The 288,358-nt window shown below is 39.8% G+C and overlaps 1 protein-coding gene and 1 pseudogene across 12 annotated transcripts; one reads left to right on the top strand and one right to left on the bottom strand.

Annotated features, from left to right (window-relative positions):
• Positions 1–66,769: 66,769 nt before the first annotated feature.
• Positions 66,770–67,636, bottom strand: LOC145713790 (small ribosomal subunit protein uS5 pseudogene; annotated as a pseudogene).
• Positions 67,637–78,827: 11,191 nt separating this feature from the next.
• On the top strand, positions 78,828–247,791 carry HUWE1 (HECT, UBA and WWE domain containing E3 ubiquitin protein ligase 1). 12 transcript variants are annotated; one of them, XM_081793320.1, is made up of 85 exons: positions 81,340–81,578; positions 84,944–85,083; positions 90,629–90,694; positions 110,540–110,608; positions 116,408–116,506; positions 117,220–117,426; positions 118,767–118,919; positions 140,989–141,051; positions 143,586–143,663; positions 144,718–144,765; positions 144,847–144,915; positions 145,521–145,620; positions 146,901–147,022; positions 147,294–147,444; positions 147,580–147,707; positions 148,308–148,448; positions 148,660–148,765; positions 150,510–150,644; positions 151,153–151,254; positions 151,743–151,823; positions 160,469–160,575; positions 160,749–160,926; positions 169,733–169,824; positions 170,437–170,648; positions 173,617–173,674; positions 174,710–174,886; positions 177,915–178,160; positions 179,174–179,307; positions 180,161–180,255; positions 191,552–191,743; positions 193,882–194,098; positions 194,504–194,626; positions 195,798–196,035; positions 196,425–196,655; positions 197,934–198,056; positions 198,555–198,650; positions 199,243–199,512; positions 201,723–201,875; positions 203,438–203,565; positions 203,794–203,875; positions 204,537–204,713; positions 205,176–205,335; positions 205,624–205,982; positions 208,840–209,035; positions 210,202–210,369; positions 211,448–211,593; positions 212,011–212,077; positions 213,034–213,248; positions 216,806–217,017; positions 217,461–217,643; positions 220,231–220,403; positions 220,757–220,905; positions 221,662–221,737; positions 222,572–222,670; positions 223,259–223,392; positions 223,580–223,748; positions 225,093–225,321; positions 225,954–226,132; positions 226,417–226,506; positions 226,666–226,820; positions 227,958–228,003; positions 229,956–230,240; positions 231,073–231,328; positions 231,529–231,659; positions 232,180–232,394; positions 232,470–232,758; positions 232,897–232,999; positions 233,749–234,295; positions 234,988–235,591; positions 236,278–236,399; positions 236,512–236,668; positions 237,921–238,053; positions 238,335–238,537; positions 239,140–239,267; positions 240,560–240,656; positions 241,223–241,372; positions 242,023–242,268; positions 242,583–242,700; positions 243,273–243,413; positions 244,359–244,646; positions 244,762–244,867; positions 245,504–245,621; positions 245,922–246,103; positions 246,392–246,582; positions 247,170–247,791. In XM_081793320.1, exons 4-85 carry the CDS (start codon positions 110,564–110,566, stop codon positions 247,270–247,272), a joined length of 13,275 nt encoding a protein of 4,424 aa, XP_081649446.1. In that variant the 5' UTR covers positions 81,340–81,578; positions 84,944–85,083; positions 90,629–90,694; positions 110,540–110,563; the 3' UTR covers positions 247,273–247,791. The 12 variants fall into 12 exon arrangements, with proteins under 12 accessions (XP_081649444.1, XP_081649453.1, XP_081649451.1 ...); XM_081793318.1 differs by lacking the exons at positions 81,340–81,578; positions 90,629–90,694 and adding an exon at positions 78,828–78,949; XM_081793328.1 differs by lacking the exon at positions 90,629–90,694 and having other exon boundaries at positions 146,922–147,022; positions 239,140–239,222.
• Positions 247,792–288,358: the final 40,567 nt, after the last annotated feature.

Genomic DNA, 288,358 nt, shown 5'->3' with positions numbered 1-288,358 from the left:
GTATGTTCCCACTAATTGGCCTTCCTCTTCATTTTTCCTACAGAAATCATAGTTGGTGCATTATCTGTGAGTGACAGTTTTGGTTTCTTCAAAGTGGAGCAAGAACTTGAAGAGGATTCTAATGCAATCCTTTCAGAATTTTAAGAGGAGCTAATAATGTTGAATGTGCTTTCATATCCTCATTTGCCATCCCTTTTCTTGCGAAAAGAAATCTCTTCATGTGTGTTTCCGTTTAACACCCTGTTTAATACATATTGTTGATTCATTATCATTGAACTCACAGCCAACAGCACTATAACTCATGCCCAAATGAAGCTTACCTAACATGTGTAATTCCTTTATATAAGGTATATCACAGCCTTCTTTTGCTGAGAAACACTAGACAGCATTTAAGCATTAAGCTTGGAGGCCATTTTAAACAGTAAGCCACCAACAAAAGTCACAAAAATGTGAAAAACATGGCACTAAATATACCAGAAAGAGGACACTTGTTTACAGTATGAGAATCCAAACAAAAAGTAAGAACATCATCTTGTTTGACCTCAACTAGTCACATGTACATTAAGCAACCCAAATTTTTTGCCACTGTGCTCATCCACTTGTCTGCAAATAACTATGAGAGTATTGCAAGTATTGATTTCAGGGCTACATATTAATTTTAGAGAGTAAGTGAATTCACAAATATATGATTCATGAATAATGAGAATTGACTGAATATCCAAGATCACTCCATAGGAAGTCTAATAAGGATGCCACTCATGGCGTGCCACCACTGTCAAAGGTCACTTCATGCTATTGTCAGTTCTGAGAATAATTTTTCAACATTGCCTGTGCATCTGTTTCTCTTAAGATTCAATGATGTAACGGAAGCATATTGTGAGAAAAACCCAGGGCCCTGTCTCTTATCAAGACTCATAATAGGGGGTTGCCTGGATGGCTCAGTCAGTTACGCATCTGACTTCATCCCAGGTCATGATTTCATGGTTCGTGAGTTTGAACCCTGCATCGGGCTGTATGCTGACAGCTCAGAGCCTGGAGCCTGCTTCAGATTCTGCGTCTCCCTCTTTCCCTGCCCTTCTGTCACTTGCGCTCTCTCTCACCCTCTCTCTCTCTCCCTCAAAAATAAATAGACATTAAAAAATATATATATTTAAATTTAAAAAAATTTTAAAGGGGCGCCTGGGTGGCGCAGTCGGTTAAGCGTCCGACTTCAGCCAGGTCACGATCTCGCGGTCTGTGAGTTCGAGCCCCGCGTCAGGCTCTGGGCTGATGGCTCGGAGCCTGGAGCCTGTTTCCGATTCTGTGTCTCCCTCTCTCTCTGCCCCTCCCCCGTTCATGCTCTGTCTCTCTCTGTCCCAAAAATAAATAAAAAACGTTGAAAAAAAAAATTTAAAAAAAAAATAAAAAAATTTTAAAGACTCATAATGGGAAATGATTTTTGCATACAAAGGGTGTTCTGATGTTAGATAGTACCCACAATGATAAATACTCAGTAAAGTTTATTACTTTGCTCAAAGTCTGCATACACCATACTTTCCATGTTTACAGTTTATGTTTCAAATTGTTCCCACCTAAAATAATGCAGCTAAAGTTCCAACAACTGAAAATAGGCTCGTTCTCTCCCTAAAATGAGGGGCATCTCAAAGTCTTATCACTTATTATATCCGGCTCCAGTTCCAGAATATCTGTGTAATGTTCATCCCTCCTCCAGCTCTGATGCAATACTATCACAGTATTCTGAAACTATGGTGTGAAAGCTAAAGTTCACTCTCACTACCAGCATTCTCCACATGAAGTAATGGGCAAAAAAAAAGAAGAAGAAAAGAAAGAAAAGGGAGATTTGTTAAAATAGATTAAAACATACGTGGCATAATAAAAAATAAATTCAGGTGGAGTCTATAATTCTTGGTTTTATACTTGGTAAAGATGTAATTTGTACAAAAATAATGATACAAAGGAGAAGGGGAAACAGGAGTATATTAGTGCACAGCCTAGTTGAAATTAGGCTGGAATCAATCCAAAGTCTATTGTTTAAAATACAGGTGTTAATTGTAACTCCCAGAGCAATTACTTAGAAAATACCTCAAAAATGTAGTAAAGATGGCTCTGGTCCAAGATTGTGATTTAGGAAGACCCTAAACTCTCCTCCCCCATGGAACACACCAAATTACACCTATTTATAGAATAACGCCTCCTGAAGAACAACAGAGGGGCAACTGAACAGCTTCTGCACAACATAAGATAGAATGGCAAAAGAGAACAGCAAGGGAGATACAGACATGGGTGCCCACTTTATGGAATGTCCCAGGACCCCCAGATCACACTAGCCACATTTCCAGCCAGGGAACAAAAGTCATCAACCACACACAGTCTACATAGGGGAGAATCATACACAAGATCATTCCTTCAAGTTAAGGAGAAGCAGCTGTTTCATCTAATCCATAGAAAGAAACACAGAAAGTCAAGCAAAATGAGGAGACAAAGGAATATGCCTCAAAGAAAACAGCACAAAACCTCAGAAAAAGAACTAAATGGAACAGAAATAAGCAATATACCTGATAAAGAATTAGGGGTGCCTGAGTGGTCAGTTGCTTGAACATCCAACTCTTGATTTTGGCTCAGGTCATGATCCCAGAATCCCTGCATTGGGCTCCACGCTGAGCATGGAGCCTACTTAAGGTTATCTCTCTCCCTCTGCCTCTCTCCTCCACTCATGCTCTCTGTCTCTCTAAAATAAAAAAAAAAAATTAAAATAATGCTCATAAAGATACTCACTGAACTGTAGAGAAGAGTGGAAGAACTCAGTGAGACCTTCAATAAAGAGATAGAAAATATTTAAAAAGAATCAATTAGAGTTGATAAATGCACTAGAAATAAAAAAACAAAACACTAGAGGGAATCAGCAGTAGATTCGTGGATGCAGAAGAACATATCAGCAATCTGGAAGATAGGGTAATGGAAACCACCCAAGTTGAACAGCAAAAAGAGAAAATAAATTTTTTTAATGAGGATAGGTTAACAGATTTTTTAGACAAAATCAAGCAAACAAACATTTGCGTTATAGAGATCCCAGAAGGAGAAGAGAGAAAGTGATAGAAAACTTATTTGAAGAGATAATAGCTGAAAACTCCACTAACCTAAGGAAAGAAATAGATATCCAGACTGAGGAAGCACAGAAGTCCAAACAAGGTGAACCCAAAAAGATCCACACCATCACACATAATAATTAAAATGCCAAACGTTCAACATAGAGACTTTTAAAAGCAGCAAGGGAGAAGCAAAAAGTTACCTACAAGGAAAAACCTATAAGGTTATCAGCTGACTTTTCAGCAGGAATTTTGCAAGCCAGAGGGAATGGCATAATATATTCAAAGTGTTGAAAGGAAAAATCGTATCAACAAGAATATTCTAGTTGATAAAATTATCACTCAGATTTGAAGAATGTATAGTTTCCCAGACAAAAGATAAAGTTTATCACCATCAAACTAGCCTTGCACAAAATACTAAAGGTAATTTATTAAGTGCAAAAGAAATGGCCATAAATAGATATAAGAAAGTTATGAATAAAAATGTGTAAAATATGATAGCATATACACAAAACATGGAGGAGGGAGTAAAAAAATAGAAAGAAGTGTTTTTTAGAACACTTATGTTTTTGAACGTAAATAACTATCATATTAATATGACTGCTATATACTTAAGGTGCTACATAATAATCTCATGGTAACCACAAATCCCAAACCTATAATGGATACATAAAAAAATAAAGAGGAAGAAAGCCAAATATAACACTATAGAAACTCATCAATCACAAAGAAAAAGAATGTGAGAAAAATAAAAGGAACAGAGAAGAACTGCAAAAGCAATGAAAAAACAAATAACAAAATATCAATACATTACTTATTGATTTAAATGAAATGGCTACATGCTTCAATTAAAAGGAATAGGGTGGGAGAATGGATAAATAAACAAGACCCATCTATATGTTGCCTACAAGAGACTCACCTTAGACCTAAAGGCACATGCAGACTGAAAGTGAAGAGATGGAAAAATATTTACCATGAAAATGGAAGCAAAAAAAGAGCCATCATAGCAATATTTATATCAGACAAAATAAAACTTGAAGAATGTAATGAGACAAAGAAGGGCATTGAATAATGATAAAAAGAACAATCCAACAAGAGGATGTAATCATTGTAAATATCTACACACCCAACACTGGAGAATCTAAGTACATAAGGCAAATATTAACAGATATAGAAAGAGAAAATGATAGTAATAGAATAATAGTAGGGGAGTTTAACACCTCACTTACATCAGTGAATAGATCATCCAGAAAGAAAATCAACAAGGAAAGAGTGTTTTAGAAATATGCATTAGACCAAATGGCCATAACATATACAGAACAGTCCATCCAAAAACAGCAGAATATACATTATTTTCAAGTGCACATGGTACATTCTCTACAATAGATCACACGTTAGGCCACAAAGCAAGCCTCAATAAATTTAAGAAAATTGAAATCATACCATGCATCTTTTCTGATTACAACAGCATGAACCTAGAAAGAAATCACAAGAAAAAAAAATTAGAATAAACACAGTCACGTGGAGGCTAAACAACATGATATTAAACCACCAATGGGGTCAGGAAAGGAATTAAGATGGTGGGGTAGTAGGGGGGCCCTACACTTGCCTCTTCATCCCTCAAACACAGCTAGATAAATATTAAATCATTCTGAACACATGAGAAATTGATCGGAATACTGAAAGAACAAACTGCACAACCAGAGGGAAAAAAGAAGCCACATTGTGGAAGGTAGGAAGGGCATAGACGTAATTTGGTAGAAAAAATAAACACAAGTGCTACAGAGGAGAGGGTGCCCTCTCATGAAGAGAGGGGACAGAGAGAGAGAGAGGGCGCTGTGTGCAGGAGATTGCACAAGAAAAACACTTCCCCCAAACCATTGACTGGTAAAAGGAGAGGGACTGATTATCACAAGTTTTTATAAGCATCAGAGCTCAAAGTCTGAAGTTTTAGAAGTCTGTGCCATCACCAGGGTGGAGCCTGGCAGGCATAGTGGTACTCCTGTCGAGAAGGAGGGCAGAGGTCTGGGAGCAGACAGTGTGGTCTCAGGATCCCCTCGGTCACACTGGGATATACAGTTCCCCTTCTTGGAGTGCATTTCAGAGAGGTGGCATTGTCTCTAAGGGGACAAAAAATGCTGGTGGTCACTACTGAGCTGCCCCATATATTAGCATAGCATCAGAGGCACCTACTGAGGGCAGCTAACCTGGACACCAACTTTTTGCTGCACTTTACCACAAACTCCAAGCCCCTGAGCATTCATGCAACTGCCCTCCAGGGACAAAACAGCACCAGCTGCAGCTCAGTGAGACCCTCCTACAGAGGATCAGTGAGGGCCCATGCTGCACCAGGTCCCTAAAATTTGGCATTTAAAAACACAGCCAGTGTGCCTGAGATTAAAAAAAAAAAAAAGGAGTAATGCACCGCTGTTGTGTGGGCAGACAGCTCCAACACGGACAAGGTGAAGGCAGGGATCTGAGGGATCCTTGGGAAACATGAGGGGAGATTGTTCACTTTTCTGTGAGGGCTTCCTGAACAATGGCAGGTGCAAATTCCCCTCTCCTGGGATGAGTGAGTGGGTTGATGCCATTTTTACCCCCCATCCATTATCTGGGACGGACTTCAGTAAGTAGAACTGCACCTACAGTGGAGGTTTGAGCTGCTTACACTTATTCCCACCCCCTGCATTCTGCAGGCAGTTTTTTACAGGGCAAGTGTACATGAAAACAAGAGAAACAGCAAGCCCTTCTCCCAGAAGACCAGCACAAACCCCCCCCCCCACACACACACGCACCAAGTCTACTGGCCATAGAATGTTACAAAACTTTAGCTCTAGTGGAAATGGGATCTAGCCTCTTTTAACAAGCAGACCAAAACACACCTAGTTAAAACTTGCCACACATTTGACAAGGTCCAAATACTACTCAATGTGGGCAAGGAGAAATTGTGGAAAGGACAGACCTGAGGGAAAGAGCAGCCAAAACACAACAGCAGAGTGCACACAGCATATACCAGACACACTTCCTGAAGCATCAGGCCCTGGTCAGTATATGACATCTTTTTAATATAGTCATTACTCTCAGGAGCAGGAAACATAACAGGCTTTCTTAACATGCAGAAGACAGAGTTGTAGGCAAAATACCAAGATGGAAGATTTCATCCTAAAAGAAAGAACAAGAAAAAGTCATGGCCAGGGATCTAATTGAAACAGATATAATTTATTTGCCTGATCAAGAATTTAAAGGAGCAATCATAAGGATACTAGCTGGGCTTGAGAAAAGCATAGAAGACACCAGGGAGTCCCTTACAATAGAGATAAAAAACCCAAAAACTAGTCAGGCCACAATAAAAAATGCTATAAATGAGATGCAAAACCAACTGGATGTAATGACCACAGAATGGAAGAAGCAGATGAAGGAATACGTGATATAGAAGATCAAATTATGGAAAATAATGAAGCTGAAAAGAGGAAGGAAAGAAAAATATTGGATAATAAATGCAGACTAGGGAACTCAGAGACTCCATAAAGCATAATAAAATTTGTATCATAGGAGTACCAGAAGAAGAAGAGATGGAAAAAGAAGCAGAAGGTTTATTTGAGCAAATTATAACTGAAAATTTCCCTGATCTTGGAAAGAAAGCACACATCCAAATCCAAGAGGCACAGATAGATCCCATCAAAAGCAACAAAAGTAGTCCAACACCAAGATATATCATACAAAAATTTGCAAAATACAGAGATAAGGAAAACATCCTTAGAGCAGCAAAGGAAAAGAAAACCATAACTTACAAGGGAAGACAAATAAAGTTAGCAGCAGACTTATCAACAGAAACCTGGCAGGCCAGAAGGGAATGGCATGATATATTTAATGTACTGAATGGGAAAAATATGCAGCCAAGAATACTCTAGGCAGGAAGGCTGTCATTCAGAACAGGAGAGATTCCCAGGAAAACAAAAGCTAAGAGTTTGTGACCTCTAAACCAGCCCTGCAAGAAATATTAAAGGGGACTCTTTGAGTGGGAAAGTAAGACCAAAAGCAACAAAGACTAGAAAAGAACAGAGAAAATCTCCAGAAACAATGATTTATAGGTAATACAATGGCACTGAATTCATAACTATCAATAATCACTCTGAATGTTAATAGACTAAATGCTCCAATCAAAGGACATTGGATATTAAAATGGATTAAAAAAACAAGACCCATATATGAGTCTGCCTACAAGAGACTCACTTTAGACCTAAAGACACATAAAGACTGAAAGTAAAGTGGTAGAAAACCATTTATCATGCTAATGGATGTCAAAAGAAAAATCCAGAAAAACTGGATTTTTAAACCAAAGACTATAACAAAAAATGAAGAAGGGCACTATATCATAATAAAGGAGTCTATCTTACAAGAAGATCTAACAATTTTAAACATTTATGCCCCCAAATTGAAAACACCCTGATATATAAAACAACTAATATGAAACATAAAGGAACTCTTGGATAATAATACAATAATAGTAGGGGGCTTTAACACTCCACTTACATCAATGGACAGATCATCTAGCAGAAAACAACAAGGAAACAATGTCTTTGAATGACACACTGGACCAGATACACTTAGCAGATATATTCAGAACATTTCATCCTAAAGCAACGGAATGCACATTATTTTCCAGTGCACATGTGTGACATTCTCCAGAATAGATCACATACTGGGTTACAAATCAGGCTTCCACAAGTACAAAAAGATTGAGATCATACCATGCATATTTTCTGACCACAATGATATGAAACTTGAAGCCAACCACAAGAACAAATTTGGAAAGACCACAAATACATGGAGACTAAAGAACACCCTACTAAAGAATGAATAGGTTGGCCAGGAAATTAAAGAAGACATAAAGAAATACATGGAAACAAAATGAAAACACAACAGTCCAAAACTTTTGGGATACAGCAAAAGTGGTCATGACAGAGAAGTATATAGCAATACAGGTCTACCTCAAGAAGCAAGAAAAGCTTCAAAAACATAACCTTTCACCTAAAGGAGCTAGAAAAGGAACAGCAAATGAAGCATAAAACCAGCAGAAGAGAAACAGTAAAGATTAGAGCAGAAATAAATAATACAGAAACAAACAAAAAACCACAGTACAGCAGATCAGTAAAAGTAGGAGCTTGTTCTTTGAAAGAATTAATAAAATTGATAAACCCCTAGCGAGATGTATCAATAACAAAAGAGAAAGGGCCCAAATAATTACAATCATGAATTAGAAGAGATCACAACCAATACCACAGAAATATAAATAATTATAAGAGAATATTATGAAAAATTATATGCAAACAAATTGGGCAATCTGGAAGAAACGCATAAATTTCTAGAAACATATAAACCAACAAAACTGAAACAGGAAGAAATAGAAACCTTGTGCAGGCCAAAAGCCAGCAAGGAAATTGAATCAGTAATCAAAACTCTCCCAACAAACAAAACTCCTGGGCCAGATGGCTTCACAGGGAATTCTACCAAATATTTAAGGAAAAATTAATACCTATTCTTCTCAAACTGTTCCCAAAATGGAGGAAATGGAGGAAAACTTCCAATTCATTCTATGAGGCCAGCATTATCTTGATTCCTACAAGACAAAGACCCCAATAAAAAGGACAATTAGAAGCGAATATCCCTGATGAACATAGATGCAAAAATTCTCCACGAAATACTAGTAAATCATATCCAACAGTACATTAAAATAATCATTCACCATGATCAAATGGGATTTATTCCAGGGCTGCAAGGGTGGTTCAATATTCACAAATCAATCAACGTGATACACAACATTAATAAAGGAAAGGAAAAGAACTATATGATCCTCTCACTAGACACAGAAAAATCATTTGACAAAGTACAGCATCTATTCTTGAAAAAAAAAAATTTAACAAAGTAGGGATAGATGGAACGTACTTCAATATAATAAAGGCCATACACTGAAAACCCATAGCTAATATTATCCTCAATGGGAAAAAAACTGAGAGCTTTTCCTCTAAGGTTAGGAACAAGACAGGGATGCCCGCTCACAACGTTGTTATTTAATATAACACTAGAAGTCCTAACCTCGGCAATCAGAAAACCAAAAGAAATAAAAGGCTTCCAAACCAATAAAAAAAGAAGTAAAACTTTCACTATTTGCAGACAACATAATACTCTATGTGGAAAATCTGAAAGACTCCACCAAACAATTGCTAGAACTGATACACAAAGCCAGCAAAGTCCCAGGATACAAAATCAATGTACAGAAATTTGGCACATTTCTGTACACCAATAATGAAACAGCAGAAAGAGAAATCAAAAAATTGGTCTCATTTATAATTGCACCAAAATCCAGAAGATACCTGAGAATAAACCTAACTAAAGTGGCAAAAGATCTGTACTCTGAAAACTATAGAACACTTATGAACAAAATTGAAGATGATACAAAGAATTGGAAAAACATTCCATGCTTATGAATTGGAAGAACAAATATTGTTAAAATGTCTATACATCCCAAAGCAATATACATATTTAATGTAATCCCTATCAAAATATCACTAGCATTTTTTACAGAGCTAGAACAAACAATCCTAAAATTTGTATGGAACCACAGAATACCCCAAATAGCCAAAGCAATCTTGAGAAAGCAAAGCAAAGCAAAGCTGGAGGCATCACAATTCCAAACTTGAAGCTCTGTTACAAAGCTATAGTGATCAAGACAGTATGGTACTGGCACAAAAACAGACACATAGATCAATGGAACAGAATAGAAAACCCAGAAATATACCCATAACTATATGGCCAACTAATCTTTGACAGAGTGAGAAGGAATATCCAATAGATAAAAGACAGTCTCTTCAACAAATGCTGTGGGGAAAACTGGAAAGCAACATGCAAAACAATGAAACTGGACAACTTTCTTACACCATACAAAAAAATAACTTCGAAATCGATGAAAGACCTAAATGTGAGACATAAACCATTAAAATCCTAGAGGACAACACAGGCAGCAACTTCTTTGGCATAGGCCGCAGCAACTTCTTACTAGACACATCTCCAGAGGCAAGGGAAAGAAAAGCAAAAATGAATTATTGGGACTTCATCAAGATGAAAAGCCTCTGCACAACAAAGGAAACAATCAACAAAACTAAAAGGCAACCCACGGAATGGGAAAAGATATGTGCAAATGATATATCTCATAAAGGGTCAGTATACAAAATCTATAAAGAACTAATCAAATTCAACAACCAAAGAACAAATAATCCAGTGAAGAAATGTGCAGAAGACATGAATAGACTTTTTTCAAAGAAGACATCCATATGGCTAACAGACACATGAAAAGATGCTCAACATCATTCATTATCATGAAAATAGAAATCAAAACAACGAGATACCACCTCACACCTGTCAGAATGGTTAAAACTAACAACACAGTAAGCAACAGGTATTGGCGAGGATATGGAGAAAGGGGAACCCTCTTGCACTGTTGGTGGGAGCGCAAACTGGTACAGCCACTCTAGAAAATGTATGTAGGTTTCTCAAAAAGTTAAAACTAGGACCACCTTATGACTCAGCAATTACACTACTATGTATTTACCCAAGGGATGCAAAAATACTGATTCAAAGGGACACACGCATCTGATGTTTATAGCATCATTATCAATAATAGTCAAATTATTGAAAGAGTCCAAATGTCCATTAACTGATGAATGGATAAAGAAGATATTGTGTTTATATATACAATGGAATATTACTCAGCCATTAGAAAGAATGAAATCTTGTGCACCTGGGTGGCTCAGTTGGTTAAGTGTCTGACTTTGGCTCAGGTCACGATCTTGTGGTTCGTGAGTACAAGCCCCACATATGGGTTCTCTGCTGTGAGTGCAGGGCCTGCTTCATATCCTATCTCCCTCTCTCTGTGCCCCTCTGCCCACTTGCTCTCTCTCTCTCTCTCTCTCTCTCTCTCCAAAATAAATAAATAAACATTAAAAAATTAAAAAGAAAAAAAAGAAAAGATGAAATCTTGCCTTTTGGAACAACATGGAAGGAGCTAGAGAGTATTATGCTACATGGAATTAGTCAGAGAAAGACATATACCTATGATTTCATTCATATGTAGACTATAAGAAACAAAACAGATGAACATAGGAGAAAGAAAAAAAGGGGAGGAAGGCAAACCATAAGAGACTCTTAATGACAGAGAACAAACTGAAGGTTGCTGGAGAGGAGGTGGGTGGGACACAGGCTAAATTGTGATGGATATTAAAGAGGACACTTGTGATGAACACTGTATGTTATATGTAAGTGGTGTATCACTAAATTCTACTCCTGAAACCAGTATTACACTATATGTTAACTAAGTAGAATACAAATAAAAACCTGAAACAAGCAAACAAAAATAACCAACAACCAAATGGTCAATCAAGCAATCAAATAAGAAATTAAAAAATACATGGAAACAAATGAAAATGAAAACACAATAGTCAAAAATCTTTGGGACACAGTGAAAGTGGTTCTAGAAGGATAACATATAGTGATTCAGGCCTACTTCAAGAAACAAGAAAAGGCTCAAACTGTCTAACCTTATACCTAAAGAAACTAGAAAAAGAAGAACAAATAAAGTCAAAGATGAGTAGAATGAAGGTAATAATAAAAATCAGAACAGAAATAAATGACAGAGACTAAAACAATTTTTTTAAACAAAATCAATGAAACCAAGCTGGGTCTTTGAAAAGATAAACAAAATTGACAAACCCTTAGCCAGACTCATGAAGAACAAAATGAGAAAGAATCCAAATAAATAAAATCAGAAACAAAAGAGGGGCAACAACTAACACCACAGAAATACAAATAATTACAAGAAAATACTTTGAAAAATTATATGCCAACAAATTGGACAACCTAGAAGAAATGGATAAATTCCTAGAAGCATATAAATAGAAAATATGGACAGGCCAATTGCTAGTAACAAAATAGAATTGTCTATTTAAAAAAACTACCAAAAAATAGAAGTTCAGGACCATATAGACACACAGGTGAATTCTACCAAACATTTAAAGAAAAAATACTGTGTATTTTCCTCAAACTATTACAAAGAAAAAAAAAGAAGATAAAGGAAAGCTTCCAAATATATTCTATGAGGCCAGCATTACCCTGATACCAAAACCAGACAAAGATAACAAAGAAAACTAAAGGCCAATATCCCCAATGAACATAGATACGAAAATACTCAACAAAGTATTAGCAAACTGCATTCAACAATATATTAAAAGGTTCATTCACCACAATTGAGTGGAATTTGTTCTGGGGATGCAAATGTGGTTCAATATTCACAAATCAATCAACATAATACACTACATCAACAAAACAAAGAATAAAAATCATATGATCAGGGGCGCCTGGGTGGCTCAGTCGGTTAAGCATCCGACTTCAGCTTAGGTCATGATCTTGAGGTCACGAGTTTGATCCCCGCGTGGGGCTCTGTGCTGACAGCTGAGAGCCTGGAGACTGCTTTGGATTCTGTGTCTCCCTCTCTCTATGCCCCTCTCCCCACCCCCACATGTTCGTGCTCTCTCTCTCCCTCAAAAATAAATAAGCATCAAAAAATTTTTTAAAAAATCATATGATCATTTCAATAGCTACAGAAAAAGAATTTGACAAAATTCAGCATGCATTCATGATACAAACTCTCAGCAAGGAGAGAACATACCTCAATATAATAAAGGCCATACATGAAGAATCCACAGGTAATATCTTACTCAATGGAGAAAAACTGAGAACTTGTTCTGTGTATTTAAGAGTCTCTTATGGTTTGCCTCCCTCTGTTTTTATTTTTCCTTCCCTTCCCCTATGGTCATCTGTTGTGTTTCTTAAATTCCACATATGAGTGAAATCATATATTTGCCTTACTCTGATTGACTTACTTCACTTAGCATAATACACTCTAGTTTCATCCATGCTGTTGCAAATGGCAAGATTTTATTTTTTTGATCGCTGAGTAGTATTCCATTGTATATATCTACCACGTCTTCTTTATCCATTCATCAGTTGATGGATATTTGAGCTCTTTCTATAATTTGGCTATTGTTGATAGCACTGCTATAAACATTGGGGTGCATGTGCCCCTTGAAATCAGCATTTGTGTATCCTTAGATAAATGCCTACTAGTGCAATTATTGGTTTACAAGGTGGTTCTATTTTTAATTTTGGGGCGGAACCTCCATACTGTTTTCTGGAGTGACTATGCCAGTCAACATTCCCACCAACAGTGCAAAAGGGTTCCCCTTTCTCCTCATTCTTGTCAACATCTGTTGTTTGTTGAGTTGTTAATTTTGGCCATTCTTGACAGGTGTGAGGTGGTACCTCATTGTGGTTTTGATATGTATTTCCCTGGTAATGAGTGGTGGTGAGCATCTTTTCATGTGTCTGTTAGCCATCTGGATGTCTTACTCAGAAAAGTGTCTAGCCATGTCTTCTGCCCATTTCTTAACTGGGTTATTTGTTTTTTGGGGTGTTGAATTTGATAAGTTTTTAGATTGACATAGATTTATATGTCATTTAGATTTTGGATACTAACCCTTTATCAGATATGTAATTTACAAATATCTTCTCCCATTCCTTTGGTTGCCTTTTAGTTTTGTTGATTGTTTCCATCACTGTGCAGAAACTTTTTATCTTGATGTGGTCCCAATAGTTCATTTCTGGAGGTAACATTTCTTATATGAGGCCTGATGCTAAAACCAATGACATCATTAGGAAAGAAAACTATAGACCGATATCCCTTAAGAATATAGATGCAAAAATACTCAACAAAATACTAGCAAACTGAATTTAGCAACAAATAAAAAGGATTATACACCATGACCAAGTAGGATTTATCCCAGGAAGATAAGGTTGGTTTAATATACAAAAATCAAGCAATGAAGAACAAAATTCGTATGGTCATCACAGTAGACACATAAATTCATTTGACAAAATACAACACCCTTTCATAATAAAAACATGCAGCAGACTAGGAATAAAGTGGAACTTCTTGAACCTGATAAAGGTCATTATGAAAACCCTACCTCTAATATCATACATAATGGTGAAGGACTGAGTGTTTACCCCTAAGATAAAGAAAAAGACAAGGATATCTACTCTTGCCATTTCTGTTCAACATTGTACTGAAGGTGCTAGCCAGTGTAATTAGGCAACCAAAGAAACAAAAAGCATCCAGATTGAAAAGGAAGAAGTTAAACCACATGTATCATAGATGATATGATCTTGTATATATAAAATTCTGAATAATCTATAATATCATTAGAACTAATAAGCAAGTTCACCAAGGTCACAGGATACAAGATCCATATATAAAAATCAATTGTTTTTCCATATACTGGCAATAATTCAAAAATAAATTAAGACAATAATTCCAGTTTTGAAAGCATCAAAAAGTATAAAATACTCAGAAAAAACTTTAACAAAGAGTGCAAGAATTACACACTGAAAGCTATATAACATCACTGAATGAGATTTTAAGACCTATATAAATGGAGGGGTGCCTGAATGGCTCAGTTGGTTAAGCATCCGACTTTGGCTCAGGTCATGATCTCACGGTTTGTGAGTTTGAACCCTGTGTTGGGCTCTGTGCTGACAGCTCAGAGCCTGGAGCCTGCTTCAGATTCTGTGTGTGTGTGTGTGTGTGTGTGTGTGTGTGTGTGTGTGTGTCTCCACCTCCCCCTCCCCATCTCTCTCTCAAAAATAAATAATTGTTAAAAAAATTTTTAATAAAATACAAAAATTTAAAAAGACCTACACAAATGGTAAGAATACTGTGAAAGATTTAATGAAGATGTCGATTTTCCTAAAATTAGGGTAGATATTTAGTGAAATCCTTATCAAAATCCCAGCAAGATTTTTTTGTACATATAAACAATATTACCCTACAATTTATATAAGTAAAGGCAAAGGAACTACAATAGTTAAAACAATTTGGAAAAAATAATAAAATAGGAGGACCCATTCCACCTGATTTCAAGACATATTACATAGCTACAATTAGCAAGACTATGTGTTATTGGTGGAAGGATAGACACATAGATCAATGGAACAGATAGAAAACCTAGAAACAGACCCACAAAAGTCCTGTCAACTTATTTTTGACAAAGATGAAAAATAAATTCAATGGAGGAAAGATTGCCTCTTCAACAAAAAGTGCTGAAGCAATAGGATATCCACAAGCAAATAGATGAACTTCTACCTAAACCTCAAAACTTTATACAAAAATTAACTAAAATGGTTTATAGATTTAAATATAAAATGTAAAATTATAATCACTTCAGAAGAAAATATTGAAGAAAATCTTCAGAATCTAGGGTTTGTTGAAGTGTTCTTAGGCTTGACACAAAAAAACATGACCCATAAAAGAAAAATATCAACAAATTGGACTTTATCAAAACTTAAAACTTTTGTTCTACAAAAGAACTTGTTAAGAGGATAAAAAGAAAAACTATAAACTAGGACAAATATTTTCAAACCACATATTTGATAAACAACTTCTATCTAAAATTCATAAAGAAATCTCAAAACTCAGCAGTAAAAAATAGATAATCCAATTAGAAAATAATCAAAAGATATGAAGAGACATTTTACTAAAAATGATATATGGATGACACATAAGCAAAGGAAAATATATTGAACAGCATCAACCATTAAACAAATGCAAATTAAAATCATAAAGGGGTACCACTACTTACCTATTAAAACAACTAAAATAAAAAATAGTGACAAACCAAATGCTGGCAAGGATGTGGAAAAACTGGATCTCTTATGCAATCCTGATAGAGCCACTCTCAAAATGGTAGAGCCACTCTCAAAAATAGTTTTTTTATTATAAAACTAAACATGCAATTACTATGTGACTCAGGAATTGCACTCTTGGACATTAATCCCAGAAAAATGAAAACTTTTATTCACATAAAAACCTGTACATAAATGTTCATAAGCACTTTATTCCTAATGGCAAAAGTACTGGAAACAATCCAAGTATCTTTCAATGAGTGAATGGCTGAACAAATTCTGATACAGCCATATAATGGTATAATGCTCAACAATTAAATTGATATATGCAAAATATTGATGCATAGATAATGAAACAAAGTCAATACCTAGGAGTCACACACTGTATGATTCTTTTTATATCATATTCTTCAAATTACAAAATTACAGAGATGGAGAACAGATTAATGGCTGCAAACAGCCAGATGGATGTATCTATAAAGGCATAGCATCAGGGCATTGTGGTTATGGAATAGTACTGTGTGTTGATTGCAATGGTGGCTACACATATCTACATACTTTATACTAATGTCATTTGGGGAAACTGAGTGAAGGGTACACTTAACCTCTTTGTACTACCTTTTTAACTTCCTATGAATCTAAATTGGTTCAAAATGAAAAGTTTCCTTAAGAAACAAAAATGTTTGTTTATAAATCAGGCTGATCTTCCCTGTAACACTAAATGCCAGAAGACAATAAATCTATGTCTACAGTTTTGAATGGAAATGGCTGTGACTCCAAAATTTTATATTTAGCCAAATTGCCTTTCATATGTAAAGGAAATAGAAAGGCATGCTCAACTTCATTCATTTATTCCACAAGATATTTTGAGTTCAGGTAAGATATTTTGTACCAGGTAATATGCTAGGTGCTGGGGATAAAAAGGTAAAAATTTAAATATGTTTCCTTCCCTCATGAAGCCCTCCAAAAGTATTGTGTGGTGCTTAGAATAAATTAGCACAGAAACAAATGTAGAAATACTTTAAAACTGAAATCATTTCCATAAAGAAAAGAATAGAGTGCCATTATTTAGAATAATGTGGGAGAACATAATTTAGAATGTGTGACCAGTACTATTGGTTTCCCATCCCAAATCATTCCCAGCCCCTTTCTTCTCATCACATAAACTGAGAGAGCTAAATCTTCACTTTGGCAGCCTCCTTCACAACTAAGGAGTAAGCATGGACCTGAGAAGTCTGTTCTGAGGCTTCTTGGAAAGATTTCCTTTCCTGATAGAAATGCAAAGAAAACTTTTTCTTTCCTATTTTTTGATGACTGAAGCTATGGCAGATCCCTGAAGGGAATAGGTTGATAACAAAAGCCAAAACGTTTTCTGGTGTTAGGCCATTATTTTCCTGGTCCTTTGGCTAGGGGAACAGGCTTTTCTTGAAGTTTTTTATGTCTGGGCCTGTTGGCAATTCAGAGTTGGAGGCTTCTGCAGTATTCTATCCAATCAGGACATTGGGGAGGCACTAAGGAAACAAAGGGACTCACTGCTGTGTTGTTCCTCAAGTCCCAAGGTCCCTAGGCAGTTTATCTCCTTTCCACCATTCAGAGTCTTCATATGCTTGTTTGTTGCATACATCCAGCATTTATTAGTTGTAAGAGCGAAGACCTGGAAAGAATAAGCTATTCCATCTGGGAGAACTGGAAGTCCAGAAACTAGTTTTAAATGTTCATTCTGGCTCTGTAGAGCCTGGCTTATATAGAGGCAAGGATAGAGCATGTACATTTATTAGGAAACTGTTGCATTGTTCCCGGACAGGTGATGGCAGTAGAATCAGATAGACACCAACAAATCTGAAATATATGTTAGAAATAGAATTAAATGGACTTGCTATTGGATTAGGAATGGGGGATAAGGAAAAGAAAGGAATCAAACAGAAATCATTTAATATCTGGCATTTTCAGAGATGGAGGAGTCTGGGGCAGGGATGGCTTTCAAGGGGAGGGGAAAGGGAAGCAGCATTTTCATTTTGAACATGTTAAATTTGAAATGTCTGTTCCAAAAAACTAGCAGAGATGTCATGTAGACATCTAGAGCCTGGAAGAGTGGCCGAGGCTAGAGAATTTAAATTGGGAATCTTCAGATTAAAACCTTGGTACTAAAGAAAGTCACTTAAGGAGAACATATAGAAAGAGAAGACAGCCAGGACCAAGTCCTGAGGAGCTCCAATATGTAGAGGCAGAAAAGTCATAAAAGAATTATAAGAAGAGGCTAGTGATGTAGGCAGCAAGCCTGCAAGTCTTCTGTGACTCTGGTGTCACAGAAGTTGAGAAAGGAAAACATTTCAAAAAGAAAGGAGTAGTAAATGGTGCCAAATCATGATGGAAACAGAAATTAGAAGTCAGCAAGGTAGCCACTGGATTTGGCAACATGGAATCCACTTGTCATATTGACAAAGCAGTTTAAGTTGGATTATGAGGTTGGAAGCCAAATTTGAATGAACTGACAAATAAAGGGAAATCAAGAGGTGGTAACCATAAAGAAGAGCATAGACAACCATTTTTGGAGAGGTGGCTGTGAAGGAGAACAGGGATATTCATTCATTCACTCTGCAAATAGTTACTGAGTGATTAATATAGTCTGGGTATTGTTCTAGGCTCTGGGAATATATCTGTGAACAAAACAGAGTGGGAAAGCCCTAATGTGGAAAATTATCCGGATAAAGACTCAAAGGAGGATTTTGAGGTTAGAAAAGCTAGAATATGTCAATAATCTACTTGAAAGAAAAATACTGTTCTGCAGAATAGTGGATAACACAAGAAGAAAAGTCCTTGAAAAGGCAAAACATTAATCATAGGCTCAGAAAATATATATCACCAGTACCTTGTGAAAATTACTTGAAAATGATCTCCAAACAATGAGGCAAAGTTAAGTTTAAGAATCAACTTCTAGGGATGCCTGGGTGGCTCAGTTAATCGTCTGAATTCTGCTCACGTCATGATCTCACAGTTTGTGAGTTCAAGCCCCGTGTAGGGCTCTGTGCTGACAGCTTTGAGCCTAGAGCCTGTTTCGGATTCTGTGTCTTCCTCTCTCTCTGCCCCTCCCCTACTTGTGCTCTCTCTTTCTCTCAAAAATAAATAAACATTTAAAAAGGAATCAACTTCTAGTTTGAAAATAATAAATTTTCAACATTTATTGTGTTTTTTCAAGCATACAGAAAAATTATAAGAATGATACATTGAACACTCATTCACCATCTAGATTCTATAATTAATATTTAGCTAAATTTGTTTTGTCACATATCTATAGCAACTCATATTACTTTTTTTTAATTTAACGTTTATTTATTTTTGAGAGAGAGACAGAGCATGAGTGGGATCAGGGCAGAGAGAGAGGGAGACACATAATCTGAAGCAAGCTCCAGGTTCTGAGCTGTCAGCACAGAGCCTGATGTGGGGCTCGAACTCATGAACCATGAGATCATGACCTGAGCTGAAGTCAGACGCTTAACCGACTGAGCCACCCAGGTATCCCTTATATTACTTTTTGATGCATTTCAAAGTGCTAGAGACATCAATACACTCATCTCCAAGCACTTCAGAATGCATAAAAGGTAGTGATTTCAGCACATGTGTTTAAGTCCCTTCTTTTCATAATCCCACTGAAACAACCTAAGAACTATAAAGATAGGAAAACCTCTTTATAGGTGAACAACGAATAGATTAGAAACTTTTAAAAGCATCTACAAGACTGTCAGATAAAAGCAGTGAGTAACCTAAATTCAACTCAAAACAAAGTAGAGGTTCATGTAATAAGTAAGAGGACTGTTCTCTCAGAAGAGCTTTGGAAATGTCCAAAGTTAGCAGCTGAGACTGGAAACAGAGGCAGCCTACAAGATAGATACCAGGGAGAAAACCAAACAACTGGGGTAACTGTTTCAGCATCCCACATGTGGACCAACTGGCTCAAGTCTGACTCCAGCCTTCATTTGCTTCAGATGGTGAGGAAAGTGGGAGGCATTACCATAGGAAGATTCTAAAATAGGTAGGTGAACCAGTTAGAGAAGGTGTGATGTGCCCCAACTAGATGCAGGCTGTCACAATTATCATTGGCACGTCAGGAACTTCCTTGCACTGTGGGCTCCCTATTTTCCATGGGAAATTGCACTTAGGACCCAATACAAGAGCTCTAAATCTCAGACAGCAGGAGCCTGAGGCGAGAGTGGAATAAAAGATCACTCTAGGGAAAAATTCAAATCAAGAGAGACATTGGGCACCACCCACCATGTTGCTGGCACATAGAATAGCTGGGGCAAAAAACTAGTCATTTGACAAAATGCTTAACCTCCCTAATATATGACTACATTTTGGTAGTTCATTCCATACTCTTCATGTCTTAATTGAATTCCCCCAATACAATAAAATAAAACTACAGAAAATACAAGCTTTCAATTTTCTTCTTTGTCTAGGATATCATCTCAGAGGGAATCTGTCTCAAATGTCAGGAAGAGACAAACATAGGCTCCCTCTTCAGAATTACCAGTCAGAGACCAGTAATGATCTTGTGAAAACAATTCAAAAAATTTTAGAGAGAAGACCACTCCAAGGAAATGCTTACCTTTGAAATAGACTTGATGGGATGAATAGGTGATAACTTTAGAAAATTGTAAATTAGTATTCTCAATGAGCTTTGAGAGGACATTCCATTTCTACAGAGAGAACAATTGAAGCTTAATTTCAGATGAAAAACATAATTGCTGAATTTGAAAACATAATGGTGATAGTGAACAGTACATTGGATATTGCAGCAAAAAGTCAGTTACTTAGAATAAAAGTTAAAGAAATTCTTTTATAATCTAAAAATTAAAAAAAAGATGATGATAATGAGTCAAAAGAAAAACCACATGAAAGAATTTCATGAGTAAGGAATGAAATCCTATAAGAACCCAGAAGGAAAAGAGTAGGTTAACCACAAATAGAAAAAAAATTAGGCCACCATCAGATTTCTCTTCCACATCATAAAATGTGAGAACTGAGCATTATCTATAGAGTTTAGGGGAAGCCAAAGTTGTGATCCAAGAACTCTATATCCCACCAAGTTATCACTCATGTATGAGGGTAGAAAAAAAGACATTCCCAGATAGTCAGGGACTCAGAAGGCATACACATTTATTTCCCCCATGCCCAATCCTGCTTTGTAGAAAAAATTTTCTGTGCACAGACCATGGAAAATGTCCCCAAACACCTGGCTCTATGGACCATGCCCCAAAACTGAACATATCGGGTTATTCAGAGAACTGGAAATGGGACCTTGAGAGACTGGTCAAGGGAGAGAGCTCTGGGCATTTGAAGCAAAAGGTCATTTAGAGTCAAGGTGGGAATCACCATTATTGCAAACCTGCAAGTTCAAATTATGGTGGAGCAGTGAGGCTCTGAGGGAGAGGAAGAATCTGATTTGCAGAAAGAAGCAGGAGAATGGAGTGGATCCAGAGAAAGGGAAAAAAGAAAGACAATGACTTATTTTCCTGTCTTTGGTTATGTAAAGATGCTGTTGTTTTTGTTTTATAAAACCCCTTTTTGTTATTTTTCATGTTTTATTTCTGTATTGGTTAATGTTCTTGTAGTTGAAGTAACAGAAACAAACTAGGATTAGCTTATACAAGAAAGAGGATACTTTATAAAGATGTAAGAGTGGCTTGAGAAATCCAAAGGAAAAATGAAACCAGACCTCAGGAAACAAAGTCTTAAACACCCAGGAAGTAATTTCTTTCCATCGCTAATCTCTGCTTCTCAATATATATTTGTTTCATTCTTCTCTCTCTTGTTGCCAATTGATTCTCACTGCTTCCTAGTCTACCTGTTGGGAAATGATTACCAACAGTTTTAGAGTTTCCATCTCCTCCATTGTTTAAGAGAGCTTTCAGACTGAGATGAAATCTCTTAGTCTCAATTCCAAGGGCTGCAGGGAAAAGGATTCTTGGTTCTGTTTGGATCAGATGCCCACTCCCAGTCTAATCACATGTATCCAGGGTGATTCCCAAAGTATTCCTAAGAAGTGTCGACTATAGACTATCTTATTTTATTTTATTTTTCTTTAAAATTTCTAAATGTTTATTTATTTTTGAGAGAGAAAGATAGAGACAGAGCACAAGCGGGGAAGGGCAGAGAGAGACAGGGAGACATAGAATCTGAAGCAGGCTCCAGGCTCTGAACTGTCAGCACAGAGCCTGATGCAGGGCTCGAACTCATGAGCCGTTGATCATGATCTGACCTGAGCCAAAGTTGGACGCTCAACCTACTAAGCCACCCAGGTGCCCTTAGACTATTTTAATTACAAATATGAATATGTTGGATAATAACAACTGTTGGCAAGGATGTGGAGAAATCAGAACCCTCATACATTGCTAGTGGGAATGGAAATGGTGCAACTGCTTTAAAAAACAGTTCAGCAACGTCTTAAGTGGTACAACATAGAGTTACCATATGACCCAGAAATTCCACTCCTAGGCATATAGTCAAAAGAACTGAAAACATATGCACAATGTTCATAGCAGCATTATTCATAATAGCCCCAAAGTGGAAAAAAAACAAATGTACACCAATTGACAAACAGATAAACAAAATGTGATATACCCATGGAATTTAACATGATTCAACCATAAAAAAGAATGAAGTATTGGTATATAATATAACACGGATAAATCTTAAAAACATGCAAAGTAACAGAAGCCAACATAAAAGGCCACATGTTGTATGATTTCATTTATATATAATGTACAGAAAAAGCAAGTCTATAGAGACAAGAAGCGATTGCCAGGGTCTAGAGGAAGGAGAAGTGGGTAGTGAATGCTAAGTGGTATGGGGTTTCCTTATGGGATGAAGAAAATGTTCTAGAACATTTAATACCCTGAATTAGTTATTGGTGATGGTTGCACAACCTTGTAAATACACCAAAAAATCATTAAATTTTACACTTTAAAAGGATGAATTTTTTGATATGTGAATATATCTCAACAAAATAATTGTATGGGAAAAAATGAAAGAAACCTTTAAAAACAATGCTTATTCTTCTTTAAAAATCTGAACAATAAGGAACCCCATAAAGGAAAAAGGCAGTAGTTTTCTGATCACCTCTAAGGAGTAACCGTTGTTAACAGGTTGTTGTATATTCTCCCAGACCTTTTGTTATACATATAAAATGTACGTATACTCTCCATAAGTAAGTTTAGTGAGGTTTTTTTTCTCTTTCACAAGGTTCAAATAGATAGAATCATACTATATGCTGTTTTAAAAATTTCTCTGCACCTTGCATGAGTGCTACATTGTGTTGACCAAAGCCTGCACTCAGTGTTGGGTGGGATGGATATGGTCCACATGCTGATGGACAGAGTGCACCCCTAGGTAGTCCTCTGGGGGTAGGAAAAATCCTTGCCTTCCAGGGGACATCAGTTGCCTAGGTACTACCTTATCTCTGCATCCCAAGGGCTTCAGCTCACACAGCTGCCCTTGTTTCATCCTTCACCCTTGACTCTCTTTTGCTATGTTTCTATTATATCTGAATTTGAAACACCCCCCTTCTTCAAGATGCCTCCACCTTTTGCTTTATTAATTTTTAAAAATTTTTTTAAAGTTTGTTTATTTATTTTGAGAGAGACAGAGACAACGTGAGCAGTGGAGGGACAGAGAGAGAGGGACAGGGAGAATCCCCAGCAGGCTCAGCACCATCAGAATAGAGCCTGATGCAGGGCCTGAACTCACAAAACCATGAGATCATGACCTGAGCCCAAACCGAGAGTCGGATGCTTAACAGATTGAGCCATCCAGGTGCCCCATGATGCCTCCACCTTTTGTAGCATTTGTTGCCTGATTTTGTGATTCAAGTATTTGGTTTCCTTCATCTTTCCAATCACATTTGCCTTCTCTCTTTCACAGATTCCTCATAATTCTAGATCTTCTGGGAGTATCTATTTCAGTTTTCAAGCACTACATTTATTTATTTTAGAAATATGTAATTTCTGGTGCTCCTGGTGGCTCAGCCAGTTCAGTGTCCAACTCTTGATTTCACCTCAGGTCATGATCTCACAGTTCATGAGACTGAGCCCTGCATCAGGCTCTGTGCTGACAGCAAGGAGCCTGCTTGGGATTCTCTCTCTGTCTCCCTCAAAACAAATAAATAAACTTAAAAATATATATATCATTTCTATAATTTCCAAATAGAGTAGGAGGAAGATGCTGGATCATGTGCTTAGTCCTCCATCTTGATCTACTCTCCTTCATACTGCTTTATGACTTATCTTTTTCATTCAGCAATATATAATGGGGTATTGGTTAAGATCCCTTGATTACAAGCCACCAAACCCGATTTATTTTAACAAAATAAAAAAAGGGAATTTACTGAAAGAAGAATGAGATAACTCACAGAATCAAAGAAAAGCTTAACAACTGAACCTGAGAAAAGACAAGAACCAGGACAACTTGTAGGATCTCGGTAATCAGTTCTAATGAACAGGATGCCACTGTTGAGAGAGGTTTGCTCCTATAATAATTTTCCTATTTTTGTGTGATTACACCCAAGATTCAAGTTCTTGAGAGAGAGAATTTTATTGGTCTAAACTAGATCACATGCTCAGTCCTTCAGCATGGTAAATAAGAGGCTTTAATGGGTAGTTTCATCAAGAGTTGGTGGGTTCTTGCCCCCATATCCAACTTTGTGCTGAACCACAGTGCTTCAATGGTTCTGTGTTGAGCCACAGTCCTGTGTTGAACTACGGTTGGTGGTTTCAAGCCCCATATCCAGCTTTGTGCTGACAGTGGGGAACCTGCTTCAGATTCTCTGTCTCCCTCACTCTCTGCCCTTCCCCAACTTGCTCTCTCTCTCTCTCTCTCAAAAATAAATAAACATTAAAAAAGAGTGATGTAATTTTTGGGATGGGATAGTTTTTCACAGGAAAAAGGAGGAGTTATTACTAAAGGAAGTATACTATACAGACAAGAAACGATAGCTGCCCACCATAGGCCCATCCTCATCTGCCCAATAACCACCTTCCTATACCTGCAATTTCAAAAAATGCCCCCTTACATAATGCAACTGTTCCGTGTACAACTGAAAGCACACTCAGCCCTTTCCCCTAGAGTCAACTGAAGTCTCATCAGTTTCTACACCCAGATCCAAGTCTAGGATCTCTGCATGATAACCTTCTTTCCCCACTTCCATGCTGATCCATATATTCTGTAATCCATGGACTAAATAATAGCATTCACTATCACATCCATCACTTCTACATAGAGCAATGGAGGAGAGTTTAAAAAAATATTTAAATATATGTAAATATAGACATATGTATGTGTAAAACATGAAGTATAATATTTAAGTGAAAATGTAAATATTCATTTTTACAACTGGCCAGGAGGCTGGGGTTGGTATTTATGATTTCCCTTCCCCATTACCCATTCTAAATTTTGAGCTATTGGTGCGCCTGTCTACATGGAGTTGTTTTAGTCTTCCACTAGCTTTCACTTCTGGACACAGTAGTAGCAGAAAGTGCCCCAGAAGATTTGCTGGCAGGGGAGCAACCATACTCAACCATACCCCATTGGGTAGTAGCAATCCTGTTTCACCTTGATAGAGTCAGTCATTCCAACCTAATCGGTAAGTCCCTTCCTTTTTCTGGCTTGTCTTCCCAGCAGCATGAGAAGCTTGAAATGACAACGTGGCTGTTGTCAAATATACCTCAGGGGAAGCATTCCTTTCTTCAGTATTAAAACCTCTAAACTGATAGAGTTCAGAATCGCAGAAACAGGAAGCAACATTTTTACAAGTGATGCATTAAGTATAATAGTAAGAAGGATCACTCCTATTTACATCCTCTGGTTCCTTGGTCCCTGTGTTCTAGCTATGAAATAAAAGCACCATATATTTATCAGTTACTGTAGAATGGCATCCTGTCTTAACAAGATGCTGCCTACCAACTGAGGCACAACTATCCTTCCCATTCTATAAAGCTAGTTGGTTTTGGTTGATGGGAAATGTGGTAACACCAGTGCACGTCAGTTCCTTACCTGACTTTTTCTTCTGTAAGATAAGTTTCTTCGTCAGTGACATCTTTCTATGTACCTGTCATAATGGATAAGGTATTCAATAAACCCATGGATAGTGAAATTTGCATAAGCACAGTGAGCAAGGGAGGTAGGTATGTTTACAGAATAATTAGACATTACAGAGACAACAAATCACTGCCTGCTCCATGAGGGAAGGGGTCTAGCATAATCAACATGCCACTGTGTAGCTGGTTTGTCCTCTTGAGCCATAATCCCTCATTGAAAGGTTATGACAAGCAATCTGGGTTAACAACATGGTCACTCAGCAAAGACCAATTCAGACTTAGGAGGGGGGAGTTGGACTTTTGTTCATTAGTCCATTTAGCAAGTGCTGGGTTGGCTGAGAAGGGAGGTTGACTGATGTTCATAGGATGGTGCATCTGGTCCACCTGCTTATTGAGAGCCTCCTCTGTAGTTGGGTGCATTGGTGAGTATTCTAGGAGTATACAAACAGTCCCAAAATCTGGGACCATTTTGAGAGTTCTGTGTGCATGTTTCTTCCTTAGATCTCTATTTCCCTTTCATTATGGAATATTTGTGGGAACACCAATTTTACTGCTTGGTAGATCAGAAAAAAAATAATGACAAGCAGCTTAGGTTGTGTGCCTAAGGATGTTGTATGCCTAAGATCAGGTATTCAGTCTCCACCAGAGCAAACCATGATGTGCTACTAAAAAGGAGATCAGTGTTTGATGAGAGGGGCACAGATTTATTCCAAACCCTTAAACATCGCAGTTGTGATTTCCCTATCAGGGCTTTCCATAGAATCCCTTCCCATTGCACATTAAGCTGTTTGTTCCATAATGGAGATAGGGGAAAGAGTCTGAATGGATTTTGGATTTTGAAATGACTGATGTTCCCTTCCTCCAGCCAGCACCAGAGGGAGAGAGAGAGTGTTTGTGCACTTTCTTTGGATTCTTCTCATTCTATATATAGAACCTGTGGTGGGGGAATTCCTGGATGAAAATGCAGCAATAATGCCCCTGTCACTCCCACGAGATCCATACTCTCATGCTGGCTCACACTCCAGCAATTGCCCCCAGCAATTCATCAAAACTTCTAGTTTAATGTTCTTACTTCTTGCCAGCTTTTTTCATTTTTTAATATTTTATTTATTTATTTTGAGAGAGAGAGAGAGAGAGAGAGGAGCGGGGGAGGGGCAGAGGGAGAGAGAGGGAGAGAGAGAATCCCCAGCAGCCTTCATGTTCAGCACAGAGCCTGAAGCGGACCTGACCTCAAGAACCATGAGATCATGACCTAAGCCAAAATCAAGACTTGACGCTTAACCCAAATGAGCCACCCAGGTGCCTCCAGCTTTTTCTGATAAGGGTTAAGAGTGACATCTTTCTAGCTCTCAACATCTCCATGTTGAAACTGGACATTCATTAGAGACTGAAATTTGAATTTCATGTGATTTTCATATGTCACAAAACTTTATTCTTCCTTTGATTTTTTTCATCTCTCGAAAAATGTAGACCTACTGTTAGCTCACATCCTGTACAAAAGCAGGCAACAGGCTGGATTTGGCCCACTAGTGGTAGTTTACCAATCCTGATCTGAGGGATTTATGCTACCTTATGGTCATGTGATATGGGAAAAGGTCTACCAAGTATCTTCCAAGAAAGGTTTTGGATGTGTCCTTACTCTGAGAGGCACATAAAAAAGACAGTCCAGACTCTTCCTTTTGATGTTGCATGACTGAATGTGATACACAGAACTTGAGAAACCACATTGCAACTATGAGGGGACTAGCCTCAGGAAGCTGAGGGTGGCAGAACAGAAAGATAACAAGATTCTTGGGTCCTTGATGACATTGTTGAGCAGTTAAATTAGCAAACACTGGAGCCATCCTACCTCATAACATATTATATAATACAATTTATCTTTAATTATTATATCTTTAATTATTTAATTTATTATAATTATATCTTTAATATATTTAATTATAGGTATTTTAGAGTTATATTTTCTGTTAGACATTCTAACTAAAACAATAAGTCAAAAGTTCATGTTTTTTAGAGAGAGACAAACAAAAGAAAGACTCTTAACTATAGAGAACAAACTGATGGCTGCCAGAGTGGTGGGGTATGGGTGAAATAGATAAAGAGGATCAAGAGTACACTTACCTGGGAATGCAAGCTGGTGCAGACACTCTGGAAAACAGTATATAAAGTTTCCTCAAAAAAATAAAAATAGAACTACTCTACGACCCAGCAATTGCACTACTAGGCATTTATCCAAGGGATACAGGTGTGCTGTTTCAAAGAGACACATGCACCCCCATGTTTATAGCAGCACTATCAACAATAGCCAAAGTATGGAAAGAGTCCAAATGTCCATCGATGCATGAATGGATAAAGAAGATATGGTATATATATATATATATATATATATATATATATACACACACACACACAATAGAGTATTACTCAGCAATCAAAAAGAATGAAATCTTGCCATTTGCAACTACATAGATGGAACTGGAGGGTATTATGCTAAGTGAAATTAGTCAGAGAAAGACAAAAATCATATGACTTCACTCATATGAGGACTTTAAGAGACAAAACAGATGAACATAAGGGAAGGGAAACAAAAATAATACAAAAACAGGGACAGGGACAAAACAGAAGAGACTCATAAATATGGAGAACAAACTGAGGATTACTGGAGGGGTTGTGGGAGGGGCGATGGGCTAAATGGGTAAAAGGCATTAAGTAATCTACTCCTGAAATCATTGTTGCACTATATGCTAACTAATTTGGATGTAAATTTTTTTAATATGAAATTTATTGTCAAATTGGTTTCCATACAACACCCAGTGCTCATCCCAACAGGTGCCCTCCTCCATACCCATCACCCACCCTCCCCTCCCTCCCACCCCCCCATCAACCCTCAGTTTGTTCTCAGTTTTTAAGAGTCTCTTATGCTTGGATGTAAATTTTTAAAAATAAAAAATAAAACAAGTTAAAAATAAAGAAAAAAGAAAAAAGAAAAGAAAAAAGAAAAAGAAACTGATGTGAGGTGGTGGTTGTTGTATGAGTATAGAAGTCTTATGGAAGGTGAAGGTATTAAAAATTATATGCTTTCCTAGAATATGCCAATGACTTTTCATGCTTGTCACTTTTACCATATTGTGAAACTTTTTAGGGTAAATAAATGGATTAAGTAATATGAATAAAAAAGAGTACACTTACCAAAAAAAGTTCTATTATCATGATGAGCAATGAGTAATGTACAGAATTGTTAAATCACTATATTGTACACCTAAAACTAACATAACACTGTAAATATACCCGATATAAAAATAATAAATTAAAAAAATTATTTTGCTTCATCAAAATGATTATGTTCATTTGAAGAAATTATTTTTATTTAATTTTAATTTTAATTCCACTTATTTAGCATACAGTATTATATTAGTTTCAGGTATACAATATAGTAATTCAATACTTCCATACATCACCCTGTGCCCATCCTGACAAGTGCACTCCTTAATCCTGATCACATATTTAACCCATTCCCCAACGCTCTCCCCTCTGGTAACCATCAGATTGTTCTCTATAATTAAGAGTCTGTTTCTTGCTTTCTCTCTCTCTCTCTCTCTCTCTCTCTCTTATTTTTTTCCTTTTGCTTGTTTCTTCAATTCCACATATGAGTAAAATCATATAGTATTTGTTTTTCTCTGACTGACTTATTTTACTTGGCATTTATCCTCTCTAGTTCCATCCATGTCTTTGCAAATGGCAATGGCAATATTTCATTCTTGTTAATGGCTGGATACTATCCCATTATATATATGCATATCACATCTTCTTTATCCATTCATCAATCAGTGAAAACTGGGGCTACTTCCATATCTTGGCTACTGTAAATAATGCTGCTATAAATATAGGGGTGCATGTATCCCTTTGAATTAGGGTTCTTGTATTCCTTGGGTAAATACCCAGTAGTGTGCTTGCTGGATCATAAGGTAGTTCTATTTTTAACACTTTGAGAAACCTCCATACTAATTGCCACAGAGGCTGCACAAGTTTGCATTCCCACCAACTGTGCACGAGTGTTTCTTTTTCTCTACATTCTCCTCAATGACTGTTGTTTCTTGTGTTGTTGATTTTGCCCATTCTGACAGGTGTGAGGTGATGTCTCATTGTAGTTTTGATTGGCATTTCCTTGATGATTAGTGATGTTGAGCAACTTTTCATGTGTCTGTTGGCCATCTGCATGTCTTCTTTGGAAAAGTATCTGTTCATGACTTCTGTCCATTTTTTATCTGGATTATTTGGTTTGTGTGTGTCAAGTTGTGTCAGTTCTTTATACATTTTGGATACTAACCCTTTATTGGATATGTCATGTGCAAAAATCTCCCATTTCCTAGGCTGCCTTTTAGTTTGTTGATTGTTTCCTTCACTGTGCAAAAGTTTTTATTTTCATCAAGTCCCAATAGTTTATTTTTGCTTTTGTTTCCCAGGCCTCAGGAGACATATCTTGAAAGAATTTGCTACAGATGATATCAGAGATTCACTGCCTATGTTCTCCTCTAAGATTTTTATGGTTTCAGGTCTCACATTTAGGTCTTTAATCCATTTTGAATTTATTCTTATGTATGGGTGAAAGAAAGTGGTCCAGTTTCAGTATTTTGCATGTTGCTGTCCAGTTTTTCCAATAGTATTTTTTGAAGAGACTGTCCTTTTCCCATTGGATAGTCTTTCCTGCTTTGTCAAGATTAATTGACCATATAGTTGTGAGTTCACTTTTGTGTTTTCTGTTTTGTTCCATTGATCTATGTGCCTATATTTGTACCAGTATCACACAGTTTTAATTACTACAACTTTTTAAAAACATTTTATTTTTTAAATTTATTTATTTTTTTAATATATGAAATTTACTGTCAAATTGGTTTCCATACAACACCCAGTGCTCATCCCAAAAGGTGCCCTCCTCAATACCCATCACCCACCCTACCCTCCCTCCCACCCCCCATCAACCCTCAGTTTGTTCTCAGTTTTTAACAGTCTCTTATGCTTTGGCTCTCTCCCACTCTAACCTCTTTTTTTTTCCTTCCCCTCCCCCATGGGTTTCTGTTACGTTTCTCAGGATCCACATAAGAATGAAAACATATGGTATCTGTCTTTCTCTGTATGGCTTATTTCACTTAGCATCACACTCTCCAGTTCCATCCACGTTGCTACAAAAGGCCATATTTCATTTTTTCTCATTGCCACGTAGTATTCCATTGTGTATATAAACCACAATTTCTTTATCCATTCATCAGTTGATGGACATTTAGGCTCTTTCCATCATTTGGCTATTGTTGAGAGTGCTGCTATAAACATTGGGGTACAAGTGCCCCTATGCATCAGTACTCCTGTATCCCTTGGGTAAATTCCTAGCAGTGCTATTGCTGGGTCATAGGGTAGGTCTATTTTTAATTTTCTGAGGAACCTCCACACTGCTTTCCAGAGCGGCTGCACCAATTTGCATTCCCACCAACAGTGCAAGAGGGTTCCCGTTTCTCCACATCCTCTCCAGCATCTATAGTCTCCTGATTTCTTCATTTTGGCCACTCTGACTGGCGTGAGGTGATATCTGAGTGTGGTTTTGATTTGTATTTCCCTGATAAGGAGCGACGTTGAGCATCTTTTCATGTGCCTGTTGGCCATCCGGATGTCTTCTTTAGAGAAGTGTCTATTCATGTTTTCTGCCCATTTCTTCACTGGGTTATTTGTTTTTCGGGTGTGGAGTTTGGTGAGCTCTTTATACATTTTGGATACTAGCCCTTTGTCCGATGTGTCATTTGCAAATATCTTTTCCCATTCCGTTGGTTGCCTTTTAGTTTTGTTGGTTGTTTCCTTTGCTGTGCAGAAGCTTTTTATCTTCATAAGGTCCCAGTAGTTCACTTTTGCTTTTAATTCCCTTGCCTTTGGGGATGTGCCGAGTAAGAGATTGCTACGGCTGAGGTCAGAGAGGTCTTTTCCTGCTTTCTCCTCTAGGGTTTTGATGGTTTCCTGTCTCACATTCAGGTCCTTTATCCATTTTGAGTTTATTTTTGTGAATGGTGTGAGAAAGTGGTCTAGTTTCAACCTTCTGCATGTTGCTGTCCAGTTCTCCCAGCACCATTTGTTAAAGAGACTGTCTTTTTTCCATTGGATGTTCTTTCCTGCTTTGTCAAAGATGAGTTGGCCATACGTTTGTGGGTCTAGTTCTGGGGTTTCTATTCTATTCCATTGGTCTATGTGTCTGTTTTTGTGTCCATACCATGCTGTCTTGATGATTACAGCTTTGTAGTAGAGGCTAAAGTCTGGGATTGTGATGCCTCCCGCTTTGGTCTTCTTCTTCAAAATTACTTTGGCTATACGGGGCCTTTTGTGGTTCCATATGAATTTTAGGATTGCTTGTTCTAGTTTCGAGAAGAATGCTGGTGCAATTTTGATTGGGATTGCATTGAATGTGTAGATAGCTTTGGGTAGTATTGACATTTTGACAATATTTATTCTTCCAATCCATGAGCAGGGAATGTCTTTCCATTTCTTTATATCTTCTTCAATTACCTTCATAAGCTTTCTATAGTTTTCAGCATACAGATCTTTTACATCTTTGGTTAGATTTATCCCTAGGTATTTTATGCTTCTTGGTGCAATTGTGAATGGGATCAGTTTCTTTGTCTTTCTGTTGCTTCATTATTAGTGTATAAGAATGCAACCGATTTCTGTACACTGATTTTGTATCCTGCAACTTTGCTGAATTCATGTATCAGTTCTAGCAGACTTCTGGTGGAGTCTGTCGGATTTTCCATGTATAATATCATGTCATCTGCAAAAAGCAAAAGCTTGACTTCATCTTTGCCAATTTGGATGCCTTTGATTTCCTTTTGTTGTCTGATTGCTGATGCTAGAACTTCCAGCACTATGTTAAACAACAGCGGTGAGAGTGGGCATCCCTGTCGTGTTCCTGATCTCAGGGAAAAAGCTCTCAGTTTTTCCCCGTTGAGGATGATGTTAGCTGTGGGCTTTTCATAAATGGCTTTGATGATCTTTAAGTATGTTCCTTCTATCCCGACTTTCTCAAGGGTTTTTATTAAGAAAGGGTGCTGGATTTTGTCAAAGGCCTTTTCTGCATCGATTGACAGGATCATATGGTTCTTCCCTTTTTTTTTTTTTTTTTTTGTTAATGTGATGTATCACGTTGATTGATTTGCGAATGTTGAACCAGCCCTGCATCCCAGGAATGAATCCCACTTGATCATGGTAAATAATTCTTTTTATATGCCGTTGAATTCGATTTGCTAGTATCTTATTGAGAATTTTTGCATCCATATTCATCAGGGATATTGGCCTGTAGTTCTCTTTTTTTACTGGGTCTCTGTCTGGTTTAGGAATCAAAGTAATACTGGCTTCATAGAATGAGTCTGGAAGTTTTCCTTCCCTTTCTATTTCTTGGAATAGCTTGAGAAGGATAGGTATTATCTCTGCTTTAAACGTCTGGTAGAACTCCCCTGGGAAGCCATCTGGTCCTGGACTCTTATTTGTTGGGAGATTTTTGATAACCGATTCAATTTCTTCGCTGGTTATGGGTCTGTTCAAGCTTTCTATTTCCTCCTGATTGAGTTTTGGAAGAGTGTGGGTGTTTAGGAATTTGTCCATTTCTTCCAGGTTGTCCAATTTGTTGGCATATAATTTTTCATAGTATTCCCTGATAATTGTTTGTATCTCTGAGGGATTGGTTGTAATAATTCCATTTTCATTCATGATTTTATCTATTTGGGTCATCTCCCTTTTCTATTTGAGAAGCCTGGCTAGAGGTTTGTCAATTTTGTTTATTTTTTCAAAAAACCAACTCTTGGTTTCGTTGATCTGCTCTACCGTTTTTTTAGATTCTATATTGTTTATTTCTGCTCTGATCTTTATTATTTCTCTTCTTCTGCTGGGTTTAGGCTGCCTTTGCTGTTCTGCTTCTATTTCCTTTAGGTGTGCTGTTAGATTTTGTATTTGGGATTTTTCTTGTTTCTTGAGATAGGCCTGGATTGCAATGTATTTTCCTCTCAGGACTGCCTTCGCTGCGTCCCAAAGCGTTTGGATTGTTGTATTTTCATTTTCGTTTGTTTCCATATAGTTTTTAATTTCTTCTCTAATTGCCTGGTTGACCCACTCATTCGTTAGTAGGGTGTTCTTTAACCTCCATGCTTTTGGAGGTTTTCCAGACTTTTTCCTGTGGTTGATTTCAAGCTTCATAGCATTGTGGTCTGAAAGTATGCATGGTATAATTTCAATTCTTGTAAACTTATGAAGGGCTGTTTTGTGACCCAGTATATGATCTATCTTGGAGAATGTTCCATGTGCACTCGAGAAGAAAGTATATTCTGTTGCTTTGGGATGCAGAGTTCTAAATAGATCTGTCAAGTCCATCTGATCCAATGTATCATTCAGGGCCCTTGTTTCTTTATTGACCGTGTGTCTAGATGATCTATCCATTTCTGTAAGTGGAGTGTTAAAGTCCCCTGCAATGACCACATTCTTATCAATAAGGTTGCTTATGTTTATGAGTAATTGTTTTATATATCTGGGGGCTCCGGTATTTGGCGCATAGACATTTATAATTGTTAGCTCTTCCTGATGGATAGACCCTGTAATTATTACATAATGCCCTTCTTCATCTCTTGTTACAGCCTTTAATTTAAAGTCTAGTTTGTCTGATAGAAGTATGGCTACTCCAGCTTTCTTTTGGCTTCCAGTAGCATGATAAATAGTTCTCCATCCCCTCACTCTCAATCTAAAGGTGTCCTCAGATCTAAAATGAGTCTCTTATAGACAGCAAATAGATAGGTCTTGTTTTTTGATCCATTCTGATACCCTATGTCTTTTGGTTGGCGCATTTAATCCATTTACATTCAGTGTTATTATAGAAAGATACGGGTTTAGAGTCATTGTGATGTCTGTATGTTTTATGCTTGTAGCGATGTCTCTGGTACTTTGTCTCACAGGATCCCCCTTAGGATCTCTTGTAGGGCTGGTTTAGTGGTGACAAATTCCTTCAGTTTTTGTTTGTTTGGGAAGACCTTTATCTCTCTTTCTCTTCTAAATGACAGACTTGCTGGATAAAGGATTCTCGGCTGCATATTTTTTCTGTTTAGCACACTGAAGATATCGTTCCAAGCCTTTCTGGCCTGCCAAGTTTCAAAAGAGAGATCAGTCACGAGTCTTATAGGTCTCCCTTTATATGTGAGGGCACGTTTCTCCCTTGCTGCTTTCAGAATTTTCTCTTTATCCTTGTCTTTTGCCAGTTTCACTATGATATGTCATGCAGAAGATCGATTCAAGTTACGTCTGAAGGGAGTTCTCTGTGCCTCTTGGATTTCAATGCCTTTTTCCTTCCCCAGGTCAGGGAAGTTCTCAGCTATAATTTCTTCAAGTACCTCTTCAGCACCTTTCCCTCTCTCTTCCTCCTCTGGGATACCAATTATGCGTATATTATTTCTTTTTAGTGTATCACTTAGTTCTCTAATTTTCCCCTCATACTCCTGGATTTTTTTATCTCTCTTTCTCTCAGCTTCCTCTTTTTCCATAACTTTATCTTCTAGTTCACCTATTCTCTCCTCTGCCTCTCCAATCCGAGCTGTCGTTGTTTCCATTTTGTTTTGCATTTCGTTTAAAGCGCTTTTCAGCTCCTCGCGACTGTTCCTTAGTCCCTTGATCTCTGTAGCAAGAGATTCTCTGCTGTCCTCTATACTGTTTTCAAGCCCAGCGATTAATTTTATGACTATTATTCTAAATTCACTTTGTTATATTATTTAAATCCTTTTTGATCAGTTCATTAGCTGTTGTTATTTCCTGGAGATTCTTCTGAGGGGAATTCTTCCGTTTGGTCATTTTGGATAGTCCCTGGAGTGGTGAGGACCTGCAGGGCACTTCCCCTGTGCTCTGGTGTATAACTGGAGTTGGTGGGCGGGGCCGCAGTCAGACCTGATGTCTGCCCCCAGCCCACCACTGGGGCCACAGTCAGACTGGTGTGTGCCTTCTCTTCCCCTCTCCTAGGGGCGGGATTCACTGTGGGGTGGTGTGGCCCGGTCCGTCTGGGCTACTTGCACACTGCCAGGCTTGTGGTGCTGGGGATATGGCCTATTAGCTGGGGTGGGTAGGCAAGGTGCACGGGGGCAGGAGGGGCAGGCTTAGCTCGCTTCTCCTTAGGTGATCCACTTCAGGAGGGGCCCTGTGGCAGTGGGAGGGAGTCAGATCCGCTGCCGGAGGTTTGGCTCCGCAGAAGCACAGAGTTGGGTGTTTGCGCTGCGCGAGCAAGTTCCCTGGCAGGAACTGGTTCCCTTTGGGATTTTGGCTAGGGGATGGGCGGGGGAGATGGCGCTGGTGAGCGCCTTTGTTCCCCACCAAACTGAGCTCTCTCGTCCGGGGGCTCAGCAGCTCTCCCTCCCTTTGTCCTCCAGCCTTCCCGCTTTCCGAGCAGAGCTGTTAACTTATGGCCTCCCAGACGCTAAGTCGCGCTTGCTGTCCGAACACAGTCCGTCCGGCCCCTCCACTTTTGCCAGCCAGACTCCGGGGCTCTGCTTGGCCGGTGAGCCGCCCCTCCGCCCTGGCTCCCTCCTGCCAGTCCGTGGAGCGCGCACCGCCTCGCCGCCCTTCCTACCCTCTTCCATGGGCCTCTGGTCTGCGCTTGGCTCCGGAGACTCCGTTCTGCTAATCCTCTGGCATTTTTCTCGGTTATTTAGGCAGGTGTAGGTGGAATCTAAGTGATCAGCAGGACGCGCGGTGAGCCCAGCGTCCTCCTACGCCGCCATCTTCCCTCCCTCTCTAAAAACATTTTAAAAGTTTATTTATTTTTGAGAGAGAGAGAAAGAGAGAGAGAGAGAGAGAGAGAGAGAGAACCCGAAGCCGGCTTCAGGCTCCAAGCTGTCAGCACAGGGACCAATGCGGGGCTCAAACCCACGAACTGTGACATCATGACTTGAGCGGAAGTCAGACGCTTAACGAACTGAGCTACCCAGGTACCCCCAATTACTACAGCCTTAAAATATAAGTTGAAGTCTGGAATTGTGATGCCTCCAGCTTTGCTTTTCTTTTTCAATATTGCTTTGACTATTCAGAGTCTTTAGTGGCTCCATACAAATTTTAGGATTGTTTATTACAGCTCTGTGAAAAATGTTATTGTTATTTTGATAGGGGTTGTATTAAATGCTTAGATTGCTTTGGACAGTATAGACATTTAAACAATATTTGTTCTACCAAGCCATGAGCATTTCCATTTCTTTGTGTCATCTTCAATTTCTTTCATCAGTGTTTTATAGTTTACAGAGTACAGGTCTTTCACCTCTTTGGTTATGTGTATTCCTAGGAATCATATTATTTTTTGGTGTAATTGTAAATGGGATTATTGTCTTCATTTTTCTTTCTGATGGTTCATTATTGGTGTATAGAAATGCAAGAGATTTCTGTACATTGATTTTGTGTCCTGTGACTATTGAATTTGTAGATCAGTTCTAGCAGTTTTTTGGTGGAGTCTTTTGGGTTTTCTATATAGAGTATCATGTCATTGCCAAATACTTCTTCCTTACTGATTGAATTCCTTGTATTTCTTTTGGTTGTCTGATTGCTGTGGCTAGGACTTCCAGTATTATGTTGAATAAAAGTGGTGAGAGTAGGGGTGCCTGGGTGGCTCAGTTGGTTAAGCGTTTGACTCTTGATTTTGGCTCAGGTCAGGATCTCACGGTTCATGAGTTTGTGCTGACAGTGTGGAGCCTGCTTGGGATTCTCTCTCTCCCTCTCTCTGCCCCTCCTGTGCTCTCCCTCCCTAAAAAACAAAACAAAACAAAACAAAAACTTAAAAAAACATGGTAAGAGTAGACATCCATGTCTTGATTGTGACCTTAGGGGAAAAGCTTTCAGTTTTTCTCCATTAAGGATGATGTTAATTGTGGGGTTTTCATATATGAACTTTATTATGTTGAGGTATGTTCCCTATAAACCTATTTTGTTGAGGGTTTTTACAATGAATGGATGTTGTACTTTGTCAAATGCTTTTTTTTGAGTGTATTGAAATGATCCTATGGTACCTATCCTTTCTCTTATTGAGGTGATATATGACTTTGACTTGCCTATATTGAACCACTCCTGCAACCCAGGAATAAATTCTACTTGATCGTGGTGAACGATTTTTTTAAATGTATTGTTGAATTTGGCTTGATAGTATTTTATTAAGAATTTTTGCATCATGGGGGGCCTGGGTGGCTCAGTCGGTGGAGATCTGACTTCAGTTCAGGTCATTATCTCATGGTCCATGAGTTTGAGCCCTGCGTTGGGCTCTGTGCTGACAACTTGGAGCCTGGAGCCTGCTTCAGATTCTGTGTCTCCCTCTCTCTCTCTCTCTCTGCCCCTCCCCCACTCATTCTCTGTCTCTCATTCTCAAAAATGAATAAATGTGAAAAAAATATTTTCAAAAAAGAATTTTGCATCTATTTTCATCAGGGATATTGGCCTGTAGTTCTCTTTTTTAGTGGTGTCTTTATCTGGTTTTGGTATTAGGTTACTGGCCTCATAGAATAAATTTGGAAGTTTTCCCTTTTTTCTATATTTTGGAATACTTTAAGAAGAACAAATATTAACTCTTGTTTAAAAGTTTGGTAGAATTTGCCTGTGAAGCCACCTGGTCCTGGACTTTTGTTTGTTGGGAGTTTTTTGATTACTAACTCAAATTCTTTGCTGGTTATCAGTATGTTCAAATGTTCTATTTCCTCCAGTTTCAGTTTTGGTAGTTTAAAATGTTTCTAAAAATTCATCCGTTTCTTCTATGCTATCCAATTTGTTGGCATATAGTTTTTCATAATATTCTCTTAAGATTATTTGTATTTCTGGAGCGCCTGGGTGGCTCAGTCGGTTAAGTGTCTGACTTCGGCTCAGGTCATGATCTTGCGGTTTGTGAGTTTGAGACCCGCGTCGGGCTCTGTGCTGACAATTTGGAGCCTGGAGTCTGCTTCGGATTCTGTGTCTCCCTCTCTCTCTGCCCCTCCCCCACTTGTGCTCTGTCTCTTTTTGTCTATCAAAAATAAATAAATGTAAAAAAATTTTTTTAAGATTATTTATATTTCTGTGGTGTTGGTTGTTATTTCTCCTGTCTCATTTGTCATTTTATTTATTTGAGTCCTTTCTCTTTTTTCCTTGATAAATCTGCTTGGGGGTTTATCGCATATGAGAGAGGAGAAATGGGTAAATTCCTAGAAACATATAACTACCAAAACTGAATCAGGAAGAAATAGAAAACTAGAACAGGCTGATAACCAGCAAAGAAATTGAATCAGTAATCAAAACTTACCCAAAAAACAAAAGTCTAGGGCCAGGTGGCTTTCCAGGGGAATTCTACCAAACTTTTAAAGAAGTGTTAATACCTACTCTTCTCAAACTATTGCAAAAATTAGAAATGGAAGGAAAGCTTCCAAATTCATTCTATGAGGCCAGCATTACTATGATTCCAAAACCAAAGACGCCACTAAAACAGAGAACTACAGGGGTGCCTGGGTGTCTCAGTTGGTTAAGCATTCAACTCTTGATTTTGACTCAGGTCATGCTCTCACGGTTTGTGGGATCAAGCCCTGCATCAGGCTCTGCACTGACAGCAAGGAGCCTGCTTGGGATTCTCTCTCTCCCTCACTCTCTCTGTCTATCTCTCTCTCTGTCAAAATAAATAACATCTAAACAAACAAAAAAGAGAACTACAAGCCAATATCCCTGATGAACATGTATGCAAAAATTCTCAAGAAAATACTAGCTAATCAAATCCAACAGTACATTAAAAAAAACATTCACCATGATTAAGTAGGATTTATTCCTGGGCTGCAGGGGTGGTTAAATATTCACAAATCAATCAACATGATGTACCACATTAATAAAAGAAAAGATAATAAAGAAGTTATCAAACTCAACACCCAAAAAACAAATAATCCAGTGAAGAAATGGGCAAAAGACATGAATAGACACTTCTCCAAAGAAGACATCCAGATAGCCAACTGATACATGAAAAAAAATGCTCAACATCACTCATCATCAGGGAAATACAAATCAAAACCACAATGAGATATGAACTTACACCTGTCAGAATGGCTTTGGTTCAGGTCATCATCTCATAGTCTGTGGGTTTGAGTCCCACATCAGGCTCTGTGCTGACAGAATTGAGCCTGCTTGGAATTCTCTCTCTCTCTCTCTCTCTCTCTCTCTCTCTCTCTCTCTCCCTCTCTGTCTTCCTCTCCACCACTTGAGCATGCTCTCTCTCTCTCTCTCTCTCTCTCTCTCAATAAATAAATAAATAATCTTTAAAAAAACTCAATAATAAAAAACAGGCAAATGATTTGACCAGACACTTTACCACAGAAGATATATAGATGTCAATAAGCAAATAAAAAGATACTCAAGGGGCACCTGGGTGGGTCAGTCAATTGAGCGTCCAACTATTGATTTTGGGTCAGATTATAAAACTGTAGTTCATGGGATCAGGCCCCTTGACAGCCTCCATGCTGACAGCATGGAGCCTGCTAGGAATTCTTTCTCTCCCTCTCTCTCTCTCTGCCCCCACCCCGCTAGTGTGCGCTCTCTTTCTCTCTCTCAAAATGAATAAATAAACTTTAAAAAAAGATACTTAAGATCATTAGCCACTAGGGAAGTGCAAATTAAAGTTACAATGTGATACCACTAGTCTCTTATTAGAATGGGTAAAGTTAAAAAGACTACTAAAACCAATTGTGGAATATGTGGAGGAACTGGAACTCTCACACAATGCTAGCAGAATGTAAAGTGGTACAGCCTCTTTGGAAAACAGTTCAGTAGTCTTTTGAAATGTTAAATATACCTCTGCCATATGATTCAATCATTCTTCTCCTAGGAATTTACCCTCAAAAAAAAAAAAGTATTTTCACACATGGACATGTAGAAGAGTGCTTAGAGCCACTTTATTTTTAACAGTCTCCAACTAGAAATAGTCCAAAGGTCCATCAACAGGTAAGTGGATAAACTAATTGTGGTACAACTATACAATGGAATTCTACTCAGCAATAAAAATGAATGAACTACTGATACAACAGCATGGATGAATCCCAAAATAAAGTGCACTGAGTAAAAGAAGCCAGACAAAAAAGACTACATACTGCATGACTCCATTCATATAAAGGGCTAGAATATGAAAGCTAATCAAGCCATAAAAGGACATGGAGGAATCTTAAATTCACTCTGCTGAGTTAAAGAAGCCAGGCCACAGAATGTATGATTCCAAATATATGACAACCCTGAAAAAGCGGAACTATGGAGTGAACAGTAAAAAGATCAGTGGTTGCCAAGGGTTTGGGGAGAGGATGTGAAGGATGAATAGGTAGAAAACAAGGGATTCTTAGGGCAGAGGAACCATTCTGTATGATACTGTAATGGTGGATGACATTACACATTTGTCAAAACCAAGAGAACTACACAACACAGAGTGAACCCAAATGTAAACTATGGTTTTAGCTAATAGTAATGTTATCAATATCAGTTCAATTGTAACAAATGTACTATACTAATGCCAAATGTTATGAATAGGGGAGAATGGGGACATAGAGGAGAGGGGGTAGATGGAAACTGTATTTTCTGCACAATGTGTATACATAAAACTGCTCTAAAAAATAAAGTTTATTAATTTACTTAAAAAAAAAAGAGAAAGTTCAGGCTAATCTATAGTGATAGAAACAGAGCAGTGGTTGCTAGGAGTAGGGGTAGAGGGAGCCAGGGTAGGTAGGAGTGATTACAAAGGAGCTAGGGAAATTTTGGTGGTGATGGATATACTCATTATATAGATTGTGTTGATGGTTTCATTGGCATACACATATGTCAAAATTTATCAAATTGTGCACTCTAAATATGTGCAGTTTATTAAATATCCATTAGTTCTCAATAAAACTCTTAAAAAACTCTTGGCTTACACAAGTTAAGATGGGTTTTCTATTGCTTTTAACAATTTTTAAAATTTATTTTAAATGTTGTATTTATTTTTGAGAAAGAGTGCAAGCAAGTGGGGGGGCAGAGAGAGAGGGAGACACAGAATCCAAAGCATGATCCAGGCTCTGAGCTATCAGCATAGAGCCTGATGCGGGGCTCCAACCCACGATCTGTGAGGTCATGACCTGAGCCGAAGTCGGGCCCTCAACCGACTGAGCCACTCAGGCACCCCAACGATTTTTAAATTTTTTAATGTTTTGGAGAGACAGAGAGAGAGAGAGCACAAGCAGGGGAAGGGAAGAGAGAGTAAGGCACAGAATCTGAAGCAGGCTCCAGGCTCTGAGATATCAGCACAGAGCCCGAGGCAGGGCTCAAACTCACAAGCCATGAGGTCATTACCTGAGCTGAAGTCAGACACTTAACCAACTGAGCCACCGAGGTGCCCTGCTTTTTAACTAAAATTTTTGCCTGATACAATCATCATAGTTAAGCAAACTATGTCTAAATGATACATTTAACCAACCTTCAATGCACCCAGTTGCACAGTGGTAGAAGAAAAACTAAGTAGCTAAAATTAAAACTCGCATTTGAAGCAGAGAAAAGGAAATAGCACACAGCAGTTACTACTTGGCCAAAGTCCAGACTCTAGTGGAGTAACAAGGATTCCATTCCCTCAGTACAGTACATTCCTTGATCCACCAATCTGTCTGTTCCTACCTCTGGGTCTGTCTTGGGAGAATTACCCTGGCCTATTATCCCCCTTTGTCCCGTTTGGGATTATTGGGAAGAAATCCTCTTCTTGAGGCTGTATCACTTTAATGGCACACTTTTTGTTGGCAGATTCAGTGTTTCTGAAAGTATGATCCCTTATCCACCTGCACTAGAATCCCCTGTTTAAAATGCAGGCTCACCTGGGTCTCACCTCTGACCTACTGAATCATAATCACTGGGAGTATGGCCTAGAAATCTACATTTTATCAATCATTCTAGGTGATTCTTAGGTATACTGTAGTTTAAAAACATTGGTTCAAGCCTTGAATTGTCATTCTCATTTCATACAAAGGGAAGTTTAATTTCGGTTTCAATATTATTTATTCTCATATTGATAATCCCTTCTGAGAGTGTCCTAACATGGCTTCTCAAACCAGGGTCCGTGGCCTGGAGTCCCCCCTTCCCAGGGGTTCAAAAGTGTATTCTCAGTCGTTCATAAATACTTCATTTTTAAAATTTTTCTTTTGATGATAATCTAAATGCAACAATTATAATTCTAGATTTGGATGATCGCCTCATAGTAAAGTCCGGCTATATAATTTTGGTAGCCATGTTACCACTGATTTTGTTATAAAGTTGGTACCCAGGCATATTATTTCAGTTGTCAGGTGTATAACAGTGTCTGTGGCCCTCTGTCCCTAGCTAGTGATGTGCTCATATGTCCCATTCCTTGTCTCAAAGTGTAGATATAGGAGTTCCTCTTTGACACAGTACAGTAGATGTCCAAGGTAACCTGAAAGCACCCCTTCAAGTGCTAGAGCTAAGGGTCTTCACACATTATCTAGATGATAGTGATATAGGGTCTTGAGGCACAGACAGGATCTTGTTTCCATTCATGTCACAAGAGGGCAGTAAGAAGATGAGGTCCTGGGGTATAGGCAGGGCAACTGTTTTGTCATGAAGATGCCTAGGAGGCAAGATCTCAAAGGACAAACTGACGTTTCATTCATGGGATGGATACCTTTGAGACTTAGCCCCTGGCCATGGTTTGGGTTTGGTTCCCTGGTCCAAATCAGTGTTTCTCATGACAATACTCCTCACCCATTGACAGGCCCTTCTCAGGCTATGTAACTACAGCCAGTGGCTGGTTTCCATTACCTTAAAGGATGAGTAAATGTTTTCATTTTTTCAAGATCTCAACCTAGCCCCAAGAAGGACTTCTTGCCACAATGTGTGTGTCACAATTGGAGCTCTCACAATTTACTATGCTATGCTCCCAGTAAAAATCTTTGTGTCTCCACAAGGAAAATTCATTCCCCATCCACAGCCCTTTCCAAGAGAAAAAGGAATATGTCATTTTCTAAAACTGATTCAAAAATTCCCATGTGGTGGTTTCAGAGATGATTGAATTAACAATCAAATAACACCATCAAAGGCACAGGGTCTTCCATTCTTCTTTCTATCTTCCTCTACTGACAGCAGATCTTTCTTCCTGGTTGCAAGGTGGCTGCAGCAGTTCTAGCATTGCATGCAGACACAGAAACGTCCTGTTAAGAAGAGAGGAGTTTCCTTCTATACATCTCCTTTTATTAGTGAGGAAACCCATTCCCAAAAGTCCCCCAATAGACTTCCCCTCAGATCCTAGGACACGATCCCCTCAGATCCTAGATCACATGCCCGTACCTAAACCGATCATGGACCGGGAGAATGAGCCCATTAATGATTGGCATTGACTATTCAAGATTTCACCATCACCTCAAAAGAGGGCTGGGGTAAGGCCCCTTCCCTAAGCACATGACCACTTCAGGACTATGCCAGCAAGGAAGAAGAGAAAGAAATGAATTTAGGCAATTAGCGTCGTCTGCTTTACCTACCTACCTACCTTCAGATTTCCCTCATATGGATTGGTCCAAAGGGTACTGCACAGGATCCCCCAGAGGTGTAGGTGGGTGGGCATCTTGATAAGTGGCTGTCTCCATCTTCCCACTTGAATTCACCACCAAGCTCCCTCACACCTGATATTTTGGGTTCTGTTTCCCTCAATTTCGTACACAGCTGAATCCCTCAAAGAATTTGTTCCTACCTTCTGTTACGGATGTGGCAAGATTGTTCCCTGTCTACATTGGGGTATGTGGAGGTAGTTTTTCTAATCAGTTCCTTTATAACAATAAGCTATTTTGGTAGATCACTTTATCTGGACTTGACTACATTTCTGACTACACTTTGTACGCAGTAATGGTACCCAAGTTACCTTAACACGTGCTAGGAAGTAGCTGTCTAGTGATGGCTCACAGAGCAGCCCCAAATTTCACAGCAGCACTCAGGCCCCTTATCCTGTCATTTCCCTTGCTTTTTCCTCTTCTTGCTTATGATGAGAGACAGTAGTAGCTAGCTTACCAACCACTACTAAGGGTATTAAGGGTAGATGAACACTGAATGAAGTTACCTGTAGTCTTGCCTCCCTCACCTATTCCAAATCAGAGATCAGTGAGCAGCTAAGTATGTTATCCAAATACAAAAAAGCAGTGGCAAATCCTATGGCATTAATTCATCCTGGTGGATTTCAGATGTGTGCCAAGAATGCCTCATATTGGTTCTACTGCATTTTCTCATCAGGCCTGAGCATCCCAAATATATCTAATATAAGTCATTTAAACCCCTCTGGTTATGGGTCTCCCCAGGGATGGTAGGGCTCAGTCCTGAACTTCTGTACCCTAGCTATTCAAAGTATTGTCATTGGCAAATGTAAATCTAGAGGATAGCTCGTATACTGAGAATTTTAGAACAGAAACTCCCTAAAGTTGTTATACATAGATTTCTTATCTTTGGCACCAAATGGCTGCTATCAGAAAATATACTCTGGTGCCTGATTTTGTCCCCAGGTGTGTTTGGGTGCATCCCATTGAGGGATCAAAGGGAATGACTTGCTGAGAAAAGTACTCTAAATTCTCTCCCTCCACCCACCACCACCACCTACTTGCTTCCAAATCACCCAGGTCATCATGCCAGGGCCTCTAAACAAGGAAGTTATATTCCAAGGCCAATACTAATTGCTTTCTCTGCCTTGTATAGGGGACTGAAACTCCTGGTCCTGCCCCCGCTCCCAACCATTAGGCAGTTCTCATTCACTCCAATCTGGCAGCAAAATATTAAGGCCCTGAGGGAAATAGAACCCTTGTTCTTTTTTTTTTTTTTTTTTTTTTGATCACTTTCCTCAGCTCAGCGTCAGCCCACTCTGCCTTCCTCTACTCTACCCCCAAATGAGGTAGCGATGACTAACTTGGTGCCACGTGACACCAGGCAACCCCCCCCCCCCCCCCCCAACCATCAGCCTGTACTGTGTCTCTTCCTACTCTTTTTGCGTGTACATTTGAACCCGCTTCCTCTGGTTAGGGACTTCCCCATCTTATGATTCTTGGAAGGAGGCAGGCTCTGACTGCCTCCACGGACTTAAGAATGCCACATTTACTCTCCCTTGCAGCTAGGGTGTTGGCACATAACCTAGACCAATCACCCTAGACTTTGTCTTAAAAGTTAGAGACTCGGAGACTGAGTCTCTCTCTCAGGCAGCACTAGGATTCACAGCCACACAGAGCTTCTTGCAGGGAAACAGTGGTGAAAGCTACAGACTGGAGTGCTCAGAGGTGCTGCAGTGGGCTCCTCACCAGACCAGTTCTGCAACGTGGTTTGAGTGTTGTTCCTGCCTGCAAACCTACTTCTCCAGCCTGCCTGCTCGTTCTGGGAGCTACCCAATATCCTTTTTTTTTAATATGAAATTTATTGTCAAATCGGTTTCCATACAACACCCAGTGCTCATCCCAACAGGTGCCCTCCTCAATACCCATCACCCACTTTCCCCTCCCTCCCACCCCCCATCAACCCTCAGTTTATTCTCAGTTTTTAACAGTCTCTTATGGTTTGCCTCCTTCCCTCTCTGTAACTTTCTTTTCCTCTTCCCCTCCCCCATGGTATTCTGTTAAGTTTCTCAGGATCCCCATAAGAGTGAAAACATATGGTATCTATCTTTCTCTGTATGGCTTATTTCACTTAGCATCACACTCTCCAGTTCCATCCATGTTGCTACAAAAGGCCATATTTCATTCTTTCTCATTGCCAAGTAGTATTCCATTGTATATATAAACCACAACTTCTTTATCCATTCATCAGTTGATGGACATTTAGGCTCTTTCCATAATTTGGCTATTGTTGGAAGTGCTGCTATAAACATTGGGGTACAAGTGCCCTTATGCATCAGTACTCCTGTACCCTTTGGGTAAATTCCCAGCAGTGCTATTGCTGGGTCATAGGGTAGATCTGTTTTTAATTTTTTGAGGAACCTCCACACTGTTTTCCAGAGTGGCTACACCAGTTTGCATTCCCACCAACAGTGCAAGAGGGTTCCCGTTTCTCCACCTCCTCTCCAGCATCTATAGTCAATATCTTTTTAATGAATTCTTTTTCTACCTAAATCAGCCAGAGTCCAATTCTGTTGCTTGCGATCAAGGATCTGCGCTGCTACACAGCTGCCTCTCCTTCAGGAATTTGTCCTAGTTCCAAGAAGGCCCCAAAGGCTTTCTTTGTCCCCAGGGAGAGTTGAAGGGGATTCTTCATAGATTTCCATTTTGTTATACATACTAAAATTAGAAACAGTAAAGCTACCCACTATTGTCCCATGGTATCTAGTTTACTATCAGTGAACACATATGTTCTCAGCAATGCCAGAAAGCCCCTTTTAAAGAGATTTTGTCCTGGCAAAAGACCTTATAATGCTTCTTGAAATAGTTTCATGATGTCCTGTACATAGTAGACCTGATCTTTGTGAACACATTATTTTGAAATGGGGATTTAAAATGTACTTTGGCAGGAAATAAATATTCAAATGTAATGAGTAAAATTGATTGTGTTTCTTTTGAGATGATGCAATAGCTGCCTGGTATTGAGCCTGCTTCTCCAGTGTGTGCTGGCAGGAAGGTTTTCAAAGTTTACCTTGGTACCTTTGAAACCTAGTAAGCGACTAGTTCCCTTTCTAAGCTCTGGGGCAGAATCTAGCCCTAAATGATAAGGCACTAACAATGTCCTCAAACCTGACCAAAATAGGGCTACACCTTGCTGGAAATTGGAATTTTAGCCATGTCAGTCTGTCTGGGAAGACAGTGGGGCCAGCCCTTCTGTCATGACTGCCAGGATCTACCTTTCCCATTTATTTCCACCTGCCGTGCCCACTTTAGGAGGGTCAAATGTGGGCTGCATTGGATGTTGTACCAAAGCTGTCCCTACAGGCACTAAGCACCTGGGGCTTGAGGGGATGGACACAAGGTTTCTGCAAGTCAAGAATATATGAGCTGGTACAGGAATTTTGGGGAATGATAGAACTGTTCTATATCTTGATTATGGTGGTGGTTGTATGACTGACTCTAGGCTCTGTCTAAACTTGTAGAACTATACACTAATAAGAGTAAATTGTATTGTATATAAGTTATAGAGAAATTCAGGGTTTTTTTTTTTCTTTAAAGAATAAGAGTGCTGGAACATCTATTTTCCATATGTAAATTGTGGCTGTGCAGTAGCACAGCAAGCAGGCACATGACCACCATAAAGACAGTGCCTCCAGCTGATCTGAAAGCACTATGTGATTGTCAGTTCACACTTAAATAGCCACCTCAAACATGAACTTCTAACACTTGTGACTGACTGCACAATTTAGGGAAAGGAATTCAAATTTGTGAGGAGGGTATTGGGCATCTTTCTTTCAGGCTCCTGTTGGAAGCTGAAAGAATCTGTTCCCCCTTTGTCTTGATATAGAACTATTTATTCCTACACCCAAAAAGCTAACACCTATGTGCATAATGAAAGGCTTTGTAGGATCACCTAATGCTGAGAAAGCAATTTTCACTGAACAGCCCATAAGACCCAAATTCCCAGTAATAGGACCAACTTTCCCTAAAAGTTTTATGGAGTGGCTGGATTCCCACTATTCTGCTACTTAGTTGGTAAAGCCCTGGTCCCAATCACCTTCAGGTGCTGTGTCACACAACTCTTGGTTGACCTCCTATCCAAGTAGTTCTCAGCCTTGGCTGCAGTTTAGAATCACTTGATACCCAGACTACCACTCAGAGCAGTTAGGTAAGAATCTCTGTGGTGTGGGACGTAACATCAGTGCTATTTTTCAAAAATACCTCAGGTGATGTCTCTACTTTGGAAAGGGGACATGCTAGTGGTGCCTGGGTGGCTCAGTCAGTTGAGCATCTGACTCTTGATTTCGGCTCAGGTCATGATCTCACAGTTCTTGTGTTTGAGCCCGGCGTCGGGCTCAGTGCTGACGGCATGGAGACTGATTGGACTTCTCTCACACCGTCTCTGTCTGCCCCTCCCCTGCTTGTGCTCTGTCTCTCTCTCTCTCAAAATAAATAGATGAAAATGGAAAGGAGGCATCCTTCCATTTCATGGACTGGCAGGAACACAGGAAAAGGAATGTATTAGTCTGCTCGGGCCACCATAACAAAATATCTCAGACTGGGTGGCTTACACCACAGAAATTTATTTTCTCACAGTTCTAGAGGCTAGAAGTCCAAGATCAAGGTGCCAGCAAGGTTGGTTTCCCCTGAGCTCTCTTTTTGGCTTGTACATGGACACCCTCTTGCTGCCTCTTCACAAAGTGATCCCTCTGTGTCATGCACCCTGGCATCTCTTTGTGTGTCCTCATCTCCTCTACTTATAAGGACACCAGTCAGATTAGATTAGAGTCCACCCTAATGGCCTCATTTAAAAATTTGTTTTTGTTTTTTTATTTTAATGTTTATTTTTGAGAGCAAGAGAGAGACTGAGCGCAAGCGGGGGAGGGGCAGAGAGGCGTCCCCCCTAGTGGCCTCATTTTAACTTAATTTCCTTTTTGAGGCACTGGGTGGCTCAGTAGGTTAAGTGTCCCACTACGGCTCAGGTCATGATCTTGCACTCCGTGAGTTTGGGCCCCTCATTGGGCTCTGTGCTGACAGCTCGGAGCCTGGAGCCTGCTTCGAATTCTGGGTTTCCCTCTCTCTGCCTTTTCCTCACTCATGCTCTCTCTCTCTCTCTCTCTCTTTCTGTCTGTCAAACACAAATAAACATTAAGAAAAATTAAAGGCTCTATCTCCAAATACAGTAATGTTCTGAGGTACTGAAGGTTAGGGCTTTATATGAGATGGGGATGGGGGACATAATTCAGCCTATAACAAAGGAGATCATCGTTCCTGGTAATACTCCTTAACTTTTTTAGCTTAACCTGTTGGGTTTAATAGACAAACTCATGGTCCTTTGAGAGTGTGGTTGCCTGAATCAAGGGTAGGAGACTAGAATTCAACAGGCCAGTCCAGTTTCTACCTTCACAATTCTCTCAATACCAACCACTGTTTCTCTTAGGACCAATGTTGGGCACTTCTGCTTTGTCTCCAGAAGTCTCTGAAGTGGATAAGCACAGGACATTAATCAAATTAACTTCAAATTCCCTGCTGCACCCTAAGCTGTAAAGTCTGTCCCTGTCATATCTCCCCTACCAGATTATGCCCACATTGTCTAAAACAGTTCACCAGAAGTTACATGTTCAGCCCAAATGGTAGTATTAAAATGTCACAAATAATTCTGAACAATGTGAAATTTCTCCTCTCCTGAAATTCTTAGGAGGAAAGTAAATTTCAAAATTCCGAGGAAATTTAGGTCCAAAATTATTTCCTTCCCTTTTACTATTTCTGCTCACTCTCAGCTAGAAGGGTCTCACTCTGCGGTGGGAAGAGAATGGAGGTTCCTTTGACAACTTCAACCTGGGCTGCCATCCACTGGAATAGGTGAAGTTCACTCAGGACCCCCTAAAAAGAATTAATCCAACTCTAAGATTCTCATATATCCCATTGTGTAAGAGTTAAAAAAATTACTTAGACACATAAGATTTTCCCATCTCCGATGCCACATGCACAACTTCAGAAAAACATAATGCAAAGAAGCAACCAGACAAAAAAATTCTGCAGAACCATTGGCCTGGTATCCTCAGCAAATCAGTATTATTAAAGATGGTCTGTGATAGATTAAAAGAGACTTAAGGGACATAAGAGCAAAATGTAATGCATGGTCTGGATTGGGTACTGTTTTGGATGAAGCAACTGCAAGGGACATTTTTAGGTCATTTGGGGAAATATAAATATGATCTTGGTGTTAGGTCAGTTGAAATTTTACTGAAATAGCAAAAGAGAGGTTGATAGCTAAAAAAAGAACAGGGTAATACAACAGTATATGTAGTAAGATCTCAGTTTGGTGATAAAACAAAAGCACGTATAGACACACACATGCTCATGCACACACACAGAGAGAGAGAGAGAGAGAGATTGAGAGAAAGGAGAGATCCTGAAAGCAATGCACCAGGGTCTTACAGTGGTGATTGCTGGGTAGTGGAAATTTTACTTACGTAATTATTTATCATATTTCTGTTTGTCTATATAGTCTGATTTCCTATAATGCATTGGGACTGCTTCTGTATTAATAAAATATTATTTAAAAAATTCTTGGTCACAAGCAAATCTCAGCCACTGAAGCAGTTGTCCCAAGCAAAATTATGATGCTAGAAAGTAGTATATAATACAGTCCAGACCCACACTGCAGTCAAAAAGCAAAGCATATGTCTATCAGAGACAGCAATATCTGGAGGAAAGAAGAGTAACCACAGAAAACGTGAGAGAAAGAGGAAATTGTCTTGCTTTCAGTCTCAACAGGAGTCAACTTACATCATGCTATTTGTCTAGGGTCCACAACCTTTCACTTTGAACTCTGCTGGGATTTATCAAGAGATTAACAGTAGCACTCAGTTTACCCTATGGTAGAGGATGAAGTTCCATGCATGTTTGCTGTTACCTCTCTCAGAGAGTGGCATTTGAGACAATCCTGTCTTCTTGAAAAGTTAAAAGATAGTTTGCGGTGGCACCCTAGTCCTTAGGTCATCTTTGTGGCTCCTTTCCTCAACCTCTACTCTATTTGAAACCACTTAATTCCCCATTTTGAACCCTGTGCTCCTGGCATCCCACATTCCCCTAAGGATGGGCTTTGTGTGGTGACCCAGCCTCCACACTGTGAGCAGTTACAAGTAGTAAGCATGGCTCTGAGCATGGTTCAGAACCTTACTGCAGGAATTTTCTATTGCTGCGGAAACAAATTACCACAAACTTAGTGGCTTAAAACACACATGCATTCTCTTACAGTTCCAGTGGTCAGACATCCCACATAAGTCTCACTGGCTGAAAATCAAGTGTTACCGGGCCCATTCCCTGTCTGCAGGCTCCAGAGGAGAATCCATTTTGTGCTCATTTGAACTGTTGGCAGAATTCAGGTTTTTTAAAAAAATTTTCAATGTTTATTTTATTTTTGAGAGAGAGAGACAGAGCTGAGCAAGGGAGGGGCGGAGAGAGAGTGAGACGCAGAATCTGAAGCAGGCTTCAAGCTGCCAGCACAGAGCCTGACACGGGGCTCAAACCCACGAACCGTGAGATCGTGATCTAAGCCAAAGTCGGACGATTAACTGACTGAGCCACCCAGGTGCCCAGAGTTCAGGGGTTTTTTTGAAGTTGTTGAACAGAGGTTCCCATTTTCTTGCTAGCTACAAACTAAAGCTGACTACATTCCTTGGTTTGTGGCCCCTCCTCCACCTTCAAACTCAGCAACACTGAATCTCTCAGACCCACTCTTCCTCCACTTTTAAAGACTGGTGTGTTTAGACTGGGCTATCTCTGTTTCTGACCCCTTGAGAGCTCCTTTTTTATAGTTTTCAAGCTCAGCCATCCATTTTTTTAACTTTAAAAATATTTTATAAAACTGTGGGACAACTTTCAAATTTAAACTAAAGAGACATAAGATGCAATGCATGAAACTCGACTGGATACTGGTTTTTAAGAAAGCTATGAAAATTATAGTAAGATATTTGTGATAGAGGATAAAATTTCCCAAATGGAAAGCTAAAGGACAGTTTCAAATAAGTCCCAACAGCTATATATGTCTCTGGACTACCTCATTGTCCTTGCCAACTAACAGTATAGAGATTTTATAAGATGCTGTGTGTTTTTAGGCTTGTGTATTATTTAGTGTTCATTTGGAGAGAAGCTTGCTTTCTTTTTCTCCTTCAATCAGTAAGTGACCAAGTGATACTGACACTTGGTATCATGAGGCCCTGAATATTTCAGAATGTTCTGGGTGCTTGATAAAAGAGTCAGAAAGTTCAACATTAATGGAGATTGCTAAATTGGGGGGGGGGGGGCGGAATATAACTTTAATTCACTGTTTTTATGACAGCATTTAGAATAGTGTAGCAGGGTTAGAGAAAATAGGTTAAGTATATTAATAAGATCTCATGAAAACCAGGTAATAATTTTATGGAATTGGAACTATCTGCTTGAACACATGCCTTATTCTTATCTTCTTATGTTATTTTTTGAGATGACTCTTGTTCTACGTTTTAATTAGCTTCTTTCCTGATGTTATTACCCATGAATTCAGTAGTAATGAGAAGCTGTATACTCTGCTCCAACAATAATCCTGATATGATATTGAAAATGGCTTTCTAACTAAAAGGATTCAAGAGTCCTTGATACCTTATATAGTACAGAAGAATTCAAGATGATCATGTGATCTCTTGCTATTATCAGAAATCAAGGACACACTGAGAGGTAGCAGGATATCCTTAAAAACAACATGGCCATCATCTACAGAGAACTGATATAGTGACAATTTGAGCATCCAAAAGGAAATGATAATGAAAGCTAAGTGCATCTACTTTGGTGTGTGTAAAGTAATAAAGTATGATGCTTTAAAGAACACCCAAATATAAATTGTACTAGAAATAATCCTATATGCCCAATTCTCACTGTAAATATGTGGGACAAATCACTCAAATGATAAATTTGCAGTGTTTTAAGTTGTAAAACCAATACAATATCTTTCTTAATGAGGAAGTTTAAATAGACGTTATGGTGAAGTGGTAATATATTTATTTTGTTTTCTTCCTACAATACACGAAGTGGTAAATTTTAGAAACATTCCCCAGTATAAATGGGTTTGTTTCATTTTATCTTTATTTATTTATTTATAAAACTATTTATTTATGTAATTTATTGTCAGATTGGCTTCCATACAACACCCAGTGCTCATCCTAACAAGTGCCCTCATTTTGTCTTTATTTATATAGTCACTTAGATTTCAACTTTCTCAGTTACAATTGTTCAGCTGCTTTCCACCTTTAAAATTTTTGTTGATGTTTACTACTGTCCTTGCTTACTTCTCCTTTTCCTTAATTGTAATTTTTTTATTTGAGAGAGAGAGAGAATGAACAGGAGAGGGGCAGAGGGAGAGAGAGAGAGAGAGAGAGAGAGAGAGAGAGAGAGAGAATCCTAAGCAGGCCCCATGCTAAGCACAGAGCCGGATTCAGGGCTCAATCCCACCACCCTGGGATCATGGCCTGAGCCAATATCAAGAGTTGGATGCTCAGCCAAAGGAACCACCCAGGCACCCCTCCTTAATTGTATTTTTGGTAGAGTTGGAATGAGAAATAACAATGTAAGTGAATATCCATTTAATTATGTTTAGTGGGTAAGTAGGAGGGTTTTTTTAGAAATAAAGTATTACAATTATAAATAAAAACAGAAGCTATTAAAGACATTTTGGGGACAACCAGGGAAATCTTAATAGGGCCTAGATGATATTATTAGATATTAAAATATTATTGTGAGAATACTATTGTTAATTTCCTTCGATATGACAAAGTTTTTGTGATTATATAGGAGAATATTCTTTCGAGATGCACACTGAAGTTTTTAGGAATAATGTAAGTCAACTCACTTTCAGATGTTTCAAAAAATTAGATATATGATGATAGATAAAGCAAATATGGCATAATGTTAACAACTGAAACTGAGTGGTGAGCATAATGATATTCACTGTATTAATTTGGATTTTTCTATGCATTTGAGATTTTTCACAATTAAAAACTGGGAACATTTTTTTTTTAATATATGAAGTTTATTGTCAAATTGGTTTCCATACAACACCCAGTGCTCATCCCAAAAGGTGCCCTCCTCAATACCCATCACCCACCCTCCCCTCCCTCCCACCCCCCATCAACCCTCAGTTTGTTCTCAGTTTTTAACAGTCTCTTATGCTTTGGCTCTCTCCCACTCTAACCTCTTTTTTTTTTTTCCTTCCCCTCCCCCATGGGTTTCTCTTAAGTTTCTCAGGATCCACATAAGAGTGAAACCATATGGTATCTGTCTTTCTCTGTATGGCTTATTTCACTTAGCATCACACTCTCCAGTTCCATCCACGTTGCTACAAAAGGCCATATTTCATTCTTTCTCATTGCCACGTAGTATTCCATTGTGTATATAAACCACAATTTCTTTATCCATTCATCAGTTGATGGACATTTAGGCTCTTTCCATCATTTGGCTATTGTTGAGAGTGCTGCTATAAACATTGGGGTACAAGTGCCCCTATGCATCAGTACTCCTGTAGCCCTTGGGTAAATTCCTAGCAGTGCTATTGCTGGGTCATAGGGTAGGTCTATTTTTAATTTTCTGAGGAACCTCCACACTGCTTTCCAGAGCGGCTGCACCAATTTGCATTCCCACCAACAGTGCAAGAGGGTTAAAACTGGGAACATTTTACAGTAGCTTTCTAGGTATTTGAAACAGGGCTGAGGGGAGGTTTTAGCAAATGCCCAAGTCACCATCTTGATCCAGAAGCTCAGCTAAATTTTTCATAGTTTAATCTGCTTCTTAGGTTGGTTACCTCTCCTTCACTAAAGTGTACATGGCTATATTCACTAGGATATAGGTTCAGTTTCTTGTAACAGACATACAAATTGACAGAGGCTTAAATAAAGCAGAAATTTATTTCCCTTGGATGTAACAGACCAGAAGAAGACAGTTCAGGACTAGTGTGGTAGCTGTTCTATAAGATTTTTCAGAGACTCAATCTCCAGCTCATCACCAGAATCGTGCTCCTAACCACATGATACAAAATGGCTCACATTTCAGCCAGTAGGATGAAGAAGGGAAGAGCTCTTACATTAAGGTCTCTATCAGAAAGTTGTACACATCATTTCCAGTCACATCCCATTCGCTAATATTTAGCCACACCTAGCTGCAATGGAGAATAGGAAATGCAATCTTTAGCTGGGCAGGTATGTGCATACCTAAAAAGATAATTACCTTGAAAGAAGGTGAGAACAGATATTGAAGGACAATTAACAATGTCTGACGCATTAGTTACTACTTTTTGAATCACAGTGCATTCCTTCCTTTTTCTTTAATTTTGGATTCAGACTCAGCCACTTGGTTTTCCTAACAAACTCCTCTATCTTTTGTCTTGTGAACTTCATCATAGTGAAAGACAAGTACTCGAGAAATTGTGGTTAACTAAACCTATTGTGGCAATCATTTTACAATATATACGTATATCAAATTATTATCATGTATGCCTTAAAGTAATAAGATGTTATATGTCCATTATATCTCAATAAAACTTGGAGGGGGAGAAATTCTGGAGCTGGCAAAAGTATCTACAGTTCAACAATTCTGGTCTACCTTCACCTTCCAGAATTGGATAATTCCACCAGAAGATATTCTCCCATTAAAATCAACATCTATTCCAGACTTAATCCATTATTTTCTTGCCTGATTTCCCTGTTGTATGTCATCTTCCCCATTTCTTTCTCTTGGAGTCCTAACCCTACACAGGTTCTAAGCTTGTGCCCACAAGGACATGTCATACTTGTTCTCCCACCCATATTTGTGTTGCCTTGAAACTCATCTAAAATGCTTGAAGTATTTTACAATGATCCTTAGTCTCTCTTTCATAAATCTGTCCAAATTTTTATACCCACTTAATGTTACGGTTTATAGTAGTTTTCTATTAGCACAAACTTCCAGGCTTAACAATACAAATTTATTATCTCATTATTCTGTAGATCAGCAGTCCAGATTGGCCCAACTGGTTTCTCTGCTCCAGATTTCACAAGGCCAGAATCAAGGTATCGGCCAGCTGGGCTCTTACTGAGAGGTTCTGGAAGTAATCTGCTTCCAAAGCTCATTCAGGTTGTTGTCAAAATCTAGTTTTTTGCATTGATAGACCTGAGGACCGAGTTTTCTTGTTGGCAGTCAGATGGGAGTGGCCCTTAGTTTAAAGGCCTAGTTCCAGTCCTTGCACATTGATCCTTACATCTTACACTTGGAATCTTTCTGATTTCTCCTTCTGCCATATCTCTCTTGCTGCCAGCAGTAGGTTCTTTGATTTTTAAGGGCTATCATATTGGGTCAACCTGGAAAATCCAAGATAATCTCCCTGTCTTAAAGTCTGTATCCTTAATTATGTCTGCAAAATCCCTTTTGTCATGTAATACATCATATTCACAGTTTCTCAGGATTAGAGTGTAAACATCTTGGGGGAGGGGGCATTTTGCCTACTAAGCTGAGGTCTCTAAGGTCAACTTTCAGAGAACACCTTTATATGCAAATACTTGCCCATAGCATTGTAGATCTTGACTCTCACTGGTAGAGTAATTCCAGTGTGTTTTTCTTCTCTACCTATCTCTCTTTGGTTTCTTTGGGACTCAGAAAAGCTCTCTGACCTACTAACAATTAAAATATCTCCCTGTTGTCTAGTTACATCTTTAAAAGCTTTTAGATCTGAGTATCTCTTTTTCCCTTTCATCTCTGTTTAGCTCATTATCCAGTTTTCCTAAGATCACATTTTTCAAGACAATCCCTCTCTTTCTCCAGCTTAAATAGCATAACATTTTGTATCTTTTTCTTTCATTCTCCTGCTGCTCTTGTTCCAACAGTAATGCTTATTTTTATTTTTCTAACGTTTTATTATGGGAAATTTCAAACATACACAAAATTAGAGAGATACTATAATGAACCCCTAAGAACAGTATAATGAATCACTCAGCTTCAATAATTATCGACACTTCACCAATTTTATTTTTTTTAAGTTTTTAAAAGTTTATTTATTTATTTTGAGAGAAAGAGACAGAGAGAGTGCAAGCAGGGGAGGGGCAGAGAAAGAGAGAGACAGAATCCCAAGCAGGCTCTGTCAGCACAAAGCCTGGCATAGGGCTCGAACTCACAAACTGTGAGATAATGACCGGAGTGGACATCAAGAGTCAGACGCTTAACCAACTGAGCCACCCAGGCACTCTGGAACTTTGCCAATTTTAATTCATCTATTCATACTGTTTTTCTGGAATATTTCAAAGCAAATCTCAGAAATGTCATATCACTCACACATAAATTAGAATAAAGCATTATTTTGAAGGAAATCCAGTGCCTCCTTGATTTTGCAAGCAAACCCTATTCCTAGCGATGGTGGTCTTTACATTTTTTTGGTTTAGTCTTTGGAACTTTAATAATTTTAAGACTTGTTTCTTCACCTCAATACAAGAAGATGCTATAGCATAGCATATATATACTTTATATGGTAGGGGCTCCCATTTCTCTATCTATACCTTGATAAAAATCACCTGCCTTCCTAGGTTAAAACCAGAGTCTGGGTCTTTAAAATCCAAAGTCATAATCATGTTTCATGTAATTAATAAGTCCAGTGCCAACCTGACACCAGGCGGAGGTGGTGGTGGTGTTGGGGGGAAAGGGGATGAGTCTAGGAGTCTGTGGACATGCCACAAAAATTCAAGAAGGCAGCTCCTCCATATTTTTTCCTTGCCTCTGTAACAAGATGCAATTCAAATCAAGATATAGGGATGGTACTGATAGAATGTCACCTACTAAATGCAAAATATATAATGTCACTCTTTAGTACTTTGTGGTTCACATGGAATTTAGCTACTTTTGCAGTTAAAAGCCCCAGTCTATAGTTCTGAGAAATAGGGGAAAAAAAGGAGCAAAAATGTTTCAGCCTTCTGATTGTTAAAGCTGTTTTCAACACTGTAATTAATGTAACATTGTGTGTCAATTATACTTCAATATAAAATAAAAACTGTTTTGAGGTAAACCTAACCAAGGCAAAATATTCTTTTCCTGATACTCTAATCCCTTTCTCAGCCACAAAAGCATGCACAGTCTGTTCTTACTAGGGTTCTCTTGGTTCCACCTGCTTTTAGACACCTGCCACAGTTGTAAGGTCAAAGACCTCTAGGGCCTGTGATTTCTAAAGCTGCTGTCTATTAAAAGCAGTGGCATGCCTGCAGACACCAATCATAATGTAAACTGCTACAAACTCCCAAAGTCAATGATGAGCATGGCCAGTGCTTTCCAAGGCTTGACCTTATGGCAAAAACAAACAAAAAAAAAAAAGAAAGAAAGAAAGAAAAGAAAGAAAACCAGCTGCAACACATGTGCACACCGGCCACCACACTCCCACAAAGAGAACTGCTTCCCTCAAATGTTATTCTAGATCTCAAATGCCAGTCATTGCATTTGTTTCTTGAGGTTTCTCAACCCAGACACCATGCGGGTACCTCTAAAGGTCCTATCTATAATCATATCACTTTCTCCCCTGAATTCCAAACTAGTTATGAAATAGACACAAGAGGGGTGCCTCGGTGGCTCAGTCGGTTAAGTGTTCGACTTCGGCTCAGGTCATGATCTCGCCATTCGGAGAGTTCGGAACCCCACATTGGGCTCTGTGCTGACAGCTCGGAACCTGGAGCCTGCTTCAGATTCTATGTCTCCCTATCTCTCTGCCCCTCCCCTGCTCACTCTCTCTCTCTCTCTCTCTTTCTCTCTCTCTCAAAAATAAATAGAACATTAAAAAAATAAACAGACACAAGGGTCAAAGAGGGATCTGAATATTGAGATTTATTGTTGACAAGACTGATTTGGAGAATGGATCCGTGGCCTGCAGCCTGAATCAGGTTTTCAACTTTTTTATCCCAAACCTAGATTTTTGTGCCATCCTGAGGGAATAGATGTGTCTGTGCAGCGGAGCCTTACCCCGCTAAGCTGGCCTTAGTAAGGCTTGGCCACACGGAGGGGCAGATAGGAGGACATAGCATGCTATATAGGCAAGGGAGCTCTGAAAAACATGGCAGGAAGCTCAGCAGGGCCTGAGCAATAAGCCCTCAATTAAATTTTGGAACCTCACCAATCAGTCACTGTGGGGAGGAGGTGGTGAGTGAAAGAGGTGGCGTGACACATAGTGGGGACTGGAAAGCTCTCATCCCAACACTTCTGAAAGGGCAGAAATTTCTAGTTCATGTACAGATGGAAATACTAGAAAGGGAAACATCACATAACTAATAAATATGGTCAAAGGGGAAGAAGCAAGAGAAGGGTTCCTTCCCCACAAGGCCAAGGCTTTCTCCAGTGGCCAGCCTTACATACTCACTGCATGACTGGAACAAACCAGAATGCAGTAATATGTAGAAATGGGTACTCCAGTGCCCAGTAGAAACACTGGAACATACTGGTTTCGCTCCATGAACATCTCTTAAGAGTCTTGCCTGATTACTGTGGCCATATGGGAGGGAGAGAACTTTAGAGCTAATTTAAGCCCAGTTATTGGTGGTTTGTTTTTTTTTTTTTTGTTTTGTTTTGTGTTTTTTTTGTTTTTTTTTTTTTTGCCCCAGATGGCAGAAGACAATCAAGTCCAAATGCAAGACAGAGAATAAAAGAGAGCTTAAAACAGAGCTTGCAAAATGGTAGCCTGCTGTGCTTGAATTGACCTTTAAGATTTTAAAGATCTTTTTAAGTTTATTTATTTATTTTGAGAGAGAGTGTGTGTGCACACGCGCATGAGCGGGCGAGGGGCAGAGAGAGAAGGAGAGAGGGAATCCCAAGCAGACTCCACACTGACAGTGCAGAGCCCAATGCAGGGTTCAAACTCACAAACCGTGAGACCAAGCCCTAAACTGAAATCAAGAGTCGGATGCTTAACTGACTGAGCCACCCAGGCACCCCTAAAAAGATATTTTTCAAATTAATTGTCAGCACCTAAAAATTGGTAGAGCTCATATAAAAACCCAGATTTTATGGCCTCTCTGGAAGTTGGAAGATTCTGGCCATGCCAATGTGCATTTCTGTATGGCAAAATCAGCTGGACAGAGTAGCCACTGCTTCTTTTAGGAAGGGGCACAGTCCCCACCTAGGCTTTTGTGTGACTTGCCTACATTTGGGTTTGTGATCTCTGATTTAAATTGACCAGCTAGCGATTGTTTGTGATCTGAAAGAAATGCAAATCACCCATCTCTGGGAGTGTTTAATCATGTCAGAGTGAGTATTTGGCAATGTAGAGAGTGCCAGGGAGGTGTGTGCCAAGAATCTGACCATCTATCAGGAAGGGGAGGGATGAGAAGACATCTGTCTATGTAACGAGGATGAAGAAATTGTTATGAGAGGTAGGAGAAAAGGGGGCCACAGCCCGCAGTGTGGAGAAGCAGGCTAGGCTGGAGCAGGTGACAGCGGGAGTCAATTACAGCCAAGCGTTGCTAGGGCAACTCAGTCTCCATGAACAGCCTGGAGGGCCTCTGGCCCTCTCACTGCTAAGGCAGCTGATTTAGGAGGCTAGAGTTCTGAGGTCACAGAAGCTTATGGGGGAAAAGATAAGGCTGCTGAAGCATTGTCCTGGGTTAGGGCTCCAGTCTTGGTAACAGGTACAGAGGGAGCCACAACATCCCACACAAGAGTTACTGGTGGCTACTCTAAAGGCTTCTGGAATTTAGAACCATTACGTCTCCACCCTTCAGGCCACTTCTTTCCAAACTGCAGGTTGTAACTCATTGGTGGGCTATGCAATTAATTTCGTGGGACAAGATCAGCATTTTAAATTTTTTTAATGTTTATTTATTTTTGAGAGAGAGAGAGTGCGAGCAGGGGAGGGGCAGAGAGAGAGAGAGAGAGAGAGAGAGAGAGAATGTAAAGCAGGCCCCATGTTCGAGCTGAGCTGTCAGCACAGAGCCCGACGCAGGGCTGGAATCCATGAACCACGAGATCATGACCTGAGTCAAAGTTGACGCTTAACCGACTGAGCCACCCAGGCACCCCCGATCAGCATTTTTTAAAACAAAACAAATGAATACAATATTTTATAATTTTCTAATTTTTTCTGCTTAAAAATACTTAAATTCTATTTGTTTGTTTATTTATTTATAATTTACATCCAAGTTAGTTAGCATATAGTGCAATAATGATTTCAGGGGTAGATTCCTTAATGCCCCTTACCTATTTAGCCCATCCTCCCTCCCACAACCCCTCCAGTAACCCTCTGTTCTCCATATAAAATGTTTATTTTTGGGGCGCCTGGGTGGCGCAGTCGGTTAAGCGTCCGACTTCAGCCAGGTCACGATCTCACGGTCCGTGAGTTCGAGCCCCGCATCAGGCTCTGGGCTGATGGCTCGGAGCCTGGAGCCTGTTTCCGATTCTGTGTCTCCCTCTCTCTCTGCCCCTCCCCCATTCATGCTCTGTCTCTCTCTGTCCCAAAAATAAATAAAAAAAACGTTGAAAAAAAAAATGTTTATTTTTGAGAGAGAGAGAGAGAGAGAGAGCAAGTGGGGGAGGGGCAGAGAGCGAGGGGGACAGAGGATCTGAAGCAGGCTCTTGGCTGACAGCAGAGAGCCCGATGTGGGGCTCGAACTCAAGAATCGTGAGATCGTGATCTGAGCTGAAGTCCCACGCTTAACTGACTGAGCCACCCAGGCACCCCTAAATACAAAATTTAAACAACAGAGTGCATTACACACAGTAAATACTGTTTTGTGGAACAGTGGTTTCAGATGTCTCTGAGTGTATGTGTGCATGCATGTACTGAATTGTGATGTCAAATATGTTTCTTATTCTGTAAATTGAGCACAAAGAAGTGTGAAAGCCTCTGTCACAGGCTACATCAGTCACCGTGGCCAGCTGATTGGATGTGCCTCATTTGGCATGTCTTGTGGAGCTTTTTCCTCTTTTGTTTTTGTTGTTGTGAGCAAGAATGGCAGATGTAGGCCAATTATAACCTTCTAAGGAGGACTCTCTGGTATCAGAAAAAATATATGTTGGGCCAGCTGGGAAACAGGTTTTGAGGTGTGGCTTCTCAGAAGAAGTGCAACTCCACCTGACTGCTCTACCCACTAGGAGTGGGAGCACTGCAGGTGATTGTGCAGGTGAAGCCAAAAGGAGAGCCTGCTTCACAGTAGTGGTCCCAAATTATGCTTTTGTCGGGAATTTTCCAGGTTTTTTGCCTCAAGTTTTTATTTAAATTCCAGTTAGTTAATATATAGTGTAATATTAGTTTCAGGTGTAGAATTTAGTGATTCAACACTTCCATACAACACCCAGTGCTCATCACAACAAGTCCCCTCCTTAATGTCCATCACCTATTTCACCCATCCCCCACCCACCTCCCTTCTGGTAACCATCAGTTTATTCTCTATAGTTGAGAGTCTGTTTCTTGGTTTTCCTCTCTTCCCCCCACCATGTTTGTTTGTTTTGTTTCTTAAATTCCACATATGAGTGAAACCATATATTTGTCTTTCTCTAACTGACTTATTTCACTTAGCATAATACCCTCTAGCTCCACCCACGTCATTGCAAATGGCAAGATTCCGTTCTTTTTTATGGGTGAGAAATATTCCATTGTGTGTGTGTGTGTGGGTGTGGGTGGGTGGGTGTGTGTGTGTGGGTGTGGGTGGGTGTGTATATATATACATACCACATCTTCTTTATCCATTCATCAGTCAATGGACATTTGGGTTCTTTCCATAATTTGGCTACTATAGATAATGCTGTAAACATCAGGGTGCACGTATCCCTTCAAATTAGTATTTTGTGGTTTTGGGGTAACTACCTAGTAGTGCTATTGCTGGATCACAGAGTAGTTCTATTGTTAACTTTTTGAGGAACCTCCATACTGTTTTCCAGAGTAGCTGCACCAGTTTGCATTCCCACTAACTGTGTAAAAGTGTTCCCCTTTCTCCGTATCCTCGCCAACACCTGTTGTTTCCTGTGTTAATTTTAGCCATTCTGACTGGTGTGAGGTGATATTTCATTGTAGTTTCCATTTGTGTTTCTTTGATGATGAGTGATGTTGAACATCTTTTCACGTGTCTGTTAGCCATCTATATGTCTTCTTTGGAAAAATGTCTATTTATGTCTTCTGCCCATTTCTTCAATGGATTATTTGTTTTTTGGGTGTTGAGTTGTGTAAGTTCTTTATATATTTTGTATTCTAACCCTTTATCAGATATGTCATTTGCAAATATTTTCTCCCATTCTCTGGGTTGCCTTTTAGTTTTATTGATTGTTTCCTTTGCTGTGCAGATGCTTTTTATCTTGATGAAGTCCAAATGATTTATTTTTGCTTTTGTTAATCCCTTGCCTCCAGAGACAAGAAGTTGCTAGAAGTAAGAAGGTGCTACAACTGACGTAAAAGAGGTTGCTATGTTCTCTAGAATTCTGATGGTTTCCAATCTCACATTAAGGATTTTCATCCATTTTGAATTTATTTTTCTGTATGGTGTAAGAAAGTGGTCCAGTTTCATTCTTTTGCATATTGCTGTCCAGTTTTCCCAACACCATTTGTTGAAGAGACTTTCTCCCATTGCATATTCTTTTCTACTTTGTTGAAGATTAATTGACCATATAGTTGTGGGTTCATTTCTGGGTTTTTTATTCTGTTCCACTGACCTATGTGTCTGTTTTTGTGCCAGTACCATATAGTCTTGATCACTACAACTTTGTAATATAACTTGAAGTCTGAAATCATGATGTCTCCAGCTTTTCTTTTCTTTTTCAAGATTGCTTTGACTATTCAGGGTCTTTTGTGGTTCCATACAAATGTTAGGACTGTTTGTTTTAGCTCTGTGAAAAATGCTGGTGATTAATAGGGATTACATTAAACGTGTAGATTGCTTTGGGTAATACAGACATTTTAACAATAGTCTTTATTTCAATCCATAAGCACGGAATGTCTTTCCATTTCTTTTTGTCAACTTCAATTTCTTTCATCAATGCTTTATAGTTTTCAGACTACAGGTCTTTCACTTCTTTGATTAGGTTTATTCCAACATATGCTTTGGGTTTTGGTGCAATTGTAAGTGGGACTGATTCCTTAATTTCTCTTTCTGCTAGTTCATTATTGGTGTATAGAAATGCAACAGATTTCTGTACCTTGATTTTGTATTCTGCAACTTTACTGAATTCGTGCATCAGTTTTAGCAATTTTTTGGTGCAGTCTTCGGGGTTTTCTATATAGAGTATCATGTCATCTGTAAGCAGTAGAAGTTTGACCTCTTCCTGTCTGATTTGGATGACTTTCATTTCGTTGTGTTGTCTGCTGTGGCTAGGACTTTCCAGAACTATGTTAAATAACAATGGTGACAGTGGACACCCCTGTCTTGTTCCTAACTTTAGAGGAAAAGCTCTGTTTTCCCCCCACTGAGGATGATATTAGCTGTGCATTTTTCATATATGGCCTTTATTATGTTGAGGTATATTCCCTCTATCACTGCTTTGTTGAGGTTTTCTATCATGAATGGACGTTGTAGTTTTTCAAATGTTTTTTCTGCATCTATTGAGAGGATCATATGGATCTTATCCTTTCTTTTATTAAGGTGGTGTATCACATTGACTGATTTGTGAATATTGAACCACCCCTGCAGCCCACTTGATCGTGGTGAATGATTCTTTTAATGTACTGTTGGATTTGATTTGCTAGTGTTTTGTTGAGAATTTTTGCATCTATGTTCTTCAGGGATATTGGCCTGTAGTTCTCATTTTTAGTGGGATCTTTGTCTGATTTTGGAATCAGGGTAATGCTGGACTCATAGAATGAGTTTGGAATTTTTCCTTCCTTTTCCATTTTTTGCAATAGTTTGAGAATAAGTATTAACTCTTCTTTAAATGTTTGGTAGAATTTCCCTGTGAAGCCATCTGGCCTTGGACTTTTGTTTTTTTGGAGATTTTTGATTACTAATTCAATTTCTTTGCTGGTTTCCAGTCTGTTCAAGTTTTCAATTTCTTCCTGTTTCAGTTTTGGTAGTTTGTATGTGTCTAGGAATTTGTCCATTTCTCACAGGCTGTCTGATTTGTTGGCATATAGAATTTCATAATATTATAACTGTTTGTATTTCTGTGGTGTTAGTTCTTATTTCTCCTCTTTCATTTGTGATTTTATTTATTTGGGTCCCTTCTTTTTTGTTTTTGGTAAGTCTGACTAGGGGTTTATCAATTTTATTAATTTTTTCAAAGAACCAGCTCCTGGTTCCATTGATCTGTTCTAATTTTTTTTTTAGTTTCTGTATCATTTATTTCTCTCTTATCTTTATCATTTCCCTTCTTATGCTGGCTTGGGCTTCATTTGTTTTCTATTTCTAGCTCCTTTAGAGGTAAGATTAGATTATTTATTTGAGATTGTTCTTTCTTCTTGAGGTAGGTCTGTATTGCAATAGACTATGGAATTTTCCAGGGTTTTTAGGAGTCACAGCATTTGCATCATTGATTTTTCATGTCCCACATTGTTGGTACCCTACCCAATGGCCATCCTTCAGTTTCCCCCTCCCTGATACACCCCCATTTCTGTTGATATTTAGGGAAATCCTAGACTTCACGGGAGCTGGGATCTCAAATGAAGACCCACAAAATGTCAGCCCCCAATTTTTATTACATTCAAAAGACATCACAATTACTTAGCTTGTTATAAAAGTTTCTACATGTGTAATCTCAATTTCTGCATTTAGTTTGTCTTGGACTAGTAACCAACAGTTTGTAGACTAGCACCAGCCCAGGGGCCAGACTCTGAGTGGCACTGGTCTGAGCTAACTAATCATGGTAATTCTAATTCCCTCACCAAATGATTGGTTTGGGCATGGACAAAAAACATGGACAAGAGGGTATGTTTACTGGGGATGTCTAGGAAAATTTCTCTTGTTCTTAATAAGGGACACATGACATTTATAATCTTTCTTCCAGCCTTTTGATGTTAGTGTATGACCATGTGATGCCTGAGTAGCTACAGCTATCCTGGCATCATAAGGTGAAGGACCAACAGGCAGAGGATAGTGGAACAAGATGGCAAGGATGAAAAATGGTTGAACAAAGTTTCAATTGTGTACTGATCCACCAGACATACCAGGTGTCATTCTAAATCTAGCTTCATTTTTTTGTATTTTAATTTAATTTTTTTTTCAAGCTTCCATTCACTTTATTTTTCTTGTGAGGTGACCACAGCCAGAGCCTGGGTCCTCTGCACAGAGACTCTGGGTTGGGTCTTTACAAGACCCAGTGAATTCCTGATAGGGAGACTTGGTGAACACAGTCTCTTTCCAAAGGTCAGGCATGAGATAGCTGTAGGTCTTGGAAATGGCATCAAAAGTAGCCTTGGTGAAGTTGCCCAGGGTGGCAGTGCACCCCCTGGCTGAGGTGTAGCAGTCAATACCAGCCAGCAGCAGCAGCTTCTTGGGCACAGGGACTGAGACAATGCCAGTGCCTCTCGGGGGCAGGGATGAGGTGCACCAGCACAGAGCCACAGCAGCCTGTCACTTTGCATGGGACAGTGTGGGGCTTGCAGATCTTGTTCCCCCAGTAGCCTCGCCACACGGGAACCATGGAAAGCTTGGACAGGATGATGGCCCCAAGGATGGCAGTGGCTACCTCTTTGGAGCACTTAACACCCAGACCGACGTGTCCATTGTAATCTCCGATGGCAACAAATGCCTTGAACTTGGTTCGCTGGCCAGCGTGGGTCTGCTTTCGCAAAGGCATAATCTTTGAAACCTCCTCCTTGAGGGACACCCCCAGGAAAAAGTCAATGATCTCAGATTCCTTGATGGGCAGGGAGAAGAGATAGATGTCCTCCAGGTATTTGATCTTCATGTCCTTGACCAGGTGGCCCAGCTTGGTGATGGGGATCCACTCCTCGTTCTCAGCCTTGCCTCCGTGAGCTCCGCTGCCCCGGCCCTGGCCCGGGATGCCCCTGCCTGCCGAAGCCTCCCCGGAAGCCGCCAAAGCCTCCCATTCCAGGGCCTCGGGGCCCTCCCGGTCCTCCAGCAGGCCCGGCGTCATCCGCCATTTGGTATTTTCCCAGAGAAGCAACTGTATTTTAATTTTAAATTAATATACAGTAAATTTGATTTTTTGTGTGTACAGTTCCATGAATTTTAACACATACAGAGATTCACGTAACCACCAACATAATCAGGATACCGAATAGTTCCATCATCCCATAAAACTCCATCATGCTATTGCTTTGAAGTCACACCCTCTCTCCACTCCTAACCACTGATCTGTTCTCCATCGCTATATTTTTGTCCTTTCAAAAATGTCATATAAATGGAAGCAAACAGTACATAACATTTTGAAGTCATCTTCTTTCACTCAGTACAATGCTTCTGAGATTCATTCAAGTTCTTGCATATTCATTCCTTTTTATTGATAAGTAGTATTCCATTGGATGGACATATCACACTTTATCCATTCATCACTTAAAGGGTATTTGGGTTGTTTCCAACTTTCGGTGATTATGAATAGAACACTTCTAAAAATTTTATGTACAGGTTTTGTGTGAACACAGGTTTTTATTTCTCTAGGGCAAATAACTAGGCTTGGCATTGCTGGGTTATATAGTAAGTATATACTTAACTTTATAAGCTGCCTGTTTTCCAGGGTGTCTATAGCATTTTGTATCCTCGCCAGCAATATAAGAAAGTTCCAGATGTTTCCCTATATTTTCCTTTAAAAATCTTATAGTTTTATGATTTACATTCAGATCTGTGATCAATTCTGAGGTAATTTTGGTATTAAGTATGAGGTTTTAGTCAAAGTTCATTTCTTATATATGGATGTCCAATTGTTCTAATATCATTTGTTGAAAAGACTGTCATTTCCCCCATTGAATTCTTTGTACCTTTGTCACAAATCAATTGACCATATTTGTGTGGGTCTATTTCTGAATTTCCTATTCTGTTGCATTGGTCTATATGTCTGTCCCTTCACCAACACCACACTGTCTTGATTGCTGTAGCTATTTGGTAAGTCTTAAATTCGGGTGGTGTGACTCCTCCAAGTTTATTAATCTTTTCAAAATCATTTTGATTATTCTACTTCCTTTACCATTCTATATGAATTTTAGACTCAACCCAACTCTATTTTACAAAAAATCTTGAGATTTTTATAGGAACTGCATTAAATCTATAGACCAACTTAGGGAGAACTGACATCTTTAATATTTTGAGTGTTCCAGTCCATAAACATGGTATGTTTCTCCAGTTATTTAGGTCTTTGGAAATTTCTTTCATCAGAATTTTATAGGTTTAAGCATATAGATCCTGTATATGTTTTTTTCTTTTTTAAATGTTTTTTCAATTTTGAGAGAGAGAGAGACAGAGCACAAGCAGGGGAGGGGCAGAGAGAGAGAGAGGGAGACACGGAATATGAAGCAAGCTACAGGCTCTGAGCTGTCAGCACAGAGCCCAATGTGGGGCTTGAACCCATGAGCCATGAGATCATGACCTGACCCAAAGTCGGACACTTAACCGATTGAGCCACCTAGGCGCCCCAAGATCCTATACATGTTAGATTTTTCCCTAAGTATTTCATTTTCTAGAGCTACTATAAATAGTACTGTTTATTGCTAGTATACAGAAATGTGACTGATATCTGTGTGTTGATCTTGTATTCTGCAACCTTGCTAAATTTACTTATTAGTTCTAGGGGTGTGTGTGTGTGTGTGTGTGTGTGTGTGTGTGTGTTATTTTGGGTTGTCATCTGTAAATAGGGATGGTTTTATTCATCCCCTCTCCTTTCTTCTCCTCTCCATCCCTAACCGCCTACAGTTGAGCTGCCTAATTCAGATGAAATATAAGAGTGGAGGATAAATAGAGTTGTTATAGGTCATCTGCAAATTATTCAAGTTGCTTTGAAGTCATTCTACAGCAAGGTGACAAAAATATTACATACAAATGATGTGATCATGTACTATGAAAAATGGTAAAGCAATAACAAAAATTTTACAATAATAAATATTACAAAAATACCAGTACTTATGTGCCAGGGACTGTTCCAATTATTGTACATAAACAAACTTTTGTAATCACAACCCCATGATATGGGTACTATTATCCCCATCTTACAGATGTGTAAACTATAAATGGCAAAGGTGGGCACAAACCCAGGTAGTCTGGCTCCATTGCTTACACCCTTAATCATTACCCATTGGAACAGAAGTTTTTAGAAATGGACTCTACAATATCTGAGAGATTAGTATGATTTCAAATAAGTAAAACATTGACTATTCAACAATTATATAGAAATAATTGGATAGGTATTGGGAAAAATTAAAGTTGGAAACCTACATTTATACTATACATCAAAATAAAACCCATATGGAACATGCATTTAAAGGTGAAAATTAAAACCATAAAGGTGCTAAAAGAAAACATAGAGTAAGAATTTTATAATCTTAAGGTGGGGAAATGTTTTCAAAGTACAGCACATAAGCCATCTATTATACATGAAATAATCAGGGATGCCTGGGTGGCTCAGTCGGTTAAGTGAACAGCTCAGAGCCTGGAGCCTGCTTCAGATTCTGTGTCACCCTCTCTCTCTGCCCCTTCTCCACTTGCATTCTTTCTCTCTCTTAAAAAGAAATAAACATTAAAAACAAAGAAATAATCAGTAATTTGATTATATAAAATATTTTAAATTTGTATATTCTAAGAAATTTACAAGTTAAAAGACAAACTGAGGAAAGTATCTGTGACAGGAAGCCAAAGTGTTATTATCCACAATATAAACAGAACTATTCCAAATCAATAAGAAAATACTAAATTCAATAAAAACCTGGGCAAGCAACACAAACAGGCTACATATTTGAAAAAAGAAGAATACAAATGGCTACGAAACAAATTAAGAGGTGTTCAATTTCACCAAAACATCAAAAACATGAAAATGAAAGCAATGACATATCACCTTGTATCAGATTAGCAATGATAAAATAAGGGAAAATACACAGCTTTGGTAAGGGTATGGGGAAAAAAGCATTCTCATACTCTGGTACTAGGAATATGAATGTGTATAATATCTTTGGGAGGGAGAACTGGCAATATCTATCCAGTTGCAAAATGTGCATACCCATTGCAGCAATTTCATTTCCAGGCATTTGTCTTACAGAAGTACATACATGTACAAAGCTATTTACAAGGATGTTCATTTTAGCACTCTATAATGATGAAAGCTCAGTAACAATCCAAAGAAGCATCTACCCTATGCAAATAATTAAAAACCAGTGTATACCTTTAAATATTGACATATTAAGAAACTCATAACTGAGTGTTATCTATTTATTTCTGAGGATTCTCAAGGGATTTCATATAGGGTGACTAAAATGGGCATAATCATAATGCTTGCCTTACAGGGCTTTTTATTCATTCAATCTTTCAAAAAATATTTATTGAAAAGATACAATTGTCAGGCACTATGATAGGTGCTGGGGTACAAATATAAACAAAAAGGACATGGACCCTGCTCTCAAGAAGATCACTGTTTAGTGTAGGGTGTATGTGGGGTGTGTGTGTGTGGGCAGGGAGAAGGAACAGACATTAATCACACAACTGTACAGTTGTCTTGGGTGCCTAGGAAGGCAAATAGCAGAATATTATTAAAGTATTACAGGGTGCCCTGATCCAGTTTTGGGGGGTCAGGGAAGGCTTCTCTGAAGTGATATTTGAATTAAAAAGAAAGATAGTGATAGGCCAAGCACTTGTATAAATGCCAGCTCCAGAGATTAGTTTAAAATAATACACACACACACACACACACACACACACACACACTGACATAGAAAGAATGTCAAGAATACACCAAGTCATTCATCAGTCAATGGACATTTGGGCTCCTTCCATAATTTGGCTATTGCTGATAATGCCGCTGTAAACATTGGGGTGCATGTGTCCCTTGGAATTAGTATTTTTGTGATCTTTGGTAACTACCTGGTAGTGCAATTGCTGGATCATAGGGTAGTTCTAATTTTAACTTTCTGAGGAACCTCCATACTGTTTTCTAGAGTGATTGCACCAGTTTTCATTCCCACCAACAATGTAACAGAGGGGAGGTAGGTGGGAGGATGGGTTAAATAGATAATGGGAATTAAGGAGCGCACTTGTGATGAGCACCAGGTATTGTATGTTAAGTATTGAATCTCTAAATGTACACCTGAAACTAATATTACACTTTATGTTAACTAACTGGAATTTAAATCAGAACTTAAAAAATACATTAAGTCAATAAAGCAGGTTGTAAAGCATATATGGCATGATTCTCCCCCTTTTTATGGTTTAAAAAGTCCTATATTATAATACACATATGTATCAATATATAGATAGAATACAATCTGAAAGAATATAAACCATACTAACAGTTGTTAACTCTATTTGAATAGTTTATGAGTTTGACATTCTGTAATCAGAAAAACCAATAAAGATATACATGGAGTGATAGCATCAACATTAGAAATATTAGTATTCAAGGCAAAATGTTTTAAAAAGGGTAAAGAGAGATACTGATAAAAGAAACTATCTACCAAGAATATCTTCTATCATAAACATACATACCGAACAATGTTACATAAAAATGTATGAAAACAGAAAATCAGATAAGTTATACCTTATAATGTGTATTTTTTAAACAATGCCTATACAACACTTGCAAAAATTGATCATATACTGAGTCACAAAAGAAAGCACAATACATTTCCAATAGTAGAAACCATAAAAGTCACATTATTGGACCACAGTGCAATACAACTAACTTATAACCACAAAAACAGAAAATAAAAGTTGAGTCACTTCAAACATCAAATAACACTTCTAAATAACTCATGGTCAAAGAATAAATAAAAACCAAAATTATAGACTAGAAATTAGTAAGAATGAAAGAACTACATATTAAGGTCAAACACAGAAAAAAGTTATAACTTTAGATGCTTTTAGAAATAAATGACTGAAAATGAATAAACCACATGTTTCATGTAAGCCATTACAAAGAAAGCAGCAAAATACACTTGAGAGAACTAGAGGAATATATTAATAAGTATAAAAGCTGAAAATAATTATTTCTTGAGTAGAGAGTGGGGAAAATGGTAGAATAGGAAAATGAGTCCAGGAAATGGTCCTTTGTAAATATCAACAAAGCAGAAAAACCTCTACGGTCTAGTTAAAAGAGAAAGAAAGAAATGCATCAAAAAATAAGACTGTTTAATTCATGGATAGATGATAGCTATGTGATAAAGCAAGTGTATTAAAACATTAATGGTAAAATGTAAGTTTGTGGGTATGTAGGTATTTACTATAAGATTCTTTCAACTTTTCTATATGTTTGAAAATGTTCATAATAAAATATATGAAAATCTATTATCATCCAGAACATAAGTTTTGGGAACATTGCATTAGAAGTTTCATTAAAACCAGGGAAAAGACAAAGATGCCCACTGTTACCTCTATATTTAACATTTTTCTAGAAATTCAATAAAATGTAATATGTCAAGTCATTGCACATAGGAATTATAAACATGATACGGAGGGGAAATCATTATTTGCAGATGATATCATGATCTACCTCTAAAACTAAAGAGAGTGAATATAAAAACCATTAGAACTGATAAGGTAGGGGCGCCTGGGTGGCGCAGTCGGTTAAGCGTCCGACTTCAGCCAGGTCACGATCTCGCGGTCTGTGAGTTTGAGCCCCGCGTCAGGCTCTGGGCTGATGGCTCGGAGCCTGGAGCCTGTTTCCGATTCTGTGTCTCCCTCTCTCTCTGCCCCTCCCCCGTTCATGCTCTGTCTCTCTCTGTCCCAAAAATAAATAAAAAACATTGAAAAAAAATTAAAAAAAAAAAAAAGAACTGATAAGGTAGGTAGGGTGACCAGTTACAAAAAGATGTCCCATCATGCACAAAAAATATAAAGGCTACTTCCAAATAGAGGTTGTAGTACGTAGAGATGTGTGAAAGGTTTCATGTTTTGCTCCATGTTCAGTACTTCTGTGATATTTGAATCTTTTATAACCAGAATGATTCACGTAGTTGTTTGAAAAAGGGAAAATAAATCTATGGTAGGCAGAATCCTAAAATGCTCCCTTCCTCAGATTTTCAGACTGTGAATATGATAATACCTGTGATTATGTTATATTACCTGCCAAAAGGGATTTTGCAGATGTAATTAAAGTTCCCCTTAAAATGGGGAAATTATTCTGGATTATCCCAATGGCCTTAATCTAATCGCACAAGCCTTTTAAAAGCAGAAAGCTTTCTCAGGTTAGTGGCAGAAGAGAAAGGCAGAGAGATCCTAAGCAAAAGAAGGATTCAGCATGCCACTGCTGGCTTGAAGATGGAAAGAGGTAAGTAAGGAGAAGAAAGTGTGGGTGACCTCTAGAAGCTGGGAGCATGGGGATCTTGGTCCTACAATGGCAAGGAACTAAATATTGACAACAGCTCGAATGAAGTTGGAAATGGATTCTTACCCAGAGCCTCCAGATAAAAGCCAAGTCTGGGGACACCTTGATTTTGTCATTGTTTGATCCAAAGCAAAGAACTCAGCCAAGCTCACCAAGACTTCTCACATACAGAACTGTGAGACAATAAGGTATTATTTTAAACTGCTAAATACGTAGTGATTTGTTGTGCAAAAATAGAAAACAAATACAAAATACTTTACATGTGCAAAACAATGAAATATGTAGCCTATCAAATTTTCAAAGGTTTAAAACCCTTTAATGACCCAGTCATGCAAGCAGGATAGGGAAATGACTCACCTACATGCCCCAAAGGAATGTAAATTGGTAAAATCTTTCCCAAAGTACACTGGGCCCCTAAAATGTGGATATGTTTTGCTTTGTTGAAATTTATTGTAGTTGAATAAACATAGTGGTGAGCAAAGATTTTTCTGAATATCCTTTATAGAACTACTTATAACAGTGGACAATTACAAACAACATGAGTGGGGCACCTGGGTGGCTCAGTCGGTTGAGCGTCTGACTCTTGGTTTCGGCTCAGGTTATAATTTCACGGTTCGTGGGTTTGAGCCCCATGTCAGCCTCTGTGCTGGTCATTCGGAGCCTGCTTGGGATTCCCTGTTCTCCCTCTCTCTGCCCCTCTCTCTCTGCCCCTCCCCTGCTCGCTCTCGCTCTCTCGCTCGCTCTCTCTCAAAATAAATGAATAAAGATTAAAACAAAAAAAAAAAGAAACGGGCACCTGCGTGGGTGGCTCAGTTGGTTAAGTGTTCGACTTCAGCTCAGGTCATGATCTCAAAGGTTGTGGGTTCTAGCCCAGCATTGGGCTCTGTGTTGACAGCTCTGAGCCTGGAGCCTGCCTCAGATTCTGTGTCTCCCTCTCTCTCTGCTCCTCCCCCACTCACACGCTATCTCTCTCTTTCTCAAAATTAAATAAACATTAAAAAAAAGAAAATATGATTATACAGCAATAGAAGACTGGTTTGTCAAATGTAATATCCTACAACCATTTGATGAAGTAAACTTATGCAAATAGAAGGCCGATAGGAATTCTTATAGAACTCTACAAACTAATTTTAGAATTCATCTGGGAAAGAAAATGCACAAGAAAAGTCAAGAAATTCGTGGGAAAAGAAGAGAGGGGCTTGCCCTAGCAGATATGAAATAATAATTTAAAGCTCAAGTGCTTAAAAAATGTGTGGTATTGATGCTCATATGGATTTTAGGACTATTGAACTGATGATTTACATTAAAACCTATGTCTATACTTAGGAATTTGGTTTTTGATAAGGGGAAAAGAATGATCTGTTCAATAAATGTTTAGGGCCTAATGAAAAATACTAATAAGTAATTAGTATTACAAGGGAATAATAGTCCTGTATTAAGCATAATATTGTTAGAATGTTTAATGACTTAGAAAAATGTTTACCAGAAAAATTCCAGATAATTTAAGAGCTAAACATAAAAAATTCTAAAATATTACAAGGAAATACAGAACAATGTTTCTAATCTTGGAGTAGAAAGGCCTTCTTACGCAAGATTCAAAATGCAAAAGCCATAAAAGAAATGACTGATAAATCTGAATACACCAACTTTAAAAACATCTATACCCAAAAAGACCCCATGAGCAAAGTTTAAAACTAAGCAGAGGTCTGCGAAACATTTCCCACACATGTAACAAAGATTTATATCCAGACTACATAATTCAATAACAAGAAGCCAAATAATGCAACTGGAAAACAGATAAAAGATATGAACAGGAAAATCACAAAACAACACAAGCAAGTAGCCCACCAACATATGAAACTATCCCTTAACCTCACTACAATCAGCAAAATGCAAATAATAAGATATTTTTCACCCATCACATTGGCAAAATATTCAAACAATTGGTTAATATTGAGTGTGGATAAAAATTTAGGGGAATGGTTATTCTTTTTTTTTTTTTTAATTTTTTTAACGTTTATTTATTTTTGAGACAGAGAGAGACAGAGCATGAACGGGGGAGGGGCAGAGAGAGAGGGAGACACAGAATCGGAAGCAGGCTCCAGGCTCTGAGCCATCAGCCCAGAGCCCCACGGGGGGCTCGAACTCACAGACAGTGAGATCATGACCTGAGCTGAAGTCGGACGCTTAACCGACTGAGCCACCCAGGCGCCCCGGGGAATGGTTATTCTTATTCACTGCTGGTGGAGGTATAAACTGAGTCATTCTGCATGGCAATTTGGCATTAAATATTAAAATTTCAAAATGTGCTGTCTTTGAGCTATTTCACTTTTCCATATTTGTCTTACAGAAATATTTTAGCATATGCACAAAAAATGTACAAGGATTTTCACTGCAGCACTGTCAATAGTAAGAAAAAATAACACTCTAATAGTAAAAAATTGAAAACAATAAATATTTATCAATGGGTGACTATATCAATAGTTAACTATAGTACACTCACTCAATGGAATACTATGCAGTACATAAAATAATTGAGGTAGATTTATATACACTGACATGGAAAGATCTTCAAGCCACAGAAAGTGAATACAGCAATGAACAGAACAATACATAAGATAGGATGTCATTTATATCTTCAAAAAGGATAAAACACAAAACAAAGCTATGTATTTCTATATGTGTATATGAATCTAAGAGGAACTTTAAATTTATCTGTGTTAAGTGTTTTGCAATAATGTATTCATTCATGTGTAATTAGGAAAACCTTTGTAAGATGAAAAAAGGACAAAAAGCTAAAGAAAGGAATGTTTCATGTCATTAAAATGATGTTATAAAATAAAATAAAATAAAATGTTATAGACAAATATTTAATTACATGGAAAATATTTACTAGGTTATTAAATAACAGCATGCCATACTTTTGTTTAAAACTATAGGGGCGCCTGGGTGGCTCAGTCGGTTAAGTGTCTGACTTCGGCTCAGGTCATGATCTTGCGGTTTGTGAGTTTGAGCCCCGCGTCGGGCTCTGTGCTGACAGCTCAGAGCCTGGAGCCTGCTTCTGATTCTGTGTCTCCCTCTCTTTCTGCCCCTCCCCTACTCATGCTCTGTCTCTCTCTGTCTCAGCAATAAATAAACATTAAAAAAAAACTATAAATACATATATAATGCATAGTAAAAGGCAAGGAGGACAAAACTAAAGCATTAATAGTGTTTTTTATCTTTTGGTATTTTCTTTATGCTTTCATATATTTTCTGAATATTCTACAATAAGAAAAATAAAAGTGTGTGTGTGTGTGTGTGTGTGTGCGTGTGTGTGCGTGCGTGTAGGGGGATGCTGGTTGGAATTAAGAGTATAAAAGGAGTGCAATTGCCAAAAGAACTAAAGGATGCTGCAGATTGAAATGATAACGAGGATTGTGGAGGTAAGTGGGATTTTAGAATTAGGAGTTGGAAAACTAGACTTTATGAGGCCTAGGAATTAACAGTAGAAATGTAGGGGTTAGAATTAGGCATAGAGCTCATGGATTATTAGAATTAATGCAGTTGCTGTGAGAGATTGGAATTAGAGTCAAAGGCCTTACTAAATTAAAAGGTTTTTTGAAGACTATAAGCACTATTGATGAGGATATTGCAATATCCAAATAAATTGGAATTCTCACATATTTCTGGTGGGACTGTATATTGTTAAAACTGTTCTGAAAAGCCTGTCATGTGCTTTTGGGAGGAGTGACCTTTTGACCCTATCTATTCCACTTCTACAAATTTCTCCTCAAGAAAAATCTTAGAAATATGCACATATTTAGTTATATCAAAGTCCATGTCTGTATTTCTTTTAATTAAAAAAACCTAAAAATAGAATCCTGGTTAAATAATTAACATTACAATGGAATAACATTCACCCATTAAATATTTAATGGATCAATCTCTCTGAAAAGGGGCCTCCATAAAGCAGAGATCATACACGAAATTTTATGTATAAATATTTATTTGGCAGGCAGTGGATCCATTCATCAGATTCTCAATTCGAGGCATGAACCACTGTTCTGGAGGGCTAGAATTACAACTGGAAGGTATAATTATAGTTTTTATTTCCTCTATGTCTCAAGAGTACTTTGGATAGTGCCTTTTGTCTTTATGCTTTAAAATACTAAGTTAATACATGCTTAAAAAAAACTCAAACCTTATCGAAGTATTTAAAGTTGCGATTCAAAATTCCCCTCTCTTTTCACCTTCTAATCTCATTCTGCAACCAGATGAAGCGCGATTAATAGGGGTATCTCCTACCAGATCCTTTTTATTCCTATGCATTCACAGGTGCAGATCCTCTATAAATTCTGCCAATCGCACTACCACCCCAAATAATACCAAGGAGAACAATAAAGAGGATGTTCATTGAGAGCTTACTACGTGCCTTAAGTACGTGTTCTAAGGTTTTGCCGCGGGGGGGGGGGGGGGGGGGGGAGGGAGGGATTCACTGTGGTCAGCGTCCCCGTCGTCTGCAGCCCTCCACACCGTGTCCCTGCTTGCCCTCTTGCCCCCATTCTTCACAAGGCGGCCGGAGAGATTAATTTTTAAACGTAAATCAAATCAAATCAAATCAAATCAAATCACGTCACCCTTCAGCGGCTCCCATCGTGCCTTGAATCAGATCCCAATTCCTTAGCGACCCTACTATCCTCTACTGTTGGATATGCTGGACAGGGAATAAATAGCTCAGGCGCAGTCCGCTATAGGGGACTCTACTCCACCGCGGAGGGAGTGCCCTCTAGAGGGGCAGGGGCGGGGCTTCTCAAGCGGGGGGGTGGAGCCTCAGATCGGGTGTGAGGAGAGCCAGAGGGGTAGGTTTTCCGCGGAGGGCGAGCGAAGGGAGCAGGGCCGAAGCAGGGCCGCGGACCGGGCACGCTCTCGCGGGCCCCGCGGAGCTACTGCCACTGAGGTAAGTGTCTTTTCCCCGGGTTGGGGGGGCGGACTTTGCTCGCGAGGCCGTCCTCGGCTCCTCGCGGTGGGTTGTTCCCACGGGACCCTGCGCAGAGTCGCGGAGGTGGCGGCCTTGGGGAGCCAGCAGGGGAGGCTGGTGAAGGGGCCCGGCGGCCTGCCCCAGCTCTCCCTCAACCCCGCCTCCTCTCCCCTCCCCCAGGCCTTGGCAGGCGCCAGCCCAAAGCTAGCCGCATCTTCTGGGGCAGCGGGGCAGCGGCAGGCAGCGCAGCGGGAGAGCGGCTGACAGTGGGGATGCGAGGTACCGGCATTAGCTGTGGCCAAGTGGCCCTAGAGAGAGAGTAGAGGCCAGGCCTTCAGCGTTTATCTCACGGGTTCTCGGAAGGCGGCCTTAGAGGAGGGGGAAGGTGAGGGGCCGATAGGCAGGCTTCGCGGGTAACTACTAGGCGTTGTATATGTATGTTTTGGTATCCAAATGGTACTACACACACGCAAAAACATTCGTTTCGGCTAATTGCTTTTTAAAAACTTAATATATCTTGTAGATCTTCATATATCAGGGACTCTAAATTTTAATCTCATTTATAAACAGCTGCATTGTATGATTGTACTACAGTTTATTTAACCATTTCCCGATTGGTGTACATTAGCTGGTTTCCCTTTGGAGGGGGGAAGGGGGCTATTACAAGCAATGCTATAATGAATGGGTTTGTATATATACGTTTCATGCACATGTATGAGTATTTCCGTAGGAGAAATTCTTAGAAGAGTAATCGCTACTCAGTGTATATGCATTTTGAATTTTGATAGATTTGTCCAAATTGCCTTACCAAAAGGCTATACTGATTTACACTCTTCCAATGTTGTGCAATATTGCCCATTTTTCCACAGTTGTGCCAACATGAATTATTATCAATCTTTGTAATTTGGGCCAATTTGAAGCGCAAAAAATGGTATGTCATTGTTTTCATTTGCATTTCCCTGATTACCAGTAAAATTGAACATATTTTTTATTCGCCCGATTACAAAAGTAAGTAGGCAGATATAAAATATCTATAAGCAATAAGCATTTCGAAAATTTAATATTAAAAACCCCATTCGCAGTAGCAAGAGAAACGAAAAAAATACCTAGAAGTAAACTACAAAACTTTATTGAGGTATATAATAAAAGAACGTTTGCATACATGGAGAAGGGATACCATGCTTCTCGGTAGGAAGGCTCAATTTTGTAGTGATGCCAATTTTTCCTATGTTGAGTTATACAATTGATGGAATTTCAATAAATATGCCAAGTTTTTGGAACTTAATATGATTCTAAAGTTCATCCAGAAAAAAAGATGGCTAAGAAAAACCGAGAAAATATTTTAAAAGATAAGTAAAGATGGGGGTATTTGTACTCTAAATGTACTCTAAAGGAACAGTATTTAAATTAGAATGGACAGAACAATGCATTAGAATAGAAAAGCCCACAAATCGAGCCAGATTGGATCCAAGATTTATTGGAGAAACATTGTTGGCTAGACGTGGAAAAACTGCCATATTAAAAACTGCAAGCACGCACCCCCCATCCGCCGCTTGAATTTTCCTTTGAGGGCAGACTCCTTTGTTTGGAGAAAACCACTTTATTGGATCTTTTGGTTATGCCAAGGTAAAGCGTCAGGAGTTAAAAATTAGTGGCTTTAGAGCTAGAACTAACGATATGAGCCTTTCGTTACATTAAGATGGATTCAGGTTAGCCTGCAGTGCGGCGATGGAAGGAGTGTGGTTATTAGGTCTTAAAATTTTTTCCCCGATCTAATGGGCAAAAAATGTTATGTCATTGTTTTCATTTGCATTTGTGAGCTTATTGTGAGACTGAACGTCTTTCATGTGTTAGTCCAGGATAATATGTGACTACTGGAGGCAGGTAACAATGGGAGACCCGTTGCTCCTCTTCCAGAACGCAGTTTGGTTAATTGGTACAGCTCTGTCCGGGAACGTGAGAATAAACAGGTTGACTTTATAAATTTTCCTCAAGCACTAGGCTCTAGACACCTTAGATCGGGGGCGGAGGCAGTTTTCAGGACATGGCCGAGATTTGGCGCTGAGCTGTGTCATCGCGAGGTTTGGCAGCCAGCTCCGCAGTGGGTCGGAAACCTCGTGGTAGGCGAGATCCCTGCAGGACGGGAGGTTCCTCCCTTCCCCCCGAAAAACTCCCAGTCATTTTCATGAAGCTCCGCCTCTTTCCTTTTTAGGAGCGTGCATTAGGTCTCGCGAGATCTCGTGTTTCCTAAAGGCGAGGCGCGGGCGGCATCCTGCGGTGAATTCGAAGGTCTCGCAGAAACTAAAACGTAATATCGCGATAGTTCTCTCGGCGCATGCGGGAGCCGGCGGCAGCGGCAGATTGGCTCCGCCCCTCGGTGCTTAGTGAGGTTGTGCGTCATTTGCTTTTCGCTTCGCGTAGGGTGAGAGCGGAGCCGTAAAGGCTTCGGCTTTGGTGGGAGGAGGGGTCTGGGAAGGGCTGGGCTCAGGCTTTTCCCGTCCGGTAGGAGGTTCTCGCGGGATTGCGCGGAGGCGGCCGCGGTTAGTGTACGGACTGCAGCAGCCGCGGAGGCGGCGGTAGCGTCTTCGGCTCGTGCTGTTCTTATCCGGTGAGTTCTCGCGCGAGCGGGGTTACGTCCTCGTGGGATCCGTTGGCGGTGGCGGAGGTAGCTTGGGGGGGGGGTAGTGACTAGGGTCGGTCCGCTTGCTGTTAAGATGGCGGCGGGAGATGATGTCTGTCCGGCCAGGACCCGAGACTGAAGTGTTGGCTGTCCGCGTTTATGACGCTTCTCAGGCACCCGACGTTAAGGAGGTGAAGGTTGGGGAAACAGTGAGGTGCCGGTAAGCCAAACCTGAGGCGAAAACCACGCCGTCTCTGTTCGGTTGAGGCGACACCATTTCCCGGGCCTCAGTCGCGTGTGGGCCCGCCTTTGCCCCACCAATCGGTTGTCGCCACTGCAGTGGGCGGGTTGGGAAGGGTGGGGGGCGGGAGACCTGGAGTTAGTTAGGGACTGGGGTTGGGGGTTAGATTGAGCGGTGGGGGGAAGGGGACCAACCTACGACGGCTGGTTCCCTTTCCACTACCTTTTTTCGGGCCTGCCTCTGTTCTCCGCCCCTTCAGCGGCCCAGATGAATCCCCTGGTTTTTCTTGAGTTGAGGTGGGTTCTACTTCCCCAACTGCCTTGGTGTTTGAACTAAGATTTAGGGGTCTAGTTTTGGTGTCTCTGACGTACTCCTCCTTTTCCCCTAATTCTGTCCTCATCCACATGGATATTTGAGGATTGTATTTAAGAGGAGCTTTTCCCTGTCACCCCCACCCCAGCCCTATTAAGGAAAAGCTTAGCCAAGTTTTCTAACCTGTCCTGTCTCCCTCTTCCATTGGTCCTCTTGACGCAAGCGTTGAGAGAGCCTTTCCCCTTTCTTGCATTTACTCCATCTTTGTGTATGGAACTGTACAGTAGCCTTCCGTTTCCTCAGGTCTTCAGATTTGTATGACCCCGATTCGAGTACACGACACTGATTTCTGCAACTTTGCAGGCTCCTCGACCACTTTTAACTTTTAGATGGAACAATGAATGGATTGGTGGTTGGATGATTGCAGATCATCTGTTCTTGGGGCTGTTAGCCTTTCCTTCCTCATTACATTCCCCGACACCCCCGGCCCCCCGCCAGAACCCTAAAGGAAAAGCTGTGGAGGATAATCCTCCAATAAACCAACTTTTTGTCCTTCTCTATCCCCTGCAGTCCTTCTTTGCAAGCTTGGGAACTGCCCCTTTTCCCTGCCTTCCTCTGAGTTCCTGAGTCCTCTTGGTCTGTGGACCTCTATCTTTGCTTCTGACCACCTCCTAACATGCTTCTCAATTCTTTTATACCTCTCCCCGTGTTCTTTTTTCAGGACTTAACATCCCTTAGAGAGAAGATACCCTCCTGTCAGGCTCCACTACATTTTCCCCTCCTCCATGTGCTAGAAAATAAAATAGCTTTGATTATCCTCTGACCCTCAATCATTTCCCTGTTCTACTTTTTTCTCTGCCTTTCCCCCATTCCACCATTATTGTAGACAATTCCCTGTCATTTGTTTTCTTTATAGATTACATATTCACCATTGTTTTCTCTTAGGCTCCCTTAGCCTTGCATAGATTGAGGAGACACCAACATTCTCCAGTCAAGGGAGGCACTGGTATGGTGGAAATAACTGTGTGCTTTGGATTCACATGGGAGTTTGTGACCTTGGGCATATGACTTTTCAGATTCTCAGTTTTTTCATCTGTGTAATAGGGATAGCGCTTTATAGGTGCTAGAATTAGTTTGTAAAGTGTCTGGCTTATGGTAGACACACAATAAATTGTAGTTAGTTTTTATTGGTGTAAGAATAGATTGGAAGATGTATCTGTGTCATAGGGTAGTTTTATGACCTGAGAAAGAAGAGATTTTTATTCCTCTAAGTTTTTAGTATATTTCTAGGCTTGTCCTATCGTTTTTGTAGTTTTTCCCTCCTTTTGGATCACACTATTTTATCTCCTTTGGTTCATGATGTTTGATTGGAATTCCCACCTGTGTTAACCTACTAGTCTAGGAATTTTAGTGCAAAATCACTATCTTGAAATGACCACTGGCCGTGAGATTCCTGTCAAGAACCACATCCAGGTGTTTGCCTTTTAGAAGGGATGCCTCATCCCTTGCCTACTCCCTTCCACTGCTTCAAAGAGAGTCTGTCCTGTTGTTCGCCCAAAGATGAAATTTGTTACCATGCTTTACACAGTAAGCAAGGGAACTTCTGCCAGTTAGTTTTCAAGTGTTCATACTGCTTTTCTCCCACCTCCTTTCTTTGGTTCCTCAGATTAGTGTGGGGATCTGCTATTTGGCTTTACCTGCACAAGGCAATTCCTATCTGAGAGAATTTAGGAAAGTTGTTTGGAATACCAAGATACTTTCCCATAGTGAGTTACTGCTAGTTTTTTAATATACTACTCCTTGTATTTTACCATGGTATATTTTCCAACATTCTTATTAAATAGAAGTGAACGTATTCAATTTGAAGGTAGTTTTACCTACTGTTAATATTTTGATTAGACCAATATTAAACTCAACACTTTTATCTGTTACCTTGGCCAGGTGATTAGGTTTGAAATAGGAATATGATGAGGTGAAAAGTTTACCTAGGATTAAAGATACCATAGGTAACCATCTGGTAATTAACTACGTGGGCACTAGTTTTGAGCTTTCGGGTTTGCTATGTTCAGTTTAAAGTGCTTTGGAGGTAATAGAGTTTTCCCCCTATTCATTGGAGGACAGGAGATCACTTTCTGTTTTGTGATATTGCCTTGGTGTTTTTTTACAGTGGGTCAAGTAATGAATCAGAAATTAACTAAACCTCAATTTGATTCTTGTTCAGAACTAGAATAAATCTGGGAATGATAATCTAGGTGTGACCTAAAAGGTTTAATTTATTCTAGGTAGATCTCAGAGAAGTGAGGAAGGAGTGGCAATACCAGTTAAAAGCTTTGTGTAAAAGGTTCAGTGGCACAGTTCAACCTGAGTTTCCCAGGTGTTTATCAGTTGTCTCCCAGTATGCCCAAAAAGATGTGTGAAGTTGTAAAGTAGTGTGTGGTTCTTTTCACACAAAAAAATAATAAATTTAACATTGCCTTATTATCAGTTTACAGTGAGTGTATAAAATTTTCTATAAAGTAATTACTGTCTCCTGTAATTTCGTTTGGGTTGAGGACTGAGTTCAGTTTTCAGGGGGTGTTGTCTGAATGTCAGAATGGAAGAATTGGTTTGGCTTTTGGTTTTGAATTCTTATTACTGTCTAAAGCAGGTCCTTAAAAATGCAAATTGATATGTGAGGGCTATTACTTAAATAATAATTGAGTATGTTTGAACATTTATGTAATGGTTAACTCCCCCACACCCTAATAAATGTGTATCTCTCTCTCCCCACTCCCTTTTTTTTTTTTTTTTTTTTTTGTAGGTCCTCCAGTAGTCTGATCTGAGTGGGTTAGCACTCCAGAGGAACCAGCAGACCAAGACCAACTTGGTCAGGAAGGTTCAGGAGGCTGTAGAAGTGTTGGGATTTCCCACCAGGATGAGTATGATTGGCTGTGATTTTAGGTTAGTTTTTGTAGATCTTTGGGTAATATTTGTATTTTACTTCCCGGAATGGAGGTGGTGGTGGGGAGTGTATGTATTTCCATTCTGTAATTGAGCTACTTTGGTTTTTTTCATTATTTGGATCTGATGTGGCATTGGTTGCATATCATATTATTGTTTAAATGAATTCTGTGTGCACACGATTTTTAAATCACCCGAAGCACCATTCAGAAAATAAAATTACAAGATATTATGTCTAATCAGTTCTTTCTCAAAGAGTTATGAAAAATATCAAACATACAGAAACTGGATAGTGTAATAATCCCCCTGTGTACCCATAACCAGCTTAACAGTTGCCAGCTTGTAGCGGTTCTTCATCTGTACTTCTACCTACTATCCCCAGCCATTATTTTGAAATAAACCCCTGCTGTCATATTTTTATTTGTAAAATATTTGTATCTCTAAAAGAAAAGGGCTCTTTAAACATAATCTCAAAACCATTATCACAACTCAAAACATTAACAATGATTTTTGAAGATATCAAATATGAAACTAATGTTCAAATTTTAGTTTGTATTAGGGTCCAAAGAAAGCCCATTTGTCACAAAGGTGGATTGATGTTTATTTCTTAAATCTGTTTTAATCTGCAGGTTCCCTCTCTCTTTTTCTGATTTATGTGTTGAAGATATTGTTCTGCAGTTTCCCTCACATTTGGTGATTACATCCCAGCAGTGGTATCTAGCTCATTCTTACTAAGTTAAAGACCTTGGAGGACCCCCATTATAATGGGACAATGGCAGTAATCTCCTGTATCCCAGTTGGAGTTGATACTGCTGGCCTAGGCACTATCCCGAAATAACTAGTCATGGATTCCCCTTACTGTGGTAGAGTCTGATTTAATTGATACCTGATCTCAGTTCCATGTCTTGGCCCTGCTTGCTGCTCCACATGAAAAGTAGGCCTCCTTATGGAAGAAGCTAATGTTTTCTAGATAATGACCTAACTGTGCCTTTGGGATTTTTCATGGTTTCAATTTCCTAGGTGGTTTAGTTATTTTTATACTATCTTAAAATGTTGCTTTTTATTCTTTTGATATTGGTATCTCAGCTGCTCTGACTCATAACTTCTAAGCTATTAAGACTTAGTGGTGAGTTCTTCTGGCTAGAATAAAGTTTTTGAAATGGCAATACTAAACAATTTTTGAGAACTTTCACTTTCCTCTTGATTTTCAGCTATTAATATACAACCATGGTTTTTCTGTTGTTATTTTTCATTTTATTTCTTTTGGAAATAATGTTCTACAGCATAAAGTCGTTTAAACTGTTCATTTCTTTCCTTGTGCAGAATTGGTTATCTTGGGATCTGCTGTATGTCCCTTCCATGGTCAAACCTGGGAATGGAAGTTGGCACATAAAGGCTCCAGCCAGCCTTTGACTTAAGCACAAATGTGGGCAGAACAAGGCCACTTGTGCCTACTTTTGAAATGAGAGTCATTCCAAGTTGTAGAGGCAGAGAGGATAGAGGTCATGAATGAAAGTTTTTGAGGTACTTAGATGAAATATGATTTTGAATCACCAGTGCTATGGATCATGAGTTCAGGCTTTTCAGTTCTTCGTTCATTAATGGAGAAGTCAGATCACTAGTTGAAAAGTGACCACGTAAAGAGGTAATTTCTTAGGAATTACAGCGAAGTCCATTTATTCGGCAAAAAAATTTTGAGCATGTTGGATGTAGTGGTTAGGTATTTACTCCTGTCTTGAGTTTTCTGTAGTTACTAGGAAGTTTGAACAAGGTCACTTAAACCTTCTAATCCAGAGTTTTGAAACTGGGATAACTGTAGATTTTTGGAACAGAACTTTACACAGTAGGCATTGCAGTGTTTGAATTGTTTCCAGAGTTCTTAACAGCTACAAGTCTTTAATGGAAGTGCTGTTGGTTTTTTCTCTTTTGTTGCGTGTTTTCAACCATGGGTTGAGTATTAAAATGCCAAACTTGGTTGCTTTGAAAATGTTTGCCCTTCATGTTCCATGTTACCTTTCCTGCAGTTGGATTAAGTTGTTAAAATCTCACGTGTAGCTGTAACCATATTAAGCTGCTTTACAATGATCTCACCATCTATAAGGTTGATAGTCAAAGTACTTGGGCTCTGGGTGTTTGCTGTATTGTTCTCCAACTTGTTTCCTCAATGACTGGTTACTAGATGTTTATATGTTAATGTCAGGGATAATTCAGCTCTGAAGATTCTTTGGAAGCCTTCTCATTTGATGTGTCATAGGGGTTGAGTTCCTAAAACTTGATGTACTTGTTGATCAGCTTGGTCTTCTGGTTATAGAAATGTTTTCAAGTAGTGAAAGAGTGGCTCTCTATGAGTAAAACAACTCTGGGTTTCATTTGGACTGTTAATACTGAGCATTTTCACATTATAGTGCCCTTAAAAAGTTTTTAGTTGTTTGGCTTTAAAAATTACAGTGGTGACATGGATTGATCCCAGAATGTGATTTTACAAAAGTTGGAATTTCTTTTAGCTTCTTATGAATATTGAATGGAAATTGGTATTATATATAGATTCAGTCTGGGTTGCGCATTGGACTCGAGAAGTGTGAAAATTCTTTTTCAAACCCTAGATTCTGATTGTATAGTGACTAAAAGGGACAAGGAGTAGGGAGGTTCAAATTATTCTGGAATGATCTTTTAGTATAATCATTTAGATTTTAAAGATTGGTAAATGTGAACATACTGCCGTGAATTTATGTACCATCTTTAGCATAACCCAGATTTTAAGTCCTTATAATTAGATATCAGAGATAATTGCTTTGGAAATACTGGGATATATTAACATTTGGTGGCTGCTTATGTTCTGGAATGCTTTTGGAAGATTGCTTTTTTAACGATAACATTATTTGCCTGATGATTTTCTTATTCGCCTGTCTTTAAATTTTTTTTTTTAACGTTTTTATTCATTTTTGAGACAGAGAGAGACAGAGCATGAATGGGGGAGGGTCAGAGAGAGGGAGACACAGAATCTGAAACAGGCTCCGGGCTCTGAGCTGTCAGCACAAGGGCCCGATGCGGGGCTTGAACTCACGGACCGCGAGATCGTGACCTGAGCCGAAGTCGGCGCTCAACCGACTGAGCCACCCAGGCGCCCCCTTATTCGCCTGTCTTTATAGTGAAGTGTATTTCTCCTGGTCTTTGCATTTTTTTATCCGCTAATTCTTTATTATTGCGTTCTGCCAATTGAGTTCTTATAGGTGGAAAGATCTTTCAGCATAGTGGTTAAAAACATGGACTTTGGAGCCAGACTCCCTGGGTTCAAGTTCTGGCTCCATTTTTTACTAGTTGTCATCTTGTGCAAATTATTATTTTTTATTTTTTTTAACATTTATTCATTTTTGAGACAGAGAGAGAGACAGAGCATGAATGGGAGAAGGTCAGAGAGAGAGGGAGACACAGAATCTGAAACAGGCTCCAGGCTCTGAGCTGTCAACACAGAGCCCGATGCGGGGCTCGAACTCACGGACTGCGAGATCCTGACCTGAGCCGAAGTCTGGACGCCCAACTGACTGAGCCACCCAGGCGCCCTTTGTGCAAATTGTTTAACCTCTGTGCCACAGTTCTTAATCTGTAAAATGCTGATAATGTTACCTATTTCATAAGGTTTTGGAAAAGTTTAGCTGAGTTAATGCATTTAAAATGCTTAGAATAGTAGCTTTGAAACTTCAGGGAACATCAGAATCACCTAGAGGGCTTGCTGAAGTAGATGGCTGGGCTCCAACTCCAGACGTTCTGATCCTGTAGGTCTGGGAGGGGCCTGAGACTTTGCATTTCCAGCAAGTTCCCAGGAGTTCTGATGTTTAATGGTCATGGAATCAAGGGAATAGAACAATGCTTGGCATAGTGTTAACTTTTTTCTGGACTGATTTCTCAGTCCCTGAGTAAAACACTTTACTTTCCAGTGCTGTTTAGTACTGCTTTGAGCTGGAAGCGTTTTTAAAATCCTCTGTTGCAGTGGTTCTCAAAATGTGGTCATTCAAAATGTGTGCAACAGCAGCAGCATCTGGGAACTTGTCAGAAATGGAAATTTTTGGGCTCTATCCCAGTCTTTATTTTAAAAGTGTGTCTTGGGGGCGCCTGGGTGGCGCAGTCGGTTAAGCGTCCGACTTCAGCCAGGTCACGATCTCGCGGTCCGTGAGTTCGAGCCCCGCGTCAGGCTCTGGGCTGATGGCTCGGAGCCTGGAGCCTGTTTCCGATTCTGTGTCTCCCTCTCTCTGCCCCTCCCCCGTTCATGCTCTGTCTCTCTCTGTCCCAAAAATAAATAAAAAAAAAAAAAAAAAAAAAAAATAAAAGTGTGTCTTGGCTTAACTGGAGTGTCTTAGACTTTTTTTTAAAACAGTTTTGTTGAGACATAATTCCCATACCATACAACTTGCCCATTTAAAGCGTACGGTGGTCTTCAGTGTTTTCATGGTTGTAGAGCCACTACACACCAATTTTAAAACATTTTCATCCCTAGAGGAAACCTAGTACCACCACTCATTATTTTATGTTTCTATGATTTGCCTAGTCTAGGCATATCATAGAAATAGAATCATATCATATGTAAGCAGCATTAATGTGATTAAAGTGTTTTTCTTTTATTGTAACTAATAATATACAAATAGGAAAAACCACCCCAAAACAAATTTATAGTTTAATAAATTATTTTAAGGCAAACACTTTTGTAACCATAACTCAAGAAATAGAACCTTGCCTGTTACCCTGTTAAGTCCATCCACCTGCCCATCCCAACCACAGAATTCAGAAAGTATCTCTCTGGAAAGTATCTACTGTTCTGAGTTTATAGTAATCACTTGCATTCTGTTCTGTCTTTATTATCCAAGTGTATATCCCTGGACAGTTAATTTGCTTTGTCCATTTATTTAAAACTTGATGTATTTTAAATACTTGTAACTTCCCTTTCTTTCTTTTCCTTATGCTATATCTGTTGAAGAACTCAGGCCATTTGACCTGTGGAGTTTCCCACAGACTGGATTTTGCTTATTGCCTACTCAGTACAGTTCTTACATATTCCTCTGTCCTCTATATTTCATGCAAATTGACAGTGGATCCAGAGGATTTTATAAATTTAGGTTCATTCCCTTTGGCAAGAATATTGGTGGTGTGTTCACAGCATTCATTAAGTTGTAATGATGTCTTGTGTTGTTTTTTTTTTTATATTAACAGCAATTTCTGAACATTAGTCATTGGGAATGTCAAAATGCTGATGTTCTAACTCTGTCATTTTGTTTTCATATATTAAGTGGAATAATTTTATAAGGTTACTCAGTGATACAGTTTGTAGGAGAAGGATAGGATTAATGATGAATTAAAAAAAATTTTTTTCTGGCCATGTATTAGTTTATCATGTTGGACACGCTAACGTATCTGTTGCCTCATCAAGGGAAAATACATTATTTGTGGGGTTATTGGGCTTAAATGGGAAAATGTAAGTTGTTAGTAGTACACTCTATGTGGTCAGTAGATGGTTATTTCTTTAACATACTATTTCACTTAACCCCTCCAACAGCTCAGAGATGGGCAGTCACGGTGGTGAAGTGATGGCCAGTTAGCAAAGCCTGTCTGGACCCTTCAGGTCTGTGTTGGGATCATCAGTGGTGGGGAGGAAAGGGTTGTTCTTTGGTCATTTTTGGGCTGACTCTGGCCAGTGATAACTGGGTGTTAACCAGAGTAGTTTTTTCACTTTGCCACGCATTAGGAATCACATTCATACCCTCTGAAGGGTCTTATCCAGTTCTGTGGTGATGTGTAATAATACATTGGTTGCCTTTATCTCCCTATATCTACACAGCCCCCTGTGGCTCAACTTTGTTCTGTTCATGATTCTGCTGTAACCTTAGTAACCCATAATGAGTCTTCGTAATGGTCATCAGTATCACCACTGTTAACATACTTCAGTAGCACCATACACAGCAGATTAGAAAAGAGGTAAATATTATCCCTTTTAACATTTATTCTCTGAAGTACAGCACATGGCATATAGTAAGTGTTCAGTAAATTGGAAGCCATTGTTTTTTAAATTAATGTATGTTTTTTCTTCATGTCTTAACCTCTTTTTAGTTCAGTAAGCATTTACTGAGTGTTTTTAAGTACAAGGATCTAGGGACATAAAATGAATGGTAGTTGTTCTCTTCACTGAAGAAACTTAGTTCATTTAAGGACTGGGATGATGTTTAAAGGTCCTTAGCCTTTTCCTTTATGTTAACATTTTTTCCCTGCTTTGTCCATGCATGATATAACCTATTATTTTTTAAAGCTCTCCTTAGCTCTTTATCCCCAGCCTTTGAGACTGCTGATATGTGAGAAAGCCTGCAGTTGTCTTCTATGAATACTGGGTAATACCAAGAAAAACCTTTGGATTTCAAAATGGCACATGTGATTAACACTGTGATACCAGTTTATAGTCTTCAGGTGGACCTATAACTGGTTTCCAGTCTCCATCCTATTGCTTTGACTGTCTTCTTCTCTCTCCCTCCTCCCCCCCTCCCCTCCCCTCCCCTCCCCCCCCATCATTCCCTAAGATGTTTGCTGCATAAAGGTATCTATTTTTAGAGGTATTGGGTATTGGCTCCTATACCCAATTAGTGATCTATAAAGTATGTATAGAGACCGCTGTGCGGTTTAGGATTGGAGTGTGCCTCAGGTTTCATTCTCAATTATGAAATGGTAATCAAAAAGCCTACTTCATAAGTTGCTATGAGCATTAAAGTGAGATGATGTATTATTTCAAATGTTTAAATTGTACAGTATACTACAAAGGTAAGGCCATAGTAATTTATGTAAAATAAATACTTAATAGCTATGTTACTTGGGGCAAATTACTTCATCACTGAAACAGTTTCCTCATCCTTTAAATGAGGGTGATGATATCTCAGTCACTCAACAAATATTTGAGGACATACCCAATAATGCTAGATACTGGGAATATAGAGACAGGCAACCGGAGGAGGGAGGGCAGCATGGTGTACCAGGGGAGAGAGACTTGTAAATCACAGTCAAAATGATCATGACAATGAGGAGGAGTGAACAAAATGTGCTATAGCAGTTTATGGGAGGGCATCAGAAAATGTCACAAAAAAATTTATTCGTGTTAAACAAGATTTGTGAAAAGTACATCATGAACTCAAAGAAATGCTGTACAAAAATGAAGTTAGTTAAATGTATCCCAAATGAATCAGTAGCCACAACCATTATTTCATTTGTTCACAAGCCTTGTGCTTTAGGTGTGTTTATTTCCTTAAGCTGGATTTTATGAGCTCCTCTAGGGTGTTGTGTGCTCCTATAATAGGTATCCTGAAAGTACTAAGTAAAACGTTGGTTTGCGAGCATAATTCGTTCTGGAAACATGCTTGTAATCCAAAGCACTCGTATATCAAAGCGAATTTCTAGAACCATTGACTCACTTGGGATCATGTGACATTTGGTGTCACTTACATTGTAAGACATCGCTTGTTATTAAGTTAAAATTTATTGGAAAGGTGTGCTCGTCTTGCAGAACACTCACAGAAAAAGTTACTCGAAATCCAAGGTTTTACTGTACTTGCATCTAAAAGGATCTTTTTCATTCACTATATCATTTTCTACTTTCTGTTACTGAATTGATTTCGGAAAAACTAGGAAATGTGTTATTTTAGGAAAAGATTCCTACTCCCACGAAAATATTCAGTCATCATTAACATTTTGTTTGGTGTGTTCCCATCTTAATGATAAGAGTAACAGTTTAAAAGTAAGAGGAGCAGAAAATTAGGGACAGACTTTACCCAGAATAGGAACTAAAACTGTCTGGTAACAAGAAAAGATACTCATACCAGAATTGCAAACTAAAATGAGATACTTTTTAACCATTAGATTGGCAAAAAATAGATACTACCAGGTCATGGCAAAAATACAGGTAAGAGTATGGTCTTAGAATACTGCCACAAGTGGTATAAATTAATACAGCTATTTATACGGAGATAATTTTGGCAAGTTGTAAGATAGCATGTACTGTATGGCGCTATTTATATATTTTTTAAAAACTAGGGTAAACTGATTATTTGGAAGGAGTGGCCAAGGCGAACTTTAGCTTTTTCTGTAATTATTGCATTTCTTTTTCTGAGAAATTCAAAATATACTGAAGAATACAGAGAATAATATAACAAGAAACCCTTTCCCTACCCCCCTCTCCTGAGCTGATCATCTTTAACATTTATTTTTACCTTAGATCTTTTAATGGGGAGGTTTGATATAAGGGGAAATATTTAAGAACTTTCACCCAGCATTCCCCTCCCTACTGCTATCTTTACCACGAATTGCTTGAATTATTATATTGTGAGAATGGTATAAATTACTCATGCAAGTAGAAATTTAAAAACTATGTGATGTTCACACTATTACTTATGTAATATTGTTTGCATACTTGTTAAAACATCCCTAAAAAGGGATGTTATTTAGTCATTTGTTCATTTTATTGTAATTCTTGTTTGAAAATGCTTTCCTGACTTTAAGTAATGTTCCCCATGATTATAGGAGTATACATGGCTTAGTATTGAAATAATACAGATAAGCACAGAAATTTCTTGCCATTCAGATGAATACTATTAGTATGTTGGTATGTAATACATTCTTCCAATGCTTTTCTTTATGTTTGAGTAGCATAAGCACACTTTTTTTCAAAAATTTATTCTTTTCAAAAATGTAATTCATAACCTTCCCTCCGACTTTTTATTGTGAAAATTTTCAGACATAAAAATGTTGAAAGAATAGCACAATGAGCATCTATATCACCAACAGTTGTTAAAATTTGCCATATTTGATTTATATGTACACATGGGCATTTAATTTTTCTGAAGCATATGAAGTTAGAGTGACATTTCATCCTTAAATCCTTTGGCAGGCATGTCTTAATCAGGACCTACAATGCCATTTATCACACCTAGGAAGTTCGCTCTTTTTGTTAATATTATCTAGTATCCTGTCCATATTTACATTTCCTTGGTTGTCCCCAAATTGTCTTTTTTTTTTTAGGTGTTCCCCAAACCAATATAGAAATGGTGTTTTGAAATTTGTTGTTCCCACTTAATATATTGATCTCTGTTCTGCTTATGCTCTGTCTCAAAAATAAATAAAACATTAAAAAAATTTTTTTAAATGGTAGTCTTCTCCAGGTCTAACAGAAGAGCTGAGAAAGAGCCTGTATTTGATATTATCCATATCAAACTCATTTTTTTAAAGTTTATTTAATATTGAGAGAGAGAGACAGCACAAGTGGGGGAGGGGCAGAGAGAGAGGGAAACAGAGAATCCCAAGCAGGCTCTCTCTGCATTGTCAGCACACAGCCTGATGCAGGGCTTGAACTCACGAAACTGTGAGATCATGATCTGAGCCAAAACCAAGAGTAGGATGCTTAACTGACTGGCGCCTCATCAGACTCCTTATTTTTTAGGCTCAGGTTAGGGGAAGTGATTTGTCCAAGATAACAAATGTTGCTGATTAGTGGTGGAGTTGGGTGTCAAACCCAGGTGAACCTATTTTCACTGTGCTTTATCTTTTCTTGAAACTGAACTGAATCAGTTTCTAAATATGCCAGCAGATATCATCCATAGAAGTGCAGAATAAGTGGCCCCTTCCTATAAGAAAGTTACCCCTCATAATCGGGAAATTTTAGGGAAGTAGAAAGGTAAATGAGAAAAAGCAAAGAAAGCTCAGTTTCTTTGTCCTTTTGACTATGGTGGCTACTTTTCAACATGGGGATCAATTTTGAGCTCTTTCATGGGACAATTCAATTTGGCTATGTGTTCCCATGCGTATTTATGGATGCCATAAGCCTGTAGATAGGGCTGGATTTCCTATTTGTAAAACTTTCAAATTAATGTTTTCTAAGCTCATATTTTTTTCCTTTTCAAACGTTTTAAATTATAAAAGTAACGTGTTGACTGTTAAAAGATTCAAACAAAGTATTTTATTTAAAAATTAGTGTCCCTGTCCTTCCCCAAATGATAGTCTTGTTTTATTCATACCACATTTCAAAAATCTTCTGACAATTTGTGTATATTCTTTTATACCTTTTAGCATCTACATACTGTGCTTATCTATGTGCTATGTGTATTTTTATGTCAAAACATACAGCTCAACTCCATTCTTTTTAATGGTTGCGTTGAATTTCAAAGCATGGATCTAGTATAATTTAATCACTCCCTACTGTTGAGCCTTAGAAGTAGAATTCATTCTGGGTCAGAGTGGTACCATTTAAATTTTTGATCAGTACTACCAAAATGACCTCTAGAAAGGCTATACTGAATTACCATTCTGAGCAGCAGTGTCTTTCAGTGCCCTTTTCTCCACATATATCTGCCAAAACAAGATACTGTTGATCTTTTTATTTTTAATTTTAACCAGTCTGATAAATGAGAAATAGCACCTTCTTGCTTTGGTTAGAATTTTTGTAAGGATTAGGATGAGCAAATGTTACATCCTGTGTAAATTGCAAGTTTGTGCCCTTTTTATCTTATTTTAATGTTTTATGTATTTTGAGAGAGAGCAAGAGTACAAGTGGGGGGGGAGGGCAGAGAAAGGGAGAGAGAATCCCAAGCAGGCTCCACGCTGTCAGCAAAGAGCCTAATACGGAGCTCCATCCCATGAACCATGAGATCATGACCTGAGCAGAAATAAAGAGTCAGATGCTTAACCAACTGAGCCACCCAGGTGCCCCAAGTTTGTGCCCTTTTACTTTCAATCAGATTATCTTACTGTGTTTTGGGAGTTCTTTGTATATTAGAAATAAATTTTTTGCCAAGATTAAAAGAATATTTACATGCATTATCTTCTAACACATTTACAGTTTAGCTTTTTGTGTTTAAGTAATAATGTGAAGTAGGTGTGTGCTTCTATTTTTGTCCAAATGGTTAACGGGTAGTTCCTATTTTATCTTGGGAAAGACTATTTGGTTTTTGAATATATGTTCAGCTTAAAACTGAATTATTTGGGAAAGTGTAGTTTGTTAAAACATAAAAGTTGGAACTTGTGCCAAGTAGAAAACTGGCTTGGTTACTTTTTGGTCTTTAGTTTTTGAGAATAATTCAAATTGTTCATGTTTAATATTTAACATTTGTCTTGAACTTGAAATAGTGCTTTAAGAGATTGTAATCACTGTATTTTCATTTTATATGTTTGAGGCCCAGATTATCCTAAGGTCACAAAGTTAGTTGGTGGCAGGGAATTAGAGTACCTTTGCATATTGTTCATTCATTTTCAGCAAACATCTTTCGTGTTAGAGACATAAATGTTTTAAAGCAGCAGATTGTTCACATTATTTGGCTTAATTAAAGAACATTGGAAATGAGTGTATGCCAGTCTGTGTGTCATGCTATTAAATTTACTCAGCCAGTTTTGTCTATATGCTGGGACATAATTTTTTTTTTCTAAAAGCGTTGTTTTAAGTTTTCTTGTCAATGAACTAATTTCAGCCTCATAAAAATCCTATGAGGTTGGAGTTATTTTATACTGAGAGGAGTTTGCTGCCCTGTTGATAATTGCTCTAATTATTGTTCTTTTAAATCATATAAAAGAATCTTGGTCTCTCTTCCTTCTAAATTCATTTGAACCAGCTCAAAATAGTTGAGATACACTTAAAATCTCTGATTCTTAAGTTGTATGGCCCAGACAGTAGTTAGTAGACTGTTTAATCTTTGGAGAACTTATAACTAACTTGAGAACGAGATCCAGAGCTTCTCGGTCTCATCAAAGTTGAGTTTAATTTTTTGGTTCATGTCAGTACTTTAATATTCTAGAGATTGATATATGCTTAATATTCTCTTTCATATTCAGATAACATGTAGAAAGGTTGAAAAGACCAGCTCTTTCTTGCTTTTGATTCTTTCTGTTTGTAATATCCGTCATAAGATTGTTACCCTTAGGGGCGCCTGGGTGGCTTAGTTGGTTAAGCACCTGGCTTTGGCTCAGGTCATTATCTCGCAGTTTTGTGGGTTCGAGCCCTGCGTCAGGCTCTGTGCTGACAGCTCAGAGCCTGGAGCTTGTTTCAGATTTTGTGTCTCCCTCTCTCTGCCCCTCCCCCGCTTGATCTCTGTCGCTCGCTCTCTCAAAAATAAACATTAAAGAAAAGATTGTTGCCCTGACATTAATCTGGAACTGCAAGAACTAGAACAGGGGCGCCTGGGTGGCTCAGTTGGTTAAGCATCTGACTCTTGGTTTCAGCTCAGGTAATGATCTCACAGTTTCATGAGTTTGAGCCCTGCATCAGGCACTGTGCTGACAGTGTGCAGCCTGCCTGGGATTCGCTCTCTCCTCTCTCTGCCCCTCCCCTGCTCTCTTGTCTCTCTCTCAAAACAAATTTAAAATTTTTTTAAATACAAATAAAAGAACTAGAGCAAAAATTAATATGGCTTATTCATTGCCAGATACAGTCCTTTGAGATGGGCTATGTTGTTTATTTTACAGAGGTTACCTGTTTATAGAGGTATAGGAACTTGTGTAAGATCATACAGGTAGTAAATGGAATTTAAGCCCAGTCCCATTCAACTCCCAGGCCTTTGTACTGTGCTGTTGTCCTCTACTTCATTTTGACTTTTCTTCCAGTAGTATTCCTTAATTTCTACCTTTAAACTTAAATAATCCACAATGTACGGTAGCAAGTAAATATGTTACTGAGGTCTCTTCTCTCCCCATACAGATACATCTTTTGTTAGACTATTTTTAGGCATTAAACTTAGCTTTTATTTAGAAATATACTTAATCTAGCCTTTTATTTTTTTAATTTTTTATGTTTATTTATTTTTGAAAGAGACACAGCACAAGCAAGGGTGGGGCAGAGAGAGAGGGGGACACAGAATCTGAAGCAGGCTCCAGGCTCTGAGCTGTCAGCACAGAGCTCGACGCGGGGCTCAAACTCATGAACTGTGAGATCATGACCTGAGCCAAAGTCGGATGCTCAACTGACTGAGCCACCCAGGCACCCCTAATTTAGCCTTTTAATAGGAGGTTTGTGCCTCTTCTACCTTTCTTCAGGATATGGGACTAGAGGATTATATCCAGGAATACATAATTCCCTCTTACACAGAGGAGGTTTAATCTTGAGAGATGCTGTATATTTCTTTGTAAATCCAGGGATATGAGACAGTTGGAGATGAATAATGCAAAAGGGTTGGAATTCTGTTCTTTGGTTTCCTGTACTTTTTGTATTTGACAGTAGCCTATCGTGGCTTTAGGGGCAAAAACCATATGCCTGTGTTTCATTGAGTGAAAGTGAAAACAATGTAGTCATTAAGCAGGCTATGTCTTAGAGATCTTTTCTGTGGGGTGATGGTTCCTAATGTTTCAGGTCATAGATCTCTTTAAGAAGCCAGTGAAAGCTGGGGCGCCTGGGTGGCTCAGTCGGTTAAACGTCCGACTTCGGCTCAGGTCACGATCTCGCGGTCCGTGAGTTCGAGCCCCGCGTCGGGTTCTGGGCTGATAGCTCAGAGCCTGGAGCCTGCTTTCGATTCTGTGTCTCCCTCTCTCTCTGCTCCTCCCCCGTTCATGCTCTGTCTCTCTCTGTCTCAAAAATAAATAAAACGTTAAAAAAATTAAAAAAAAGAAGCTAGTGAAAGCTATAAACTGTGTTCTCAGAAAAATACCAACATATGCAGAAACTTTCCATAGAACTTCAGAATTATTGTGGGGATCCCTTGGTATAGGACAAGAGGAAATGTTTTGATTATGTCCAAATTGCTGTGTTGTTTGTTTTTATATTTTCGTGTATATGTTGATCCAGATATAAAGCACTATGCCCACGAAGTGATACTGGGCTAATTGTTTCACTTTTGCCAAAGCTGTACTCTGCTTTATGCAGCGTGAATCTCTAAAAATCCAAATTTTTAAAAAAGCAAGAGAATTGTGGTTGGTGTTATATAAGGATTTATTTTATGTATTCTGTTGCTCTCTTGTAACTGTGTTTCTGGCTTTGCTTTGGCCACCAGGAAGTTGTAATTTCATTGTGCATTTTCATGTACTTTTTGTTGCTTTTATGTGATCATTGCTTCTAGTTTTCCTTTTTCTCTGATTTACATTTCTGAACACCTGGCTATCTCCTAGCACCTATTGCAATGCCCTGTGTATGTAGTGCATTCATACCTATATGTTGAATAGAATATATGCAGAATGAATGAATCATAAATTGGTTTCCTCAGTTGAAAATTTCACCAAGAGTGTGACTTGGATTTTTAGCTTCCTTAAACATTTACTGGATAGTCCTTCATGTATTATTCTAATAAGTGACAGTTCCTATTCTGGTGACAGTAAAGATAAATAGACACAGTCCCACTCATGCAGAACTTACCCTAGTGGGGAGACTGACATGTAAATAAAGAGGTGTGTTGATTGAGGATATATGCAGTACACAGTGGGGGCACAAAGGAGGGAGTGATCAATTTTACTCTGGGGAAGAGGGAATCTGAAAAGGCTTCATAGAAGTGACATTTAAGCTGAGCTCTAGGGGATATGCAGAGAGCAGCCATTTTAGCAGAAAGCACAATCTGAATCAAGGTATTAAAAGTCTTGAATGTTAGGGGAACTATAAAAAGCCTCACATGGTTAAAGCACTGGGGAGCCAAGGGTAGTAATATGTAATGTTGTGGCCCTGGTAAGAGAGGTGAGCAGGGACCAGGTCTTAGAGGTCTTTTTTTAAAATATTTTTTTTTTTCAATGTTTTTTATTATTTTATTGTTGGGACAGAGAGAGACAGAGCATGAACGGGGGAGGGGCAGAGAGAGAGGGAGACACAGAATCGGAAACAGGCTCCAGGCTCTGAGCCATCAGCCCAGAGCCTGACGCGGGGCTCGAACTCACAGACCGCGAGATCGTGACCTGGCTGAAGTCGGACGCTTAACCGACTGCGCCACCCAGGCGCCCCAAGGTCTTGAATGCTGGGTTAGGTAAGGAGTTAGCACTTGATGATGTAGGTAGATTTTGAGTTTGAGGAGGTTGCTCTGGTAGTGATGTGGAGGATAGAATGGAGGGACCTGGCAGGATAAAGTCTTAATTTAAATTTAATTTGTGAGATTTTCAAACATGTACAAAAGTTAGAGAATAACATAATGAACCTGGGTGTACCTGTTACCCAGCTTCAGCAGTTATCAACACATGGCTATTCTTGCTTTATTTATACCCCATTCTTTTAAAGAAAATTCCTAAGTGAGTTACAAATAGGCAAAGCACAATACTATCTAACAAAGCAGCTCTTACATCTGGCTGTGCAACTAGATCACCTATGTAGCTTGAGAAAAAAGTTCCCACCTCCTATTTACTGAGTCAGATACTTGTATGGCCTGACATTTTTAGTTCTTAAAATAAGTCTCAGGTGATTTTGTACAGCCAGGGTTGAGAACTCTGGATTTAATTTTTAAGTAAATTGTTTTTAAGATAATTTTTAAGCAGCTTAATTTCTGGCAGATGTTTTTTCTGAACTCAACTGAATGTTGCCTGTGGCCCTTCTGGGTGAAGTTCACCTATTAGGAAGTGGCAGGCTTTTTTTATGGTTAAGTTCTTTTTTTTTTTAATTTTTTTTAACGTTTATTTATTTTTGAGACAGAGAGAGACAGAGCATGAACGGGGGAGGGTCAGAGAGAGAGGGAGACACAGAATCTGAAACAGGCTCCAGGCTCTGAGCAGTCAGCACAGAGCCCGAAGCGGGGCTCGAACTCACAGACAGTGAGATCGTGACCTGAGCCGAAGTCAGACGCTTAACCAACTGAGCCACCCAGGCGCCCCACAGTTAAGTTCTTAATATTAGTTTGAATAGAGAATATTAGTTTAAAGGCTGATGTCTTAATTTTCGGTAGATGTGGGCAAGACTGAAAGAAAAAGCATTTGCATCTTTGAAATTGGATATGATGAAAAGGAAATAACCATTGTTACAATTGATCTCTTACACCAAATCCAGCCACAAGTAAGGAAGGGGATGTGAGACAGATCAGTCTTAGAGAGTGTACTAGGATTATTCCAGAGCACCAGTTGAAAATGCATAGACAAGGAATCTCTTCCTGTCTTCCTTAATTTACATAATTTTCATGCTGGCATTACTCTTTTTTTTTTTTTTTTTTTTTTTGGTCATTGTTGGGAATGCTAAGAAGGGGCTGCTTGGCATGCTGCCATTTCCTTTCTTCTGGCGAAACTGATCTGTGACTTTGGTGAGCCCTGTTTTGTTGCCTGATTTTTCTGATGCCAGTTTGTCTCTATTAAGTAATTGGGAGTAATGACCAAAAGGATAACTCTTAGGTCTGCAGCTTCCCAGGGCTGTAGGGTAGAGCAAATGTAGGGGATGCATTCTCAGACACCATTCTTTTCTTTTTAATTTTTTTAAATGTTTGCTTATTTTTGAGAGAGACAGAGCATGAGCGGGGGAAAGGGCAGAGAGAGAGGGAGACACAGAATCCAAAGCAGGCTCCAGGCTCTGAGCTATCAGCACAGAGCCCAATGCGAGGCTTGAACCCACGAACCATGAGATCATGACCTGAGCCGAAGTCGGACCCTTCACTGACTGAGCCAACCCAGGTGACCCTCTCACACGCCATTCTTACTTCCAGAGTCGGTATTGGAGGTTTCAGATTCCTCATCCTTGGTATCCCTGCAAGAGATTTTTTTGAGTATACTGCAGAGCAAGGATATACACTTACTTGAGGTATATAGTATTTACAGAATACTATATTTTGAAGGAGAATCAACCAGGGTAATTTCCAGATTTGTCTTGAGTGAATAAAAGCTATTTTTTGGTTGCTTTATTACTACGTTTTACTATCAGTGTCCAATAAAATCTAGGTCAGCAATCCTCAGGGTCATATTTTATTTATATGGCCAAGGATAGGGTTATTGGTGTCTATAGGAGGGGTTTGGCAGGATGGACTATGTATATAGACATTTTGTATACTATAGAGTTGTGGAGCAGATTTGGTTTTAATCCAGCTCTACCACTTACTGAGTACGTGGCTACTCTTGGCCTTAGTAAACTGGGAACAGTCTTCAAGTTGTTACAACTTCATACAAGGATTAGAGATAACGCATAGTTAGGTGGTCAGTAAATATTAGCTGATGTTATGATGACGACACATGGGTTCTGTGATTTGTTGGATGGATATTAATATAAATAATCAGAAACTAGGCTGGATGGAAATGTGCCCCCTTTAAGAAATCGGTTAATGTGCTGTCTGTGCCTTCCTAATCAAACAGTGTATAGCAGGCTGGATTTCAAGATTCACTTCACTGCTTTCTGAGATAATGGATGGTCCAAGCAGCTCTCACCTGAATTTTCTTTCAGAGACTCTTAGAGGCAAAGGCTTTTGCTTTGTGGTACATTGGAGGTTAGGGTTCTCTAAAGCATTTTTTGTTTACAAACGGCCATAATGCTTTTCCATGATTTCCCGGGGAATTTTAGGCTGACTCAGATTCAACCACACTCCCATACATGTTTGAAGCATTTCTTAACCTACCAATACTAAATCAATAAATATTGAGTGCTTGCTGTGTGCTAAACTCCAGGATTAAACAGCAGAGTGTATAGGAAGGAAGCTCCAAGAGCAGGCAGCAGCCACTCCAGGGCATTTGTTTAGATGATATTGTTCTTAATTTGATTCATGCCATTTGGATTAGGGGCCACTGTTTTCAACCTTAAGAAAAATTGTACAAAAGGAAAATTCTTACTGTAAATGGATGCATGATTATAGAAAGGTTGGAAGGACCTGGAAAGCGTGAAGCATAAATAAATAAAAACCATGTTATCATGCCACCTAGAGGCAACCACTGATAATGTATTTTTTTTTTATCTTGCTCCCAGGTTTGTGGGGTTTTGTGTGTATGCTTGTTTTAAACTTCCTCACCCTTGTGGCAAACATTTTGTCATTAATAGGGACATGTTAGGTACAGGGTACAATGTAAGCACATACAGAGATAGTCAAGTATTAAGAGATTGGGGAGAGGATTGTCATAATTCTCGTTAGTACTTGTGCTTTCAAAATCCAGATAAGTGTTCATTATTTTAAGGTGAAATAGTGAGAGGCTTAAGGGTCCCCTACCCTCAACTTTCTTAGGGATTTTCTTTCTGTTACCTCCTCTTTCCCTCTACCTTTCAGTGACCCCATAATTCTCTGCTTGCATTTACAGCCAACCTTTTCAGAAGAGTTTTCTAAACGTGCCATCTGTATTGCCTCTCTTTCCATTGGTTCCCTGACTCACTCCAGTCTGGCTTCCCTTCCCACCATCCCCCCTGAAACTATTGTTGGTCAAGTTATCTCTACCCCCAATTTCAACATACATTTTTCGGGACATACCTCATTTCGACATTGGACACAATAGATCAGTCTGGCCATCTTTTGTCTTTCATGATAGCATAATGAACTAGTTTTGCTTCTACCTCACCAACCTCGCCTTTTCTGGTAGGTAGATTGGGGTGCCTGGGTAGCTCAGTCAGTTAAGCGTCTGACTCTTGATCTCGGCTCAGGTTATTATCTTGCCATTCATGAGATCGAGCCTCGCGCCAGGCTCCACACTCTCAGTGTGGGATTCTCTCTCCCTCTCTGCTTTCCCCCTTCCCTGCTTGTGCGTGAGCTCTCTCTCTCTCAAAATAAACATTAAAAAAAAACAATGTTGTATCAAGTAGGAACTTAGTTCTGGGCCTCTTTCCTTCCTTCTTTTTAAGTCATCATCTCCAGACCCATGACTTCAAATACTTTCTATATGCTGACAGTCACAGATTTTTATTCTCAGTGTGTACTTCTTTCATGAACTTCATTCTGTAAATATTTGTCTACCTATCATGTGGAAGATGCTGTGCTACGTGCCAAGAGCTTAATACTGTAGAAAGTCAGACTAGTTATATTGATACTTGTTATGAGAGAAACAAGCAAGGTAGTGTAATTGAAAAATAACAGACCAGCTTTAGGTGGGTTGCCATGGGAAGCCACTTTGGGTCTTAAAGTCACTCCTTAAAGGGAACTAGCTGAGGGAAGAATAGGTATGTTGGGGCAGAAGCATTCCAGTGGAATAGCAGTTGTAAAGGTCTAGAGGCCAGAAGGAACTTAAAGCATTCTAGAAACTAAATGGAAAGACTAAAGTGGTAGTGCAAAAAGGAGATTGGAGAGAGTTGCAGGAACTAAATCATGCCAGAGCCCTGAGACTCATGGTTAGAGTTGGGATATAATTTTAGGGAAACTGTTGAAAGGTTTTAAGCAAGGAAGTAACATGAGTTGACTTATGTTTTAAGATTATATTTGCTGCTCTCTGGAGAATGGATTGGATGAAAGTGAGTATGGAAGTGAGATCAGTTATCCCTATTTCACAGTTGAGGAAACAAAAGTGCACAGAGGCTGATTATCCATGCTCATACGGTGAGTAAGTGATACAGCAGGGATTCTAACCTGGGTTTCCTAATTTTGAGCCTGTTTTCTGATCTGGTGCTTCTCAAACTTTAAATATATTAATCACCTGAAGATCTCATTAAAATACAGGTTGATTCTTCAGCTCTGGGTGAGATTCTGCATTTTTAATAATTCTCAGATGATGTCAGTGCTGCTGATCCTTCAGCCATACTTTGAATTGTAAGCTAACCTGCCACTATACTCAACTGCTATTGAGCCAGCTTGGAAATTACTCCTCTGCCTTTAAGCTAATTCAGTATTGAAAGTCATTCTAAATTTTATCACCTGGAGGTGGTTACACAGAGTGAGTTGCCCTTTAAAGAGTGACTTCTCCTCAGTATATATTAAGTGAACACCCTTGCCTTGATGTAAATAAACCCTGTAAAACCAAGATTAGAAACCTCAAAAGTAAATGAAGTTTGGGGGAAAGGAGGAAGGGAAAAAAGAAATGGTTAATTAAATAGAAGTGTTAAGTAATGTATAGCTGTGGATGGTGGTTCATAATAATTCATTAATTTCCTTAAAGTTGATCTTTAAACCTTATTGTAGGAAGAAATCTTTATTACTTGTAAAGATTGCTTGGTGCTCAGAGTTCTGGTCTGAACCAACAAAGGCAATAGGCCATTTCCAGAGATTTGTTTAGAACTAATTTCTTTTTGTTAGAGGCTTTTTTATGTAATAGGATTTTAACTTGTTTAACTTCTAAGCATTAGGTAGAACTCATTCCCTGGTCATTAGTGTGATTTGACGGTATCTCAGCTTCTCACATTGTGCCCCAGCTTCCTGTCTTGCAGTAATTTTCTGAATAGGATCTAACAGTGTAGAAGAATCTGTCACAAATACATGTTTTCATCTGCAGGAATTTATTGTAATAAAACTAGTAAACTGGGGCGCCTGGGCGGCTCAGTTGGTTAAGCATCCGACTTTAGTTCAGATCATGATCTCACTGTGAGTTCGAGCCCCGCATTGGGCTCTGCACTGAGCGCTCAGAGCCTGGAGCCTGCTTCGGATTCTGTCTCTCTCCTTCTCTCTGCCCCTCCCCTGTTGTCTCTCTTTTAAATAAATAAACATTAAAAAAATAAATAAAACTAGTAAAGCGAACAGCATGTTATTAAAGCATGGACTTGGGAGCCAAAAAGGCCTAGATTTAAATCTTGGTGCCAACTAGCTAGACAAGCCACTTAATTTCTCTGAGCCTTCGTTTTTCTATCTGTAAATGGGATAAAACTTGGTTTGAGTGGTGAGGATTGTATGAAAGACTATTATATGAAGACTCTAGGCAGCATGTCTCAAAGTTTGTTCTTTGGGATACTTACATTCATGGACTTTGAGTAGATAACACTTGAAAAAATTGTTCTGTGGCCTAGTAAGTTTCCTTTACCCAAGGTTTCTTGGAGCCATTAGTAACGTAAGTCAGCCACCTAACTATTCTAAAGGAAAATTCCTTTTGTACTTCCATTTGTAACATTTTGCAAGTTACTGAAACCTTGTCTTCCTTCATGGAGCAAAATGCTCTAAAATGCTTTAGGAAACACCAACCTGAGTATTGTCTGGCTTATAGTGAGTGCTCAAAAAATACTTTCCCTTTCCACTGTGAAACTAGCTTAAAATAACTAGGGGGGAAATTTTCTTAATTGATGTCTCATGGACCGTGATACCTTTCTTTTTCAAACTATAGGTGTTTCTTGCAACAAAATTATAGAAACAGGTTAACATTGCACTTGTTTGGGGGAACATGTGTGTTCATTCATTTGTTTTGGACTGGTTATTTAATTGGGTGCCTATCATCTGAATCTGTTTATGAAAAGTTTGGAGCCCAAACACTGGAAACTGAACAAAATACTTGCTCTCCCTGAACCTTGACAATTATGGCCTGGACTTACCCCTGTACTTTACCAATCAGATGCTCACACTTGGAACTTTTGGTGTCTAGAGCCATTGATGCAAATAACCTGAGACTGTTCAGAAATCATTCTGCCACCAGGGGTAGCTTCTAGGCATCCAGAGTCTGGTGTTGACAGTAGAGGCACCCCCAGCTAAGCTGTGTCTGTGGGAGGTCCCTTGGCTGTAGTCCTAGACTGCATAGCTTCCTTGGCTCCTCCCCATTTTCTGAATGTGGATCAGTAAGCCTTCCTGATGATTCCCTGAGCTGTCTGTTATCCTTCCATTAAATCAGTTTTCTGCTTTAGTTAGCCAGAGTCTATTCTCAACCCAGGCCCTTGACTGGTACAGAACCCTAAGTCAAAACAGCTGTAGTTAAAGTGAGATATGTGTGTGAATATTTGCCCATGACCTCATCTACATTTTCTTAAGCCATTAAAATAGTTGGAGCTAAAATATAGTTGCAGCTACAAGCTAATCCTCCTTTTGTTTTGGAGGGTTGTTTGGGTTTTTGTTGAATTTTTAGAGTTCTTTGTGTATTCTAGATATTATATATAGTTTTGAAAATATTTTCTCCCAGTGAGTTCTATAGTTTAAGTCTGTGATCCATTTTTTTTACTTTGCAGTCTTAAATTGAGATAATCAACATACAACATTATAATAGTTTCAGGTGTACAACATAGTGATTTGATTGTATATGTATATATAGTGTAATGATCACAGTAAGTCTAGTTATAATTTTTTCTTGCACTGAAAAGTTTAAGATCTGCTCTCATCAGTTTTCAAATATATAATACAGTATTAACTATAGTCACCATGCTATACATTACATCTTCATGACCTATTTGTTTTATAACCAGAAGTTCATACCTTTTGACCACTTTCACTCATTTCACTCACTCCTGCCTCTGGCATCTAATAGTCTGTTCTCTGTGAGTTTAGTGTTTTCGGAGTTTTTTGTTTCTTGATACTCTGCATGTAAGTGAGACCATACCATATTTGTCTTCTCTGACTTATTTCACTTAGCATAATGCCTTCAAGGTCTAGCCATTTGTCACAAATGTCAAGATTTCCTTCTTTTTTATGGCTGAATAATATTCGTGTGTATCCACTCATCCATCAATGGACAGTTAGGTTTTTTCCATGTCTTGGCTGTTGTAAATAATGCAGTAAACATGGGGATGCATATGTCTTTTTAAGTTAGTGTTTTCATTTCCTTTGGCTAAATACTCAGAAGTGGATTGATGGATATTTTTAATGTTTTGAGGACCCTCCATACTGTTTTCCCATATTGGCTGCACCAGTTTACATTCCCACCAACAGTACACAAGGGTTTGCTTTTCTCCCCAATCATCACGTTTCATTTTGAGTTAATTTTTATGTAAAGTATGTGACTTAGGTCAAAGTTCATCTTTTTGCCTATAGATGGCTACTTGCTCTGGTACCATTTGGTGATGAAACTATCCTTTGATTGAATTGCCTTTTTAAGCGTCAAAAATCAGTTGGGCATATTTGTATGAGTCTGTTTCTATTCTTACTGATACATGTGTCTGTCCCACCTCCAGTACTACATATATTGTCTTGATTATTACAGGGTGGTATACATATGAATGTCAAAATCAGAGAGAGGGATTCCTACTTTTTCAAAATACTAAAGCTATCGTAGTTCCTTTCAGCTATTGTAGTTCCTTTGTCTTTCCATATACATTTTAGAATAATCTCAGTTTATTTTAAAAAAAAAAGAATCTTGCTGGGATTTGGATAGGATCTGCATTAAATCTGCATGTCAATTTGAGGGGAATTGCCATCTTTATTATGTTGACCCATCTTAATCTATGAGGATGTTATATCTCTCCATATATATAGATCTTCTTTGATTTTTTAAAAAAAAAATTTTAACGTTTATTTATTATCAACAGACAGAGAGAGCGTGAGCATGGGAGGGGCAGAGAGAGAGGGAGACACAGAATCCGAAGCAGGCTGCAGGCTCCAGGCTCTGAGCTGTCAGCACAGAGCCCGACATGGGGCTCGAACCCACAAATGGCGAGATCATGGCCTGAGCTGAAGTCAGATGCTCAACCGACTGAGCCACCCAGGCGCCCCCTTCTTTGATTTTTTTTAAATGAACATTTTATGGTTTTCAACATACAAGTCCTATACATGCTTCGTTAGATTTACACCTAAGTATTTCAAGTTTTGTTTTGAGCAATTGTGAGTGGTAGTGTACTTTTAGGTTTGGAGTGTATGTGTCTATTGCCAGTATATAGAAATAGATTGATTTGTGGATGTTTATCTTATATCCTGCAACTTTACTGAGATCATTTATTCTGGGAGGGGTTTTTTTGTACGTTTGGGGGATTTTATACTTAAATAATCCTTTGTCATCTGCACATAGGGAGTTTTGTTTCCTCCTTTCTGATCTGTATACCTCTAATTTCCTTTTCTTATTGCAGTGGCTAGAACTTCCAACACTGTGTTGAATAAAAGTGGTGAGAGTGGACATCTTTGTTCCTAATTTTGAAGGGAAGGCATTCAGTGATTTGGGTTGTATGGTGTTGGGGCTGGCTGCTACTTCCTGCAGCAGAGTTAGTCTTATAGCCTCCCAGCAAATGACTGCAGCCACAGTAATGTGATAGCCACTTGCTTTAGGTAATGAGTATGAGAAGTTTTGTGAGAAAAATCAAAACTGAGTATAAGTAGCTCACTTACAGTTTTTACTACATGGATCAGATTGTTGCCAGAATCCTATTGGCCTCGTTTTAGATATTTTGGAAGTTGTTGGCAGCTGGCACTTGGTTCATTTTTTTTTAGATGCTGAGGTAATTTTTTAAAAAGTAATTTGGAATCCCATATCTTGAAATGTGAACCTTAGAGGGAAAACATTTTTTTTCTTCCAGGAATGCATTTTAGAATATACTCTGGATGTTTGATCAGTTCTTCCTGAATGCCCATTGGTTGAAAAGATACCGACCATGTAGGCAAATAACACTTTATTTCCACACTACTGAGTATGTTGGACTAAATCTAGGCCCGAAGCTGCCTGAATTTTATACCTGTGCTTGGTCAGCTTTATATTATGACAGCCTTCTTGGGGAAGGGACACTCACCTTCAGTTACTGTTATGTAGCAGATACATTATTATCAGGAGAATCTTTGGTATATAAAGAGCTTTCAGTTCACCTCTACCTCTGTCCATGTGTCCTGGTTGCTAATGGGAGAAACCTTTATTTCTTCTTGTGCCTTGGTCAGAGCATCTTGAGGGACCTGTCTGCCATGAAAGATCACGTAGGTTTATACTAGGAGTTACCCATTTTTGTGCCTTCCAAACTGAAAGATCTTAGTAAAATGATTGTGTTCTGTGCTCAGGAAATTTCTAGTGGGAGTCTTCTATCTCATTTTCTAATTAAAAATTAAAGTATTATGCTGCCTTTGTTGTTATAACACAACTAATATATTTTTATTGGTTAAAACAATAAAAGATACAAAGATGCATCTACATAATCCTTTTGGTCAGCAGTGAGTTAACATTTTGATGCATACCCCTTCTAAGTGGTTTAGATAGGTTTATACTATTTGTTTTGTAATTTTTATTTCACCATGAACATCTTTCTGTTATATAATTATGTGCAGTGTTTATAACAATTGTGCAATATTTCATTTTAAACCAATCCTTTTTGGACGTTTGTTCTTTTCCAATTTTTCACTATTACATATGGTCATGGAGTATAGGTTTTTATGGTTAAATATTTTGTGCATCCTCATGATTTTCTTTGGCTAAATTCCCAGAAGTAGAATTGCTAAGTTTTCCAGAAAACTGCAAGGATATGGTGAATTTTTCCATCCTGAGGTGTGTTAAAAACATTGTGATCTTTTATTTTCAATTATGAGTTTGAGAGGTTTGTTTTTAAAAAGCGCTTTAATTTTGGCTTAAATTGATTAGTCTTATGCAATATATGGATGTGGGCCAGTTTTATCTGGAGATATTCCTTATCCTTCCCTACCTCATAGCTGTGCCTGTGAGTTCACATAGCATCATCATAACTCCAGAGTTTTTGCTTTAAGCATTTTGCATGCTCTTCATTCTATCTTGTTTATGTCGAGCATGTAGAGCTCAAGATTGCAACTTTAAATTCTCACTCTTTTGGGGAATTTCTTTTCAGATCATAAAACAGAAAATCGAAAACATGAAAGTAGACAGGACTAAACTGAAAAAGACACCTACTGAGGCTGTAAGTATCCAAAAGTATGGTCTTATTTTTTGCATTTTAGAAAAAGTTCTTGTAGACAGTTCACCATACTGACCTTCCAAATACATCATCATTTATATATACAAAGTGCAATAAAACAGCAAGTTGTCTTGAAAAAGTCGTATTTGCTTTTGAACTTCACTTGTTTAAAAAGGCAAATAAGCAAAAGAGAGGGAAACAAACCATTAAAAGACTCTTTAACTATAGAGAATAAACTGAGGATTTATGGAGGGGAGGTGGGTGGGGGATGGGCTATAAATGCGTGATGGGCTTTAAGGAGGGCGCTTGGCATGTTGAGCACTGGGTGTTATATGTAAGTAGTGAATCACTAAATTCTCCTGAAACCTGTATTACACTGTATGTTAACTAACTAGAATTTAAATAAAATTTTGGAAAAAAGTGAATAAGCTAGTCACCAGTGGAAAGTAAACACTAAACTGTTGTAGCTGTATGTACCTGAAGTAGGCTCTCTGGCTGCTTTTCTTATGCATTGAAAGGCAGTATGGTATAATGGAAAGAGCAGGTGTGGATTCAAATTCTGTCTGTACTTGTGTGGTCTTTCTCAATTTTGTTTTCAGGAAAATTAAAGTAGTAACATGTTTCTTAACTAGATTTCTTGTGGGGCCAGTGGTGTAGCTTTTTTAAATCATGGATTCTTAATCATACAATTTAGTTTAACCTATGTTAATCTGTGTGTTGGGTGACCATGTCCTAGCAGCAGAAATCCTAGCTTCAGTCCAGTATTCTATCAGCTGTCTTAAACTGCGTTTTGAGGTTAAGAAAGTATTGCCTTGTTACGACTCTCCTGTAGACCCCGTTGTTCAAGGAGCACAAGCTTTGGAATTAGACATGAGTTTGAATCTTACTAGTTTTTGTGGCTAAGCATTTATTTGCTCACCTGGTTTTCACAGTGGTAAAACAGGGTTGATAATTCTTCCCTCCTTGGTATGAGGCAGATGCTTAGCAAAGGATTTGGCACATAATCAGTTTATTTGCTAAATACAGGTCACTTGGTTTTTAAAAACTAACTACCTGGCAAGTATCACTATGGATATTGCTATTAACAGTTTGCTGTATTTCTTCTAGTCTTTAAAAGATTATTGCATGGACATTCTCTGCCCTTTTTGTTAAGTATTATACTGATGAGTGCGAGAAATGCTGTCTTCCCATACCCTCTCTAGCATTACAGATTATCTTTTAAATTTTTGTTAATAAGGGGGGGAAATATTAATGGTTCTAATCTGCATGCCTTAATTAAATATATTTTCAAATTTATTGACCTTATATTGGTTGTCTGCACATGCTATACATTTTTGTGTTTGCCGTTGAAATGTCAGGTTGTTTCTTCTTGAATGCCGTACATAATGAGTATATTCACTTTCATAGCTGTTGCAGATACATCTGATTTTGGTTTTGATGTGTTTTGGCATCTTGGATTTTTAAGTATATTTTTAATGTTTATTTTGAGTGAGAGTGCAAGGAGGAGAGGGACAAAGAAAGAGGGAGAAAGAATCCCAAGCAGGGTCCACACTGTCAGCAGAGAGCCCGATGTGGGACTTGAACCCATGAACCGCAAGACCATGACCTGAGCCAAAATCAAGAGTTAGATGCTCAACTGACTGAGTCACTCAGGCCCCCCCACTTTTAAATATATTTTTTAATGGGCATCTTGAATTTTTGACATTTATGTATTCAAATTATTTTGGAAACTAAAGAGCAAATAGAAACCTTGTCTTAAGAAGTGACACAAATTAAAACAGTAACATCAGTGTAAGAAAATAACCTAGAAAAGGATCCTAGTATTCATGTGCATAAGAACTTAACATATGATAATTGTAGGAATTATTGGTTGTTAGGGACAGGAAATATTAGTCAAGAAATGGTTTCAGGACAATTGTTTGACTTTTGAGGGGTGGGGACTATTATACTGAAATAAATTCTAGATAAAAGTCAAATATTTTTAAAAGAAATTCACACCTAGATTATAGGTGTAAAATATAGATGGATATTTACCTAGTCTTGGATGGAGATGGCCCTTCCAAGCATTAAAGCAAAGGAGAAAAAATAATGGAAGCATAAAGTAGTATATCCAAAGTAAAAAGGCACATGACAAGCTGGGGAAAATATTTGTAACCCAGTATACAGTTGACCCTTGAGCAACCCGGTTTTGAACTGCATAGGTCTACTGATATGTGGACTTTTTCCAATAAATACAGTACTGTAAATGTATATTTCTTATGATTTTCTTAAAAATTATAGCACTTTGTTTTTTCTAGCTTTATTGTAGAAATATAGTATATAATATACACACCAAAAGAAATACGTGTTAATTGACTGTGTATGTTATCAGTAAGGCTTCTAGTCAACAGTAGGCTATTGGTAGTTAAGGTTTTGGGGAGTTAAAAGTTACCCATGGATTTTCTACTGCATGGGGGTTTGTCAGCACCCTTAACTCCCATGTTGTTCAGTGAACTGTAGTTAATATCTTTAGTAGCTACATCAGTAGGAGAGATGAATATCCCAATGACAAAATGGGCATAGATGATTTCAGAAAAGAACAGATTCAGTAAACTTCTAGAATAATTTAACGTTGTAGATAATCAAAGAAATGCAAATTAAAAAAATTTTTTTTCTTTTATTACCTCATGGATTGTTAGGGATTTGTTCTTGGGGTGACACCTATATACAAATTTCTGGCTCACAACATTTGATAGCTACTAATTAATTACTTAGGACGAACTCCTGGAATTGGAACGTTTAGATCATAGACCATACATTTTTAAGGCTTAAAGATGCCTAGTTTCCTTGAGCAACATACTCAATTCTCTGTACTGTGGTTAATACTAGATATTATTTTTAAGAAGGATATTTATTTGTGCATGCATGCATGCCTTTTGATCTCTTTACCCATTTTCCCCTCCTGGCCACCTCTGGCAACCACCAGTCTATTGAGCTTGGGTTTTTATTTTGTTTTTTTTGTTTTTTGAATTCTGTGTATAAGTGAGATTATAGGGTATTTGTCTTTAACTTATTTCACTTAGCTTAATGCCCTCGGGGTCCATCCATGTTGTCACAAATGGCAAGATTCTGTTCTTTTTTATGGATGAATAGTATTCCACTGTATATGTATACTATATCTTTATCCATTCATCTAAGATGGACACTTAGATTGTTTCATATCTTGGCTATTGTAAATAATGTTGCAGTCAACCTGGGGCTGCATATATCCTTTCAAATTATTGTTTTATTTTCTTGAGATAAATACCCAGAAGTGGAACTGCTAGATCTTATGGTAGTTCTATTTTTAATTTTTTTGAGGAATCTCCACACTGTTTTCCATAGTGTCTGCACACGAAAGACATTTATTGATCACTTTGTATATTAGCAGCTGTGCAAAGGATTTTCCCCCTAGATTTGATATCTTTATTGGAGCAAATCAATGTGAACCTTGGCAATTAGTACACAGCCATTGAATTGGCAAATGCTTTCTTTTGTATTGCCAGAAGGAAAATAATAATCAGTTTGTATTATTGCATTTATTGCATTTATGCAGCAGGAACAAGATGGTAAAGATACACTTTTGTCCCTGGTGCATTCTGCAAACTATGGACCTTGATACAGCTGATAAAACAGAACATTGTGCTGGCACATTACATTGATGCCATTAGGCTGACTGAATCTTGTGAGCAGAAAACACAAGTACCTTAGATGCCTTAGGCATTTGTGTACCAGAGAGTGCCCTTTGAAGCTTGAGGGCCTCCCACATCAGGAAAGTTTCTAGGGGTCCAGAGGTCTGGGAAATGTCAAGATTTCCCTTCTAAAGTAGAGATAGATTGCTGCGCCTTGTACCATGCACCATGAAGACAGAGGAACAACGTATGAGGTTCTCTTTGGATTTTGGAAACACCATGTATCAAATATGGGCTTGGTGTTTTGATTCATTTGCTGGATAACCACTAAAGTGATAGTGAAGTCTGAATCTAGAAAAGATTCTGCAAAAGGTTCAGGCTATGATGCAAGCTGCCCTACTATGCGGACATTTTGACCTAGTAGATCCAGATGTCTGATTTAGGTGTCAGCCAAAGATGCCTCTGGCAAGCCCTGATAGGGGAAGTGCAGCTAAGATTCCTAGAATTTGGCAATGCAGTTACCTGCCAACAAGTATTCTGACATTCAGAAAAGCAGTTTCAGGCTTGCTACTGGAACTTGATAAAAACTGAATGCCTGATTATGAGATACCAAGTGACTATAGTATTCAAATGTTCATCATGAATTGGGTGTAATCTAACCCACAAAATCATAAAATTGGTTCTGCATAGCTGCAGATTAGATTTGAAGTGGTATATTTGATACTAAACTTCAGTACGTTCAGAAAGCACAAGTGAACTACATGAGTAGATGGTTTAGACTCCCATGTTATGTTTATCCTGCTTCATCACCTCTCCCTCAACCTATATGACTTCAAGGAGAGGAAAGTGCAGGCCTGGTTTATGGAAGGATTTTATGCCAAGAATTTTACATGCATTTAATCACCACAAAACTTTGAGGTAGCTCTTAATAACGCTTACTTCAGAGGGAGAAACCCCTGTTATTCCATGTTTGTTTTGGGTACTGAAGGTACCTCTAGTTTAAATCTCATGACGACATTGCTGGGTAAATAGGTGATGTTAGTTTATTTTGCAGAAGAGGATACGGAGATTCAAAGAGGTAGCTTACCAACTGTCTAATTCCAAAGCTCATACTCTTTGAAGTAGTATGCTGTGTCTCAATATTTAAACTCCTATTATGTGAAATAAGTGCTTTATGTATGTTGCAAACATTTGAGCTTCACATTACCAAGGTAGTTATTAGGTGTGTTTCCCTGGTAAGAAAACTGGCTGAGAGATTGGAGTAGCTCATGATCAAACAGCTTAGTAAACATCAAGCTAAGAACTGAACCCAGGTTTGTTTGGTTGCAAATCTAGGCCCATTTTCAGGATGCCATGCAAGTGTAGTCATTTCCAGCTGCCATCCATAATAGAAGACTTCTATGTCCCATTCCCTGTCCTTCCTCCTCTGCTTTAAGAAACTTTACTATAAACTGTCAATCCACACCTTGTTACCTGACAAACAGGCCTTTCATCAGTTAAAGAGAGCAGGAATGTATGGCAATGGGAGCCCTATAAGAATGAAGTCCCGGTGTTCAGAAGCTCTTGGCCCTCCTACAGTTAAGAGGATTTAATAGTTGTAGGAAAATATAGCCAATCTTCACCTTTAACTGTGAATTCACTAGGGCTGTTCAGTGTTCCTCTGATTTCAAGATTTCTTATCAGGTATTCTAGTTAACTTTCAGACTGTGGTACAGATTCCTTCATTTTTTTTTTTTATGTCTAGCTTGTTTCCTTTATTTCTATTGTACAAGTTTATCCAAGTTAAAATGCACAGATGGGGGCACCTAGGTGGCTCAGTCAGTTAAGCGTCTGACTTCAGTTCAGGTCATGATCTCATGGGCTGTGAGTTTGAGCCCCATGTCATGCTCTGTGCTGACAGCTCAGAGCCTGGAGCCTGCTTCAGATTCTGTCTTCCTTTCTCTCTGCCCCTCCCCCACTCATGCTCTGTATCTCTCAAAAAAAAATAAACATTAAAAAAATGAAAATGAACAGATGGATGGTTTTATTACAAGATTTCCATTTAATCCCAAGTGACTGTCTGGCAAATTTCCAGTTTTCTAAATTGCTGAGTGTGTTGGCTTAAAGATTCCTTTACTCCAAAAAACCTTTTGTGAATACCTGTTTTTCTCAGCCTGCAGACTGCAGAGCCTTAATAGACAAACTCAAAGTTTGTAATGATGAGCAACTACTCTTGGAACTGCAGCAAATCAAAACATGGAACATTGGAAAGGTATGTGAACCCACACTCCCAAAAGGCAGGGCTCCCTGGACTAGTACATCATTTTGTATGTTCTGATATGGAAAGAGAAACCACAATGAGGTAGCATCATTCATCAATTAGTATCTGGTAAGCTGTATGTCTACAGTTATAAGCTGTATTATCTACTAAGCTGTATGTCTAGTATAGCTCTAGGTCAGTAGCTTTTAGCTTATGAATAGTTACCAAGGAAATTTTGAAAGAAAATATGAAAGGAAAAGTTTGCTAGCTGAGGGTGAGGAACATTTACACGGGTGATGATAAAGAATCTCAACCACAGAATTCCTTTAGTTTGACTGACAGTAGGAGTTTGAGATAGTTAAAAGAATCTTCTTTAGATAACTCTAAAAGTGAACATTTTTGATAAAATGGATTCTGGCAGGGACAGTCATTGTTTTGTAGACCTCAGAAGGTAGCCAGAATTCTCCCTTTAAAGACCTAGTTAGGGTGTCTGCTGGTGTTTGTACATAATGTACTTTGATGGATATAACAATGATTACAGGTTTATGTGGCTCAGAGTATGATCTTTGTCATATGGATTTCTGTACTGGTGGGGGGATTGAAGAGAAGCAAAGGTGGGAAGTGAACTTGTCTAGGTGTCCTGCTCAGCAATCCATTGTAGCAAAGTACCCACATAGTACTTCGACCTTATTCTTACATGTTCCTCTTTCTCTTCCTCTCTCCAGTGTGAGTTATATCACTGGGTGGATCTGTTGGACCGCTTTGATGGAATTCTGGCAGATGCTGGACAAACAGTGGAGAATATGTCATGGATGCTCGTGTGTGATAGGCCAGAGAGAGAACAACTAAAAATGCTTCTCTTGGCTGTGTTGAACTTCACTGCCTTGCTCATTGAGTACAGCTTTTCCCGGCATCTGTACAGTTCCATAGAGGTATGAGAGGTTCAAGCCTATGTGATCTGTTCTTAACTAGAATCGCTCATATCTAGAAATAAATTGCTATTTCTCTCTGATAATTCTTTCCTTTTCATTTTGGAGCTCTGTGGAGTTTTCAGTGTCAAAGACAATGATAAGATTGAGAATGTAATACATATATTGAAGTATTCCTGGGAATTTGTGGGAATTTATCTTTGTTCCGCATTCATTATTAAAGCAGCCCCAAACCACTTAAACTATTGGAAATAGTTTGATTTCCTTGACACATTACTCATTGCTTAAGTGCCCTGTTGTTAGTGTTAATTTTTCTAATTCTTTGGTAAACAGAATTGAAAGGAAATGGTTTGGGAAAAGAAGTGGAATAACTGAACTAAAGTATAGCACCCAGAGTTTTAAGTGAGGAACAGATAAGCAGTCTGTTAAAGATAAAATATATTAGTTGCAAAAGGAAGACCATGGCCTTCAGGATTATCAGCAACCAGAAATACCTAGGTTTATTGCCATCTGAATGACATACTGATTTTAACACTGACTAGATGCTTAAATATATTGATAGACTTCGATTTTATTAAAAAATCAAAGCAGTCACTCTTGGGTTAATGTTACATACACTGTACTGTAACAGTCATAAGTGCCACCAGCTGTTGTTTTTTTGTTTTTGTTCTTTAATTTTTTTTAATGTTTACTTTTGACAGAGAGACAGAGCATGAGCAGGGGAGGGGCAGAGAGAGAGGGAGACACAGAATCCGAAGCAGGCTCCAGGCTCTGAGCTGTCAGCACAGAGCCCGATGCAGGGCTCAAACCCACGAACTGCAAGATCATGACCTGAGCTAAAGTCGGACACAACCGACTGAGCCACCCAGGCGCCCCATCACCAGCTGTTGTTGATATCTTTAGCTTCCATATGGAGAACCCTACATTTTAATTTATTCTATATCTCAAAGAATACAGGAGCATAAAATTATCTTTCTTTCACAGTTCTTTTAGTCTAGCTGGAGACTTAATGTTCTTGAGTTCCACTATGTATTAAAATATCACATGTGTCTCTTTTGTAATTTCTTTTTCTTGTGGGGACACCTGTGCAGTTTTGAGCTGCTGCTCATGTGTTTTTGTTTTCGTTTTATTTTTATTGGACTTTGTGGCTTGCTGCCAGATTATAAGTTGCTTGGGAACGAGGTTGCATGTTGTAGGTGCTCAAATATTTATAAATTTTTTTGTATTGTTAAACTTCTTAATAGCTTTGTATATATTGACAAATCTATTACTACATTGGTATTTTAAGTTTTCAAGGCCTAGTGTGCCTAATACCATGAACTTGCCCTTTTTTTTCCCTGTAGCATTTGACAACTTTATTGGCTTCCTCTGATATGCAAGTGGTGCTGGCAGTCCTTAATCTTCTGTATGTATTTAGCAAAAGATCAAACTATATCACACGTCTTGGATCTGACAAGAGAACCCCACTGCTAACCCGGCTGCAACACTTGGCAGAGGTGAGTCATGGGTAAAGAGTGGAAGGGCACAAAACTGGACCATATAGTTCCTTTCCACAGGTGTTTTTTGCATTGTCAAAATGGATAGTAATCCCTAAGTTTACTGGCCTAATTAAATGGAATTATGGGGGCCCCATTAGCAAAGTTCCCCCTAAACCTAAGAAGTATTCTCAATTGTTATGAAGTAATCGTGAGAGATTGCATGAATCTCTACTCACAAAGTAGAATCTCCCTTTTTTCAAAAATGACAACTTCGTTTCTGGAAAGTTCAGAATCAGATTCTACTCACGAGGGAGGTATAGTGCAATGAAAGATCTGGATTGGAGTCTTGTCTTGTCCCTGCTTATTAGCTCTGATACCAGTTTTTTCATTTGGGAATTTAGTATATCTACCTTCAGAGTAGTTTCAGAATAAAATACAAGGTATTTTGCGCTGTGCTCAGTAATTGGCTTGTGATGGTAGTAATTGTAATTGAAGGCAAAAAGAACTCTCATGTAAAAGTTCAACTCAACCAAACTATTGTCCAATGTTTCTAGACAAAAGGATGATACGTACTTAGGTTTGAGAGAGGTAGCCATTGCTAGAACGTTTTGTTAGAAGAAATTGGTAAGTCTGACTTTTTAAAAGCCAATTGAATGGTTAACTCAAATAATGTAACTCAAGTTTCAGGCTATTTTTAGGTACATGATTCCTTAAAAATCATTTTTGTAGGGTAGTGAATGCAACATGTATTGTGAAAATTCTAGGACATATAGAAAAGTGTAAAGAGAATATTAATCACCTGTTTATAACTTACCCAGATGCAGCTTCCTTCAAAATTTGAGCATATTTTCTTCTTACATTTTGCAAATATGCATATAGAGACATGCAACCTGTTTTCTTTAACATAAGTAATTTTCTCATGTTATTAAAAAAATGTAAGACAGTTCAACATTGGCTACCCAAATAACAGTAAAAGGGAAAAGAAACCATATCTCAAGTAGATGATGCTTCAAAAGCATTTGATAAAATTCAGCACATTAATAAAAACTAATATAAACTCTTAGAAATAGGAAAACAAACTTTAAATTTATGAATCATCTACCAGAAGTCATAATGGGAAAGCTGAAGCATTTCCATTGAATTCTAAAGTCAGACAAGATGCTACCTACTACTTTTGCCACTGGAATTTGTAGTAGAGGTCCTAACAAATACAAGAGAAAAGAAATGAATGATACATACTAAAAGAGAAAACTTGTTACTATATGAAGGTGATAGGTTTGAGGCTTTTGGGTTTTTTGGGGAGATAGCATAAAATTACTAGAACTAATAAAAGTACAGTGAGACAACCAAGTCAACAGTCAGTGTATAGAAACAAATATCTCCTCTGTACAGTAGTAATAAACAACTAGATGATTAGAATAAAGACCTCATTCACAGGATCAACAAGTATAGTTAAACCGTATTGGGCAAAACCATACATTTAAGAGAAGATAATGTAGAAGGTTATATTGTGATATACTGGTAGGGAAGGAACTCTTAAAAACTCTAAAGCGTAAATCTTACTGTAAAAATTTGAATTTTATAATACAAAATTAAGACTTCCTTTTCAATGGAAAACATCATAATTCACTGCTGTGCTAGCACTTAACTGGAATGTAAATCAGCACACTGCTTCCTTGAATGAGAAAAACACCAGTTGACCTAAACAGTGCACCTCCTGATGTGGCTAACAACATTCTGGTGCCAATTCATTTTGTCATGGACCAATACCACATTCAAACAGTTGGTGGAATAACAGCTGGTCTGTGGACAATATTAAGCAGCACTGCCAAAGATAAAACTTAGTAGTGATCGATTGAGTGTTTAGCCATGTTTTAAAACTGTCAAGGGACTGTTTTATAACTGTAGTATATTTAAGGAACTCCTCCAAATTAACGTGGATAAACAAAAGTATGGATAGATAATTCACAGACCAGAAAACTCAGCACATTAATAGTTGCTCCAGACTCATTAGTAATTAGAGAAATACAACTAAAGCAAGATACAGCCTTTTAAACTGTCAGATCAGCAAAAATTAGAAAACTGTGTAATGGTAAGTGCTAATAGGCATGTGAGGCTATAGGAACCCTTGACTGGTACTCCTGGTATATATCCCAAAGATATCACATTATTCCATCAGGTAACATGTGGGAGAATATTGCATCACTGTGGCAGTAGATTGGATAAGCAAAATGGAGTTTATGCATATTATGGACTGTGTAGCAGTTAGAAGCAGGGGACCAAATAATGCACGTAGCAACATCAGTAGCTTTTGAAAATAATGTTGAGTGAGAGGGAGTTAAAAATGTTTATTGGTAGTACCATTTCTGAAACTTAAAGATGTGCACCCAAAGCAACACAGTTTTGAAAAAACAAATTAAAGGATATAGGAAGTGGTGAAAAGTGTTGTCTTTGGCAAGGAAAATGTGTATGGGCAGTAATTGGATGGACAGATGGTATATATAAATAAGTAAAAGAAAATAAACCTAACCAGCAGTATTTAAGATCTGTTAGAACAAAACCCTTACTTACAGATTTAAAAAATGATCTAAATTTGTTAGCAAAGACAGATGATGCCATTTTTTGTATGAGAAGACTCAATACAGTAGAAGCCCTCTTAGATCAAATTAGAGTTAATAGTTGGTAGGTTAATTATTGTTAAAATGTTGTTAAAGCAGAACTTTTTTTAAGTTTATTTATTTTGAGAGAAAACGTGCATGCCACACGAGCAGGGGAGTGGCAGGAAAAGAGAGAATCCCAAGTGAGCTCTGCACCAGTAGCATGGTTTGTAAAGGAACTTGAATACAGAATTAGAAATTTCTATAATTTACCCCTGAATCTTTTTCCCCTAACTTGACACTATTTTTATTTTTTTTTTTATTTTATTTTTTTTAATGTTTATTTATTTTTGAGAGACAGCACAAGCAGAGGAGGTGGGCAGAGAGAGAGGTAGACACAGTACAAAGTAGGCTCCAGGCTCCGAGCTGTCAGCACAGAGCCCAACGCAGGGCGTAAACCCACAAACTGCAAGATCATGACCTGAAGTCAGACACTCAACTGAGTCACCCAGGCGCCCTGACACTACTTTTAGCATCTTGCCTTTTAGTCTTTGCCAAATATTCAGATTAGTTTTTATTTTAAAAAGATAGTTCCTTTTTCAGTTTAAATCATTGTTTTATATGGTATTTATATATATTTTTTTGAGAGAGAGCATGCACATGTGCATGAGTGGGGGAGGGGCACAGAAAGAGAGAGAATCTTAAGCAGGCTCCATGCTCAGTGCAAAGCCCAACATGGGGTTCCATCTCATGACTGTGAGATCATGACCTGAGCCAAAATCAAGAGTCACATGCTTAACTGACTGAGCCACCCAGGTGGCCTTGTATAGTACTTTAACATACTTCTATATTCAGGTTCCTTTACAAACTAAAATCTTGACACCATTAATTGCTCTACAGACAGCTGACATAAATGAGTTTGAAGACCAACACCTGGCTTGGTACACTTACCGATAACTGGTGGGAGCAAAAGAGTGACTGCAGCAAGATTGCATTAGTCAATATATTTTACAGAAGGCATGGAGAATACAGTTAATCTGTCAAATTGGTTAAGTAGAGGCCCTGTTAATAGCATTTACTGGAAAGCAGAAGGCACAAAAATATCTAAGAAAATACTGATAAAGAATCAGGGTCAGTTGCTGTAACAGATAACAAAATATAAAGCCATAGTAGTTTTAATTTTTTTAATTGGCATAGAAATAGACATCTGCAGAATAAAATAGTAAGCCTCATTTATAAAGAAAAGTGGTACAGTTGGCTGTTTGAGGGAAAAATGTGTTGTAGGTCGTTTCTTCACCCTATTCACATAAATCCTAGAAACATATTTAGGAGTAAATATAGGCAACTCTTGAACATCTTTCATGAGGAAGGATTTCCTAAGTCAAGAAACCTATAAGCCCTTTTTTAAAGTTGACAGATTTTATGTGAAAATATTAAAACTTGTGTATAAGAATTAAAAGGCAGATGACTTCTTAAGCTGGGGAAAAAATTTGTACTGTGTACAACAAAGGAATAATGTTATATAAATAGCATCTGTAAATTATTAAAAATGTAATAAGTAATCCAGTAGAAAAACATGCAAAAGTATATGAACAGACAGTTCACAGAGGAATATTAAATATTTTTAAAGAATTGGTCAAGAAAACATGAAAAGTTTACACTAGGAATAATGGGGAAATGCATATTACGTGAGGTCATTTTTAACCACTAGATTGGCAATAGTATTAGTATTGACTAGGTTGTAGGGAAACAGTACTTACAGGTACATATAAACTATTAGTGTCAAAATGTCCTTTTGTAGGGTTTGGCCACATCTTTCATTTAAAAATGTATACATTTTAGGGGTGCCTGGGTGTCCCAGTTAGTTGAGCGTCCGACTCTTGATTTCAGCTCAGGTCATGATGCTAGGATTGTAGGATTGAGCTCTCTATTGGTCTCCACTCTGAGTGTGGAGCTTGCTTAAGATTCTTTGTCTCTCTCTAAGAAAATAAAAATGTATATATTTTATTTCATCCAATAGTTCTATTTTAAAGAAATGTTAGAAACATATTCAGATGTGTGCAAAAGTTATATTGAAGTATTCTTATTGCACCATTGTTTGAGAAAAATTTTTGAAATGTCATAATTAACATGGCATCTAAAACTCCTCAATGAAAGGATCTCTTAGCAAGAAAACTTAGTTGAAGATCCCGTCTATGGTTTTTTAAAAGTCCAAAAGTAAACTGTATTAGTAAAGTCCAGAAAGTTACATATCTAATTGTAAGCTCTGAAAGGGAATTGGGGGGAACGATGGTGGGTGAGTTTCACTTTTTATATTCTCTACTTTGAATGTTTTATAGCCATTGTGTATTATGTATTTTATAATTGAGAATTTGTAATGACTTTGTAGATCTATTTTTAATGGCTATTATATTCCATTGTGCTATAGTTGTTAACCTGACTTAGTACCTATTATATGTAATCCTCTTAATACTCTGAAGCTACGAATTCTTATCCTCATTTTACAGATGAAGAGTATGAGGTGTTAAGCAAGGTGAAATGATTGCTTATAATTCCCACAACCAGGCATTGATGGAACTGGAGTTTGAAACCTGATCTATTTGCTTATATGTGCCATCCCCTTTCCAAAAGCTATACCATGTCGAATGGTTTTCAGATTTCAGAACAAGCTTTACATTTAAAGACGGAAGAACATTCTAGTTAATTTGGTATTTTGTGTAGAGCCATAACACACCTACCAGAATTAATATCTTGCCAGATATTAATTTAGAAAGTAAAAATTAAGATGTATACTGTACTCTTACATGGCACGCATATGCAAAGTGTGGAAGTGTAGGATTTTCTTTCTTTTTTTTTTTTTTTTTTTTTGCTGTTGTTTTTGGATAGTTCAGGATTATCAGGTTCATTTCTTCCCTTGGACCATTCTATTACCAGGAAGGATTGCTTAAATGATTGCTATTACAGTATTCTCCCCGCCTCCTCACCTTATCCATGGAGGATATATTCCAAGACTTGCACTGGATGCCTGAAACTGCAGACAGTACTGACCCCATATATACTGTTTTTTTTTTCCTGTACATACCTATGATAAAGCTTAGTTTATAAATTAGGCACAGTAAGAGATTAACAATAACTAATAATAAAATAGAATAATTACAAGAATATACTGTAATAAAAGTTACATGAATATGGTTTCTCTGAAAATAACTTACTGTACTGTATTCAGTCTTCATCTTGTCATGATATGAGATGATAAAATGCCTATGTGATGAGATGAAGTGAGGTGAATGACTAGGCAATGTGACATAGTCATCATAATGTAGCCTTAGGCTACTGTTGACTATCTGACAGTACCTCAGAAGAAGGATCATCTTTCAGATTGCTCTTGTCTGTGGGTACCCAAAACCATGGAGAATGAAACTGCAGATACTGGGGGACTGCTGTATGTTCTTTTGTGTTTTGGACTCCTTTTACCTTTGACAGATATGCTTCCTTTTTCCTCTGAATTGGGATAACATAGAGACTGTAGATTGAAGGCTGATTTTTAAGTCCCAAGCAATTCAGAATCTTGATGGGTGCAATACATTGCAGCTTTTGTTAATATAAGTGTGTGATGCTTTGTTATTACAAATAAGAGAATCTTTCAGGTTTTTGAGGGGTTAGACATAGTAGGCTAGGTGTTAAGTAATAATAACTATCATTACTTACACTCCCTATTAAAATTTTAAAACTTCATTTTTCTCAAATGTAAAATTCTCTAAAAATGTAACTTGTTGACATGGTTTGCTTTCTCCTACATCTTCCTTTTGAAATGTAACAGTTTTTGTAACAGTGGTCTTCATAGACATTTTGGTTCATGTCTCTTCAGTTTTTAGACTGCTTTTTGAATCAATTCTTTTGTTATCCACGCCTGTGCAACAAATACATGTATTCACTTGCATGTGGTTAAGAACCTGGATTTAGAGGACCTAGAGCTCTTAACAGATCAAATTAATCTCAGTTTATAGATCTGTAAATTGGGGATTATGATCATCTACCTCCTAGATTTCAGGTATAAACTAACACGTCATGAAACATTTAGGTTTAATGCTTATCATGTTGCAAGTACGTAATGGAAGCCATTTTTGAAGATGGTTGTCAGCACATAACTACATGATATTCCCTTTTATATTTGCTTTCTTTTAAGACTATATTGGGGCGCCTGGGTGGCTTGGTCGGTTAAGCGTCCGACTTCGGCTCAGGTCATGATCTCACGGTCCCTGAGTTCAAGCCCTGCGTCGGGCTCTGTGCTGACAGCTCAGAGCCTGGAGCCTGTTTCAGATTCTGTGTCTCCCTCTCTCTCTGCTCCTCCCCTGTTCATGCTCTGTCTCTCTCTGTCTCAAAAAATAAATAAATGTTAAAAAAAAATTAAGACTATATACACATTATTTTGCACAAACATATACATACTGTCACACAGTTTTTTTGGTGCATTCTTCTTTCTCTTGGGTCATCTTCCTACAGTCTTCCTACAATCCTGTATGTATTTTATCGTCATATTATATTGACACATTGGGGGTATTTTTTTAATATGAAATTTATTATCAAATTGGTTTCTATACAACACCCAGTGCTCATCCCAAAAGGTGCCCTCCTCAATACCTATCACCCACCCTCCCCTCCCTCCCACCCCCCATCAACCCTCAGTTCTCAGTTTTTAAGAGTCTCTTATGCTTTGGCTCTCTCCCTCTCTAACCTCATAGAGGGTATTTTTAAGGGTACTTTTGTCATTGAATTACAAAGGCAGGACAATTTTGCATCTAAATTTTCTTATTTAATATTTTGTTAAAATTCACTAAATCGCTGTATAGCTATGTCATTCTTTTAAAGGTTACACAGTATTCCATAGTTTGTATGTTCTGTAATTTATACAACTATTTCCCTATTAATGCATATTCTTTTTTTTTTTTCCTGTTAACAGTGATTGGTACATTAAGCAATCTTGTACTTTTACCCTTACTTACTGATAGTTTTGATTCTGTGAAAGAGTCCCAGTAATAATCCGTGTTACTTTAATTGGCCCTTACTTTATGAGTAGTGAATTTGAGCATCTTTTTTGGGCTATTAGGATTTGCTCTTGTGAATTGTCTGTTCGTTTGCCTATTTTTTTCTTAGTTTAGTGTTTTTCTGCTATAAAAGCTCTGTTGGAGATAATAGCCCTTTGTCATCTGTTAATTTTTTTCCAAATCTTCATGTTGTTTTGTTTATTGTGTTTATGTACATACTTGTTTTCAGAAATGGTTCAGAAAAAGTGTGGAATGGCTTTTAGGAAAAGTGTTGAATATCATGTTTTGGTCTTTATGAAAAATGACTGTGTATGTGGTATCTTTTCTCATGATAGGTTTTTAGTGACTCAGTTATTCCAATGATGTGGGCCAGTTGTAAATATGAACAGTGGCTAGTGAACTGCAAATGTAGGGTAAGTTCTCCAAGAAGGCTTATTGAATTGTTAAAAGCCAGTTGGTTTGGTGAAGGTCTAGTACACTGGTTCTCAAACTTGACCATGTATCAGAGTCACTTTATTAAAACATAGATTGGTTTCCATCCCCTGCTCACACTCCTTTACCTCTTTCCGCCTCCAGTTTTTGATTCAGTAGACCTAGGACAGGGCCCGGTAGTGTGCATTGTTAACAAATTTCTAGGTGATACTAAGGCTGCTGATCCAGGGACCACACTTTGAAAACCACTGGTCTAGTCTGTCCTATTGAGTAAAGCTACAAAATCTTACTGAATTCTTACAGTTTCATCTCAAAGAACATGAAGCTTTTTTTTTTTTTTAATTTTTTTTTTTTTTAACATTTATTTATTTTTGAGACAGAGACAGAGCATGAACAGGGGAGGGTCAGAGAGAGGGAGACACAGAATCTGAAACAGGCTCCAGGCTCTGAGCTGTCAGCACAGAGCCTGACGTGGGGCTCGAACTCACGGACCGCGTGATCATGACCTGAGCCAAAGTCGGCCGCTTAACCGACTGAGCCACCCAGGCGCCCCATCAAGCTTTTTCCTAATGTCTGAATACTTACCCTTTAGCAAATCCCATCTAGTGATGTGGTGTCAAATATGCCTTTATGGCATGGTTGATACAATAGTTATTTATTGGGTGTCTGCTTAATTGCTAGGATCATATGGTAACACTATAGGATAGATGAGGATAATGACATTCAGAAGTTATATTATTTTCGGGAAAAGCCTATAGGCTCTTAGTCCCTGATAAAGTGTGAAATGCATTATTTGCTGTTACTGTCTTAGGTGTTTGGGGTTGTTATAGCATGGTTTTTATTCCAAACCTGGGTGTCAGCCTGAGACCTGGCTCTTGAATCCACACCCAGACCTTCCAGTTGACACCATTCAAGAAGTATATAACCAGCCCTGTGCTGGATAAAACATGTTCTGTTCTTTATAAAGGTCACATAGTAGTTGAAAAAGCAGATATATGTGTATAATAAAAAGGACAAAGAACTAGTTGCTCTGAGTAGTACTAATAAGTACCCTAGAATTTCAAACATTCCATAGATTTACCTTGTTGGCTGCAAAAGAAACTTCCTCATAATAAAAATATATGCTTGGTATTTTTAAAAAATTCAGAAATCTACAGAAGATAATTTATCATGATCATGTATCCTTAGTATTTTGATAGATTTTCTTGGACTTTATTTTATACATATTTCTTTACATAGCTGCACACATGGTATATATAATTTTATAACTTCATTTAATATACTAGCATTGGTGTTTTCCCTTGTTAATTTTGCATAGTTTTGTAAGAAATGTTTCTTTGTGTTTAATATAATGGTAATATGAATGTCACATTATCACAGACTTTCATGAATCAGATTTGACTTGGCACATGGTCTTTTAAGGATTCCAGCTTATTAGGGCAAGTCATTGGTGCTTGATTTTTATTAATTACAAAACATGGGAAGAAAGATTCTGTGATGACATGAATAGTGGAAGTAATGCTAAAACAATTGTGACAACAGAAGAAACAAAAGGAAAATAATTACGAAGGTGTACAGCTTTTCAAGCTTATTCTGCCTTGCAAATTCAGATCCTTGGCTTGAATCTCAGTCTCTTCTATGTGGTATCAAATGAAGATGTATTAAAAAGTTGAGTGTCGAAAGTATGAAGGTAAAAGCATTGAGAGAAAGTATAACTCCATGTTCTTTTGTTGTTTGGGTGGGCAAGATCTTTTTGGGATGAAACTAATACCATCAGAGAAAAAATTGATATTAAGGTACGGTTTTATATCTTCTGTAAATGAATACTTTAAATACTGTGAAGTTATGCCATCATACGATTCTCTCTGTTTACATAACATTGCTCTTATTTGGGTTATTTTCAATATTTTTCTACTGTAAATAATGCCACAGTGAATATCTTTAATGCATCAGTATGTGGTAACAGATGCTTTTATTAAGTTCTTAATGTTGGACCTTCTAATTTACACATTCTTGTCTCATTTAATCTTGAGAAAGATGCTACAAGCATCATTTTCTCAATTCTTTTGAACAGAAATGGTTCATTTTTTTACTGTATATTTTAATGTTTATTTTTGAGGGGGGGGGCAGAGAGAGAGGGAGACAGAGGATCTGAAGTGGGCTCTGAGCTGACAGCAGAGAGGCTGATGCAGGACTCAAACTCAAACTGCAAGATCACGACCTCAGCCAAAGTCAGACGCTCAACCAACTGAACCACCCAGGCGTGCTGCATCATTTTCTCAATTTTATACATAGATTGAGGTAAAGATCAGAAAAATCTAGTAACTTGTTCTGACTGTCGAAGATGAACATCATAATAGCCAGCTGCCTTAAATCTTTCCCTTTTCACTGGTTCCTGCTATCTATATGTACCTTTGAAAAAGAAAGCAAGAGAAAGCAAGAACTTCTATTTTCTGGGGGGTAGGGGGGTCAGTCTAGCTAAAGGAATGTCTATTTTTGTTGATTTTTTTTTTCAAAGAACCAAATTTGGTTTACTTATATTTTCTGTTTCATTTATCTCTGCTCTAAGTTTTACTATTCTTTCTGTTTGCTTTGGGTCTAGTTCACTCTTTTTTTCCCTAGTTCCTTAAGGTGAAAGGTTAGTGATTTTAGATTTTTTTTTTAATGTAGGCAATTATAGCTGTGAATTTCCTTGTAAGCACTGCTTTCAGTGTATCCTGTAAGTTTTAGTATGTCATGTTTTTATTTTCATTCATTTTAGGGAATTTTCTAATTTCTTTCCATTGTTCTGGAGAAGATACCTTTATATGATTTTATTCTTTCTAAATTTCTTGAAGTTAGTTTTGTGGTCTATCTGGGAGAATGTTTTACTTGTACGTCAGAAGAAATGTGTGTTCTGTTGGGTGGATTACTATATCTGTTAGGTCTAGTTCGTCTTCTATTTCCTTGTTTATCTTTTGTCTAGTTATAAATGTTTGCCTTGTGGGTTAGACTAACATCTTGATTTTTGAGAAGTTAGTTTGAATTAATACCAACTTAGTTTTTGGGAGCCTGGGTGGTTCAGTCAGTTGAGCGTCTCTTGGTTTCGGCTCAGGTTATGATCTCACTGTCTGAGAGATCGAGCCCAGTGTTGACAGCTTGGAACCTGCTTGGGATTCTCTGTCTCCCGCTCTCTCTGCCCCTTCCCCACTTGCACTCTTTCCCTCAAAATAAACATTTTTTTAAATACTTAGTTTTAATAGCACACAAAAACTTTGCTCCTGTGTAGCTGTTTCCTCCACTTTGTATTGTTGTTGCCACAAATTCCATCCATACGTTGTGTGCCTATCAACATAAATGTATAATTACTCTTTTATATAGTTGTCTTTTCAAGCACACAAAACAAGAGGAGTTACAAAACTAAAAATACATCAGTGCTTTTATAATTTACCTATGTAGTTACCTTACTGGTGTCTTTTATTTCTTCATATAGAGTCAAGTTACTGTCTTACGCCCTTTCATTTCAACCTGAAGGACTCCAATTAGCATTTCTTGAATCACGTGTGCCAGCAACAAGCTCCCTCAGCTTTTATCTGGGAATGTCTTAATTTCTCCTACATTTTTGAAGGATAATTGTGCCAGGTCCAGAATTCTTGACTGGCAGTTCTTCTCTTCTAGGACTTTGACTATGTCTTCCCACTGTACTCTGACATCCGTGGTTTCTGATGAAGAATTAGCTATTGATCTTATTGAGGATGCCTGGTACTTGACAAGTCCTTATTCTCTTGAATTGGGATTTATAGGTCAAGTCTTTGGTCAAATATGATATGATTTTGGCCATTATTTCTTTAATTTCTCTGCTCCTCTTTCTCCTTTCATTCTGGGACTCTCATTATGCATATGTTGGTACACTTGATGGAGTCCCCACATAACTCTTAGACTATACTTTTAATTTTCTTTCTTCTCTTTCAACTGGGTAATGCAATTGACCTAGCTTCAGATTTATTCTTTTTTTTCACTTTCCAGAATTTATTTTTCAAATCTATTTGTCTCAGAATTTTTACAAAAGTAATACATGTTTAGTGTTAAAAATTAAGAAAACACAGAAAATTGTAAGGAAGAAAATAACAAATAATCCTCAGTCACCATCATGTAGAAAAAATAACTGATAACGTTGTTTCATATGCTGCTTTTCCCCCACATAACCCATGGTATTTTCCCACACGAATTAAATATTCTTTGAAAATGTAATTTTTAAAATAGAACTACCATATGATCCAGTAATCACACTATTGGGTATTTATTGAAAGAATATGAAAACACTTAATTTGAAAGGATATATATACACCTTTATGCTTATTGTAGCATTATTTACAATAGCCTAATGATGGAAGTAGCATGTGTCCATCAATAGATGAATAAATAAAGGTGTGTGTGTGTGTGTGTGTGTGTGTGTGTGTGTGTGTCTAATGGAATAATACTCAGCCATAAAAAAATGAAATCTTGCCATTTGCAACAACATGGTTGGAGCTAGAGCATATAATGCTAAGTGAAGTAAATCAGAGAAAGACAAATACCATATGATTTCACTCATTTGGAATTTAAGAAACAAAACAGACGAGCAAAGGGAAAACCAAAGAACAGATGGTTGCTGGGGCGGGGGCGAAGGGATGGATGAAATAGCTGAAGGACTCCTTGATGAGCACAGAGTAATATATGGAATTATTGAATCTGTATTGTGTACTTGAAAGTAATTTAACAATTATGTTAACTATACTAGAAGTAAAATAAAAATGCATAAATAAAATATGTGTTGGCTTAAAGATTAAAAAAATAATAAAGTTAATTTCATTTCAGTATTTGGACATTAGTCTTGGCTTCTAAACTGCCCTCCTTGTCCTCTTGAGTTTTCCATAACTGCCCTTCTATGTCTGCTTGGCCGGTACCTCCTCCTGTGCTCAGCCTCTGTCACCTGCTGTAGTTACCATTCCTTTTTTGTGATGAGAACATTTAATATTTACTCTCAGCAACTGACAGGTATATTGTCAACTATATTGACAAGTATATTGTCGGTATTGTTAACTATAGTTACCATGCTGTACATTAGATCCCCAGATCTTCTTATCATATATAACTGGAAGTTTATACTCTTTGACCAACATCTTCCCATTTGCCCCAAGCCCCAGCCCCTGGCAACTACCATTCTGTTTCTAGGAGTTCAGCTTTTTTAGATTCCACATATAAGTGATAGGATACAGTAATTATCTTTCTCTGTCTTATTTCAATTACTAAAATACCCTCAAGGTCCATCCATGTTGTCACAAAAGGCAGGATTTCCTTCTTTCTCCTGGCTGAATATTAGTCCTGTGTGTGTGTGACATCTTTATCCATTCATCCATAGATGAACACTTAGTTTGTTACCATAGGTTGGCTGGTGTGAATGTTGCAGTTAATATGAGAGGGAAGATATCTTTGATGTCCTAATACCATTTCTTTTGGATATATGCCCAGAATTGGGATTGCTGGATCATATAGTAGTTCTATTTTTAATTTTTTGAGGATAGCATTTCACTAGGAACTGTACCAACAGTGCATGAGGGTCTCCTTTTCTCCAAATCTTAGCCAATACTTATTTCTTAACTGTATTTTGATTCTAACAGGTATGAAGCAGTGTCCTCATTGTGGTTGTGATTTGCATTTCCCTGATGATTAGCAGTATTGAGCACCATTTCAAATACCTGTTGGCCATTTGTATGTCTTCTTTGGGAAAATGTCTATTTAACTCCTGTGCCCATTTTAAAATCTTTTTTGTGTGTGTTACTGAGTTGTATGAATTATTTTAGTGTTGTGTCACTTCATTTTGCTTTTGTTGCTTATGCTTTTTGGTATCCTATCCCAAAAAACTAATAATTATTACCAAGACCAGTGTCAAGGAGCTTTTCCTCTATGTTTTCTTTTTTTTTCTATTTTTTTTTTTTTTTTACATTTTGTTTATTTTTGATATACAGAGAGAGAGAGACAGAGCACAAGGGGGGGAGGGGCAAAGAGAGAGGGAGACACAGAATCTGAACCAGGCTCCAGGCTCTGAGCTGTCCGCACAGAGCCCGATGTGGGGCTCAAACTCACAAACGGTGAGATCATGACCTGAGCTGACGTCAGATGCCTAACTGACTGAGCCACCCAGGCGCCCCTCCTGTATGTTTTCTTTTAGGAGTTTCATGGTTTCAGGTCTCATGTTGAAGTCTTTAATCCATTTCAAGTTCATTTTTTTGAGTGGTATAAGAAAGGAATCTATTTTCTTTTTTCTGCATTTTGTTAACCCAGTTTTCCCAGCACCACTTATCAAAGAGTCTATTTTTTCCCCATTGATTATTCTTGGCTCCCTTTCAAATATTAGTTGACCATATATGTGAGGGTTTATTTCTGGGCTCTTGATTCTGTTCTGTTGGTGTATTTGTCTGTGTTTATGTCAATACCATACTGGGTTTTCTTTATTGCTACAGCTTTGTAATAATGTTTGAAATCAGGAAGTGTGATACCTCTAGCTTTACAGTTCTTTCTTATGATTGCTTTAGCTATTTGGGATCTTTTGTGGTTCCATATAAATTTGAGGATTTTTTTTCTATTTCTCTGAAAAATGTCATTGGACTTTTGATAGCAATTACATTGAATCTACAGGTGGCTTTGGATTGTATGGATGTTTTTTTTTTTTTCAGTTATTTTTTTAGTGTTTATTTTTTTTTCCAATATATGAAATTTATTGTCAAATTGGTTTCCATACAACACCCAGTGCTCATCCCAAAAGGTGCCCTCCTCAATACCCATCCCCCACCCTCCCCTCCCTCCCACCCCCCATCAACCCTCAGTTTGTTCTCAGTTGTTTTTTTTTTTTAATTTTTTTTTTAACGTTTATTTATTTTTGAGACAGAGAGAGACAGCATGAATGGGGGAGGGTCAGAGAGAGAGGGAGACACACAATCCGAAACAGGCTCCAGGCTCTGAGCGGTCAGCACAGAGCCCAACGCGGGGCTCGAACTCACGGACCGCGTGATCATGACCTGAGCCGAAGTCGGAGGCCCAACAGACTGAGCCACCCAGGCGCCCCTGTTCTCAGTTTTTAACAGTCTCTTATGCTTTGGCTTTCTCCCACTCTAACCTCCTTTTTTCCCCCCCCCCCCTTCCCCTCCCCCATGGGTTTCTGTTAAGTTTCTCAGGATCCACATAAGAGTGAAATCATATGGTATCTGTCTTTCTCTGTATGGCTTACTTCACTTAGCATCACACTCCAGTTCCATCCACGTTGCTACAAAAGGCCATATTTCATTCTTTCTCATTGCCACGTAGTATTCCATTGTGTATATAAACCACAATTTCTTTATCCATTCATCAGTTGATGGACATTTAGGCTCTTTCCATAATTTGGCTATTGTTGACAGTGCTGCTATAAACATTGGGGTACAAGTGCCCCTATGCATCAGTACTCCTGTATCCCTTGGATAAATTCCTAGCAGTGCTATTGCTGGGTCATAGGGTAGGTCTATTTTTAATTTTCTGAGGAGCCTCCGCACTGCTTTCCAGAGCGGCTGCACCAATTTGCATTCCCACCAACAGTGCAAGAGGGTTCCCGTTTCTCCACATCCTCTCCAGCATCTATAGTCTCCTGATTTGTTCATTTTGGCCTTTAGTGTTTATTTTTGAGACACAGAGCAAGAGACAGAGTACAAGTAGGGGAGGGGCAGACAGGGAGACACAGACTCTGAAGCAAGCTCCAGGCTCTAAGCTATCAGCACAGAGCTTGACATGGGGCTCTAACTCAGGAACCGTGAGATCATGACCTGAGCTAAAAAGTCAGATGCTTAACTGACTGAGCCACCCAGGCGCCCTGGATTGTATGGATGTTTTAACAGTGTTCTTGGGATTCATGAACACAGGATATCTTTCTATTTGTGTCTTTAATTTCTTTCGTTAGTGTTCTAGTTTTCAGTGTACAGGTCTCTCATCTTCCTTAAATTTATTTTTTTTAATGTTTATTTTTGAGAGAGTGAGTGAGTGGGGGAGGGGGAGGGGCAGAGACACAGAATCTGAAGTCAGCTCCAGACTCCAAGCTAGCTGTCCCCACAGAGCCCAACATGGGGCCGGAACTCACTAACCACAAGATCATGACCTGAGCCGAAGTTGGACACCCAACCAACTGAGCCACTCAGACGCCCTCATTAAATCTATTTCTAAATATTTTACTGTTTCTGGTGCTGCCTGTTTTCTTTACTTCTTTTTCAGATAGTTCATTAATGTTTAGAAATGTGACTGATTTCTATATGTTTATTTTATATTCTGCAGCTTTACTGAATTTATTCTAACAGTTTTTTGGTGAGATTTTTCGGCTTTTTGTATACATAAGATCACATCATTTGCAAATGGAGACCGTTTTATTTCTTGCTTTCCAAATTGGTTGCCTTTTATTTCTCTAATTGCCTAATTGCTCTGCTAGGACTTTTAGTACTGTATTGAATAGGAGTGTTAAGAGTGGGGATCCTTATCTTGTTCAGGATCTTGGAGAGCTTTCATCCTTTTACCATTTGATTTTGATAGTAGCTATGGGCTTGTCACATATGACCTTTATTATGTTGAGCTGTGTTCCTTTTATATCCCTTTTTTTTAGTTTTTATCAAGAAAGGGCATTGAATTTTTGTCAAATGTTTTTTTCAGCATCTGTTGACATAATCATATGATTTTTGTCTTTTATTCTGTTATTATGGTGTATCATATTTGTTGACTTGTTTTTGTTGAACTACCCTTGCATCCCAAGGATAAATCCTACTTGAAAATGGTGTATAATCGTTTTGATGTGCTGTGCAATTTGGCTTGCTAGTATTTTGATGACAGTTTTGTGTCTTTGTCCATCAGAGATGGTGGCCTGTAGTTTTCTTTTAGTGTCCTATTAGGGTAATTCTGGCCTCTTAAAATGAGTTGGAAGTCTGGCCTCTGCAAATTTTTGGTAAGAATTTGAGAAGAATTGGTGTTAATTCTTTTAAATGTTTGATGAATGTATCAGGGAAACCCATCTGATCCTAGGCTTTTCTGTGTTTTGAATACTGATTTAATATTCCTGCTCATTATTAGTCTGCTTAGATTTTCTATTTCTTCATTATTTACCCTTGGTAAGTTCTCTGTTTCTAGGAATTTACCCAGTTCTTAGAGGTTATCCAATTTGGCAATGTGTTCATAAGTAGTCTCTATTTTTTTTATGTTTTTAAATATTCCAGTATAGTTAACATACAATGTTCTATTAGTTTAATGTGTACAGTATAGTGATTCAACAATTCTTTACATTCTCTGTGCTCATTATCAGTGTACTCTTAACCCCCACCACCTATTTCACCCATCTCCCCACCCACCTCCCCTCTGGTAACCATCTGTTCCCTGTAGTGAAGAGTCTTTTGGTTTTTCTCTCTTTGTATTTTTCCTTTTCTTCTTTGTTTTGTTTCTTAAATTCCATATATTAGAGAAATCATAGGTAGTCTCTTAATCCTGTCTATCTCTGTGGTATCCATTGTAATGTGTCTTTCATTTCTGATTTTATTTAAATCTTCACTCTTATTTTCTTAGTCTAGCTAAAGTTTTGTCTATTTTGTTTATCTTCCCCCCACTCCAAAAAACACACCTCTTATTTTTATTGAGCTTTTGTATTGTTGGCTTTTTTTTGTCTCTATTTCATTTATATCTGCTGTGATCATTGTTATTTCCTTCCTTCTACTAACTTTGGGCTTAGTTTGTTCTTTTTCTAGTTATAAAGTTAGGTTGTATTTGAGATCTTTCTTGTTTCTTACTGTAGTCAGTTATCCCTGTAAATGTCCTCTTGTAGCTTTTTTTGGTTCATCCCATAAGTTTTGATATGTTGTGTTTGCATTTTATTTTTTGTCTCAAGATATTTTTTAATTTCCCTTTTGATTTCTTTTTTTGACTCCTTGATTTTTCAGGAGTGTATTGTTTAATTTCCACATACTGTGAATTTTTCAGTTTTCTTCCTATTGATTTCTAGTTTTGTACCATTGTGGTTAGGAAAGATACTTGGTATAATTTCAGTCTTCTTAAATTTTCTAAGACTTGTTTCGTGACCTGTCATATGATCTATCTGGGAGAATGTTCTGTGTGTGTTTGAGAAAAGTGTATATTCTGCTGCTGTTCAGTGAAATGTTCTGTATAGTCCTGGTAGGTCCATTGATCTAAAAAGTATAGTTCAGTAACTCAAAGGGATACATGCACCCAGTGTTCCCCAATGTTTATAGCAGCATTATTTACAATAGCCAGATTATTGGCAACAGTCAAGTGTCCATCAACTGATGAATGAATAAAGATGTACGTGTGTGTGTATACACACACACACACACACACACACACACACACACACACACACACACTGGAATATTACCCAGCCATATAAAAGAGTGAATGAAGTCTTGCCATTTGCAACAACATGGATAGAGCTAGAGAGTATTATGCTAAGCAAAATAAGTCAGAGAAAGACAAATACCATATGATTTGACTTATATGTAGAATTTAAGAAACAAACAAACAAGCAAATGGGAAAAATAGGCAAACCAAGAAACAGACTCCTAACTATAGAGAACTCCCAGAGGGGAGGTGAGTTCAGGGTGGGTTAAATAGGTGATATGGATTAAGGAGTGTACTTGTTGTGATGAGCCACCAGGTGTTGTATGGAAGTGTTGAATCACTATATCATACACCTGAAATTAATATCATACTGTATATTTACTTGAATTTAAATAAAAACTTAAAAAAATGTACAGTTCAAATCTAACATTTCCTTATATTCTGTCAGGGCAATCTATCCCTCATTGAAAGTAGTGTGTACCATTGTTGAAAGTACCAGTCTACCATTATGTATTGTTACCTGTTTCTCCCTTTAGATGTTAGTATTTGCTTAATATATTTAGGTGTTCGAGTATTGTATGTATATAATTTACAATTGTTATATGGTCTTTGAATTGACCACTTTATAAATAATGACCTTTGTCTCTTGTTACAGGTTTTGAGTAAAAGTCTATTTTGTCTGAAATAAGTATAGCTTACCCATTGGCTCTCCTTTGGTTTCTATTGCATAGAATATCTTTTTACAACCCTTCACTTTGAGTCTGCATGTACCCTTAAAGGTGAAGTGAGTCTTTTGGAAGCTGCTGGGTCTTGGTTTTTTTTATCCATCTAAGTATTCCATCTGTGCCTTTTGATTGGAAAATCAGTATACCTACATTTAGAGTAATTATTTTTTTTTTTTTTTCAACGTTTATTTATTTTTGGGACAGAGAGAGACAGAGCATGAACGGGGGAGGGACAGAGAGAGAGGGAGACACAGAATCGGAAACAGGCTCCAGGCTCTGAGCCATCAGCCCAGAGCCTGACGCGGGGCTCGAACTCACGGACCGTGAGATCGTGACCTGGCTGAAGTCGGACGCTTAACCGACTGCGCCACCCAGGCGCCCCTAGAGTAATTATTAATGGGCAAGGGCTTAGTAATGCCATATTAATGTTTTCAGGCTGTTTTGTATTTTCCTTGTCCTTTCTTCCTCTCTTGCTAACTTCCTTTGTGAATTGGTTTTCCATAATAATATGCTTTGATTCTTTCTGTTGATCTTTTTTGTATCTAACTAGGTTTTTGTTTCTGGCTACAATGAGTCTTACATAAACATCTTATAGATATAAAAGTGTATTTTAAGCTGATAACAACTTTGTATACAAATATTCCACCCTTTTACTTTCTCCAAATTCATTTTACATTTTTAATGTTCAGTTTACCTCTTTTTGTAGTGTATATCCTTTAACAAATTATTTTAGCTTTTAATATTTTTAATACTTTTATCCTTTAACTTTTATCATCCGTGGATGATTCTTTAAGACTGTGTTCTTCTGGGGCTCCTTAGACTGGCTGCAGCTGGTTCACAGGCTACTGCAGGGTCTATAGCTGAGACCAAGGTCTGTAGGTCTATTACCCAACAGGTGGGTGAGACTCCTCCCCCATCCCTTGGCTTATGGGGCTAGGTTTCCCAACTCCCAACAGAGGCACTTATGTCCATGGATGGATGCCAAATTGTTGTTGCATGGCGGCAGTGAGAGAGGTCTTATTTGGCCATAATGCTGACATCACTGCTCATGTTAATGTTGCTGTAACTTTTTTTTTCCCCTTTATGTGTTTCACAGTGTCTCATTTCTTTGCACACCTCATAGTTTTTTTGTTGAATAATGGATATTTTTTTAATATTTATAGTTTTTTATATTTTTAATATATAATTTTTTAAAATATTTTAATATTACTATTTTAATATTATATTAATATTTTTTAATTATTTTAATATTTTTAAAATATTTTTAATATTATAATGTGGCCGCTCTGGAAATCAAATTCTCACTCTTTCCTAGGGCTTGTTATGGTTTGTTGTTGTTTAGTTAGACTTTTCTGAAGTGATTTCATAACTGTTTTTGTGTGGTCATTGAAGTCTGTTCTCTTAGTTTAGTGGTCAGCTAGTGGTTTGCCTTAAACTCCTGGAACAAAAAAATACATATTTTTCCCAGTCTTTGTAGGTGGGTTCTGTGTGTACGTTGGTATCTTTAGTGGCAATACTCAATATCTTCAGTACTTAACCAGGATATTTATAATTCTGCCTTAGCCTTTACTTCTGACTTGGCACAGAGCCTGATGTTCATCCAGAGGTGTGGAACTTAGGGCCTTCTCAGGTATTTTCTACGAATGTGCTTAGTTAGCTGCAGGCACACACATGGCCTTCTAGATTCCCAGGAATGTGTGGAACTTTTCCAAGTCCTTATTCTCCAAAGCATCTCATTCCCCAGCCTTTTTCCCCAAGCTTTTCACTTTGTCTGTTGTTTAATCCAATTGTATTGTATGCCTTGTCCCAGGAAGTGAGGACTAATGCATTTGCCTTTGAAGGATTTCAATAAATGCTCACCCCACCCTTGATAGCATCCGAATCAGACTAAAATAAAAATGTTTGATATCAAACACATTGAAAATGCAAGCTAGTTTATTAAGCAAGACTATATGGTCAGAGGTTTGGATTTGAAAGCCAATAATAGTGTACAATTCAGTCATTCTCCCCCAATACCTTAGGGGCTAGTACTTGATGAGTTTTTAGACTTTGTGGAGGCAGAGTATATTTGGAGTAAGCAACATACAGTCTCCTGCTTTGCAACTTGGCAACCATGTCAAAAAGGAACTGTAGAGGGGCTCCTGGGTGGCTCAGTAGATTGAGTGTTCGACTCTTGATTTCGGCTCAGGTCATGATCTCATGGTTCACAAGATCGAGTCCCATCCTGGAGCCTCCTTGGGATTCTCTGTGTACCACCGCACCCCCTGGCTCAAAATAAATAAACTTTAAAAAAAAAAAAAGGAGATACAGAGCATGTGATTCCTCAGTCTAGTGAGGGAGGTGAAAATGTATTTGGAAAGCAGAATACTGAAGGCCTGAGGAGATAAGATTTACCTGTCAGCAAGTATGACTGCAAACATACACAGTTCGATTATTTGCAATAGTTGCTTATGTTCTTCCCAGTCGCATCCTCACAGTGAACAGCTATTTGATCTCATTGGAGAAATTACCTTTAGGCAGATCATCTTGCCTTGAGTCTTTTTTTTTTTAATGTTTATTTATTTTTGAGAGAAAGAGCACAAGCAGGGGAGGGGCAGAGAGAGAGGAGAGACACAGAATCCGAAGCAGGCTCCAGGCTCTGAGCTGTCCGCACAGAGCCCGACGCAGGGCTCAAACTCAGAAACTGAGATTAAGACCTGAGCTAAGGTCAGTCAGACCTTAACCTGACCGAGCCACCCAGGCGCCCCTTGCCTTGAGTCTTAAGTCCTTGCTTCTATTTCTTCCTTCTCTTTGTTGGACTTTCACATTGGCTGTCTCCTTGACGCTGTGTTTCAAGCAGCCACATACTCTTTTTAAGTATTTTACATACAAGGCTACCTTAAACACTATTTTAACACTGTCTTTTTCCTTTGTTAAGAGCTGGGGTGGAAAGGAGAATGGCTTTGGACTTGCAGAATGTTGCAGAGACTTGCATATGATGGTAAGTAATTCTTGGATATGGATATCTTGGCAGAGCTATTATTTTGAGCCTTACTTTACAATGAATATATGGAATATTAAGTTGCCACTTCAGATCAAGATCTTTGAGGAACCTGACATCAGTTAAGACATAACACACCTTATCTAGGTGTTTGGGCCCTCATTGTGTTGGCATTTGGAAGAATTTCAGAAACACAGTGTATGTTCATACCCAGGTCTTGAGTAGAACGCTGTATTTGGTGAATCAGTTTGAAAGTGATGAGAAATCCTAGAAAGTGCATTTGCTTGCATTCTTTCACTGTTACTGTTGGAACTCTGGGCACTGTGGTGCGATTTTTAAGAATGGATGCTCGAAGGGCGCCTGGATGGCTCAGTCAGTTAAACATCTGACTTCAGCTCAGGTCATGATATCATGGTTTGGAGTCCGAGCCCCGCATCAGGCTGTTTTCAGCATAGAGCCTGCTTTGGATCCTCTGTCCCTCTTTCTCTGCCCCTCCCGTTTGCTTACTTGTGTGCGCGCGCACGCTCTCTTGCTCTCTCGCTCTCTCTCAAAATAAAATAAACTTTAAAAAATTTTAAACACACAGACAAAAAAAAAGAATGGACACTGGGAACAGTTCTGCCATGAGAGTTATTGGGACCTTTACAATGTTACATGTGCTTTCCAAGTTTACCACTCATGCCCTGTCCTACCTTTTTATCTGTGCTTAGATTACAAGCTTAGGCCATCCTCCTTTCTGCTTTGATATGTTGCTTTGTGATCCCAATTTGGGATCACAATTGGGTGTGTGAAAACAATTCTATGTCAAGAAGCAACTATATTTTTTAGCAGATGTTGCTGCCTTTGTCAGATTGTCGTGTATAGGACAAATAGCTGTGATGAAATGTAGTGATTTTATTTTAGCAAGCCTTTTTCCCCTGGGGGAATGGTTCTTTTTCTGATCAAAGAAAACTACAAATTAGAACAAATTACTTTCCCATTTTAGTTGGTATATTTTCTTTAGTGTGCATTATAGGAATGAATATTGGGTAGTATGGGAAATAAGTGTTATCTAATGAGCAAAGCTACATAAATCTTAAAGAGTATTCAGTTTGGAATTCTAATTCTGAGAAAATAACATTTCATCTTTAAGTTGGTTAATTCTGAGCCTCCATTTGTATATTAAGCTTGTTCTTTACCCCTTGGGCAAAACAGTATGATATACTCTACTAGGTTTGTATGATGCCTGTTTTGGGCCCAGCCTTTGTTAAGAAATCACACACATCCTTCTATTTATTGATATTTGGTGTATCAATGAGACTTTGAAAAGTATGATGTATACTTTCAAAGGAATTAACATATATATACATGTTTTAAAAACTTGTAAGAATTATTGTATACAATAATTCTCCATTTCCAGAGACAACCACTGCGATTGTTTTTTGTTTTTTTTTTTTTTAACATTTATTCATGTTTTAAGAGAGCACAAGCAGGGGAGGGGCAGAGAGAGAACAAGACACAGAATCCAAAGCAGGCTCCAGGCTCTGAGCTTTCAGCACAGAGCCTGATGCAGGGTTCAAACTCCTGAACTGCAAGATCATGACCTGAGCTAAAGTCAGACGCTTAACCAACTGAGCCACCCAGGTGTCCCATACTGCTACTGGTTTCTTTTAAGGATTCATTCGAATGTACATTCTGTTGTGGTCTTAATTTTGTTTTTGCTTTTTTAGAGTTAAAGAGGATTTGTTGCCAGGGTCTGGTTCATAGTGACTTGGTATTTACCTGTGCAGAAAGCATTTTGATATCATAGGAAGTGGTGTAGAATGATATGAAAGGGACTATTTGAAGAATTAAGAAGGTACACCAGTGAGGCACAGTTTGAATAAAATATTTCCAGAGGTGATGATGGACACTAAAATTTCCAAGAGAATGTTCTTTTCCCTTCTCAAGCTGGTACCTAGACTCTTATATTTGTTCTCCATCCTTTCTTGGATTCTTATTCATTATTGGTTGGTGGACTTGCCTCTCTTTTCCCTCTTAAGAATAGCTGCGCCCAGAATTGATCTCTTGAAAGAAAGGGCAACTCATAACTTATAAGAAATATGAAGGCATTTGGAGCCTTGGGCTTCATCCTCCTGAGAGAGAGAGAGAGAGTGTGTGTGTGTGTGTGTGTGTGTGTGTGTGTGTGTGTTTAATGTTTATTTATTTATTTTGAGAGAGTGTGTGCATGTGAGCTGTTGGGGGAAGGAGAGAGAGAATCCCAAGCAGTCTTCTCGCTATTAGCATAGAGCCCGATGTGTGGCTCGATCTCACAAACTGAGATCATGACCTGAGCCGAACTCAGGAGTCACTTAACCAGTTGATCCACCCAGGCGCCCCTGTTTCTGTGTCTTATAAGACATCTGAACTCTGCTAAGAAAGGAGTAAAGGCAGTGTAGCCGCTGTGACTATACTGCTTATTCTGCTGCTACAATGATTTGGACAAGTGGTTAGGACTTGGAAGGAAGAGTAGGGGAGAAGATGGTATCTAATTCTTTCATGTGCTTTATACACAGAAATACCCACCCAGTGCAACTACACTACACTTTGAATTCTATGCAGACCCTGGAGCCGAGGTCAAAATCGAGAAAAGGGTAAGTCTCATAATAGGCTTGTTCTGATAGAGTCTATCATGTACTGTAACTGGGGTTGACTTTTTCTAGGACTCCTCAGTTAAATGAGGGAATGGTTTTGAGCTACATTGCTGCCCTCCCAATTTAAATACATCTACCAGTTTCTCAGGAATAAGTGTTCATTGTATGCCCTGCTCTGGTAGGTTTGGATCTTACTTATGTTGGAGCTGCCAAAAGATAGGACTCCTCTATGGTGTGTTGCCATGACGTGCATTTTTCTTCATTTCAGTTGGGAATTCCAACATGCAGTTTAAGTCTGGATAGTGATCACTCAACTTTCTCTACTTAAGCCAGTTTGCAAGAAGTCTATATATTGCTTACAGGGTACTGCTTCAATTATGTGATCATTCCATATTCTTTGAGGAAATACTAAAATTATTTTTGTTTAGAAGTAGCTTAGTGAATAAGATCTTCTCTTTGATCTATAGCATTAATGAATAATCCTTATAGATTAATGACTCCTTGAAAACAGTTGTAATGCATATTTGGAGAGTGAAGCCATTTTCATGGATTTTGTCTTTGCTATGAATACATGATCTGTAGGATAAGGAAGAGAAAAAGACAAAAAAATAGACAAATACAGAAAACACTGGTGGTTGCCAGAGTGGAGGTGGCTGGAAGGGTAGGTGAAGTAAATAAAGGAGATAAAGAGTACTGTGATCAGCACTAAGTAATGTGTAGAAATGCTAAATCCTTATACTGTACACTTGAAACACTGTATGTAAATTATACTTCAATTTAAAAGTGACAAACTTTTTTTTAAGGAATGAGGAAGAATATGAAATGTGTCTGTGCATTATATTTTGGTACTGTTCAAAGAAGCTTTCTTGAGAATATTCTGTATATAAAATGGATATTTTGGGGCATTCTAAAGTTGCTTTGACTTTAAGAGCATTCAGTTAGGCTTCAGCCTAGGGTGGCATCTTGGTTTTCAGACCACTCTCTTGCAGTCTTATGGCAGGGCAAGCTGAGGTATTACAGTGACTCCTAATAACTCTCCTATCTTAAATTTCAGACGACTAGTAACACACTACATTATATTCACATAGAACAACTTGACAAGGTAAGAGGAATTTTTTACTATTGGCTAGTTTCCTAACATTCAGTTTACTTTTTGTTCCTAACCATTTTTTTTCTAATGTAGATTTCAGAAAGCCCTTCTGAAATCATGGAATCTCTTACCAAAATGTACAGCATTCCTAAGGATAAACAGGTATGGTAGGTCCTAATAATTATCTAAAGGGTGTGGTTGTTATCCATATAGATTAATGATATGTGCTGGGCTGGGAGATAGCATATCAGAAAGGATCATGGGTAAGTTAGTTAGCCTCAGTGAGCCTTAGTTTCCTCATCTTTTATGAGGCCGACACCTACTAACTTCCTAGGTCCTTATGAGAGTTTGAGTAAAACATAAGCTGCCTTACCCACCATGTGCATCTAATAAGTGTTAGTAGCTTAACACTTTGCATGCCAAAGAAGAAAACATTTAGTTGTGTTATTTTTTTCTGTTCATTGTTATAGTAATAAAATATTTGATTTGATTAATTACAATCTGAACTCTTGCCAAATGTCTTCAGTTTGTTTCCTGTCAGTATAGTGATAGTTCTTGGCTTATGTTAGGATATTAGGATTCTCTGAGCCTGTGTTTTGTGGCACTCATTTTGTCAGCTAGCCTCAGAGTGGAATTGTTCTGTTTGACACCTTAACAAACAGCAACAATAAACCATTTAACAAATATCCCAAGAGGTAAGATTTAACCTTCAGAAAGTATAGTCCCCTTTTTCATTGATTGCTAATTTAGGTCTTATATCTTTACAGATGCTGTTATTTACACACATACGGCTGGCCCATGGTTTTTCTAATCACAGGAAGCGATTACAAGCTGTTCAAGCCAGGTTGCATGCTATATCTATATTAGGTAAGAGAATAACACTGTAATTAATAGGCCCTGATTTGGCAATTTAGACATAAATTCCTTTGAGCTTCATCTGTCCTTGATGCTGTGAGGCTTATTGTAGTTACTTTAAGTGGCAAGTTAAATTGTAAAATTGCCAGCATTTCTAATGTTCACCATATTCATCATTCTTCAGCTCCTTAATGTTGTATTAGAAAAAGGATATAATACTTACAGACATATCACATGGGTTTAGTCTTGATTTTTGCCCTTTTCTTGTTTTGATGGGTGTTCAGGTAGCCCTCTCCCCTGGCCCCTAGTCTTCGTCTTGCCATTTCATCTTCCTCTTCTGTCCCTTCAGTGGTATAATTTTAAGTCAGAAGGTATTAAGAAGTCAATACTGTGCATCTTACTTTTACTGTAGAGTGGTAGAGTGGAAAGGACACTGGTTTTGGAATTAGTCCTGGGCTCTCATCCAGATTCTGCAAATGATTAGCTTATGGGTTATGCTTTTGGCCTCAGTTTCTTCATTTAATACTGGGACAACACTTCCCTCATAGGCTGATAAAGGATTAAATGAAAACCTATAAAGCACCTAGCATGCCAGACACATAGAAGGTATAAAATGATAGCTGCTGTTAATATTACCAGGCTTAGTGTGTTATTGTCTGCTCTTTTAAACTATGAGTTCCTTGAAGTGAAATTCCTGCTTTTCACTTTGTATTCAACACCTAGCATAACTTCTGGCACATTGGTGGGTACATGTTTGGTAAACTAAATGAATTATGTTCTAATCCTATTAGTTTGCACTTTAGGAGACTATGTCTACTGTTACTTGTGTGCGGGATTCTTTGAAAGTGGATTATAGATATTCTCAGCTTTTATTCCACAGTGACATACAAGTTTCTGGCTTAGTCTGTAGTTGTCCAAAATTCTTTTCTTTACAGCCTATAAAGTGTTGCCAGTGAAAAACAGAAGCACATGAAGAGACTAAAATGGAAGTCTATCTCCAGTGTACAATAGTTGTTATATCAAGTAGTGATGTTCTAAAAAACATTAACTCTTCACATTCTTTTCATACTTCCATTTCCCCAAAATCCTTGCTCATGACAACCGATGCTAATAATAGGAGAATCTGTCACTTTGGAGGGTATTTAGGGCTTATCACTATATTTGATCAGTCCTCTAGAATTCAGTGATTCTGTCCTCCAGTGCTGGTTGGAAGGGAATCTTTTCCTAGAACCAGTAGGTGCAAAAAGGTTTGTCATTGGGCAGTGGCTTGACCACTGCCTTCTTGCCTAAAGTGTTTATTTCTCCTTTTGCAGTGTATTCCAATGCCTTGCAGGAGTCCGCAAACAGTATCTTGTATAATGGGTTGATAGAGGAGTTGGTAGATGTCCTTCAGATAACAGATAAGCAGCTTATGGTAAGTATTAATATTCTCCTGTGTGCGTCAGGCTTGTGTGTATTTTCCTTTTGGTTTTTCCCAGGGGTTGAGAATGAACGCCAAGAGGGAAGCTTGGCTCTTTTACTTCTTCTTTGGATATTTACCTACAGAGTTAACAAGTGCTGGATTTTCAGTGTTCTCAACAGACCTCCATCTCCCCTAAACAGTCAACAGTAGAATGAGTTAAATTTTGGAATATTGTGTATTAGCAACTTGGCTCACATCCCATGTTTGCCTTCTACTTTCTTAGGAGATTAAAGCCGCATCTTTACGAACATTAACATCAATTGTTCATTTGGAGAGAACTCCAAAACTCAGCAGTATTATTGACTGTACTGGAACTGCCTCTTACCATGGATTTTTGCCTGTACTTGTGCGGAACTGCATCCAGGCCATGATTGGTAAGTTTTGATGATTGTTATTTTAGGCAGCAAGAACTTTACCCTTTTGCTCGTGAGTCTTTTTTTAACATCTTGCCAGCTTAACATCACATTCTCAGCTTGCTCTTTTTCTGTCTCTCCCAACTTCCCTTATAGATCCTTCCATGGATCCATACCCTCACCAGTTTGCCACTGCTCTCTTCTCTTTTTTATACCATCTTGCCAGCTATGATGCAGGTGGTGAAGCCTTGGTCTCCTGTGGAATGATGGAAGCCTTATTGAAGGTGCTCTACTTTCTTTAAAAAATAACATTTGTGGGGAAATGAACTAAGAGCAAGTATAGAATTACAAGTTTGGAATGGTTCACAGTGAGAGCAAACAGCATAAGAAAGCTTACCCAGAAAATGTTATCCTTAATTTTTCTAGTTTGGCATTCTAGTTATCTGTCTCATTAACAACTTTTAAGAGAAGCCATCTCCATTATTAAGAATTGATCAAAGTCCAACATGGTGTGCTAGTCAGAAGAACCCAGGTACAAGTCAAGACTAGCTACATCTTCTGATGACCTTAGGCTGTCACCCTAAAGAAAATGTATGTAAAGGTACTTTGTAAATTGTGCTATGAAGGTAATAGGCTTTAGTGTGTGCTGGGCACTAGACACCAGCTTTTTTTCTCCCTGAATATTTTACTTAATCCTGAAAGGTAATTTAGGTCCGCATTATCTCTGAAGGATGAGTCCCAGAAGTGATAGAGCTATCATTTGACGAACACCTGTTTTTTCTCCCACACCTCCCCGAGACCCTAGACTGCATGTTTCTAAAAGTATATTCACAGTTTTGTGTTTTTTTCAGTTGATTAGCTTTGCCTCCTTTTCTCCTCGACAGGTCATAAAGTTTCTTGGCGATGAACAGGATCAGATAACGTTTGTCACCAGAGCTGTCAGAGTGGTTGACCTCATCACCAACCTGGACATGGCAGCTTTTCAATCCCATAGTGGACTTTCTATCTTCATTTATAGACTTGAGGTATTATTAAATAAGGAGCACTTAGCATAGACCCTATCCAGTAAGATTTGAGCCTAGGAAGTATCCTAATAACCCCAAAGAGCCATCTTAGCCTTTTTCTGTTTTTAGAAACCAATTTTGTAATCTGCCTTTGACATTCTTTCATTATAATTATTTTTAATCTCTGATACATATATATAGGATTTTCTTACTACTTTTCCCTTGATTGTAGCATGAAGTAGATTTGTGCCGAAAAGAATGTCCATTTGTGATCAAGCCAAAGATCCAGAGACCTAGTACTACACAAGAAGGAGAAGAAATGGAAACTGATATGGATGGTAATGAACACTTATTAAGTCAATATATTTGTGCTTGGCATTTTCCTATCATCCAACCCCAATTTTCATTCTTCCTTCTTATAAATTCTAAAGTGCACAACTGATTTGATTATGTATTTGTATAAATACAAAACAGTATTTTTCTACATAAGTGATTTGTATGTTGTTTTTCATGAGGCTAATTGTAAATGGGGGAGGCACAAGTTGTTGGGAATAGAGATGGAAGGTGACGCAGGTGGTAGAGCAGCAGTAGAGCCCCTCTGTTTTATTTCAAGAGTTTAATAGGTGTCTTCTAAGTATTGATTCATTATCTTCTTATTCCTGCTAAAATGTAAGTTCCATGAGATCAGGGTACTGTTTTGTTCACTGCTCTATTCTTCAGCAGTGCCTGATATATCGTAGGTGTTTAAATATGTGTTTGGGAAAAATAAGGAGAATGTAGACTCTAAAATGGGCTCTTTTGAAACTATCAGGCTATTTTGAGAAGGATGAGGAGAGGTGAAAAAGTTGTTGAATAGGGAACATGTTTTAAATCATAAAGTCAAGGGGCACCTGGGTGGCTCAGTCGGTTAGGCGGCCGACTTCGGCTCAGGTCATGATCTTGCGGTCCGTGAGTTCTAGCCCCGCATCGGGCTCTGTGCTGACAGCTCAGAGCCTGGAGCCTGCTTCATATTCTGTGTCTCCCTCTCTCTGACCCTCCCCTGTTCATGCTCTGTCTCTCCCTGTCTCGAAAATAAATAAACGTTAAAAAAAAAATTTAAATCATAAAGTCAAAAAGATAGGTGGCCCAATAGTCTTAATCTTTGGGTTCATCATCATGTGTGTGTTTTTTTTTAAACCTCCCTACCCTCTCCATGCATAGTTAATTGTAATAGTAATAAAAACAAAAAACTTCTCCAAAACAGCTTTCTTAGAATTTAAATTCTTATCAACCAATACAGGTGATTCTGATGTGTTTGTAGAGAAAATTTCCTATTCAACAAAAAAACGGGTTACAAAATCATGAGTTGTGCTTCCATGTATATAAGTAGGCACAAATGGGAATGTTTATGTATAAAAAGATTGGAAGAGGGGCACCTGGGTGGCTCAGTCGGTTAAGCATCCGACTTCTGCTCAGGTCATGATCTCACAGTCCGTGAGTTTGAGCCCCGCGTCGGGCTCTGTGCTGACAGCTCGGAGCCTGGAGCCTGCTGCTTCAGATTCTGTGTCTCCCTCTCTCTCTGACCCTCCCCCATTCATGATCTGTCTCTCTCTGTCTCAAAACTAAATAAACGTTAAAAATTTTTTAAAAAAATAAAAAGATTGGAAGAGTATTTAAAAATGTAAACTGATTTATTGCTAGTGGAGCTTTATTATATTGTACAAGTTGTAAGAAGTAATTTTGTATCATGTACTTCATTAAAATTCCAAAAAGCTCTGCCTGCTGTCTGCTACCCACCAGTAGTATATGAAGTTGCATGTTTTACTTACCACTCTTTTTCCTCCCACCACATTTGGCGGGTAAGAAATATTGAAAGGGATTTCTTTTGAAGGATTGTTTTTAATTTGCATATCTTAACTCATGATGTTAAATACTTTTCTATTTGTGAAAAGTTTACATTTTTATTTTGGGTCTCAATATTCTAATCTAGTCTCCATTTTTATATCATTCATCTCACCTTAATGGGAAAAAATTTCTCAAACAATCGTTCTTTTGGTGGTGCCTTTATTCTAACTAGTTTCTTTATCATAACTTTTACTCTAGTTGCAGATGTGACTATGGAAAGTAGTCCGGGCTCATCCATCTCTATGGAGCACCGGCTAGATGTTGACTTAAGGGCATCAAGTTCCAGCAGCAGCACTAGCATCTCCTCTGGCTCTGGACCTGGCCCCCGTCCTGGTGTGTAGACAAGTAGATACATAGTCTTTCACACTGAATTACTAAACTAGTAAAGAAGGTGCTTTGGGAATAGCTTTAGTGGTATATTTTGAGGATTGCTTCTTAGGACTGTGCATGTTACTGTGCCATTCTGGTGTCCATTTTCTTATATTAACATGTATTTCATACTTCTCCAACTATTCACACATTGATTATTTTATCAAAGCATCCATATCAGAACACAGATAATATCTAAAACAGGAACTGAGGATCAAAAAGTTAATCTTTTTACTTTGTGGTTTTACTTCAGGCTTTTAATTTTAGCATTAGTTTTGTGTAGGCCTCAGTGATTTACTTTCCCAATTTCAAAGCTTAGTAAGTATTCTTCCCACCATTCAGAGATGTCACTTTGAATGTCTGCTAGTGTTGATATAGTGTATATGCGTCTCTTAAAAATTTGTTCTATGTGCCTGCTCAATCTGGTCTCATGGTGAACTCAACATAATCCTCCATCTTTCTCTCTTGCCAGGAGTTCAGTGTATTCCACAAAGAGCAGCACTTCTCAAATCCATGTTAAATTTCCTCAAGAAGGCCATTCAAGACCCTGCTTTCTCAGACGGCATACGACATGGTATTTGATTTTAGATACTTTCTTGAAGGATGTTTGACTTTCTCAGAGATTAGTGATTTTGATACTTTCTGATGTTACTCTTTTTTTGTAAGACAGGCTTAAGAAAAGGCCTGCCATTTTGAATAGCCTTTAGTCATTTAGTGTCACTTTTCCTAGACCTAAGGATTCTAGCCATTTTCATAATGATTCACCTATGTTTTTCCTTTTTCAGCTTTTGACTCTGTGCTCACTTCTAGCCTGCTACTTCACTTTGTCTGTGTCTGTATTCTTTTATTCTTTGATCCACTGTTAAGAGGCTATTTCATGGACAAGGAATAAATAATAGAATGTGAGGAGGAGACAAGTAGAAACCATTAGACTGGATTCAGCACAAGAGTTTGTTTACCATAGTGGTGGTACACATAATATATTGCTCCATCAACCCTACGCATCAAACTACTCCTGGACTAATCATATTCTCCTTGATGTTCACTTTTCTTTTCTCTTAGTGATGGATGGTTCTCTCCCTACCTCCCTGAAGCACATCATCAGCAATGCAGAATACTATGGCCCATCACTCTTCCTCCTAGGTAAGTGGTGTTAATAATTGGTTATACCAAGCTGGAATGACCTGCCAGTTCTCTGTATATTTTACATTCTTACAGGGTTTTATTGTCCACATTTGTCCACTGTGTGATTGTGTATCTTTCTAGTTAGTGATGAAATAAAGATCAGAATTCAGTTTCAAATACCCATTTCTGGAAGGCCAAACATACAGTATATAAGCAATGCGTTATAAACCATGTGTGATAAGTACTATTGTACATTTGTGCCATACTTACTGCTGCAAGTGTGACTTTTTCAATGGTTAGTCCTTAATCTTGGTCCAGAAAATTCAGTCAGTATGGTTTTCATTCTTAGAATTGAATGTCAGACCCCACAAACTACAGTATAGAAAATCATTTCTCACTGTAGAAAATGCAATTTCAGAAGCTGTGGTTACTTTGTAAAAACATCTTTGCAATTTTATGTTGGCAATACTTTGAGTATTGCTGTTGTTAAAACCTCATTTTTGTTAACTGGCATTTATTGAGTGCCACATATTTAGGACAGTGTTTGAGATATGTAGCTTCTAGAATTCTCCTTAAAACTAAAGGAATGGGGACGCCTGGGTGCCTAAGTCATGTAAGTTTCCGACTCTTGATTTCCGCTCAGGTCATGACACCAGGGTCCTGGGAACAAGCCCCACGCCGGGCTCTGTGCTAAGCATGGAGCCTGCTTAGGATTCTCATATTCTCTCTCCCCCCCCCACCCTCTCGTCTCTCTGTCTCTCTCTCTCTCCCCCTCCTTTCTCTCCCCTTCTGCCCCTCTCCTCATCCGCAGTCTTTCTCTAAAATATAAATGAAAGAAACTAAAGGAACGTAATGGGAAGTGTAGAAATAGAGGAAACCTCCTTGTACCAGTAACACGTTTTTTTTTTGATACTTTGGGATGTCTGGAGGGAGTAGTTTTGGCTACTTCAACTTGGTACTTACTCCCTTGCTGAAGCAAATTAGGATTTTTAAATTTAAAGTTCATGTCCTATGACCTTGCTAGATTCACTTTGTAGTTTATAGTTGCTTTGTTTTTATTTTTAAAGATTTTTTTCAAGTTTATTTATTTTGAGAAGAGAGCACATGGGTGATTGGGGGAGGGGCAGAGAGAGGGAGGGAGAGAATCTCAAGCAGGCTCCATGCTCAGCACAGAGCCCACACCCTGGGATCATGACTTGAGCTGAAATCAAGAGTTGGACACTTAACCGAGCCACACAGGTACACCCCCATAATTGCTTTGTTAATTTCTTAAGATATTCTATACAGTTTTGTCATCTACAAATAGTTCTTTTTTTTAATTTTTTTTTTTTTTTTTTTTTTGCTTTTTATGTCTTCGTGCATTGGCAAAGATTTCCAATACAGTGCTAAATAGAGGTGGTGAGAATGGGCCTTTTTGCTTTGTTCATGAACTCAAGGGAAAAGCATTCAGTATTTCACCCTTAAGTTTGAGGTTAGCAGAAGGTTTTGTTCCTCTTTGTCAGGTTGAGGAAGTGTTTCTTTGTATTACAGCAACTCTATCTTGACATAGACTCCCTCCCAAGGTTAGGTTCATATGACAGAACTCATGACAGCAGCCCTTTGGTATGATTGAAGATTTGTTACACAGGTAGAGAAGTCCCAAGTCAAGAGGCAGAGAAGGATGGCTCTTTCTGGGAGGAAACCCTAGAACAGAGAAAAGCCAGGTACACAGGCATCTTATAAAGGGGAAGTTTAAAGGAGGCAGCAAGAGGACACGTGGGGTGTGGGCGGGGAGCAAGTGAGGCCTCTCAGCATGACGCAGGAAGCCAGAAATGAGACTTAGAACACTAAAGCAAACATTAGTGGAAGGCAGAATTTCTTCTCTAGAGTCTTGATTCATCCCTGATGTTTGAATTAACATAGCAACCTTCCTGGTTTCCTATAAATAAACTTGTACTTGAGAGGGACCAGATTTGCAAAGCCAATTTAAAATAATTAGTCCAACAATTACTGTTTTAGCTCCATAAGTGATACTACAGCCTTTCACCCCAGGCAGGAGAGAGCCAGGAAACAAAATTAAAGGGGTTTTGAGAATCTCTTGGCACATTTTTATAATATAGTTGGATGTTTAGTTCCTTTATTTTGTTGAAGTATTCTGGATACTTGAACCTGTATATTAGCCCACATGCAGCAGGAAGTCCCATTTAAGGCACAAGCACCACCTTAAAGTAACAGTAGATAGTTAAATGCCAATCTTTTTACCAACTATCATAGCAGCTAGACTCCTTTTTACCTCATTAAGGGCTTCTAAGGCTTGAGGTGTTTGGTTTATATGGTCGGCCAGTTGTGCCATTGTTGAGATAGTCTCTATAAAAGGTATCTGTGTTACAGAATTAAAAACACCTAAGGTGCAGCTCAATATAATAGATAAAAAGATGGCCCAGTGCTCCCTTTTGTGGCAAAACTCGATGAAAGAGCTAGACATTCTGGTTGAAACTAGGGTACCTGGGTACTAAATGTTCATAGGACACAGGTCATCGTGTGGGTTAGAAGGGAGCAGTTGATGGAGTAGAATGTATGACTTTGCTGAACAGGAGTTGTGTCATAGATCCAGTAGCCTAAGGTGGTTGGAGGGTGGAGTTTCTAGTGGCCAAATTATATCAGGGAAGACATGCAAGGGCAAAATAGTCTCAACGTGGTGGAGGGCATCATTGAGTAGACTGGATTGGTGGGGGAAGCTGGAAGGGCATGAAGGAAGTCAGTGAGGAAGCATCTGGTGAGGTTGTGAAGTCTTGTTCAACAACTATGTGCTGAAACCAACCAAATAAGGATTCTGACTCCTCCCAAATTCAGCCTCTGGCCCTTTTACCCCACTTTTATACCCAACTGTATCCCTTTTAACTTTTCTAACTGCCTTTTCTTCTCTCTCACCGTCTGTCTTAGTGCTGCCACATTTTAACGTGTTCATGTCTGCTTGTGCTCTATTCCTAGCTTAGCTAATGCCAACACTATGATGATTATTATGGACTGCTTAACCGGAGAGGGTGGTAGGTAGTCAATATCAATACTGAAGACCTCCAAGGGGACAAGAGTTACTTATATAACTGATTGCCTGGGCTTGGGCACCTGTTAACATTGCTAGAGTTTTAGTGCTCAGGTTACGTTCTCTGTTAATATTACATAAATATTGTCTATCAGGTTGAGGAAGATGGGAAATGTTGGTACAGTTACGGTGGAGTAATGGAAAGTGAAGTGTGGGACTGTCAGATAATGGAGCTCTTGGAATGGTGACAAGTTATGTGGTCACCCATTACAGGTGCAGTTAATATTTGGGGGTGTCACCACTGAGCCTGGGACTACCAGTTGTACTGAAATCATCATCTAGGATGCTAGGTTGATGGGAGTCCTGGCCTAGCCCAAAACCTTTAACGGAAGGCTTTATACATTTGAGAAATAATTACAAAAGTGACTGAATGTCAGTATGACATTGTGTCTAGGAGTTATAGAGTAATTTCTTACAGGGAACTGTGGACTGATTGAATATCCCCAAATAATTGAGGTCATAGCATGGGCGTAGAGGAGACCAAAGAGTGTGGCATTGATTGAGTTGGAATGGTAGATTCCTAGACCCAGGCCATGAGCCAAATCAGGCATTGCCAGGCCAACCAGAACCAGAATGTTCCATAATATTTTCAGATCTGTTGTGGTCTATAGGTCTTGGTGTGGTGGAGGTGCCCATTTATTATGGAAGTCACAGGTATTGTTAACCCAGATTCTATAGGGGTTTGCTGTTCGTTATCTCTCTAATAGGGTGGATCAAGAGCTAGCATCCTGTTTGAGAAGGTTAGTACTGGGAACTAATCTAAGGTCTTTCTTTCCTCTTTAGAAGAACCATAAAATTATAGGTGTGGGAACAGGCAGGCACCAAGACCTACATTTCCTACCAAGAGGGACCTCCAGTTAACCAACCTTTGAAACTATTATATTGGGAAAGGTCTTCAGCAAAGACCTTCTTTTTGTGGCATACAGAGTAGTCTGAGAGGGTGAAGGCCTTCAGTTTTCAGTGGATTCCTTTGTTACCTAACTCTCACTACAGGCACCAATCCTAGCGTAGGTTGCACCAGGATAAAAAAGTCTTTAAGTGAGGAGGGATTGATTCTATTTAGGTATTATAGATTCATACGTGGAAACTGTCCCTTTTGTGGCTAGAGAAGGAATAGAGAGGTCCTCGTTGAGGATCTTGTTAGGATGTCCTATGACTTAAAATGTTGACAGTTTAGGATAAGAAAAAAGTGGGCAAATAGAGACCAATTCAGTAGACCATTGTCCATTTCATAAATTTAAGAGCAGGTCTTTAAGTAGATTATTAGGTTTTTGTATTAGGTCTGCTGTCTGCAGGTGATAAGTTGGAAGTCCCAGGTGGTGCCTTGTTTGTACTGCCCATGCTCAGACTGAATGGATAAAATGTGTACCCACATCAGAGTCAGTGTTATCTGGATGCTAAAAGGAAACTAACATTTAATGCGGCTTATATTAAGCATGGCAGAAAGGGTAAACCAAGAACACTGAATCTTTGTGAGGGCATAGTACTTGAACCAGCAGATAGGGACAGTGACTCGATAAAATGAATTTCCCAGTCAGAGAAGGGGTATTCACCCCTTTGTATGTATTCCCATTGACTATGCCACCAATGGCAGGACGTTGTGCAAAGATCACACTGGGAGGCTGGAGCTTGGGCCAAGGCCAGTAGCATTGGATGCTGTGGCATTTAGCCCAAATTTTAAACGTTCTGGGACTGTGATGGCTGGAGGTCTCATAGGGCCTGTTGAGCCATGGTCAAGGAATAATATCTGAGCTTATTTGAAAAGTATGAACAAGTCAGTCAGCTATGGCATAAGTATGAGCTTCCTCTGTGGCAGTCTTGGCATGAGTGGAGACATCAGACTTTCATTGTAATATGCAAAGTTTGAGCAGCAATATATTCCCAGTGTAGAAAGCCCTTTGGGCACCATCCTGAATGTGGTAACTTTTGAGCCCATTGACCAAAAAACCAATAAGGCCATTAGCTATCATCCAGGTGTCTATAAAAATGTGAACAGTGGTCATACCTTTATTGAGGTGTGTCCTCCAGTACTAGAATGACTGCAGTCAGCTGTCTAGTTGGGCTGACTCTTGAGCCCCATCCTTTATCAGAAGTGACCTGGTCATGAGTTAGAAAGCAACAACTTTTCCAGCAGGCTCCATCACATGTAATTGGTGTAATTGCCATCTGTAACATAGACAGACTCCCTTTCTACTGGATTTCCTACTCAATAAAGGTATGTTCCCTGTGCTTTTAAGACAAAAGCCTGAGGCTGTAAGTTCACACTTTGACTTATTTTGGACCTTTTAACTATAATTTACTTTGTCTGCTCTTCACATTTTAAAAGATGTTTCAAGTATTCAATCCACCCTTTAGTTGTTTTCGGCAGAATGATTTATTCATACAACTATTGTGCTTTTTTTTTATCTTGAAGAATTTTATATGTTGACGAATTTTTTGTGACTGCCAGTGTTTTTCTTTTGTTTCAAGTCTTGTGTCTTCTGTTAATTTTTTTTTTCATATTCTGAGTCTTAATTTTCTTACTCCTTTTTTTGTAATAGTTATTCCTATATTGTTTTATCGACATCTAAACTTTAAAAATTTCTCAGTTTGTCTTCTGCCAAGCTGAATAAAATAAGACCTTCAACCTGCCTTCACCCCTTTCTCATCATTTTCTTTGTCTTCTTTTTTTAGTAACTCTTGATTTTTCCTTTCTTATTCATTTTAATTTTGTTGGAGTACATCTTTGGGTAATTTTTAAAGTGTTATACTTCTTTTACTTTCAGAATTTTTTAGACCTTTCTCCATTGTCTTCTAATGTTACATAGTGTAGATAACCATGATGTTAAACTGGTTCTTGTTCCTTTGTAGGTAACTTCATTTTCTCTATTCTTAGAGTTCACAAATTTCACCAGGATGTATTTCGTTCTGTTTCTTTTCAGTATTCTCTCATAGCACTTGGTTAGGCCCTTTCTAATATCTGAGTATTTTTTTTTTGCTTCAGGAAAATTCCTGAATTTGGTTCCTCTTACTTATTCTCTCCAGGAAGCCCTATTATATAGCTAGTAAGCCTACCACATTGATCACATGTCACTTCCTGAGAGAATTTCTCTCTATAATTTTGCAAGATGCCTACTGAATTATCAAACTTCTTATTTGTTACAAACTTTTAAAATTTCTATTTCCTTATTCTTTTAAATTTTTATAATGTTTATTTTTGAGCGAGAGAGCTAGCAGGAGTGGGGAAGGGGCAGAAAGAGAGGGAGACACAGAATCTGAAGCAGGCTCCAGGATCTGAGCTGTCAACACAGAGCCTGACATGGGGCTCGAACCCATGAACCGCAAGATCATGACCTGAGCCAAAGTTGGACACTTTACCAACTGAGCCACCCAGGCGCCCCTCTGTTTCCTTATTATTAAGGGACCCTTTGTCTTAACACACCATTGCTGTTTTATGGGTTTTGTAGGTTCTAGTTTCAATTTAATCATTAATTTTTTGAGAGTTGTCTTTCATTATTTAACTCTTAGGAGTCAGTTGCTAGGTCCCATATGGAGCCAGTTGGATTTTGTGTGTTTCCTTTTTTAAATTCTAATATTTGGTCATCTGTTAATTTTAAAAGAGGGTTTAAACTGTCAGATTGCATTAGTAGCATTATGACATAGCCTTTTAGTTAGACCTCTGAAAAATAACAAATTTGATGCTCTAGTAACCTCTAGTAGAACATTAGTTTTAGTTTATGAATACTAAATTTTAGTGACCCCTTGGAATTAAGACATTTGTAAAAAAAAAAAAAAGAAGAAGAAGATCTACGGAAGGGTGTATTATATACCAGTAGGAACCCGCAGAAGGACTTAACTTTTCCATAAGTTTATAGCCCATCACAAATCCCAAAGACCATTGACAGCTGTTGGTCCCCAGTAATTGTCATGTATTTGCCATTTCAATGACATTTGGAATAGATGAGAGGTGCTCTATTCACCATCTTAAACAGATAAAATCCTTTGGTATCATTTAGATCTCAGGTATCAGCATTACAAGTTTGTTTTACACATGGTTTATTAATATTGTGTGTGTGTGCACCTCTTTGTCAGGTTTTAAAATAAAAAATTTTAAATCTCGTAAAATGAGCTGACAAGCCTTGTCTTAATGGATCTTAGAAGGTTTAATAACACTCCCATCTAAAACTTTTGGTTCAGTGCCTTTCTGTTACTTGGTATTTTTACTTCTAAAAATTCTTGTGGTTATTGGTGTAGTCTCTTTTGCTGTCATTTCTTGAGAATCAATTTTTATGACATTTTCTTAGAAAAGAAAGCATTGCATTTCATTCATTATTAACATACAGTTTGTAAAAGAACTTTATTGTTCTGAACCCGGTTAGATCCTTTTTTTCATTGCTGACATATTGCTTGCTTTTCTTAGATTACCCATAAGTCTGTAAGCTTTTTCAGTCTTTTCAAAGGGCTAGTTACTGGTTTTAATTATTCATGCTATTTGCTTGCAATTTCACTAAATTTTGTGTTTTTTCAATTATATCTAGCTTCACTTTCGATTACCTTTTAATGTTAATTTCTTCTTGAGCATAACATTTATTTATTTTAAGAGAGAATGAGCACAAGCAAGGGAGGGACAGAGAGACGATGGGGACAGAGGGTCCAGAGTGGGCCCTGGGCTGACAGCAGAGAGCCCAAGGCAGGGCTCAAACTCATGATGAACTGTGAGATCATGACCTGAGCCGAAGTCGGACACTTAACTGACTGAGCCACCCAGGTGCCCCGACAGCACATTTAAAGTATATTGTCAAAAATTGGTCAGAATAATACCTAAGAACTCTTAATAATGCTAATGGTATTTTAAAATTGGTGAAAGGCTTTTTAGAAGACATTTTGTCTATTCCATCAGTTACGTTTATATTTACCTCAACCCAGCAAACCCCTCTCCCCAATTTTAGATATTTTTTCTGCTTAAACAAACAAAAAAAGATATTTTAGGTTTATCAGTTCTCACAGTTGTGGACTAGTTTATATCCACAGAGGTTCATGTATTTAGGGGAATGGTATGCAGCCAGTCAAACTGAATGAACTACAGGGACTGGGAAAAATAAAGGAGTATGTATGGTACATATTATAATTTAGAAGAAATAGGTTATATAGCAGTATAACCTCATCGTTATAAAAATATGCTCATTAAATCTTAATGTTTTTGTTTTTCATTTACATATTTAATAAAACTACATACTTTTAAGATGAAGAACATGATCTGGTGGTATGCATAACAAAGTGATTTCTATAATCAACCTAATTAACAAGGCATCCACATAGTTACCTTTTTTTTTTTATGTTATGAGAGCACCTGAAATCTCTCTTGGTATATTTTTCAGTATTCAGTATGGTATTCATAATTATTTTTATGCCTGTACATTGCCCATAAAAATCTTGAAGGTTTGTCACCAAATTCTTAATAGTGGTCTTTTGATGAGCAGTGAAGTTTCGTTTCAGAGGCATTTCATTTGTTGTATATTGAGTTGGTGTTTTTTAAGCCCTTGGAGTTTTGTTAATACCTGTAAAGAATCTCCCACTTTCTCATATTTCTTGTCTTTTTTAGCTACTGAAGTGGTGACTGTGTTTGTATTTCAAGAACCATCACTGCTCTCCTCACTCCAGGACAATGGATTAACAGATGTCATGCTTCATGCACTACTTATCAAAGATGTGAGTCCTTTTCTGCTTTTGTGTGAAAATTGCTCTGTACATACCCCTCCCCACAGAGGATGATACAGAGACATACACCCTACTATCTCTGTGCAGTACCCTGGTCAAAATTTCCTGGCATCTACATCTGAATTATTTTAGATGTCTTCAGACTCACTTTATCTTCTCTCTAGGTTCCTGCTACCCGTGAAGTCCTTGGCTCCCTCCCAAATGTATTTAGTGCACTCTGCTTGAATGCCCGAGGTCTTCAGTCATTTGTACAGTGTCAGCCTTTTGAACGTCTTTTCAAAGTTCTTCTGTCTCCGGATTACCTCCCAGCCATGCGAAGGAGGAGGAGCTCTGATCCTCTAGGTAAGTAACCAGGATTTATCTTATAATTGGTGCCAAGATTTTAATTCTTTTTATTATTTTTTTTAATGTATGAAATTTATTCTCAAATTGGTTTCCATGCAACACCCAGTGCTCATCCCAAAAGATGCCCTCTTAAATACCCATCACCTAACCTGCCCTCCCTCCCACCCCCCATCAACCCTCAGTTTGTTCTTAGTTTTTAAGAGTCTCTTATGCTTGGGCTCTCTCCCACCCTAACCTCTTTTTTTTTTTTTCTTCCCCTCCCCCATGGGTTTCTGTTAAGTTTCTCAGGATCCACATAAGAATGAAAACATATGGTATCTGTCTTTCTCTGTATGGCTTATTTCATTTAACATCACACTCTCCAGTTCCATCCATGTTGCTACAAAGGGCCATATTTCATTCTTTCTCATTGCCACGTAGTATTCCATTGTGCATATAAACCACAATTTCTTTATCCATTCATCAGTTGATGGACATTTAGGCTTTTTCCACAATTTGGCTATTGTTGAGAGTGCTGCTATAAACATTGGGGTACAAGTGCCCCTATGCATCAGTATTCCTGTATCCCTTGGGTAAATTCTTAGCAGTGCTACTGCTGGGTCATAGGGTAGGTCTATTTTTAATTTTTTCAGGAACCTCCACACTGTTTCCCAGAGCAGCTGCACCAATTTGCATTCCCACCAACAGTGCAAGAGGGTTCCCGTTTCTCCACATCCTCGCCAGCATCTATAGTCTCCCGATTTGTTCATTTTGGCCACTCTGACTGGCGTGAGGTGACATCTGAGTGTGGTTTTGATTTATATTTCCCTGATGAGGAGCGACGTTGAGCGTCTTTTCATGTGCCTGTTGGCCATCTGCATGTCTTCTTTAGAGAAGTGTCTATTCATGTTTTCTGCCCATTTCCTCACTGGATTATTTGGTTTTTGGGTGTGGAGTTTGGTGAGCTCTTTATAGATTTTGGATACTAGCCCTTTGATATGTAATTTGCAAGTATCTTTTCCCATTCCGTTGGTTGCCTTTTCGTTTTGTTGATTGTTTCCTTTACTGTGCAGAAGCTTTTTATCTTCATGAGGTCCCAACAGTTCATTTTTGCTTTTAATTCCCTTGCCTTTGGGGATGTGTCAAGTAAGAAATTGCTGCGGCTGAGGTCAGAGAGGTTTTTCCCTGCTTTCTCCTCTAGGGTTCTAGTGGTTTCCTGTCTCACATTCAGGTCCTTTATCCATTTTGAGTTTATTTTTATGAATAGTGTAAGAAAGTGGTCTAGTTTCATTCTTCTGCATGTTGCTGTACAGTTCTCCCAGCACCATGTGTTAAAGAGACTGTCTTTTTTCCATTGGCTATTCTTTCCTGCTTTGTCAAAGATTAGTTGGCCATCCTTTTGTGGGTCTAGTTCTGGGGATTCTATTCTATTCCATTGGTCTATGTGTCTGTTTTTGTGCCAATACCATGCTGTCTTGATGATTACAGCTTTGTAGTAGAGGCTGAAGTCTGGGATTGTGATGCCTCCTGCTTTGGTCTTCTTCAAAATTACTTTGGCTATTCAGGGCCTTTTGTGGTTCCATATGAATTTTAGGATTGCTTGTTCTAGCTTCGAGAAGAATGCTGGTGCAATTTTGAATGGGATTGCATTGAATGTGTAGATAGTTTTGGGTAGTATTGACATTTTGACAATATTTATTCTTCCAATCCATGAGCACGGAATGTTTTTCCATTTCTTTATATCTTCTTCAATTTCCTTCATAAGCTTTCTATAGTTTTCAGCATACAGACCTTGTACATCTTTGGTTAGATTTATCCCTGGGTATTTTATGCTTCTTGGTGCAATTGTGAATGGGATCAGTTTCTTTATTTGTCTTTCTGTTGCTTCATTGTTAGCGTATAAGAATGCAACTGATTTCTGTACATTGATTTTGTATCCTGCAACTTTGCTGAATTCATGTATCTGTTCTAGCAGACTTTTGGTGGAGTCTATCAGATTTTCCATGTATAATATCATGTCATCTGCAAAAAGTGAAAGCTTGACTTCATCTTGGCCAACTTTGATGCCTTTGATTTCCTTTTGTTGTCTGATTGCTGATGCTAGCACTTCCAACACTATGTGAAACAACAGTGGTGAGAGTGGACATCCCTGTCGTGTTCCTGATCTCAGGGGGAAAGCTCTCAGTTTTTCCCCATTGAGGATGATGTTAGCTGTGGGCTTTTCATAAATGGCTTTTTGATGTTTAAGTATGTTCCTTCTATCCCGACTTTCTCAAGGGTTTTTATTAAGAAAGGATGCTGAATTTTGTCTAATGCTTTTTCTGCATCGGTTGACAGGATCATATGGTTCTTATCTTTTCTTTTATTAATGTAATGTATCACGTTGATTGATTTGCGAATGTTGAACCAACCGTGCATCCCAGGAATGAATCCCACTTGATCATGGTGAATAATTCTCGTTATAAGCTGTTGAGTTCTATTTGCCAGTATCTTATTGAGAATTTTTGCATCCGTATTCATCAGGGGTATTGCCCTGTAGTTCTCTTTTTTACTGGGTCTCTGTCTGGTTTAGGAATCAGTAATACTGGCTTCATACAATGAGTCTGGAAGTTTTCCTTCCCTTTCTATTTTTGGAATAGCTTGAGTAGGATAGGTTTTATCTCTGCTTTAAATGCCTGGTAGAATTCCCCAGGGAAGCCATGTGGTCCTGGACTCTTATTTGTTGGGAGATTTTTGATAACTGATTCAGTTTCTTTGCTGGTTATGGGTCTGTTCAAGCTTTCTATTTCCTCCTGATTGAGTTTTGGAAGAGTGTGGGTGGTTAGGAATTTGTCCATTTCTTCCAGGTTGTCCAGTTTGTTGGCATATAATTTTTCATTGTATTCCCTGATAATTGCTTATATTTCTGAGGGATTGGTTGTAATAATTCCATTTTCATTCATGATTTTATCTCTTTGGGTCATCTCCCTTTTCTTTTTGAGAAGCCTGGCTAGAGGTTTATCAATTTTGTTTATTTTTTCAAAAAACCAACTCTTGGTTTCATTGATCTGCTCTACAGTTTTTTTAGATTCTATATTACTTATTTCTGCTCTGATCTTTATTATTTCTCTTCTTCTGCTGAGTTAGGGGTGTCTTTGCTGCTCAGCTTCTATTTCCTTTAGGTGTGCTGTTAGATTTTGTATTTGGGATTTTTCTTGCTTCTTGAGATAGGCCTGGATTGCAATGTATTTTCCTCTCAGGACTGCCTTCGCTGCATCCCAAAGTGTTTGGATTGTTGTATTTTCATTTTCGTTTGTTTCCATATATTTTTTAATTTCTTCTCTAATTGCCTGGTTGACCCACTCATTCTTTAGTAGGGTGTTCTTTAACCTCCATGCTTTTGGAGGTTTCCCAGACTTTTTCTTGTGGTTGATTTTAAGCTTCATAGCATTGTGGTGTGAAAGTATGCATGGTATGATTTCAATTCTTGTATACTTATGAAGGGCTGTTTTGTGACCCAGTATGTGATCTATCTTGGAGAATGTTCCATGTGCACTCGAGAAGAAAGTATGTTCTGTTGCTTTGGGATGCAGAGTTCTAAATATATCTGTCAAGTCCATTTTATCCAATGTATCATTCAGGGCCCTTGTTACTTTATTGACCATGTGTCTAGATGATCTTTTCATTTTGTAAGTAGAGTGTTAAAGTCCCCTGCAATTACCACATTGTTATCAATAAGGTTGCTTATGTTTGTGAGTAATTGTTTTATATATTTGGGGGCTCCCGTATTTGGTGCATAGATATTTATAATTGTTAGCTCTTCCTGATGGATAGACCCTGTGATTATTATATAATGCCCTTCTTCATCTCTTGTTACAGCCTTTACTTTGAAGTCTAGTTTGTCTGATATAAGTATGGCTACTCCAGCTTTCTTTTGACTTCCAGTAGCATGATAAATCTCCATCCCCTCACTTTTTTTTTTTTTTTTTTTTTTTTTTTTTTTTTTTTTTTTTTTATTTTTATTTTGATTTTTTTTTTTATTTTTTTAATATATGAAATTTACTGTCAAATTGGTTTCCATACAACACCCAGTGCTCATCCCAAAAGGTGCCCTCCTCAATACCCATCACCCACCCTGCTCTCCCTCCCATCCTGCCCTCCCTCCCACCCCCCATCAACCCTCAGTTTGTTCTCAGTTTTTAACAGTCTCTTATGCTTTGGCTCTCTCCCACTCTAACCTCTTTTTTTTTTTTTTTTTCCTTCCCCTCCCCCATGGGTTTCTGTTATGTTTCTCAGGATCCACATAAGAGTGAAACCATATGGTATCTGTCTTTCTCTGTATGGCTTATTTCACTTAGCATCACACTCTCCGGTTCCATCCATGTTGCTACAAAAGGCCATATTTCATTTTTTCTCATTGCCACGTAGTATTCCATTGTGTATATAAACCACAATTTCTTTATCCATTCATCAGTTGATGGACATTTAGGCTCTTTCCATAATTTGGCTATTGTTGAGAGTGCCGCTATAAACATTGGGGTACAGGTGCCCCTATGCATCAGTACTCCTGTATCCCTTGGATAAATTCCTAGCAGTGCTATTGCTGGGTCATAGGGTAGGTCTATTTTTAATTTTCTGAGGAACCTCCACACTGCTTTCCAGAGCGGCTGCACCAATTTGCATTCCCACCAACAGTGCAAGAGGGTTCCTGTTTCTCCACATCCTCTCCAGCATCTAGAGTCTCCTGATTTCTTCATTTTGGCCACTCTGACTGGCGTGAGGTGGTATCTGAGTGTGGTTTTGATTTGTATTTCCCTGATAAGGAGCGACGTTGAACATCTTTTCATGTGCCTGTTGGCCATCCGGATGTCTTCTTTCGAGAAGTGTCTATTCATGTTTTCTGCCCATTTCTTCACTGGGTTATTTGTTTTTCGGGTGTGGAGTTTGATGAGCTCTTTATAGATTTTGGATACTAGCCCTTTGTCCGATGTGTCATTTGCAAATATCTTTTCCCATTCCGTTGGTTGCCTTTTAGTTTTGTTGGTTGTTTCCTTTGCTGTGCAGAAGCTTTTTATCTTCATAAGGTCCCAGTAATTCACTTTTGCTTTTAATTCCCTTGCCTTTGGGGATGTGCCGAGTAAGAGATTGCTACGGCTGAGGTCAGAGAGGTCTTTTCCTGCTTTCTCCTCTAGAGTTTTGTCCATCCCCTCACTTTTGATCTGAAGGTGTCCTCAGGTCTAAAATGAGTCTCTTGTAGACAGCAAATAGATGGGTCTTGTTTTTTATCCATTCTGATACCCTGTGTCTTTTGGTTGGCGCATTTAGTCCATTTACGTTCAGTGTTATAGAAAGATACGGGTTTAGAGTCATTGTGATGTCTGTAGGTTTCATGCTTGTAGCGATGTCTCTGGTACTTTGTCTCACAGGATCCCCCTTCGGATTTCTTGTAGGGCTGATTTAGTGGTGAATTCCTTCAGTTTTTGTTTGGGAAGACCTTTATCTCTCCTTCTATTCTAAAGGACAGACTTGCTGGATAAAGGATTCTCGGCTGCATATTTTTTCTATTCATCACATTGAAATTCTCCTGCCATTCCTTTCTGGCCTGCCAAGTTTCAGTAGGGAGATCGGTCATGAGTCTTATAAGTCTCCCTTTATATGTTAGAGCACGTTTATCCCTAGCTGCTTTCAGAATTTTCTCTTTATCTTTGTATTTTGCTAGTTTCACTATGATATGTCATGCAGAAGATGGATTCAAGTTACGTCTGAAGGGAGTTCTCTGTGCCTCTTGGATTTCAATGCCTTTTTCCTTCCCCAGATCAGGGAAGTTCTCAGCTATTATTTCTTCAAGTACCCTTCGCACCTTTCCCTCTCTCTTCCTCCTCTGGAATACCAATTATGCGTAGATTATTGGTCTTTAGTGCATCACTTAGTTCTCTAATTTTCTCCTCATACTCCTGGATTTTTTTATCTCTTTCTCAGCTTCTTCTTCCATAATTTTATCTTCTAGTTCACCTATTCTCTCCTCTGCCTCTTCAATCTGAGCTGTGTTTGTCTCCATTTTATTTTGCAGCTTGTTGATAGCATTTTTTAGCTCCTCCTGGCTGTTCCTTAGTCCCTTGATCTCTGTAGCAATAGATAATCTGCCGTCCTTTATATTGTTTTCAAGCCCAGCGATTTATTTTATGACTATTCTAAATTCACTTTCTGTTATATTGTTTAAATCGTTTTTGATCAGTTCGTTAGCTGTTGTTACTTCCTGGAGGTTTTTTTGAGGGGAATTCTTCCATTTCATCATTTTGGATAGTCCCTGGAGTGGTGTGGAACTGCAGGGCACTTCCCCTGTGCTGTCTTGAATAACTTGCGTTGGTGGGCGGGGCCGCAGTCAGACCTGATGTCTGCCCCTAGCCCACCGCTGGGGCCACAGTCAGACTGGTGTGTACCTTCTCTTCCCCTCTCCTAGGGGCGGGATTCACTGTGGGGTGGCGTGGTCCGCCCAGGCTACTTGCACACTGCCAGGCTTGTGGTGCTGGGGATCTGGCATATTAGCTGGGGTGGATTGGCAAGGTGCACAGGGGCAGGAGGGGCAGGCTCAGCTCGCTTTTCCTTCGCTTCGGGAGGGGCCCTGCGGCACCGCGAGGGAGTCAGACCCACTGGAGGGATGGATCCCCAGAAGCACAGCGTTGGGTGTTTGTGTGGAGCAAGGAAGTTCCCTGACAAGAACTGGTTCCCTTTGGGATTTGGGGTGGGGGATGGGCGAGGGAGATGGTCCTGGCGAGCGCCTTTGTTCTCCGCCAAGCTGCGCTCTGTTGTCCGGGGCTCAACAACTCTCCCTCCCGTTGTCCTCCAGCCCTCCCGTTCTCCGAGCAGATCTGGTAACTTATAACCTTCCAGATTTTCAGTCCCCCTTGCCATCAGAACACCCTCCATCCGGCACCTCCGTTTTTGCAAGCCAGACTTGGGGCCTCTGCTTTGCCGGCAGGCTGCCCCCGCCCTGGCTCCCTCCCGCCAGTCTGTGTAGCACGCACCGCCTCTCTGCCCTTCCTACCCTCTTCCATGGATCTCTTGTCTACGCTTGGCTCTGGAGAATCTGTTCTGCTAATCTTCTGGAGATTTTCTGGGTCATTTAGGCAGGTGTGGGTGGAGTCTAAATGATCCGCAGGAAGCAGTGAGCCCAGCATCCTCCTACGTCGCCATCTTCCCCTGGTGCCAAGATTTTAGATGTTAGATGGTTATCAAGCCACCAATTGGCAAGGAAGTCCTTTCTTGAACTCCCGTCGTTTCTCTGGTTAGATGTGCTAAGCTTAATGGGAGTTATCACTGTAATTATAGTTGTATCACTATATACGTTGTATTGCAGGTAGAAAAGAAGACTTCATCCTTATCCTCTGCTCATATTTTCATGCTTCTCAACAGTTCAGTGTGTGTGTGTGTGTGTGTAAGTTCAGGGTTTTAATCTGAATTGGGACAAGTGTTGGGAAAACCAAACTTTGGCCATAGAAACTTTTTCCTTCCTAGGCCACCAAGGGGACCAGATCATGTCCCCAGGTGCCCCTGAGTGGCTCCAGATCTCTGGGTGGTGCCTCCAGGCCATATCCTCAAGCTCCAGTTGGCTGCAGGGTTTGGGCTGGTCAGAAGCTAAACTGTAGTAGAGTGACTTACAGGGACTACACCCCCTCCTCTTGGGTCAGGGCAGGAGAGGCAGTCCCAGATTCCCCTATGGGCTCCCAGGCAGCAAGGCCTATACTGTGCTTCTATCACAATGGGAGAACCTGGGGGAGCAAGAATTATCCAGTGAAGATCTTGGGGGCGAGGTCACTTAGGACATGGGGTCTGACAGAGGCAGCAAAACAGAAGGAGGGTCTCCTTGGGAGTCCACATTTCCACCTGTCATCACTCTGTGCCACTGAGACACCTCAGTGACCAGAGCTTGAACTATAGTGACGACTCTTTTCCGGTGACCTTTTAGATGTCAGCAACAAAGGAGTGGTGTTCCTCAGACTATCAACCATTCATTATTAAATGTACGGTCATGGCGCTAGTGAGAAATGGGTATTAGGGGCAGTAGATTTCCAGGCCCACCATCGAATCTGTTGCAACAGGAGATATAAAGTCCCAAGGTGTTGCTCTTCTATTCTAATGTTCAAGTCCCTACGATAGTAAGAAATTAATAGATTTTCTTCTCAGTGTATTTGAGGCCAGATTATTACAGAATAATGAGAAGGTAGGACTCCAGAATCTAGTTTTCACAAATGTGCTTTGTGCTTTCAGCCACCACTGTAGCATTCTAGCCAATATCGTTCTTAATTGGGGCAGCCAGTGTGTTAATGGTTTTATGCTCTTCTCTCTCCCTCCCTCCTAGTTCAGACCTTGGCATTAGAGATTGCCAGAATAGAATGTAGAATATGTGGTTATTTTAAAATGTTTTCACTAGGGCCACCTGGGTGGCACAGTCGGTTGGGTATCCCACTCTTGATCTCAGCTCGGGTCATGATCTCACGGTTTGTGGGTTCAAGCCTCACAATGGGCTCTACGCTGATGGTGTGGAACCTGCTTGGGATTCTGTCTCTGCTTCTCTCTGTCCCTCCCCCACTTGTGTGCTTGCTCTCTCTCACAAAATAAATAAGTTAAAATTTTTTTTTTTTTATGTTTTCACTAGACTGATAAAGTTCCTTTTTCCTCCCCAGTTATTTGCTTTCAGAGTTTGGTGTGAATTCATTTGAGAAAGCATGGCATTAGAAAATCACAACAACCTTCTCAGTTTCTTCTTTCCTCCTCGTATTGGCAGAGAAAATAGCTCAAGCTCTATTTTCTTCAGTCTTTCTAACAGTTCATTTTTTCCTTTAAGGGGATACCGCATCTAACCTGGGGAGTGCTGTTGATGAGCTCATGAGACATCAGCCCACCCTCAAAACAGATGCAACAACTGCAATCATTAAGGTATGAAGTGATAAGGCTGACCGTGGGCATGAGAGAGCAGTTAAGGGGGAGTTTTTAAGAAAAAAGCTTGACCTACTAGAAGTCATTGGGATTCTTGGGCTATTCCTAGAAGATGATTATGTCTACCTTATTTTCTCCTTATCCTTGGGTTGGTCCTTGCCCCCCCTCCTACCCCCAGAAAGTCACTTAAGTATTATTTTCTCCTGTAGGGTATTAACAAGTTGCCAGGATTTAGCTTCTATTTGTAAAAGCATATTAGTTTTTCTAACCTTTGTTTCTTGATATTTTTTTTCACATTTAGTAGCCCTGCCAGTTACAGTATAGTATATGCCTGGTGCTTATGAATTAGGACATGGAGTCAGGTTAGTCACTTAACAGCTATGTGATCCTGAACAAGTTACTTAACTTCACGAAACTTCAGTTACCTTGTGTGTAAAATAGGATTGTGTGTAAATAGGATATATTCCAGGAGTGATGTATGTTACATACATATGTCAAGATAAAGTGTTTTGTGTTAGCACTTCTGTGTACAACACATAGAAAATGCTCCAAAAATGTGTTAGTTGTCCCATTTCTTATTTACTAATAAATAATATTTCCTGTGTCTTTCAGTTACTTGAAGAAATTTGTAACCTTGGAAGAGACCCTAAATACATCTGTCAGAAGCCATCAATCCAGAAGGCAGATGGCACTGCCACTGCTCCTCCTCCAAGGTCTAATCATGCTGCAGAAGAAGCCTCTAGTGAGGATGAGGAGGAAGAAGAAGTACAGGCCATGCAGAGCTTTAATTCTGCCCAACAGAATGAAACTGAGCCTAATCAGCAGTAAGTGTTTGCAAGACAGGTCCCCTAGCCTTGTGACCTTGGGCATGTCATTTTCATCTATAAAAGCTAGGGAGTTGTATTAGATCATTATAAGATTCTTCCAGCCCTAGGAGTCTTGTTTTTCTTTCTTTGACCATTGTGTATCATTTATCCTTTCATATTTTAATTGTATTGGTTGCCTTAGGAAGGTGTCCTTAAAAAGTTCATGAAATTGAATCAGTTCACTAGATCAAGTTGATGGGCTTCTCTCAGAGAACTTATGTTCCCATTGTTGGTATAGTATTCGTATCATTGCTTAATTGTTTGCATAAGTGAGCACATATGAAACATCATACTTTTGAAGCCTGTCTCCTAAGAAGTCCTTAAGAATTACAGGGACTTGTTGTTGGTCTTTGTTTTTTGTTTGATTACTATCTGTTCATTCCAGATAAATCAGAAGTCTTTGGAATGTACTGTATGGTTGTAACCAGGCACAGTAGATTTTCCTTCTTATTTCTATTTAAGGTTTGTTTTATATTAAAATTGACTACCTAGATGGTGAAATGGGGATGGGGGTGGGCTTAAAGACTGCTGGCTGATAGTGGCTCTTTGAAGCTTATATTGTTCACATGCTAGGAATGAAATGTAACTATTGTAGGTATAACTCTTGAGGGTGTGATCCCTCTGGACTGTCATGCATTTATTCATTTAATAAGTGCTCTTTTGGTTTATAAATAACTAGTTCTGAGAAAAGCAGGAATGTTTTAGGTGTGGATATGAATGGGTTTAGGCTAGTGTTGAAGGATTGCTGGGAACTTAAGAGAAAATTATGGTCGAGTAGATAGAAGGAGTGAAGGCCTAGACTCCAAAATCGGTACCTTTTTACAACTCTAGGAAGTAATGAGCCTGTTGGTATGAGTTTTTGTTTTCTTTTTGAGGAGAGGCATTAACTACTAAGTACTGTACATTGCTTTGTTGAGCAGATGTCTTACCCTTGTCTGAGAAGGAAACTCTACCTTCATTCTAACAGCATCTTCTATTTTGATTAAAATGTTCTCTTTCTGGAAGTGGAGGACACCTGAAAGAAAGCAAGACTTCACGTGCAAAGGAGTCAGAATCAGTGCTTCCTTGCCACATCCTTGATTGTCTGCCACCCTGCTGGGATATGATTTCCTTTCCTGGCTACAAAATAAGAGAAGGATTTCTTAAACTTGAGAGGTGGGAGGGTGGTTTTGAGTGAAGCTGGGCATGTTCATCTGCATATAATGTTTTCCTCTACCTGGACATCTTACACCTTAGATCTAACATGCCCAGATTTCAAGCTGTCATAGTAAATTGACATTTTCTCATGGCCTCATGTTTTTTCACTCCATGCTTTTCTTAGGATATGTGTCACCGTGTTATAGCCATATTTATCCCCATCCACAGATTATCTTATCTCCTTCTTTTCTATCTACCAAGTTCCTGCAAAGCCAGGTCAGATGTCTCATTCTTAAAGGAGCTTTTTTTTTACCTCCAAAGGGGGAGTTGATCATGTTTACTATTCTTGCATGACGTTTTCAGCCTGGAAGCCAAAAGATGAGGATAGTGGAAAAAAGTGGTTACCAGTTTGTTCCTAGATGTGGATTAAGAACCATTATTGGTTTGTTTTCTCTCTCATTCTCCTCCCTAACTTCCATCTAGCAAATGAGGGAAGTACCTGGGTCCCATTTCATAATATTACTTTGGCTCTTTGCCATTACCGTTGATTTTTACAAAGGGACAGGTGTTTCATTTGGGCTAGAACCACACCTGCACTCCTTAGCTGTAGAGATGGATCTCTAGGTTCTTTCCCAGGAGGTACAGTCAGGCTGGGGTGGATGATTACTGTAAGTAGGGATTGCTGTAGTGGTTGAGGAGGAACTTTATAGTCAAGGAAAACTTGCAGTCTTCCCATGGAATCATTTCACTCCTGGCTTACAGACACCCCCCCCCCCTTTGTAGTACGTTCTTCCCTGTATTCTTCATTGAGAGTGTTCACAATATCCTTGTCAAACTCTAGCTCTAGGTATGTCATCACTGAAGCCACTGTCTAGTCTGCATTTTGATGCCTGGCAAATCTTTATTTACATCTTGAGGACTATTAACTTCTTGCCAGTTTTCTTGCCCCCTCTCTCCCACCACCTCTCCCTTCTTTTATTTCTGCCCTTTACCCAAATGTCTTCAAGGGCCTATATCCAGAATGCTCCCTATTCGACTGAAGTTTTGACCCTTCCTAGGGTTCATCTTTGAGGTAGATTGTGTTTCATTTTAATAGATATTGTGGGTTTCCCCCCTTTTGTTTCTTGCAAAAGCCAAGATTGGGCTTAAAGGCTTTGTTTCCTGCAGCTATGGCACTACTGCAGCCTCCTTGTCTGTGGTGCAGCATTAAAGTATTTGAAACAAAAGACCTGATCACAGGTTTTGGATATTTCAGGGACTGTTGTGATACAAGTATAAATAGTTAGGGAAGGAGGGCTTGGGTGTTGGCTTCATCTTTGATTAACTGTTCTGAATGGTTTGTCAATCTAAGCATGGAATTTTGAACAAAATTAAATTCCATTTCCTGCCGTCTATTATAACTTTAAACCTGATGCAAGAACATGGTAAGATGTTGTATTTGTTTCTTTGCCTAGCTCCTATCTTTAAGCAAATGTGTCAGTAGTCTCAATAGAACTTATTGTTTTCATATCGATGGATTCCTCCTATGATAGTTTGCCTAAGATAGGATAGTTTCTTTTGAGATATGTGCAAATGCTGAGTTTGTTAAGGCCTGGTTTTTTCTTTTGTGTTCTCAACCTAGGCTGGCTAGAAAAGCTAGCTTCAGATTTGATTTCAGTTTTTTTTCCCTTGTGCTGTACTAAAGACTAACTTAAAGAAAGGACCTAGAATTTCATGCTGTTTCCCTTTCCTTTGTTTTCTTGTACTAGTATTGCGAATTTTTGTAACTCACTCTTTTCTCCCTTAACAGGGTTGTTGGTACAGAAGAACGTATTCCTATTCCCCTCATGGATTACATCCTTAATGTGGTAAGATTCATGGTAGGGCAAACTGAGTAAAAGTGTGTGTTATTCTGGAAAACGTGTGGGGTTACCAAATAGTCCAGTGATTTTTGCATTTATTTTCACTGGAGCCTTTACAGTGCAGAACAGTGGGCAAAGATGTGCAAACCTTGTTCTGTGAGACTGGTTTGCCAAAAATGGACAACAATCTTCCCCTTTTTTAGATACTCCCAATTTTCTGTTCATTGCTACTATTCCCAATTGGAATCCAAGCAGAAGAGTGGGATTTGTTAGGCCAGTCCAGTATTATGTTCTATGAATATGTCCAACATGTATTTTTTCCCATTATTTGCTAGATTTCCCATTAATTTCTCTTTTGTATAAAAAAAAATAGTAATGTGGCTTTTCGTTTTAATTTCCCAGGTGTCTCAAGAGAAAAGTAAAGAGTTTGAATTTTCCCAGAATTATTTCTCTATAAGGGGAAGCCCACTTAGCAATTATTCTAGCCCACTAAGCACTTCCCAGACTTCCAGAGATGGTATCTTTTGTGCCTGTGTGTTTGTTGCCCACATTTTACTTTGTTACCCTTAAAAAATGCTTTGTTTGGTCCAAACCACTCTTCCAGAGTTCTAGTTTTCATTTGTATTATGGGCACATTGAGGGAAAGTATCCATTTTTGCTTCCAGGGGAGAGGTAATGCACTGTCACGCTAGGAGCAAATTAAGAGAATTAGATCTGATTTTGCCACTAATTCATGGGTGTGGCTCTGAGCAAGTCATTTATCCTCTCTATGCTCTCAAATTATATAACTTTAGGTAGCCAAAAAGGTAGATTGGGGAGAAGTAATTATTCGTATTTGTGGTGTTTGTTTTTTGTTTTTTGTGGGTGTTTTTAGCAGATGTTTAGGGTCCATATCATATCTCTATACTTACTTACCTGAGGTTTTGGTATCTTAGAAAATACTGATTACATGAATACAAGGCTACCCCTGTTCTTACTCCAAGCTGGCCTTTTAGTTCCAGGTTAGTCTCTAACATTTTCTTTTTCATTTTCATTACCTAGATGAAATTTGTGGAATCTATTCTGAGCAACAATACAACAGATGACCACTGCCAGGAATTTGTGAATCAGAAAGGACTCTTGCCTTTGGTCACCATTTTGGGTCTTCCCAATCTGCCCATTGATTTTCCTACATCCGCGGCCTGTCAGGCTGTTGCAGGTGTCTGCAAATCCATATTGGTAAGAGCATCTGGCTAAATATTTTCATTTCTTTTTAGAAATCAATTTTGCAGTACTTCTGTATACATGTTTTTATTGTGGTCTCCCTTTACCTACAACCAAAAAATAATGAAGAAATTTGTGGTTATGTGCTACAGGTGAATTTTGTGCCTGATAGTGTGTCACATCATTTCTCATTGAAAAGTTGAAGTTGTTTATTGTTCCTAGGTTTGGTACATAGTTCTAACATTTGAGTTTTTTGGAAGAGAAAGTATATCTTCAAGAATGTTTTGGAGCTTGGTTTTATTATGTCATCCTTTCTCATGGATGCTTTTAACACAATCTGGTATTGTTTAGTTAATGTAGTTTTTTTTCCTTTTTCAAGATTGTTCAAGTTTTGCCAAGAAATTAAGTGCTTTATTTATTTTAAATAGTGGTAAAATACACAGCACATGATATTTACCACTTTAACCATTTTTAACTGTATAGTTCGGTAGCGTTAAGTACATTCACATTGTTGCAAACCAATCTCCAGAAGTTTTTTATCTTGCAAAACTGAAATTCTGTACTCATTAAATTACAACTCTGCATTCCCCTTGCCCTCCCAGCCCATGGTAAATTTGTTCTACTTTCTGTCACTCTGAATTTGACTGTTCTAGGTACCTCATGTAATTCATAAGCTGTTTGTCTTTCTGTGGTTGGCTTATTTTGCATAGCATAATGTCTTCAAGATTCACCCATGTTGTAGCATATGTCAGAATTTCCTTTCTTTTTATGGCTCTATTATATGTGTAAGCCACATTTTGTTTATCCATTCATTCACTGATAAACATTTGGGCTGCTTCCACCTTTTGGCTATTTTGAATACTGCTGAAATGAACACGGGTGTGCCTGTATTTCTTCAAGACTGTGTGTGTGTGTGTGTGTGTGTGTGTGTGTGTGTGTGTGTGGTGAGAACACTTAAGATATATTCTCAGCAAATTTCAAGTATATAGTATAGTATTAACTATAGATACCATGCTTATATTAAATCTCCAGAACTTATTCATAACTGAAAATTTGCCCTTTGACCAACGTCTCCACATTTCCCCCCAGCCCCTGGCAACCATAACATTCTGCTCTCTGGTACTTTGAATTTAACTTGTTTAGATCCCACATAAAAGTGCGATCATACTCAAGACTCCTTTCAGTTCTTTTGGCTATATACTCAGAAGTAGGATTGGTGGACTATATGGTAGTTCAATTTTTAATTTTTCAAGGAACCACCATACTGTTTTCCATAGCTCCACCATTTCATATTCTGACCAACAATGCACAGGGGTTCCAATTTCTCTGCATCCTCACCAACACTTGTTAATTTTCTTTTTCTTTGTTTTTCCTTGATAGTAGCCAACCTAATAGGTATAAGTGCAACCTCATGGTTTCAGTGTGCATCTTTCTAATGATTAGTGATGTTGAGTATCTTTTTATGTGCTTATTGGCCATTTGTGTATCTTTGGAGAGATGTCTACTCAAGTCCTTTGCCCATTTTTTAGTGGGGTTTGATTCTTGTTGTTGAGTTGTAGGAGTTCTTTATATATTCTGGTTACTCCTTATCAGATAAATGATTTGCAATATTTTCTTCCACTCTATGGGTTGCCTTTTACCTCTGTTAATAGTGTACTTTGATGCACAAAAGCTTTCAATTCTGATGAAATCCATTTTATCTTTTTTTCCTGCCATTGCTGTGCTTTTGATGTCAAATCTAAAAAACCATTGCCAAATCCAATGTCCCAAAGCTTTTACACTATGGCTCCTTTTAGGTGTTTTTATATTTTTAGCTGCTACCTTCAGGTCTTTGATCTGTTTTGAGTAATTTTTTCATATGGTGTAAAGTAAGGCCCAACTTCATTCTTTTGCATGTAGATACCCAGTTTTCCCACCACTATTTGTTGAAAAGCGTGTTCTTTCTCTTGCACCTTTGTCTTGAAACCCTTATCAAAAATCATTTGACCGTAGATGCAAGGGTTTATTTTGGGGCGTTATTCTATTCTGTTGGTCTTAAAGTCTGTCTTTATGCCAGTACCACATTTTTTATTACTGTAGCTTTGTGATAAGTTTGGAAATCAGGAAGTTTGAGATCTCCAACTTTGTTCTTTTTCAAGATAGTTATATCTATTTGGGGTCCCTTGAGATTCTTCTTAAGGATTTTAAGAGAGAGATTTCTATTTCTTACCCCCACCCAAAGGCCATTGACCTTTTCATAGGGACTGCATTAAATCTATGAAGCTCCTTTATTAGCTGGATTGTGCAATGGCAAGTAATTGCTGCTAAAAATCCGTAATCCAGTTGCTTATGGACTTGGAAGGGTCCATAATTGTGACATAGCTGTAATTAATGTTTTATTTTGCTTTACTCTTTGCAATATTTAATTAAGTGCTGTTCATAAGAGAGGAAAAGGGGCTGTGCTCCATCTTTATCCTACCTCTAACATACTGTGTGAGAATGGATAGATGTTTTTAAAGCCACAGGAAAGACACTTAAGTTCTCCTGTCTTTGGATGACAGAATTTTCTGTGGACTCAAAAAGCAAATTACAAGGGCCATATAATCTTGAGTTGTCTCATAAAAAAGGAGATTGCCTAGCTGATACCTATTCTAGAATCACCTCTTATCTTAGGAAAAGAACAGTTGTAATACTGGTTTACTTCCATGCTTTGGAACTTTGCCTAATATTGCTCCCTATTGAGAAAAATTTGTAATTAATCACATAGTGTGGAGTCCTTCCTGTAACAGTATTTCAGTTTGGCCATCACAAGCTTTTAAATATGATTGGCTTACCACATTTGAAAGCCTCTCATTTGAGAGAAGTAAAATGTTTCTCTAGGAGGCATTTAGGTATGTCCTACCTGCATTCATATTTTGGCTCTGCCATTTACCCAGATGGGAGACCATGGCCAGGTTTGAAATTTGTGAGACTTGTCTTGCACTTCTTCCATTGTGACTATTAAAGACATGATGCATATGAAATTCATTGTACATTAATGATTTAATTATTATTCTTGTTTCAGACACTGTCACATGAACCCAAAGTTCTTCAGGAGGGTCTCCTTCAGTTGGACTCCATCCTTTCATCCTTGGAGCCGTTACACCGCCCAATTGAATCCCCTGGGGGCTCAGTGTTGTTGCGAGAACTGGCTTGTGCTGGCAATGTTGCTGATGCTACCCTCTCAGCTCAGGCCACACCTCTACTGCATGCACTTACTGCTGCCCATGCCTACATCATGATGTTTGTTCATACTTGCAGAGTTGGACAGGTAAGAACTAGGGGTGAGCAAGTTGGTTTAAAGCTGGTAAAATACCTGCGGCATATACTGGGCATCTTACTGTGCTTAGAAGCAGTTCTACCTGGGCTAGCTGCTAAAAGAACAGATTTTTGTTCAGTGAATAATATAGGTTTATGTTTCAGGTTGCTGTCTAGTTTCGCTTTGCCTTAGTATTTTTTTTTTCCTTAGAATTTGGGTTACCATATAATTTGTTTTGTGAATTGGACTTTGTTGAGAGGAAAAGAGGTTGCTATAAATAATGGGCAGCTATATAGGCCAACTGGGATATATAGTCACCTCTTTTAGTAGGCAAGCCTCAATTGGGTGATTATCTGGCCTTACTGTTTCCCAATCTTTCTACAAATGCGTGTAGGCCTAATAATGGGATGGCGAGAAAGAAATTTGACCACAGAACATTTAAGTCAGTGGTAATTAACAGATTAATAAATATTACTTAAATATCAAACCCTATGCCTGCCATCCATGTGAGGTTCCTCTTGTGCTGCCAGAAACACAGGGTGTTTTTATGTGCTCACAGTTTTACAGCCTTTAGTTCTCAAGTATTCAGTTCTAAAGATTAATGATGTAATGTTTCAGCACCCTTGTTCTGTGCCTTTGAGCAGGAGTATATTCTTTGGATCAAATCAAATGAAAAGCACAGGTATAAACTATTTAGAAAACAATTCAATTACATTACAAAGCTTAGGGATTTATTTTCATGACTTTTTATTAAATTAAATAAAATTCATGTGAAATGTTCCCTTCAAGAAATTAAACGTTTATTGAAATTAAGAAATAAGAGGAAAATAACAAGTTCCCTACCACCTAAAAAAATTAGAAGGCTGTCAATGAATCTACAGAACTGTTTCTTTAGAAAATTGCACATGACTGTTGTCTTTCACTTTCCAAGAAAGCAATGAGAAGAAAATGAGAAGGGATGTTAGACACAGACAAATGTTGAGGAGGACATCCCAAAGATCAGCTTCTGTTTACTTTGATTGCAGAGTGAAATTCGTTCCATCTCCGTAAACCAGTGGGGTTCTCAGTTGGGTCTGAGTGTTCTGAGCAAGCTGAGCCAGTTATACTGTTCCCTGGTGTGGGAAAGCACTGTTCTTCTCTCCCTGTGTACCCCAAACAGGTAAGGGAATGGTCATCTCTTTATTATCTTTGTCTTTCCTAACAGAGAAACTAAGTTCAATTATCCTGGAGGATTGTTTTGGTCAAGGATAGAAGGCTATTTATTAGTAAAGAGTTCAGAGGGTTCCTTATCTGTCTTCGTGCATTCAGGCTGCTATAACATAATGCCACAGACTGGATCCTTACAAACAGCAGAATTTTATTGTTTGTTCATAGTTCTGGAAACTGGAAGTCTGAGACTGTGGTGCTGGCATGGTTGAGTGAGGGTCCTTTTCTGGGTTGTAGACTTTTAATTGTTTTTATCTTCACATGGTGGAAGGGACTAGGAATCTTTCTAGAGCCTCTTTTATGCTTGGTCCCATTAATTTTATGCTTGCTTGTTTGTTTGTTTGTTTGTTTATTATTTATTTTATGCTTAGGTCCCATTCATGAGGGTTCTCCCTCAAGATCTAAGAACTTCCCAAAGGCCTTACCGACTAATACCATCACATTGGGCATTAGGATTTTAACATACGATTTTGAGGGGACACAAATGTCCAGTCCATAGTATTGTCCTTCCCATTTACCAGCCTGGGGGCTTGCTTATAAACGTATTATCTTCTACATCTTTGATCTTATGTCCTTATTATGCAGTGTCAGCATGATAGGTATTTTAAATTTGTTACCCAAATCCGAAGAGTTGATTTCAAAACCTTGTTGAGTGCTACCTCAGGAACTTGATCATTGCAGATACCCTATTAGGTTAACTTACCTGTTACAGGGAGGATAGTGTCAGTCAAGCAGATTAGAAACCAAGCATAACTTTAAAAATGAGCTATGACAGTTCTTTTTGCTCATGGTTTGTCTTGTTGCAGCCTACCATCTGGGTGTGAATTTGGCCAGGCGGACATGCAGAAACTGGTTCCAAAGGATGAGAAGGCAGGTACGACCCAGGGCGGAAAAAGATCAGGTAACCAAGAAACCAAAATCTTAGCCATTAATTCTCCTGAATTCTGTCTCTGTGTATTTATAGGTGACTGTGTGTGTGTGTGTGTGTGTGTGTGTGTGTGTGTGTGTGAATTTAGTTACCTCTGTTTTCCTTAGTCCTCAATTTTTTTTCCTTCATTTTTATCTTAAAATTATTTTCACTCATTTTCTCTATAAAATGTATATACACATAATGGTAAAAATTATGGGATGTAGTAGAAAGAACAATCACTCATACTTGCATCACAAGTAATATTTTGGAAGTATCTACCTGATCTTTCCCCTTGGGGATACATTTTATTAACATAGTTGAGATTATCTTAGAGGTAATATTTTAGATCTCTTTTCACTTGACATTAAGTGCCACGTAAAGAAAGGGTTTGTGAAGTAACCATTCCCTGTTAAGTTTCTAATGGACTATTTTTAAAAATGAGTATCTTTTTATATAGTTTTCTGTAAAGGGAAGATTAATTCCTAGAAGTTACTGTATCAAAGCATGTGGTGGGACTCTAATTTGTGTATGCATACTTATCAGAAGCTTAATTTCCCTGCTTAAAGATGGCAAATGATTGTCTTAAGTGACTGGAACACTTTAGAACCACACTGCTCAATATGGTAGCCACTAGCCATGTGTGGAATGTTGAACACTCATAAGGTGGCCAGCACAGCTAAAAAATTGAATTTTTTTCTTCCTCTTTTGCTCTCCCTCCCTGTTTTTTTAAATGTTTATTTTTGAAAGAGAGAGAGAGCATGAGGGGAGGACAGAGGATCTGAAGCAGGCTCCGCATTGACCACAGGGAACCTGATGCAGGGCTCAAGCTCAACAAACCATGAGATGTTGACCTGAGCCACCCAGGTGTCCCCCCCCCCCCCCAATCTTTCTTCTTCCCCTTTCTCTCTATCTTCCCTCTTGCTCTTTTTTTTTCTTTATTTCCTCTTACAAGGGGAGGGTATTAAGTTTTGAATTGTGTCTCCCCACCCCACCTACATAAAAATACTATGTTGAAGCACTAAACCCCCAGCACCTCAAAATGTGACTTTATTTGGAAATAGGGTTGCTAAACATGTAGTTGAGATTATATAGATTGGATGGAGAAAACTGAATTCTTAATTTTTGTTAGTTTCAATATAACAACTATTACTGTGTTCAGTTGTTAGAAGGCTTCTAAGTATGTTTAGAACAACTTTGGTATGTGAATGTATTTTTTTTTTCAACTAAATTCTGTGAAAGGGGTACCTGGGTGGTGCAGTCAGTTAAGTTTTCGACTCTTGATCTCAGGGTCATGACTTTAAGCCCCAGGGTGGGCTCCACAGCTGGGCATGCATCCTACATGTGTATATACATGTAGGATATACACATATACATGTATATATATAATATGTGTGTGTGTGTATATATGTATATATATACATACACATACAAACATATATTCATACATGCATAAAATGTATGAAATAAACATAGATCAGCTATTTCTATGAAAATATAATGTCCAAATTGAGATATACTTAAACATATTTATAGATACCTGGTTTTTAAAAATTACTGAGTATAAAAGTGTGAAAACTTAACAATTTTTATATATGATTATATGTTGAAAAATAAAAATTGAATAAATTGGGTTAAACAGTATATTAAAAAATTATCTGTTTGGGGCGCCTGGTTGGCTCAGTCAGTTAAGCATCCAACTTCGGCTCAGGTCATGATCTTACAATTCGTGAGTTTGAGCCTCGCGCTGGGTTCTGTGCTGACAGCTCAGAACCTGGAGCCTGCTTCAGATTCTGTGTCTCCCTCTCTCTCTGCTTTCTCTTTCTCTCTCTCTCTCTCTCTCTCTCTCTCTCTCTCTCTCAAATGAATATATTAAAAAATTTTTAATGTTTTTATTTTTGAGACCAAGAGAGACAGAGCATGAGCAGGGGAGGGGCAGAGAGAGAGGGAGACACGGAGCCCGATGCAGTGCTCGAACCCACGGACCGTGAGATCATGACCTGAGCTGAAGGTGGATGCTTAACCGACTGAGCCACCCAGGCGCCCCAACATTAAAAAAATTTTTTTTAATTATGTTTTTAATTTTTAATGTGGCTACTAGAAAATTTAAAATTATATGTGGCTCACACATATGTGGACAGGGCTATTTTGTTTTTCTGATTCCATGTTATATATTTAAAATTTTTCTTTTATATTTGTTAAAAGTTTTTATTTTAATTTCAGTAGGTTAACATGAAGTGTTATATTAGTTTCAGTTCTATAGTATAGTGATTCAACAATTCCATACATCACCTGGACAAGCTCATCAGGACAAGTACACTCCTTAATCCCCATTGCCTATATAACCCCTTCCCCAACCCCTCCCCTCTGGTAATGATCAGTTCTGTATGATTGTTTCTTGATTTGTCTCACTCTCTTTTTTCCCCTTTGCTCATTTGTTCTGTTTCTTAAATTCCACATAGGAGTGAAATCATACAGTGTTTGTCTTTGACTTGTTTTGCTTAGCATTATACTAAGTCCATCCACATCCTTGCAAATGGCAAGATTTCATTCTTTTTTATGGTTGAAGAACATTCCATTTTCATATGTGCCACTTTTTCTTTATCCATTTATCAGTCAGTGAACACTTGGTCTGTTTCCATATCTTGGCTATTGTAAATAATGCTAGTATAAACATAGGGGTGCATGTATCCCTTTGAATTAGTGTTTTTGCATTCTTTGGATAACTACCTAGTAGCGCAATTGCTGAATTGTAGGGTAGTTCTATTTTTAACTTTCTGAGGAACCTCCATACTATTTTCCAGAGTGACTGCACCAATTTCCATTCCCACCAGCAGTGAAAATGGGTTCCTTTTTTCCTACATCCTCACCAGCACCTTTTGTTTCTTGTGGCTTTGATTTTAGCCATTCTGACAGGTGCGAGGTGATAGCTCAATGTAGTTTTGATTTGCATTTCCCTGATGGTGAGTGATGATGAACATCTTGTGTTTTTTTTGCCATCTCTATACTTTCTTTGGAAAAATGTCTGTTCATGTCTTCTGCCCATTTTTTGGTTGGATTATATGTTTTTTGGGTGTTGAGTTGTAGAAGTAAGTTCTTTGTATATTTTGGATAGTAACCCTTTATCGGATACATCATTTGCAGATACTTTCTCACGTGCTGTAGGCTGCTTTTTAATTTTGTTGTTTTCCTTTACTGTGCAGAAGATTTTTATTTTGATGTAGTCCCAATAGTATATTTTTGCTTTTGTTTCCCTTGCCTTAGGAGACATATCTAGAAAATGGTACTATGGCTGATGTCATAGAGGTTACAGCCTGTGTTCTCTTCTAGGGCTTTTATAGATATAGGTCTCACATTTAGGTCTTTGACCCATTTTGAATTTATTTTTGTGTATGGTGTAAGAAAGTGGTCCAGTTTCATTCTTTTACATCTTGTCCATTTTTCCTTACAGCATTTGTTGAAGAGACCATCTTATTCCTATTGTATATTCTTTCCTGCTTTGACAAAATGAGTTGACCATATAGTTGTGTCTATTTCTGGGTTTTCTTTTCTGTTCCGTTGATCTATGTGTCTGGTTTTTTTGTTTTTTGTTTTTTTTTTTTTTTGCCAGTACCATACAGTTTTCGATAACTGCAGCTTTATATTATAACTTGAAGTCTGAAAATGTGATGCCTCCAGCTTTTTCTTTTTCAAGGTTTCTTTGGCTATTGGGGGTCTTTTGTGTTTCCATACAAATTTTAGGATTGTTTGTTATGGTTCTGTAAAAATTCCTGCTGGTATTTTGATAGGATTGCATTAAGTATGTAGGTTGCTTTGGGAAGTATAGACATTTTAACAATATTTGTTCTTCCATTCCATGAGCACGGAATGTCTTTCCATTTCTTTGTGTTCTCTTCAATTTCTTTCATCAGTGTTTTAGAGTACCGCTGTGGTTCAGTTTATTCCTAGGGTATGTTATTTTTGGTGCATTTGTGAATGGGATTGTTCTTAATTTCTTTTTCTCTTCATTATTGGTGTATAGAAATGCACCAGATTTCTGTACGTTGATTTTGTGTCCTGTGACTTTACTGAATATGTATATCCGTTCTAGCGTTTTTTAGTGGAGTCTTTAGGGTTTTCTATATATAGTATTATGTCATCTAGAAATAGGGAAAATTTCACTTCTCCCTTACTTTTGGATGTCTTTTATTTCTTTTTCTTGTCTGATTCCTGTGGCTAGGACTTCAAGTGATGTGATGAATAAAAGCGGTAAGAGTGGGCATCCTTGTCTTATTCTTGATCTTAAAAGAAAAGCTCTCAGTTTTCCCCATTCAGGATGATGTGAGCTTTGTTTTTAATATGTGTCCTTTATTATGTTTAGGTATATTCCCTCTAAACCTACTTTGTTGGTTTTTTTTTTTTTTTATCATGAATAGATACTGTTCTTTGTCGTACTTTTTCTGCATCTTCTTGAAATTATCTTATGGTTCTTATCCTTTCTCTTATTGATGTGATGTATCACACTGATCGATTTGCAAATATTGAACCACCCTTACAACCCGGGAGTAAATCCTACTTGATCATGGTGAATGATGTTTTTTTAATATACTGTTGAATTCAGTTTGCTAGGAGTTTATTGCATCTGTGTTCATCAGGGATAGTGACCTGTAGTTCTCTCGTTCAATGGTGTCTTTATCTGGTATTGGTATCAGGGTAATGCTGGCCTCATAAAAAGAATTTAGAAGTTTTCTTTCCTTTTATATTTTTTGGAATAGTTTGAGATGAATAGGAATTAAGTCTTCTTTGATTTAATGTTTGGTAGAATTCGCCTGTGAAGCCATCCAGTCCTGGACTTCTGTTTGCTGGGAGTTTATTGATTACTGACTCTGTTTCTTTGCTGGTTATCAGTCTGTTCAAATTTTCTATTTCCTCCTGTTTCAGTTTTGGTAGTTTATATGTTTCTAAGTATTTGTCCGTTTCCTCTGGGTTGTCCAGTTTGTTAGCATATGGTTTTTCATAACATTCTCATGATTTTTTGTATTTCTGTGGTGTGGTGGTTATTTCTCCTCTCTCATTGGTGATTTTATTTTTGTCCTTTCTCTTTACTGAGGATTAAAGAACCAGCTGCAGTTATCATTCATCTGTTCTGTTGTGTTTTTTTTTAGTTCTAGATCATTTCTACTCTAATCTTTATTATTTCCTTCCTTCTGCTGGCTTTAGGTTTTGGTTGTTTTTCCAGCTCTTTTTGGTGTAGGTTGTTTGAGATTTCTTGCTTGTTGAGGTAGGCCTATATTGCTAAATATTTCCCTCTTATAACTGTCTTTGCTGCATCCCAGAGATTTTGGACCATTGTGTTTTTCATTTGTTTCCATGTACTTTTCAAATTTCTTCTTTGATTTCATGGTTGGCCCATTTGTTGTTTAGTAGCATGTTGTTTAACCTCCATGTATTTGTGGTCTTTCCAGATTTTTAAAAAATGTTTACTTGTTTTGAGACAGCACATGCAAGCGAGGGAGGGATAGACGGAACCCCAAGCAGGCTCTGTGCTGTCAGCACAGATGTGGGGGCTCCATCTCACAAACCCTGAGATCATGACCTGAGCTGAAATCAAGAGTTGGATGGACACTTAAACCAACTGACCCACTCAGACGCCCCTCAGATTTTTTCTTGTGGTTGACTTCTGTTGTCATAGCATTGTGGTCAGAAAAGATGCATGGTATGACTTCAATCTTCTTGAATTTGTTGAAGCTAGTTTTCTGGACTAATGTGTGATCTGTTCTGTAGACTGTTCCATGTATAATTGAAAAGAATGTGTATGTGTTATTTTGCTATTTTGTCTCAAGATGGAATGTTTTGAATATATCTGTTAAATCCATGTGGTCCAGTGTGTCATTCAAAGTCATTGTTACCTTCTTGATTCCCTGTTTAGATGATCAGTCCATTAATGTAAGTGGGTGTGTTAAAGTCTCCTACTATTATTGTATTACTATCAATTAGTTCCTTTACGTTTGTTATCAACTGTATTGTGTATTTGGGTGCTCCTTTGTGGGTGCATATTCACAATTGTTAGGGTTTTTTGTTGGATTGTCCCCTTTATTATTATATAGTGTGTCCTCCTTTGTCTAACAGTCTTTGTTTTAAAGCCTATTTTGTCCAGTATAAGTGTTGCTATTCTGACTTTCTTTTGACAACCATTTGCATGATAGATGATTCTCCAGCCCCTTGCATTCCACTTGCAGGTGTCTTTAGGTCTAACATGAGTCTCTTTTAGGCAGGATGGGTCTTGCTTTTTTATCCATATTGTCACTGTGTGTCTTTTGATTGCAGTGTTTAGTCCATTTACATTCAAAGTAATTATTGATAGATCGATAAGTAATGCCATTTTGTTACTTGTTTTGTGGTTGTTTCTGAAATTTTCTGATCCTTTCTTGTCTTTCATGGTTTGCTATTTTCTTTAGTGATCTATTTGGATTTCTTTCCCTTTATTCTTTGAATATTTTTAGTGGTTTTTGATAGATGGTTACCATGATGTTCGTATATAATTTCTTTTGCATATAGCAGTCTATATTAGTTGGTTGTGGTTTAAGTTTGAACCCATTCTTCTCTCCCCATGTTTTAGGTATTTGTTGTTACATCTTATATCCTTTTTTGTGAGTTCCTTGATATTGTCACTTTTTTTAATTAAAAATTTTTTAATGTTTGTTTTTTGAGAGAGAGACAGAGCGAGCAGGGGAGGGGCAGAGAGAGAGGGAGACACAGAATCTGATGCAGGCTCCAGGCTCTGAGCTCTCATTGCAAAGCCTAATGCAGGGCTTGAACTCACAAACCACAAGATCATGACCTGAGCCAAAGTCAGACACTTAACTGACTGAGCCACCCAGGCACCCCGATATTGTCACTTTTGATCTCTCCTTTCTACTCAGAGTCCTCTTTACTATTTCTTACAGGGCTGCTTTAGTGATTATGAACTCCTTTAGTTTTTGTCTGGGAAACTCTTTATCTCTACTTCTGTTCTGAATGATAACCTTGCTGGATAAACTATTCCTGGCCACACATTTTTTTTCCCATTCAACACTTTGAATATTTCATGCCATGCCCTTCTGGCTTGCCAAGTTTCTGCTGAAAAATCTGCTTGCCTTCTGGGTTTTCCCTCATAGGTTACCAACTTTTTTTGTCTTGCTGCTTTTTGAGTCTTCTCTTTATCACTATATTTTGCACATTTACTTCTTTTTTTCTTCCTGCTTTTCAGTTTTTTTCTTTATCATTGTATTTTGCAAAATTAATTACAGTCTCTTTGTGTTCATCTGCTTTTGTTGATTCTGTTGGGGGTTGTCTGCCTCATGAATCTGCATATCTGTTTCCTTCCCCAGATTAGGGAAGTTTCCAGCTATTATTTCTTCAAATAAATTTTCTACCCCCCTTTCTCTCTCTTCTGGGTCTCCTTGTAGTAATGAATGCTATGTTTTGTGGACTCAGTGAGTTCGATGGGTCTATTTTCATGTGCATATTTCTTTTCTCCCTTTTGTTCAGCTTGATTACTTTCCATTACTCTTGTCTTCTAGGTCACTAATTCATTTCTCTGCTTCTTTCAGCCTGCTATTATTCCATCAAGTGTGAGTTTCATTTCACTTATTGAGCCCTTTATCTCTGCTATGTTATTCCTTATCTCTGCATTAAGGGTCTCACTTAGGTCTTCCATTGTTTCCTCAAATCCGGTGGGTGTCCCTATGATCATTGCCTTAAATTCTCTATCAGGCATGTTACTTACATCGGTTTCACTTAGATTTCTGGCTACGACCTTTTCCTGTTCTTTCATTTGGGATAAATTTCTCTTTTTTTTGTCCGCCTCTCTATGTCTGTTTATGTGTTAAGAATTTCAGCTATGTCTTTTGCTCTTAAATGTAGTGACCTTATAAAGAAGAGGTCCTATAATGCCATGTAGTGTCCCTTGTTCACCAGAACCTGGTATTTCAGGAGAGTATCCTGTATATGATACTTATGTCTTGCTGTTTTGTCTGAGTCACTTTTTCTTTCACTGTAGTCATCTGTACTGACTCTGTCTTTTGTGGGCTTTACTTGCTCTCTGTGGCATTAGTGGGACCCAGGCAAGTCAACTCCGAGGGGGCACACCCACTGGTTAACTTGAGAGCTTGGGTGGCAGTGTTAGGAAGATAGGAGTTGGACGCTAGTGCTATGCCAGATTCTCCAAAACACTGTAGCAGCTGGGGGCACAGTGCACAACTATGCACCAGGTGGCTGGGCAGGACATGTGTAGCTTTAACAGAATTTGCCCTGTGGGTGAGTCCTCAAGAGACCTCACGGCCATGGCTCACTGCTTGCAGGTTAGGTAGTGTCTCTGTAGCCTTGCCTCCTACAAGGAAGCTGTGTTAATGCTCTGTGTTAATGCTGCAGGGCAAGGGGAGAAAAATGGCAACTGCCAGCTCCCTCCTTTTCAGAGAAATCCCCCAACAAGCTCTAAAATCAGCTTGAAGAGATCTGTCTCCCTTTTGCCCCAGTATTGTGTAAACTGACGTTTTTATGTTGCTTCTCTGTGTAGGCTGCTGTCTCTTTAAGGGCAGCAACCAAGTGATAGCTGGCCCAGTATGAGTCAACTTTTAAAGCTCAACCCCAAGTCCCAATGGTTTTACAGACTCATAGAATTCAGCCCCTCTGGTGTTGGTTTTTTGTTTTGTTGTTGTTTTTGAGAGAGAGAGAGAGAGAGCGCGCGCGCGAGCGAGAGAGAGCATGTGCTAGCTGGGAGAGGGGAAGAGGGAAAGAGAGTCTTAAGCAGGCTCTTGCCCAGCGAGGAGCCCGATGCAGGGCTCAATTCTATGAGCCTGGGATCATGACCTGAGCTGAAATCAAGAGTTGAACACTCAGCTGACTGAGCCACATTAGGTGCCCACAGCCCCTCTGGTTTTTAAAGCCAAACGTTATGGGAATGAATCTCCTCTTGTGAGTTTCCTGGTGCGAGTGCCTGTTTCCCTACCGTCTCTGCACCCTACTCCCTCCCTTCTGTGGGCAGCCTCCCTCGGCCTTTCTGACCTTCCTAACCTTTCAGATGCAGCTGCTTCTCTATATTTAGTTGTGGAGTTTGTTCTGCTGGTCTTCGAATTGCTCTTCAGTTTATTGACTTGGATATGGATGATATCTAGTTGTAAACGTGGGAGTAGATGATTTCAGGGCCGTCCTACTCTGCCATCTTTTAGGCTCCTTTGTACAGTGGTATTTTTATTTAAGTAATCTCTACATCCAGTGTGGGGCTTGAACTCACAACCCTGAGATCAAGAGTTGCATGCTCTTCCAACCAAGCCAGCCAACCAAGCACCCCTGTACAATGGTATTTTAGAGAATAGCTTTTATGTTATATCACGATGAAAGTTCCAAATTGCAATAAGCATAAATTAATACACAATTTTCAGACTCTAATGCAACAAACCTAAAATTAATAAAAGCAACTTTTGGGTCACCTGGATGGCTCAGTTGGTTAAGCATCCAGTTTCAGCTTGGGTCGTGATCTCTCTGTTTGTGGGTTCCAGCCCCATGTTGGGCTCCGTACTGATAGCTCAGAGCCTGGATCCTGCTTCAGATTCTGTCTCTCCCTCTCTCTGCCCCTCCCCCACTTGTACTCTGTCTCTCAAAGATCAAGAAACCTTAAAATTTTTTTTTTTTTAATTTTTTTTTTTTTTTAACATTTATTTATTTTTGAGACAGAGAGAGACAGAGCATGAACAGGGGAGGGGCAGAGAGAGAGGGAAACACAGAATCGGAAGCAGGCTCCAGGCTCTGAGCCATCAGCCCAGAGCCCGATGCGGGGCTGGAACTCACGGACCGTGAGATCGTGACCTGAGCTGAAGTCGGAGGCTTAACCGACTGAGCCACCCAGGCGCCCCAAAATTTTTTAATTAAAAAAAGTAAAGGCAACTTTCTGGAAAGTTTTTTTAATTTTTTTAATGTTTATTTACTTTTGAGATAGAGACAGAGTGTGAGTTTGTGGAACTGGAACTCACGGACTGCGAGATTATGACCTGAGCTGAAGTCGGACGCTTAACCGACTGAGCCACTCAGGTGCCCCTGGAAACTTTTTTTCCCTATATTCTGCAACAGGGAAGAAATTAATTTGATAGACTATTAAGAAAACAGTGAAGACAATTCCATATATAAAAACCCATAAGATATGCTTACACATCGTACTGAGTTTAAACATAGGGAAAATGCTTAAGGAATAAAGGCATAACTTAACCAAATAAGGAGTTACACGATAGCTAGTTATTATGGGGGAGGGGAGAGCACTAATAAAACAAACACAAACCTTTGGCCCATTTAAATTTGGAGAGGGACGCCTGGGTGGCTCAGTAGGTGAAGCATCCAACTCTTGATTTTGGCTCAGGTCATGATCTCACAGTTAGATTGAGCCCCGCTTTGGGCTCCATGTTGAAAATGCTTAGGATAATCTCACTCTCTTTCTACCCCTCTCCCCTACTCGCTGACTCTCTAAAATAAAAAAATAATAAAGTATTAATAAATTCGGAGAAAGAGGACCAAACCAAAAATTAGTACCTCGAATTTAGCCAAATACACCAAATTTTGACTCAAAGAAACTATAAAATAATTTACTAGGAAGGATATATGAACAAAATTAGACTCTGTCAAAGAATTGCTTCACCTAACAATCTGGATATATTTTTTTTCTAACAATTTCTTTTACACATTTAACAAAGATGACTCCCATTTCCACAGGTTTTCTTAGAACATTACAAAAAAAACTTGGTGATGTGTTTTATTAACGTTTGTCTAAAGCTGATTATTAGATCTAAGAGCACACATATCCCCACCAAAAAAGAAAAAGATACATCTCACATTCATATGCAAAAATCTTATATGCTAGAAAATGTATTTCTCCAGTGGTAATTTATGATATTTAATTTGAGTTTATTAGCAAGCCATGAAATTCTAACAGGGTATTCACCTTGACAGCATTGGTTGGGGCGGGGAGGGTGCACCGCTCATATTGTAGTCTGTGTGAATGGTGCCCCTGTGTCATGCAGTACCTAGTCTTAGAAGGTAGTCCTGTTTTAAGACAGTTCATATGCTCTCACTGGAAAATGTCAGTATTAGCTACTTAGAAGGGCTTCAAGGAGAGGGGCATGTTAGTACAGTTTTGTTTTTCTTTTTCTATTTCAGATTTAGGAAGTTATGGAAACTTAAAGTGTAACAAGCTCCATGGGTAGCTATTTCTTGTGACTTCAGAACAAGGAACCAGGTAAGTGACAACTCAACATGGTCTTACTGCTTCCCTCTGTGTCTACAGATGGGGAACAGGATGGAACAGCTCCAAGTATGGATGCTTCTACCCAGGGCTTATTAGAAGGCATTGGGCTTGATGGTGATGCATTGGCTCCCATGGAGACAGATGAACCTACTGCTTCAGATTCTAAGGGCAAATCTAAAATCACACCTGCTATGGCTGCCAGAATCAAGCAAATCAAGCCTTTATTGTCAGGTGAGTGATTTTTTTCTTTCTACTCCCTTTTCTGGGTTTCAGAGCTTTAACCAATTCTCAGACAAATTCAGTTGATATGGCTGCGTTGTTTCCTTTAAGGAACTTTTCAACTTTGGTGACTTACTTTCAGGTGTACTTAATACAATGTCTGCTATGTGATAGGCTTTGTACTAAGTGTTAGGGATACAGGCATAAGAGACTCGTTCTTGAAAGCTATGTCTACCCCTCCTTGTCTTTAATTCCTTCCTACCTACTCATTCTTCAACTACTGCAAATGGCTTCTCCTCCTACCATTCCACTGAAATGTCTCATTAGTAACCTATTGCTAAGTACATTGGATACTCTTCAGCTCCTTTCTCACTTTTTTGCAGGATGATAGTTGGCCCACCACCTCTAAATACAATTTTCTTGGCTTCTGTGGTATGAAACTGTCCTGTTTTCCTGTTACTTGTGTGGCTACTCCACCCAGTCTCCTTTTCCTTTCTCTGTCCCTTAAACATAGCTGGCAAGTGACATGGTTGATTCATGTTTTAATAATGTAAATTTGGCAGCTCTGTGGAGACCACATTAACATGATGCAAGACTGCATTAAAGATGTGCACGAATCTTTGTCTTCTTTTGCCCTTAATGTCAGTGTTTAAGGAACCTATTTTGTATGTTCCTCAATATTTACCTCTTTCCGACACCTTAATGTAGAGGAAAGTGAAGACATAACTCCTGGGAATCTGGAGCTGTGCCCCAAAACAAGCAGAAAATGGACTTTGGTTATTCTGTTTATTATTTTTAACTCCCTTGAATTTTACATTCTGTTCTAATTTGTTTACTTCTACTCATTTTAATTTGAAAATCTACCACCACCAACCCCATATTGAAGGTAAATTGACCAAGAAGGTGCTCATGGTTTACCTCTACTTTCTTTGCTAGACCTTTTGGACAACTCTGACCTTAGAAAAATCTGGGGTTTATTTGTGGGCCCGGCCCATGCTTTTAATGTCTATTTATCTGTGGCTACTGGCCTTTTATCTTCTTTTCTTATCCTTGCTAACAACCTTTGAGCCACTTTGCTGTTTGTTCACCTGAAGGTGAAACAAAGTGCAGTCTTAGGTTTGGATGCATTGGTTTTTCAGAGTCTGGGCATACCCAGCATCCAGCCAAGCAGTGCAAGTATCTGTACCGCCTAATATTAGGAAATCCTAATTCGGATGGATTAAGAAGAAGAAAGGCATATTCCTTTTTTCTTAGGCTGTTTAACTCAGCTTACTAAGTTTTGGGTATGATATGTACTGCCAGCTCTAGTAGAGCCTATTTTTCACGGTGCATTGTTGTACACAAGAGATTTTACTTTGACTCAGATCTAACCTTTCTTAACTCTGGATCATGATGAAATGTTTGTTTTAGAAATTCTATAGCAGTATTTTCATTTATGATTTTGAGTAATATTGTAGAACAAAAATACAGAGAAATGGTTTAAGAAGAGCAAAGAAACACCCAAATAGAATATGTTTGGCCATGTTTCCTTTCCCTTTTTCTATTTTCAAACATGAGTTTGGATTCTACTCTTTGGTTCAACAATGTATACCAAAAAGCATCCTACAAGGATGAAAATTTGAAATACTTACAATCTACCTAACACCTTAAGAAAGGCATTTATAAAATTGTTAAGCTTTTCATAGCAGTCTTTTTTCCTTTGGGGATCATACATTTAATGTTGTGATCAGACAATATATAGTATATCTGATGTTCTTTCCTGGTCCAAATTGTTAACGGTTTTGCTATGTTTAAAGTTCTGTAGGCATTTTAAGTGATTCCATAACCCAGTAGATGTATTCATTTACTTAACTGGTTCATATTGCTGTGTTGCTTTTTCTACAAAGGCGATTTCCATTAATACCTACTTTAACAATGTGTTTATCTTGTCTTTCACATATGTAATGAGTGCCAACATACTTCTCTGTTGCCTTCAAAAGAGGCATTTATTCTCTGGAACTTCCTTTTTGGATTGTCAGATGTAGAAACAAATCCAGGTGTTTGTGTGGGAGGAAGTGGTCAATCATAAAAATATATTCGTCAGTAATGTTAGTTATAATGAAACCATTCTGAGAGTACTCTCATGCCTTATTTTGACTTTTGGGTTCCAGCTTCCTCCAGATTAGGCCGAGCACTTGCTGAACTATTTGGACTCCTTGTTAAACTTTGCGTGGGGTCTCCTGTCCGCCAGAGAAGGAGCCATCATGCTGCCAGCACCACCACAGCACCGACACCTGCTGCTCGATCCACAGCTTCAGCCCTCACTAAGCTCCTCACAAAGGGCTTATCTTGGCAACCTCCACCATATACACCTACTCCCCGCTTCAGGTGAGATTCTGCTTGAGATACAGAATCAAATTCATTGCTTTTCTACTTAAATGGAGAGTGAACCACTGAACTAGAGGACTTGAAAGGTCCCCTGTTAACTATAGATGCATTGCCTACATGCAGTTTAATGTACTGTCTTGGTTTTTCTTAGTCTAGAATATAGAGATTTTTCAAGTATTTATAATCAAACTATATTTCAGTAACCTTGTATTTTTTCCTAGGTGTAAAAATCATCACCTTTTTTGCTTTAGAAATTTTAACCAGACTAGCCACCCACCTGAATTCCAGTCAGTCTCTCAGTCACTTCAGTACAATGTTAAATTTTACTCTAGGCCTCTACATGAATTTTCCTACTGCTTCTGTGACTGCTTCAGAGAAGTCTAAAAATTTTTTCCCCTCTTTCAGGCTGACATTCTTCATCTGTTCCGTTGGTTTTACATCTCCAATGCTGTTTGATGAGAGGAAATATCCTTACCACCTCATGCTGCAGAAATTTCTCTGCTCTGGAGGCCACAATGCTCTTTTTGAGTAAGAATCTAGTTGTTTCACAGAGAAGCATTTTTTGGAGTTTGGTCTTTCTGTGTGCCTTGGCACACAACTTTCTACATCACCTGTCCTGTGACAGTGAGATACATAGAGACAGCCATTAGTTACACCCTTTTACATTCTGGGAACTAGACATATTTGTCTGTCTTCTTGGAGGTTGGGATTCACCCTGTCTTAGAAGTGTTCATAAGGGTCTCTGCTTTTTCTCATTTGGTTTTTAGTGCTTGGTACATATTTTTCTAATAGACTTGTCTTTTTCAACGTTTTTTTTTTTTTTTTTTTTTTTTTTATTTTTTGGGACAGAGAGAGACAGAGCATGAACGGGGGAGGGGCAGAGAGAGAGGGAGACACAGAATCCGAAACAGGCTCCAGGCTCCGAGCCATCAGCCCAGAGCCCGACGCGGGGCTCGAACTCACGGACCGCGAGATCGTGACCTGGCTGAAGTCGGACGCTTAACCGACTACGCCACCCAGGCGCCCCTAGACTTGTCTTTTTCTATTGTTTCTCTGACTGATAATTTTTGTCCTTCTCTTAGTCTGAAGATTCTAAGCTGAATTTCACTTTTTTATCGAAGTATAGTTGACATATAGTTTTCTGTTTGTTTCAGGTGTACAACATTATGATTTGACGGTTTTGTGCATTATGCAGTTTTCATCCCCATAAGTGTAGTTACCATCTGTCACCATAAAAAGTTATTATAATGTTATTAGCTTCATTCCCTATGCCGCAGTTTTCATTTCTGTGAAGTGCTTGTGTTTTATAACTAAATTTGTACTTCTTAATCCCCTTCACCTATTTTACCCATTCCCCTACTCCCTTCCCTTCTGGTAACCACTTTTGTTTTTTTGTTTGTTCAGTTTGGCTTTGAAAACTAAAGCTAAAAGTGGTAATCATTTTGCAGTCAGTATGTGTATCAAATCATCACACTGTATACCTTAAACTTACATATGTTATATGTCAGTAATACCTCAATAAATCTGGAGTAAACCCTCCTCCCCAAAAAGATAAAGCTAATAAATATTGGATAGATTAGCAGCTGTAGCTCTAAGAGGACGTGTAGTGCCAGTGTAGATACTGGGAACCTTCTGAATGCCCCCCCCCCATCTACAATACTAATATTCTCTGTATATACTTTTTCTTTTTTGAATTTAGAACTTTCAATTGGGCTCTGTCCATGGGAGGCAAAGTTCCTGTTGCTGAGGGATTAGAACATTCAGATTTACCTGATGGCACAGGAGAATTCCTAGATGCCTGGCTAATGCTAGTGGAGAAGATGGTGAATCCCACCACGGTGCTTGAATCTCCACATTCACTGCCTGCCAAATTGCCTGGAGGCGTCCAGAACTTTCCACAATTCAGTGCCCTCCGCTTCCTTGTGGTAACTCAGAAAGTGAGTATTGAGCATTCTGAAACCAAGACAAATTTCTCATGCTGATTAGGTAGCCCTCCTTCTTTTTGGTCCTTAATGAAATAACTCGATTGTTGGAGAACCATTGGATCCTACTCCCAGATAAGGGCTGCCTTACAGAAGAGGGGGATAGAGACCATTGGAGAATATGCTGTGGTGTAAATATTTGAACTGTAAACTTGAGATTGGTTCTTTAGATTGGGTTCAATGCTCCTTCTGTGTGCTTCTTCATGCCCCCTCAGTACTGACCAAGGATTTTGTTGTTGGCACTGACCTTTTGTGGAAAGACTTTCCTGTAAGTCTTTGACTTACTCCTCCAGTAGCTTTGAATTGAGATAGAATGATCACGCAGCTTTTCAAATGACTTCTAGGCAGCCTTTACTTGCATCAAGAACCTTTGGAACCGGAAACCCCTGAAGGTATATGGTGGGCGAATGGCTGAGTCCATGCTGGCCATCCTATGCCACATTCTCCGAGGAGAACCTGTGATTCGAGAGAGACTAAGCAAAGAGAAGGAGGGGTCTCGAGGAGAAGAGGACACAGGGCAAGAAGAAGGTGGCTCTCGCCGGGAACCTCAAGTCAACCAGCAGCAACTGCAACAGGTAGGGTCCTAGCTTCCCACTCCAGGGCCTAGGCTTTGCACCTGATAGAGTATACTGCTTGTCGGTTTTCTAAGTTTACATGCCACTGAGTGCCTGGTCCTCTTAGCTAGGAGATACATTTAAATTTGTTCCCTCTTAGCATTTCTTTTTTCTCCTGAGAAAGCTGGAGTGTAATTTTCATGCTCCTAACAGGTAAAAGATTTGTGTCCTCCCAAGCATGTTGTTAAGTATTAAAACTTTTTTACAGTATTCTCAATAGGCTGTGGCTGCCATGTTCTTTGGACACAAACTGTTCTCAGCTACTTTCTCATTAATCTGTAGAGGGAAAGGGTAAGGGGTATCGTGACCCAAATTTATTCTCCAACAGAGCTCTCTGAAACCTTATCTACAAAACTTTTGTTTGTTGTCTTTAAGTAAATATATAAACCACATTTTGAAAATTGGAGGCTAGAAGCAGACTGAGGAGGCTCTACAATCCTGACAATTCAGTATCACAGAGAATTTAGCATATTCCTCTGGAAATTTCTGTGTGTATGTGTGCTCTCTTTATGTCTAGAGTCCTTTTTAAGTACAAATATGTCTTTTAAATATACATATAACTATTAAATGCTCACTTTAAGAAAATTTGGAAATATAACTATTTTTAAAGGCATTCATAATGTCAACAGAAAAGATGGTTTTTCATCACTTGATTTTATGTCTAATTAACATCATACAGTATGTAGAATTGTACTGCTGTCATTAAGAAAATGGGTGATTTTTTTAGCTTCCTGTCATTCTTTTATTACTGGATGTTAATTCTCTTATTTGATGTTGTAAATCAGTGGTGTATAGTTTCTTTTTGTACATATCTTTCTGTACATCTCATGATTATTTCCTAGTAATAAAATGTCTGGGTCAATTTCTCAGGCTCTTGTTCTGTTGCCAGTTTGTTTTCCAGAAGAGTGGGGATCCATTTTTGCTTCTGTGTATGAATCTCAATCTGTGAATTAGAGTGATCCTGTTCATGATGATAAACATCTAGCCCCGTTTTCTTAGAGGATAGAATTGAGAATCACCTTGACTCCCTGCCCCAATGTGTAGCTCTGATGTTTGAATGCTGTGGAAGCACCAAATGGAAAGGATTGTTTATTTACTTAACTGCCTTAGCTTATTACTGTTCTCAGTTCATACGAAGTTAGAAAACCTTGTTTTCATCTTGGAAGGGTTTCTACCTTTTAAAAATGTATTTGAATTTCTCTTTTATTGTGGTTCTGAGATCCTGCATTCTTTTTGTAGCTCATGGACATGGGCTTCACAAGGGAACATGCCATGGAGGCCCTCTTGAACACCAGCACCATGGAGCAGGCCACAGAGTACCTTCTAACCCACCCTCCCCCAATCATGGGCGGAGTTGTTCGAGTAAGTTGGCTTAGCAGTTGTAATTTTCTAGGGCATTGGTTTGGCTGCTGCTGTGTTTTTTCTTCTGTTGTGTTTCCATCATTGGTCTTCCCTTCTATAAACTACTTTTCATTTTCAGACTTCTGCATGCCAGTATTTTTGTTTTGTGATAACACTGTTTAGAATGTAATAAGCAGAAGCTTCCTATCTCCCAGCCATGCAAATTACTGGACTTTTTTTGCAGAAGAACTCTTAAAGTATCCACAGTCAGGAAGCAATAGAAGAAATGCTTTTCTGAAATGCATACTAGATAGTCACATTGAAGTCCCCTTCTTATGCTTAATTTCATTGTGATTTCCCCTCTTTGTTTTTGTAGCAACCAGGTAAGCCTAGGATTTGAATTTAGAGAGCAGCATTCAGGGTACCTTCTCTTTTTCTCTAAAGCTTGAGCACAGGATGTCTGATTTCTTGTGAGTTGTTATGTGTTTTGTTGCTGGATTTTCTGTTGCTTCTCTGTAGGATCTGAGTATGTCGGAAGAGGACCAGATGATGAGAGCAATTGCCATGTCTCTGGGACAGGATATCCCAATGGATCAAAGAGCGGAATCACCTGAGGTAACTAGGACATAGGACATCCAAAAGGGTCTGACAACATTAATCTTGACTGTTTTTATGAACATTCTACTACTACTGCAATGTAGTTGGTGGAATTAATGTCTAAAGAAAAGACACAAGAGTATTCATTCATCCCAACCTTGCCATCACTGATCTACATTGTACTGACCTGAAGCTAAGTGAGGCAGATGAAATGTTAACCTTTACTGTCAAATAAGAGACCCAAAATATACCTGGTAATTAGGCCAGTCTTGGCTTGTCTGTTCATAAATAACAATTGCTTCAGTTTACTTAGACTGGCAGAGAATGCAGGACCATTTCTCCAGGTGATTTTCTTGGGAGGGTGTGATACAGGATGCTGCAAATAAATTTGCAATGCTTTGGAAGTTAGAAGTGTCTTTCTCTGCTTTTCCTGTCTTGCCTTAGCCTTTGTGGCTGCCCTCATGAACAATTGCCACCCCTAAGAACATATCCCCTGCTTGAGGAGAAAGGTAGTGGGTATTCAGTATGGTAAGGCCAGTACATTTTTAGAGTATTCTCTGTCTGTCTTCGCCTCTCCCATATGTTATCATGCTTCCTTCCCCGCCTCCAGGAAGTTGCTTGTCGGAAGGAGGAGGAGGAACGGAAAGCTCGGGAAAAGCAGGAGGAGGAAGAAGCTAAATGTCTAGAGAAGTTCCAGGATGCTGATCCATTGGAACAAGATGAGCTCCACACTTTCACAGATACCATGTTGCCAGGCTGCTTTCACCTTCTTGATGAGCTGCCGGACACAGTATACCGGGTGTGTGATCTGATCATGACCGCAATCAAACGTAATGGAGCTGACTATCGAGACATGATTCTGAAGCAAGTAGTCAATCAGGTGAGCTCTCCAGGAGCCAGAAGAAAGGAGTGTGTGAAGTGGTTTTTCTGCCATCCATCAAAATCTGATTTATTATTATTTTTTTAAATAAAACTGTTGTCTTGGGGCTTGGAGGGTTTTTGGGTTTTTTTTGCATTTTGCCTGATATGGATATATTCTCTTTGAATTCTTTAGATCTGGTAATCTTGCTCTTTCTTGAGTGTTCCCTGCAAAAAGTGAATAAACTACTTAACAAAAAAAAAATACCTTTTAAAGGAAAAAACAAAGCTTTCTTTTTCTAGGCATCTCCTCTGAAATTCATCTAAAATGTCCCAAATGTGTCTCACTCTTGAGCCAAGTTAGTCCCCTTGGACTAACCGTGAATAAATGTTTTATTTTTCCCTCTCCTATGCAACCACTTTGACAAGTCCCCATCCTAATTAATAGTTGTGACCTGATATTTGTCTTCTTTTAAAGTGTTTTTCTTTATTATGAAATTAATGTGTACTAGTTACATGAAAAGGATAAGAAATAACCCTGAATCCCCACACAAAGAGATAGTTAATATTTTAGTCCTATTTACCTTTTTTTTTTTTTTTTTTTTTACTGTTCATGTTTTTAAATCATTGGGATCTTCTTTTGTATATTTTTTTTAAGTCAAGAGAGCAGAGGAAGAAACCAAAAAGTGATGTATGTGGGACGCCTGGGTGGCTCAGTCAGTTAGGCATCTGACTTCAGCTCAGGTCATGATCTCATGGTGTGTGGGTTCAAGCCCCGTGTCGGGCTCTGTGCTGACAGCTCAGAGCCTGTAGCCTGCTTCAGATTCTGTGTCTCCCTCTCTCTCTCTGTCCCTCCCCGCCTCATGTTCTGTCTCTGTCTCTGAAAAATGAATAAACCTTAAAAAAAATTTTTTTAAGTGATATATGTAAACATAATAACTTTAGTGTATGGAGATAGCACAAAAGTAAAAGGAAAACTGGGTAAACCTTTTTTCCCAAGATAGGATCTAGGTTTAGTTATCTTTTATATTAAGAGCTTATAGAAATGATTTTAAGAAAACTAAAACCTAGAAAACAGCAATTATGTCAAATTTATAAGAAATTGAACATGCAGACTAAAGACCAACATTTCTAACATTCTGGTTTATTTTTGTTTTTAATGGTAATTCTGGGGCAATTATAGTAAAAGATTGTTGATGGAAATGTAAGTTGGAGAACCTTTGGGGTTGACTTACATGCACTAGAAATTAAAAATGTTTTTAATTTTTTTTGTTTATTTATTTTTGAGAGAGAGACTATGCCTGAGTGGGGAAGGACAGAGAGGGAGGGAGACACAGAATCCAAAGCAGGCTCCAGGCTCCACGCTCCACGCTCCACGCTCCACGCTCCACGCTCCACACTGTCAATGCAAAGCCCAACACGGGACTCGAACTCAGTGAACCATGAGATCATGACCTGAGCTGAAGTCAGATGCTTAACCAACTGAGTCACCCAGGCACCCCTAGATTTTTTTTTAATGTTTTTTTTTTATTTTCTTTTTTTAACGTTTATTTATTTTTGAGACAGAGAGACAGAGCATGAACGGGGAAGGGTCAGAGAGAGGGAGACACAGAATCTGAAACAGGCTCCAGGCTCTGAGCTGTCAGCACAGAGCCTGACGCGGGGCTCGAACTCATGGGCCACGAGATCATGACCTGAGCCGAAGTCGGCCGCTTAACCGACTGAGCCACCCAGGCGCCCCTTTTTTTTTTTTTTTTTTAATTTTTTTTAATGTTTATTTTTGAGAGAGACAGAGTGCAAGCGGGGAAGGGGCAGAGAGAGAGAGGGAGACAAAGAATCTGAAACAGGCTCCAGGCTCTGAGATATTCACACAGAGCCTGACGCAGGGCTCTAACTCGGGGACCATGAGATCATGACTTGAGCCAAAGTTGGACACTTAACTTAGTGAGCCACCCAGGCACCCAGAAAATTTTTAAATATTCATTTCCTTTAAGTTAAAATTGAGGCTTCTTGTAATCTAGCCTAAGAAACTCCTCTTTTTAGAGGCATTCCTTTCGTAGCATGCATCATTTGATACACTAAATCCCTTTAGTTAACGTTTTATTATTCACTCATCCTTGTTCAGCAAATGTGTTGGGAGTGGAGGGAGTGTTTTACAAGGTTAAGGATGTTTTGACAAACCTTATACTCTATCTACAGTTACCTGACTTGGCCACTTCTCTGCTTTTCTAGGTGTGGGAAGCTGCTGATGTGTTGATCAAAGCTGCTCTTCCCCTGACAACGAGTGACACAAAAACTGTGTCAGAGTGGATCAGTCAGATGGCCACCCTGCCCCAAGCCTCCAATTTAGCTACTAGAATCTTGCTTTTAACACTGCTTTTTGAGGTAAGATTTAGATCTTTTGGTTCCTGTAATTCATCATTAAAGAACTATAAAACACCTACCATTTGAGACCTTCAAGAAGGTAGAATTATAAGACATGATCTCTTCATTTCATGAGCCCACAGTGTCCGATAGGCTATAAGACATATAATTAAGTACAGTATGCAGTGTTTTGTACCACATGAATAGTATAAAGAATTTTCTCTGAGTTCAGGAGGAGGGCAAATGTATCACTTCTGGCTAATGAGGGAAGAGCTTCTCAGAACAAGTGTTAATTAATTGAATCATGTCTTAGAGGATTTGGGGGGTGGTAGTTAAAAGGTTTTTAGAATGACTATCCCAGTACAGTTGTGGGATAATTTGGCCTTTCTGAGGAAACCTAACTGGTAGACAAAAGGTGGGGTCAGATGTGGGGTCAGATCCAGAAATTGGATGATGGGCATCAGATAGAATCTGATTCTTCCTTCATACTTGGTCAATCAACAGATTATTTTAAGCAAGAGAATGGCCAGGACATGTTCTTGTTTCATCCTACATAGGAATTAGGAGGCAACTGACCTTGCACAAGTGACTCTTCATTTGTAGGTCAGGCTTAACAGTAAAACCTGAACTTAATGGAGTAAACCCTTTACAAGAACTCAGGAGATTAAGTCCAGTATATGTGTCAAATTGTGTGTTTACAGTCTTGGGGTTTTTCTTTTTTGATGGAAGTGGTAATTCTTATTATAGCACTTGTGAATAAATAACTTTTGGGAAGGATTGCAAAGTACTGAATGCAGGGTCCCCAATAACATTATAATACAGACGTAAATCACTCATGAATCTCGCCCCCCCCTTTTAAAAATCACAAGTAACAGTCTTTAATTTTTTTCTAGCCCTTTTTTATGCATTTAAAATAATTAGGATCAGACCATTTTAAAAAAGAAAATTTTGTATTTTGTTCTCTCAGTATTATGAATATTTTCCCATGTCATGTATACATTCCATCTTTTGGATGTTCCCTAGTTTAAGTAATTGCCTATTGGACATTTAAATTACTTCCAGTGCAGCCCCTATAAAGGAACTACTTTATAGTGTAGCACCTGTAGGGGAACTGCTAACTAACTGTTGCTATGTTTAATTATTCCATCTTCCTGGAAAGAATATAAAGGTTCTCTGTAAATCAGAAGCTTTTCAACTTCAACATAATTAAGATTATATTTCCTAGATGGTAATCCTTAATGATAATGATATTAATGATCCTAATAACAGCTTCTGTATAAATACATATTAATGTGCCAGGAAATGCATTGGGCATTAGAGTGAATGAGTATACATACACACACTTCATTTAATCCCCACAATTAACATTCGAAGTAGAAATTATTACTTCCTATGACCCCTGAGGGTCTAAACACTGAAGGCCTAGAGAATTTAAGTAACTCAGATCGCACAGCTAATAGGTGGTAGAGGTGGAATTTTAATTCAGCAGTTCTCTTAGTGTTCAGCTTTGTGTTTTCCCATACTGTGCCAATCCTTAATGGTGAATAGAAGTTGTATTTATTTATTTTTCTTTGGCCAATTAGGAGTTGAAGCTACCTTGTGCCTGGGTCGTTGAATCTAGTGGCATCCTTAATGTCCTAATCAAACTCTTGGAAGTGGTTCAACCCTGCCTACAGGCCGCCAAGGAGCAAAAAGAGGTCCAGACCCCGAAGTGAGTGATCTTGTATCTCACCTGGTTTCATTTCTGTTCCCTCTCAGACTTGGGCCCTATAGCTCAGGCCCTAAATCAAGCACTTTTCTAGAGCATGTATGGGGCAAATCTTGTGTACCTTTTTGTGGTTTGAAAATAGATGAGGTGCCTAATAAAATCACAATAAGTTTTCCCATATTGTACAGGTTTTCTGGCTTGCCCAAAGTAAATCATTTCTTTCTTTTTTAGGTGGATCACCCCCGTGTTGCTCCTGATAGATTTCTATGAGAAGACAGCCATCTCTTCAAAAAGGAGAGCCCAAATGACTAAGGTATATAATACATAGTTGACAAAACTGCTTAGCCTCTTGAGGTGAGAATAGACCAGAAGAGAATATGGCAGAGTAGTAAAGAATGAATGGAAACCTGCCTGATCAAGACCTAAATCTCTTGAGGGATCTCAATAGCTATATTTTTCTTCTGAATTGCGAGTTAGAATTATTTTTTTATGGAGCTTCTGGGTGAAGGACCCTAGAACTTACCTGGAAGAAAATGTTAAAGGAGTGTGCTATCTCCAGAGGAGAGAGGGGCTTCTATATGAAGGACTGAGTGTGCAGCAATTCCTACAGAAGCCAAGTGCTCTTTATACAAAAATTATATAGGCCACATTATCTCAGTGCCTTCTCAGAAACAGAAATTTGGTTCCTGCACATTTGAAATAATGTTTCCCATTTGTGGAAAACAGTTGGAAACAAAAGAAAAGCAGAGGATTGCAGGACAAGGGTGTAGAGGTCTTTATGCTTATGGAAGGGATCAGGAATGTGAGAATTAATGTATACAAAAAACTTCTCTTGGTTCTCAAAATTTTACTAAATGTTCACAGTATTCTTTCTTTTTCTTGGTTAGCTTTAGTAGTGAACAGATGAAGTTACTGTTTCTTCTAACAACCAAACTTGTAGGAAATACAAAGAAATTTTTTGTTTTTGTATTCAGTACCTACAGTCCAACAACAACAACTGGCGCTGGTTTGATGACCGCTCTGGGCGTTGGTGTAGTTACAGTGCAAGCAACAACAGCACTATTGATTCTGCCTGGAAATCTGGAGAGACGAGTGTGCGTTTCACTGCAGGCCGAAGAAGATACACTGTCCAGTTCACTACAATGGTGCAGGTACGTGCTCACTCGGTGCTGTAAACTTCTTTGAAAAGAGGGGAAGATGCTGAGTATGCCTTTTGGTTTGCTTCTTCCTGAACCAGACGTCCTGACATGTGTTATAAGAAGCGCTGTTACCACTACTAAATTCGGTATAGTTGACAGAGAATGGAGTCTTCCTAAAGTCATTAGTTAGACCATGAGTCTGTTGTTTATGGCAATATGATACTCTTCCAACCAGAAATGATTTTAAGTGTTAGGGATGGTATCTACTCTATTGGAAAGTTTCCAGTTTGTTATAGGGCCTTGTGTATGCTGCTTTACTTTTGGGGACCTTCAGGCTTTCTCTCTGTAGGTGATAAGGATGGAAAAAGTTGCCAGGGTTCCTTCCTATTGCAGCATTTTACCTGGGAGTTCCAGCCCCTCTTATCGTTTCCTTTTTTTTTTGTAGAGCTGTCTTTTGTCTTCTTGAATTTCTAGGTTAATGAGGAAACAGGGAATCGGCGCCCTGTGATGCTGACTCTCCTGAGGGCACCACGGCTGAATAAAAACTCAAAAAATAGCAATGGACAGGAACTAGAGAAGACACTGGAAGAAAGCAAAGAAATGGATATCAAACGTAAAGAAAATAAACCCAGTGGTATGGAACTTCAGTTTTGAATCTTTCAAGGAGTGTTACGTAAAGCTTCATGTGCCTTTATGGCTTAAGTTTTGGCCAATTTTATCATGAGTGATTTCTTACCCATCATATTGCTTGGTGACTTAAAGATACACAGTCCCTTTTATATGTCCTTTTATCTGGTCCTAGAATTGGTGTTTGGTATATTTTGTAATAGAAACAAACCCAAGTGCTTGACCTAGCTATGAGGGAGAGATATGGAAGGAAATGTCAAATTAAACTTCTGAACTCTTACTTTCTCATTTGTAGATACTCCTTTGGCCCTAGAGAGTACAAATACTGAAAAGGAGATGAGCCTGGAAGAAACAAAAATTGGGGAGATCCTGATCCAGGGCCTGACAGAGGATATGGTGACTGTTTTAATCCGGGCCTGTGTGAGCATGCTAGGAGTCCCTGTAGACCCAGACACTTTGCATGCCACCCTTCGTCTCTGCCTGAGGCTCACCCGAGACCACAAATACGCCATGATGTTTGCAGAGCTAAAGAGTACCCGCATGATCTTGAATTTGACCCAGAGTTCAGGCTTCAATGGGTTTACCCCCCTGGTCACCCTTCTTTTAAGACACATCATTGAGGATCCCTGCACCCTCCGTCATACCATGGAAAAGGTGAGTCTTTTTGATGTCAGAAGCTGGTTTAGCTTTATATCATACCTTTGTTCTCCTTGATCTCAGATACACTTCTTGTTTTTCATAGGGTATATAACTAGATACATAGACTATATGTTTTGTCCAGCAAACTTTCCCAGCTGTGTGCTCAAGTGCTTGCTTACATATGAAAGATTGTCCCATTGAATGATTTTTTTTTTAACTAGAAAATAACATTTTCTGTCCTTACACTTACTATAGTAATAAATCTTACCTATAAAGTCCTCTTTGGCAGTATAGGTTTTTTGAACCAAAAACTGTTAATGAGGAACTGGGATACCTTTCACCAAGTACATGTCTTAAAGTTGATTCCCTTATAGTATTTCTCATGTATTCACCCGTGAGCACATTTTCCAAACATTGTATTTTGGAGTTGTAAAAGTAGTAAAGTTTTGGGAATATTATAACATGCCAGACACTTTAATAAGCATTTGCAGATACCCGTTGTGCAGATTGGAAAATTAAGACATTTGTATGTTTATTTTAGGAAACATAAAGCAGTGTAAAAATGACAAAGTAATTAGAAAAGAGAAAAATGTTTATGGGGCACATGGGTGGCTCAGGTCATGATCTCGCAGTTCGTAAGTTCCAGCCTGCATCAGGCTGCCTGCTGTCAGCACAGAGCCTGCTTCACATCCTCTGTCCCCTTTTCTCTCTTCCCCTTCCCCACTCACGCACATTCTCTCTCAAAAATAAATTTTAAAAAACATGTAAAAAAATTTTGTAACATCAACATAAGACCTCAAAGGGGAGGAGTGGGGAGGACAAATGTCTTATTTCCTCCTATTAATTCTTTGTCAACAGTCATCATGTGAATGTTATTGGACTTCCATTTTCCTCTCTTGGGACACCGTTTCCCACATTTATAGTTAGTGTTGCAATTTGCATTTTTGTGCATGGTTTTGTCACATTTAAGATTTGTTTTTCTCAGAGATTCCTAGAAATTGGATGAAAACATATGAGTATTTTTTAACTTGCTTGCCAAAAAGGTGGAACCACTTTATACTTCTGTGTGTATGAGTATACATTTCTCATTCATTCACCCAGCCTATTTGATTTCATCTGACATGAGCAAAATCAAAAGAAGGAGCACTATTAAAAACAGCGTATATACTGATCCAGGGCAAGAGACAGCCCAACAGGGAAGAAACAGCTACATACAGATAGAATTCTGACTTAAAAACAAAATACTTAAAATGTTTAACGTTTATACAACTTAAAAAATGCTAGGAAGGGGCTCGCATCTGACTCTTGATTTCCGTTCAGGTCATGATCTTACGGTTTGTGATTTAAAGCCCTGCATTGGGCTCTGTGCTGACAGTGTGGAGCCTGCTTGGGGTTCTCTCTTTTTCCCTCTCTTTGCCCCTCCCCTGCTCAGTCTCTCTCTCTCTCAAAATAAATAAAACTTAAATTTTTTTTAAATGCTAAGGGGGCGCCTACGTGGCTAAGTCGGTTAAGCGTCTAACTCTTGATTTCAGCACAGGTCATGATCTCATCGTTTGTGGGTTTAGGCGCCACGTCAGGCTCTGTGCTAGCAGTTGTGGAGCCTGCTTGGGATTCTGTCTGTCTCTCTCTCTCTGCCCCTCCCCTGCTCACTCGGTCTCGCAATAAATTAATAAACATTTAAAAAAATTTTAATGCCTGGAAAATACAGGTTCTTGTTGGAGAAGAGCTTTCTAAGCTTAATTGTATTTAGGATTATGAGGAGCAAAGGAAGATCAGTGGCAGTTTTAATGTATCAAGTTGGCAAAATGTAAATGCTTGATAATATCCATTGCAGGTATGGGTGTGGACAACCAGGCATACTCTTACTTTTGGTAGGAGTGGAAATTGGTGCAGCCACATTGGAGGGCAATTTGTTACTGTCAGTTTGAGATATTCTTTGACCTAGAATTTCTATGACTAGGAATTTATTTGATAATTAAAGTCAAGTATGCCAAGGTACATATACAAGAATGTTCACCATAGAAGAAACTGGAGACCTAATGTCCAGCAGAGGACTGGATAACTAAATTACAGCACATTCTTTATAGTGAAATTAGAGTTTTCAGTATTTAAAAAATGAGAGGTTAGGATTATAGCTTTACAGGCAAGATATTGGGGTTAATATGTTCAACTAAAGAGATGACTGATTTGGTAAGGAAAGCATTAAGATTCCAAAAGATGTTTGTGAACATAGTTCACAAAGGAATGATAATGGAAAATACGGTAGTTATTTTCTTTATTACCTTCTTGTATTTTCTATTGATTAATGAGTCCTTTTGTGAAGACCAAAAGCATAATGTCTAAGCCCTATAGTTTCAGAGCAAGCCATCTGTAAATAGTTCAGTATTTCCTGTGTCTGTCTAAGACTGATGATTGACTTTGAGGCATAAAGAAACGTTTAATTTTGTTCTTAAACACCGAGTGGATATTGGTATTGCATATTTTTAGAGATTGAACCATTCTGGTTTAAAATTGGGACAGCACTTGGGAAGGCTAGGAGCTGGCACTTACATGTGAGGGCTATAATTTAGATGATCAGTGGTCTAGATACATTTCCCAATTTCTATAAAGATAACATGCCATCTGTTATAATAATTGATAGTTTTGGGATGTGCTGAATCCTGTAACTTTTTATAAGCCACATATTTTGAATCAGGAAGGAATGGGACTTAAAAGACCCAAGTACATCTTTTCCCAAAAATCTAAAACTATCATCCAGTGTCTTGAGGCAGAGTTTGGATAGTATTTTAATCTTTGGTAACTCTTCCTTGAATGCAATTGGAGTTTTAGAAAGTGGTCATTAATCCACATTGCTTCTTCCTTTCTTTACTAGGTGGTTCGCTCAGCAGCCACGAGTGGAGCTGGTAGCACTACCTCTGGTGTTGTATCTGGCAGCCTTGGTTCTCGGGAGATCAATTATATCCTTCGTGTCCTGGGGCCAGCCGCATGCCGCAATCCAGACATTTTCACTGAAGTAGCCAACTGCTGTATCCGCATTGCCCTTCCAGCCCCTCGAGGCTCAGGAACTGGTGAGTTTCCCCTTCTCCTGGCCTTTGAAACATTGAAGTCTATGGCCTAGTATAACCCCAGAGATAACTTGGAAAGCTTCCTTAAGCAAGTGTTGGGGCATGTGGGCCAGTTCAGAGGTACTTCAATATTTCTTGTGTCTATCTATTTTACTTGCCCTGTGGTAATCCCTGCCAGAGATACCAAGGACTCATTTGGTCTAGTCCTTGCCCTCAAAGAATTTGTCTTAGTGTGACAACAGAATGTGAATGGTTTACAGATAAAGTGGTAATTGAGGGACAAGTGGACATGTGACTCACATGGTACAGTAGGAAGTACACTGTATCATCAGTGTGTTCTTGCCCAAAATGTTTGGCCCATATTTAATTATGAGGAAGCAATTAAATGCAAATTTTGAGACATTCTATAAGACAGCTCACCTGCACTCTACAAAAATATTAATGTCATAAAGGGAAAAAAATGGAAGGTTCTCCTAGATGATGAAACTAGAAAGAACTACCAACCATGATGGGACTCTGGACCCAGGTAAAGAGATTTGGAGAAATTTGAATACTGTGTATTAGATGATTATATCTGTGTTAAATGTCTTGGGTGTTAATGGTGGTATTATGGTTATGTAGAAAAATATCTTTGATCTTAGGATCTAGATGAAAAGCATATGGGTGTCTTACTAACCTTTCAACTTTTCTGTAGGGTTGTGGAGGGAGAGTTGTGTTTTGTTTTGTTTTTTAATGTTGGGAAGGGAGCTAATTATTTTTGGAAGCCCCAGATATGTGCCTGACCTCCTGTGCTGGGCATGTCTCCTGTATGATCTCATTTAATCCTCAAATTTTAGGAATGAAAAAAGAATAATTTTAGGAGTGAGAAAATTAAGGTTTGTTGAAGTAATCTGGCCAATGATCCTGTAACAGAACTGGATTTCAAAACCAAGTCTCCCCCAACTGCAAAGCCTATACTCTTTTTACTATTTGGTACTGCTGTAATAAATTCTGTGGGATTTAGGGAAAGTGAAAGCTAGATTTCCTAGTAGGCTACTTGAACGTTTGGAAATGGCCTTTTGTCCCAAGCATGTGTGTTTATACAAACCCCCTTCTGAGTCTTTATTAGTAATCAAATATAGGTACTGGTTCACTGTTGAGTGATTTTTCTCTGTCTCACTTTGGCTTAGCTTCAGATGATGAATTTGAGAATCTTAGAATTAAAGGTCCTAATGCTGTACAGCTAGTGAAGACGACCCCTTTGAAGCCCTCACCTCTGCCTGTCATTCCTGATACCATCAAGGAAGTGATCTATGATATGCTGAATGCCCTGGCTGCATACCATGCTCCAGAGGAAGGTATGTATCTAATCTACCTCAGGAGGCCGGGCACTTTGCCTGGATCTCTCAACCAACTTATGGCATAGTGAACACTCCTTGTGTGCCCATGTGCACTTCTCTGAAAAAACCAATGGTCATACATTATGACAGATGGTAAGGTAGTGGTGAGTCTTAGAGCAAGGCATCTGACCTTGTGGGGGTGGGACCTATAGGAAGGTTTCTTAGAACAAGTGGTTTCTGAAATAAGTCTTGAATGATAAGAATGAGAATGCTGACATACGAGAGTCTATCCCATACAGAGGGAAGAATGAACAAAGATAAAAGAGGAGATAATGGCATCTTGTGGGCAGGAAAATTTATACCAAAAAGTCTCTAATGTTTTCATTCTCTTTGTTGCTAAAACATCTTTGTTTCCAAAAAAACTGGGATCAGTATTAGAAGGTGTGATTAGGCTTCCTGACCTTTGAGACCACCATCCCAATCTACCTTTATTCCTAGTTAAGGTGCTGCTTGTAAGTACTGGGAAAGTCATGAGTGAATTAATTGGAACTTAAGATTGCATTCCAGTCATATCCTTCAGGATTTTATTTAGGACATATTTAATTGATATGTCCCACAGAATTGCCAAAAATTGGTGAATATAATCTTTAATTAAGTCAAAATATGAGTCTTTGGTGCTTTTCATCTATTGAGCACTTTGATCCATATAGAGCTTCTTGCTTCTACAACCATAGAACCTTTATTCTACCTCACATATCAGCCCCACCCCCCAAAATAATTTAGCTTATATAGCTAGGGTAACCATTTATTGATCTCTGTTGCACTAGGTATAATACCAGGTATGTTCATTTAAGCTTAGTTGTGAAGCTGAGGAAAGTGAGAAAAATAAGTAAATTGCTTGTGGTCACAAAACTAGTTAGTAAAAGAATGAGGCTTTCAACCTTGCTCTCTTGGTCATAACTACGTTTCCCCTCTTAAGTGAAAGTCTAGCCACATCACTATGTCATAGTAAGTGAAGTGAAATTGGCCAAGCTGCCAAATAGGCATTAGCATTGCATAGTTATTAATGAGTTTTGTTTTGTTTTTGTTTTTCTAGCAGAGAAATCTGATCCTAAACCTGGGGGTATGACCCAAGAGGTTGGCCAGCTCCTGCAAGACATGGGTGATGATGTATACCAGCAGTACCGGTCACTTACTCGTCAGGGCAGTGACTTTGATGCACAGTCAGGTTTTTCCATTAATGTAAGTCAATTCCAACCTCCTGTCTTCCTTCTCGCTTTCTGATACCTATGTGTTCTCCATGTTTAAGGTTATGCCAGGGAAATTTCAAAGGTATTAATTTTGATGTATCTGTGAATTATCTGTTGCCTAAGAATGAAGATAAATTTGGGGTATCCCTGGGATTTTTCTCTCTTTGGATTGGAAATATTAAATTCATTTTTCATTCTCATTGTCCCTTGTATGTGCCCCCAATCTTCCAGTCACTGTTTATAATGATAGCTTCCCACAGATTATAGTATGTACGGAGTGAAGATGGTTAAAAGATCAGCCAAAGAGAGTCTGTAGCATTCGTAATGAGTACCCTGGGAAGGGTTCCTACCATTTAGAGACAACTGTCTCTGAAATTAATAATGGCTCAGGGGTATTCTTCCTCCATAGAGTCAGGTCTTTGCTGCAGATGGTACCTCCACTGAGACTTCCACATCTGGGACATCCCAAGGAGAAGGTAATGGTTTACTTTTCTCCCTCTTTTGTTCTTACTTTCTTGAGAGAACAAAGAAACTGTGGGTGTCCTGGGCAGGGGATACGGGAATACAGGCATAATTGTCACATTTGTCTAAGTGAACTTTTCTCAAGGTGAGCTCCATGTTCTGTAAATAAAGGATTTCTCTATGCTAAAATTAGTAGAACTGTGACTTAACTAACAAAGTAATGGTTGCTGTGGTGAGATCCTTTAGATCTACTCTTTAAACCACCACATATATTTCTTATGGTGGGTTTTATCCTGGCGTATGGAGCTTTGGTGCCAGTGACACAATTCTGGCTATAAACCTTGCATGGTGGATTCTAGCAGTGTTACCAGAGCCCATTGGCTACTTAGTCAACAATTAGAGAAATGTCACATGGAAACAATTCTAAGGATACCTTCCAAGAGCTGCTGCTTCTTGGATAGGAAAGATCTTTGAGATCTAACCAAGGAGATACCATACTTAATATAACTGCTGGAATGGAGGCATGCTGGGATAAGGTACAGTGGGCACATGTACCCGCTATATCTCTGTATTCCTGGATGAGACAGGAAAGTATTTATGGAGGAGATCAGAATTTGAATTAAGTTAGATAAGTAAATGTGTGCCAGGGAGACATGTGGGAAGGAAAGGTAAAAGGGGGTACATAAGGCGTCTTTGGAGAACTCTTAGTACAGTATTTCTGGAGTGCAAAATTATGTATAAAAGGAGGGAAATGGCAGAAGATATGTGAACAGTTGGGCAAAGCCTCCCTGCTGCACCATATCTAAGACCTGTCATCCTATGTGTCCTTCCACTGCATTATGAGGAGGACATTCCATTTGTATCAGTGACCTAAAGTGGAATAGAAGTAGTATTCTCTTTCCACATAAGGCTTGATGTTTGCCAATATTTCAGTGTGAAACTGAACCAGTGTTTGACTCTTTCTCAACAGCATCAACTCCAGAAGAGTCTCGTGATGGGAAGAAAGATAAAGAAGGGGACCGAGCCTCTGAGGAAGGCAAGCAGAAGGGCAAGGGCAGCAAACCTTTAATGCCCACCTCCACTATTCTTCGTCTTCTGGCAGAGTTGGTGAGGTCCTATGTTGGTATTGCTACCCTGATTGCCAACTACAGCTACACTGTGGGCCAGTCTGAGCTGATTAAAGAGGTAATATTTCCAATCTGCTTAAGATTTGATACTGTCATCATTTGGATACAAATGTGTCAGACAGTTTGCTAGGAACCTGCACATGTTAGCCCAATGTTGAGAGGCAGAGGCCTCTTAGACACGTTAAAGAAGCTAGGCTTTTCCCCATGATGTAGAGCTATCGGGTTCATTACAGGGAGTGAGTTTGTGCCATTTGTTAATTTGTTTGCAGAAAATCACTTGTTCTGCAGTGTAAAGACTGTAAAACGCAAGATTTGGAGTCAGACCAATTAGGAATCTGATGTAGATAGCAATCTAGGTAATACAGGATCTTGGTGAAGTTGTTGGGAAAAAAATGGGTGAGTTGAAGAGATGTTTTAAAGGTAGAAATGGATCTTTGGAAAATAAAAACAAAATCAAGGATTCCGATGTTTCTTATTTTATGTTTTTCTATTCCTTTTATGTTAGAAGAAATGGCTTGAAGAGAAAATGTGTAATTTGAAAGGTATCTGTGGTTTGTCTACATAAAGATGTCTAGGGGACAATAGAATAAGCCAAATAGACAAAATGTGTTTATCTTCCAGATATACTCACACCTGTGCAAAGACACCTGATATGGTAATAGTATTGGTAACATAAAACATAAGGAAAGCCTAAATGTTTATCAGAGCTGTGGGAAAGAAATGTCTTGAAATGGAATTATCTTCAGGTTAGATTTTTCAAGTGAGAGGGCACTTTAAGAAACTAGATCATGTTCCCATATACATAAAAGGGGCCCCCAAGGAGATTTTTTTCAAAAAGGGAACCTTGTTTGGGAGGTTATATTTTAATTTCATGGTTAGTAAGCAGTAAATGGTCTGAGAGTAGAGTAGGGGCATTAATGTTGCAGGCAAAGAATATGAAATCAGCTGCCATTTTTAAGCTAGTTTTACTTTAATCTGAGTTTTTTAAAATACATACAAAAATATGCAATTCCTGAATGAGTCGTTAGTTTTTCTTGGATGACCATTACCCAAATTAAAACATTAAAAACTCCACAAAAGCTTACCCCTTCATGCCTTTCTACAGCTCCCCCTCCCTTTTAAACTTCCATAATGTCAACCATTATCTTGAGTTCTGTTGTCATAGGTTCGTTTTGCACTTTATATAAATAGAATCATACAGTGTATATTCCTTTGTTTGCAATATCCACTTTTGTGTGTGGTAGTAGTTTATTTGCTGTATAGGATTCCATTGTGTGAATGTAACACAGTCTTGTCCATTCTAGTGCTAATAGACAATTGGGTAGTTTTCCATTTTACAGGTATTGAAAGTAGTGTTGCTACAGTCCATTCTTATATATGTCTTGGTGAACATATACAGTTGACTCTCGAACAACGCAGGGATGTTAAGGGTGCTGACACCTCCTTCCCCTCTCCTCACGTTTGTAGTTGAAAATCTGCATAAACTGTTGACTCCCCCAAATATTTTACTAATATCCTCCTGTTGACCAGAAACTTTACCAACATCATAAACACTCCATTAACACATATTTTGTATGGTTACATATATTAGAGGGAGAAAAATGTTATTACCCCTGAGAAAAAATAAAATTGTAATTTCTGCTTGGATCACTAATTCTTAGATTGTTGCAACTTTGAGCTGAAACTCTTAAATACAAATTTGCTTGTTCACAATTTTTTTTAATTAAATAGAAAACAGTTTAATCAAAACTATTTAATTTCAAATGAAAAGGCAGTAAGGGAAATAAAGACTTGCTAATGGTTTCAGTAAAAAAAAATTGTAAGGTAGAGAAAATGTATTTACAGTATGGCACCAATATATTGAAAAAAAATCTGCATATAAGTGGACCCACACAGTTCAAATCCGTGTTATTCAAGGATAAACTGGATTAAGTGTTTCTATTAGGTGTTAACATGCCTAAGGAGTAGAATTGCTGGTCTCTTCAGCTTTTGCAAATGGCACCAAAAGTTTTCCAGAGTGGTTGTGTCCATTTATATTATTACCAAGCACAGCATATGGTATGCTTGCCATACCTCCTTGCCAACACTTGGTATTTTCTTATTTTTCATTTTAGCTGTTCTAGTGGATTACTACAAATCCACTAGATTTTGCATTATGGTTAAAATATCCTTTTCTGTATTGGCTATTTGGATATTCTCCTGTGAGGTGTCCAAGTCTTATATTCTTGTTCTCTACTGAATTTTTTACATATTCTAGATACAAGTCCTTTGTGGAGTTATGTATACTAAATATACATTAGGCTTTTATTTCAAAGCTTTTACTCATTATGCCAGTTGTAGTTAATATAAGCATTCCTTGTGGAATAAGACATTTAATTGCAAATTTATTAAGTATCTATTATGTGTCACATGACCTTGTGGTACTGGGTACTCCTAGGTGATTTACAAATACTGTTGATTAATCCTTACCTCAGCACTAGAAGGTTGTTGGTATTGCTCCCCTTAATAGAGAAGTAGAGAAGGCTCAGAAAGGTTAGTAACTTGTTCAAGGCCAAACTGCAGAGTAACAGGATTAGAATTGGAATCCAGGTCTCTGGTTGCAAATCCAAGTCTTTTACTACATCACCCTGCTTTCCCAAATTGCAAAGCTTTTTTTCCAGTTTTTACTAATAATGTTATATAACATATTTACACAATTTTGTATTTTATTTAGTACTGGGGAATTTTTATTTCTAATAGTTTCATCTTAACCTAGCCACCGTATCTAATTTTCCAGACTCTAGAATTCTTCAATGCAGCTTTTATTGAGGCAAAATTTACATAAAATCAAGCATTTTAAAGTGTACCATTGAGTGGTATTTGGTACATTCAGTGTTATACAGCCATCCTTTCTAATTCCAAAATTTTGATCCAATATCTGCATAAATGACAATAGAACTAAGTTTCTTTCTAATATAAAGAATTATCAGGACAGAAGTCGTTGTTAGAAGGAACAAGTCTCATGTAATTTCTTTTCCTTGTTGGGCCTTTTTTTGCTATTTACTTTGCATTAAATATTTTTGCATATCCATATCTGTGGCTGTGCTGTTTCTCTTTTAAATGCCTATTTTTAGCCTAGGGTCCTTAGCACATTATAGGTATCCGTAAACATTACAACTTAATTGAATACGTGAAGGCATTATAGCACTTAATTATGAACAAGATTTGAATCCTTGCCATTGGTTAAGTTCTTTGCACAGGCCCTGTTTCTTTGGCCTCATATTACCCATCTGTCAGAATGGGAAAATACTGAACTTGCCCTTAACTGTTCTGTAGGTTTACTGTGAACAGTTCTTTTAAATACCACACATAAAAATGTTTTGAGAAATATCAAGTGACCTGTAAATGAAAATGTGTAAACTAGTGAGAAATGAGTGGAGTTTAAAAGCATAAAATCTGGATTTGCTCACTTAGTTTGTACTTCGCACCCTTGGTTTTCTCATCTATAAAGTGGACCTGATAATCACTGACTGGGTGACTTGAAGGATCAACTTTGTGTATGTGTACCTTGTTGATGTGCAAACAATATGGCATAATTATGCTTGTGAGTAAATGTCATAATTAATAATTTTTCAGGACTGCAGTGTGCTAGCCTTTGTTCTGGACCACCTCCTCCCACATACCCAGAATGCAGAAGACAAGGACACACCTGCCCTGGCCCGCCTATTCCTCGCAAGCCTAGCTGCTGCAGGGAGTGGCACAGATGCCCAAGTAGCCCTTGTGAATGAAGTAAAAGCAGCTCTGGGACGGGCACTGGCTATGGCTGAGAGTACAGAGAAACATGCCAGGTAAAACCCATGCCTGACCTAGTGCTGATAATCAGTAGCATCTCCTTACTCCATTCTTGGCCCGTGGGATTCCTAGCACTTGAACAAGAGTTCTGGTCACACTGGCACTGTATATTCTCTGGTCCTCTCAAATAGTTCTAGTGCCTCAAAATACCTAGAGAACTGATTACATTTGAGGAGGGTAAACAGCTTAGAACAAAGGGATGTTGTCATTATAGTTCTGATGTCTTCAAGAAATTGAGCAGATTATTCAGTCTCATTTTTTAAATTATGTGTAAAGAAAGTTAAGAATGCTACCACTCAGGGAGTGAGCTCTCACCTATTTAAATGTTACTTCCAGAAGGAAACACAGGGCACCAGGAGGGTTATCTGAGGCCGGTTAGTTTAAGACTCCTAAGAATGGGCAGTATTCATATGATAGAGGTGTCAAACTTCTCTCCCAGGCTTCAAGCAGTGATGTGTATCATCAGTACTATCATGGAGTCCTGCCCCTCAACGTCCAGCTTCTACAGCAGTGCCACAGCCAAGACCCAGCACAATGGCATGAACAACATTATTCGACTCTTCCTGAAGAAAGGACTGGTTAACGACCTGGCAAGAGTGCCTCATAGCCTGGACCTGTCCAGGTAAAATTATTCCTGAACTCCAGCTGCAGGCTTTTGCCCTCCCTTTAATCATGCTGCTTTTATTTCTTCATTTGCTTGTGTTTCATGTATCCTCACCAGAATCAGTAGTGAGCCACTGGTGTGATAGGAAAAGTTTGGGTATAGGTGGGAACCTGAGTTCTTAGTATTGTGGTTTTTAAGCAAGGCACTTGCCTTTCTTTAGACCTTAGTTTTCTCATTTGCTTCAAACTCAAGAGTTGGACTGTATCAGTAATTTTTTCCCCAAGATTCCCCCATCTTAATTAAAAGTAACCTTTTATTATAAGATTATATGTATATCATGAAAAATGCAGAAGCAAAAGTAGATACTGGGTTTCTACCACCAGATATCACTGTTACTTTACTACATTCTTCAGTGGTTTTTTCATATACATACAAAATGTATTTTTTACTAAAATGATATCATATATGCTGTTGTATAACCTAGGTTGGATTAGGGTTTTTTGTTTTTCCAGTTATAAATCTCTACCTTGCTTTTGTAAGTAAATTTTCATCATATGTAACACCCAAATCCATATTCAGAAATTTTTGTCTGAACCAGAATCTAGTTACAGACCTTGCATTACATCTGGCTATATCCTCTGAATCTGTTATTCTAACACAGAATCTTAATTAATTTTTTAATTTTCATTTTATTTCTGCTAATGACACTAACTTGTTAAGGTGACCAGGCCTGCTGTCATGCTGAATGTTTTGCCTTCTAGATTTGGTCCATTTGGTTCCTTGCAGTGTCATTTAACTTGTTCCTTTACTCCCTGTTTTCTGTTAACTTCTAATTAGAGCTAGAGGCTTAATGGAGCAATTTGAAATTACTGGTTAGGATATATCATAAATGATGTGTATCTCATATTCCATCATGGGGAGACACATCTCTTTGAACTGTCATTAATAATCATGATAAAATTGACTTACTCTAGAGTAGAGTACTGTTAAATTTCCCCCCTTCGTATTAGAAAGTAGCCTATATTACTGTTTTGGTGCTATATAAATGTCTGGTTTCCTATCAGCTGTATACCTAATTAATGATCTTAACACCAACTGATAATCCTTTCCTGTGTCAGTTTTTTGGGAGATTATCAATGACTGTTTTCTAATTTCTGTCATTCCTTCGACATTATTAGCTGGCATTTTTCTGTGACAGCCCCAGTTCAAGGGGGGAGAGTCTGGTTACCCTGAAATACAGTTCCTACTTAAGAGGCAGGATAAAAACTTTTTTTATTTTTTTTCTTAAGTCACTAATTTTTAGAGTAAAGTCAAAATAGATTTAATCACCACCTCAAATGCAACTTTTCTCTGGTTTTTCTATTTTTATTGATTTTTTTTTTTAAGCCAGTGATTGAATTATTTGGATCTCTGCAGTCATTATTCTTTTCCATTGCACCTTTGGCCCATGGGACCTCTTCAAGTTGATTTTTGTCCTCTTGATACAAGCTCATTAATTTTTTAAAAACATTTAAAAATTTTAGACTCACAGTGTAATGAGCACCATATGTTTCATGTAGATTAACCAGTGGTTATCATTCTGTCCTATTTGCTTTAGTTCCTCCTCTCCTTCCCCCTTTTAGGAGCAGAATCATTTGAAGTTCATTGCAGACAACATAATGCTTAACCTCTGAATACTTTAGCATGTGTCTCCTAAGAATAAACATTCCTATACATGGCTAGAATATCATCACATCTAAGAAATTTTACCATTGATACAATAGGATTCAACATGTAGTTCATATTCCAATATCCCCAGTTATTCCAAGTATGTCTTTATAGCTTGGGAGAGAGCGTTTTAATCCAGCATCCAGTGAGCATCACTAATTGCATCTGATGTCATGTGTATCTTGTTTTTTTGACAGTTGACTATTTTGAAGAATCTGGAAGGCGCCAAATGTCTCATAGAATATTCCATAACCTGGATTTGTCTAATTGCTTCCTCATGGCTAGGTTCAGGTTAAACTTCTGGCATGAATACTACATGGGTGATATTTGCCCTTGGTGCATCATATCAGGAGACACATAATGCTAATTTGTCCCATTATTGGTGATGCTAAGTTTGATCACATAAACATTAGCTTTCCCTTTTGTACTTAATAAATGTTTTATGGGTGATACTTTGAGTTCGTATGAAGATTATATGAATATCTTATGCCCTGAAGATTTTTAACTCAGTAGGTTAGCATTTATTGGTGATCCCTGCCTGGATTGCTTACATTGCTGTTCGAAAAGTGAGGATTTCTGATTTTCTCATTCCTATTTATTAGCAGGCATTTTTTTATAATGAAGATTTCCTTCTGCTTATGTTTGTATCCCTATGGCTGCAGTTTCTTTTTATATTTAATATGGTATAATCCACTACCGTCATTATTTTTTATTCTCAGATTTGGCCTGTGGTAATGACCCCATCAATTTTTTAAAGCCTTCTGGCACAACAAGATGTTCCAGGCTCACCTTGTACCGTCCATGCCCCATCCCCTGGAATCAGTTGTTACTCTGATGAGCCTTGGTTCTTTTTAGTGCAGGTTTCTGTGCTAAGTCCATCTCTGTATCTTTACCTCAGTCCAAACATGGCCAACACAGTCAATGCTGCTTTGAAGCCTTTGGAAACACTTTCCCGGATTGTGAACCAGCCTAGTAGCCTTTTTGGCAGCAAGAGTGCTTCTAGCAAGAGCAAGTCTGAGCAGGATGCCCAAGGAGCTGCTCAGGACTCCAATAGCAACCAGCAGGACCCAGGTAGGGAATCAGAGCCAATGGACTGGAGAGCAGACTGGGTGGGCATAGTTACTTTATGGGCATGGCATCGCAACTCTTTTGGCTTGGTATTGTTTCCCTGGGAAATTGCTGGCCTTCTAGAGATCTGTCATAGTGGCGTGGGAATCTGCCCCACAAAGAATTCCTTAAAATTGCAGCCTTATTTGGCTATCCTCACACGTAGCCTTGTCTTTTCCTTTGTCACCCATTCATTTTTTCTCTGAGAACTTGTAAACTTGCCCAGGGAAGGGACCTTATTGTCTTCCATGCTTGCCTCGTGGTGCCCTGCATATAGGCACCCTTTGATTATTTTGCTGGTTGGTTGATTGTTTCAGGCGAGCCTGGGGAAGCAGAAGTGCAGGAGGAGGATCATGATGTCACTCAGACAGAGGTGGCAGATGGGGATATCATGGATGGGGAGGCTGAAACCGACTCAGTGGTGATTGCTGGGCAGCCTGAGGTGCTCAGTTCACAAGAGATGCAGGTAGGGAGGCAGATCACCCAGCATACCCCTTTTGCGGCGCTAAACAAAATCCCCAAGTGGTGTGGGTGGGTGAGTACCTTAGATCCTTGCCTCAGTGCTGTCTACTTTGCACAGGAGCACAGATGATATGCTTAGTTGATGTTCAGTAAATGTGTTTGAATTGTATTAAATGAGAGGTGGGGATAAGGCCAGGATGCCATCCATGTACTATGAAATGGAATGGATCCCAGCAGGAATCCCAGACTTAGGCACAGGTGAAATGTGGATGTAGAAAACTGGCCTGACCCCTTTGGGCCCAAGGTCTTTGATTTATTTGGTGCTGGTCATTAATGGAAACTCCTTAACATCACTGTTGTGCCTATAGCACCAGGTCTCACTGGAGCATTCAAACAGCTATTTTCTAAAGACCCTAAAGAAAGCATTGTAATTTTTGGAGCTGGTAGCAGTTGTAAGAAATGGGGCGTACAGTCCTAAGCTGCTAGCTCTGAGGAGATCTGCATGTATTTCTGGATAGTATAAAGACTCGCCTGGTCTGAGATAACTGGGATGAACCCATTTGAAGGACAGTCTGAGTGTGGATTGACAGCACATGGTAGCTTCTGTGCTCTTAGCACCAAATGTGTGGTGTTTATGCAACATTCTCTGTCACACGTTATCCTGGAAATAAGTACTCCCTTGCTGGCTTTTTTTAGGGTTTCCGTGCTAGCGCAATGATAGACTTGTGTGCATCCATATATATGTTCTATTTCTCTCCAGGTTGAGAATGAGCTGGAGGACCTGATAGATGAGTTGCTTGAAAGGGATGGCGGATCTGGGAACAGTACAATTATAGGTGAGAGCCCCAGAACTGAGTATAGCCTTTTCCTTTGTCTCAGTCTCTCTTGGGAGGACCCTTTTTTTCATCATCTGCTTGCTCAGCTCTGCCTAAGGGCTCATAGCCAGCCTAGATTGCTGCTTGTCTTGATGTTGACGATCTTACAGATGAGAAATTCACAAACCATCTACAGACCTGTGGTGGATCTGAAGTGTTGCCTATGTGGGGGAGGTGGAGGGGGTGGCCATCGGTATAAATGATACATCAGGCACATCAAGAGTGTTTTTTATTCATGGAATCCTAGAGGAGGCTGTAGAGCCTGTAGGGTGAGAAAGTGCTTTCCTTGCAGTTCTTTAGCAAAATCCAGGGGCTTTCTGCCTCTGAGTCTCAGTAGTGTAAAAAGTGTGATCATTCCCTAAGGGTGGCCCGTTTTTACAACTCAAACGGAAAACGGCAAAGGTACCCTACTGTCACCTGGCTCCAAGGGTCTATGTGTTACTTGTTTTTATTTTATTGATGAAGGAAATCAAAGGATAAACGGAAGTAGACATGTATTCTTAAGTTTGACAAGACTTTTCACACCCATTATCCTCTGTGGTTTCACAATTAGTGGGATTGGCAGAGCAGATGTGATCATCCCATTTTACAGATGAGGAAACTGAGACTCAGACAGGTAAAGTGACTGGCCAAGCTCACCTAGCTAGTCGACAGCAGAGAACCTAGGTCTTCTCCCTCATCCAAAAAAAAAAAAAAGTGGATATCTGCTGGGTGTACATAGCTACTTTAGACGCACCCAATCTGGAAAGGGAAGTCCTCTGTTGTTCAGTGAAGGCTCTGCTCTGTAACCTTCAGTGAGCAGAAGTGGAGAGGATGAATCACAAGAGGACGTGCTGATGGATGAAGCTCCTTCCAACCTCAGCCAAGCTTCCACCTTGCAGGCCAACCGAGAAGGTGAGAGTGCCGAGGCCAGAAAGGCCTCCCTTCTTGCCCTGCACGTCTGACAGACACTACACTAGGGTTTTCCTGGAGGCAGCTGCCCACATGTGCAGAATAAGGAAGCATCTGTCTGCATGCGCTGACATATATCATCCACTTTATCCTCAGCCAGTTTTTCAAATAACATGTTACTACTGCTTACCCAAAAGTTTGTTACTTCTTACTTGGTTCGCTTTCTTCTCACCCACCTGCTATCATCGCTCCAGATTCCCTCTTACCAACAGGATGCAGTTAATAGCAAAGTAGAGCTGGAAAGGCAAGGGGGCACCAGCAGACTTGGCCAAGTCCTAGACCATGGCTCCTGAAGCACCACCCTATAGCCAGCCTCCACATTCAGCCACCCTGCTCAGCGTGTTGATGCATTGATTGGCACTCTCAGGAAATCAGGGCTGGCTCACTAAGTCTGTACATCACCCCAGATCTGGTTCTTCCTCTCCTAGAGTCAGATACCCCATCGCCTTCCCACTCAATCTGCCGGCCTGCCACAGTAGCCTGTTTGCTAGCTGCTCAGTATAGTCCTCCAATGTGCTCCCTTTGTTTTAGATTCCATGAATATCCTGGACCCTGAGGATGAGGAGGAGCACACTCAGGAAGAGGACAGCAGTGGCAGTAACGAGGATGAGGATGATAGTCAGGATGAAGAGGAGGAGGAGGAGGAAGATGAGGAAGATGATCAGGTGAGGGGGGACTGTGTTTGGGTTGGTTCAGACAACCTCTTCCATGGGAACACAGAGCTGGAGAAAACCAACAGTCTGGGTTGCTAGCCTCAGCGCCTCCCTCCCTCATGTGCAAATGTGGCCATGACATCAGACTTCAGAAAACCCTTACCTCCAGCAATTCTCCATCTCCTATTTTCCCCTTAAGGAGGATGATGAAGGTGAAGAGGGAGATGAAGACGATGACGACGATGGCTCTGAAATGGAATTGGATGAGGATTACCCTGATATGAACGCTTCTCCCTTGGTCCGATTTGAGCGCTTTGACCGGGAGGATGATCTCATCATTGAGTTTGACAACATGTTCTCCAGTGCTAGTAAGATACAGGGGCTCAGCTGGGTTTTATCTCTTGATTCTTATACCCTTCTCTAGGGTAAACCAAGCAGTGAACCAGAGCAGCTATCAATCTGATACAGACAGCACTTCTTTTCCTATGCTGACTTCCTGGGGCAAGGGATATCTGAATCCATCTCTCTCAATAAATGTATACTTAGAAGAAAGAATTGTGAGAGGCTGCTTTTTGTTCTCTCCACCTCAGTAAACAGGCAACCATTTTAGAGCCTGGACAACTTGATGATTTGCTTGAATTTTTTTTTTTTTTAAGTGAGACCAAGGCTGACTGCGTCACGCACCCATGTGCACACTACAGTGACAGGGCAATCAATTCTTATGTCTGTAACACTGGATCTTGAGAGTTTGAATGAACACCTTTGAGCTTGGCATTGGGGAGTAGATTTGAGCACATTCACTCTGTTCATCAAGGACGCATCTTTTCGGAGGAGAGAGTGAATCTCTTTCCTTCTCCTCTATCAACGTCAAAGTTCGCTTTTAGCATCTAGTTCTTAAAATCAAGCTGTCTTGAGAAGGCAGGTCTTGACCCCAAATCACAAGCATGATATAGCAGAAAATACTGAACTGTGCTGGTCTGTTGTCTTGGCCAAGTAGTCTTTTACCTCTTTGAGCCTCAGTTTGTCACCTGTAAATGAAAAGTTTTTTTTTTGAAAATGGGTTGTATTACATAATTTTCAAGGTGCCTTCTATTCTGTGATTTTTTTTTTCATTTTTGTGATTTCTGTCAGTCTTCCTTACGTTGAGCCTCCCTTCATTTAGTAAATCAAATTGAACAAATGAGGATGCCTACTATTTTCTAGGTACTAAGAATACAGCAGTGAAAAATAAAACGGTCCCTTTCCCTCAAAGGAGCTTATGGTCTATTAGGAATCATAAGTAAGCAGGCATTACACTGTAGTATGGTAAGAAAGCCCAGAGTAAAGGGTTATTAAGCCAATCTGTAGAATCTGAGCAAGTGACATCTGGGCCAAAAACAAAAGAGCAAGTAAAGAAGGGGGAGAGGATTGGAGTCTTCAAGATGGAGGAGTAGCATGTTTCTGAGGGGTCTAAAAGCATCACTGTGGCTGTCGTGTGGAAAATGGATTGGGAGAAGGTACTAGTTAGGAGACTGTTGCAATATCTAGGTAAGAGATGGTGGCATAAGCTATGGTAGTGTCAGTGATTATACATGAGGCGTGGGAATGAGGGAGAAAGGACAAAGCTCAGGTTTCCGTGTGAGGAAGTAAGGCCCAGGAGACATGGCTCTGGTTGAACAACCTTGGAAGAAATTTCTTTTTGACACTGACCCCTTTACATATTGTCCTTGCAGCAGACATCCCCCCATCCCCAGGAAATATCCCTACCACTCACCCACTGATGGTACGCCATGCAGACCACAGTTCTCTGACGCTGGGCAGTGGCTCCTCCACAACACGTCTCACCCAGGGCATCGGGCGCAGTCAGAGAACCCTAAGGCAGCTGACAGCCAATACAGGCCACACCATTCATGTTCATTACCCTGGGAATCGCCAGCCCAACCCTCCTCTTATACTCCAGAGGTGAGTTACATTTGTCCCATTTCTTTTTGGGTTATATATGCAGCCTTCTGGAGAATACCAGATTGTATCTTTTTGCTTCAGTGTCCTATGTATACATTCAACAGTCAGTGAATCATTTCATATGCCAAGCACTTTACACTTTAAATATAGACATGATGGGATTTCTGCCTTCAGGCTTAGAGTGTAGTGAGAAGAAAGGACATAATAATCCATGTACAGGCAACAGTGGGTATACAAGAGAGATATTATACCCTAACACAATTCCTGGAGTTACCAGTGACACTCACTGTACAAGGAACTATGGAATAATATGTGACCTCAACCCAAATAAAGTTCACAGACAGATGGAATGGTTAGAAAGATAACTAAGATTTATGCTTAGTGGGGCACCTGGCTGGCTCAGGCGGAGGAGCATTTGACTCTTGATCTCAGGGTCTTGAGTTAGAGCCCCGCATTGGGTGTGGAGATTTACCTAAATAAATAAGACTTTAAAAAAAAAAGATTTATGCTTAAGTATGATCAAGTCTATAATAGCATTAAGCATTTCCTAGAGGTTACAGAAAGGATCACAACAACAGTTGCAAGACCCCTATGGATTACAGTGACCATGGCACTCCACCATCACCCTACAGGTTGCTTGGTCCTTCTGCTGCTGCTGACATCCTTCAGCTGAGCAGCAGCCTTCCCCTACAAAGCCGAGGCCGAGCCCGCCTCCTGGTGGGCAACGATGATGTCCACATTATTGCCAGATCTGATGATGAGCTGCTGGATGACTTTTTCCATGACCAGAGCACAGCTACCAGTCAAGCAGGCAAGTTTGGTGAAAAGGGAGGATACATAGAGTTTTTCGCCTTCTACTTTTTCCCTGCTGAGGGAAAGGAGAACATTATCTGCCCTGCCTAGAGAAACCACATATTATAGGGGCAGAACCACTTGATAATTTAGCCAAGGTCAAAACTTTTACTATCTCTGGATACCTGTGATGTGCCAAACCTTGTGATAAGACATTGGGTCTTGTTAGAAAAATACGGCAATTTTTGCATCAGATGACATGTGACCAGGCCAGGAATCTCATTCTCTTTTGTTCCCTCACAGGGACCCTGTCCAGCATCCCCACAGCCCTAACCCGCTGGACAGAGGAATGCAAAGTTCTTGATGCTGAGAGCATGCATGACTGTGTTTCAGGTATGTGGTAGCTTGGTTATCTGAGCAGTAGTGAGCCTTCCACAGCTAGGATGAGTGCATGGGAGAATGTTGCCCTCATTCTCTGGCCACAAGCTCTGCCTCTTGGCTTCCTTCCTCACCTCCCCTGAGCAACCTCTGATCTTTGTTTCTGTGATCCAGTTGTTAAAGTGCCCATTGTCAATCACCTGGAATTCCTGAGGGATGAGGAGCTGGAAGAAAGGCGGGAGAAACGGAGGAAACAGTTGGCTGAGGAAGAAACAAAGATAACTGACAAAGGCAAAGAAGATAAGGAGAACAGAGATCAGAGTGCACAGGTGATTTGCAAGGGCTGGGAAGATTCATCTTTGGCTATGTCTACCTTTACTTTCATGTGGTTTTGGCATACACATAGCACCAGTCATTGAAGAATCCTGGGATGTTCACATTGAACTTGAGAAATGATTCATTCCAAATTCACCATACGTTCACATGTTTTTTAGGAAAAAGAATTCAAACCCAGAGGGAAAATTATTTCTCCATTGTCTCTCACTGGGGAAAACTGGAGAAAGAACCAGAGTGGCTCCTGACTTACCAGTCACACTGTGTAATCTCTTCCTTCACTGACTGCAGCTAGATTAGAAGAATGAATTTGATTATGCCCATGCTCTTGGGGGTTCAATTCCACTTCACTCTCTGAGGATTGACTTAACAAGTGTGGGGGCAACCTTACCAAGATGGCCCCATTCCATCATTTAAATAAGTTAGGCTTAGGTTTCAGCTTCAGATCAGGAAATGTTCCTTCCCTGAGCCCCATAACCACATGTCATTTCTAAGGCTTGATTTTTCATTTTGATTTAGAAAGAAGCTACTGGTTTAGAAGTTTTGGGGACTTTAAACAATATTAGCTTTAAAATATATGAAGTAAAAGCTAACAGAAATACAAAGAAATTAAAAGACTTGAGTTGAAAGACTATTATGTCCCATTCAGCAGTTAAGGTATTTGTTTGATCAGTTAGATCAGTTTGATCTAACAAATAACTTTGTATGGAAGTTTTGCTTGATATAAACAATAACATTGTTTCAAACATGTGAAAAGGGATAGAAAATCAGTAAGCCTGGTATATGATTTAAGAAGCTGGAGTAGACAAAATGAGCCCAAGGAAGGGAAATAAAGAGAGGTGAAACTTTAAGAAATTCTTGCTGGCCTCACAATTGTGTTTAGGTCATGTCCTATGCCAAGCCCAGCTCACTCTTCAGTCAGCCCTCTGGAAGTCCCCCCCTGTCCCCAAGCCATCTTTGAACACAAGTATGTATTAGAGAAATTGGAGATACATTTGCTCACTAAAGTGCTCATCTTCATCCAGGTCACTGAACTCCTAGGTGGCTTATGTTGGAACTGGTGGCTATTATAGTTGACCCCTATCTTAATGTGCTTGCAAAGTCCCACATGGGTCTGTCTCTTCTCTTTCCAGTGTACTGCATCTAAGACCAGTGACTCCACCGAACAGAACCTCTCAGGTAACTCTACCCGCCTTTTTACCTTCTTGCTAATTGGTTGGCTCTTTTTCCTGACCCAAGTAGCTGGCCCAGGTGGGCTGAAGATGAATGAACACTGGTGCTCTGTGGGATGAGGTAGTAGATTGTATAGTTTTAGGGTCATACCCCATCTTGGAGATAACTATACAGTCTACTGTCTTTCCCACGGCGGTACACTTCCCCTCCGACGTGCTCTGTTCAGGTTCTCATTCTGATCTTGCTGTGCTGCATTCTGGCATGTATAGCAAGGCCATGTGTCCTGCCCCCTTTGGTGACCACCATGGTGTGGTACTTCATGAGAATACCTGATGGCGGTAGTCCCAAATGCCAGTCCTTAGTGGAAATGAACAAAGTAAAGAGGGATCGGGGCACCTCAGTCGGTTAAGTGTCCAACTTCTGCTCAGGTCGTGATCTCATGGTCTGTGGGTTCGAGCCCTGTGTTGGGCTCTGTACTGATAGCCTGGAGCGTGCTTCGGATTCTGTCTCCCTCTCTCTTTGATCCTCCCCTAACTCATGCTCTCTCTTTCTCTCTCTCAAAAATAAACATTAAAAAAAAATTTAGGGGTGCCTAGGTGGCTCAGTCAGTTAAGCGTCTGACTTTGGCTCAGGTCATGATCTTGCAGTTCACGAGTTCAAGCCATACATCAGGCTCTGTGCTGACAGCTCAGAGCCTGGAGCCAGCTTCCAATTCTTTCTCTCTCTCTCTCTCTCTCTCTCTCTCTCTCTCTGCCCCTTCCCTGCTCGCTTTCTGTCTCTGTCTCAAAAATAAACATTTAAAAAAATTTTTTTTAATTTAAAAAGTAAGGAAGCTTTATTAAAAAAAAAACTAAAGAGGGATTAATGAGTTTTTCAGAAAGCTAAATTTATTTGATTTAAAGAAATTATGTCCTTTCTAGGTCTTTGGTATCAAAATATTTTTATTAAGTGATATTGACAGGATTCTTTTTTATTTGGCTAAACTAAAAGTTGGTAATCCTATGTTAGTCTCTTTTTATTTTTTCCTTTTTGTATAAACTTTGTGGGTCTGGAATCTAAAAGTCTAATGCAGATATTATCTTGAGCAATCTGCTTTTGGGGAAGGTAGCTCTGTGGGTTAAATGGTATTACTGCTGTACGTTTCGTATTCCTCCTTCTAATCTTAATGTCAGTAGCTGTTTCATGATTCTAGTAACTGGTCCGTGTGGTATTATGTCTCCCCCACCCCATCTCCTCAGAATTTTCCTCTGCTTTCCTATACGTTCTGTCTCCTTTGGCATTTGGGTTGCAAAATGATTATACTAAAGACTACTGTATTTTTTTTTAAAGCAGTGAAAGTGGGTGGTAGGTGTCCTGGTCCCTTTAATGAAAGTAAGGTCTTTGAAAGGGTCTGTCATCAGGAAAAATGGCCTTTTGCCTGCTGCCCTTGCTAGAGGATTCTGCTCATGCCGAGGTGAGGTAGTAAGTTGTATTGTTGTGGGGTAGGGATTTTAGGCCCCAATTAGAAGATAACTATACAACTTACTACTTTCCCTGGTGTGTGGCATATTCATACTTAGTCTTGGCACTGTTGCCTCCATCAGAGTTGTAGATATTCCTTGGATAATCAGGACCGGGGGGGGGGGAAAAAGGGAGGTGGAAGGGAATAGGTGATATTTAGGGTGAGGCAAATATCATTATAAAGTGACTTGAACTCTTTCCCCTTCCGCCCAGGACACAGAAAGATTTAATTCTTAGGATCTACAAAGATTCAGATCTCCAGTTCTTGAGACTAAGATAGCACTGTGCCTTAGCCCTCATCCTGGGTATACCAGACCAGCCACAAGCTGTTCCTAGGACCGGTCATAGCCCCGGGGGTGGGCAGGGTACTTGTCAGGCCACTTGTGCTGATTAAGTGGTTCCCTGGGTTCTTGGCTGATTGCCCCTTAACACCCCCATTGTCATTCTTTCCGAGAAAGATGGGACTCCTATGCCTGACAGCTACCCAACAACCCCATCTTCAACCGATGCAGCAACATCTGAGTCCAAGGAGACCCTTGTCGCTCTGCAGCCCTCACAACAACAAACACTCCCACCCCCACCAGCCTTGGGAGACATTCCTCAAGAGCTGCAATCCCCAGCTGGTGAAGGGGCAAGCTCTACACAGCTATTGATGCCGGTAGAGCCAGAGGAACTAGGTCCCACAAGGCCAAGTGGAGAAGCAGAAACGACTCAGATGGAGTTGTCCCCAGCTCCCACTATAAGTGAGTAGAATTTCAAGGTTTTGGCGGGGTGGGGGGGGGGCAGGAGGGTATAGGGGTGGAGAATGGACATCTTTGTAGTTTCTCTTTACTTTTCTTAGAGAAATAATAGAAGCTCAAATTCTCAAAGAGTATGTTCTCACCTTGCACATTAGCTTTCCTAAAGTTGAGGTTTCTTCTCTGTGTCTTCAAGTGATAATATATCTGAGTGTCTAATGATACAAGTGATGATGCCAGCAGTTTATTGAGGTAATCAGAAAACCCTCCTGGGACACCTGGGTGGCTCAGTCAGAAGAGCATGCAGAAACAACCCTCTAAAGTAGGCAGTGTTATCTCCATGAATAAACTGAAACTCACATGAAATATTAGCCCAAGATCACTCAGTAAGTGGTTGAGCTGAGATTAAAATCCAGATCTGGGTGATTTTAAAGCTTGCTCTGCTTCAGCATCCTTCAGGGATGGCAAGCATCTGACCCCACACACATATAGCTCTCCCATCCTGGCAGACACCATTTATATCATGGCACTGTTTCCCACTGGTTTGAAATGGGGCCTCAAAATTCTTCTCAGCAGTGTTCCAACAGGATGAATTGAAACCTAATTACTATTCCTGCTGTATACCATGCCGCCTATGATGTGCTCTGGAAAAGTCTTAAGGTGTAGGAGTTTTTTCCTTCAAGGAACATTGTTTATTTAGATAAACAGTACCAACACGCATGTATAAATGTTGCCTGCAGGGAATCTGAAAGTGACAGGCTCCCTTAATCTGGCTGCATCTTAATTCAGCCCCCTCTTCTAGGCAGAGATCTAACCTCTCCATGTGACTTCCTCCTAGCCTCTCTTTCCCCAGAGAGAGCTGAAGATTCTGATGCACTGACAGCTGTCAGCAGTCAACTGGAAGGCTCTCCCATGGACACCAGTAGCCTGGCTTCCTGTACCCTAGAGGAAGCTGTGGGTGACACCTCAGCAGCTGGCAGTTCTGAGCAGCCCACAGTAGGCAGTTCCACTCCTGGGGATGCCCCACCAGTTGTCACAGAAGTGCAAGGCAGGGGTGATGGGTCAGGGGAACCTGCCCCACCCCCTGAGGACAGGTAAGTATTGTGTACAGAGCAAGAAGAGGGCAGGATGTGATGGCGGGTCTTTCAAGCCACATGTAGAGTTGTTAGCTACTGCATACGCTTGGTGCACTAGGGAGGTCAACATAGCTTCTATAAGAAAGGGATATTGTAGGAGTGTTTTCTAAATAGGAAAGCATTAATACAAAAAACAACCTGAAATTTATTTTCTTCAGCTCTCCCCCTGCATCCTCTGAGAGTTCTTCCACCAGAGATTCTGCTGTGGCCATTTCTGGAGCAGATTCCCGGGGAATCCTAGAAGAGCCACTGCCTTCAACAAGCAGTGAAGAAGAAGATCCCCTTGCAGGTGAGCTCCATGTGTGCTCAGGCCACCCAGGGGTTGTTTAGGCTTCTTGTAGCCTTTGGCATGGAAATGCCCACCAAACGGTTCCATTTGGAAGGCGGCATACACATGGGAGGAGGACTTAGTGGTAAGGGTGTGTTAATGCTGCATGATAGGATGAGCCCAGGCTTTGGAGTCAAACAGATCTTAGCTCAGGTTCCTCCCTCTGCAGCGACCTACCTTCAGAACCTGGGGGCATCACTTAACTTCTCTGATTCTCATTGATAATGAGGCAGTAATAATAGTTACATTGTAGGGTCTTTATAAAGATTAAGTGACAGTGTACACACAGAATCTGGCATATAACAAGTGCTATTCTGAGCCTAGGGAAGGTGAGTGGGCCTTCTGTGTGTCCTGTCTTTTGTGTGCAGTGAGGACAAACAAAGCTCATTTCCCACAAGCAAGGCCCTGAGTTTCTTTACTCAAGTGCATCTTAAGCATCGGTAGAGGTGCGAGTTCCTTCACGTCTTGCACCTCCCCTCAGGTATCAGTCTACCCGAAGGTGTGGACCCCTCTTTCCTGGCTGCTCTGCCTGATGACATTCGCCGGGAAGTCCTACAGAACCAGCTGGGCATTCGTCCACCAACTCGGACTGCCCCTTCAGCAAATAACTCAGCTCCTGCAGTGGTGGGGAATCCTGGTGTGACTGAAGTGAGCCCTGAGTTCTTGGCCGCCCTGCCTCCAGCTATCCAAGAGGAAGTATGTGAGCAGGGAGCTGGTGGGACCAGGATGCCTGGTTGTGGGTGTGCCCCATTGACATCTTCTGCTCTGTAGGTGCTGGCACAGCAAAGAGCTGAGCAACAGCGACGGGAACTGGCACAGAATGCTAGCTCAGACACTCCCATGGACCCTGTGACCTTCATCCAGACCCTACCCTCAGACCTGCGCCGTAGTGTCCTAGAGGACATGGAGGATAGCGTGTTGGCTGTGATGCCACCTGACATTGCAGCTGAGGCTCAAGCCCTGAGGCGAGAACAAGAAGCCCGGCAGCGACAACTCATGCATGAGCGGCTCTTTGGCCACAGTAGCACCTCTGCACTCTCTGCCATTCTCCGAAGCCCGGGTACAGAGGGAGGCAAGTGGGAGGGCTCTGAAATGTTTGAATTTGTATACACAAGGCTCTGTTGTTGCCCTTTGTGTTACCCGGACCTGGCATACCACCCGCCTCCCTAGTTTCAGTTTCCTATTTCTTTTCTTCTAGCTTTTACCAGTCGCCTCAGTGGCAACCGTGGAGTTCAGTACACTCGCCTTGCTGTGCAGAGGGGCGGCACCTTTCAAATGGGGGGTAGCAGCAGCCATAACAGGTACCTTTGTCTTTTTTCACCTTGCCATATCATCTCTCCCATATACTGCCAGTCCAACATCCTTAATTTACAGGTAGAGGGACTCAGTGAACTCTCCAGCTGATGCCTTGAATGAGTGGGGAGCCAAATCTTTGGACTCACCTTCAGAAAGCCACACTTTGGGGTTGGTGTAGCTATTGTAAACCATAATCACAAAGTAAGGCAGGCTGGCAGCAGATTGTGGTATAAGGAAAGCCATTTGCCTAGAGATTGTAATATCTAGGCCACAGAAGAAGAGGAGTTCATTACTACCCAGGCTGAAGCAGACTGTACCCAACATGCCAAAATGTAAAGGGAGTGATCAGTCTCTATGAGGCAGGCAGGCAACCCCCTAGTAGTCTAGAGAAGGCAGAAATAAACATTATTTTTAAGACTTCAAGTACAATCTAATTTTACCAATTGATGATACAGATATCATGTGATGTAAGGCAAGTCACTTAACCTATTTGAGCCTCTTGTTCATCACCTCAAAAATGGGCAATTCTTTAGTCTTATCAGCAGCCCCGTACCAGCTGGTATAGACATTGTAGAGTGCTTGGTACCCAGTGGGCACACAAGAGGGCAGCTCTTATTATTAAGAGCCCTTAGACTTAGGCACTTCTCCTTCTTATGCCTCCTTGGAGGTATGCAGCTCATCCCCCTTCCCCAGGCCTTATACCTAATCCCAGCATTCTAGCTACGTGTTACCCAGAAACTATGCTCTGTTCCAGGCCTTCTGGCAGTAATGTAGACACTCTCCTCCGCCTCCGAGGACGACTCCTCCTGGACCACGAAGCCCTATCCTGTCTCCTGGTCCTACTTTTCGTGGATGAGCCAAAGCTTAATACAAGCCGTCTACACCGAGTACTGAGAAATCTCTGCTACCATGCCCAGACTCGCCACTGGGTCATCCGCAGCCTGTTGTCCATTTTGCAGCGTAGCAGTGAGAGTGAGCTGTGCATTGAAACACCCAAGCTCTCCTCAAGTGAGGAGAAGGGCAAAAAGTCAAGCAAGAGCTGTGGATCAGGCAGCCACGAACACCGGCCCCTGGACCTCCTACACAAGATGGAGTCTAAGAGCTCCAACCAGCTTTCCTGGCTCTCAGTATCTATGGACGCAGCCCTAGGCTGCAGGACTAATATATTCCAGATTCAACGTTCAGGGGGTCGCAAACATACCGAGAAGCATGCAAGCAGTGGCTCCACTGTCCACATCCACCCCCAGGCTGCTCCTGTTGTCTGCAGACATGTTCTGGACACACTCATTCAGTTGGCCAAGGTGAGCTTGAACCCAACCAACTCTTGGGGATGGAAGAGGGATGGCAATCACAGCCTAGATGAAATCTGAACTCTGAGAGAGCAAGTAGGTCTTTCTTCACCGTTAGTGCTGAGGCCTGTATTGTTTCTGAGAGTTGTCAAGTGAATAATTTTGTGGGGTTCTTTTTACTTTTTGCAATTTTTGTGCATTATATCATTTCGTTATCAAAACAACTTTCAGTAATCTGTATGATTCCCATTTTACACATGAAGAAGCTGGGGTACAGAAATTTTTAGTGGCTTTGTCACATGGCTAGTAAGTGATGGAGCTGGACCTAGAACTTAGTTCAGTTTTCTTTTTAATAATCATTGATGCCATTTGTTGAGGGCCTGCCTTGTGCCAGGCACTGTGCAGAAATACATTATCTCCTTCTATCTCAACAATTTTTCAATGCAGCATAGGTGTGCTCCCCATTTCATAAATACAGAGACTGACGCTCAGAAGTTAGCTAATCATCTCCCTTCAAAGCCCTTGTTTGTTTCTTTGGGCCACTTCACCATCAGTTAGATAAAACTCCTGTATGACATCTCTCCCATGTTGCCAAAGCTATCCAAAGGAGTAGAGAGTCTAGGAACCAGTTGTCTTTCCTTGTCAAGAAGACATATTTTCTCTGTGCACCCCCTAGATCAAGCATGTCCTTCTCTTGCCGGCAGGTATTTCCCAGCCACTTTACACAGCAGCGGACCAAAGAAACAAACTGTGAGAGCGATCGGGAGAGGGGCAGTAAGCAGGCCTGCAGCCCATGCTCTTCACAGTCCACCAGCAGTGGCATTTGCACAGACTTCTGGGATTTATTGGTAAAACTGGACAACATGAATGTCAGCCGGAAAGGCAAGAACTCCGTGAAGTCAGTGCCAGTGAGCGCTGGTGGTGAGGGGGAAACCTCCCCATACAGCCTCGAGGCCTCTCCCCTGGGGCAGCTCATGAACATGTTGTCACACCCAGTCATCCGCCGGAGCTCTCTCTTAACTGAGAAACTCCTCAGACTCCTTTCTCTCATCTCAATTGCTCTCCCAGAAAACAAAGTATCGGAAGCACAGGCTAATTCTGGCAGCAGTGCTTCCTCCACCACTGTTGCCACCTCAACCACATCTACCACCACTACCACTGCCGCCTCCAGCACGCCCACTCCCCCTGCTGCAACCACCCCTGTCACTTCTGCTCCAGCTCTGGTTGTTGCCACGGCTATATCCACCATTGCCGTAGCTGCTTCGACCACGGTGACTACCCCCACGACTGCTACCACTACTGTTTCAAGTAAGTGTGGATGTAGGCTGGAAGCCTGGGGTGTGTACACCCACCTCACCCCTCACTCCCCCATCCAGGTATTACTCCCTAAATGATAGCAGTCAGCTTGGTTTGTGTTTGTGAGAGCCAGAGGCGTTCATTCTTGACCTCATCAGTCCCAATTCACTCTCTCCATCCTTTTCCTCCCCACACCCATCCATCCACCCACACAGACACTCGTAAAGACCAGCAGGCATTCACTAAATGTGGATTCCCTAGGCTAAGCACCAAAAGGAGGATAGAGAGAGAAAGTCCCTATTTTCAAAGAACTCCCAACCTTTCCATCCTGGTTGAAGGAGCCAGTTCTCAGGACAGAGTTCAAGAACAGGCAGGACACCATGTGAATCAGGGTAGACTAGCCAAGCTGTCCTAGGAAATAAAGGGAATGAGCCCTACAGCAGACTAGTAAGAATTATTTGAAGATTTTGAGGAAGGGGCTCAATGGTAGGGAAACAGTTGAGAAATGTTTGGGATTATCACTTTAGAAGGTACAGTCCTGAGACTCCTTGACAAACTGAGTCATTGGGATTTGGCTTTGGTGGGTGGCTTTTCATTTTCACTACTTTCCCGTATTGAAGCCCTGGATGATTTAGTGATTTCTTGGTTCTGGCCTGTGCGTTTTAGAGGCTTACAGTGTTTCATCTGTTTCCTCAAAGCTTCTACAACTACTAAGGCCAGCAAATCTCCAGCAAAAGTGGGTGATGGGGGCAGCAGCAGTGCAGACTTTAAGATGGTATCCTCTGGCCTCACGGAAAACCAGCTACAGCTCTCTGTGGAGGTGAGTCCAGGCTCTTCTGAATTCCCAAGACTGGGGGAGAAAAGGTAAATGGGAGTAGATAAAGTTTTAATTCTTAAGTTGAGGCTCACCCCTTCTCTTTTCTTTTTCCCAGGTGTTGACGTCACACTCTTGTTCTGAAGAAGGTCTGGAAGATGCAGCAAATGTGTTACTACAGCTCTCTCGGGGGGACCCTGCAACCCGGGACACTGTTCTCAAGCTGCTACTGAATGGAGCTCGCCATCTGGGCTATACTCTTTGTAAACAGATAGGTAATAACAGGAGTAAAACGTCTTGTCTTTCTGAAACCTTCCACTGAGATATCCCCTCTTGGGGAAGCCAAGTGGAAGCCTTCCCCGAATCCCCAGGTTGAATCAAACTCCTTCCACTTGTGTAGCATAGCCCCCTGTACTCTCGTCCATTGCAACACTGATAATACTGGGTTATCATCTGTTTTCCCCTGCTCAGTTGTTCATGGAGAGCGAGGCTGGGCTTTTCTCTATATTGCCAGTGCCCGGCACGTGGCACGTAATCCATGCTTAGTAGTAAAGGGAAACGATCATGTATAGGACCAGCAGTGCTCTTTCTTCCATTTCTACATTCTGGGCACTTGCAGGAGTCCTATGATGAACCTGCTTAGGCAACTTCACCACCTCAGAGATGCACCTGCACTTAGGTTAGGCTCAAGAATTGAGAGTCCAAATGGTACCCTCTGCCTTTGTGTACTTGTGAGGGTACAAAAGTTCTAAGAACACTTGGAAATTGTCTCATTTCAATCTTCCTTCCTGTTGTTACCAAGAGAAAACTAAAACCCAGGTTGATGAAGCAATTGAATTGATGAGTAGAGCCAGGTTTTCTTTCAGCATAGAGAGCCTGTTTGCTCTCTCCCACTCCCATCCCAATCATGGCTCTCCCTAGATTTTGGTTACCTGGTTAGTTCTCTCCCCACAAATGTGCCTGGGGCTTAGGTGATATGGATGTTAATTAAACTGTTATGACCCAGGACGTTATGTTCTTTGCTACATGAGAACTATAAGGTTCTTCCGGGAGGAATTTGGCCACAGTCTGACCTTTCTTGACTGCTACCATTCAACACCCATGGGCCAGGCAGTGTCCTAGGCACTCTCCTGCAGTTCTTTCCTTATCCTCAAAATAGCCTTGTGAGATTAGTCTCATTATTAAAATGGATAAGTAAACTGGGAGAGGGAGCTAAGCAGTTTGCCTGAGATCACCACAAAAACCTCAGAAGTTCAAAATGTATACAGGCTCCCAAACCGATACTTTTTGTTCTCTGTACTGATCTGCATTTCATGTAGATTCTACAGATTCTTGAGGCAGGGTAAATTGGTAGTCTCTGGATGGTTGATCCATGAACACACATAGGTGAACAGCAAAATTCTGCTCACTCCAGATTCTCTGCAGCTGAGCAAAGACAATAGCCTGGTAGGTTTCTTGCAAAGGTTTGGCTTTCAGCTGCTTCACTAGGGAAGTCTGAACACTTGGTGGCTCCTCTACTTGACCCAGGTACCCTTCTGGCTGAGTTACGGGAATATAACCTAGAACAGCAGCGGCGAGCCCAGTGTGAGACCCTCTCTCCTGATGGCCTACCTGAGGAGCAGCCACAGACCACCAAGCTGAAAGGCAAAATGCAGAGCAGGTGGGTGGTAGCCACTCATTTGGCTATGGGGCCAAAATCTGGGATATTCTAAAAGGTGGCTCTTGCTGGTTTCCTGGTTTGTTTGTTTTTTTTTCTTTTTCCCCCCTCTCTGGGCAGATTTCTTTATCTGTCCTATACATACCTGACCCTATTTTTTCCCCACTGTGGGATTTCCTTTGGAGATTCTTTAACCCTCTAGCCAACACCAAAAAGCCCTGCTCACTCTGGATGTTTGTGCTTTGATGCTGTCAATATACGCAAGCCACCTCTACACTGTCCAGGTTTGACATGGCTGAGAATGTGGTAATTGTGGCATCTCAGAAGCGACCTCTGGGTGGCCGGGAGCTCCAGCTGCCTTCTATGTCCATGTTGACATCCAAGACATCTACCCAGAAGTTCTTCTTGAGGGTACTGCAGGTCATCATCCAGCTCCGGGACGACACACGCCGAGCTAACAAGAAAGCCAAGCAGACAGGCAGGCTAGGTATGGAACTGGAGTGTCCAGTTGAGGGTCAGGGTTGGTGGTGGTGAACTCAGAGTCCCTGGAGGGCAGGACCTAATGTCATGTCTCCATCCTGCTTGAACTTTCCAAAAAAGGAAATGATGATACTTCCCTAGAATGTTGATGGCTGCATTCTGTATCTCACTCAAGCTGTCTGCATAGGAAATTCATTAGGGCAAGTGAGAATTAAAGGGGAGTGGAAATCTGGCAAAGAAATTGGGGGCAGATCTTTCGCTGGATAAGGTTTAAGTCACCGTGTCTCCGTTCTGCTTCTTGGCTCACTCCTGACTAAAACTTTGCAGCCATGTTGCCTCAGCCATGGCCTACCAAATCCTACCTTTCTTCCTGTCCCACAGAACCTTCTCTACCTGCTACTATCCATCTGTGTACCACCATGCCCCCTGCCCTTACTTGTAATGGTAGCTCTTAGTGCCTGGTGATGAGCACTGTGTAGCTGCCTGAGCTAAATAAAGCTCAGAGACTTCAGCAGGATGCCCTGTGGCAGCCCAGGCGATGGGAGAGAGAATATTGGGCATTCTCTCTTTCTACATTTTATATCTTGCCTTTCTTTTTCTTTCTCCCAGGTTCCTCCGGTTTAGGCTCAGCTAGCAGCATCCAGGCAGCTGTTCGGCAGCTGGAGGCTGAGGCTGATGCCATTATACAAATGGTACGTGAGGGTCAAAGGGCGCGGAGACAGCAACAAGCAGCAACGGTTAGCATGATGCCTGTGGCCCCTCATTCATTTGTCTCTCTCCCCTCCCCACCACATCATCAGTGGGGTTTCACTGCCCTTACCTTGTATGCTTTTGCATTAAGTTTGCTGTATGAATGCTTCTGGACAACAGGGTTACTTTCTGTTGGTGTTTTCTCTACTGTTTGTTCATTGTTTTGTTGGTTTGGTTTGGATTGATATGATTTAAAGCTTGGCCATCATACCCCACTCCCAGCTATCCAGTCAATAGTGGCGCTTTTGCATACTGCATAATGCTAAGTGTCTGGGTTCTAAGGGGATGTGGAATAAAGATTTTTCAGTCTCTTGGAATAATGCAAATACATCAGGAATCCAGCCCTTGAAATTCTCCCAAGCTTGGTCTACGTCCCACACAGCCTTTTCTAGGCTATGGCTGGTCCATCTACTCTGGCCTCTGCTTCTGTTTTCCATACTCTCTTGGTACCTTGGCACCTAGGCACTCAGTCACTTTTAGGAAGAAACCCTCAGGTTTCTAGATAGCCAACTCATTGTTGGGATCCCAGCACAGAGTGGCTGCGGGAAAAGCCTGGCATCATGTATGTATGCTGTGGCACTCTCATTGTTTTCCTGTTCTTGAAACATGCAAGTCACCTTCCCAAGATCCAGGAAATAAAGGTATCCTGAGGCTTGGTTTTTCTTTACGTATAATTACTATTCTACAGTATGATTTCATTGAGCATGCTGGGAATGTCCTAGAATTTGAGGGCTGTGACTCCCAACAAGGGAGAAAGGGAAAACAGCTATTATTCTGAAGTACTTTTTTCTGCCCCGTCTTTCCCACACCCGATAGGGTAGATGTTGGCTTTGTGAATAATGCCACCCATCAAAGGCTTTCCCTTATTATTTCCCCTTTTCTGAGCAAACAGAAACAGAGAGCCAAACCTACAGTCTGTTCACTTGAGTTTTATATGTAGATGCACATATATGTAATCTGTCCCCAGAAGAAGTCTTCCAAGTCTGTATCCAGAAGGCTGGTGTCTGACTAGATGTAGGTCAAGAGTAGAGTGGAGGCAATGCAGGAATCTAAGGAGCTTTTCGGAAAAGCTTGCTAGCTCAGGGTGGAGGACAGCAAAGGAGGTGGGAAGGCCATTCTTTTGTTCTGGAAAGCCACAGGGTTTTCTGACCAAATATATAGGAAACCTCTTTCCAAACTTAGTATGTGTGAGAATGGATAGAAACAGCCTCTAGCCTCTCCCTGAGGAAAGCAGAGTTGCATTGCACCCTTTATGTGACTTTGTCTCCCTTTTATCCAGTCGGAGTCAAGCCAGTCAGAGGCCTCTGTCCGGAGAGAGGAGTCACCCATGGATGTGGACCAGCCATCTCCCGGTGCTCAGGATACTCCGTCCATCGGTCAGTACTACTTCCTGTTTCCAGTGCACCAAAAGAGCCAGTCTTCATGAAGTGTCTGCTGGGTCCCCTGTTCTCCACATATATAAGCTCTGTTTTCCAGTTTGTTCCACTGAACACTGGTTTTTGTAAACGTTAATAGGCTTTTACCAACGAAGATCAATATCACCATCTCACGCCCTTATTAGAGATTCGTAGCATACACTACAATTCCTGGAGTTAAGAAACTCCAGGATGTGATGTGATGTTAGATATGGAGACAGCACGTGTTTCAGTTGTGGCTCCCCCATTTAGTGACTCTGGTACCTGAAGCAAATCTCTCTTGGCTTCAGTTTCCTTGAATGTGGCTCTTGCAAGTGAGAAACCAAATTTTTTATTGTATTAATTTTATTTAAATTTAAATGTCATCCAGTGTAGGATTAGAGCTTACTTTCAGATGTCACTCAGTATTACTTAGTAGCCAGTGAGCCAGTCTCCTTGATCTAATGGCCTGCACAGCTGGTCTGGGAAAAAGCTAAATGAAGGAAATACCTCAAAGGCTTTCTGTCTCTCTTCTGTGTGGCCTGTAGGCTCAGATGGAACCTCACAAGGGGAGAAGGAGGAGAGGCCACCTGAGTTACCCCTGCTCAGTGAGCAGCTGAGCTTGGACGAGCTATGGGACATGCTGGGAGAGTGTCTAAAGGAACTGGAGGAATCCCATGACCAGCATGCGGTGCTAGGTGAGTTGTGGCCTTTGGGCCAAGGTCCCAACCCACTGATCTGCTCTGGGCCCTTTCTGCCAGCTTAACTTTTTTCCTTCCAGATCACCCCTCTCAGTGTCTCTGAAATGAGAATTCAAAGGAGAATTCAAATTCTGTCTTTAGTATCAGAAAAAAAAGATTTGCCTTCTCTTTTAGTAGCTGGTATCTTTCACTTTTTAGACCAGGGGAATCTTTATAACTGGTAGCCTATTCCATTTTTCTTTATTTTTTTTTTTAATTTTTTTAACGTTTATTTATTTTTGAGACAGAGACACAGCACGAACAGGGGAGGGTCAGAGAGAGAGGGAGACACAGAATCTGAAACAGGCTCCAGGCTCTGAGCTGTCAGCACAGAGCCCGACGCGGGGCTCGAACTCACGGACCGCGAGATCATGACCTGAGCCGAAGTCGGACACGTAACCAACTGAGCCACCCAGGCGCCCCTCCATTTTTCTTTAGTTTCAAGGAGGCTCAGACTTCCTCCGTGGCTTCATTTTTCTTTGTTACCATTGTATTTCTCCTGCAGGTTTTCAGTATTTCTTCCATACTGTACTTCTGTAATTTGATCATGAAGGAAAAGAGGTTTGTATGTTGAAGTTTCAAAACTTCCCTATCATTCCTACCCCCAGTGCTACAGCCAGCTGTCGAGGCCTTCTTCCTGGTCCATGCCACAGAGCGAGAGAGCAAGCCTCCTGTCCGAGACACCCGTGAGAGCCAGCTGGCACACATCAAGGATGAGCCTCCTCCACTCTCCCCTGCCCCCTTAACCCCAGCCACTCCTTCCTCCCTTGACCCATTCTTCTCCAGGGAGCCCTCATCTATGCACATCTCCTCAAGCCTGCCCCCTGACACGCAGAAGTTCCTTCGCTTTGCAGGTACAGGGAACTCTTAGGCCTCCAGCGTAGAAGGATTCATTTTTTATACAGGGTCATTTCATACATTTTATTCTTAGCTGTTTCATGGGGGAGAGGGATGGGACTGAGTGAGAGAGAGAGAGTGTGTGGGGGGGGGTGGCTGGGTGGGTAGGGGGAGAAAGAGAATGAAGCTAATGAGGGTAGGGACTGGATCTGAAAGCCCTTTTGTGCCATACTTTTTTCTCTGAAATAAGAAAGTTGCTGGTTGGTTGGCTATCATGTAGTCTTCTGGGAACCAGGATGTGCTGATTCCTGCTGTCCCTTTCTCCCCACAGAGACTCACCGCACTGTGTTAAACCAGATCCTACGGCAGTCCACCACCCACCTCGCTGATGGACCTTTTGCTGTCCTGGTAGACTACATTCGTGTCCTCGACTTTGATGTCAAGCGCAAGTATGTGCCCTGGAGGCTGTGGGGATGGGAACTTTTCAAATGCTATCTTCTCTCCCAGAAAGGAGCCAAAATTCCTCCCGAAGGAGTGTTTTCAGAGAAAGAAGTTTCCATTGGTGGCAGCCCTTGGAAATGGTGCTGGGTGGGAGGGAAGAGATTCATCTGTGTCTCTGACAGTCATTGTACCTAAATACTCCCTGGTCTTCTCCATCCTTCCTCAGAGAAGTGCAAAACCTTTGTTTAATCACATGACTCCTAAAGTTCCATTCCATCCTTTGGGGTAATACAGGAGGTGCAGGTAGCCATAGTACACTTACAGCATGACTCAGCAGAAATTCTCTGCCACAGACTCTGGGCCTTTATTCGGTGGAGATGGGAAAAATTTAGAGTTGGTAATGAATAACCTGCCTCTCCGAACTACTGGGCACTTCCCCAGGGGAACATTTGGGGAGCAAGGATCAAAGTGTTGGGAGGATGGGAGGAACATCACTGTGGGTCTTCATCCTAATCAAGATCAAGCAAACAGAAGTTTGCTCTGCCACCCCCAATCCTATTTTCCTTTTCTGCCTCCCAAGATATTTCCGCCAAGAGCTAGAACGTTTGGATGAGGGGCTTCGGAAAGAAGACATGGCTGTGCACGTCCGCCGTGATCATGTGTTTGAAGATTCCTATCGTGAACTGCACCGGAAATCCCCTGAAGAAATGAAGAATCGATTGTAAGAGCCCATAAGAGAGAAAAGAGGATGGGAGGGTGGAGCAACTTCCTACATGGTAGTGAAGGCTTACTTAAGCACCAGATATGCCCAGGAACTGAGGGAGGTGCTGCCCTCCCCAGCAGGAATTCCAAATAGGAACCTGGTAGAGATAGTCTCACTGAGCTGTCTTCTGTCTTCTCGGTCTGGTCTCAGAAGACTGGTCTAATGCTGGCTAGGCTGACCTTTGGGATGAGCTATGCAACAAATCCCAGAGAGAAGAGTCTTTGGCATTTATAAGGATAAACCTGATGGCTTCACAGAGAGCTTTCTCTGTTGTTACATTAGGAATGGGAAGACTGCTGAGCAAATGGTATCCTGGCTTCAGGGAGACCACACTTGCATGAGTGGCTCCTCACCAAATTGGTAATTGTTTACTGGTGATTCTGAAGCCACCTAGAAGAGATCAGCAGTTTAATGCCAGTGAGATGAAAGACCTGTTGGAGTAGTTTGACGCTCCTGAGCTCAGGAACTTGATTCCTCCTCTCCCTCGTGGCATGGGTTCCCCATCCATGTAATCATATAGGAAGTCAGAGACACTTCTGAGACAGACTGGGCCCTGCTCCTCCACCACCAAATCCTTAACAGGTATCAGCCTGATCAGCCCTCTCTGACACCGCTGGATTCCTCCTCTCCCTGCTTTCCCTAAGTGAGGCCCTCATTTAAGCCTCTATACCTTTCCTGTTGATGAACCTTTACTGATAATTCAGGACTTCTTTTCTGTTGATGCTTTTTTTTTGTCCCAGATCCCTACCCTTCCTCTGGGCTTTCCTGGCACTCTGTATTCACTTCTGTTCTCTGATCCTGTACCCCCCAGCCATTGCTTCACTCACTCACTCGGGTCATACTACATAAATGAATGGATTTGTCCTGGGCTTTCTGCACATCTGTTTCTGGTCTCTTACGCAGGTATATAGTGTTTGAAGGAGAAGAAGGGCAGGATGCTGGAGGGCTCCTACGGGAGTGGTATATGATCATCTCTCGGGAGATGTTTAATCCTATGTATGCCTTGTTCCGTACCTCACCCGGTGATCGGGTCACCTACACCATCAACCCATCTTCCCACTGCAACCCCAACCACCTCAGCTACTTCAAGTTTGTTGGACGCATTGTGGCCAAAGCTGTGTATGACAACCGCCTCCTGGAGTGCTATTTTACTCGGTCCTTCTACAAACACATCTTGGGCAAGTCTGTCAGGTGAGGATGTGGCAAAGGATCCACATTCTCTTTTGACAGGTTCTTTTCTTGTGTCCCACCCCCATGCTTCTCTCCTGCACCCTAACCCATGGTGACCCTGATCGTGTTTTTCTAGATATACGGATATGGAGAGTGAAGATTACCACTTCTACCAGGGCCTGGTTTATCTGCTGGAAAATGATGTCTCCACACTAGGTTATGACCTCACCTTCAGCACTGAGGTAGGTCAAGAAATTGTCACCACAGCACATTCTAGCTAGTCCAGGAAACCCATTATGGGGCCACCCTTGAACTGGGATTGGATAATCTCTTATGCTTCTAAGGAAGCATCTCAACTTTTAAGTCCCATGCTCCATTCCCCATCCAGCAGTGAGTAGTGGGTATTTATATGAGACATCACAAACAGAAAAACCAGGATTTGTAAAACAATTCAAGTTCCTAGTTTCCTCTTTATTTATATACATATATATATATGTATATATGTATTTAAAGTCTCCAATTCCATATTCTTCATTTCCAGAAGTAGTTCATTGTAGAAAAATGGTATAAATAAATATCAGTCTTCCTCCAAATTGTTTTCCATATAGATTGTACTGTATCATATTACACGTTAATCATGCCTTTTCCCTTTTACCATTGACAATTTCCTTATTTTCAGCCTTTATGTGTTTTGAAGCCAAACCCTTGGCTTTTCTCTATTACAAAGTTATGAGCTCCTGAGAAAAGATACTTTTTTATGACCTTGCTTCATCTCTCTACCCAGGACATGGCAAAGATTTTACATATTCCCAGGTAGCTATATAAATCCCATCCTGGACCAAGCCTGGTATGAATGATTGGTGTTTTGGGTGTTCCAGGTCCAAGAGTTTGGAGTCTGTGAAGTTCGTGACCTCAAACCTAATGGGGCCAACATCTTGGTAACAGAAGAGAATAAGAAGGAGTATGTACACCTGGTGTGCCAGATGAGAATGACAGGTAGGGGAAATGTCCCTTATACTCCTTGTTGCTCATATGGGAAGAGGTCAGGCCTCACTCATTTCACAGATACTGTTTTTTCTCTTCCCCTGTGCCAGCCACAAATCCCAGCCAGAGTCCAAACACCTGACGAAAAAATATTTCCCTTAATTCACCCTATACAGGGGCCCAGAAACAGTGTTAGGTGAGGCAGGTATACCATTCACAATCCTAGTTGCAGCTGGAGCCAGATTGAGGACCTCTGACCTCTACCAGTTGTGTGAGTTTAGATGCCGCATGGCTTGTTGGTTCTCTCCCCAGGAGCCATCCGTAAACAGCTGGCAGCTTTCTTAGAAGGCTTCTATGAGATCATTCCAAAGCGCCTCATTTCTATCTTCACTGAGCAGGAGTTAGAGCTACTCATATCAGGACTGCCCACAATTGACATTGATGATTTGAAATCCAACACTGAATACCACAAGTACCAGTCCAACTCTATTCAGGTGAGCTGCTACTGGCATCTTTCTCCTATCCCTAAGCAGTGCTAGTTTGTATGACACCAAATAAACCAGTACTCTTTGGGGACATGAAGGGGGTATAGGTGACAGCTTACTTACACCTAACTCTTCATCCTTCTAGAACATGTTTTCAGGTGATGTTTTTGCTCATCTTATGAATGGAGGAACTGAAGCCCATTTCACGGAAGGGACTAGCCTAAGATTTCAGATCCTATCCCCCCTCTTTTCAAGAGCTCTCTACCTAACACTGGCTTCTTGTGTCCTTTCCCACAGATCCAGTGGTTCTGGAGAGCATTGCGTTCTTTCGACCAAGCTGACCGTGCCAAGTTCCTCCAGTTTGTCACGGGTACTTCCAAAGTGCCCTTGCAAGGCTTTGCTGCCCTTGAAGGTATGAATGGCATTCAGAAGTTTCAGATCCATCGAGATGACAGGTCCACAGATCGCCTGCCTTCAGCTCACACATGGTAAGAGGAAGGATTTGTTCCCTGTTTTAAGCATTCATGATTGAGCTTGCATATTTGCTGCTTCTAGGCCCCTACCCAAGGGCAGGAACCCAAATCTGGCCCCAGCTATGCTAGACCTTGGGGTAGCTCACAGTTTGATAGTTTTGTGGAAAAGGTGATGTTTGAGATGAGAAGCTGGCCCAGATTCACAGTAGGTTGGGGAGACATTGCAGGTCAACACTGCCACATGAGAGCACAGTGTACTCCAGGGCTCAGTTGGAGCAAGAGGTTGCAGGCAACAGAAGGCTGAATAACTGAGCAGAGGTTGGATCACCAGTGACCCCAAAGGCCTCCTTGGAGCTTGCACATTAGCCCATAGGCAAGGCTGTGGTGTTTAAGGAGTGACAGGGTCAGATTTACATTTTAGGTGCCTCATGGCCAGTATTGGGGCCAGATTAGAAGAGGGCAGAGCAGGCTAGGCTAGAACAGCAAGTCTTCAAGAAGTGAGGAGTAGGTTCCCTTAGGGAGGACAGGTCAGTGGGCACCATGGGAACACAGGGATTTGGTTATAATCTTTTGTCACAAACTGATTTTTCTTCTTTCCCTAGTTTCAATCAGCTGGACCTGCCTGCCTATGAGAGCTTTGAGAAGCTCCGCCACATGCTACTGTTGGCCATCCAGGAGTGCTCTGAAGGCTTTGGGCTGGCCTAATAAGGCTCTGCCCACCACTGTGGGGTTTTTCTATCATTGTTGGACCTGGGAATGGGGGGAAATGAAAACAAAAAAGAACCCGAAAGAAAATGTCAAAAACCAATAAATGAAATCCATCAACTCACCATGTGTGTGTCCCAGCTTCCCCAGCGCATACCCATTGCCCCTCTCCTCATTTTCTCTCCCTCTCCCTTTTCCTCACCTCCTCCTCCCTGTTCCATGCCGTCCATGATCCCCAGCCCATGTGTTAAAAAGGCATTAGCCTTTGCAGGGACCTGTTTGTCCCAACTGTTTGAACAGTGTGCTCCTCAGATTCTGTGTTCAGAAGGATTTGCTGCATTGAGACTTGAAACCTTTGGATAGGGGAAAAAATTATATATATATATATTTTTTTGTTCTGTTTGCATTTCTTAATTTGTGCTTGGAATGTGTTGATGTGCACAGCTAATGATTCAATGCGAGACAAGATTGGCGTCTGTGTTGTGGAGGTTTCAAATAAAGAGCACTCTTCATAACTCACTTTTCACAATGGAGTTTTTTTCAAACTTAACTCTTGAGCACATGCTACTACATCTGGAGAAAAGATGCAAATGGACTCCAGAAAACCAGCTCTGCCACCACCACTGGTGCATCTTCCTTCTTCAAAGGCGGTTTCCCAGTTATCAGGAGAGATCAGCAGCCACCAGGAATTGAGGGAAGCCTGTTTTTTAGAATGGGACCTGCACTTGAGGGCGGTGATGGTGTTACAGATTGCAGCCAAGGACAAAGCATCACCTTGCTTGAGGGGAACAAACCAGGTTTTAAGAAACATTCTGAGAACTCAACCCAACTGACAGTTCTGTTTGGTGAGCCTTTATAACAGCCTCAAGTCTAGAGCTCAGTTTAAAATTTTGATTTCATTTAATGTTTTAGTTTATTTCTAACAAATTTCAATAAGCAAGTAATTTGACTAGCTTTCCAGAAGAACAGTCTTCCCATCCTTTTTGGTTTTGTTTCGTCATCTGCCAGTCTGTTCACAGATCACCCAATAGTCTCTTGTGGTTTTTACTCCATCTAGCAGTTACAGCTGATCGAAGGACTTTGGTTCCAGCCTTCAAAGAAAAAAATAATAAAGGTTTAGTTAGAAAAACAACCCCGAGTAATGCTTGCTTTGTGTGGTTTTCCTCATTCTCTGGAGGTCCTATTTCATAAAGATTTTCCCCTTAAGCTGATCCCCCTTGGCCCTGATGCAAATGGCTGCTAGATATTTTCTCCCTTTTTTAAATTGACACTTAACCTTTGCCTCATCTGGCTGACACCTGAGAAGACCGATGAATTGGCCCTGTCCCTGCTACTGAGACTCTAGTCCAAGGAGAAGGAGACTGAGTAGTTCTGTGACCGATGTAGAAAGGTTCCCAGGTTCCCAGAGAAGTACCTGACCTAGCCTGGAAGATCAGGGAAGGCTTTCCATTGTCAGCCACTCGACTTGAATCCCAAGGCTGGGAGTTAAGATTAAGAAGGCGAGATTAATCTAGGTCAAGGCAGTAGGAGTCCAATTGACACAACTTAAGCAAAGGATGGTGGTGGCCTAAGATGAGGCTGGGAGTCCAGCAGGGCTTTGAAATGAAAATAAGCAGAAATATGGTAGAATTGATAAATAAGCTTAACTGATTCTTGGAGCACCTGGGTGGCTCAGTCAGTTAAGTGTCCGACTTCAGCTCAGGTCATGATCTCACAGTTCTTGAGTTCAAGCCCTGTGCCAGGCTCTGTGCCGATAGCTTGGAGCCTGGAGCTGCTTCGGATTCTGTGTCTCTCTCTCTCTCTCTCTCTCTGCCACACCCCCACTCTCACTCTGTCTCTCTCAAAAATAAATATTAAAAAAATTTTTTAAAAACTGATTCTTGGAAAAAATCAAAGAATAAACCGCTAACATTTAAATTGGAGAGGTACAAGGTTTGGGAGTTGGGTATGGAGGCTGGGAGTACAGATGGAATAACCCTGAAAAACAAAAACATCTAATTCAGTGGCATACTACAGAAACCTAATGGGACCCCAAGTATGATTTGCCTTTGGGATATGTGTGTGGTGTAATATTTATCACCTCAATGCCAGTCAAATAAAAAAATTCTGTCAATTGATGCAAGGCATTCGCTAAAAATTATTACTGGTAACTTAAAAGTAAAGACAGTACCTTGATGAGGTTGCCTTAGACCAACAGCCAACATCACGCTGGAAGCATAACGTGGCCAATCACCACTATCAACACTTAACACCAGTTCTAACCAGTTCAATAAAGCAGAAAATGAGGTATAACTGTTGAGAAACTTCACTAAACAAAGAGAACCACAAGTTGTTAGAACTTAAAATTGACTCCCAACAAGAGGACTACTTAACCATGAACAAAGCATTCGCCCGTGTAAACATTTATTGTCCAACACGCATGAGTAGGTAATAAATTCATACAGTGGAATTCTGTGTAGCAGTAAAAATATCCATTGAATTTATCAACATGCACAATCTTGACAAGTATGAGACCTGTTTAAAAGTCACAAAACAGTACTACATGGCATACGTACCAAGAGCGTGAAAAACTACATCTGTATATGTAAAGAGTATGAAAATCCATGCAGAAGTATGACAAAGTACTGCACAGTGTTCAGGATAAGTTATGGGGGACAAGGAGATGCAGTTTGGAACGGATAATTACACAGCCTCAACTATGTTGGTGATGTTTTATTTTTTAGGCTGGGTGGTGCTAGACAATGTGGGTGTTCCTTACAATGCTATCTATTATAATACTTTATAACATCTGAAATATTTCGTAATTAGTTTTTTGAGATAGACAATTTATTATATTTCACGATGAATTTGAGTTAGGCAGCAGGGAAGTCTGTAACAGGCCTAATTCTACATGAAGGCTAATTAATAGCTGCTTTCTTGATACGATTAAACAGGTCTCTTTTTGCCCCCTAGTAATTCCCACTGATCTGCCTGTGCATTATGATTACCATGGGTTGTTTCCTTATTAAAATAGTCCTCTTTTAATTATAGGGTGACCATGTACTTTGTCATCCAAAGTTAGACAATTTTAAGAATAAAAAGGATGCTATGAATAATTATGCTGGGCCACAGGCGCAAACCAGATAAACTGGAACATACGGTTCTATGTTTAGGATGTGTATCTCGCCTTGGCTGGGGAGAGAATTATTACCCATAGTAAACATAAAATATTGAGCACTTACCATGTGCTGACAATACTGAGAAGGCCGTGCTTTCCAAAAACTTACTGAAGGGAAGGAGGCAGGTGTTAGGAAAGTACAAGGGGCAGTGGGCACACAGAGACTTAACAGGCAGGGGTAGCAAGATTAAACATTTTCTCAAATACAAGCAATAACCAGAGAACATAACAAAAAATAGATTATCTTCACAATGATAACAAAATACCCAAGAATAACCTTAAGAAGGAGTGTTTAGGACTCATGAAAAAAAAATGGCAAAACTCACAAGAAGCACAAAAAGGCAAATGAAGACACTATCAGTTTGCATAAAAATGCAAGTATAGCTGGCTTTGAGACTTTGGGGGACAAAGTGACATGCTAAGCAAGACGGGAGTTGAAATAGGCAGACCTGGCAGAATGGCTTCAGCCATGAATATTCAGCATGCTGTGGGCTGTAAAAAAAAAAAAAAAAAAAAAAATGAAGTGCCAAGAGTCAGTTACAGAGGAATAGCTTTGTCGTTAGGAAACTTGCCTAAGTATTGGGAGGGTAAAAGGTAAAATTTTGCCTTTTAGTTTTATTGTTTGTTTCCTTCACTGTGCAGAAGCTTTTTATCTTGATGAGGTCCCAATAGTTCAGGTTTGCTTTTGTTCCCCTTACCTTCAGCGACATGGCTACTAAGAAGTTGCCATGGCCAAGGTCAAAGAGGTTGCTGCCTGTGTTCTCTGGGATTCCGACATCCAAAGACCAAACAACTCAGGTAAGAAATGGGAAGAAGACATGATAGACACTTCCAAAGAAGACATCCAGATGGCTAACAGACACATGAAAAGATGCTCAACATCACTCATAATCAGGGAAATACAAATCAAACCCACAGTGAGAAACCACCTCAATGGTTAACATTAACAACAAGAAACAACAGGTGTTGGCGAGGATGCAGAGAAAGAGGAACCTTCTTGCACTGTTGGTGGGAATGCAAACTGGTGCAGCCACTCTGGAGAACAGTATGGAGGTTCCTCAAGAAACTAAAAATAGAACTACCCTATGACCCAGCAATTATACTATTAGGTATTTACCCAAAGGATACAAAAATACAGATTCAAAGGGGTAGATGCACCCCGAAGTGTATAGCAGCATTATCAACAATAGCCAAAACTATGGAGAGAGCCCAAATGTCCATCGACTGATGAATGGATAAAGATGGTGTGTGTGTGTGTGTGTGTGTGTGTACACACATATATATACATATACATACATATAATGGAATATTAGCCATCAAAAAGAATGAAATCTTGCCATTTGCAATGACATGGATGGAGCTAGAATGTGTTATGCTAAGCGAAATAAATCAATCAGAGAAAGACAAATACCATATGATTTCACCCATGTGGAATTTAAGAAACAAAACAGATGAGCACATGGGAAGGGGGGTGAAGAGAAGAGACGGAAACAAACCACAAGAGACTTTTGATGATAGAGAACAAACTGAGGGTTGATGGAGGGAGGTGGGTGGGAGATGAGCCAGATGGGTGATGGATATTAAAAAGAACACTTGTGATGAGCACTGGGTGTTGTATGTAAGTGATGAATCATTGAATTCTACTCCTGAAACCAGTATTTCACAGTATGTTAACTAAAATTTAAATTTAAAAAAATACAAATTTTGCTCTACACTTCACATGAATAAGTTCCAAATGGAAGAGTCAAGCATGAAAAATATGAACTTATTCTTTAAAGCACACAATGAAAATATGAGCAAATAATAACTGATCTGGGATATGGAAAATCTAAGGCTAAAATCTATAAGAGACATCATAATGGAAAAGACTGATATATTTGACTACTAAAATGTTGGCAACACCGTGAACAGAATTAAAAAGCAATAACAATTTATGGGGCGCCTGGGTGGCTCAGTTGAGTGTCTGACTCTTGATCTCAGCTTAGGTCACTATCTCATGGTTCGTGAGTTCAAGCCCCACATTGGGCTCTGCACTGGCATTGCAGAGCCTGCTTGGGATTCTCTCTGCCCGTCCACTGCCCTCTCTTTCTCTCTCTCAAAAAATAAACTAAAAAAAAAAAAATTAAAAAATAAAAAAAGCAATGACAATCTAGGAAAAAATATGTCTCTAACAGACAATGGGTTAATCATATATATATATATATATATATATATATAGTGTGTGTGTGTATATATATATAGTGTATTGTGTGTTTATATATTTAAATATATTAAAATATATATATTATGGGGCACCTGGGTGGCTCAGTTGGTTGAGCATCCAACTTTGGCTTGGGTCATGATCTCGTGGTTTGTGAGCCTGCTTCAGATTCTGTGTCTCTCTCTCTCTCTCTCTGCCCCTCCCTCTGCTCATTCTGTCTCTCTCTCCTCTCTCTCTCTCAAAAATAAACATTAAAAAAGTTAAAAAAAAAAATATATATATATATATATTAAACTTACAAATCACTAAGAAACAAACTCCCCAACAGAAACACATACAAGGACATGAAAGGTGGAAGAAATATAAATGAGCAATAAGCATATAAAAATGCTTACCTCTGTGATAATTATTACCACTTCTGTAATAATTAAAGATCCATTAAAAGCGCAATGGAAACCACTTACCAAATTGAAATATAAGATGGTTACCAGAAGGGATGTGGGGTTGGGGTGAGGCACGGTGGGGCGGGGGGGGGGGGGGGGGGCGGGAGGTGTGCACATGGAATGAGTTAAGCAGGTGATGGAAATTAAGGAGTGCAAGTTCATGATGAGCACCAGATGTTGTATGGAAGTGTTGAATCACTATATTGTACACCTGAAACTAATGTAACATTGTATATAACACACACATACACACACACACTCATATAAAGTTTTTACGTTAATTCCAGTTAACACAGGTGGGAGAGAATGTGAAGAAATGGGTACTGTTGTATAGTATGGAGAAACTGGCACCACCTTTCTGATGTGTAGTTTTGTAATGTCTACCGAGAAAGAGAAAAGCAGCCCCTGACTTCTGGGAGCAGTCTGGCCTGATTGACATTCACAGTTAGGCTTTAATGTTTTCCCATTGAACATAAACAATTTCACAGAATATCAACATCAGAGAAGGCCATTCATTGGATTAAGACAAAATTGAGGGGCGCCTGAGTGGTTCAGTGGGTTGAGCATCCAACTCTTGATTTCAGCTCAGGTCATGACCTCACTGTTCATGAGTTCGAGCCCCACATTGAGCTGTGTACCGACAGTGCAGAGCCTGCTTTGGATTCTCTCTCTCTCTCTCTCTCTCTCTCTCTCTGTCCCTCTCCTGCTTGCTCTCTATCTCTCTCTCAAAATAAATAAAAATAAACTTAAAAAAAAAGACAAAGTTGAAACCACTTCAAAATCATGTCTGAATACAGACAAAATGTCAGAGACATTGTCTAAACCACAGAAATCACCCAACATCCCCTATCCTGATTAATGAGTGGCTGCTTTCTTTTCTTTTTTTTTTTTTTTTTTAGCCAATTACAGTTTTAGCCTCTTTCTAGTCCTCTCTATAGAGAAGATGTAGTAGCATACCCAATCATAAAATTACCCCTTCTGGATACTATTCAATCTAGACCAAATTTTCACTTCTTTGAATTGTCCCCAAATCACCTGCCCAAATCCTATGACACATCTTTCCTCTGAGATACCCCAGACCCCATGCTGTGTGTTCTCCCTCACTACCAACTTTCTTGACTCAGGGCAGGTTCATGCTCCTGACCTTTAGCTACAGGGGCACTGACACAATGAAAAACCTCAAAATATGCACAATAAGGTGCCAAATGATATGTATCCTATACTCCTGTTAATGCTTTTTAATATTTATAAATTCAAATGGAAATTGGCAGCCCAAACTCTTTGGCTTGCGGACAACATGGTGAGTGTGTCCGTGGGAGGGAGGGGGTGGAGGGGGGGATGTTAATGTGAATGGTTTGGGTGGACCACAACATTGAGGCCCCACAGCCTCCACCACTCATTACACTTCTATCCTCCTGCTTTGTTCATTGAACATTTATTGAGCATGTGCTGTGTGTCAAGCTAGGGATGCAAGCAGTGAACACTTGAGACATAAATTCGTGCAATCATGAAGCTGACATTCTAATGGGGAAGGCAGACAATAAACACATATATCAGGGAGTGAGTGATGTATTTTCTTTTCTGAAGACAAATACAGATGTAAAAAGAGAGTTGGGGGGGGGGAGGCTATTTTAGCTGAGGTGGTCAGAGGAAGGCGTCTCTAAAGAGATGATATGTAAGCTCAGAAGACCTGCTTGAAAGGAGCAAGAGTATAAGCCATCGAAGTATCTCAAGGAATAGTGTTCCAGGCAGAGGGAACAGCCAGTGTAAATGCTCCGAAGTGGGAATTTGCATGGCATCTAGAAGGAAGACCAGTGGGGTTCTAGAGAGGTGAGTGATGGGAAGTGTCCTAAGAGTTGAGGTCAGAGAGACAGGGGTCAAATCCCAGGCTTTAACTCTGAGTTAGGTGGGAACTACCAAAGGGAATATATTGCATAGAAGAGATGTGACGCAGACCTCTCTACTGCAGGTGAAGAGTAGGTGGGAGGGGCCAGCGTGGAGGCCGGGGAAGTCTGAGGAGGCTGCTGCTGCTGCCCTCTTCCAGGCGGGACCCAAGTCACCGGCGAGGACTCTGAAAAAGTCATTAATAGGCTTATGCAGGCTTAGGTGAAACAAAGCATTGTTAACGGGAAAGGAGACTGAGGGCCTAAGGTAAGCCAGAGCCTCCTCTGAATAATGATGATGGTGATGATGATGATGATGATGATGATAATGATGATTTCCTTGTCTATTTTTCACCGTGAGCATGTGTTTCTACAATAGAAAATAAATAACCTAGTTCCAGTGGGCACGCCCTGCCCACTCCCCTCTCAGACGAAATCTCTAGGATCTTGAAGCGCCCCACCCAGCCTTGCGCGCCACTGCAGGAAAGTCTCGCCCAACTCTTCTGAGTTTGCCGGGGGCTTGCCTGGTTTAAACACTGAAAATCCCACCTCCCGAGCGAACCAGGACAGTTGGTCACCCTCTCCAAGACAACTTGATCCTCGGCCAGTGAGGACGGAAGCCGGGCGTCAAGCCCCGCCCCAGCGCGACCTCCAGCCAATGGCGGAGCGGGATGTGGAGCCCAGGCGCTCTCTGCCCGGCAACCCCAGCGCCTACCAGAAGCAGCTCAGCCGGAGGCCCCACGGCTAGACCGCCTTCCCCTAGCCCCTCCTCCTGGAAAATTAGTGGGTGTGACTCTGGGTTTGTGTAACAGGACGACTTAGGGGAGGGGACATTGTTACTGTGTTGGGGAGATTGCGTGTGGTCTAACTGCAAGTGATCGTGTGACACTGCGTGTGCACTGCTGTAACCGAATGGGCTCGTGGGGGCTAACTGTGCACTGTCGTTCCAAAAGTGGATGTGTGACGGTGTGACCGCGCGTGGCCCTGGTTTGGTGCCTTGAGTTGTGGTGCTTGGGTTGTTAAATAACAAAAATTTAACCGAGTAAATTTTAATGATCTAATTGGCCTTATTAATCCATTCATGAATCGGGCAGCATCCCATCTAACAAGTAGAGGGAAGCTCCAAAGGCTTACAGAAAGAGAAAGGTTTTTAAAGGCAGGACAAGGAAGTCATAAACAGAAAAAAGGATTATTTGGGATGAAGTCACTTCCTTTGGGGGAAAAGGGGTCTTATTAGGTGGATGACCTCATTTTCCTTTTGGAGACTGAGAAGGAAGTCCCATGTGGCAGATTACTTTTTTGGTGCTGACCAGAAAATTCCTGAGTGGTTGGTTAAGACTACATGTCTGGGGTGGAGGCGCCTGGGTGGCTCAGTCGACAGCTCAGAGCCTGGAGCCTGCTTCGCTGTGTCTCCCTCTCTCTCTGACCCTCCTCCGTTCATGCTCTGTCTCTCTCTGTCTCAAAAATAAATAAATGTTAAAAAAGATTTTTAAAAGACTACATGTCTGGGGGAGGTTGAAACTACAATTAGGTTAGGTATTAAGCCCCAGTTTGGTGACCTGGCCTAGCATAAATGACTCCATTTGGGGCCTGTGGTTTCCTTTTTAATAATTTCCCCCTTTTGATCAGACTGTCAGCTTAATTTAGAGATGTGATCAAAATTTAAGGAATTAGAACTACTCCCAGCTTTCACTCTGAAGTTCTTGCAGTTGTTTCTCCTTTTGTGTGGTATCCACAGGTCTTAACCTTTGTGATGTTCACAAGTCACGGTTTTGGGGTCACAGTCTTTAAGTCGGTCATTCTCTTAGTCCCTTTTCTGACACCCAGTCTCAGGGAGATAATTTGCTTGGCATGAGCAGCTACAAACACGCATTTCAAGCTCTTGAGAAAATACAATGCATTGGGGAGATTATTATGATTATAACGAGCAGGAGAATTTCCAGTGTTTGGAATGCACTTTGGAGTGATGGTCCCCAAGACCGAAACCACTCAAAATTAAATAAGTGAAAGAAAGACCCTGCTGAAGGAATCCCCTTTTTAAGCCAAGTGGCTTGCTCCAGGATCTTATGCAATTGTTTCAACTTCCCCAGGGGCACCTGGGTGGCTCAGTTGGTTAAGTGTCCCACTGGTGACTTTGGCTCAGGTCTTGATCTCACGGTTCATGAGTAAGCCCCACCCCCCGCTCTGCGCTGACAGAGAGGAACCTACTCAGGATTCTCTCTCTCTCCCCCTCTCTCTCTGCCCCTCCCCCACTTGCTCTCTCTCTTTCTCTTGAAATAAATAAATAAACATTAAAAAAAAAGAAGCATTAATCCAAATTCAGCAGGTGGTGTTGGCCACAGCACAGACACCTCCTTACTCAGCTAAAAGATAGTCAAGGGCTATCCTTATTATCAAGAACTACTTTGGCCAGAGAGTCTAAGGATCTTTTTAGGGAAACTACTGTCTTAGCAACAGAATCTACAATATCTTCAAGAGTTAAGGAGGGGGTCCTGATCATAGCCTCATTTACATTTATTCCTAGCCAGAGAAGTAGGGCCCTGGTTCAGTGAATTCTGAGTCATTGAAAACCTCCTGGTAAGTCCTTTCTAACTCAGTGATGTAAATACAGGAGAGTTGACCAATGATGTGTCTTAGTTCAGTTGTGGAAAGTTAGGGGCACAGTTAGAAAACCTAAAAGGCATTGATAGGTTACATGCCAGCCATCTAGGCATTCATAAACCCATAGAGAATGACAGAAAAAGACAAACCCTTTCTTTGCACAGAGCATTCCCATTAGGGTGATACTGTTAACAGACTCACCCACAGGGATTGCTGCATTTACTCATTCAAGCCAGCGGTAAGTCAGGTTTTCAGTGCTTATGGGGAAGAGAATCCCTGAGCCTGAAATAGTCATTCTAAATGCTTTGCAAAGATGGGTGCTGCTGGGGAGATCTCAGTGAGTGGGGAGTAGAGTAGGTCTGATCTAGATAATCATGGGAATGTGGGGGTGCAAGTGTACCAAGATTTATGGAGGTAGTTGTGTCAAATTGGGTGTGTACATTTATAATTGGAGAAAGGTAAAAACAAGGCACTGGATGTTCTGGCCATAAAAGGGGCTCCTGGGTGGTTCAGTTGGTTAAGTGTTCAACTTTGGCTCAGGTCATGATCTCGCAGTTTGTAAGTTCGAGCCCCGCATCAGGCTCTGTGCTGACAGCTCGGAGCCTGGAGTCTGCTTCGAATTCTGTGTCTCCCTCTTTCTCAAAAATAAATAAGGGTTGACGGGGGGTGGGGGAGAGGGGAAAGTGGGTGATGGGCATGGAGGAAGGCACTTGTTGGGATGAGCACTGGGTGTTTTATGGAAACCAATTTGACAATAAATTATATTTTAAAATATAATAAAATAAATAAATAAATAAACATTAAAAAAAAATTTTAAAGTTGAGCTCAGTAAAAGACTTCTAAGGTGGGGTGTGGTTGACTGTAGTTTGAAGTGACATTAGGAATAGAAATTGGCCACAGGGAGGACCAGGGGGTCTCTAGCATCGTGGGTAGACTGCTATCTTGGATGACAAATCCAGCAATCTGAAAGGTTACTGCTCCTCTTAGCAATGACCTAGGAGATACAGATGAGGGCATTATGTTTCCTGGCCAATGCCAGTAAAGGAAAGGGTAAAAAGGAGAAAGGGCTTCATGTTTAAAGTAGGAAGTCTTGATTTGATGTCTTTTTTTTTTTTTTTTTTTTTTTTTTTTTTTTTTGCTTGTTTGTTTGCTTGTTTTTCCTTACTTTTTGGTCTGATGTCTTGAGCAGAAGCAGTCTACCCCAATGTCAGCTACTTCTCTTCCTTGTCAGTTTGTGGGGGTTTTTTTGTTTTTTGTTTTTTCTTCCTTGACAATTTGCTTTGGAGGCCTCCAGACTGCACAGGATCAGCTTTCAGGTGAAACCTTCTTTAGTGTGAGGTGTGTATGTACCCCAGGCTCAATGCCTTCTAGTTCTGCAGTAATATCAGTGGTCAGGAGCACTTGGTAAGACCCCTCCCAATGGGGCTGGAGGGCTGTCTTCCTCTGATGACATTTCCAGAATACCCAATCACCAGGCTCTAGGCTGGGACCTTTGAATTGGGATATGGGAAAACTTCTTTAACCTGTTGATAGGCTTGAGCATAAGACATTAAAGACTTACAGTAGCTGGCCATACTAGCTTGAGATAAGGGATCAGCAGAAGGTTTATGCCAATAAACACTGGTCTGCTAGTGACTATCTTGTATGGAGTGAGATTATGATTTCCAAAGGGGGTGCTACGAATAGTCAGCAAGACCAAAGACGGTACCTTAGGCCAAGGGAGTCTGGTAGTTTCCACAAATTTAGATATTTTAAGTTTGAGGATCTCTTTAGTTCGCTTGACCTTGCCTGATGACTGAGGGTGATAGGACAGTGATATTCCAAGAAGTTTGCAAGGTTTTTTGTTAAAGCTTGTATGATTTGCCCAATGAAGTGGGTTCCTCCATCCCTGGAGATCGTGGAAGGTATAACCCAAGTGGAAAACGCATTTAACAGTGTCTTTGCCACTGTGAGGGGATCAGCCCTGTGGCAGGGGAATGCTTCAATCCATCCAGTAAAACACACATACAGTAACAAGAACATATTGATACCTTCATATTAAGTGGCTGCTGAACGAAGTACAACTGCAGGTGTTCAAAGGGTCCAGAGGAAGGTCTGAGGACTCAGGGAACAAAAACTCTTTTTCCAAGACGATAGACCTAACAAGTCAGACATTGGTGGTAAACTGTTTTTGCAGTTTTATAGAAGTCTCCCCACCAATGTCTATTTCCAATTTAAGTCATCTTAAATGCACCAGAGTAGGTGAAGGAATGTAAAAACTGAAAAACGGGGTTTGCCAGGGAGCTGGGAGGAACTAAGTAGCCATCTGGGGTTTCCCATAGCCCTGACCATTTAATTCACAGTCATTGTTTCCCCATCTTAATTTCTCTGATTCTGACTGTGGCCATGTTGTAAGGACATCAGGATGGCAAAAGTCTGGCATTGAGGGCATCCCAGTAAAAGTCTAGCAGAAGCAGAATGGACTTCATCCACTTGTGCCACAACCTTTGCAGATTCTGTTGTGGCTGACTTTGCATGAGAGTCAGCCAGGGCATTTCCCTGATACTCAGGTTCAGTCCTTTCAGTGTGAGCCTCAATTTTATTTTTTTAAGTTTATTTATTTATTTATTTTGAAAGAGAGAGAGAGAGAGAGAGAGAGAGAGAGAATCCCAAGCAGGCTCCGCGCTGTCAGTGCAGAACGCAATGTGGGGTTTGATCCCACGAACCATGAGATCACAACCTGAGCCAAAACCAAGAGTCATATGTTTAACCTACTCAGCCACCCAGGTGCCCTGAGCCTCAAGTTTAACGACAGCAATTACAGAAGGTAGAGAATAGCAGTGAGAAGGCCATTTACTTGTTGCCCACTTTTCATTGGGCTCCCAGAGGATGTAAGAAAACTCCTTTGTTTCCATAACATCCCCAAATCATGGATAACCCCAAAGACATGCTGGTTATCAGTATAAATATTAACAGTTTGTCCTGATAACTGGCATGCTCTGGTATGGGCACAGAGCTCTGCTCGTTGGGCTGATTTAGCTTGGGGATGTTTTCCCTTTTGAGTAGCTCGTATTGAATAGTAATAGTATAACCAGCCTGGAAATTCCCTTTTTCATGTCTACAGTATGACCTGTCCACAAACAAGATTAAATCAGGATGAGTTAAAAGGGTGTCTCATAAATCAGGATGCAATGCAATGAAATGGGATGTTATCACCTCAAGGTGATAACAAGCACCTCACGGGGCTTGTCTTCATTGGGCAGGCGTAGTAGTGTAGCAGGATTAAGGGTGTTGCAATGTTTAAGATGTAGATGAGGTGGTAGAAGCAGGAGGATCCCATAGGAGATTAATCTACTTGTAGAGAAAATGGTTTAGTCAATTCAGAATTAGGAAAACTTTGTACAGAATGAGGAGTTTGTAAATAGACATGATTTTTTAGAGTTAGATCCTCTGAGGCTTCTATTAACTTCACATCTGTGTCTATAGCGTTAAGACTGCTGGAACAGTTGCAAACAAGTGAAGCGAGTTGTGTGCTATAATAGGCAATAGGCATATGTTCATTACCTTGTTCTTGCGTGAGCATTTCCAGGGCTTCATTATCCCTTTCTTGCACAAATAAGGTGAAAGGTTTTGAGTAGGTCAGGTAGCCCTAAGGCAAACAGTTCTTGTAGCACTTGTTTTAGGCTCTTGAAGGCCTGCTCATGTTTATCTTCCCAAGGAAGGGGCTCAAGGACTGAAATTTGAGTAAGTTCATACAATGGAGAAGCTAACAGAGAAAAATTAGGAGCCATAATCTGCAATTGCCAGTCAAGCCCAGAAACCCATGAAGTTGTTGCTTGTGGGCCTAGGAAATCCCTGCATTAGTTTAATTCTTTTTGGAAATAGCTGACTTCCTTCAGCGCTTAGATTATGACCTAGGTAATGAACAGAACTTAAAGACAATTTGCAATTTTTCCTTAGATACTTTATGTCCCTTTTCAGCTAAATGTTGTAGCAAGTAAATGGAATCCTTTATGGATGCTTCTTTGGTAATCGAGCACAGCAAGAAATCATCTACATATTGTAAAAGGCTTAATTTCCTGGGGAATTGGAGGGTACTTAAATCCTCGTGTAGCACTTGGGAGAAATAAGAAGGGGCCTCAGTGAGCCCTTGAGGCATAACTGTCCAGGTATATTGTCAATTGTCCCAAGTAAAGGCAAACAGATATTGGCTGTTGGGGTCTACAGGGAAGCTAACAGATGCTGAACAAAGGTCTATAGCAGTGAACCATTTGAGTCTAGTGGGACTTGTAACAGAAAGGTGTTCATGTTTGGGACAACTGGGAAATGGGGAATAACTATCTTGTTAATAGCTCTCAAATCCTGGACAAATCACCATCCCCACCTATTAGGTTTAGGACCTATGGGTGTGTTACAGAGGCTAGTACAGGGAATGATTAGCCCCTGGGGGATCAGGTCTTACACTATGGGTGTGAAGTTTGGCCTCGGACTTTAATGGATGTTGAGGTGATTTAGAAAGAGGTTTAGTTATATCTATTTGAATTTTTATAGGCTCTGCACTTTTTATTCTTTCAGTGTCTGTATTAGAAGTAGCCCACAGATTTGGGGGCACTTCGATTAAAATCAGGGTACTTTTGTTAGAAGTCTTCCTCTTCTATGTCAAGGACAAATTGTAAGAAATATAAAGGATCAGGCTTGCAGGTGACTGGATGGCTGAACTGGTTAAGCATCCAATTCTTTATTTCAGCTCAGGTCATGATCTCACAGTTCGTGAGATCGAGTCCCACGTCGGGCTCTGCACTGATGGTGTGGAGCCTGCTTGGGATTCTCTCTCTCCCTCTCTCTCTCTCTGTCCCTCCCCTCCCCTGCTCACACACACTCTCTCTCTCTCTCCTTCAAAATAAATAAATAAACATTTTTTTAAAAAGATCGGCTTGAGTTGGTGAGTAAATTCCAAGAGGAGGTCTCCATTGGAGGCAAAACATATTAGCCCTTTTAATTTACAGAGATCTCTACCTAATAGGTTGACTAAGGCTGCATCTCAGCAAAAAAGAATGTTTCTCAGTGAAGTGTCCCAGAGTTACTTGTATTGGTTGAGATATAAACTCTCTCTGAATTTTATTAGATACCCTCACTATAGAAACCTCCTTATTACTCCAAGGGATTTGTCCTGTGATGGTGGAGTTTAAGGTAGAAAAGCATAACTCTGCTGTCAACTAGAATTTGGCACAGTTACCCATTAATTTTAATTTTAGTTTCCTCTTGGCTGTTTAAGGGAATTATTGGTAATACTTTACCAGAGAACCCCTCGAAGTCCCATCAGCTGTGGGAGGACACATGTGGGGGCCCTCCTTTGGAGGTACATATAAGGGCCTTCAGGAAAAATTTGCATAGGACCTTTGATGACAATCTCTTTTCCAGTGTCCCAGGTGATTACAGCAGAGACATGAATCCTTGAGCCAGTGTCTTGAAGCTGTACCCCTAGGAGGGTGCAATTTGAGAGGCCCACATGTTATTTTAGGTCTCTGGCCTTGGAGCCGCTGTAACTATAAGGCTAATAGCTTGGCAGATTATTGTTTGTGGTCTTGCTCCAGGGTTCTTCTAAAATGCTCAGCTATGGTCATGAGTTCAGTCAGGCCAGTGGCCTCCCATCCTGTTTTCTGTCTTTTTACCAATCCACTAATTTCAGGAGATAATCCACTTACAAATAGAGCAGGCTGGGTGACCTTATTTATTGTATGGAACCCCAAATGCTGTAGAAAGAAGGCTTCTAAACAGGCTTTAAAGTCTGCCACTGATTCACCTTCTTTTTGTTTGCAAGTTTGTATAATAGACCGATCAGTGTGGGCAAGGAAGACCCTAGGAATGGCTTGTAAGGGTTCAGGTGCCATTTTGCGAGCTTTTTCCAGTCTCTGGGATGTTGAAGGTCCAGGATATTGAATATCATCCTCGGGGTTTTACCATCTTGCTTCCTGCATCCATTTCTGGGCTTTACCAGGTCCTACCAGCATGTGTACAAGCTGATGAAGAGCTGGCAGCCTGTGTTTTGTTTTACATAACCCCTTGTGTCTTTAATTTTTCATTAGCCTTCTGTGATGAATCTCTTAATGAAGCTATTTTGGAATATTGAAGTCTTTTGGAGACTTCTGCATACCAGTTAAAACAGGTATCTCATTCTGTTTGTTTAATTTGGGATCTCTTGCCTTCAAGTGCACTTCGTATATGAACAATCTTGTCTAATTGGAACATTCCCCGTAATGACCATTGTAATTCTAGGTTGCTTTTAGAAAGATTTTGCCATTTTACTAGATATCTGCCGCTTCAGGGACTGTAGTTTTTAGACATAAGCAGGTGTGCCTGAAGGTGGCGCACTCAACTCTCAAAATTTAAAGGATCTCACTTCAATTAGCTAGACCTTTGGGTTTCTCAGAGCCAAACCAATGCCTAAGAAGGACATGACATGAGGTTTGGAATTGTGGGGTGTTTTACAGTGTACCTTGTTGCAAAGAAGTTTTCTTAAGGTTGGCGAGTATCACTCTAACCCATTCTGTGACTAACTTATCTTATCAGGGCAGTTTACTTGAGGTGCCAAGTGCTTAAACAACCTTTAAATGTTTGACCTATGCCCACCAATGTTTGAGACTTTTTTTTTTTAATTCCAAGATTCCCGTTAGCAACTAGGGTTTATTTAAAATACAATTTTACTGGGGCGCCTGGGTGGCTCAGTTGGTTAAGCATCCGACTTCAGCTCAGGTCACGATCTCACGGTCCGTGAGTTCGAGCCCCGCGTCGGGCTCTGGGCTGATGGCTCAGAGCCTGGAGCCTGCTTCCCATTCTGTGTCTCCCTCTCTCTCTGCCCCTCCCCCATTCATGCTCTGTCTCTCTCTGTCTCAAAAATAAATAAACGTTAAAAAAAAATTTTTTTAAATACAATTTTACTGACCTGAGGCCTTGTACTGGACCCAGCCCAGCTTAAATCAGACCCAGTCTGATCCTGGACCCCATCTAGTTTTTAAGCCAGACCCAGTCCAACTTAGTCCAGTAACCTACAACAGTTCCGAATGTGGAATCTGGGGACTGGGGACAGGATTGAGGTTTTTCAGTCAAAATAGGGAACTGTGGAAAGCAAATTAATATTGGGAGCTCAACATAAAGAAAATGGAGCTCAGAACTGAGAGAAACTTACCAAAGGCCCTTGGAAACAGGGAGAAACAGAGAACTCAAGAGCTTACAGGCACCACACCTATGTTTCTCATTGTCCCCAAATGCTATCAGAAGTTCACTTTGGATCCTGATGCTGCCACCAAATCTGTTAAATAACAAAAACTCAATCAAGTAAATTTTAAAGATCTAATTGGCCATATTAATCCATTCATGAATCATATAGCATCTCATCTAGCAAGTAGAGGGGAGCTCCAAAGGGCCACAGAAAGGGAAAGGTTTTTAAAGGCAAGACAAGGAAGTCAGAAACAGAAAAGGGGATTGTTTGGGGTGCGGTGACCTCCTTTGGGGGAAAAGGGGTCTTATTAGGTAGATTACCTCATTTTCCTTTTGGGGATAGAGAAGGCCCATGTGACAGGTTACCTTATTGGGGCTGACCAGAAAATTCCTGGCTGACTGGTTAAGACTACATGTCTGGGAGAGGTTGAAACTACAACTAGGTTAGGTATTAAGCCCCAGTTTGGTGACTTGGCCTAGCGTAAGTGACTCCATTTTGTGCCTGTGGTTTCCTTTTTAACAGTGTGAGTGTCAGTCAGTATTTGACATGGAAGAGTGGCCATCAGTGAGTGTGTTTGTGTTTCTGTGTGTGTGTGTGTGTGTGTGAGAGAGAGAGAGAGAGAGAGGGAGAGAGAGAGAGAGAGAGAGAGAGAGAGAGAGAGAGAGAGAGACTGTGTGAGCACATGTCTGCATGGAATTGCCTCTGAGTTTGGAACTAGCTTTCTTATAGCCAAAAATTTTCTCTGTGTATCCCTGGGTCTCTCTGGGCTTGTGTGTACTTGCATAGTAGTCAGGCCATAGGTTCTGGAATTAGACAAACTAGCCTGGGTACAGACCCTGGCTCTGACACTGGCTAAGTAACCTTGAACAAAGTATTGAACCTCCCTGTTCCTCAGTTTCCTCATCTGCAAAACACGAATCCTAATCATTTCTATTTGGTGGAGCATAAGATGAAACAATACTTATCTGGTGCTCAACATGGTGCCTGGACCATAGGAAGCGTTGGGTAAACATTTGCTCATATTAACATGTGACTGTACCTGCAGGAGTGTGCACTTGTGATTCTGCCGGCATTTCAGAGATCATGCATTTATGCATGACTCTTATGGGTTTCATCAGTTTAAGAAATATTAATTTGGCACCTCCTAGATACCAGGCACTAGACACTGCATATGTAGTTATGAAAAAAAAAAAACAGCCATAAGCCCCTGCCTTTAGTCAACTGCCACCTTCAGGATCTGACCACACTGACCACTTTTAACACTACAGATACACTTACTTATTGATGTACAAAATTGCGTGGGCACAAATATATTGCAGGAAAGATTATCTAAATCAGTGGTGACTAGTTACGCCTACTGTAGTCCATCCTCATGATGCTATTTAGGCCTCTTCTATTTCTTGACTCTATTCTGTTCCATTGATCTATTTGTCTATCTTGATTCCAATACCATGCTGTTTTGATTACTGTAACTTTATTTTATTTTTTTTAAGTAGGCTCCACACCCAATGTGGGGCTTGAACTCATGACCCTAAGATCAAGAGTCATATGCTCTGGTAATGAGGAGTTCCAACATGGCAGAGAAATAGGGGGATCCTTACATCCCACGTCTCTCAAAGAAGTGTAGAAGCCAAAGGGCTTTGAACACAAGAGCCTGGGAGGAAAAGAGACTGAATCTACTAGGAAGAAAATGAGAAAGCTGGAAAAAAGATAGGTGGGTAACTGCGAACTGGGGGAGATAAAAAAAAAAAAAAGGCCACATGAGCACAGAGGGGAGGGACCCCCTTCTGCGGAGAGACAAAGGGAAGAGAAAGAGCGTCTAGGGAAGTGCAGAACCATATCTAGACAGGGAAAAGACTTCGGACTAAGAGTCCGCTCTACTGACTGAGCTAGCCAGGCACCCCTGACTGCTGTAACTTTGTAAGAAGCCTTGAAATCAGGTAATGTTAGGCCCTCCAATTTTGTTCTTCTCTTATAATGTTGTTTTGGCTATTCTAGATACTTTGCATAGGAATTTTATAAAAAGCTTGTCAATTTTTACCCACCCCTCCAAAAAACATCTCCTGGTATTTTGATTAGGATGTCACTGTATCTATAGATTAATTTGTGGAGAACTGACATTGCAGCAATATTGAGTATTTCAGTCCATGAACATGGTATATCTCTCCATCTATGTTGCTCTTCTTTAATTTCCAGTGCTTCCCAGTGTAAAGCATTTGCAAGTCTTTTGCTAAATTTTCCCCCAAGTATTTCACCTTTTTATGGTATTGTATTTTGTACTTCAATTTCTGACCATTCATTGATAGTATATAGAAATACAATTGTTTTTTTTTTCTATTAAACATGTATCCTGCAATCTAGCTAAACTCACTTATTAGTTCCAGTAGGTTTTTTTGTAGATTCTACAGGATTTTCTACATAGGTAATCATGTTGTGTGCAAGTAAGAACAGTTTTACTTCTTTTCCAGTCAGTCTGACTTTTATTTATTTTTCTTGCCTTATTGCCCTGGCTAGACCCTCCAGCACAATGTTAAACAGAAATGGTGGGAGTAGGCATCCTTCCTTGGCTTTTTCTTTTTTCTTTTAATGTTTATTTATTTCTGAGACAGAAAGAGACAGAGCATGAGTGGGAGAGGGGCAGAGAGAGAGGGAGACACAGAATCTGAAGCAGGCTCCAGGCTCTGAGCTGTCAGCACAGAGCTTGATGCGGGGCTCGAACTCACAAACGGTGAGATCATGACCTAAGTCAAAGTTGGACGCTCAATCGACTGAGCCACCCAGGCACCCCATTCCTTGACTTTTTCTGATCTTAGGGTGAAAACACTCTACGTTTTACCTTTAAGAATGAAATTAGATTTAAAAGAAGAATGAAATTAGACGTAGGTTTTATGTAGATACTCTGTATCAGGTTGAAGAAACCCCCAAATTCCTAATTTTGTAAGAGATTGTTTTTTGTTTCTCCTTTTTTTAAGTCACAGATGGATGTTAGGTTTTGTCAATGTTTTTACTTGTGTCAGTTGAGATGATCATATATTTTTGCTTTATTAGTCCATTAATATGATGAGTTACACTGATTGGATTTCAAGTATTAAACCAACCTTGTATTCTTAGGATTAAACCCTACTTGGTCATGATGTGCAATCCTTTTTATATATTATGTTGGATTTGATTTACTCAAATTTTGTTTAAAACTTGCATATCTATGTTTACGAGGGATATTTGATCTGTAGCTTTCTTTTCTCATAATATCCTTTTTGTAACAAAGATTTTACTTTTACAGAAGTTTTATTTATTTATGTTTTTATTTTAGAGAGAAAGAGTACCCAAGCAGGGGAGAGGGGCAGAGGAAGAAAGAGAGAGAATCCTAAGCAGACTCCACGCTCAGCATGGAGCCCAATGTGGGGCTTGATCCCACAACTGCAAGATCATGACCTGAGCCAAAATCAAGAGTCGGACGCTCAACCAACTGAGCCACCAGGTGCCCTTACCAGTTTTAGACTCATAGCAAAATTGAGCAGAAAGTATGGATATTTCCCATATAACCCTCCACCCCTACACATGAATAGATTCCCTCATTATGAAAATCTTGTACTAGGTGGTACATTTGTTATAACTGATGAACCTACATTAACACATCCTAATCACCCAAAGTCCATAGTTTACATTAGAGTTTACTTGTGGTGTTGTATATTTTATAGGTCTGAAAAATATGTAATGACATACATCCATTATAATGGATAGTTTCACTACCCTAAAAATCCCCTGTGCTCTGCCTATTCTTTCCTCCCTCCCTTTCCCTAACCCCTGGCAACCACTGATCTCCAGTTTTGTCTTTTCCAGAATGTCATATAGTTGGAACCATATAATATACAGCCTTTTCAAATCAGCTGCTTTTACTTAGTCATATGTATTTAAGGTTCTTCCATGTCTTTTCATGGCTTGATAGCTCTTTTCTACTTAGCATTGAATTCTATTCCATTGTCTGGATGTACCACAGTTTGTTTATCCATTTACCTACTGAAGGACATCTTCGTTGCTTTCAAGTTTGGGCAATTATAAATAAAGCTGCTACAAATATCCATGTGCAGATTTTTAAAATTTTTTTTATGTTTTATTTTATTTTTGAGAGAGACAAAGGCAGAGTGTGAGTGAGGGAGGGGCACAGAAAGAGGGAGACACAGAATGTGAAGCAGGCTCCAGGCTTCAAGCCTGCATCAGAGGGCCCGACGCGGGGCTGGAACTCACGAACCGTGAGATCATGACCTAAGTCAAAGTCGGACGCTTAACCAACTGAGCCACGCAGGCACCCCTCCATGTGCAGATTTTTGTGTGGACACAGTTTTCAAATTCCTTTAGGTAAACATACCAAGGAACATGACTGCTGGATGATATGGTGAGAGTATGTTTAGTTTTGTAAGAAACTGCCAAACTTTCAAAGTGGCTGTACCATTTTGCATTCCCACTAGCAATGCACGAAAATTCCTTTTGCTTCGTATCCTAACCAGCATTTGGTGGTGTCAGCATTCAGAATTTTGGCCACTCTGATAGGTATGTAGTAGTATCTCCTTGTTGTTTACATTTGTATTTCTCTAATGACATAGGATATGGAGCATCTTTTCATATGCTCATTTGCCACCTGATATCTTTTTTGGTGAGGTGCCTGTTGAGGTTTTTGGCCCATTTTTATATTGAGTTGTTAATTTTCTTACTATTGAGTTTTAAGAATTCTTTTTTTAAGTACATTTTTTAATGTTTTTATTTATTTTTGAGAGAGAGAGAGAGAGAACGCGAGCAGGGGTGGGGGCAGAGAGAAAGGGGGACAGAGGATCTGAAGCAGGCTTTGCCCTGACAGCAGTGAGCCTGATGTGGGGTCCAAACTTGTGAACCTTGAGATCATGACCTGAGCTGAAGTCGGACACTCAACTGAGCCGCCCAGGTACCCTGAGTTTTAAGAATTCTTTATATATTTTGGATAACAGTCCTCTATCAGATAGGTCGTTTCAAATATTTTCTCTCAGTTTGTGGCTGATCTTTTCATTCTCCTGTCTTCTACAGAGCAGAAATTTTTAAATTTTAACAAAGTCCAGCTTATCAATTCTTCCTTTCATGGATCATGTCTTTGGCATTATATCTAAAGAGTTATTGCCAATCCCAAGATTATCTTGATTTTCTCCTGTGGTATCTTTTAGGAGATTTATAGTTTTGCATTTTATGTTTGGGATTGTGATCCATTTTGAATTAATATTTGTGAAGGGTATAAGGTTGGTATCTGGATTCCTTTTTTGGCATGTGGGTGTCAAGTTGTTCCAGCACCATTTTTTTGGTAGTAAGAACACTTAATATGAGATCTACCCTGTTAACAAATTTGTAAAAGTACAATGCATTATTGTTGACTATATAGGTACAGCATTGTACAGCAGCTCTCTAGAGCTTATCCATCTTATTTGACTGAATCCTTATGCCCATTGATCAGTAACTCCCCATTTCCCTCTTACTCCAACCCTTGACAACTACCATTCCATTCTGTGATTCTATGAATTTGACTATTTTGGATACCTCATATGAGTAGAATCATGTAGTATTTGTCTTTCTGTGACTGACTTATTTCACTTAGCATATTGTCATCAAGTTTCATCCATGTTGTTGCATATTGCATATTTTCCTTCTTTTTAAAGGCTGAATAAATAGTATTCCATTGTATATATTTACATTTTCTTTACCTATTCATTAATTAATGGATGCTTATGTTGTTTCCGTGTCTTGGCTATTGTGAATACTGCTGCAATTAACACAGGGGTGCTTATATCCCTTTGAGATCCTGATTTCAATTTTTTTTGGAGATATAACCAGAAGTGGAATTGCTGGATCATATGATAATTCTATTTTTCATTTTTTGAGGAACCCCAATACTGTTCATAGTGGCTGCACCATTTTGTATTCCCACCATCAGTGTGCAAGGGTTCTAATTTCTCCGTATCTTTGCCAATACTTTGTTTGTTTGTTTGTTTTTAAAGTAATCTCCACACTCAATGTGGGGCTTGAACTCATGGCCCTGAGATCAAGAGTCACATGCTCCGCCAACTGAGCCTGCCAGGTGCCCGCCCCCTTTTTAAATAATAGCTATCCTGACAGGTGCCAGCACCTGTTGAAAAGATTATCTTTGCCCCCTTGTATTACATTTGCTCCTTTGTCAAAGATCAGTTGACTATGTTTATGTGGATCTATTTCTGAGCTCTCCTATTCCATTGATCTAGATCTATTCTTTTGGTAATACCATGCTGGCTTATATACTGTAGCTTTATAGTAAGTCTTAAAGTTGGGTAGTATCAGTCCTCCTACTCTGTTCTTCTTCAGTCAACATTGGATGTTGGCCACTGTGGTCTTTTGTCTCTCTATTATACATTTTACAATTAGTGTGTTGATATCCATGAAATAACTTGCTGGGATTTCTTTGTCTGATTAGGTATCAGAATTAGAGTAATGCTGAACTCATAGAGTATGTTGGGAAGTGTTCCCACCCTGTGTTAGGCAAATTTCTATGATGGCCCCCAAGATTCCCAGTCTCTGGTATACACATACCTTCTCCTAGTTATTTAGTTAAACATGAATCTAGTTACTGCTGTTAAGGGAGTTTGAAGATGTAACTGTCCAAAATCAAAAGCACTAGAAACATTTGACACACTGTTGCTGGCTCGAAGGCCTGGGGTTGGGGGTCACATGGCAAAGAATACAGTGGCCTCTGGGAGAAAAGAGTAGCCTCAGCTGATTGCCCACAAGAAAGTGGGATCCTCCATCCTACAACTGCAAGGAACTCAATTTTGCCAACAAGAATGAGCTTGGAAGCATTTTTCCCCAGAGCCTCCAGACAAGAACTTAGTGTGGCCAGCATCTTGATTGCAGCCTGAGCAGAGAGCCCAGTCATGTTGTGCTGGGCTTCTGACCTACAGAAACCGAGATAATAAATGAATATTGATTAAAACCATTAAGTTTACAGTAGTCCGTTATGCAGCAATAGAAAATTAATATATTTCTTTTCTATATCCTTGAACAGTTTGTATACAACTACTATTTCTCCCTTAACTGTTTGGTCAAATAGAATGCCCAGTGAGGCTATCTGGCATGGGATTTTCTTTATGGAAACGTCTTTAACTATGAAATAAATTTCTTTAAAGACATATGGCTATTCAGGTTGTATTTTTTCTGGAGTGAGCTTGGTAGCTTGTGTCTTTTAAGGAATGTGTCTATTTTATCTAAATTGTCAAATTTGTGAGTATAAAACTCTTTATAACATCCCTTTATTATTATCTCAATTTCTGTAGGATTTATAGTGTTGTCCCATATCTTACTCCTGATATTAGTTATTTGGGTCTTCTCTCTCTTTTCCCTCCTCATTCTGGCTAGAGGTTTGTAAATTTTATTAATCTTCCCAAAAAGCCAGCTATTGGTTTCTTTGATTTTCTCTATTGTTTTTCTGTTTTCTACTTGTGATTCCTGCTCTTATCTTTGTTATTTCCTTTTTCTGCTTATTTTGGGTTTAATTTCCTCTTTTTATCATAATTTCTTGAGCTGAGGTCATTGGTTTGAGACTATTCTTTTTTAATATAAGCGTTTAATGCTACAAATTTCTTTCTAAGCACTGATTTTGCTGGATTCCATAAATTTTGATAAATTATATTTTCATTTTAATTCCATTCAGAATACTTTCTAATTTTCCTTATGATTTCTTCTTTGACCCCTGGTGTGCTATTTGTCAATTTATTGCCTCTCAACTTCAAATTCACCCTTTCTGCCTGCTCTGTGATAATGGAGCATATTTTACCTATTTTTCCTTTGCCAGCAAGCACTGAAGGTTTCTCAGTACAGGGTGCTAGAGAGATATTGCAAGAGAAAAAGAGGTTTCCTTCCTGATTCCTGTGTGCTTGCTTGGCAGGCTCCTTCTACATCACTTTTTCTAGCATCAGACTCTTGCAATGCTCACAACTTTTCTAGTGCCTGGTCCTCACAGTACATGATGGCCAGTAGCACCCAGTGATCAGCAGCTTTTTGCTCCCCCTAGCACTTACTCTTAGGCATTTTGGTAGCAAGCTGAGTGCTTCTGGATCCTGCAGCTTCCCCAGGGCCTGGCTCCTTAGGTGCACAGAGGCCAGCAGCACTCCGTGAATCCCATGGCAGGCAGATTTATGGCAAGTTCCAGAGGATAGATTTCCAGCAAGTTCCACCAGTGCAGCACCACAATGACTTCTCTGCCATTCAATGAGCTATAGTCATGCCTCTCCAACAAAATCTGGATCTCAGTCCCAGAGCATTGTATTTCACCCTAGAGGTAGTGATTACTTGTTTTTTTGAGGGGGGAGAAGGCAAGCTGGGGAGAGGGGCAGAGGGAGAGAGAGAGAGAATCTTAAGCAGGCTCACACTGAGCGTGGAGCCCAATGTGGGGCTTAATCCCATGAGTCTGGGATCATGACCTGAATTGAAATCAAGAGTTGGACACTCAACAGACTGAACCACCCAGGCGCCCTAGTGACTACTTCTTATATCTGCTATTCCTGTATTCCTTAGAGTTCTCTTTACATCCTCCTAGCCAACCTCTCATTATTCTTATCCCTGTTATAGGTAATTCCTTATATTAACTTACCCTGTTCAAATTACTGTGTCATTCCTCTTTACAGATAGGACTCGGGCTGATACCAATAGTGTCTGTCTGTCACCAAGAGTGGTCCCAGGAAACAGACCTGCAGAGATGAGACTTTGGGTTTGGTTTGTTCACACCTCTGGGCTTGAGCACAGTGCCTATCAATGAGAAATGGATGCTAGTAATCCATGGCATACAGTAGCATCATGATTAATCAATCTATGGTCAATTATGACGAAATGTCAACTGAATCACATCCTTGGAAGCCTAAATGGCTGCTGCATTTGACCATTATGGCAATAATAATGGCTGGCAATAAAGACTCAGATGTGGGATGGATTATTCTGAGTGCACTGAGCACTTACAAAGAGAAATGACAAGCTTAGGTCCATTAATTTCTCAGCTCAAGCCACAGTCTAAGAACCAGAGAGCTTTCATGATGCCTAAAAAGATGCTCTTAGTTATTGTAGCTACAGGGCTAATATTGCTGAAAATAAAATACAATATTTAACTGTAGGGGTTGTTGAATTGCAATGACAATTGAATTCACAGTCTCGGCAAGCTTCTCATGTGAAAGTTAGGGCACTGACTGGCAAAAAATGGGATCCTGAAATTGGAATGGTAACATCAGTTTGGTTCCAGATGAAACTGACAATTTTGAACTACCAAGTTACTCTGAGCCTCCCTCACTAATGGAAGTAGCTTGCCCTTCAGTGTCTGAGCCTAGCCTTTCTCTCCTTGAAAATACTGTAAAACACTTGGTCCAAATGCCTTGAAAGGGGATGATGATTCTCCTCAAGACCAATAACAACCACCCCCTATTGCTGATAGAACCATAACTAAGGTCAGCATGTTCCAGGGGAACAAGTGCACACTATGACCAAGGAGAAAACAGCTTATATACCAAAAGAATTGTAAGACTTTGATGGTGTATATTGGCCAAAACCTGGGATATCAGTGCAGAAGCAGATTCTAAGGATGTTAGATGAATGAGGGCATAATTAATTGATATTGGTACACTTACTAGAGATTCTGGATTTAATGTATCAGCACATGCAGCTGAAGGTGGCTCTAAGACCTTACTTCGTTGATTAACTGAAACTGGGACTCTTTGTGGCCCACATTAATGAGGTTGAGATGCCAGAGGTGCCCTGGCATGTCTGGAGGGAACCCACAAGCTGAGGGTGATAGGAATATTGGACAGAATTTATCATGGATGGCCTGCATACAACCCTTATGTTCCATGAAGAGGCTCAGAAGACACCTCATTCACTAAGACATTAAGCAATCCATTAATGGGGCCTGTAGGTGGCTTAGTCAGTTGAGTGTCAGGTTCTTGATTTCGCCTCGGATCATGATCTTGGGGTCATGAAATTGAGCCCTGCCTTGGGCTCTGCACTGGGCATGGAGCCTGCTTGAGATTCATTCTCTCTCTCTCTCTCTCTCTCTCTCTCTCTCTCTCTGTCTCTCCCCTACCTCACTCCCTCCCTCTCTCTCTGCCCCTCCCCTGCTCATGCTCTCTCTCTCTAAAGAAAAAAAAATCCATTAGTGAGAGGAACACCTGCATCCTTGGAAGCTCTGTGGTTGTCTTCCTTGCATACCAGGTATGACTTCAGGGAAGAATGACCCTGATTGCAATCCAGAGATCATCAGGGCTGCCTGTCCAATCATAGGCCCAGAGTACAAGGGCTCTGTGGACAGAATGGTTTCAAAGGAGGAGGTGTTGGCATATTGCCCAACACTGCCTCACATGGTGGTGGGTTCTGTTCCTGCACTCAATACCAAGCTCGCCAGCTACCTCAGGTGCAGCTCTGGCAGCCCAAGATGGCACGGGCTGCACCATGGGGACATGGTGCCTCCACCCAGATTTCAAAGGACCAGGCCTCCAGGCAGAGCTGCAAGCTTAGGACCCCAGCCAGGTGAACCATGGGGCCCTAGCAGAGAACTGCCTGGGGGCCAGATGCCCAAAGCCTTAGGGGCCCAACTCATGCCCAGCAAAGCTGTGGAGTAAACCTGCCACCATGTGCCTCTCTCCAGTGTGTCTGGAAGGTAGGACCTCCACCCCAATGGGCCTGGAGAGCAGAGCATCCAGCCAAAGAGGAATATTCTTTTTTTAAAAAACTTTTGTTGAGAGTCCAGGGAAATTTACTTTTTAAAAATGTTTATTTTTGAGAGAGAGGGAAAGCACAAGGTTGGGAGAGGCAGAGAAAGAGATGGGGATACACAGAATCTGAAGCAGGCTCCAGTCTCTGAGTTGTCAGCCCAGAGCCTGACATGGGGCTCAAACCCACAAACCTTGAGATCATGACCTGAGCTGAAGTCAGACACTTAACCAACTGAGCCACTCAGGCACCCCTAAAGAGGAATATTTTTGAGCCTTAAGGTCTAACAGAATTTGCCCCTTGAATTTTGGACTTGCCCAGACCATGTCACTCCTTCCTTTTCTCCCATTTCTCCCTTTTGGAATGGCAATGTCTACCCTGTGCTTGTGCCAAAACTAAATTTTGGAAGCACATGACTTGCTGGGTTCACAGTTGGAGAGCAATTTGCCTCAGGATGAATCGTACCTTGAATCTCATTCATATCTGATTTGATAATATTTTGATGAGGCTTTTAGATTTTAGAGTTGATGCTGAAATGAGTCAAGACTTTTGGGATTATTGGGTTGGAATGAGTGTATTTTGCATGTTAAATGGACATTAATTTTGGGGGGCCAGGGGGAGAATGCTATACCCTTAATGTACCTCCCCAATTCATATGTTGAAACCTAACCCCCCAGTGTGATGGTTTTAGGAGGTGGAGCCTTTGGGGGGTGATTAGGTCATGAGGGTGGAGCCCTCAAGAATGGAATTAATGCCCTTAAAAAAACTCCAGAGAGATCCCTTCTACCATGTGAGGACACAGTAAGAAGACAGCCATCTATGAACCAGGAAGCAGGTCTCAACAGACACTGAATCTGCAAGTGCCTTATTTGGACTTCCCAGCCTCCAGAGCTGTGAGAAGTAAATGTTGTTTCTAAACTACTCAATCTATTATATTCTGTTCGAACTGCCTGAACACACTAAGACAAGCTCTCTGGTTTCAACGGGGATGATGGCTTCCCAGAAAACTAGAGGCCAAGTGGCAACACTTAACTGCCAAAGACAAGGTAGGAACATCTACCATAAAGGGCAGCATGAATGTGTAGGCAAACTGATCATGATGTCCCTAGGAATGAAACAGATGAATGGCCTACTAGAATATTGCTAATTTATATAAGTTCTAGATCTAGTAGCCAGAAATCTGACTCAAGTCACCACAGTGGAGAGTCAGCCTCTTGCTGTTTTCAGTCTGAAGTCAATTCACAGACCCAGAGCCCTTTGACTGAAGGGAAGGGCAGGTTCCCTTGAGGAAGGAACATGCACTATTGCTGTAAGAACATACCACAAATCTTCCTCCAAGCCTTCCCCCAAGGGACCTGTGGCCAGTTAATAGAGTGAATGTGCATTGAGGAAAATGAAATACCCAGACTTTATGAGGATTCCTAGGCAATGGCTCTGAATTGACACTAATTCCTAGGGACCCAAAATGTCACTGTGGCCCAAGAAAGTGGGGGCTTCACTTTTACTTTACAAAGTGATGGTCAGGTGATAGAATTTTACCTCAATTCCCCTTGAGCCCAGTTGGTCTAGTAACCCACCTTGTGGTTATTTCCCTGATTCCTAAATTTATTATTAGAATAAACATACTTAGAAACTGGCATAATCTCCACATCAGTTTGCTGTTAATAATGAGGGCCATTATGGTAAGAAGGGACTAAGTGAAAGTGAACTTCCTTTCCCTTTAACGTTAGTAAACCAATCATAACGCATCCCCAAGAGAATGCAGAGATTAGTATCACCATAAAAGACTTTAAAAAGTAGATGTGGTGATACTTATCCTGTCTCCATTTAACTCACCGGTTTGGCCTGTGTAGAAGTCAGCTGAATCTTGGATAATGACTGCAGACTATCATAAATTTAATCGGGTGGTGGGATGCCAGGGTGACTCAGTGGGTTCAGGGTCTGACTCTTGATTTCACCTCAGGTTGTGATCTCGTGGTTCATGAGATTGGGCCTCACATCGGGCTCTGTGCTGACAGCTGAAGCCTGCTTGGGATTCTCTCTCTCCCTCTCTGCCCCTCCCTTGCTTGCATGTGTGTGTGCGCTTTCAAAACAAATAAATAAACTTAAAAAAATTAACCAGGTGGTGACTCCAATTGTAGCTGCTATTCCAAATACAGTGTATTTACTGGAATTGTTCAATATAACTCCTGGAACTTGGTATGCAGGTATTGGCTTGGCTAATGACTTTTTCTCCATACTAAATTTCAAGGACTACCAGAAACCATTTGCTTTAACTGACGAGAACAACAGTATAACCTGGGGGCATCTGGCTGGCTCAGTTGGTAGAGCATACAACTCTTTTTTAAAAATTTTTATTTATTTTTGAGAGCCAGAGAGAGGGGGACACAGAGGATCCAATGCGGACTCTGTGCTGACAGCAGAGAGCCCAATGTGGGGCTTGAGCTCATGAACCATGAGCTCATGACCTGAGCTGAAGTTGGATGGTTAACCAACTGAGCCACCCAGGCACCCCAAGCATGTGACTCTTGATCTCAGGGTTGTGAGTTCAAGCCCCAGGTTGGGCATGGAGCTACTTTAAAAAGAGAAAGAAAGAAAGAAAGAAAGGAAAGAAAGAAAGAAAGAAAGAAGAAAGAAAGAAAGAAAAAAAGAAAAAAAAGAAAAGAACAGCAGTTTGTCTCAGGGATACATCAAATCTCCTGGTGTCTGCCATAATATAGTCTGCAGAAATCTTAATCATCTTGACACTCAACAAAACATCACACTGGACTGCTACATTGATGAAATGCTGATTGGATCTGGTGAAAAGGAAGTATCAAGTACCTTAGATGCCTTAATAAGAATGAAAAGGTTGGTGTGATAGTTAATTTTATAACATTGACTTGGCTGGGCTTGTGCCCACATATTTGGTCAAATATTGTTCTAAGATGTTCTGTGAAGGTGTTTTTTGGATAAGATTAACATTTAGATTGGTGGACTTTGAGTAAAGCAGATCATCCTCTATAACGTGGGTGGGCCTCATATAATCAGTCGAAGGACTGACTAGACCAAAGACTGAGTTCCCCTGAGCAAGAAGTAATTCTGCCAGCAGATGGCCTTCAAACTTGAACTTCAACACTGGCTCTTTCCTGAGTCTCCAGCCTGCCAGCCCACCCTGAAGATTGTAGACTTGCTAGCCTCCATAATAATGTGAGTCAGTTCCTTAAAATAAATCTCTCTCCAATATATACACATCCTATTCATTCTCTTTCATTGGAGAACCCTGACAAATATATCTGGGTATAAACCCCACAAAAATTCAGGGACCTACCACCTCGGTGAAGTTTCTAGGAGTTAAATGGTCTGGAGTATGTTGAAAAGTTCCCTCTGAGGTGAAAGACAAGTTGCTATACTTCATACCTCCTACCATAAATAAAGAGGTATAACCCTTGTGCTTTGTCTGAATGTTTGTGTCCCCTGAAATTCATATGTTGAAATCCTAATGCCCAATGTGAAGGTATTAGGAGGTGCTTTGAATGTGCTTAGGTCATGAAGGTGGGGCCTTCATAAATGGGATTAGTGCTCTTATGAAAGAGACCCCACAGAGCTCCCTCTCACCTTCTCACCTCTCATCTTCTCACCTCTCACCTTCTACATGTGAGGTTACAGTGAGAAGTGAGCTATCAGCAAGGAAGCAGGCCCTTACCACACATCAAATCTGCTAGTGCCATGATCTTGGATTTCCAGCCTTCAGAATTGGGATACAGAAATGTGGCTTATAAGTCACCCAGCCTGTGATATTTTGTTATAGAAGCCCAAATGGATTTAGATGCCTTGGTAGGCTTCTTTAGATTTTGGAAGCAACATTTCAGTATGCTACTTTGAACCCATCTACAGAGTTGCCCACACGGTTTCCAGTTTCGAATGGGACCAGAGCAAGCTAAAGCTCTGCAGCTTCAGTACAAGCTCCTCTTCAGTTGAAACCTTATGATCCAGCAGATCCATTGGCACTCGAAGTGTCTGTGACAAATAAGAATGCCATATGACAAGCTGGCAAGGAAAAAATCAAACTTTCACTCTTTGCAGATGATATGATACTCTATGTGGAAAACCTGAAAGACTCCACCAAAAACCTACCAGAACTGACATAACAAATTCAACAAAGTCGTAGGATATGAAATCAACATACAGAAATTGGTTGCACTTCTATACACCAATAATGAAGTAGCAGAAAGAGAAATCAAGGAATTGATCCTGTTTACAACTGCACCAAAAACTATAAGATATGTATGAATAAACCCAACCAAAGAGGTAAAAGATCTGTACACTGAAAACTATAGAAAACTTATGAAAGAAATTGAAGGAGGGGCGCCTGGGTGGCTTAGTCGGTTAAGCATCCAACTTCGGCTCAGGTCATGAGCTCACGGTTTGTGGGTTTGAGACCCGTGGCGGGCTCTGTGCTGACAGCTCGGAGCCTGGAGCCTGCTTTGGATTCTGTGTCTTCCTCTGTCTCTGTTCCTCCCTTGCTCTCACTCGGTCTCTCTCTATCTCTCAAAAATAAATAAAAGATTTTTAAAAATTAAAAAAAATTGAAGGAGACGCACAAAAAATAGAAAAACATTCCATGCTCATGGATTAGAAGAACAACTATTGTTAAAATGTCAATACTACCCAAAACAATCTACACATCAATGCAACCCCTATCAATATAACACCAGCATTCTTCACAGAGCTAAAACAAACAATTCAAAAATTGGTATGGAACCAGAAAAGACCCCAAATAGCCAAAGTCATGTTGAAAAAGAAAACCAAAGCTGGAGGCATCCCAATCCTGGACTTCAAGCTGTATTACAAAGCTGTAATCATCAAGACAGTTATGGTACTGGCATAAAAATAGACACATGGATTAATGTAACAGAATAGAGAATCCAGAAATGGATCCACAAATGTATGTGGCCAACTAATCTTCAACAAAGCAGGAAAGATTATCCAATGGAAAAAAGACAGTCTCTTCAGCAAATGGTGTTGGGAAAACTGGACAGTGACATGCACAAGAATGAAACTGGACCACTTTCTTACACCATAAACAAAAATAAATTCAAAATGGTTGAAGGACCTAAATGTGAGACAGGAGACCATCAAAATCCTAGAGGAGAAAACAGGCAACAACCTCTTTGACTAGTCTCCTTAGGCTGTCATAACAACAAAACACCATAGACTGGGTCACTTAAACAACAGAAATGTATTTCTCACAGTTCTGGAGGCTAAGAAGTTCCAAAATTTGAGTGCAGGCTGATTTAGTTCCTGCTAAGATCTCTCTCCATGGCTTGCAAACAGCCATCTTCTTGCTCATGGTAACAGAGAGAAAAGGCTCTTTTTACAAGGGCACTAATCCTATCATGAGGACTCCACCTTCATGACCTAATTGTCTTCCAAAGGCCTCATCTCTAAATACCATCACACTGTGGGTTAGGGTTTCAACATATAAATTTTGGGGGACACAATTCAGTCCATAGAAGCCCATGAACAAAGTGGTGAGGGTGGGAACTATGCCTGGGCTCAACAATACGGGCTTCTCTATACTGAGGATGGTATGGTTAATGCTATTGCTGAGTGCCTAATCTGCCATCAAACAGAGATGAAAACTGAGTCCCTGGAATGGCACTATTCCTTTTGGGAACCAACCTGGTGGCAGGTCGATTATTTTGGACCTCCTCCATCATGGAAGGAGACAGAGATTCATCTTCATCTTCACAGGAATAGACACATTTTCTAGATATGCTTTTCCCTTTCCCACCCGTAATGCTTGTGCCAACACCATCTGTGGACTCTTTTGCACAGCATTGTATCTGATCCAGAAACTCATTTCACAGCAAAGGAAATGTAGCAATGGGTTCATGTCTATGGAATTAACTGGTCTTACCACATACTATACCATCTGGAAGCAGCTGGCCTAATTGAAACGTGGAATGGCTTTGAAGATTCAGTTATAATGCTAGTTAAAAAACAACACCCTGAAAGGATAAGATTCTGTTTTATAGGACAGAGTATGCATTTTGAATCAGAGACCATTACATGGTGCCACCTCCCCCATGACCAGTATAAATGGGTCCTGAAATCAAGGGGTAAGAGTAGGAATGGCCCCTCTCACTATTGTATCTAATAACCCACGCATAGAATTTTTGCTTCCCATCATAGCAACTTTGAGCTCTGCTAGTTTGGAAGTCTAAGCCCCTGTGGTGGTTAATTCCATGTGTCAACTTGACTGAGGCATGGGATACCCAGATAACTGACTAAATATTATTCTAGGTGCGCCTGTGAGAATATTTCTGAATGAGATTAACATTTGAATTGGTATACTGAGTAAAGTTGATTGCCTCACCAATGTGAGTGGGCCTCATCCAGTCCACTGAAGGCCTGAAAAGAACAAAAGGGCTGAGTAACAGAGAATTCACTCTTTCTTTGCCTGACTGGCTGTCTTTCAGCTAGGACATCAGTCTTCTTCTGTCTTCAGACTCGGACTGGAACTACACCATTGGCTCTCCTGGTTCTCAGACATTTGAACTGGGACTGGAACTATACCATTAGCTCTATATACTACATACTATGTACTATATACTACACCATCTCTGCTGGCTGCAGATCTTGAGCCTTCTCACCCTCCATAATCTCATGAGCCAATTCCTTGTAATACATCTCTTTATATATAAATATATCCTGTTGGTTCTGTTTCTCTGAAGAACACTGACTAATACAGATTTTGGTGCCAGGAGTGGGGTTAGATGAACAGAGTGTTAAGGATGAGTTTTCTAAATTGGGTCTGGAGTTTCTGGAGTTGGCTCTCTAATCTGATTAAATTTAAAGATGCTACTGACTCAATTTCCAGTATAAAGAGAGCACTGATGAAAATAGAAAATATATCCATTGGATCGTCCTAATCAACCGCTTATAAGAAAGAGCTGAGTGATAGTGTATATGAGAATTTCAAACATTTTTTGAAAACTAACAAAAATAATTAGATTGGCCGGTTGCTCCTAATATTGCTGGACAAAGTAGAGGAAGAAAAGGATGAGCTCAGAGATTTGAATTCTCAGCTTAAGCACCATATAAATGACCTAAGATCTAGGTGTGCCCTGAAGGAGACCCTTATCTCCTATAGCTGGAGAGCTAAGATTATTGAAAATCAAATGCAGACTCTTATCCTGCAATTGGCTGAATTACAATGCAAACTGAATTTGTAGTCTTGCAGGGTGTCTACTGTTAAAGTGAGGGCATTGATGGGGAAGGATGAGGGTCCTGTAAATTGGAATGGGTATGGGTGGGAAGACCCTAATGAAGCTGGAGACATTGTCCTCTAAATTTTGGTGATTCTTTGCCAGTGGAAGAAGCCTCCACTAGGGGGCACAACAACAGCTCCACTGAATTGGAAGCTGAGCTATTTTGGGCTCCTATGCCAATGAAACTACAGGCAAATAAAAGTGGGGGGAGGTAGAGTTAATTCACTGGTTGTAGTGACTGATTTTCATTACTAAGGGGAAATCAGGTTGCTGTTACACAATGGAGGCAAGGAAGACTATGCCTGCAACTCAGGATTATCTGGGATGCCTCTTAGTACTACCATGCCCAATAGTAAAAGTTAATGGAGAACTAAAGTAATTCACAACAGACAGGATGATGGAGGACTCAGACACTTTAGAAATGAAAGTTTGAGTCATTCCATTAGGTTAAAAAAAAAAGAGTACCTGAGTTGCTGGAGGAAGGCAGGGGAAATACAGAATGGATAGTGGAAGAAGAAAGCCACAGATGACAATTACAGCTTCATGATCAATTACAGAAATGAGTACTATTGTAGCTTTGCCTATTTTCTTTTTGCTTGTTATATTTATGTGTTTATGTATATGCTAGCAATTTAAGCTATTTTATTTTTCTCTCTCTTTCCCATTTTTATTTTATATACAAATAGTTGTTGGAAGTTAATCTTACAATTTAGTCTTTCAATATTAGAATATCAGTGGACTGTGACTAAATTTGAGGAATAATTAACACAGGCAACAATGGATACAATTACTCTTGGGACTATGTCTCATTTTGGGGAGTGACAACTTCCTCTTTTATGAGAAAGATAGCTATACATTGTTTTATTGTATAAGAATTCAATTATGTGTAGAGGGGTGCACACATAAGCTGAGTAGTCAAAGGGGTGAACTGTGCCAGTTGCTGATTTTTCCTCTTGGCTTCAAATTCACTCTTTATGCTTGCTCTGTGAAAATGGATCTGGCCCATTTAAATTCTACTCCCAAAGCCAATATTTCACTGAATGTTAACTAGCTAAAATTTAAATAAATAAAAAAATTTTTGAAAAAAAAATTTTTCTTTTGCCAGCTGGCCCTGAAGCTTTGCCAGTAGAGGGCACTGGAGAGACACTGCAAGAAGGAAACTGGTTTTTCTTCCTGGCTCTGTTGTGCCCACTCAGCAGGTTCCCGCACCATACACAGCTTTCTCCGAGACCAGGGTCCTAAAGCACTCTCAGATTCTCCAGTGCCTGGCTCCTGCAGTACATGGTGACCACCAGCACCCAATGGCCAGCAGATTCTCTCTGAAATCCCCCATCATATGGGTTAGTAGTGATTTGCTTCTGGTATTTGAAATACAGCTTCATTTTCCAGTTCCTGTGATGCACAGCAAGCAGCAGTGCCCAGTGGCCAGCAACCTCCCCTGGCACCTTCCCTCAGGTAGTTTTGTAGCAGAGTGCCTCTGATGACACAGCTCCCCATGAACAGCTTTCTTTGGCTTCCTAGAGCGTGGATTTCTGGCAAGTTCCAAAAAGCAGATTTTGAGCAAGTTCCACCATTCAATGAGCCACAACCATATTCTCTCTAGCAAGTACTGGATCTCGGCTCTGAGTTTTGGGGGATGCAGCAGGGTCTTCTTTGGGTGTGGTATTTCAGCCATGCTCATTCTTTCCTTTACCTTCTTGAATATACGGATTATATTTATAAAAGCTGCTTTAATGTTTTTTGTCTATTGGTTCTATCATCTGGGTCATTTTCTATGGATTATTTTTCTCCTCCTTATGGATTGTATTTTCCTGCTTCTTTGCATGACTGATAATCTTTTATTGGATGCCAGGCATTGTAAATTTTACCTTGTTGTGTGCTGAATTTGGGGGGGTATTTAAACATGGTGGGGGGTTGTTCTGGGACACATTTAATCAATGTGATCCTTTTGAAGCATGCTTTTAGGTTTTTAAACCTGGACCTAAACCGTCTTTAGTTCAGAGCTAATTTGATAGTCTAGAGCTAATTTGGTACTGAGGCAATACCCTTCTGAGTTCTTTATTCAATGCTCCATAAGAAGTTTTTCCACTCAAACTGGTTTGGAGATGAACTACCTCTGAGGACTGTTCCTCTGATCCTCTTCAGTAGACTTTTCCTGGCCTCAGGCAGTATCTTCACATATATTTGCTGATCAGTATTTGGTTGAAGACTTGAAGGGAACCCTCTGTAGATCTCCAAAGGAGCTTTCTCTCTCTGTGAAGCTTCCTCCTCCATAGTACTCTGCCCAGTTCTGTGAATTCTAGCTGTTGTTAACCTCCACAAACTCTTACTATGTCTTCTAAACTCAAGAAGATCACCAGGCTCTTCTTGAGTCCCTCCCACACCCCACACGGCACCTGAAAATTCTCTCCTGGGAGTCATATGGTTCAACTATCTGTTGATCAACTATCTTATCTGGTTTTTCAGTTGTTTAAAGGAGAAGAGTGAATCTAATCCCTTTTACTTTATCATGGCTGGAAACAGAGATCCCAAAACCCTCTTTTCTGACCCATCTGAGACACTAGAACTCACATTTGGTTATCACCAGAATCCCTACATCCTCAGCCTCCTCGCTAAAGGTTGAATTTACCTTCTTGCTCCAATGGGAACCTGAATCTTGCTGGACAATACTGCAGCTCTCTCAAGCAGTAAATTCTCTCCCATAGCTCTCATACCATTGATCCAGGAGGCACAGGTGTTCTTGAACTTCATGCACAACCCCAAACCATGTTCCTTCCCTCCTCAGGAAGTCCCCCAGCTCCTTTGAGACACAAACATCAGGTTATATGGCCCTCTGTGCATCTTTGTTCCAGTCATCTGCTGAGCCCCTCATCACTCCCCTTTGGATTTTGAGGACATTTTCCTGGCTCACTGTGACTCTCTCCAATACCTCTCTTGTCCAGAATCTTGGTGGTTTCAAAACCCAAACTGACGGTGGATTCGAAATACACATTCCAACCACCTAGTAATTCTCTGTGAAATCAGTTGGGTGTCCTACAATTCAATTCAATTCTAATACTATCTGCCTACAGATAGAGTCAGATCCCACAGGTTAAGGGCTCAGTCCTATATGACTGCCCCACCCCCAAATCCAGATGCCAGTCACAAGTCCAGGTTGTCACCTGGAAGAGATGCATAGGGAAAGGTAGGTGGGAAGAGACACTGAGTTTCCATGCCCTTTCTGGGCACACCACTCTCTCAACACCTCCACACCTTGTTCATCAGCCCCAAAGCTCTATAAACCTTCTACTTTGAGGATTTTATGGAGGATTCATCATGTAAGCACAATCAATCGTTAACTCCATTTTTATCCCTTTTCCCTTCTCAAGAAAATGGAGGGATGGGGCTGAAAATTCCAAGTTTCTAATCATGGTTTGGTTTTGCCAATGACCAGCCCTCATCCAGGAGCCATCCAGGAGCCCACCCAGAGTCACTTCATTAGAACAAAAGACACTCCTTTTATCACACAGGAAATTACAAGGGTTTCAGGAGGCTTCTTGCATCAGGAACCAGGGATAGAGACTAATATATATTTTCTACTATCTCACAGACTTCAACATATGTATTTTGAGGGACACAAAAAATTCAGCACAAAACAAGGAGGAAATACTCACAATTACAGTCCTTGGTTCTGTAACTGGTCATATGCTTGTAGCTGGTATTTACAACCACCTTCTTCCACTACCTATTCTGTATTCCTTCCCTTTGCTCTCAGCAAGCACCTCAGCTGGTTGTGATTCTTTATTGGTTGGGTAACCTGAACCTTCATTCCTGAAGGGTCTGGGCCATTAGCACTCCTACTTGGGTTGTTGTAGTTTTTCATTGTAATCACAGAGCACTGTAACACTAATAGACACCTTAAGGAATCCCCTGTATTCCATACGTACTCTTCCTTTTTGTTTTTCTTTAAGTTAGTTAGTTAGTTAGTTTAAGTAATCTCGACACCCAATGTGGGGACTCAAACTCACAACCCCTGAGATCAAGAGTCACATGCTCTTCTGACTAAGCCAGCCAGGCTTCCGCAGACATACTCTTTCTTGTCTCTATCGTGGAGCAGCAGTCCAATTTCCCCTGAGTAGTCAGGATCAGTCACCCCAGCAAGCACAGTAACTCCCTTCTTTACTTGTTGATTCAGAGGTATGAGGAGCCCAAAGTGTCCAGGTGACACCAGTTCAGTGTAGTCATTGTTGTGTCTCCTGGTGGAAGCATTCCTCCTTTTGGAAACAAGACCTCTAGGCCCTCAGAGCATAATGTCATGGGAACAGGAAGCACCCTGTGGCCAAGTCAAATTGACATATAAAATTAACCATCACATCCTTCAACCCCATTAGCACCTAGAATTTATTGACTCTATTACCTTTTCACTCTTTTCATGTCCCCACTTCCTAACCTACCCAGCTTAAATTCTATGGTCCATAATTGTGATTTATCTGTTTAATTGTCCCTCTCTCACTTCATTTAATTCACTCAAGCTTAGCTCCTAATGAAATCATGGGTCCAGGCAGTGATCACTAATGGTTGCTACATCCCAAAAAGAGACACACTGGATATCATTGGTTGTGCATGATGATATCCTTTTCTGTGTGCCTGTCTCTGACAATGTGTTTTAAGAAAATTTCTATGGCTTGTTATAGGTATGTGCGACTCCAGTCTGCATGCTCCTTTGTTTCTCAGTCAGTATCTTTGTGAGTGTGTACCTGTGTGACTGTGTCTGCACAGGTCTGGTTTGGTATCACCGTATGTTAGCTTGTGTGGGCTCTGCCCCTGTCTGTACTCATGGGCTTTGTCTATGCATGCATAGGTCTCTATGTGGCTTGTACCTCTTTGTGAGTGACTGAAAATCACTATACTCAGTGTCTCTGGGTGACTCTGTATGTATCTCTGTTTGCTGTTGCCATATGTCAGAATATGTGTGCCTATATCTGTGTTTGTGCTGTGTGTCTGTGTGTAAGTCATGCATGGTCACTGTATGTGGATGTCTCTGGGTGACCCAGGGGCTGTGCCTGTGCTGGCCCCTTCTTATGTGTCTGTGCCTCTGACTAAAAAAGGGAGTGGAGGGGGATGAAAAGGTAGTGGGAGCAAAAAGACTCTGATTTAAAATCTTCTCCCCTCTCACTCTCATAGGCCAAGGCCATCATGCAGTCTCAGGCATATACTATAGGGGTCAGGTCTTCTGCTGGGTGGGAAGCACCTGCCATCTGCAACCAAGGCTCTCCCCAGATGCAGGAGGGGCCTCCCCTGGGGAGGAAGAAAAGAAAAGAAAGGGGCAGAAAGGTGAGGTGGTCCCTTGGTACCCTTCAAAGTGTCCAGGAATACTCCACCTCCCTGTCCACATCCCCTCCCTTCCCCCCACCCATTCTAACCCTGACTTACCCTCAATTCTTAATTTTATGCCAGCCCTACCCCCAGCAGAGTCACTGAAATGCCATACACCTATACCTACCTTCTGGGCCCATGACCCTTTCCACCACCATCTGCACTTGCCCCACTCCAAAAGAACCTTTTCCCTCACTTCTCCCTCTGTGCTACCAGACTGAGCCATGCTGGAATGTGTGCCTGGCAAAAATGCAAGCAT

The sequence above is a fragment of the Panthera onca genome, chromosome X, assembly GCF_046562875.1.
Source record: "Panthera onca isolate mPanOnc1 chromosome X, mPanOnc1 haplotype 2, whole genome shotgun sequence".
In the NCBI taxonomy this organism is placed as follows: domain Eukaryota; kingdom Metazoa; phylum Chordata; class Mammalia; order Carnivora; family Felidae; genus Panthera; species Panthera onca.
This window is presented reverse-complemented; position numbering and strand designations above follow the sequence as displayed.

Coding starts and splice junctions, on each gene's coding strand:
- HUWE1 (XM_081793318.1), top strand. CDS start 110,564: ATGAAAGTAGACAGGACTAAACTGAAAAAGACACCTACTGAGGCT. Junction 226,821..227,957: donor ACAGAGATCAGAGTGCACAG/GTGATTTGCAAG, acceptor TTCTCTTTCCAG/TGTACTGCATCTAAGACCAG. Junction 240,657..241,222: donor TCAGGATACTCCGTCCATCG/GTCAGTACTACT, acceptor TGTGGCCTGTAG/GCTCAGATGGAACCTCACAA.